This window comes from Caloenas nicobarica, chromosome 1, assembly GCF_036013445.1.
Source record: "Caloenas nicobarica isolate bCalNic1 chromosome 1, bCalNic1.hap1, whole genome shotgun sequence".
NCBI classification, from domain to species: Eukaryota; Metazoa; Chordata; class Aves; order Columbiformes; family Columbidae; genus Caloenas; species Caloenas nicobarica.
The window spans coordinates 127078158-127328828 of NC_088245.1; the positions used below are offsets into that span (position 1 = coordinate 127078158).

At 41.8% G+C, this 250671-nt stretch overlaps 1 protein-coding gene across 1 annotated transcript; it reads left to right on the plus strand.

The window, feature by feature from the left end:
• Window positions 1-6812: 6812 nt before the first annotated feature.
• APP (amyloid beta precursor protein) lies at window positions 6813-224037 on the plus strand. Its single transcript, XM_065650893.1, has 17 exons — window positions 6813-7028; window positions 48917-49084; window positions 76807-76936; window positions 106988-107100; window positions 108576-108769; window positions 127633-127835; window positions 138939-139106; window positions 152454-152587; window positions 160440-160514; window positions 161612-161770; window positions 171766-171894; window positions 173882-173981; window positions 194048-194269; window positions 201152-201205; window positions 211836-211936; window positions 215029-215175; window positions 223207-224037. The coding sequence occupies exons 1-17, from the start codon at window positions 6972-6974 to the stop codon at window positions 223306-223308; spliced, it is 2256 nt and encodes a 751-aa protein (XP_065506965.1). The 5' UTR covers window positions 6813-6971; the 3' UTR covers window positions 223309-224037.
• Window positions 224038-250671: the final 26634 nt, after the last annotated feature.

The window sequence follows — 250671 nt, forward strand, 5'->3', positions numbered from 1 at the left end:
GAAGTTTCTCCTCAGATTCAGATGGAACCTCCTGTGCTCCAGTCTGTGCCCATTGCCCCTCATCTATCATTGGGCACCACTGGAAGGAGTCTGGTCCCATCCTCTTGACACCCACCCTTGAGATATTTATAAACATTGATGAGATCCCCTCTCAGCCTTCTCTTCTCCAGGCTGAACAGACCCAGCTCTCTCAGTCTCTCCTCATATTAAAGATGCTCCAGACATCACAGTACTCCAGATGCGGCCTCAGATATCTGAAGCTACTTCTTCTGTCTCTCCTCCTTTGTCTTAATCAGTTTAATATTCTGTATCCATGGTTTCTAATGACCACTACATATTCTCTGACATAAGTACACATTACTGAGATGAAAGTATATTTTAACTTGCTTTTCTTAGTTCTTAGTCCAGAGGTCTGGAGACTGAACACAATGCTCTAGGTTTTGTATTCTTATCTACATCACATACAGGTGGAAGGATGCATAATGCTTTTAGTCTTCCAAATGGCTGTGTAGGGAGTGAAGAGACACAAAACTGTGGCACCCACACAGCCAGCTGCTGCTGAAATCACCACACCCATGTAACAGTTTCTTGGATTGGGTGCTTTTTGTCCACATTTGAAGTGCAGGCTTTTGGCTTAAGAGACTTCCTTGTTGCCTGCAGAATATCGGTGGAGTTGTGTCCCAGCTGAATTTGGCATTTTATAACATAAAGTCCTCAGACTTCACTTCGCCTGAACAGTCTCTGTTGACTGCTTCAGATTTTCACAGACTTCAGAAAAGCTACTATTTTTTTTCTCCAGGGACAGTTGAGGAAAGGCTAAATTATGTGGTGAGTTAAGCCTCCTACGAGCAAACTGAGGAATGGAGATGCTTTTGTTAAAGTTTCCTGACAAACAGCTGTTTTGTATTAAGTGGGGTCTGCTACTGTTATTAAATTCGTAGGTTTTAATTTCACTATTGCAAACTAGCTGAGACTTTCAAAATAGAGTCAAGCATTGTATTTCTAGCAACAGGTGGTAGGACGGGTCTTTGAGCATCTCAGCCTGCTGTGTTAGCAATTAAGCAGGTATTTTAAGATATGAGACACTATGCTGAAAGAATCAAAATAACAACGTATTTTCTTATTCTGTACAAAAGGTTTCAGTAAAAGGAACTCAGAATCTATTATATATTTTATGTATGTACATACACACTGTCTGATAAATTTCCTGTTTCTATTTTTTATTTCAGTTCCAAGATAGTGTTGAAACAAAGCACCATGTCTAACTTTGTACAGACAGTTCCTTTTGCCCAGTTAGTAACCTCGTTTTATCTTGGGGTCCATTCAGACATCCATAGAAGACTTGTGTGGCCTGAAAAAAAAGTGGAAGCTTATTCAAAAATACCAAGATTTTTGTTTAATAACTTCACTTCCTCAAAGTATAGGTCGTTCATTTATCAGCAGCACCCTTCTCTCATGTACAAGTCTTTAAAAGAAATAAGGTGTGTATTAATACGTTCTATACTATAGAAGAGGAGGTAACAAGAGCCCAAAAGCTGAGAGGGGTGTTTGTGGAGTTCTGGTCTTTGGGAAGGGCTGGGCAGATGTCAGAGAGCAGGGCAGCTCTGGGCAAAGCTACAGAAAAGCCAGGTCCCGTGGAGGGGAGCCTGATGTGGACAAAGCTCGAGAGCTGTGTCTGTGGAGAGATGGGCAAAGCTCAAGGGAAAAAAAAAAAAAAGAAAAGGAGAGGATAAAAAAAGAAGCCAATATTTAATAGCAAAAAATATTACTTTATGACTTTCGAATAGTGCTGAAAAAACTTACTAGGGCATTCAGAGATTGAGAGAAATCAAAGGCATCCTGGGTGCAAAAACCTAAACGTCATTTGCATAGTTGCTCTGGAATTCCTGTGGAGTTAGGTGCTCTCAATGGTTTGCTTTAATCATTCAGAAATGCTGATTGTTCTCTGAGTAATGCCAAACATGACTTGCCTGAAAAGAAATTGGCCTGTTGTACTGTAGGGTGACATTTTTGTTTGTTGGGAGAAGCATGTTGGTATTGAGATGTTTCCATATAGGACAGTGAGAAAAAAATGACACAATACTTTACTAGTAAATTGACCACATGAGGCATGAAGCCAAAAATATCTAGGAGGATTCAGTACATGCAGTAGGAAAAAAAAAAAAAAAAAGAAAAAAAAAATGTTAAAACCTGGTTCTGCTATGAATAGTTGCATTATGTAGTAATTGGGCAAACCAAATCAGGAGAACAGAATCACATGAAGAAGCAGCCATCCTGAAGATCTCCTCTCTACTGGCACCATCAGCAAGCAACAACAGCTTCTGTGAACAAAGAGAGAAGCCATAATAATACCGTGGGTTTTTTGTTACAGAGGGATGTCCATGTGTGCTCACATCCTAATCACTGGAGCAATTACTGTTTTTCGCATCTCCATTTCATTTCCTTGGCTGAGCACTCCGGGGATTTTGGACTGTGATTTCATTATTCACTTGGCTCTGCCGTTCGTATTGTGTACCTGCTCCAGTAGATATCATCAACTCTTAATACTCCTGTGCTATGCAGAATAAAACATTTGCATTTGAGAAGGTCGCTATGGCTACTGGCTACCTAACTGTGCATCTGTAAAAGCCCAAAACTGAAGGTGCTTTGCAGAATTCAGACAAGGATCAACTGTTTGCTATTTGAAATCATATCCACACCCATTGTTGTTGCTAACAGCACGTACTTGTGTAAGGTTGATTAGGTACAATCTCTCTCTTCCTATTGTGGATTAATATTTAGAGAGGCTCTTTCTCAGGGCTGCAGGCTGACTCCAAAGGAAAAAAATGTCTTTAGAGGACACTTGCATGACAGTGAGCAGATTAATTATACCTGCAGTGGTTCAAGGTGTAGCATAGAACTTAAAGGTTTTCCATTAAAATTAATTCTGTGCTATTCAAAAATACAAATTCATGCTGGAGTTGTCTGAAACAAATTTGGTAATTTACACTGTAGTAGTTTTCAGAGCACAGAAAAACTCCATAACTGGGACTAACACAGAAGGTGCCAGCTCAGTAGGATCCAAGTCTTTAACTTGCAGAGGTTCATTCAGAAATACCAACCCTAGTGCTTTGTTCTGAATCACAAAGGCAGAGAAACAGTATTATCCACAGTAAAGAAAATGATGAACAGTGAAACGAAGCGACTCCAGAAGGAGACAGTGAGTCAGCATCAAAGTCTGGACTGAAACTTAAGTTTGCCAACTTGGAGACCTCTCCTCAGAGCTGAGAACAAACAGAGAAATCATGTCTGTGAAAGCACTGGGTGTAGAATTGTACCGAAAGAATCTGCCTGAGGAATCATTGTTAAGAACAACAAAATACAGCTGAGAATTGGGCTAATAACAATAATTTTCTTGATGTGGACGAAATAAGCCTCCATGATCAGAAATTCAGTGAACATTGCATGTATTCTATAAAACCTCTTGCACATATTTGGAGACATCTGGCAGTGTCGTAATTGCGGCAGTGCTGTAATTGCGCCCGTGCCACATGCTGCCTGTCCCCCTTCAGAAACTACGTACTAACCCTGTCACAACTCTCTGCTGCGATATCCACAGGAGTAGCAAGGAAAAGTTTATTGCTTGAAATTAACTGAAGACCGTTCTAAGTGCTGCAATTCTGCTTTTCCTCCCTCCTAGCAAACATCTTCAATTAGCTATTATTTTGGGAGGGGGGCTGGGGAATTAAAAAATTTCCCTCTCTCCTCTTCACCAGAAGAACAGACTCTTTTCGAGGACAAAATATACATCTGACTCAACAACATGCTGCTTTGGTAACATAGATGGAGTGAAATATCTGTTCACTTATTTACCACTGAAAATTGTTAGGTTGTGAAGCAGGCTGAGGTGTTTTATTGCCTGTTGTAGAATAATATCAGTATTTGTGGATAAAGTCCACTTGCTTCATGAGTGTTCAATGAGAAATGGTGTGGCTGAAAAATGCTTCCATATATGTAATATATTAAAATGAAAAGGCTGTAAAATAATGATAGACATCACTTGCGCACAAAGATACATAGGCAGAACACAAAAGCAGCTGAAGAATGAAACTGGGCATGTATGCTTGGTTGTCACTTTGAAAGTTATCACATTAAGATGGAACAATGAAGCTCCACAATTAAAGGGAAAATCACATCTGAACATAGTTTGGTATTATTTCCTTAAAGCATTTTATTAGATTCTAATGTAAGCCCTATCATTTTGTGATCCAACCTCCTTCTTCGGGAAGATGACTTCCATTATTCGCTTTGTCGTGGGGTGGCAGTGGGCTTTGTTGTGTTCCAGCTATGACAGCTTCCTTTGGTAAGACTGAATTTCAGTACCAAGACAACAGGTAGAGAAAGCAAGGAAAAAAGGATTTCAGACCTATACAGATCCTGAAAGAAGACAGAGAGTGGACAATAGGACACAATCACTCTTTTTTTTCCTAACAGCAGGTCATCTACAAATTTTGTAGATCTTACAAACAGCTTTCAAAAGAGTCTTTAGTTATGACTTTTCAGTGTGGCTAACAATGAAATCTTAGCAAATATTGTCACTGGTTTAGATTAACGGACAGGTTGTAAATGGAAACACCTACCTGACAGGTCCTCCTGCACCTTTGACTTATCCCCACCTTTTCACTTGAGTCTTCCCTGCTCTCCAGCAAGGTGTGCAATCCCATGGGTCTTAGCCACAGGTAAAAGGGGCCTCTGGCCTGCCCACCGTCAGGGAGGAAGCCTGCTTGGCTCATCCAGAGAAGCAGCTGTTGAAATACTGTTAGATTTTAGCACTAGGAAGAAGTGATTACAAAGAACTACCAAGCCAACTTATAATAAAAGGGCTACATGAATCTATTTTGGTCTTCCATCCACCCCATCTGGAAGCCAAATTTTTTTCTGGGAACTTGCAAAGAGCTTCCTTCTGATTGCCTCCATTGTTCCTGGGAAGAATTGTTTTTGAATGACCTCCATCAGCTTTAGCAGGAAGTTGCTTATTTGCAGCCATCGCTGCTGAGTTTAGAAGCCAACTGGTTAGAAACATTTGCACAGCAAATCCTTCCCTAACCCCTCAAAGCCATGTGATCATTACCCTGACAAGCAGATGACAGTGTTAAATTATTGTAGCTAAGCCTACCATTGTTGCTGTTTAACTCATTTTAATTTACGGGTTGTGTTGTGTCATGGGTGTGTGTTTCTTAACAGCATCTACTAAGTGCACTCGTTGGATGTACTTCACATCTGTATTTTGAGGGGGAGGGAGGGGCCTCATCTGTTATCTGCCTGTCAGATTCAGCATCTGCCTGTCTCAAATTCAGTAAGCGTGACCCCAAAGCCTTCATACATTCATATATACATTCATTTGTTTGGGAAGGTTCATGTTTGCATGAGGACGGTGTTCTGGGGCCTGGCTGTTGGGGTGCAATGCACCGAGGTCTCTCACTGCGCGTTACAGCCCGCCTGACGCAGCAGCAGCCCTGGTTGCTCTCGCCCGGTAAGTGTCCCCCTGCGTGCCTTGGCCAAGCGTCTCAGGGGATTCAGTTCTGACTTCGGAAGAAGATGAGGGTGAGAGCAGCAGGGAGGACAACACAGCCCAGGTGCCTGTTAACCAGCTGTATGGTGAGGAGATGCCCACCACCTGCCCCTGACGGGGCCTGGCTGTGGGTCCCCGTTACAGGGCGGGTCTGTTGACTGCCGTTTTGGGAGCCTTGCTGGGTGCAGAGACGCTGCCACCGAGCCTGCAGGTCGGAGTCAGAATGGGTCAGGCTGTGTCACGCTGCATTTCAGCTGCAATAGCAGCTGTTTCGTGATACTCTGTCAATACTCGTTTTTAGCTCTCCTTACAGGTTTACTGTACCAATTATTACAATGCTACCGAGAAGACGAGAAAGTAAGCTTGCTTTGGCCTCCCGATTACAGGCTATTTGACAAAGCCTGACATTTTAATCTGATTTCTTCCTTGTTCAACTGTCACAAGCCTCAGCTCTGCCGATGCTCCGCTGTGCCTCTGCTACCAACAGCCCTCACACAGGTTTCGCATTGATCTCGCCAGCAGCGGCGGGGCCGCGGCTGCGCCCCCAGGCTGGAGGCTGCGGCTCTGCCCCTGCGCCCTGGTGTGCCGGGTACGGCCCCTGGGCCGCGCGGCCGTGCTTACTCATCACCTCCCACCCGGAGAGAAACCGCAGGTCTCAGGTCGGACTCGCAACCTGCGAAGGCAGAAATTTGTTTAAGCAGCCTCTAAATCACACACGTGTTTGGGTTCGGGGTGTTTTTTTGCGAACACCTTGCAGCGGTGGGGGTTGCTGTACGCAACACCCCAGAGAGGAATGGCCCCCCGGGGGGGCTCCCGAGGGCGTGTGCGCCTCCTGCAGCGGCGGGCAGGGCGGTGCGGCGGCGTTTGGGAACGGCTACCAGGGTGCCCGAGCGGCTGAGGGGGCAGGCGATGCAGCAGCGAAACACCCGCACAAGCGCAACCCTCTCCCCGCTCTAAGGCTGGCCGGGGTAGTCGGCCCGAGGCCGCACCGAGCCGCCGGGACGGGGCCTGAGCCTAAGGAGCCGCCTCACAGCTCGGGCCTGACTCCTCGGTGGCCGGGCCCAGAGGGAAGCGGTGCGGTGGGCAGCGAGGAAAACGGGAGGGCCGGGCGCGGCGGGACGCGAGCCGCGCCCGGGCTGCCGGCGCTGGGGGGCCGCCCGCCGGGGCTGCACCGCCCGGGCGCCGCCGCTAGGGGTCTCCGGCGGGCGGGGAGGCCGGGCCGCGCCGGGCCGCGCCGCCCGCTCGGGGGCGGGCCGGGCCATCAGCTGACCGGCCCCGCCGCGGCGCTCGGCTGGTGCCGCCGCAGCTCAGTCGCTCTCCCCGGCAGCGGCGCAGCCCCGCGGATTTACAGCCGGACCCCGCCGCGTCTCGCCGGCCGGCCTCCCTCTTTCCCTTCCTTCCTCCCTCCCCGTCCCCCGCGATGCTGCCCCACTTAGCCCTCCTGCTGCTGGCCTCCGGCGCCGCCCGGGCTCTCGAGGTAAGCGGGGAAGGGGGCGGCCGGGAGGGGGCTTCCCCGCCGTCCTCGTCCGCTTCCCCGGGGCTTTGTCTGCCCGCAGCCGCCCCTGCGGCGTGGGGTCGGCCGCAGCGGGGCGGTCGGGTGTGGGTCGCCGGCGGTCGTCACGCAGCCGGGCGGCGGGGAGATCCTCGCCCGGCTGCCGTCGCCCTCCCGCCGCCGAACAATAGGGCCGCTCCCGCCGAGTGGGGCGGCGAGGAGGAAGAGGGCTGGGAGCAGCCGGGGCGGGCGCCCGAGCTCCCGGCACGCGTGTCCGCGGCTGGCAGCCGGGACCGTCCCTGCCGCCGCGGCAGGCTCCCTTCGCGGATCCGGCTGCGGCCGCCGGGGTAGTTCCCGGTTAACTTCGGCCGCCGCCCGCGGAACTGTCTGGCGCGGCGGGGGCGGCGGCGGGGGTCCGCGGGGAGGGGCGGCGGCGCCGCCAGCCGGCGAGCAGTGCAGGGCGGGGGAGGGCTGAGCGCGTCCCGCGGGGGTGCCGGCCCTGCCGCGGGGGTTCCTCTACCGCGGGCTGGGGACGGGAAACTTTCCCTGCCGGGGAGCGGGGGTCCGGCGGCATCCCCCCGCGGGGCCGCGGCTGGGGGTGCGAAGCCTGGCGGCGGGTACGGTGCAGCCGGGGGCGGGCAGGGCAGTGCCTCCGCCGTCGCGAACACACACGCAGGTGCGTGGGGCGGCGGTGCGGAGCTCCGCGCGCTCTGGCGCAGCAGCCCTGCGGGGGCGGGCAGGCGATGCCCGCGGAGCTGCGTGGGGAGGGGGCGGCGGCCGTGGCCGTGCCCCCGCGGGCGGGCCGGCGCGGAGGTGCGGGAAGATGGCGGCTCTGCAGTGCAGCAGGCAGGCGCCGCCGTGCGCGCTGCGGCCGCCAGCAGCCCGCGCCCCTCCGCGGCCGCCCCTGCCCTGCCCTTCCCTCGCCTCCCCGGGGCGGCTCCGCCCGCCCGCCCCCGGCCTGGCGGCACCTTCCGCCGGCCCCCTCGCCGGGTGAGACGCGGGGTGGGACGGGTCCCTCGTACCCCGCCTCTGGCTGGGGGTGTGAGCGCACCGCGGCTCCTGCCGGGGTCGTGGGGAGCCGGGGGGACCCCGGCGGGGCAGCGCAAGCCCGGGCCTCGAAGGAGGAGCCGGCGAGGGTGGGTGTTGTTCTGCCCGCCCACCCGCCTTCTCCGAAAGAAAAAAAAAAAGTGTGGGAGGGGGGAGACACCTCCCGTCTCCCTTAGTCCCTGGTTGTCAAACCTCGGCCTTCAGAGCTTTCATCCTCCTCTAGTAATAACCGTCCCCTTCCGCCAAGGGGGGCTCAGGAGGTGGGTGCAGGTGAGGTGCGTGCCAGCGCTTACTCTGAAGAGAGCGGGGAGCTTGGCACTCGCTCTTGGGCAAGGGGCTGCAGCTCAGGTGCCCTTCGCAGGAGAGACCCTGGCACGCGGTGGGTGAGAGCAGACAGCTCTGCATCCCGGCGCTCCATCCCCACCAGCCAGGCTGCTGACCACCGCCTCGAACTGCCAGCCGTGGTCTTGCCAATGTTGAGTGGGGTATATCGAGCCGAGCAGCTGTAAAGGTGCTCAGAGCTTTAAAGCTTCCAGTTACAAAACTTGTTTGGGTTTTAGCAGCTTGATGCAATGTTTTGTCATCTAAATGCAGTGGAAGGAAATCTCTGCCTTGGGTGCATAGCTGAAGTAAAAAAATGAGGTTTTACGATGGACATTACTGTTGTATCCCTGTAGCCCTGGCCTTACTGACAGGTGTGTAGGTATTGCCACTGTCCAGGTGCTTCCAAGAAAGGGGGCTTGCATTTTGCACCAAAACCGTTTGAGGGAAAGTCTATGTTCAGAGACCTCTGCAATGGTGTCTGCCTTAGCGATATCCAGAATTTTCAGAGACGTTCTTTACCTCAAAACGTTTGCTTAAATGGGCACTGTCGTTTCTGCAGAAGCTTTCAATCTTGTTCTGTCATTCCATATGAACATTTGAGGTTTTGAATTTATCCTTTCTTTTGATGTTTGATAGCAAGGTAGGTTTTAACATCTGGTCATCTTGTGATCAGGCATTTATGAGTTTTGATACTCTAAGGTTGATGTTTTGAAGAAATAACTGCTTTTATAATATTAAAATATTTCATAATAGGAGTTGCATGCATTTACTGCACTTGCACTGTCTTCATGTGCTCAAGTGTGAAATTTTGATGTTTGAATTAGACTCTCTTTAGATCTCTTATGAAATGAAACATTTTCCTGCCATTTTAACCAATGCTTTCTGGAATGCAGCAAAGAACCTGTACTTGCTTTCAGAGTGAACAGTGTAAGAAAGAGGGAAAGCAGGAACAAAACAAGTTCTTTCTATATTACACATGGAGAATTCCTTTCTGAAATTACAGGTAGATGAATATTTATTTGTGGAGCTTTAAAGGAAATGTTCCATAGCGATGCTGTGGTGATGCCATAATTGCTTAGCACGTCGTTTCTGCCACTCATGTGAATCATAGTTACTGGGGTTAGGAAATCCATTGGCCAAGAGCTCTCATAATTTGCAAAATCATTATATTCTTCAGTAGCTTATTTTCCATTTAAACTCTTTCCATTAATTTACTGATTTCAGAAGATAAATGCAACATACAGTAGCAGTCCTTGTGAATTTATGTGAATGATCTTGCTTTATAAATCAGGATTTCTTCTACTTAGCACACTGAGGTTATTAGGACTTCAGCCATGCTTGCTCTGCTCGCTGCTCTACTTCCATGTTTATAAGAGACTCTTCACACCACCTGACTGAAATTAAGTTGTTAAGACATTGACATCATGTGCTGACCCTCAGAAGGTAGGTTGACAGAAAGTATGTTGCCTGACAGCTTTTTTTTTTTTTTGACTTGGTAATGTAGTGCTTTATAGGTGGTTGGTTGGTTGGTTTGTTTGTTTTAATGGAAGACCCCAAATATTTGTTTCTTTGCAACTTGGGAAGGGGAAGAAAGCCTTTCCTTCACTTCCGTTAGGGACTTTCATTTCCTCTTCCTGTCAGTTCTGTTCCAAAATTCCCCTGGCAAAGGTTTTACATTGGTTCAAGGGTCCCTTTTGCATTTCCTATTTAAAATGCTGCTATGTTGGGGCGGGTAAGTGGGACAGGGCAGGCACTGTGGGTACTGTTGCCTTGCCAGGATCCTTGGCAGTTAGGTGAACAAATTAGGGGAGTGAAAAAAGAATATCTTCCCAATTTTTCTTTTGTTTGATTAATAAATAACAGACAACTTTGAGACTCGCATTCTCTTCGGATGCATTTTTCTGGGGGGGAAATGATCAGCTGTTGTGCTTCTTCACAAAATGTGTATGAAAACATGAGGGTGATGACAAGATTTAGAGATTTTTTTTTTCATGATCTGTTTATGTGACAGACACAAGTGATTTTTCTCAATCAGTTCTAATTGAGCAGTGTTGAGTTGCATGCAAACCTACAAGATGTATAGATCATCTTTGATGGCTTTTTATGACTTTCTGTTTGCATGTGTTTAAACTGTAGAGGATAAAACTGGCAAACCAAATTGTTTTCTATGAAGAACAGGTATGTTGATTTATTTTGATTGGCAGTTCGTTTCCAATACGAAGCTCAGCAAAATACCTTCAAGCATAGTAACTTCATGTAACTGCCCGATGAATTGGCAGGTGGTTCTCTGGGCAAGAATTTTTTTTTTTTTTTTTAATGACTCAGTAAAATAATTAACACAAGTTGCTGGGTGTGGAGATGAGGTCAAGAAATGAGTAGATAGGATCACAGGATCCCTCAGGAGGTCTCTGGTCCGCCCCTCCTGCCCAAAGCAGGGCCAGCTCTGGGTTTTCTGCGATTGAGTCTTGAAAATGCAGCTCCAAGGATAGAGCCTGCGCAACCTTGCTGGGCAGCCTGCTCCATCCTCAGTTTGGTTGGTTCACCTCTGGCTTGAAGCAGGTCTCCAAGCTGTTATTTGTTTGTTTTTAAGGTAGTGTCTCCAAGCTTAATTTACATCCTCAATCCTGAATACTCTGAATGTCATTTTGACATGTCACATCTTCAAAAAATGTATCTAATAATCAGGAGTTGAAAAAAATGTATTTGGATTTAATTAAAAAAGTATTTCCTGTCAAATGTCCATGCATATGTATTAATGCATGCATACACGTAATGCATTAACATCACCTAATGTGTCAGTGTAATGTATGCAAAATACTGAAATGTCCAATTTAATGTGTGGCATTAAAATAATCACATGTACATATGTGTATACATTATATTCGTGTATAGGCTATATTAAACCAATAGTCACTTACCTCCTTATATCCAGGTAATGAAGAGGTGGTGTTCTAGACTGTTACTGATAAAAATATAATTGGGTTTACATATGGTAATAGATTAATTGAAGTCGTTAGGTGAGCTGTCTGGTGTGGTTTTAACACAAGTCTAGAGCTATGTGTTATTGGATTTAAACTCTGGGGATTTTGAAAAAAAAATCCTGTGGTGTAAGAAGATTAAAAGTAAAGCAAATTGAAAAAATACCGAATGACTTTCCGTAAGCTTGGTTAACTGTTCGAGCGTGCTCTTGCGATGAGAGTTTACAACACCTGCTGCCAGGCTGAGGATTGCCAAGAGCAATGTTGATACCAGGCTTGAGCCTGGAATAATTTGGAGACAAAGGACTTGTCTTCAGAGAAGTCAAAACTTTTGCTCTGACCTGTTTTTAGTTTTTGTTTAAAACTGAATGAAGTTGGTCTCGTGAGCCCTTATTCTCACAACTTGGTCTGGAATCCGCCCTTCTTCCGTGACTCGCCTTCAGAAATACCTGCGGTTGAGGTTTTGAAAATGTGTCTTCCTCTCTTTTTGGCAATACGAAACCACCTGAGAATATCAGGCAGTAGTGGCTGGTGCAAGGTTTTGAGTCTTCAGCCCTAAATAAGTCACTTTTCTGCCCTTGATTGTAACGTGGCGTTGGTCCTGAAACCTGGGTATTTGTCATCTTCTTTTATTAATTTTGATTAAAAAAACCTTTAGAGAGCTACCAGAGTATTAAATCCTGCTGTGCTCTACTGTAGATTACAAAAGCTCTGGAGTTACCTTGTTACCAAATATAGCTACCTTTCCTTGTGAGAATTTAGCCATATAACAAACGAGAAACAAAATAATGGGGATAATGGCCTCTCTTCTAGGGGATCAGTTTGAATGACAGCCAATTAGTACGTGTATATACATGAGTGTTTATTTAAAAAACAAACACCACGCCTCAAGCACCTTGCTGTATAGAGGATACAGGATTGTTTTGATACTGCACTTTGTATTAGAACAAATACTTAAGAGTGGTTCAAGTTAATTACAAAACAAAATCTCACATGATGGAAATGACGGGTAAGAGGCAATACACTTTGCAGTATGTAATTAATGCCAGTGTCTTGCAGTGGCCCATGAAATGGACTTTCTAGATGGCAAGCACATCTTGGTGTGTGAATGTAAAGATATTAAATTAAGTGATGCTTTTTAGAAGGGTGGAAAACTTAAACCAGCAACTGATAGTAAGGACACTGTTCTTCTACAATTGTCTGTTGCGGGTTTCTTGCCCTGCATTGATTAATAGAAACAGAAGTGTGATAGATTATGGGTATTGCTGGATTCTTTCCTGTAGCTTCCAGTGTAACAGCATTGTAAGCACTGTGACTTCTTCAGCTGAGAAGCAGGACTTTTGACTTGCTGGGTTTTCTTGCTGGGCTTCCAGCAAGTTCAGGAAAACTTTATCTTCTCTTGAGGACTTAATATTAAAGGATAAGTGTAGATTGCAGTGATTTACAAGGCTTTCCAAAAGGAGCAAACCTTCTGGTCAAGCGATGGCATTCCATGGACTGTGGGACAGCCAAGCTTTCAACAGAGCAGCCGGCATGCTTTGTGGGTTTGTAATCTGGCTGCTCTTTTCAGGCGGTAGCTGAACGCTGCTGTCTGGCTGCAACCCACCTAGCTCAGGAGCTGGCTGCCCAGAGCTGCTCTTCCTGCTTCTGCCAGTGGCCACACTCTGTAAAGTCAGCTTTTCAGCTCTCTTTGATGCTTCTCTAGGTTGGCTTTGCGATCCTGTGCCTTATGAAAGGAAGGAGCTGTGCCATTTTTGGTAAGTGTCATCTTCTGGCAGATGCTTCGGAGACCTGAGTCAGAAAATGGCCACAAGCAGTCAAACTGGCCCAGCTAAAAGAGCAAGCAGCTGTTTTGAGGAAGAGCACCAACCTCTGAAACCACATTTGCTGAAGTTTGCCTTAATAGTGTTTAATTAAGGTGTTAGTCTCTTTGCCTTGCTCTGATGACCGGCAGCACAGGGCGTGAACAGTCTTTTCACACCTGACCCCTCGGTTCTCAATTGTAAAAAGTTTGCGTCTGGTCACTGCAAAAGGCAAAAATCCTCAAGGAGCTGCTTTCAAGGATGGATAACTCCTTTCAGTTCCTACTGACCCATTTTGAGCTAATCCAGGTAGGAATTCCCTGATCATCCTTTACTGGTCTGTTTTCCCCTAGAGCACAGCTTATCTATTCAACCACAGCAGATAACATATGACAAGAATGGGGCAGAACTGGTTGCACCTGTTAGTAAAAGCATTTAAAATTACTCCTTTTCACAGCAGGCTGCTAATGTGATCCAGTATGGCAGTCTGTAAGATTTACGTAATTTCTATTTGGAGTTGCAATTAGTAAAACAGAGCACGTATCTGATAAGAGTTCAAGATGGGGGCAAGGGTGAGGGTGAGAAAAAACCCCATATTGTTTGGGAGCTGTAATAGTTCAGGACTTTGAAGTTTTTTTTGAAACTGAAACAGGAGTTTATGCATACACAGCTCAAACTTAGGTTATACAGTTATTTGGTGCTAATAGATTTGAAATATACCATTAATTTCTTTTCTCATGGTGAAGGTGAAAATTGCCTCCTCATCCATCTCCAAAATTTAGGAACAATATTTAATGGACACTCATTGGAAAAATAGCAATGGGGCAGGATTTTGGAGTTATTTCCAATCTCTTTGTCATGTTATCACATCATATTTGTTCCTGCAGCAAACCACCTCTTAGCTTATCAGCACATTTTTAAAGTAGAAATTCTTCGTTCTGAAGATCTGACCCTGTAAAATTGATTTTTCTCTAAATTATGGGCTCTGCAAAAGGGCTGATTTTCTTTTTTGTTTTTTTTCCTCTTTCTCACCTGCCTTGTCAGATACCATGATACCATTCCAAGACGAACAGCCAACTTGAGTTCTTCCTTAGTTATGTAAATTTATCTGTAACTGGAATTTTGTATCTGAAATATGGTGTACTGAGCTGATACAGTAGTTTTATTGCATTCTGCTTTCTCATAATTTGAAAGGTAACTTGAAAAAGTACATTTGTTCCCTATGTCTCACCTGAAAACATGGGGAAATAGATTTTTTGATGTGTTAAAGGAGTGATTCTATTGTAGTTAATTTTCAAACCTTCTCATAAGCTGAGTCATGGCTTCCAGGGCTTGCTTTGCTCTTTAATACACATCCCATATAACACCTGTGTATTTGTTTATGTGAACAATGAAAAATACAGTATTATCTAAGGGAAGGTAAACTGAGGAAGAAAACTGTAAATGCAACAAAAAGGCTGTGTCTTTAAAATGACATTCATTATTTTGGGGATTTTTCCTTTTTCTTTATAAGTGATGTAAATTTAAATGTACTACATGTTGATTAGTTGTAGTTTAATTGTTGAGCACTTACAGTATGTAAAATTAGAGGGTTTTGTACATGCATAGCATTAGTAAGCATCTAGACCTGTAGCATGCGTTAAGCTGTAGGGTTGTTTTGAAGCTTTTTTGATATTCCACAGCTCTGCTGTGTGTGCCTTGTCTGTCCTCTGCCCAGTTCTCTTAACTAAGAAGTGCAATAAAATTGCTTGTAATGACATGTCTTTCAGCATCCTAATTTCATCGCTGTTTCCTTTTGCCAGTTCTGTCTTCAGTGCCATTAAATCTTGGGTAATATTGATCTGAAATTGCTTAGCAGCAAACTTTTTAAAATGAGAGTTTTGAAACTCCAACTTTTCTTTCTTTCAGTGTTGCTTTGCTCCTAGAACTTCATTGCAAGCAACTTGGTGGTGGGAGCTTGCCTGTAATCCCATTGTCCAGAAGGATGTGATTTACCATGAGAAAGTCAGCTTTACATCATTTTAAAAAAAAATAGCAAGCCCAAACCCTCTCAAACTTAGCGTTTATTATTGAAATTTTATGCAAGAGAGTAAGAAGGAGGATTGGAAAGCCTGAAAACTCAAAGACCACATAAGAGACCCACAGTACCTGTGAGTGTTTGAGAGAGTTTTGAGGACTTCTGAATGTTCCCAAGGGGACCTGGACACTGGCACTTGGTTTTAAATTAGTTTCTACTTTGGTGTTGTCTCCTTCTGTTTCTCATAGTGGTAATACAAGCTGTGGGGAATTTTTAAATTTTTCTTGCTAGCTTTAATGCCTGAAAAGCCAGTTTCTCTTTTTTCGTGTGCAGCGTGTTCTTCTAATTGTGATGCCATCTCTGAGTTGTTGAGGTGAAGTGTTTCATCTTTGCTGGCCTGTCTGGCCTGTTTGAATCCAGGCTGTGGTACCATCTCCGATGAAAATCAGCCACAAACTGTTATTTTCGTGGACAGCCAAGATGAGATGGGTAGATGCCCATGATGGGCAGTTCCTGCTGTGCGGTCAGGGAAGGTTCTGGTAATTATCAATGTTGATAGCAAGCACTGGCACTGTGCACTGACCTCCTTCGTTAAGTCTCTGCTCTGATTATGGGGGGGTCTTTCCTTTGGGCAGAGGAGCTGACACCTTTCTGAACGTACTTGCAAGAAAACCCTGTGAACAGCTGAGCTTGGAGAGAAAAACGTAATCTCTGATACAAACAGCACAGTAAAATGAAATCAAAGCATTTTACTTAGAAATTGCAGTCTAAACTATTTCTGAAAACATATTTAAATGAGGTTTAGGATTTGTCAAACAGCTTTAGATTAATGTGGAGCTACAATACAAATTCAAAACTACTAAGTTCCTGTTTAAACCAAACAAAACTTCTGTGGGCAATGGGCAAAAATACAGAAGAGCAAGACCAGGCCCTGAAAACTGAGGCTGATGTATGTCGCCCAGCTCATGTGAACCATCCCCCTTCATTTCAGTGGGGCTGCGCATGCTTGAATATAAATGTGTGCGTAAGTGTTTGTAGTGTGTTTTAAGGAAATTGTATCTCTTAACTGATAAGAGGAAGAAAGCTTTAATTAAGCTGTCACTTAAAAGAAAACTTTTGAGTCACAGTGGCTGTTTTGTACTCTTTAATAAGCAGAAGGACGAAATGTGATTTCAGCAGTGCTGTTGACTTGTAAGACTCCGCAGTAACAGGCAGGAGGCTCAGTTTCCTTCTGCTGCTGTGAAATCGGGTGTTTAGGCTGGTCGTTAAGTGCCCTCCTCACTTTTAAAGAGGAATGTCGAGTCCTGGAGCCCATATGGAAAATGGGCCATGGGAAGGATTAGTCTTGGGTGAAGCCAGGGGCGCTCACCCTGTGCTCTGCGGGGTTTCCCCCCTGCCCCGGGCTGCTTCTCTGCCAGCACCTCCTGCCTCCTCCCCACCGAGCAACTGGGCTTTGCTGCACCGTGAGCTTAGGTAAACTCTGTGTGGGTTTGAGGTCACCTTCTTGTGTTCTAGATGTGGCTTTGGGAAGCTCAGCCCATCCTTGAGAACGGCTCAGGGAAGAAAGGGCCAGGACAGGAATTAGTAGCTCTGATGGATAGAGGTAATTAAATTAAAAAAAAAAAAGGTTTTTTAATTTCAGCTCTGGTGGTAAAAACAGATGAGAAAACAATCTGTAATTTATCACAAGGAAGACTGAACACAGCCTTAGTTACCTCCACAAAAAGAAAATACCGGCCATGGAAAGGCATGCCAAGTATCGCTGTCTGGAAGGCATTCAGGTAGGAAACCAGAGACATGCTCTTGACAGTACAGGCTTGGGGCAAGCTGAGAAGGGAGGTAATTTTTTTTTTTGCCTCCAGATGTGGAGACTGTGCAACTATTTTTCCAAAGAGGTAAATATGAGATGTTGGGCTCCAGCATGGTAAACAGGAGAAATGTAATACCCTGTGGTGTGCAGGAGGTCAGATCAGATGTTCTCTGTTGAAATAATGGGATTTAAATTCTCTACCCACGGGGAACTTCCAGGGCCTTTAAATACACACCCTGAGGGGGGAATACAGTGGTGTCTGGTCATACAGGGTTTTGTAGACTATAACACTTTTTGCAAATGCAGCATAAGCTATTTGCTTGCTGATTTTAGGATATGAGTTTTGGTATTATCAAAACATAATTAAGCCTTACATTTGATTTTTTTTTTTTTTTTTTGGTTAGTCTATTGTGAGTTAGCATTTTCTGTGACAAACTGCTTAGTATGGTTTGGGATTTCACAGATAAAAATGCTTTAATACTTGCAGAACTATTCAAGGAAACAGTTGGAAAGTGTCTGTTCTTAGTGGTAAATTGTGATTAAAAAAAAAAGTGATAAGTTTTCTGAGCACTTTAAAAGGCTTATTTTTTTTTTATCAGTCGTGCTGAAACAAAAGACGCTGGAGCTGGCAGGCTGGGCTGGTTGGGTGTGTTTCCCATGCGGCTGGGTAGTGCCGAACGAGTTTGGATTGTATCTGCTTACACTTGTCTTTGCTCCCTGCGTTCAACCCAGCTCCGTGGCTCTCTGAAACCGAAATTTTAAAGAAAGAAAGAAACAGTTTTTAAGGAGTTGGCTCAAGTTGTAAATGACCTTAGCAGATAAGGAGTCCTTATACATTTTCAAGTGTTCTCATTTTTTAAATGTTTGAGCCTGCAAAAGAAAAATCCTTGGGAGCGTGATAACTAAATAATGTATCTTGGGAGCGATAGCTCCCCTGTATATCTGTAGCAGCTGAGGCTGGTGTAAAAGGCCACATGAGCCTTTGGGGAATGCTGCATTTAAACTGGAGCGCAGGCTTGGTTTATGTTTGTTACTTACTGCTTTTTAATTACAGGGCACAATTTGGGTAGGGAAAATATTTTAAATTTGAGGAACTGGGCACATCAGAATTCTCCAAGTTAAATTTCAGTATGGTACCCTTGCCCCTGCTGCTAGCAACTCTCCTTGGAATCAGGCTTCTTGCAAGGTCTGAGCTCGTCCAGGGAGGTGAAAGAAATCTTGAGAAATTATGGGTCTCTTTGCATATCTCACCTCTCTATCGGAGTATAATTTTTTGTTGTTGTTGTTGTAATATGGCTGTCGGAAGTCTTAAGACTTGCTTTGAATTCTTGCCTTTACGTTGCTATTTGCAAAAGGTTGGGTGGGGAGACCTCTTGTGTTCTCCCTGCCCTTGCCAAACACGATAGTTCTGATGCTGCTCCTCCGCAGCTCTCCAGCCACCCGGCTGACGGATGTTGTCAGGAGCCATCCCTCCGGGGCTGGAGGAGCTTTTGGGTGTTTTCCACACAAATGAAAATTCCTGTTCTTATTTACTGTACAGTAAATAAACTCTTTTGTAATTCTAGGTTTGTCTTTGGGTCAGTGCTGTCTCTGTCAGGGCGCTTTTGATATTCAACTGCCTTTGTCTTGCTCTAACAGTTTCAATTCTTGTCTTAGGGGAAACAATGCAGTATAAGGTTCACCTCAAAAAAAAAAATTCAACAAGAGAAAGGAAAAAACACCCCAAAGAAGCAGCTGCCCCTATCCCCCAATTCTCACTCTAGCTGTCTGTCTTTGAGAAGCATATGGTGTCTCTGGCTTCCTAATTCAAAGACTGCTTTTAATCATGTCAGCAGCCAAATTGCTGGTCTGCCTGAAGGTGATCTGCAAGGGAAGAAAAAAAAGACTACCTTTTATGCTTCTCTGTGGTTTATGTTGTAAAAAACCAGACTAAATGGTTTTTCCTGAGTTGCTGGGAAGAGGCAATAAACAACTTACTGAGTGTTTTTTGGAAAACTAATGAATCTCTCCCAGGAATCAAGTGGAAGACTAGGGAGAAAGCCTTAGAATTACTAATTAGTCTTTGGTGGTTTAGTACTTCCTAATTAAAATGCCTATAAATTTTAGGTAACATGTACCTTGACGATTCAAGCCTCTACTGCTTTATTTGAATTCACAGTATATGTTGTAGGATACCAAGTCTTCTTGCTCAACCAGGTGATATAGAAACCCAGGATTGATGGTTTTGTTTGTTTCTTTGTTTGTTTTACTCAAAATGTTCAGAAAAGAAAGGAGGAGTGTTTTCAGCCAACCATTCCCAAGACTTCAATTACATGTCATAAAAAAGCACATAAAAATTCCTTTGGGAAGTGTCTCTGGGTTTTTAGTCTTATACAGTCAAATCATTGGGGGCATCTAAATTGGTACAATGTTGGGAACATCAAAGGCATTGAATTGTGTGTGCTGTGTCCCCCTTGTCATTCTGCTTGTGCTTTGAAAGGAAAAAAACATATCTGGGACACAAACAGCAGGCAGGCTGTGGATAGCCTGCCCAGCCTGTTGGGATGTGGCTCATTAAGTCAGTGAGAGATGCTTTGCTATGTATGATTTTTACCTTTTCTTCTAGGAAACTGGGGTAGGTACAGCTTTCTGAAGAACTTCCTTTAAAATAATGTTTGTTTCTAGAAATGTTATTTTGGAGAAGTAGTTTAAAATTGGAGGTGGGGAAGGGGTGGGTGTCACTAATTGCAAGTTTGGTGTTCTGGCTACACCCTTCTGTCTTTCAGAGAGGGTTTATTTCTGTAGTCAGCAAAGCTGAGTATCAAGGGCAGCAGATGCAAAGAGAGTAGAAGTGAAATAGAGACTGAGCACCTACAGTTAAACTGAGATGTTGTATGTCTTTTTAAATGTATTCGTACAAATTCGTGCTAGTGGTTTGTTTCAGTCTGCTGAGAAACTTGCCTTCCCCCTCTGTCTTTTCCTCTCAGACCTGAAATGATACTGTAGAAGTTTCTTAATTAAAAACAAAAAACCCCAAACCAAAACAATGATGAAAAACCCACAGACCCCAAACCAACCAGCCAAACCATGAATTTTTGATTTGCTGGGGTTCTTTTTGGATGTGGTGTTTTTTGTTGTTTGTGTGTTTTGTTTTACCCAGCCCTTGGTAGCTCCCTCTCTGACATACCTCAAAAATATTCTTGAAACTTCCCAGACTGATTCTCCCATTTTTGTCGAATCATGTGTATTATACTAAAACATATTTCTGGTGCCCAGAATAGTAAATGTTGTTGGTCTTTTTGTTTTCAGGCTTAGGCAGATTTCCCTGTAACAAAAATGGGCAAGTGGCTTGTAAACCAACAGCTGACAAGTAAATGGCATGAGTTTCAATATACATTTAAAAAAAAAAATTGAAAGGATATAATGGCGTTGTTTTCAAAAGCAGCACGCTGGTTATGAATTTCTGTTTGCAGAACAGAGTAAATAATGCAGTTCTACAGCTTGCATTGTTTTGATTAGGTGTTCAGAAATGCGTATCATAATTGCTGGATCATTGGCACTTGCAACAGGCAGCTGGGATTTTTTTGAGAAATTGCTGCCTTACAGCATACCACAGGAGTGTTGGAAAAATGACATTTCATTTTTTCATAGTTAAGAATGCAATATTAATGAAGGAGAGCTTGTCATTTGGAATAAAAGGGCTTCATCTCAGTGAGGCTCAACTGTCCCCTCAATCTTCAGTAAATTTTTAGTTTTTAGTTGGTTTCCATGTTAATGCAAGGGATGTCATGACTTGTGTGAGAAAAATAGGCTGCTTTAATTTTGTAGACATGGGTATAGATACTGCAGTTGTCATACACATAGGTTTATTTCTTTTTAATAAAAAGGTATGTTTTTATGTAATGGTGGTGGTGTGTGGTTGTTTTGTGGTTTTTTGGGGTGGTTTTTTTTTTTTTTTTTTCTTCCCTTAGGTGAGTCGTTAGATCCATGTACATAAATTCTTAATACCTTCCCCCACAGAGACATTTAGTACCTGGAGTTAACTGCAGAGCTAATTCTGAGTTAGAGAATGGGTTTGGTTGCCTGAAACTGTTTGAAATACGCAACCCAGTTGTACCTGAAGGTACACATAGAACAAATATTTTATTAATGCTAGGTTAGTGGACACACCCATGTCTCTGGATGGATTTCTTTCTCTTCCTAGGTCTTAATGATGGGAGGAGATGGGAAAGATGTGTTAAAATTACATGCTTTGCTTGTAATAATCATGGTTATGAAAGTTGATGCTCATTATGCGCCTGCATTGGCTTTGGTGCTGGAAAGTCTTACCAACTTGTGTTGATTCTGCTTGGCATGTCCCCAGCTCCGTCACTGCTACACTTGCCACTTCTGCTGCTTGGGTTCTGCCTCCCTTTGTTCCTCACCCTCAATGCCAGGCTGTGGGCCATGGAATAGAATCATAGAATCATTTCAGTTGGAAGAGACCCTCAGGATCATTGAGTCCAACCATAACCTAACTCTAGCACTAAACCATGTCCCTAAGAACCTCGTCTAAATGGCTTGTAAACACCTCCAGGGATGGTGACGCCACCACTTGCCTGGGCAGCCTGTTCCAGTGCTTCACAACCCTTTCCATGAAGAATTTTTTTCCTAATATCCGATCTGAACCTTCCCTGGCACAACTTTGAGGCCATTTCCTCTCATCCTATCACTTGCTGCTGGGAGAAGAGACCAACACCCTCCATGCTACAACCTCCTTTCAGGTAGTCGTAGAGAGCAATAAAGTTTCTCCTCAGCCTCCTGTTCTCCAGGCTGCACAGCCCCTGTTCCTTTAGCTGCTCCTCATCAGACTTGTGCTCCAGACCCCCACTAGCTTTGTTGCCCCACTCTGCACTCTCTCTGGATTTCTGCTATGTGCCGTGACTGTCCCCAGGAGCGCCTCTCTTGAGCTCTCTGCAGGGGTGACGTTCCTGCCATCCTGCTTTAATTTTTGGTTTGCGGTAGCGTGTGGGTGTACTTGACTTAGATTGTTGTTTTCCTTTCTCCACGTGTGAGCACATACAGTTCCCACACAGATAATTTTTCTGAGATGTCAGAAGGAAACAATTTTCTCTGGATTAAGCTTACTTCTTAGTATGATGTTCTTCTGAAGTGGGGGTGAGCAAATGTCTACCAATTCCCTTCCCCTGGGGAAGTGATGCCAGACCAAAGAGTAGGCTCTGGCAAGGCACTGCCGTTCCCCTACTAGCTGCATCTTTTTGTCAGATTTCCCCGTACTTTTAGGAGGGAAGGCACTCCTGATAGTCTTGAACAGTTGTTATGGCTTTGAGGGCTTCTTTTTCCAATAGATACCAGTTCTGAATGAGTGGCAGTGGTTGTCAGTTTGCCAGCAGATCTCAGGTCTGTGGACTGTTCTGATAACTTTGCAAAAGTAAGCTAGGAGACCAGTTGCCATAAGCCTAACTGTTTTGGACTAGGATGTGCATTTCCTCAGCCTATTTTTAGAGCCTCTTAGGAGGTGGAAGCAATTGTGCTGAGCCTCGTCTGGTGATGTGGCACCTGCTGCTATCAGCTGATAAGCCTCATTGAACAGGCGTGTTAAGCCTCGAAGAGGAGAATGTTGTCACACTGAGCACAGAGGATGGAATGGGTTTGTGTTGTGGTACAGGGTGGGTTGGTGAAGCGCCTTGGTTTTAAGAAACTCAGTGAGTCAGATATTGGTTTTCCCTTTTGATTAAGGTTGGTGACTTTGTGCTGTGCCTGTATTAGCATTTATGTTCAAATCACAAGCACGTGCCAGGAGAAGGTGTTGATGGGCTGGCTCACTGGGCTCGACACTGTGCTGTGGGGCAGCCTTGGGGCACAGAGGCTGGCTTCTTCCATGGTGGAACCCAACTGGAAGATGTTCATCAGGGAGGATATGCCTGAAATGTGCTGGCCCCTCTACAGGCACCCATGCCATGTAACTGGTCTAGATATGGTTGGAAGTGAAACGTGCCAAGGACTGGTGGAAACACAGCTGTTCTGCTCCGCAGGTCTTCTCCATGTCTAACGTAGTTGTAGCTGCAGAGGTGACAGGAAGGACATCATCTGCCAGCTCTGAAAGCTTGTAGGGACACTCAATTTGTTTAAGGTAGCGTAGTCACTGGACCGTAGTCAGAAATGTAACAGTGCACGCTGAAAAGAAAAATGTGAGTACCTAGCTACTTTGGAAATGTCCTTGTGACTGGCTGGTGCAATGCAAGGAGTTGCTGCTTCTCCTGTCTCCCAGTGTCACCTGTCTAATATAGGCACTGGGGCCACTGTGTCCATGGCCAGAAGCTGAGGTTACACACCACTGTCCTTCTGTTAAGGCTCCAAACAAAGGGGATGTGGGATATGATCTTAAATAGTGTTTGCGAAAAGTTCAGCTTGAAGTTAATGGGGTTTTTTTACACCTCTCCTCCTTTTATAGGGGCAAAAAATGGTATGCAGCCATTTGGGAAAGACTGATTAAAGCAATCCATATCTCTTACAAAGCACCTAGTGACTCCTTGGTGTAATCTGCAAGCACATTCCTCCGAGGGCACGGTCACATCCGCTTTCATCAGCACTGCGGAAATGTGCTGAGCAGGCGTGTGGCTGGGACCTGGGCTCCCCAGGCATCTCTTCCCAACCTCAAGGGGTTTGTCGTGTTTGTCATCTAAATGAACAGTGCAAGGGCAAGAAATAGTTTCCTGCCTCCTTTTGGAGTAGTTGCTGCTGTTTTGTTTTGTGGTGGTTTTTTTTTTCTGAGTCATCTCCTGTGTTGTCTCTATTTGGTGAAGACATTAATAGTTTCACAGTTAGGAAAATAAGACCCTTGTTAAAAGAGGTAATGACCATAGGGTAGAAGTATAAAGCTTATTGTAGGTGAAATCCAGACAGTCTGAAATGGCACTGCAGGCTGTTGGAGTTGCATGTTTGTGCTTGTGTGTTGACGTGTGTGCATACTAAAGATAACTAGTGCTAATTATGGCTAGCTGTAAAGTGCCTATCTGAGGAAAGAGTCAGATGGACAGCGCTTATTAGTGTCTCAGAATTTATATTTGCTTGCTCAAGTAGAAAATATAAGCCTGGGGTTACCTTACCTGCCCCCTTCCACTCCTCCCAAATAAATAGTATATTGCCTCTTCTATGAAGACGTTCCTTAAATTAATCCTGCTAATAGTATCCTAAAGTTTACCTCTAGAGTAATCAAATCAAACGTGGAGTGTAGCAGCTCAGATAATAGTGAGATGTGACTTTTCTTGCTCTGATTGATTGTGTTTGCACATGTAAATGTAATATCAGCTCCATGGCATCAGGCAAAAGCATAAGAAGCGTGGCTATACATGTGTAGGGTTAAACGCTCTGACTCTCAGTGGGAAACCCAACAAACAAAATGCTACCCAACTGGAAAAATAAATAAAACCTACCCTGACTTTTTGTTGTATAGGTCTGTAAAGGTTTTCAAGAGTGTATCTGTATTTTCATATTCTTTTGCAGAAACTTGTGATGCTGTTAAATTACTTTACTATCCAGTATTATGCTCTTATGCCTCCTTCACTGAGCACATGAATTATATTTCCATTTTCATTGTTTCACTTCTTAAGAACAGCACGGTTAGGTTTAGCAACCCAGCTCAGATATTATGTTGAAGTTGAGGTAGTTCTTAATCATCTTTTATTAAAATTGCTCATGTATAATTAAATTAATTTATGGTTAGATCTCAGGTGGCTTGCAGAAAAATTGATGATAATGCTCTACCATCATATTTTTCAGAGCTTTTAGCAAACTAATTAATACACTACTTATATATTCTTGTGTTTTTCTTAAACTAACAATATACTGTCTGTTAATAGTTTCTAGGTTTGCTTAATACATTAAACTAAGAAGGAACATAGCTATCATAGTTCCTGTAATTTCAAAAACTTTTAATAAGCAGCTTCCTCATGGAAGTGTTTAGTAGGATCACATAATTTTACAGTCAAAGGTCTTGAAAGGATGGATTTGGACAGAATTGCAGCATCAGTTGCTTCTGTGACTGCTATAGGTATTTCCCAACATGATGCTTGGGAGTGCAACAATGATCAAGCTACACAATGTAAAATGAGTAAACCATGGTCAGTTATTGTCACCTAGGCGATAGTCCCAGTTTGATGTTTCACTGGTGAATATGCTAATTTTTTCCTTAATCACCTAGAGAGCTTCACTTTTTAGTCTGTTGTGAATAAGGTATAAACGTACATTATGTGTGATCTGTTCTCTCAATGCAGAATATTTCTCTGCTAATTATGTATCAGGTGTAGCAATGGTAGACACAACAGTGAAGCTGAACAAGTGCCAGTTGTAAATCTGGTCTTGCAGATGGAATAAATGACCAAGTATAATTGAAGAATATACTGCGGTGACTATGTATGCATTGCATATCTTGAAGCTGAATGCACTTACAGAGACTGGGAACGTGTACAGCACGCACTTGTCTCTTATGCACTGTAGCATCCGTTTCCAGCGTGTCTTCCTCGATCATTGTTATTGCTGGAAGAGATGTTCTGTCTTACCTGTAATTGCAAATAAATTGGTCTGACAGAGATGCCACTAGGCTGGGCTCTGCTGCATGTCAGGGCCTTGGAAATGAGAAAAGACTGGAGCTGGAAGAATATGAAGAGGAACAGCTGGACGTGGCAGCTTGTATCTGAGTGGCAGGGTTTTCTTTTGCAGAAAGAAAGCAATGTTTTCAGAAGTGTAATAAACCTTAATGAATGCAGTAATATTCTCACCAAAGCATTACTTTTGCTCACGGTTTTCAGACGTTGCGAGTTGCGGTTGCGGTGTCCTAGGTTGGCAGTGGAGGGGGAACGTGTGGAGGTGGCTGACGAAAAGCAAATGTTGAGTTGCTGCTCTTGAATGAGGACAAGATGAAAAGTCAACTATTCTGCCCATCTTGGGGGGAGATGTCTTAACTCTTCAATGCTGAAAGCTGGGCTGCTGGCTTTGATCTGGAGTTGGTTCTCTAGAGGTGATCTTTTGTCTCTGCAAATTCATGGGAGCAGAAGTTTTGCAAACCCAAGTTCATGTAGTTGCTGTTATGAGTAGTGTGAAGTTATTAAGGTTCAATATTGATAGGTACTGATGTATTATTGCAGGGATGAAGAGGCTGAGGCAAGGGCTTCATGCAGTAGTCATGATTGGTTTATATGTAAGTTTATGCCACTGTCCATCTGCCCAAATTAGATTTTGTGTAGTCTAGTGAAACTTTGACTGAGGTTGTTTGTGATCTAGGATACAGAAAAAACAGATGTGAAATTCGATGATCTAGAGGAAATGTTTGTCTAGATAGGTGGACTCCTAAATCTAAATATACTGGAATCTCAGCACTCTGAGATGAAAACACTTCCTATTTATATTTCATTTTAGTTTCGAATGCATCACACGAGGCTGTTTGCTCGCAACTTCAACCCTTTTGATTTATTGAGGATATTGCTTCATATTTTATGATGTCAAGTGAGGCAAATGGCATCAGCCACACGCTCTGATGGGTACAGGCCTGGTGGCGGAGCCAGGTGTGTGGGGCCGAGGCAGCCCCAGCCCCTGCGGCGTGCACATGCTGCTTCAGAGCCTTCTGCTGCCTGAGGAGCATCGTGTCCAGGCCATCAGGGATAGCAGTGGTCACAGGCGACTAGTTTTGGGGGTGTGGGATAAATGAGCATGTCAGCTTTGAAGGAAAGGGATGGTCCTGCCAACCTGGGAGTTGTCCTTGTTTTCTGTACGTCTGCTGTGCCAAGCTCATCCTGAAATGGGAGGAAACTGCCCTGAAAATAATCAGCACCGTTGCGTGTAAGGTTATATGCTGTGCTTAAGCTTGGGAATTTTGGGGTCCTGTGGCTTGCGGTTATTCTGTAAGAAGTAAGAACTGAAGGTGGTTTAAATATTGAGGTTTTAACTAGAAAAAACTCTTACGGTAGGCACGACTAGTAATTTTATTCTTCTGCCATAGCTGAGGTTAAAATGTGTGTAAATGAGAAGTATTAAGAACCATCTCAGGTTTTCTGTCTACCAGGCATTCAAAATTATTATCTTCCTAGAGGTGGATGGTGTTTTATATGGCTGCCTGGTGTTTATGGATCATCTTGTTGGAAGAACGTCTATTCTTGCTGCTGTATCCTTACGATTTCTGTTGAGCTGGGATAAAAATAAGCTTAGAACCATGTTTATAGTCAAGAGTAATAAAAAGAGCAGCCAAAATCCAGCTTTTTTCTGTCACTTACTTCACTTTCAATGCTGTAGCTATAAAAAAAGCGCAAAGTAGTTGTTTCCAGTTGTCATTTTTAGGGCGGTAGTCAGTGTTGCATCTGGACAAGAAGACAAAGAGGTTTCTTGTTTACTGTACCGTGAATTTCTGTGTATGCCTGCTAATAGTCCCCACAGAAATGGCCGACAGTGTCACCATTATATGTTCCCCTGTGTACGAGGAAGAAAGATGGGAAAAACATCCAGGTGAGAAGCGAGCCTTAAGTACATGTGAGAGACTGGGTGGCTTTAGTGCACGTTTACTTGCTGTATGAGGATCATCTTTTATAAGCGCTTATCATTTATACCAGTGTGTTAAGGGATGATGCCACCACCAGTTAGGTGTATCACTGTCCTGAACCCTGTCCTTAGATTAATTTGGTGGATTTAATTAATTTCTCACACATTCCCTTTTCCATAGCAATATAAGAGTAGAGTCTGCATACTTGCCAACACTGCGTAAAACATTCCAGGTTTTTGAACACTTTGTGCGTTTGCTGAAACATGTTGAAACCTCGGGTGATAACACACAGGACCACTGCCCAAAAAAATTTCTGGTTCAAATGGAAATTTCAGGGCCGGAAACTTCATTGCAGCGGCTGCTTAGAGATGGACCCAGGCTCCTCTTGGTTCAGTTGTGGGGTGGCTGGGAAAGCCCCAGTTTGATGCCGGGGCGCCGCCTGTGCAGGCCGCACTTTGCGGTAGGGGGGACAGACAGGGTGGGGTGCGGTTACTAGGGGACACAGAGGTTTCCCTGCTTTGTTGCCTCAGGTTTGGCTTTGGTTTTCAGGTTCCTAATTATGTCAAGGTTGTGTTTTCTCTGCATGAGGCACACCTGTTTGTGGTGTTTGTTTTTTTTTTTTTTCTTTTCTTGCCTGTATTGTCCTCGCTGCAAGTTGGTGTTAATTAGGCCGCCGCTCTATGTCACTTTTGCTGACAGACGGGTTTTGCAGAGGCTCTTGCAGCGTGTTGCTGTGCCGTGGCTGCTCCGTCTTGTGTCCTGCCAGCTCGGGTGCTGGCGGATGCCTCTTAATCGATTTGGCCTCGGTGCGACCAGATCAGATGTTGCTCTGCGTGATATTGTTACGGTTGCATCCTGTGGCTTATGCTGAGCATTTTGATGCCTGCCTGACCGCAGACAAGTTTATTTTCTGCTTTTTCTAATTTGTTTGTGATAAACTGAGTGGAGAATCAGAAAATGAGATAACATTTCTGTAAAAAAAGATCCGTGTGATCTATATGCAAGTGTACACAGTTAGGTTTGTGCGGTAGCTCAGAACTGGTTGTCTCAGCCCCTGGCCCTGGGAGTGGAAGAAGAGCGGGCTTCTCAGCTGGGTTGGTGGCTCGGTTCATCACCGCCCTGACCTGAAGAAGCTAGTGGTCCCTGGGATTGTCTCATAGTCAACATCGTTCTTCAGAAAAAGAAGTCAACAGAAAATCTGCTTGGAGTTGGTCTGTCTTGAGATGAGCATTTTGGTTTCTAAGTGGTTTCTGTAGCTTTGGTGGCAGCTGGTTTCACGAGGAGCATCGTTCTGCTGTGGGGAAGCGAGGGGTGCTCCTCACCTGTGTGGTGATCTAGTCAGGTGAGGAACATTTCATGTGTCACCTGTGGGTTTGCGTGGGACGCCTCTCCTGAGGTTACTGTTTGGTTTTTTTGTGAGAAAATAGCACCTTTTACCCTTTAACTTGCGTCCTTGGCAAAATGGCTACAGGTCTGTGTGTCCCAGTGGACTTAGCTCATGTATGAGATGGAGCTGTCATTGCTGTACCGGTGTGTACATTATAGCAGCCTTATTTGTGCAGGAAAAATAAAAGGTTGTCTCTTTTCTTCCTTTCATTTTATGTCTTCTCTCCTCCTCCTACTCCTCTCTTCCCTGCCCAAAGCTGAGAGATGGGTATTCTAGATAGCCCATGTATGGATTTTTTTTTTTTTTTTAATAAGGAGTAATATTGTCTTTGATTCTCCAAGTTTATTATTAATAAAAGTAACAAATTTTCTTAGATCAGCTAAGATGGCTGTTGAGGGAGACTACAGATCCAAGAAAACAAATGTATATTTTGAATGTATTTTTTTTCTCTGGGTATTTAGTAGACCTTTTGTATGTGTTTTGTGCTTTTTCTTAAGACTTTAAAGCAAGGATATAATTGCTGGCAATTTCAAACTAGGTTTGCTTTCAAGTCCTCAATAAGTTTGAGTGCTCAGTTTGGGAGGGAAATTATTTTGGTTAATTGTATTAAAGTCAGGTTTGATAGTTGAATTGATGCAGAACCATGTCAGTATTGACAAAAATGTGATGTTCCGTTCTCATCTCTTGATTGTGAAGGTTGATTTGGGAGGAAAAAAAAAAACCAATTAAATGGAACATTTTTTGCAATGGACTCCAATTACAGTTCCTGAAACTGGCTTTTGACAGCCCACTTCATTCTAGGTTTTGTGTTTATTTTTGTATTCCTTGAAGCTTGATAGACATTTAAATTGATACTGTCTTTGTGTTTGCTCTGCCTCGGTATATTTGTCCATAACAAATGGTTTCCAAAACTGAATTCAGTATGTCATATTGCCCAGTAGCAAATGCTTTCTGTGATGGTTTAATCTTATATTTCTGCCTTTCCATAGTCAACAGAACTGCCCGTGTAAGGCTTGAAGGTGGTCTAAAAGGGGAAAAGCTGAGAGTCTTTTCCTGTCCCCTCAGTCTTTTCCCCCTTTTCCTTATTGCATTTTCTCTCCCAAGAGTCTGAATTGGTTTCTTCCCAAAGGACGTGTTGTTGTAGGGAGGTTTTTTTTTTGTTGCAGCTGAGCTGATTTTACTAATGGCAAGAAGAGAAACATCCTGTTGAGGTTGAAGGCTCTTTCCATCCATTGTGAACTGTCCTTTGCAAAGAGTGAGGAAGAACTTCCTACGTTTCCTTTGCACACATGCATTTTTTTTTAATATGATGATGCTGTAAACAAGTAATCCCTTCCAAGAGTAAAAGCCTGGTTTTATTTGGATTGTGCTGGGATTCACGGAAGACTGAACAGCATCTGGGGCAATGCAGGCTTCATAGCTGTGTACTGGTTCCAATAGAATAAAGAATGAGGGAAGGAGTGCTTGAGTGGTGGTTTGAAGAAGTGATTTTGTAAACAAAATTTATTTAGGGTGTTTGCTCTTAAAATAGTTTGCTGATAACTGTTGACTGTACTTCACATTGAATTTTAGCAATAGTAAATTGCGTCATAACTTCTTTTTTTTCCTGGCAGACTTCACAAACTGTTTAATATACAGATAGTACAGTAGAAACATTCCATATCCCAAAATCTAGATTTACAGAAAGAGTTTTATAAGTCGTTTGGTGGTTTGTTGTTGTTGGTTGTGGGTTTTGGGGTGTGGGTTTTTTTTTTTTTTTGGTTTTGTTTGTTTGTGTGGTGTGGTTTTGTTTGTTTTCCACCCTCCCCTCCCCGCCCCCCCCCGCCCCCAACCCTGCTAGTTAAAGTTTCTGCCTTCCTAAGCACATTTTGAGTGAAATGATGCCAATATTGGGCGGGGCAAAGGAACTGATTGTTTTTTAACAAGCCTGCCACATTAATGTAGAAAGCAGAGTAGGGTACTTGCTGTGCTGGGACATAATGTTTGAGCATTAACGCTGTCTGTCTGCATAGCCGCATCCCCAAGGGATGCCCCACCTGGGAGGGAGGGTGGGCTCAGCCCTTCTGGGCACTGTGTCCTGCCTGCCTCTGCCATGGCCCTGACACTATGTGCTATCTGAACTACTTATTTTTTCTAGTAAAACACAGTGTTGTTTTGGGGGTGCGCGAGAGACATCCTTTGAGGAATCTTCCTGTAGGAACATTTCTAAATCTGTCCACCTTACAGCTCTGACCCAGATTTTCAGCATACTTGGGTAATACACAAGCACAAAGTATGATCTAAACTCTTGCAGGTCTTTAATTCAGTCTTCTCTTCAATGGCATTGGTGGATTTTCAGTGGTTCAGAAGTTTGTTTGGACGTCTCTTATTAAAGCTGCTTCTGTTTTGCTCAGTGCAGAAACCAGTGGCCTGAATGGTCCTGAACCTGGAAAAGAAGCTTAGTGGTGGTTTTGTCCCTCCCTTCTCACTGTCTTTGAAAACATCTTAATCTTGCTGGTCCTGTAGTTTGTTATTTACTTCTCACAAGCCCTAATGCAGGAGATCAAACAAGTTTTTTTAGTGCTTCGAATGTTGCTGTACGTGTAATCGTATGTGTCAATTGTGTGATGGTTGAAATGGATTTATGGTGTCTTTATTCAGGCTAATTGGTTTTGACGGATTTTAATGTTTTGAATCAAGAGTGGGTAGATGCATATTTGAACAGCTTTTATCTTAGAAACAAGAAAGTTGTCTGAGCTGAAGGCAGAACGTAGTATCTGTGTGAAGAAGAGAGTTTTTCAAGTCTTGTGAAAACAGGCCGAAAAGGTCTGGTGGCACAGCCACCCTGAAACCTTGCAAACATCAGAAAAAATGGTATAAAATCCCTTACTTGTTTGAAAAGGCTAAGAACTGATGGTTTGACATTTAAAACAAGCTTGCATTTAATTCATTCTGCTATACAGTGTGGGAAGAAATGTGTGTTATGGATTCTAAATTTGTCAGGCAAACATATTCTGAAGATTTACCAAGATGGTGAAAGTCACGGATATGGAATCCAGTTCACTGTGAATATGTAAGGTCATGCCTGGTGAAAACAATAACTCTGGTTTTCCTATTAAAAGCTGAGAAATTGCTGTAGAAGAACTAAAATTCTCACAGTGGTTTGCATTTGAAAACCAATAAGGTGAACAGATGTTTGCCAAGGTCAAGAGATGGTGTGCGTGGGGAAATCTGTATGCGTGATGATCTACCAGTGCTTCATGCTCTCTGGAGCCCGGGGTGAGCTCATTGCTGTACTTTACTTCTGAAATGCAGTAAATGTTTTATTATTGTGATTTGACACAGCCGAGTTCGCTTTCCAAAAACTTTTTGTTATGTTGATGTGGATTAAAATGCTTGAGTACTGTCTATATCATGCGAAGAATTACTTGACTTTGTATGCTTTTCATGTTTGAAAAAATAGGATGTTTTATGTAAAAGTATATACATGTTTTTAGGGAAGTAAGCGAGGCTTTGCAGGTGCTGAGCATTCCCGCAGGCAGTGGGTCTGTGCAGAGGTCGGTATGTGAGGCCAAGGGCTCCGTGCTGGAGGCTGCGGGGTCCCCAGGGAGCGTGTCTAGAGGAAAGGACGTGCGTCAAGTCATCGTTCTTAGGGCTTGTCTGAAGCGTTAGCAGTCCTTGGCTGTTATCATACTGTCTCTTAACCTTATTTTATTAATTTAGATTTGATGCTTATTTTCTGCCTTTATGTAACAAAAGAAAATAAAAATATCTGAAACTAAGTATGTGGTGTTCTGATGATAATCTTGGTTACCCTGAAGCAACTTTAGCTCTCCTCATGGTTGTAATAGTGCGAGTAAAAAACAATGCTGGTGTTAATTGATACTATTCCCTATTGCATTAGCAGAGGGAAGACCCACAGAATGTATACTGACTGACCCCAGCGATTGAGGATGAAAGAAAATGTGGCCATGCCAGTGAAATGGAAAGCTGTACTGTTGGTTGGAATGAGCTGAGGGGCTCTTAAAAATTATTCTGTTTTCAAAGTGATGTGGTTGTGGGTGATTTGCTGATATAGAACTATACCATCAATAAAGGCCCATTCTTAACCAGGTACATACTGGGAATGTAATACGAAGTATTGCCTTATTAATAAATCCTCAGTTTTGGGTTCTGCGTTGTGCGAGGTACCTCATCACTGCAGACTGAACATGATGATGAACGCTCAGCTTGGCTGAGCCTGGGTTGAATGCAAGTAAGGTGGCTGCTGTGTCCTCTCATGAGTGTTGCTGAGGCTTCTGGACCCGAACACTGTCCAGCTTCTGTGCTGTTTTAAGCTGAACCCTCCTGACATCTCAGCAAATGTTGGGAAGCTGTGCCTGACTTCCTGAGCTTGTGGGCAGGAAGGCGAGAGCTGGAGGAAAGCTGCTTGCTGATAGCTCGCTGTCAAGCTTGTCTCTTCCTGGAAGGGTGGTGGTTACCACCTGGAAGGAGAAGAACCCTAAGCTCCAATGCAAGTCTCAGACCTTTTCAGCTAGCTTGGGTTGAAAGCACTAAGGAATTCTTGGTCACTTTCTGTATGAAGGTAGTGCTTGAGATGGTCCCAAGGCTGACATTAGACCGCATATTACCATTCTTGGACGTGTCAGCTCTGTGATGTACTTTCAGGTCATCTTTTTACTGTTTTCTCGCTTTCCCCTTGGCATGTGCAAGGAATTCTGCCAAAGTGTTATTGTGGCTGGTATTCAGAGCTGCTGCTTCCAGCAGCTGAACAGGCCTGGAAATGGGAAGGAGAATGAGAAGTGAGTTTTCGTAAGGTGGGAAACAGGAAGGCAACTGTAGACTGCTCTAGAATTTCATAGCCTGTACATAGGATTAGAGCAGAGTTTTGAGGTAATACCCAATGTTAGCTGTATTTTCTACTGTATTTTTAGTGGTACAGTTTCTTTCAGCCTCTCGGTATAACAAGTGAAGTGTAGTTGTATAAGACACGTCAGATTTAAAGGTTTCTTGCCTTGAGATTGAGAGCGTGAAAATGAATGTGCACAACTTTCAGAGAGCACATTGTTCAGAAGGGGGAAAAACCTCCAGAGAAGAGGCTGTGTTGCAGCTTGGGGCAGCTGTTCTGTCAGTGTAGGTCAGAAGCAATTTTTAATATCTGTAAATAAATCCGTGAGGAGAACTGGAAGAGAAATGATCTGTTATGTTGCAGCTCCATAGTGTTTGGATCATGGATAGCTTGTGTAGAGCTTGTGCTGCTACATCTAGTACTCTGGTCATATTCCTGGTGAGGAATCAGCATCCCTGCTTAGAGTCCTTAGGCACCACATCAAGTGAAAGAAAATAAATGTTATTTCTGCTTTCAATGCACGTTGTGACCTAGCTAGTCTTAAATAAAAGTTGACAGCCATCGTGCTTGTTTCTCTATTAGTGAACAGAAATAAGGTTCCCTGTACTCCCCTTACTAGGCATCATTAGTGCTCAGTGGGACTTTTTGTAGTAGAGCTTCAGGGTCAGTAACCAAATACAGATTTTTTTTTTTTTTCTTTTTTTGCTTCTTCTCTGTGGTTGGAGCATGTGTGATATCTTTCATGGTATAACTCGTTCTTTCTACATCTCAATAAAACAACAAGCAGGAGGTGGGAAAGCATAGTATTGTTTCTTTCTTTGTGATGATGGTTATCAGGATGCTATAGGTGATGAGTTTTAAAAAGCAACATATTGTATTAATCTTCCAGATTATTCATTAAAAAAGACAAAAAGTCTCCACAAGCCACTGTTTGAAGGATATATCGGTTCAAAATAGCAATAATATAGTGGGGGTATTGAAAAAGGAGCATTTTTTGGTTTGAAGCATGTGGTTCCAATGTGATTAAAAAAAACGGAGATTTTTTTTTTCCCTTAGGAGAGGGCTAATGCTTTGGTTTTTTTATACTTAATGATCTGTGGTGATTTTAGTCTACTTATTGCTAAGGAAACAGCACTTCATCTTTATTATGTCCTCTTATTTGGATCGGTTCTCTCATATCTGATAACAATGGTTAACGATGAATAATCTCATTTATCTGCATCATTTGAGGATCTGAAAGTGCCTCGAAGTTCGTCTTAACCTCTTTCATAAAAGTCTGTTAAATTCAATTAGTATGAATTTGAAACAGTCTTTTTAAGGATGCTCCTTTTGAATGCAATACTTCTCTGGAGCCTCAGCATCAAATGCATGTGAGCATCTCCTCTTCTCACTCTTGTCAAGATTGAGAGCAGCTGCTGTTAGTGACTGGACCTAGCAGAGGACTCTGGGAGTCCTTAGCATAGTTAAAAAACCAAAACTGAACAAAACATAAAACCCACCAAAACAAACAAAACAAAACACCCCCCCTCTCCGCCCCCCCCCAACACCACCACCACCCAAACTCCCATTCTGAATTTTGGCATCTATTTCACCTCTTCAATCAGTTGCTTTCAGACAAGGCTAGAGAAAGTAAGACGTTTGTGCATGCACCGTAATAACAGTCTTCTCATGGAAGAGCAAGAGCTGTCAGGCAAATTTTTTCTCGTGTTTCAAAGTTTTGCATAACTAAACTCGCGTGAGGCCAGACTTTCTTTCTGAAGTGCTACATGATTATTATGAAAAAAATCATGACACTGTTTAAATTTTTGTAATGAAAACCTGTACTGAACACAGAGTAGCTGCTCAAAAAAAAGAGCAGCTGGGTGCACAGTGATGGAGAAGAAATCTTGTGTCTAGTGGGATAGTAGGGTTTGGGGTGGGTTTTTTTCCTTATCTTTTTTAGTAGCAGGTGACTTAAGTACCCTGAAATCAGATCCAGGGCAGGATCCGTTTCAGCATGGGATGTCTAGTAATGCTGTACTAATTCCCTTCCCAACACAGTATTGATGTTATGGAGAGGTAGAATTTAATACATTTTTAGGGAGGAAGGATTGGACCTTAATTGAACTCAGAATGAATCGAAATCTGTCAACCATCTATTTGACTCTGTCGTGTGGCAACTAGTATCAGGCTTCTTTACATCCAGGTAATTTGCTGTGTTATTTAATCCTAGGGCTGACAGAGTAATTCCTTCAGGCTTGCTCATATTGGTGTTTTTGTGAGCTAAAAAAAGGTTTGTCTAATTAGAGATGTGTTGGCATCTTGGGTAGCACAACTAATGTCTCAGGAAGGATCTTATGTACGTGCTCTTCCTTGTAGCAGTCAATGAGTCCTCAGCTTGCCAGATGCTAATGGTTAAAGTCAGTGAATGCCAGAAATATTTTGTTAACTCATCTTCACGTTGTTCGTGGAATGAAATTGGGGAAATTGTTATTTTTATTAATAAAATAATTTTAGTAAGCCAACCAGTTGGACAACTTTCAGAGAAGACTAAGAGGCACAGAGAATAGTTCTGCATGAAATGAAGATGAAGACCTTTGAGGTATGGAATGCTATAACAGTGCAAAATAGCTGAAACGCTTCGTTTTAAAACTAGTGAGTTACATCAGACTTCTCACATGGCTCTGTTCAGATGTTTGTGGTTCAGCGAAATGGCAGCAGAGGAGGATGCCATTCTGCATCGTTTGAAGCATAACATAAGCAAGGTGGTCCGTGGAGCAGTTGCTTTAGCAGCGTAGGTTGTGCCTCTGTGTTGAGCGCGGATAACGAACTGTGTGGAAAATAAATAACAAGGATAAAATGTCAGCCTCAGAGCTTCCTTTGAAATTGAGTTGATGCAGGATGGAGGTCCTGTTTCAGAAGCAAAATTTCAGCTCTTCTGGCCGTGGTGAGCAGATGGGTTGCAGCTTCTGTTCCTTCTTAGAGCAGCTTGCAAAGTGCACTGTGTATTTCTTCCACTACAGTAATAATACTGTAGGCTTGGAGTAATTAGTTTAGTGTTGTCTTTTTATGGTAGGAGAACCTGTAAGTCTACAGGATTTTCCAAATCTGGTATCTATTTTTAGGGAAGTTTGTTTCAAGAAAGCTCAGGTGCCTTGTATACTTTAGCTTACTTTGTCTAATTGCTATATTGTCAAAAACAGAGGATGTTAGTACTGTGTAATAAATCAGTCATGTAAGAGTCATGCTTGGAAGTGCGATGTGCGTGTTGTGATTTTCATACTGTTCTTAAAAATTTGTTGTTGTTATTTATTTATTTAGAAAGTCACAAATCCAAACATTTAAACAGTGGTGTTTGTCATATTGTCGTGTGTTTTGGGACTGTACTGTAAACAATGTCTGCTGATTTGTCCATAAGAGCATCCCATATAGGATCTAAAAAGAATAAAAACAGTACTGAAACAGTAATTTAAATAACTTGTTTCCTTCCTTTCTTCCTTCTTCAAAATGCTTCTAAATGAAAGATCTAGTTCTGTGAGAGATTGAGTATGAATAAATTTTATGCAATGGAGGTAAGATGTAAGCATCCCTCAAATGGAATAGCATCCTCTTACAAACTGTCCTTTTGCAGCCCACTTTTAGCAGGAAAAGTTGAAAAAATAAAAAACATTAAAAAGGAGTGAATATATTATACAGAAGAATTCTTCTTCCATGAGGTGTTTAAGAGAATGAGGTGCTGGAAATGTGACAAATGAGATGTGAAGCTGTCGTAAAGTCAGCAGCTACTTCAAATGAATTCCTGAAAACTGAAGACTGCTATTCTGTTTAAAAATAAAGTCAACAAATTACAGAGCACTGACATTTGAGTAATATAGTTCATTTCAGAAACTGACATTGCTCAAATGTTAACCTGTTTATCAGATTTGTTGAACTAGGATTGTTCCTCAATTTTTGATTTGACAGATATAATTTAAGTTTGTTTCATGGTATGGAGTTGGGCTCTGCATATAGTAGTTTTCACGTCCTTCCCAGGTACACATGCATGGAAATAGGTTTAAAATATATCTTACAACAACTCGAGGTACCTTTTTTTTTCAAGGAAAAAGTGCTTTAGTGTAAATGAAAACTAGATCTTATTTAGGGCTATTTTGTGTACTTTACCTTGTAGTTTCAATTTTACAGGAGCGAGTTTCAGGGGTATAATAAGAACCAAAAAGTTACTACTGAGCTTGGAACAGTTCTGTAGTCTGTGTTGCTGTGGAATACACTCTTTGTTAAACTTCATGTATTTATTTAAGATAAAATAAGCAATGGTGGTTCTGAGCATTGGAATAGAAAATAGTATTCTGAAATTACATGGATTACAATGAATGTATTTCAGTGCAAAACTTTAATTTGATGCTGTAAAACAGTGTCTTATGTTTGTTTTGGGGTAATGAAAGGCTTCCAGGTGATGAGATTTAAATGCAGTATCATAGCATTTCTGCCCGTGTAGGTATACCAAAATAAATTATAACACTTGTCATATTTATCGCTATCATCAAACACTTCTCTCATCAAACTTGCACACCTGCTCGGTTGCATCCTTTTTTTTCTTTTTTGCCAAATGAGACAGGATATCTAATGCTGATAGGAATTTTCTTGTTGTTTGTAGTTTACCCTGCTGCTATTAGTCAACACATTATATAGCCATGTAAGTGACCAAAGACTGTTTCAAAATCTAAATGAACAGCTTGACAGCAAGACTGGCTTTTTTTTTTTTTTCCTACTTCCACCATCTTAATGCACTTTTTATTCAGCTTGTAAAATCTTGATTTCCCCCTGCCTCCCCCCCCGCCTCCACCTTGTTAAGTGTTAGTTGGTGCTGCACTAGATTTAATAGTTCCTGAAAGTAATTCCAGTCATGGATAATTTCGCTCAGCCCACTTGTTGACATTCTTCTTCCTGCCCAAGCAGCAGTTTTTATACTGAAATGTGACTAAACCATGCGGAAGTATGTTCAGGCTGGTGTCACCTGGTAGGAATGAAGGTTTCCAGTTACTGTTATATTGATGGCTAACTGCAAAATCCATAAATTTGACTATGGGCTCTTAAGTAATTCCAAAAGAGACCTGGTTGGGTCTATCTGTGGTGTGCCCCTTTCCCTCATTGTCCCCCCACCTTTGGTGATGTCTGTCATTGGGCACATCAGACGGCTTGTGCTTGTGGTCTGGCTGTGACCAAAGTTAGGTAGGCGTTAGAGTAGAGTAGAATATTTTGGTTGGAAGGGGACTGCAATGATCACCTATTCCAACTGCCTAACCAATTCTGGGCTCACCAAAAGTCAATGTGTGTTGTTAAGGACGTTGTCCAAATGTTTCTTAAACACTGATAGGCCTGGCAGATTGACAACCTCTCTGGGAAGCTGTTCCAGTGTTTGACCACCCTCTTGGTAAAGAAATGCGTCCTAATGTCCAATCTAAATGTACCCTGGCACAGCTTTGAACCATTCCTTCGTGTCCTGTCACTGCATACCAGGGAGAAGAGCTCAGCTCCTCCCTCTCCAGGTTCCCTCCTCAGGAAGATGTACAGAGCAATGCGGTCACCTCTCAACCTCTTCTCCAAACTAGACAAACCCAGAATCCTCAGCTGCTTTTCATGGGTCATGCCTTCCAGTCCTTTAGTCAGCTTTGTTGCCCTCCTCCGGATACATTCAAGGACCTTCACATCCTTCTTAAATTAAGGTGCTCAATTTGAAGGTTAAGGGAGTGTGGGTTTTAGGGCTTTTTGGAAGCAGCTGTGTTGCTGGTAGGGGGCTCTCTAGTGTTGGCGGTGGGTGGGAAACTCTTGACCCTGCACTTAGTTGTAGGCAAATGTCTTTTTATTATGTTCCTGGAGCTGACACAAAAATCTACCTTACCTGACTTGCTGGGAATACTGCCCACCCACCCCCCTTCCCCTGATACTTTCCTCACATTTATGACCATGTTCAGAGATGTTGATTTTTGTAGGTGAACTTTAGTTTTTAGTTTCTCTCACAGGAGCATGCAAATGTTGGTGTGGCAAAGCTGGGCAGGCCCTGCACATGAGCCAGGCTTTTGCTGGCCGCCCTCTGTGCTTGTCTGTTTTTCCAGGGGCCCTCATTGGGGAAATCCCTCCTGTCTTGGGCGAGTGTTCGCGCATGTGTGTGTGTGCAGGTCTGTTCTTCATTACAGATATGACAGCGAAATTTCTGCTGAAGTCTTGCAAATATCTCTGCTAAGCACTTGGTTGCTGGGTCGCTAGGCCCTTTGGGGAGGGGAGCGCTTACCTCCCGGTTGCTCCGAGAGACAGCCGTGTAAAATCAGTGCTTAATCCTGGCCAAGTTTTGGTTTGGTTTTGATACCTTTGGCTTAAATAGGTTATAGCGCAAAATAAATAGGGCGAAATAAACATATCTGATCTTCCAGAAGCTTTTCAGCGGAGGCTCTTACTCAGCCAAATTTCAGGTGCCTCCTAGTTCACCTGAGTGCTTGAGCTTCTCTGTAGCTAATGGCTTTTTGTAAAGGAGATGCGGGTCTTCCCAGGGTTTTTTGTAGTTTAGAGATGTGGCCCTTTTTGTTACTGTTTGCCATATACATTTTTCTTTCAGGAGGAAGCAGCTGTACCAAGCAGTTTAGCGAGCAATCCGTAAAATATTTTTTGGCCTATTTCTGCAGGCTGTTGACAACAATAATTGCTGCTGTTGTTTCTATATTAACATTATATTATAAAGCATTGTTTCTAAATTATTCATGTTGATTTTGCCAACCTCTTACTCTTGTGACACTGTTTAAGAAGTTGGGAGATGGAGAATTTTCTTTGGTTTTGACAGACAGCCATCTTAAAGTTGTGGGGAGACAGTAATTTGGTATTTCATCCCTTTTAATTTTTGTGCTTTATTCTTTTTTTCCCTGATTGCATTTACAAGAAAGGAAGAGATTTTTTTCATTGTTTATCCACCTGTAAAGCATTTGTGGTCTGCGTAGATACCTAATAGAACTAGGAGGAGAACGAGTGTTTTATGGCTTAAATAGGAAGTCTGGCAGTCTGTATTCTGTTACAGTCTGCTGTAAGGTCAATGGTTAACCAACGGGCAAGAAGCCATGGATTTGTCTGGTGACACGAGTGTATATTAGCATGGCATTTGCCCAGTTTGAACCACAGACTTACGCAATTGAGCAGTGATCTTCACTTGTAGGGTTCAGCAGACCAAAGATAGTCCAGTGGAAGAAACTCGATCTTTCCAGGGGGAATAAGAAGGTTATCTCATGTTTTGATCACTAAATGTGTAAGGCCAAGCAGAAAGTCCTTTTTACACTCATGTTATTTTTACCTCTGTTCTTTTTTTGGAGAAAAGATCTATGAGCAGCCTCACTTCAAAAATAGAATTTATTTGATTTTGTTAATAGTCCTAGAGGAAGCAAACTGATTTGCATGCAAATCAGTACTGCTTTAGTTAACAAGAAACCTCAAATATCAACCTGAATGAGGTATAAAAGTTTGGAGGAAACACAGGCATGGGTGGGAAGGGTGGCATGTTACTTGGCTGTGTTTAATTCTTCACAATATTTGAAACCGCATTTGATTGTCAGCAGAAGTTGTTAAACCTTAAAACTGTTGCCATTGACTTGGTTGAAGAGCAGGAACTAGTGTTAGTGTAAAAAATGGAAAGTAGGGAGGGATTACTTTAATCATCTCCTAAAATAAAATGAGCATTTGTTGTTCTTGAGTAAGTTGTAGATATGGAGGCGGTTAGTGAATGTCCTCTCCTTGAAAATAATTGCGGATGAAGCCATTAATACAAATTAAATGCACTTTGAAGGCATCTGAAAGTGGCTTCAGGTTGGTGTTTGCAGAATAAAACAACCTACATCATAGAAGCCACCTTAGGGACCTCTGAGGAATGTTTTTTGATGCTTCAGCATTTAATAATAGCACACATAAGGTCTGATGCTTATTTTTGTATTAAGTTGTAGTCTTTAATTATAAGTTAATAGCAGAGCTATCTGGAGTGAGGTGTTAACTTTTGTCCCGTGATGAGAAACCTTTTGAGGGTAAAACCTTGCAGCCTATGTGAACAAAGCCAGCCCTTGTTGTTGAAATAGGGATTATGAAGAACTATTAGCAAATACGCTAATTACTTTTGTAACTGCAGAAAGCAATGACAGAGTGTGTGGATGAGGAGAGGGCTGCACTTTCTGTCTTAAATAATGGTGTTTGATAGGAAAAAGTCTTTTGATGTTAAGATTAAATGATAATGAGCTAAAAAACTCCAAACATTTTTTTTGTTAAGTTGAAGTATTCCTTTTTTTTTAATTAGATAAACTTCTTTTGGTCTTCTGCTATGAAAATCCTTTTTGAGTGTCTCCAAAACCATGTGAATGGCATCCAGCATGGCGTGTGGACATGGAGTGCATGGATGCACTAAAGACCCTTTGCACCTCTCCTCAAATAGATGTGTTAAATTACCAGGGCTGGAAGAAGGGAAAGCAGAGGCATCTCTGTACTGCATCTTAACATGGGAAGGAAACAGTTTCCCTTTGTCTTAGTCTTTTAATGCTTGTGTAACTTTTTTTTTTTCTTTATTTTGTATCGACATTTTGACATCAAATAAATGCTTGGAATGACTGACTGTTTTACCTCTCAGAACAACAGAAAAATAACATGAAATGCCAATTTTCAAAGGCAGGCTCCAGTAATTAAATAACGTCATTCAGGTGGCTTTGCCAGGACTTGCCTTGTTTTGTCCTGCTTTGACTAGGTTTGTAAATATTTCTTTGACACAATCTGATAGGGAAACAGCTGGATTATGTCCCTCTTCTTTCCTTATCCAAAGCAGCTATAACCAATAGGCTGACATATACCCGATGGGCTGCTCTTATGGAGTTGTCTTCTAATCTGAATCTTCAGTATTGATTGGATTTTCTTTTTTTTTTTTTTTTTTAGTATCTCCAACTAAAGTATGAGTCCTTGCTGTGCTTTCTCTTTGAGAGTAGGCAAAATACTGAAAGCCTATGCTAGAAAGGTATATTAAATGTATTTACTGTCAAATAATATTTTAAGCACTTCAACAGTTAGCAGCTCAAGAAGGAAACGTGGCAGGGGAGCACATGGGAAGATACAATGTGAGATGAATTGTCTTGGGACTGGCAGATGGGTCTCTGAATTGCTGAAATTCTGTAAGAGAGAACCTGCCATCAGCATTGAGCATTACCACTACCTTGCACATCCTATCCTTTCTTTCAGAACTTGTACCTTTACTACACTTTTGAAAGTTAATAATTAAAAAAAATATGTAACAATTGAATATTTTGCTTTCTAGATAAAAAAATGTCAGGTTGGTGCTTGAACATCTTGTGACATTAGACTAATGATTTATACAGAACTCTAAACAGTGCATGATTGATTGAGGTAATTTTTTTCAGAATAGTTGCCATTTGCAAATATGAGTAGTGCTTTATTTGATCTTTGAAAACTGGATGTACTGTGAAAGTTAGCTTGAGACGGCATGCTAATTGGTCTAACTTATTTAATGATTTGCCAGGAGGCAGGAAAAAAAGCACGTGCTACTTCTTCGAGGTCACATGCAAAGTGGGCTCAACAATATGTGATTACAATTTCATTAATGTGCTTGGAGTTTTTACTTTTGCAGAATACTAATAGAGCAAATAATGCTGTTAATGTAGTTTGTGTTCTGAGAGTTATTCTTTGGGAAACTAATCTGCCCAAGAGCTTTAGGATTAGTGAAGGAGAGCTTTGCCACTACAGGCATTATTGTAGCAAACTGGACTGCAGCTTTATGTTATTCAGCATTACTGTATAGAAGCTACTTATCTGTGTAGATTTGGATTCTAGACTATTTAGTTACACTGTAATGCAGATAATTTTGGGAATGAATGTAAATTAACTAAACCATTGGCTGTGAAGGAAACCTGGATGAAACATAAAATTCTTCACTTGTATTTTAGCTGGATATACCTTTGATGTGACAAGGGATTCATTAATTCATGTTTTTTAAATGTCATGACAGCATGTATGGGACAAATCACTTCTCACCTCATCTAGTTTTACTCCCATTTCACTCTCCTGCCTTTTTTTGAGTTGTTTTAATCTCTTAAGTGTATGTGTTTTAAAAGAAGTCCTACTTTCCCCACCCACCCCTCGAAATAGTGCTGTTCAGTCTGCTTTGTATTGGAACTGCTGTCGGATATCTCTGTTAAAATCAATAGTTCATTAGGTTTTATGTTATCAGTAACTTGCACAGACTAGAGACACTTGCGAAATCAGTTATCTTAGCTAAGTTTAGCCTTTTATTTTTGGCTTTGCTGTGATAGTGAAGCATCGTCACAATGCAGTCCCTGGGGAGAAAACCAGACTGCGTTTCTTCCCAAAGTGCCGTGATGCTTGAAGTCTTCAAGACAAACTGGATGGGGAAGGAGAGGGTCTGAAGAGAGAGTTGTTTCTTTCTGTTGGTGTGATATGCAATACATAAGTGATGTGTTTAGTCTCTCACCTGGAGATCTCAAGATAGACTCAGCAGCGCTTTCCAGCACACTTTTCATTGCCTGGAAGGCTTTTCTAGCACGGTCCCAGTGAAAATATAGTTGTGCTGGGTGAAGCTTGGTCTTCAAATGGCAGCATAGCCTAGCTGTACAATAAGTATATCAGCTGGAAAAGTGTTTAATGTTTAGTCCTCTGTGCTGTTAACTTTGGGAGGGGCAAAAGTCCACGGCAGAGGCTGGAAGATATATGTAAACCCGTAAGACATGCAGGGCAGCGTGTTGGAGGTGAACACTTCCAAATGTTTGCATGAGAGGTGAAATGGTATGCAGGAATTTTGTTAGATTCTCCCTTGTTCACTGGGTCTTGTGCTTTTTCCTACCAATAGATGCCGTGCTGAACACGTGAGCAAAATTACAGTGCAAGACTGGCAGTTGGCATGCAGGCCTTAGCAGCTCAGGATTATTTGTCATAATGAAGTTTTAAAAACATAAGGAGCTGCTGAGGTGTTTACAAAAATGAGGTTTGTGGAGGTTAGAGAGGAGGTGCAGGCAGTAAGTGCTGGAGACCCCTGCCAGTGCCAGTCCAGACCAGAGGGGCTTGAGAGGATTCATGTAGCTGTTTTTCTCCCCTCATATCAATCAGCCTTACAAAACTAAATGACAACAATGCTCTCTTGAATTAATTGCTTAACTTACTGTTATTAATTTAGGAATGTGTCCTGGATTAAAATAGATCACCAAAAAATCAAGGCTATGAAGACTGATCTCTTCCAGGCACTTTTTTGGCAGGCACTTCGGGAATGCTCTTGTGTTGAGTGGGGAAGAGAGTTGGGAAGAAACCAGAAAACATACCATCAGAAATATTATTCTTAATTATCTCTCTGTTGTTTAGCATAATTAGTTATTTTGGACCAAGAATGGATTTTTAGCTTTATGGATTTGAGCTTTTTCTGTGAATTTTGCTGTAATCTGAATGACTGCAGAGGAAAACAGTATGTAGAAGCGTGCAATATATAGCTGAAGGCAGTAGCTGCAGATTTTCGCCAGTGATCCGAAATTTGTGTTTTCCTTTTTTTCGTGTTAGAATCACTGTCAGTCACTGTGTTTGACATGTTCACTCTCGGGAAAATAGAAGTAACAATGCTGTGAAGCATATGCTTGCACAATGGAGTAAAGGGAAGTCTTTTAGTCATACACTCATATACATACATAGGAGTATCTTGCTCAGGTGTTGTCAAAAGGCTCAGCAGAAGCTCTAAATCTAGGATAGGTAAGGCCAAGGTCAGATCTAGTAACGCCTTCCTCCTTTGCCCTTGCATCAAAGAATGCTCCTGGGCTTGACTGTTGTGTTTTGACCATCATCTTTGCAAAAAAGCCTCTTATCAATGTCAGCTATTTCTGTGGATTTTGCAGCAAGAGTAATTTCTTGACAAGCAGGAAGCTGCCGGTTTTCAGTCAGAAGAAAGTGCCATAGCAGACCAACTTCTGCTATCTGATATTTCATTTCTGAAGACCATAAGAAATCTTGGATTAGAGATGTATGTTACCTATTGAAAGAGCAGGGAGATGGCACAAAGCCTGTCTCAACAATGAGTCTGTTCTCCTGTTAAAACTTTGCAATGTTACTGCAACTTTCACAGGTACCTTGCTGAAAATGCAATGTATAAAATTGCTGCTTGTTACTCAAGGTGAGAGGCTTTTAGTTTAAACACCAGGGCTACACAGTAGTAGCAAGTGTTTACCTTCCGATATTAAATGATTTAATGAGTCTTTAAAACAAAAGCAAAAAACCTAACATATTTTAAAAGGTATTATTTCCACTCCAACTGTTTACAAAAAGCTATTTTGAAAGCTCAGTGTTGCATCTTAGCTGGAGATGTAACAGACAAATCCATTAACCTACTATCCTTGCTTTAAGGACACTCTTAACAGAGTCCAACTTGGGAAACGGAGTATTTGAATTATTCGTGATCATGATGTAAATGCTTTACTTCTGCTTACAGTGTCTTTAAATTGCTCCGGTATTTCTTTATGATCAGAAACATTTAGCTGTCCTAATCAATAAGATGAAGTGCTGTGCTGAGCAGTTCATTAGCATGGTCCTTTCAGCTCCATGTATAGAAAGCTAAATGTGATCATGGCTTGCTCTGGTAATCTCATTAATCTGGAGATGTTATGTCTTTTCTGAAGGGAATGAGATTTTAAGTAAAGAGTCATAGGTTGTCATGTTGCTAGGGTTGAATAGATGGCATTCCAAGTAAACGGCCGTGTATTTTTCCCCAACTTCAGCTGTCTTCCTAGCCAAGGCAAAAAATACTAAAAAGCTCCCTATTACAAAGCCACAACGCCAGGTCTCTGTAAATTACCAACTTAAATTTTTGAGTGAAAAAAAATTAAAATCTGCCACAGTATGACTGCTGTGTGCTTTATTAATTCAATAGAGATCCCAGTTGGAAGAGCTGACTGTGAATAGAGTTCAGATTCACACATGTCACCTGTGGAATGAGTCGCTTCTGTTTTTATTGAAATTTTGATAGGGCTGTGTTGCATCAATAAAGAAAAAATATCATTAATTTGGAGGATTTTTTTGCAAGTATTTGGTATGGATCTGTCACGTTTGGGGTGCTCACCAGAGTTTCTGAAGATATTAGAAGGAGTAAGCATGTGATAGTTCTACTGATCAAGGCAAGGTGGACCAGGTGTCATCCCAGTTATTGGAAAATTCTCTAATTAGCCAACGAAAGGAGAGTGATGGTTAACTGTTAAATTGTACAGAACTTATTAGTTTCACAAGGGAAATTGACATAGTAGAGGGGAATCTGCCAGTAGAAGTGTTCCTGCTTTATTTAAGTTAAATTGTGATAACATGTTAACATCTTAAAGAAGGCAGGGAAACAAGTGTTCTTTCCTTTTCTTAAAAAAAAAAAAAACAAACACCAAACACAAACAACAACCAAACAAACCAAAACACCAAACCAAACCAAAAAAACACAAAAGAAAAAAAAAGAAATACTTGTTTTGATTGTTGTGTTTTACCTTAAAGTGCTGAGCTAATGTGTTAGGATAGTTAGATGTTAACTCCTACAATCTTTCTTGGTGTGATTTTTTTTTTTTTTTTTTTTTTAATTACTGTAGGCATATAAAATTCACGAAGTTTTTTTGTGTTTAAACACAGAGTGGAGGAGCTAAGATATGAGGTTTACGTACCTCTTGTAACACAGTAATTCTGTTTCTTCAGTTTTTCATGAATTTTTAAAATGTTGTTAATTTTCCCCTTGAGAAGCCTTAAAAGTAGATATTTAAACATAATTGCATGCTCTCCTGTACCTCGAATGCAACAGGCTCGCCTTTGGAGTGTGAGGAGCAGTGGAGAACCATTGACTACTCTTGAGGAACCCAACCCAAAGAGGAGACTTATCTTTGCCTTTTGTTGCTCAGGTGGCAAAACTGAAGCGGGTACCTTCAGCTTCCACCTTCGGATGTTGGCGCCCTCAGGGGGCAGAGGGCTCAAAGAGAGAGCTCTTGGTTTGCCTTGGTGATGTGGTCCCACAGAAGGGATTGAAACCCGTAGAATCATGGAATCATTTTGGTTGGAAAATACCTTTAAGATCATCGAGTCCAACCGTAAACCTAACACTGCGAAGTCCACCTCTAAACCATGTCCCTAAGAACCTCATCTACACACTGTTTTTTGAACGCCTTCAGGGATGGCGACTCAACCCCTTCCCTGGGCAGCCTGTTCCAGTGCTTGACAACCCTTTCCATGAAGAAATTTTTTGTATTGAGGTTTGCGTGGAAGGAAGGTTGCGTTGGTTTATCAATGCAGGTAGGAAGCTCAGAGACGTTTCGGAATCGCTTTCAACTGGGAAATTGAGGGCAGCTCTGATGTTTGGCTCCATATCCCAGGAGCACTGGGGTGTTCCAAGGTGTGTGGGGTGTCCTGGGCAGCCTGCCTGCGGGAGGCGAGGAGGAGCCCTGCGGGCAGCTTGTGCTAAGCCTGAGCATCTTCATGCTTGGTCGGGTACAGTGTGTTCTGTAGTACCTTGCTGTGAGCTGGACCTTTAGCAATCCCACTGGGACACCACCCCAGCCACTGCATTTTAAGGTTCAGTCAAAACAAAGCTTAGGTGGAAGCTGCTGCTTTTAACCTGCCGTCTTTATAAGGCATGATGAAATACAGCCTGTGTGCTCAGCATCTAAATGAACTGGAGAGGGTCTTGAGAAAAGATACATTGTGGGTAGATTTTGGTTTGGTTGGTTGTTGTTGGTTTTTGTTTTCATGGTGGTTTTGGTTTTTTTTTTTTTTTTTTGGAAACTCTTGAGGAAAACATGTTACTTGATTGTTAGTGAACCACTTTCCCTCAGTATACCAAGTATGTTCAGAAAATTAAATTTCTGAAATTGCACCCTAAGTATGCTTGTTGTTCTGTGTTTAGCCCAAGTTGATAAGAAGACAGTTCTGGGCCACAAAACAGTTTGCCTACAGCTTTACACTCTGTATTATACTATCACATGCCTGGATTTCTATGAAGACCACATTTAATGTTTTTCAAATCTTCCTGAATCAGTTTCAGCCTTTGCTACCATGGGTGGGTGAGCACAGTTTGCTTCAGGTTTACTTTAGCTATTCCTGCTTTGGATGGACTGAATTGTCAGGTGTGAAATTAATTTTTTTTTTTTTTCTTCCAGGTGCCTGCTGATGGAAATGCTGGGTTGCTGGCGGAGCCTCAAATTGCCATGTTCTGTGGGAAACTCAACATGCACATGAACGTTCAGAACGGAAAATGGGAATCAGACCCCTCTGGCACCAAGACATGCATCGGGACGAAGGAAGGGATTCTCCAGTACTGCCAAGAGGTAAGTCCCGTCCTTAGAAACAGCTGTGGTGGCTCTTCTGAAGCAGCAAAGTGCAGGTGCATGCTGGAGAACTCTGAGTCTGTATGGACCTTCCTCTTTTTTTTTTTTTTTTTTTTTTTTTTAAATTCTTTTGTCTTCTGCTCTGTTGTCGTTTTTAAAGAGGTTCTCTGCAGAGCCTGTTAAAACAGCTTCAAAACCTGGTTGCTCAGGGTCACTGAGGATATTGGACAATTTTGTCCCTCTGTGTTCTGCCCTTGGGATAATTTTGTATCATAAATGCACTATGAACTTATTGCTTATGAAGTATTTTTAATGAAGCTGATGTGACATTATTTTAAATGCCCTTGTTCTTTCTGGGCTGATCTTAAAAGAGTCTGCTGTAACACATCTTCTGTCATCCTAAAATGATACTGAGATATACTGGGTCAGTCTGGAGTTATTGGTCTCTGCTGCACACTGAACCATTCAGAGTTTCTTAATGGAAAAAGCTTGCCCTACAGATGAAGTCACAATGACTGATTTCATATTTGAGAGCAGAAACTTATAATCCAGTCACTTGTGACCTAAGAACAGATTTGAGACCTAATTTCCTTTTGTCTCCATGCTGTGATAGCATGATAACCTTGTGCCATTGTGTGACAATTTGAAAAGAAAATAGGGATTTCATGCCATGAAACAAAAGGGCACGGCTTGAGTAGCTTTAGTCCTTATGTCTTTCTATACCATCTCTGCGTTTTTTTTAAAGCAGAGGCTATTATTGCTTATTGCCATAGCAGTAGTTGTCTTACTTCCTAAATATCAAACCAATTCCTGTGAAAATGCCTCTTTAGAAAGTAAGATAATTGACTCTTCAGATCTCTGCTCTATTAGCATCTTCATTTCTGTCTTTCCACCCACGGATTGTTCCTTCTGTTTCCTGCAGTGTTTTGTTCCTTTTTTTCCTGAATTTGGGCTTTATGGTCTAGAATATTAACTTTAAGGATGAACTTCTAATGGCTACTAAAATTGATTCTTCACCAGTAGCTTTGTCTTCTAACTAGAAGTATTACTTTGTGAAATTATTCGTATTTTTGTTTACCAAAAATATCAAACCTAGCCTCCTAGTAAGGTTTTAGAGGTTTCCTCTGGTTTTCCATTGTCTCCTTTGAATTATGTAAATAAAGCTGATTTATGCATGATGATATTATTGGAGGAAGGAATAAGGAGATGAACTTAATAATGAATAAAAGTCTACAACACGAGAACTCTTTCTAAATTTATAGAAAGAAATACTTGAATTTATAGGAAGTAAGAGTAGAAAGCTTCACTTGTTCTAAGGCATGAATAGCTCAGGTTGGCAGTTTGGTTACAAATGCTGTAGGTAGGGAAGGATTCCAGAACAAAGACTCAGAGCTGCAAATATCAGCTGAATGCCAGGTGATTTTGGAATTTTAGGTGGCATCTTACCAAAAAAAAAAAAAAAAAATCCCTCTTAAAAATAAAGCGAAGAGGAAAGCAAAAGCAGTCAGAGTATAGGAGCTGTATATTGTTAGATGACAAATAATGTGGAAAGCTGTGGCTGCACGTAAGGTAAGTTCTTTGCCATGAGAGAGGCCATGTGGTGGCACAGGCTCCACAGGCTGTGGAGCCTCCATCCCTGCAGACTGGGAGAACTTAACTGGGCAAGAGCCCCAGCAACTTGGTCTGGCTTAGATGTGAGCCCTGGCTGGAACAGAGGAAGGTCTAGATGACCTCTGTAGCTCCTGTTTTAGCCTGATTTATTTATTTATTTTTTTTTCCTTATGTCTGAAACTTTCTCCTGACTGGAGAAGCAGAGAAGAGACCACCTGTTACTTGGGTTTTTAAGGATAAGTATTTAAACTCCAGTGTCGCGGTAGCCTTGATTTGTGTGTGTTGACAGTTCATTAGCTTCATATTAGGTGATCTTGTCACAATTTTACAGTGTCACTTCAGCTGCAGTTACAAGCGTATTGTAGGGGGTTCTGCACTATCGTGGGGCAAGGTGCTCGTGGGTCTGCTCCCTAAAAGTAGGATGGGCATCTTACTGGTTTTAGTAAATCTATGTCACTGTGGATTTGGAATTAAGCAGCGTGCTCTCATTAACTTCAAGTGAGCAATTCTGCTGTGGGAGTCTGGCTAAAAACCTTTTTCCTTGCTGTGCTCACCAGTAGGCTTATCTGTTTGTGGGAAACTGCCAATCTCCTGGCTGTCATGCCCCATCCTTTCCCCCCACACACCAGTACAGCTGGCTGTAGGACACTGGTGGAGAAGGGACAAGCTGGTCTGGGGTCATAGAGTACATGGCAGCACCATGGCTTTCTGTCAGCAGCTTGTTTGGGGGTGGGGAGGAATCATGTGAACCCCTATTTTTTTCATACTGGTAATAAATTCAGAAATAGATAGCAAATATTAGGATGGTCAGATCTGCTGACAGCAAGTTAAAAACAAACAAAAAAGGTGTGACATGGAAGTTGATACAGCCTGGTAGGGTGGAAAGAAGGTCCCAGTTCAGTACAGCTCTTCCCCATAGCCTTCCTTGTGCCCGGGCCTGTAGCATGATCGGCTTTGGCCAGGAAAGGGCACTACCGCTTTGCTTCTGTGGCCTTTCCATGGCCTGACGAGAGAAACAGAAGAGTCAGATAAAAAGCACCCACTTCTCTACAAATTCATTTATTTAATGCCAGTAAATTATTTAAATTATTTTAAATTATTTAGTAAATTATTTAGTGCCAATAAATGCAACTCAAAATGGTTTCTTAGCTGTGGGGAACCTCTTGTTGCATGATACTCCAAATACGCTTTAGTATCCTGGGGGGAACAAGTGAGGTGGTTTTCCTCTTGCCTTCTGCTGTTTACATTGGCTGTGAGACAGTGGTTGCTATGAGACCCAGGGAACAGGGTGGATTTGCATTTCCCCATTAACGGGAAGCAATAGTCATTAAGGTCGAGATGTGATACCTCTTGCATTGGAATAGCATGTAGGTAAAAATCTCCTTTTTGATTACTTTTACCAAATACCACCTTTTCCTCCTGTCCTTCCTTCCATCCTTCCTTTTCTCCTGTTCATGCTGCTTTTTTCCCCGAAAGGAAGGCTGCTATTGGGCTGCTACTTCTTGGGGTGCATTTTTTCTCAGAATAGGCACAGTCTGAGCATATTTGCTCTGCTGATCAAGCAGACGGGTACCCTGCCTGAATCTATGTTCTTCATGCTCCCCAGCATCACGGCAGCTTCCTTGGTTCCTTGGTCTTGCTGTAGCAGCAGCTGTTAGTACTGCGCTGCTGAGGTGCTGGGTTTTTCCCCAGCTCTGAGCAGAGCCTTGGAATGACAGTGGGCTGTAAAATAATACAAGTTAATAACTTTTACCAGGAAATTCTGGTTAATCCAGAATGATGCTCTATGTAGTCTCTGGCTTTGTTCTTTTCTGTGGAAGATAACTTACCAAAAAAACAAAAAAATCACCTCTTCCAGCAGAACTTACAAGTCACATGTGTTTCTCTGCCTCCTTATAAGCTGTTTGCGAAGAGCTTTTCCTGGCATTGCCAGCCCAGATGTCTGGGTGGTGGGCAGAGCACTGGGCTGTAGGGTGCATGAAGTACAGAAGGGCTTCCATTTCCAGGGAGCCTTGTATCTTTTCCTTGAGATTGTCATCACTGCCTCTCCTCATCCACTGCCAGCATAGGTGGATTTTGAAGTCTTGATGCAGGAAGTAGCAGTAGAGAAGTGTCGCAGGGGCAGAAAGGGAGGAAGGCAATAAGCAGAACCACCTACGTGTTTTAAAGATGTATGTCACTTGTTACTTTGCTGCTTCTGAGTGGGAGTACAGTGCAGCACAGGAACTGTCTGGTTTTATATTTGGACAACACATTGCACAGTTTGAAGATGACAAAGCTCAGAGTGTGCATTACTTATTTGAAAGGAAATGGGAAATAGTTGGGTGCTGCCTTCTGCCTTCCTTGAGTTCAGTTAAACTCTGCTACTGAAGTCACAAGAAGTAGTTCTGGAAGCAGAGCACATCCATCTCCTCTGCATTTGAATCTGCGCGTTCTCCCTTGTTCAGGCTGAGCTGGTGGCGTTTCTTTTTTAAAATATTGGAAAATCAACCTTTCTTGGGTGGAATGAGATGCTGGTTAGAGAAGTACAATTTACTACTGGTATCTTTTAATCTCAAACTAGTTAGCATGCTGGTACATTAATTGTACCTGTTATTGAAAAGTAAAACAGCATAGGCCCCATCTGCAAATAGCTGTCACATGCGAGTGCTGCAAGTGCTAGAACAGTGTTGCATTAATGTAAATGGGGTGGTTACACCTGTATATGTGCCAAAATCCTTAATGTGTTGTGAGTGTAGTAGCTGACACTTCAAATCAAGCCATCGGTCAGTCTTGTCCTGCTGCTGACACTGCAGTGCCAGCTGTTTCGAAGGGATGTTGGGAAAACGCTGCCATACACAATTACTGGGTAACCAGCCCCCTGGGCAAAGTTTCTTCCTGTCAGTCCCTGATGGGTGGTTAGCTAATGTCTTAAAACAGGTGGGGACCGCTGCTCCTGAGTTTCGCTTTTTGTTGTTTTGTGGAAGAAACTGAGTACCCCCACCCACACATGTTCCATTGCAGGGGTGACACGGTACTGTTGAAAGAGTGTGTGTTTGGGAGCTGGCTGTGCTTTGCTGGAGGCCACTCAGCTCCTTCTCCTGCTGAAGAGTTTCCATAACATGGATCTGGAGCCTGCCCTTTGGCGAAGTGCATGTTTTCAGAGCCAGATGAATATGCAGAGTAGGAAGTTAATTTAGGTGTGCTCAATTCCCCGTTCAAACAGAATGAGTGTTCAGATGGAATATATTGCTGTATGTTTTATGATATTAGCAATTTTGAATAGCTACTGTGTGCTGAATTTTATGTCTCGTAATTAGGATACATTATACAAGTTCCTTGAAGGACTGGAATTATTTTGCTGTCTGTGCTGAACCTGGTGTCCAAAATGAATTGTAAAAGTAACACAGCTGACAAAAAATTCATTTCGTCTAATGCATGTTTTTTTTCTCCAGTTAGTTAAATTTTGGAGGTGTTCATTTACATTTTAAGTATGCAAGGAGTAGAACAGAATGGAAAAGAATGGTTCTGAAAACTGTTTCTGTTTGTGGTTTGTTGTTGTTTTTTGGTGGGTTTTTTGTGTGTGTGGTTTTTGTTTTTGTTTTTTTCCCCCTAAGACCAAACCAAAACTATAATAAAACTAGTTTGGGTCTGGATAATTATGTGCATGGTTGAGTGGATGGAGAGTAAACCTGGGAGCCTGGAGATTTAGCTGCGCCTTGTAATCAGCAGCTGGCTCACTGTGGGACCTTTTGCTAAGTGCTTAGAATAACTTTCAGATGTAGAGTATATGTTGACTTTGGCAAGCGTTAAACCTGGCATCTCTGATACCACATCATGACTGCTTGGTTTCTCTTGTAAAGAGAACATGTGGCCACGTTCTTTCTAAACATCACTGAGATCTGTGGGCATCTTACATTGAATGTGTTTTCTCACAGAAGTGCCTCCCCAGAAATTAAAAAAAAAAAAATAGAGTTATAAATGCACACTACTATGCCGTTAACTATATCTTTGTGTTACATGGAACAGAAAATAGTAGGGTAAATTCAGATAACAGATAATTCATTGTAACTGTTGACAGAATAGCATTGTAATTTCTAATCTCTAATCGTAATACTTCCAAAAAGGATCATCTTGTCATTTGCACAGATCTTCTGTGTTTATGCCTCGTGTTTAGGTAAGTTGCTGGTGAAACCCAAAGCCACTTAGACAGATCGAGTACAAGCTGGAATATGACCATAATAAGGCTTTGACGTTAATTCACCCCACAACCTCTAGTTTCAAAGTAGTCCTCGAGTCCCTTGTTTTGTACATGAGCCAAAAGGGCCATCAGATGACTGCCCCATCTTCATTTTTATTTACTTGCTTAACTCCCTACTGCCTTTATCTCAGATCATCTTTCAGCACCAGGCAGAACCAGGCAGGCAGGACTGATGGCAGAGCTTCCTTCCCTCTCTAGTCTTTGTCCTTGTTCAGAGCTTCTAGAGATTTGTTAAAGGGTTTGTTGAACTGGCATGGATGCTGAAGATTTTTAAAAGAGGAAAAAAAAAAATAGTTTGGCCTTTTTTATTCCTGAGAAGAGAGTTTGAGATGCAATGAAAATGGTCTTGCTGCTTTGATAAAGGTTTCTCTCCATGTTACCTTGTCATTTTCATCCTAATATGAATTGTTGCTTTTATCTAGGCTGCATAATGTGCTCCTTCTAGTTTCTCAAACCAAATAGCCACTGTATTGAAGAAGAAAATGAATTTTAAACCTGTGCTACTCTAAATTCAGCAGCTTAAAAAGCCATACATTTTGCTCTGAGGAAAATGATCCATTTAATGGAACATTATGGAAAACATACAGATTTTTGGCAGCACAGACTGTCCTTAAAAGCAAATGACATTTTCAAGGCAAATATGTGTTGTTATATTCTGAGATGTGCACAGTCATGCTTAAAAGCTTGGGTGAACAGTACCTTAGCACTCTTCACATTGATTATTGAGGTCTTCTGTTTTACTTAGGTTTTGGTCCACAGCAAAAGTTGCATTAGTTCACTATGTCTGCTAGTCCTTAAACCTCATTTGCTTCAATGAAGGCTTAGATTTTGGAAATGCAGGATCTACTACTGATGTTATATTTGTCCTGCGGTTAAACTTGAGTATACTCTCCATGTAACTGTAGTCTACCATTTAAATGCATTTCAAATCAAGTCTCTAATAAAACTTGGAGCCTATGTTGCGATATAATGCCTGCCTTCCTTTTGTTGATAATAAAAAGGTCACCTCTCAGTTTTTCCCTATACAGATATTTTTTGCATGTCTCAAAAATAAATAACATTAAAACCATCAGGATCTCAGTACGTTGCTGCTTTTATGATAAATTTTCCAACGCTTTTTGAAGTAACACGCTTTTCTTGTGGAAGGAGGCTGCTTTTGCTTTGAGTCTAAGGGAGGAAAAAGGATGAAAATGGAAGAGGATTGTCTGCATAAATATATATTTAGATAAATACGTACTGCAGTGTTTAATGAAGCTGCGATACTGCATTTTCCCCTAGATTAATTTTGAGTTTCACAGATATAATGGAGTAGATAAATGACTCAACTTAATCGGCAGGTTCCACCAGCATAGCATTTGTGCCAGGAATACAAATGTTCCTTCTGTCCTCTAAAATGTATAAATGCAATGGCTGTATGCAGAGTAGTCTTATTGCCTTTTTTGGTTCATAGTTGAACTAGTAGACAACCATTTAGCATGTGATCAAGATGTCAAAAGACATCTGCTAGGTTGGAAACACAAAAGACAAGAAGAAGATGTTTGACGTTATCATCAGCGTGCTGTGCTCTGTGCTTGTGGTTTGCACCTGAAGGTTACAGAAGGACTGTCTCACCACGCTTCCACAAGTCTCCCTGCATGCCTGGGGAAGGGAGCAAAGCTCATCTGGCCCAACCCTTGGCCTTACTGAAGCCCAAGAAACTTCTAAGAGGCCTGTGTGGTATTTGATGTGGTCTGTAGAGATGTTACTTCTGTTTCTGTGATGCTGCATGGAAGATGTCCTGGTGAGGACAGCACAGCAGACCTCTACTGCTGCATTTCACCTTTCTTTTTTCCCTCTGACATACAAAGTTATTGTAGTAAGCTGTCTGCTGTTTTCTTTACAGATATATCTCCCAAACATCTTGCACTATGTAACTCTGAGATGGACTGGTAGCAGCTGTCCCTTTAATAAATAATGTTGTAAGCCTAAGGGATACTAGGTGTAAAGTGTGATGATTACCCTGAGTAAAGAAAAATCTATTATACAGTTGTTAACGTTTCAGCCTTTTTGAGGAGGAAATGCCCATGCTAATCCACTTTATTTTCTTCTAACTTTTCAGACCACTCTTGTGTGGACACTTCTGTCTGGCATAGATCTGTCCCACTTTAGATGAAGTCATCCTAGGTCCCCTTTAACTCCTGGCAATTTCCACTCTGATGCAGTTTTTATTCTTGAGGAGGGATGTTTTCAGAAGTAGGTCAGTTCCTTGATCTGGCTCCTGTGTTAGCGCTGGCTCATGGAGAGGTGTTAGCAGTAGATGGCCAAGGGATGGAATAAGTCAGGAACCGTGCCCTGGGAATGTCAGACCTATGTCCAGTTAAAGGCACTGAAGCCACAGCCCTGGCATCTGCGAGGTATCTCTGCAGATGGATGGGTGCAAGTGTGACTCCTTCTTTGGACTGGTGCTGCTGAGAGGCTACCAGCAGGATTTGGATGTTTGGTTGGGTTTTGAGTGTTTAGGGGCCTCAAGTCTTTTTGGTCTTCGTTACCTCTCTGTGCATGACTGGGTGTGTTTGTGAATTGGTAGTATGCCTGGCGGCATGTCCTAGTTTTTGGGTCATCTGCATCCCTTATGGATGGCTCTGTGACTTTCCTGTGCTGTATCTTATTGCTTTATAATAGAATCATAGAATCATTTTGGTTGGAAGGGACCTTCAGGATCGTTGAGTCCAACCATAACCTAACTGTAGCACTAAACTGTGTCTTTAAGAACCTCATCTATGCATCTTTTAAACATCTCCAGGGACAGTGACTCCACCACTTCCCTGAGCAACCTGTTTTCTCATGGTGGTAGTGTTACTTTCCTTCCTCTCTCTCTCCCTCTTCTCTTTTTTCCCCCCCTTGCCCTGTTTCACTGTTGTCCATCGACTTTGAAATACATGGAAATCAGAAACACTGAATACAGCTGTGTTTATCTCGCTATAGCAGTGCGTATGAAGCTTATTAGTAGCAAACGGGGCTGATCTGTTTAGATCAGTAGCACAGAATAGGTTCACGTTCAGAAGTCTGTCTATGCAAGTAAAAGGGCATTATGCACATATTTTCAGTTGTCAATTCTGCAGGCAAAAATGTTAAAAAAAGAGCAAGACAGTTTCTCTCACTCCATAGCTTTGAAGCTGTTAGCAAGGTGATGCTTGCTTGAATTCATAGCAGGGTAATGCCTCAAGGTTGGATGGGGGAAATATTTCTTGATTTTTGAGACATTCAGTTTTTTCCCAAGCAGTTTATTACCACTGCTTTCTAATTCATACAGTGGCATTATCATCCAGTTAGTCTTTATCCAATTAAAATTATACTGTACTGAGCACCTGCTTTAGTATTCCAAATGCTGTATACCTCTGGCAAATAAAAAAAATCTCTCCGATAATCTGCTTTTATAGATGTGTGCTCCTTACAGAATATTGTTCTAGATGGCTGTGGATTAGTTATAATTTATAGTCATGAAGAGGTTTCTGAATATCTGGCCAATTACTGATGGCTTTATCCACCTTTTTCCTTTATATACATGTAGTTTGGGGTTTTTTAATAATTTAACCAGAATTTTGCCTTTTTTTTTTTTTTTCTTACTTGAGTGAGGTGAGAATTTAACTCAAGGGGTGTTATTGCAAATTGTTAATGAAAAAGTTGGAAAGGTGAGGATTTTAGATATTTAGATTTTTTTTCAGACCTCTTGAGGTATCTGACTTAACATTGAGACTGAAAACAGCATTGAATTTAAGGTCCCTAAGACTACTGCAAATTGTTATGAGGCCTTGGAGTGAATCCTTGCTAGAGAAAGAGAAATTGTCCTTTTTAACTAAGACAGGAGTTTCTACTACAAAGATACCTTGTGGTGTTTGGAAGATGCATCACAATATCTGTTAAAACATCAGCTTTGTATTTTGTGGGTGCCGATAGCTGTTGCATATATTGATAAGAAAAAAGTAATTGTACAGTAATGACAATGCCGTGTTTGAATTTTTTCTTCTGTCTGGGTGTGTTGAAACATGAATGCTGTTATTCTGGATATGAGGAAATATGATCTGATACAAATTTTTTTTTCTTGCCAGCATAGTTTCTCTTTCTGTAACTATCACTCTAAGTCAGAAAAGTGCTGATCCCATGGAAATGTAACGATATGCAGGATGTCCTATTCCAGCTATTTGAAGAAACCACATAGTCTATTAGAATGTAAACCAATGCAATTTAATTTAATTGGTTATTATCGTAAGTCATATGTCTTCTTGAAAAACAGTGATAATTAAGCCTTTTTTATAAAACACCTGATTTCCTTCATTGATAACTCACTTCTTCCACTTAGCCTGGGAAGACAGCTCTGCCAGTGTTGTGGACAATAAACAGCTTCTTGTAAATTCAACTTCTGAGTTGCACATGGAAACCATTGGTTTTTGAGACACTATCCTTTCATATATTTTGCTTTTCCTTCTCTGAGCCAATTACAGACTTAAAAAAAAAAAAAGGTAAATTTGGTTTTGATGAGTATTCCTTTAAACATATGTGTAGTGTTGCAGCTAACGTTGCTTGTCCAGGTTCCCACACAGCTTGGCAAGTCTGTATGCTCCATCTAAGAGGAAAAAAAATAGAAGGCATCATCCAAGAGGCAGGAATTATATTTATGCTGCTAAGCAAGGAACCTAAGGGGATGTGATAAGACTGATCTTGCTAAAGCTAAACTTGTAATACCATGTAAGTTAATATGTGTATGTTTTTTAGTATGTTAGAGGAGATTGTCATAGAATGTTTTGTTTTGAGCTATTGTGGAGAACATGTTGGTGGATGTGCTAATATGCAATTCCTTGCTGAAGCCCGGAAGATGGCTTTTAAGGTTTTGGTGCCAGTACCTGTCAGAGCCACTCTGCTGAGCACTGGTGTGATGCTTTCCTATCACCATTTAATTCCTCTGCCCCAGGCCTTTCACACAAGAGATATTTGTCACTTGGAGTGACACAGCAGACCAAGAAGTCTCCAGTATTCATGCAGGTTCAAAGTTCTGAATGTCCTCACTTTTACATACTTTTAATTTTGGCATCTTGAGCTGTTGTAGCTTAAGATCTGTAGCAAGAACGAACAGTCTCTCCTATGAGATGGTCAGATTGTGTGAGCTAATTTTAGAGTTTCTTACCAAAATAATAGGAGTGCTGCCATGGAGCGGTTCAGCAGAAGTGTTGAGCTTAGGTGGTACATGCTGTTGCAGAAAGAGTCAAGTTTTGTTCCCCACCTCCTCCTCATTTCTGCGCTGCCAGATTTTAGCATATGTCTGATCTTGCGATGAGGAAATTTAGGGGACTGAACTGGCACAAAGCTAACCCCTGCAAACAAACAGAAAAAAGGATGAGTTTTTCTCTCTGACCCAGCTCAGTGAGGGTCGGATGAGATGATCTGGAGTGATAACACAGGAGAGGTGGAAGGGGAGGGCAGGACCACCCTTTCCTATGGCAACTAACCAGTGGCTGGCTTTGCTATGGTGTTTGAACATCCTGTGAAGGAGAAGCTTTTTAGATATTTCTGAAGGCACTACATCTTTCTGTCTCTTGGCCCTATGTGTTCTCAGAAGAACACACCCAGTTAATTAATACCTGAATTTCCAGAGCAAATTTTTTTCTGGTGATAGACAACACAAAGAATTTAAATGGTGGAAAAAATGGATGTTATGGGGTCTAGAAGACAGATGTCAAATCAAGCCTATAATGAAGAGCAGGCCACATGTTAATCACAGATGCAAATGTGACTCCATGATTTCATTTTGGGCAGCAGCTGGAACTTAAGTGAAGACTGAATAGACTCAAAATACCAGAATCTGTGCAGAAAATGAGAGAAAATAAGGCAGGTCAAAATAAAGAAATGTGAACAAGACTTGTATTTTTAGACAGGATGATGACAGCAAGAAGGATGGAGGAGAACTGACAGATGAATGAAAGACTGAGAAATTTGGTGTAATGCAGTATCCTTGTAGTGGTTATCTGATCTGAAATCTAGTTTTCTTGGGTCATTTGCTAAACTCTTCTTCTACAAGCCTGCCATAAGTATTTTTAGAAAAAGGAGATGGATCCTCCATCTCCAATGTAGAGTCCCAAATGCTGCTGGTTTTGCTGTTGCTTTTGTTCTGCCGGGTTTTGCAACTGGAGGTGAAGGAGCAGTGGCTGTGCTCGGGAGAATCAGTCTCACATGGTCTTTTCGAAGATTAGCGTTCTTTGTTGCTGTTGTCTGGCAAACTAAAATCCTGTCTTAAGCGTAATGCAGAAGTGGAGTCAATATTTGCAAATTAATGGGATGTGTTAATTTATCACGTTGTGTAGCATTGACATAGACTTTCTTGTGGGAGAACTGCTGGGCTCTCACAGGGTGACAGGGTCAACCTGGCGGTTGGCACAGGGCTGCACCAACAGGTCCGTGCAAAACTGCTCACACTGCGCTAGGAGTTTGGTACAGAGTTACTTGAAGTCTGTGCAAATCCTTACATGGACTTCGGTGCTTGTGTGAGTCTTTGGAGAAGGACCTTCAGTCTAGTTTAATGTCTCACTTTCATGAGTACTAAAGAAATTAAAGCTTATCTCTGAAACAGTTATGCTGCTAAACAACAGTAACTGCTAAGCCACAGAGGGCAGTAATAAAGTAGATTGCATCATAACATAATCCTGCAGATAAGAGCATTTAAAGCTTTGATCTGCTTTTTTCATTTCAACGGAAGCGTAGGTGCATTTCTACAAGGCGAGAAGTAATCTCTCTCCTAGGATGAGCCAAGGCAGTATGGAGTGTTACGGATTTTTTTTATTTCTTCTTTCTTCATCAGTTTGAAAATCCTTTCCATCACGAAGTACTTGATTGGAATGGTCCAACTTGATTTATTTATTCTTTCTTCAGTCCAATTCAGTCAACTTAGTTCCTGTTGGAGGAAGAATGCCGAAAATTGTTTTAAATGTATTGTTTGTAGTCTTATTTGATTGTATTACTGCCACCTGAGTTGCAATTACCGTAATAACTGCAAATGTACCTGTTTGCGTAGCAATTAATACAGAAAATAAGTTTTTCTGCTTAGCTGCTATTCATGATGCCAGTCTGTTAAATACTGCTGTAGTAAACGTTTTTCTATAATGAAGGGCAAGTCAGTTTGATGCCAAAGACTGAGTTTGTTAGTGCTTGTACAATAGTACTTGAAGCCCTTTTTATTTTTCTCTTGACACCTTCACTGGGCTTTCCTACACAGAATGTCCTGTTCTTGAGGTGCTTTGAGCTTGCTTAGTTGGATGCAGCCATAATAATTGCATGTTAATTAGTTGCCTCCAGCAACTGGTTAATTGGGGAATTGTTACACAGTGAACAAGGAGAAATGATGGTAGACTCCATCAACACCTTTTGTCAGTTGATGTACTCAGCCTGTGGTGTCCTCTTCTGGGCGCTCATAGCTTCTGTTTTCCTAGCTTCAGAATTGAAAATGTTTATCTGTATCACAGTAAAGCTTGCTTTTCCTCCTGTTTTTCCTGTACTGCTTTGTCTGCCTGGCAGGGCTCTGTTAGATGAACTTGCTCTTCATCTGTGCGAAGGGCACTGATGTCCAGCACAGGAATAAGTGAATACTTGGGTAGCAAAAGGACCGATGCTACACATCTGCTTTTGCAGTTGGCTTTTTTTAAAGAGTATTCAAACAGGGTCACACTTTCTTTCCTGGTTTTAACATTACCAAACCGTTAGTCCAGCCTATCTTAAAAATAACAATCAGCAAGACAGGAAACCAGCTTGAGAGTGCCAGCAGTCAGGAATGGCTGAATTGGCAGTATGAAGCCTCAGTCATCTTAATGCCGTGGAGCATTTTTTGTGATCACGTCTTTGTATTTCTTCGGAGATCGTGCCTCAGGGAGAACAGGGTTCAGGCTTCAACAGAAATGAAATCCTGCTGCAAGCCTCATTGTTTTCCTCTTCAAGAGCAAAATATACTACAGGTTTGAGGTCTGTGAAGTTCAGAAATGTCTGTGGAGTTTGTGCAAAGCTCTTTGAAACAGTAGAAGTATTTACCTATTTCCCCCCCCCATGTATTTGGAGATGGTAGAAACCGGTTTTGTTATTGTGTTTTGGGATCACATTACTGAGCTAGTGTGATTCAGGTTTCAAGTAACAGCATTTCACCCGGGGTAGTAGGAGTCAGAGCTTGGCAGGTAGTTGTGTCACACCATCAGCAAGATGTTAATGCTCTTACTTATGTTAAGTAGACATTATTTTTTCATTTCATGTTGAAAGCCTCATTCATACAGTATGTGGACAAGAATACATGGTGTTATTTGCCCTTTCGACCCTGTGACAGTATCTGGTTGAGCTGGGTGCTCTTTGCTCATGGCCGGGGTGTTGTGCAAGCGGGTTTGGAGACCTGCTGGCTTGATGTGTGGTGCAGAGGAGCATGGGCATGTTCCAGCTGCGCAGTGTTCTGGGTTGGAGAGCAGATACAGGATTACAGTCCTTCTTACTCTGTCCTTTAAAATTCAGAATGGACACATCTCAGAAGATTCATAATCGGCACGGACCTTTAAAATTTATTCTAATGCTTCCTTTGCTCAGCATGCCTTTCAGCACTTGGAAGTGCACATCCCATTTTTGCTTGAATAAGGTCTTAAATATTGGTGTTGAAATCTTGTTGGATATGATTTGACTTGATGTTATGCCACAACAGTGTTGTTCTCTAGGGATTAGCATCACTGTGGTCAGTTGAGTCATTGGGAGAAATTTGAAGTGCTTCTGGTTTCTCCATTTGGCAACCATCCTAATCCTCTTGAAATTGTTCTTTTGTGAGAGAAGGAAAAAAAAAAGTATTTTCATTTTCCTGGCTTGCTTTGAGTTGGTGGATTCAGTCTTTCTGCTAGAGAAGTCAGTGTCAGGGTTCCCATTGACTTCAGTGGAGCATGCAGTACAAGGCCTCAAAAACTGTTTTGCCATCTGTGTGGGAACAGACTGCAGGAGGAAGAAGGCTGGCAAGAAAATGTTTAGCTTCTTTTTCGGTGGGGGATGGAGCACGAAGACAGTTTGTTCTTTTGGTTTGCATGCTTTCGAGCTGCTTCTTTTAAACTTAGAGATGCCTGTAGACAGCCCAATGACTGGGAGCTTCATGCACATCTGTATTTGGTGCTTATATACCAATTTAAGAACAGCTTCTGTCAGAACCTTTCTGCTCCTCATGTCTGCAAGGTTCAGTAGCCAGCTCTGCAGCAATGTTCGTTAGCTGCAAGTGAAAAAATTTACTCAAAAGCTTTGGCTTCTAACCTCTCCTGTGCTGTGTGAACAACTTGGAGCCGGTGAGTAGTAGGGCTTGCTGTGAACGTGCCATGGGGGAGCGTGGGTTTGAGGGGCTGTGAGCAGCACCTCCTGTGTTCTCGCTGCCAGAAAATAAACCAAGCCAGGTGCTTCTGCTGCCATAACACAGCAACAGAGGAAGATTTTCTGCTATGTGGGTTTTCACTCTGAAAATACAGTAATAACATATTTCGATGTTACTACAAAAGAGTGCAAACTGACGGATAAGCAGCTGAATTGCTCTGGGAGATGCTGCATGTGTGCTTCTGTTTCAGACCCGGGGCTAACTCAGCAGGCGTAGTGCCTGTGTGTGTGCAGTCCGGCAGACTTGGAAGTCTGTTGTAGAAAAAGGATGTTAGAGCTTGGCTTTGTGGCAAAGCGTGGATGATGATGATGCTTGCTTCATTTCTTGCTTTGCTTTCAAACTGGCAGTCAGCCATGGACTCCAGGGCAGAGCTTCACCTGAGGGCTCCTTGGCTGAGAGCCTTTGTTCTCAGAAGGGGAGGTGGCTGGGAGCTCCTCCTGTTGAATACCCACATGGACATCATTCACAAGGTCAGGATGATGGCTTATTTCTTTAGCAGCTACAGTATTTAGCAGAAAATTTGCATTCGTTGGGTTTTAAGTCCAATTTAGCAACTGGAAATGATGGTGCAAACCAGTTTACTAAAATAAGCCAGAATTTTTACATCTTTCTTGGACAAATTTTCAAGCTTTTTTGCAAAGGCATCTGCAGGGTACAGTTGTTAGAGACCTCTCCATACCCTTTTTATCTTCTGTTGCTCTAGGGATTTGAAATGTTATGAAGCACACAATTAGAGAAACAATAAGTGCAATTTATGAGTGAAAGTGAATTCTAAGTGACCTGGGCAGCCATAATACTTTTAATGGTAAATGTAGATTTCTTAATATCCTGTTGGACATTAGCTTTCAGTAATGCTTTGTGAGTATTATGAAAGACACAAGCAGTAGGTCCTGCTCCAGATAAAGCAGAATTTTTACCACGTATGCACGAGCTGCTTCCTCGGCAGATTCACTTCATTGTGTGCCCCGCTTGAGGCCTCCGTTGCCTGGTGCTCCGACTGCCCTTTACTGATTCCTCCCCTGCCCCTTTTCCACCAACGTGGTTTTCTGTGTTCCATGGCCCAAAAGGAGCTGGTTATGTGGGAGTTCACAAAAGACAACAGTAACTAAAGGGACGGGGGAAAGGAGGAATGAGGCTGAAAAAGCCCTGTTCTTTGAACATATCCTTACTTCAAAACTGAGTACATGAAGCCAGTGAAAGTGTTACGGAAGTTTTCTGTGCTCCTAAAACGTGGTGTCCACAATTTTGAAATGTTTCCAATACTTTGTTTCTCAGTGCTGCCTCTTTTTTTAAAAGAGTGCAGGAAGCATATCCCTTTACAAACATTTGTATCATAAGGGTTTTTCTGCATTTGAAAATTATTTCAGATTAAAGCATAATGCAAGTTCAAAACAAAATCCTGAATAAGTCCGTGTGGGTCTAATCAGGCTGAAGTACATTTGTTTGGTGTATTCAGCTTTCGTACTGGAATTTATTGCTGGTATTTTGGAGCATTGTTGTTTTATAGAGTCCTCTATTTGAAACACAGACACATGTGAAATGTAAAAGACTGAATCAACTTCTGTCTTGGTAACAGTTCCCTTGAATACATAGGGCTTCAGAAAATTCTTAGTTTCTATAGATGAGCTTTGACGGTGAACTTCATTTTATCTGAGATATGGTTAATATTGGTAATGGAAGTAAGAAATGCCTTATTTTTATCTTCAGTGTTGTATTCTCCAGGTTACTGTCCTAAGAGAGCAGTTTGCAGGCAGAGGAACTGTATCTGTGCAAGACCGTAGTATGGCAGTTCTGATTACTCTGGACCAAATGTTACGACAAAGACTTAAGAAAAGAACTTGGAGAAAAATACAAATTCATAAATATTTCTGAAGAAATATATGATTTCTTTAGAAAGGCAACTTACACTGTTTTATACTGATACTAAATATTGTGTTTGTGTTTCAAAGCTATAGTCTGTATAATGTGTATCTCACGCAGAAGAACAAGAATTATTAAAAAACATTGCTGCTCAATTTAAAAGAAAAAAAATACAATGTCATCTTAGAGCCAGTGAAGTAATTACTGTAGATATCCTGCTTCAAAGGACCAGTCAAAGACATGGAAATGTGAAACAATGGATGCACATTCCTGTGCTGTTCACAAACAAGGAATGTTACAGTTCTGAATGTTTTCTGCAGATGTGCTCACTATAGCTTCATTCCTCATGTTCAACTTTTTTTTTTTTCCTCAAAGTCAAGTACTTTAGAACATCAGGTAGTCTGTTCCTGATTTACCCATTTCCCAAGCTTTTTCTGTATTCCTTTCACTGCAGGGCTAAATCCTGCATGGATTTCTTGTACTCCGGATGGTGGAGTACAACCACTATTTCAGAATATAACGTTATATTACCACTTCATGTTCTTGGTACTAGAGCCTGAAGTTGATTTCATGAAAACAGAAATCACAGCCGCGTTTGTCTCTCGGGGCATGCATGCAACTGAATCTAGGCTTTTAGATTAATAAATTACCCTTTGGCTAGTTCTGCAGTAAACTCAAGAATGCATAAATTAATTAGATTATTAAAGATGAGTTCCCTGGCCTGTTACTTTGTGACAGTTCTTGCATGGCCCTGAGGACAATTTTGACATAAAGTAGGTCATTTTGTAAGCAGTGGAACTTGGAAGTAGTTGAATAGAGAACAATTATATTTTTTCAAGTATATTTTCATAGATTTTGTGCTACTGCTTAGGTACGTTTTGTACTGTGATTTACTCAACAAATATAACTGACAACTCAGTTATAGTCACGTATGTTCCCATTAGACAGAAAGGTAGGAGGTTTCTTTAGGTGAAGCTTGTGAGACTAGTTCATGTAGGTAGTTTGATGATTTCAAATGTGTATTATAGCCCACATACATTGATGATTTCTTTCAAAACCTGCGGAAAAGGAAATGGTAACTTTCCACATGTGGTGATTTTCACAAAGCTATTAAATTGTTTAATTTCACGCCTTCAGAATCGTACCCCATCTTTGGGCAGAAATTGCTGCACAAGATCTAGTTCTTTCCCTGCGGCCTCTTTTTGAAATTTATCATGCTTGAGATGAAATACAGTGTTGCATCTTCATAGTGATAATACAACAAAAAGGAAGGTCAGACTTTGTTTGTTGTTGTCTGGGGTTTTTTTAATTCTTTTTTTCTTTTAATGTTCGCATTTTTAAAAGAGTAGTCCTACCAAGGACTGTTCCTGAAGATGCAAGTCAGGTGGCTGAGCCTTCATTGCTGTCCCTTGGATGCTGGTGCTGTAGCCAACACAGTTTCATTAAACACTCTTCTTGCATATTAGTTGTCTTATACAGATCGCTGACATTTCGTGTATTGATGTGATCAAGGAAGGAGCTGCTGCCCAGAGAGTGCTGTGTCTCGCCTTCCTCCCACTGACGTGTGCTGTCGGAGGGATGGCAGCCTGCAGGAGTATCCAGAAAACCAGGACCAGGCTCTCTGGCTGCTTATTCTGTCCCACCTGCCTTGATATGGTTACACAGCGTTTCAGGCAACCCTTAAAGAGGGAATGGGATGGATGAAATCTTGTATTGTGCCTGAAGGGGGAGGGTTGGGTGTTGTTTTTTGTTGTTGTTTTTGTTTTTTGGTGTGTGTGTTTTTGGTTTTTGTTTTGTTTTTAAACTAATTCTGGCTGCCTGTTTTTTCCCTCTTGGGAGGACAACAGTTCTCATCCTTTGTACATGATATGTTACTTTGAGTTAAAAATAACCTGTTAACTTGATTAGGTAGTATAGCATCTAATACTTAACCTGATTCCTTCAGAAATTTAATTAAAAGAAACAAGCAACAACAACAAAAAGCCAAGAATTCACCCTCCCCAGTAAAACCAATAATTGCTTAATTGCTTCTAGCAATGCCGTAGAGTAACAGGCAGATGTACTTTCATCTTCTGTGTTTGTACTTGAGCAGAGTAAAACTGTGGAAGGGTTTATGGTGGCACAAAAAAGTGGACTTCGCTGTGTCTGTGAATAGAAATTTCTACCTAGAGAGAAATAGAAGCGCTTGTTGAATTTAAACCAGTCGGTGCTTAAGATGGACAGGGAAGTAGCTTAGAAGAGACCCCAAGTCCAACCCTGTTTATTCTGAGGTTTTACAGTATGAGCAGCTGGAAATCCTCTGTAATTAGATGAGAGAGACTTCAGAGACCTAATGTAGTAAACAGAGTTTGCCTGGCAGGGCTCAGATTTTTGGTTTGGTTTTCTTATTGCATGCAAACATATTTGTGTCATAAAGTCATAGACTTGAAAGGCAGCGAGGAGAATGTGGTTGACCATGCACCCGTATTTCTGCTTACATAGGCTTCTGCTTCCCTGGTGTTTAGAGGAAAGCGCTCAAGAGAAAGCCAGTGTATGAGGGCTCAGTTAAGTCTGTGCTAATAGATGGAGCCCTGTGTGTGAATTGGTGTTGAGCAGGCTGCCTCACGTCGGGCACTTTTTCCGATTGCTTCAATTACAAGATAAGTGGTGGTCTTCCGTGAAATTCTAGATAAAAAGCACGTTCAGGGGTTTTGAGAGAGGAGGTTGCGTACATATGAAGCTTCTTGTGAGCAAACCAGCCCAACTAGCCACTGTACTAAAAACAGCATGTGTTTCTACCACTCTCAATACCAAAAGCACTTGGGATACTGTACCAGGATTTTGTACATACCCTGATCACAGTGAAAAGTGGTGAGTGTGTGTTCTCATGACCAGGAGTGAAACCACAGCAATGTCTTAATCTCTTCTCCCTCTCTGCCCCCATCTTTTCCCCTCATCTGTGGATAATACCTGGAAGATTAATGATCTACCCAGACACGCCTCCCCCTGTTTTTTGTTGTTTTTTCTTTTCCATAGGCTAGGATCGGTAATGAAGGAAACTACTTGAGTGTTGAAATGTATGCTGGCTTTGTGTGCTTACAGGAAAAAATAGAGAGGTTTAAAAGAAGCTTAGAAGAAGAGGAAAGAGGATTTGCCTCTTAGCACGGGACTTAAGAATCACTGGTTGGGCAGACGGTTTGGAAACGGGAACCAAGAGGATGCCAGAATGAGTGACTGGAGCAGCAAGAGTTGGGGTGCAAGGAGTGGGAATAATGGGTGAGTTTCATGGCAGGAAACTCTTGAACAGCAGCTCTGTGTGTAATAGTGAAGCAGCTGAGTTATTGGAAGGGAGGAGGATGATTTCTCAGATGAGTCCTGAAAAACAGTTTTAAGAGCCATATGTGAAGCTCCTAGATAAGGCTGAGGGTTGACCCCAGGTAGCGAGTGAGGCTGCAGCCATTAAAAACTGAAGGATGTCATAGGCGGCTGCTAGGTGATAGGGCTGAAGATGAGAAGTATTATGTCTTTGGAAACTTGTCCTCAGGGTTGAAATAAAATAAATAATTCTCTGGCTGATTTGGAAGACACTCAGCCTGGGATTATTTATTTACTGTAAGTAATAGCGTGTGGTTTTGCTTCTAAGGATTGATTACTTTTCTTTTAAACTGTGAGGTTAAAAGGATTCTCTCTTGCCAAGTGGCAGCTGGCAATTACTGTGAACATTTGAGATGTTATGCTGATTAAGTCGCAAAAGCAGATACCTGGGACTTTGTGGGCAGAGCTGTTCCTTCTTGGTCACCTTGCTTTTTGTCAGGTCGGCTCATGGCAGCGAATTTGGAAACTGCTCCAATGTAGCTGGTGCTGGATTCGACTTTCCTGTCATAATCCTCTTTGATTTTTGCTGAGGATAGGTTAGCCAGAAGGAACACAGCACTATTCCTGCGTAATAACTCTGAGAAAATGTAGAAGAGACTAGGATGTGATGGGTGGGAGATGAGCCAATGTGGCAATATACAGTTCACCTCTTGTGAAACACAACAGCTGCTCTCTGGACCTCGGGGGCTCTCTGGAGTAGTCAACTTGACCACGCATTGCATGGTTTTTGTGTTGGTGTGTAAAAGTCTTTCTAAAGCTTGCGGAGCTTCTTTTCTCTGCTTTGCCTGTTGATTTGGTAGAGGGGTTATGCCCATGCCTCTAACCATGCGAGAAGACTGCAGAGCTGACGTGCCAGAGGCTTGCTGTGCTGTATGGTTATGGTGAGCGTTGTTTCACCTGGTAAGCCTACATGTCTAATCAGGAGTTACACCTAGGGCAGATGCACACAAAACAAGGGTTAAAAACCTTAACTTGGGACAGCAGTTGCTGAAGAAACAGGCAAAAAATTAGGACAGCTGGTCGAAGTGAGTGGGAGTGTAAACATAATAAGCATCCATGGTTGCATGTTTAAAGTGCCTGCAATTTAATGTCTTTTTCCATTATTTGTAGATAAGACAGTCAAGGGACAGTCTTTCCACAAGAATTTGAGGCTCATAGTCTCTTTTTCATGGAGGTTTTTAGTTTGACATAATTTTTAGCCTTTAAGTTACATGACTTTGCAGCAGAAACTAAAAAAAAAGTAACCAGACTCTCAAAAATTCATGCTTCTCAAGTCCCAGTTCCGAGTTTAGAATATTAATGAATATTCAAAATTACATTATCCTAAGATCCTCTACAGTCACGTAGAGAAGTAGTTGTAAAAACTAGTATAAACTGCAATATTTTGACATGAGACATATAATAACTGCATCTGCGTATAGCTGCCTGTTTTGCAGATACAGATTGCAGGATTGAGAACAGGGTATTTAATTCAGGGCTGGCTGTGCTTGTGTCATTGCTGCTCATGTGATGCCACTGCTGCTGCAGCTGATCTGGAACAGCTGGGACTCTGCAGTGTTGCTGCTTCCGAAGTCATAGATCAGAAAGTTTGCAGAGATATTGTGCATGGACACACAGAAATAATTATTGTATAATTCTTCTGGGAGGATATACCAAACTCTTGAAAAATGAACTCAGCGTGTCTGCTTGTTACTGTTCTTTGTAACATATCTATGCAAAATACTGGGAAGCAGCTGGTGTTTTGTTTCTTTCTGTGGTTTTAACATGTAGGTTGCTTTCTGCTCTCCGACAGGAAAATCCTCAAAAGGATTTAATGTATTTATTTAAAGCGATACTCTAAAAAGGAATAAAAATAGTTTTGACCCAACTATATTCTTCAACCAGAATGCCAGCTCATAAATACCTGTCAGATCTGGGTTGCAATAGCACTGGTTCTTCAGTGGCACGTTGCAGAGAGACTGGACAAGGTGCTTTCGGAGAGACTGCGCAGCCTTTTCTCGTTGTGAGAGTATAGAGTCGAGGCTTACATCTGAATTCAGGCTGGCATCAAAATCTTGCTGTGCTAGGTGCTGAAGCTTAAGGTAAAAGGAAGATCTAGAAACCAAATGTGTGTTCTAATTGTTCTAATAAACCAAGACATCATGAGTAGGTACAGCAAACAACTGAAGGATTAACTAAAAAGAATAGAAGGAAATGATAATAAGAAAATGTGTCCACTCCAGACTGATGCAGCATTCGGTGGCAGTTAAATTGATAGACATCTGGTAACCTTGTAAACCTTTCAAAAATTTATTGGAAAACATGACAAAAGAAGCGATATTCTGAATGGTCAGAATTACTCTAGATGATGAGAGGCATAATGAATAATATCAAGAGGTTAAATACTATGCTTTTAATCTAAATGTTTTTTTAGTGTCAGTGATGACTGTGTCTCATACAATTATGGTGAAGTATTACTTCAAGATTGCACCAAGATGTGCAGAGTTTGTTTGCTTCTGCTGAGCATGTATGGCTGGGTGGAGAAACCTTTCTGTATAATCGTCTATCAGGGATTGATTTAAAAAAAAAAAAAAGTATCTCTGAGGTTTCAGTTGCATTTAATGCTGGTATTTGAGTGCTGGCAGGGGTTACCCATAGAGGCTGTGGAGTCTCCATCCGTGAGATATTCAAAAGCCATCTGGACATAGTCCCGGCACCTGGCTCTGGGTGGCCCTGCTTGAGCAGGGGAGTGGGGCCAGATGACCCCAGAGATCCCTTCCCACCTCAGCCATGCTGTGATTCTGTATGGATCAGGGCAATAATCAAACACAGCTAGCATGGTTCATAGGATGTGTTTCCAAGTATTATCGCGGTAGGTAGGCATTTCCTGTTTGAACAGAGAAACCTCCAGTAGTGGGTAGGCTGCTTGGAGAAGCACCCCCAGGGTCACAGTTGTTCAGTCTCACCACTCAGCAACTCCGTCTTGTTAGCTGTTTATGGGATAGGTTAAGACATTCAACAGATTTTAAATTTCTGAAGGGGATTGTACACTGCAGCCGGGCCTGGCCATGCTAAATGGAGTTGAGCACTTCCTCCATGCAGGATATGTGATGAGCGACTTTTTGAACTCCTTCCAATGTATCCAAGTCCTCCTGAACCGCTGGCCCTGCTGCCGGCCCTGGTGTTCCAGGAGGGGCCATGCTTGCCTCCTGCCCACAGTGTGCCCTCGGGAGCTGGCACTGGTCCCTGACTGTCACCCCCTGCCCCAGCCGCCCTTCCTCAAATGGCCTGCCCGTCCTGTGCGAGGGGCCTGGGCCTGGCCCTGCCGAAAGGCCTCTCAGCTGGTCTCCTTCCGTCTCACAGGCAGAAGCGATGGCTGTGGTGGTGGTAGCCCGTCCAAGTCATTGCTTTAATCGTTTTCTCTGCCTCCTAACCTAATATCTTTTCGTTTTTCCCAGATTTGTTTCAAAATAACCCCAAATCTCCTGTTAGGTTACAGGTATTTGAGGTTGTCATAACACTGTCACCATTGTATCATCAATAACTTTGTATGTAAACAGATCAAAACGCCCTTTCTTTCATTAAGTATGTATACATTTTAGTCCTACATCCATGTGTCATTAGGCTTGGCAGTGGTAAACACAAATGTAAACAAGATTACATTGAATTCTGAGTAGCCTGAGTGCAGAGGCTTATTAGATTTTTTTGTTTCTGAAGTCAGAATGTAAGGAAGCTTAGTAATGAAAATGGGAGTAAATTAAGATCTAGCAATAACTTCTGATTGCCAGTTAAATATTTTAGAGTTTGTTGACCTCTGTTTCTTCCACTGCGGCTTTTAAAATATACTAAAAGAATTACTCTGCAGCAAGTTATGATAACACTGGAAGTTTGGATCTCCCATAGCTTTCTAGAGCTGCTTGCTCTGACTCTCAAGGAGGAGCAGTAGCTCATTAGGGACACTATAAATAAATACAGGGCTCATTTTTCTGTGCCACTAAGTAGGTCCCACTTCAGTTCAGAGCAAATACCTTATGTAAGTCTAGTGAGGGGAACTTTCCTCAGAGCATACATGTTGCTGGCGTAAGCCTATTGATAATGAAATTCAAAGCCTGTTTTCTCTTGTGAAGGGTGGACGGAGCTTTGTGTGAGCTGTCAAAGGAAATTAGGAGTTTAGTAACTGATGTAGAAACAGAAGAGGAGACTTCTTTGTATTTCTTTGTCCTTGTGTATTTCTGACAAATACTGTTAACTACTTAGAATTTGGTCCACTGTACTAACCAGAAGTTAAAAATATGGTTTTGGGCAATAGTGAAAATAATATATTCATATCCATTCCCTCCATCCCTCATCTTATTGTTCTGATAAGGAATTACAGTAATAGTTTACTCTTGCTCATTAGAAATTCACCTCAGGAAAACAAGTAAGTTTGTCTTTGTTCTCAAGGATCAGAATCCTATTTTCTATCATTTTAAAGCAGTGTACACATTCCTGTGGGTACATAAATTGGTTTGAGGTTTCTCTCTTAAATTCTTTTTTTTAATATCGCAATCCGGCAATTGTGTAATTTTGTAGTTGTTTTCATTTAAGACATTTACTTCCTCTGTACGTGAAAAGTGACACTTAACCCTGAGGAATGTTAAAATGTGCCTGATGAGAATGTGTCGGTGACCCTGTGATACATCAAGCGCGTGTTTCGTGACAGCATCTGGTATTACGTAACCATGGGCTGTAATTATTCAGATGCGGTGTCTGCAAACTGATGAGCTTGAAGACGGTAGCATGATGATGCTAAAGGCAGTGTCCAAAGAAAATCAAATGGTTCTCTTCCATCTTGCCTGTTAGCTCTGGAGGCAGCTGCGGTGCCTTCTGGTGTAATATTTACACAGCAGTTGAGGTGTGAAATTGCCCGCCACGGTGGCATCCTAATCCATTTTGGCAGTGCTGTGATAAGTCAAGAGCATGAACATGTACAGACCTGTTTGGTGAAACTGGGGGGGACCCAAGGGAAAAGATGAAGATATTGGAGAGGAAAGGGGAGCTTTCCTTGAATGTGCAACCTTGCTGTTTCAGTTCAGAGTTCAGTATTTGAAGCACTGATGGAGCCGTGGGCGCAGCAAGTTCCTCTGGAGCCGCTTTCTGTGAGTAGCGTAAAAATAGTGGTATATTTGTAATCAGCCCTGGTCTCCTGCTGACAAAAAGAACAAAGCAAAGCTGCAAGCTTCTCAGAGCAGAAAAGTTTCACCCTTAAGTTTTCCATTTTACTCTGTGGGCTTCCCCTAAGTGGGCCGTGTCTGGGTTAACATAGAAGGCTGCATCTGAAGCCTCTGCACATGCTTTAACCATCCACTGCAGTGAGCTGAGGGTGCTGTTCAAGCTGACAAAAAAAATGTATCAGATGGCTTCTATGATGTGCTTATGCAAAGCATGAGGTATCTGATTGAAAAATGCTGGTTTGTAATATAAGGCAAGGTTGATGTTCAATCTCTTTAGTATAAAGTGCGTTGCTTAAGTAGTGTTTCTCTAGTAATTTTGTTGGCATTGTTATTGTACCTGGCCTTGTTTTGTGCATTAGCTTCTTAATATAGTTCAAATTTACAATTATACTAGCCCCCCTTCTTGTCTGTTAATGAAAGTGAGATGTTCTTCCCAAGTTTTTCCAATCACGCTTTGATTACTTTCTGTTGCTACCGTGCCCGTGGACCAGGCCACAGTCATTCAGAGGCTACTGATCTCAAATCTGAAAAGACCATACTCTTGTTCATTAGTGTCTTTTAAAGTTTGAAACTTTTACTTGAGCTGCAGTTAAATAGCCTGCTTGCTTCATTTTTGCCACAATTAAATTTTAAACCTTCGGTCAGGGGAGTGCCAGTAGGCACTGGCATACTGAGATGGGGGGGATACGTGATTGAGATGAATCCTTTTTCCTCAGGGATCTTACAGTGGTTTTCCAGGCATTGGTTGCGGGTTCTCAGAATTCTCCCAATCTTGACCCAGCCCTCTTTAGGTGGGATTATGTTCCTTTTCTGCAGGGTGTTTTTGGACCATCTCCAATTACTTATTTTTCCTCTGGCTCGTTCCTATTTCTGTTTTCCTTTTTCACTGGTAGATACGAGTAGCTTGTAGTTTTCAGTCCACCTAAATCCTCAGATCTGACATACTCAGAAATTGGCAAGGATTGCTTGAGGAAAGACAAAGGAAGACTAGTCCTTTCTGAATTTCATGTTAGGGCTGATTGACGATTTGAAAAATCAAAAGCGAGTGCCATAGGCTGTGCTGGCAACTAGCGTGGTGCAATGAGAGCTGGGAGTGTGGAGTGAAGCAGCTGGGGTTGAGCATCCATGCTGGAAGCATTTTGCAGTCTTTGCTTTAGTTAGCTCTAGCCTGGTGGCATGGAGTAACCATCCATTATGTGTGCGCCAGGAGCACATCTTCTCATCTGGTTTTACCCACAGGGAATCTGGTTTGCATGCCTGAAACTCCTCCACATCCTGAACTGCAGTGGCGTGGGAGATAACTTGATCCCAAGGAGTTGAAATGTGCACGTAGATGCCCTTGTGGAACATGTTGGATAAAGGGACTGAGTGGGATTAAAAGCCAAATACGTAGCTTGATCCAAGTTGTGGCTTGCCGATGAATTAGTCATCCAGTTTGCTGGTGGCACAGTTGTAGGTGAAGTGCATTGCAGTATTAAGAGCAGACAGGATTTTGATCTCGGCAATTTAGGGAAGTTGGAAATTGGTTCGTATTGGTGATGTAAACCTAAATATGAATACCTGATTCAACAGGCTGTTAATACAGTGCAGACTGCAGTGGGAAAGAACTATAGTGGTATTTGTTAAAATGATTGAGATAAACGTAAAAGCATGCTATTAATTCTAGATATGTGGAGGTTAGGCCAAATATGTGCAGTTTTGCAAGGAGAGTGATAGCCTAGACATGGAAGAGACAGTATTTTAGTCAGCTATGAAACAGCTGTTTAGCTGATATTTAGCTTAAGCAAATGTAACTGGCCGAGTTACATTTTGACAGCTAGCTGTTACCACCAGCATATTCTGAGCTGGCAACCACATGTTTTTACTGATGAACAAACATACCAGCTTTCCAGGTAAGTGCACATACTCATACTGTGAAGTAAATATAGAACAGAGGGAAAAGATAGGAAAATGAGGATTGTATTGTGATACCCACGTTAGAAACATGTAACAATATTGCATGACCCAGGGTGCCTACTTGTGATAATGTCTTTTTTTTTTTTTTTTTTCATACTTTTAACACTAGGTCTATCCTGAATTACAAATCACCAATGTTGTCGAAGCCAACCAGCCAGTTACGATCCAGAACTGGTGCAAGAGGGGATGGAAGCAATGCAACGGCCACCCCCATATTGTGGTTCCCTACAGGTGTTTGGGTAAGTGACTGAGTTTCTGTCTGGTTTTTCCTGATCTTTGTTTTTTCAGTCCCTTTATTAAAGAGAGGGACTCTACATAAGTATATTTTACATCTCTGTGTTCTGTGAGGTGGGTTTTGTCCTCTTTTTCAGTCCTTTAGAACTACATTAACTGGAGAGAAAATATTCCTGCTATTCCTAATACTATTTTCATGAGTGACTGCAACTAGGCTTTTGCTTACTTCCCTGATTTCTGTCATTATCTGTTCTATCCCCTCTCTTTCTCCCATATAGACATACATGTATGTGCCCAGTTTACAGTTTTTTGCCTAAAAGCTATCTATCTTTTCCCTAAATAAATACTTTTCCCCCCCTGTTGTGTTTTGGATATCTAGTACTTGGTCTCTTGCTGTGAAAGACAATGAGAATCTGTTTTTATTGAAAGCAAGCAAAGGATAAGTTATAAAGTCCCCTGTTTCTTTCTGCAGTTTTATTTTTTTAACAGTTGCTTGCTATTCTCTCCTGTGTCCTTGCTGCTTCGAATTGATTCACCAATCTAAAAGGGAGGTTCAGTCCTTCTCTTTTTTTTTTTACTCTTCTCTGTTAGCTGTCTGTCAGCATTCAGAAAACAGAATCTTATTAATGTGTTGTTTTCATTAACATTCTAGGCACAACATTTTCTTGAGGTTATTCCGTGAGCTATTTAAATATATTGCTTTATCCCTGCCATTTGAATTGTGATAAACTGGCTGCCTAGTTTCATGTTTAAATGCTGGAGTTCAGAGTTGGAACTTGCTTTTCTACTAAGCCAGGGCAGCTAAAATGTTGTATGGAAAGCAACTCAGGCCAGTTATGCCATGAAATAAATAATGAAAGAAATCCAGAAAACATGCAATCTTTCTAGAATTTTTGTTCATTTGTGTACCATAGGTAAAACACATGGCACACTCTGCCTGGTGCCCAGCTAGTGAGTGTGACAATTTAACGAAGGCAGGACTGCAGAGTAACTCGCAAGCATGCTTACCATTATGGTCCATGGTGCCAAAATATCATAGCAGAGGTGCAAAATCTGTACTAAGTAGTATCGTGGAAATTTTATTGTTCAGTAAAGTTTCTAGATCTGATGTTTGTATGGATATGAAATAGGTGTTTCTAGACCTGCAGTATATCGTTGTTGGTGCTACTGCAGGTAAGAATAACTAGTTTATTTTGAGCAAAAGTGTTCAAGGAGAACCCGAATTTCAAGACTTATGGTGGGAGGAAGGACCTGCCTTTACTAGTATGAATCCTGACAGCGGGAAGCAACCTACTGCTTTTTGTGTGTTTTCCAGGCTTTTACGTGAGTTGAGTTGGTTGCTTCCACCAAAATTTTGAATGCTAAAAGGGACATGCTCTTCTACCCATTTGTTGCTGTGTTTTCTTTAGCTTTCCATGCTCAAGATAAAAACATCAGCTCATAGTGTCGATACACTCGTAGAGCCAGATAAGCAACTTGTTAGAGGTGAGACAGAACTGCAGTCTCACTTAGCTTCATCATGATGTATTTGATCAGATTCCACGTGAGTGCACTTGCACTAATTGGAGATGTGGCAGAAGAAGATCAGACTAGTGGAACTATAAAAACTAATTTTTATTATTTCTTGTCACTGTAAGCAAAGCTATGAATTATAATCAGGGAACTGTTATGCTCAGGACTCTCTGTACTTATGTAGATTTGGTCAGTGCCCTGCAGAACTCACAACCTAATTTAAGATAAAAGACAATGTCATCGTAAGAGCAAATGGATATAAATTGGCCATGAATAAATTTAACCTGGAAATTATAAGGACGTTTCTGCAAGAGTAAGGAGCTCCAACGGTCTCTGGTAAAAGGAATAAGAATAGTAGTAATTTAGAAGGAAGCTCATAAATTTATGAACAGGACCGTGCAGTTCCCTGCAGGAGTGAGGAACTGGACTTGAACTTTTAAGGTGTCTTTCCAGAACTGTGGTCTTGAATGAAAAATTATCAGAAGTTGAATGTCTGCTGTCTTAAGTAGCAAGGTAGGCTTTGCTTGCTGGAGGCAAAAATTTTAAAAGACATTTAAGCGCCTCATGCCCATTAATGCTTTGCCCTTAGCTGCTATTTTGTGTTTTAAAATATGCTATTTTTTGGGTCTGATTTCCTTATAATTGAGGCTTATTCAGTTGTGTCTGCCTGCACTTAGATGCGTTTGTCATCCTTCTCCTATGCCACCTTCATCTTGTGACCCTGAATAGAATAAAACTGATGGAAGCAAAAGCCTTGGATACTGACGTTCCCAAGATTTTACTGGGGGAAGAGTGGCCACGCACTTACTTTGACTGGAGGAAAAACAGTGAGCGTGGCCATTATCTATCATTTCTCCATCAAACAGCCATCCACTTGTTCAGTGTGGTTGAAGTTGGAACTTTCTTGCGTGAGGGGAGAAGGCGGGAGGAGTGGGTCACTGTCCCACACATGAGGCTGGGGATACAGCCCATCATGGGAACCTGGGCTTGCTTAGTACCCAGTAGCTTGGTGTTCATCTATTGCCAGCAACCCATGGTGTCCTCTCCTGCCATCTCGCTGCCTCTATAGTGGTGAAGCTGGTCATAAGATGAACAGCTCCTCTGACATGAGAGGAAGTCTTGAAGGAAAAAATAAAAAAATTGTGGCTTGGGGTTTTTAACAAAGGCTGTTCATTTACTTCTCCTGTTGGACAGTTACCCTTTTAATTTATTACTTTGATTTTTCTGTAGTCTAAAAGTTGTGGTCAAATACCTTGAATACTCTTGCTGCCTTGTAGACTGGAGGCAGGGAGATGGTTGAGTTCAGTCTGTCAATGTCTCGTGACTTTGAAAGATTATATTTTTAAATAACCTTATGCAATGTCATGTTGGTTTTCCTTTATTTTGGTAACTAATCTTGTAGCCTGTGCAGACAGCTCAGTATGGGGATACTGATTTTATTTATTATCACTGTAAGCAGTACTATGTCTGTCTTGGAATACTTTTTTCTTTTTTTCCTTTTTCTCTTATTACTTCTTCAATGTTAGAAGATATTTTTTTTAAAGCTGGACCTTGCCTGTCAGCTTTGTGTGTGCCTCCACTGTCCTTGGGGTGGTAGCTGCTAGTGGGTAATTTTGGGAGTCAGGTGCTGGCAGTGCCCATTCCTCAGTAATTTTAGTGCAAGTAGACCCTCGACGTAGACCACCAGTAAATCCATTGACTCTGGTAAGAATTAAGATGCCAAAAGAATGGCCGTGGGCAGCTGACTGTAGGATTGAGTATTATAAATTTTACTTTGCTGTGAGAGTTGCTTTCAGTATCTTGAGTCAGCTTGTAGTTTCTTCCATCTTGACATTTGTTTTCCACAGAGGTGAGAAACACTGAGTGACAGAAATGTGTCTGCTTTCAGGCCAGAGCATCTTCATGGTCCATTTCGTCTCAGTCTTCAGCCAAGGCTTTCTGAGACGTGTACAGAGCATGTCGCTACAGTGCTTGGCTGCTCCATTAGTTTTTTCTCTTTGAGATTCATGCATGATGGTAGTTAGTGCAGCTATTTGTAGCAGTATGCTTCAGTAATGCTGATCAGATTTATTAGATTATACAGCTTCATGCTTTCTTTTCTTAAGTGGATGCAACTAAAGCATGAAAGCAATAATTTAAATAAAGCAAAATGAAAGCCCCTTATTTGAGTCAGCCATGTGTCATTGCAGTGAGCACATAAATATGCCCCCTAAAAATGTTCTAGTTGGACTCAAAGAAGAAAAGCACTACTGGTTTAATTTAATTTTAAGATACAATTTTGTGCCTGTGTGCAGGGCTTTGCAATGTTCTTACAACTGCAAGCTTTGAGAAAATGTTCTCATGCAATAAATCTGATTTACCGATGTATTCATTGCATGCCTCCAGGGACACGGGATTACTGTACAATTTCAGTTAGTTGAAGAGGGGAAACTTCTTGTGGAAAAAAAAATTGTTGAGTAAATTTTAGTTACCTTTCTGAACACACTGAAGGCATTTGCCTTAAAACTATCTTTATTTTTACCTTCCTGCTTTTAGAAAATGACCTCTTCCAGTGTGTGCTTATTCTGGCTCAAAGCTCTGTTAGCCACCTGATGTCAGACATAGGAATAGAAGTGGATATTTAGGTCTCTTGAATGATGGTGTCCGACTGCCGCCTTAAAGGGCAAAAACAGTCTGGGGTTTGAGGAGAGTTTTTAAGTAATAGAAATATTAAAGGATTGAATTATAGCGTTTGAGGAGTGTGCTGCTTGACGTAGAGCCATGAATGTGTTTCAGTGCTCAGGCAAAGACGATGAGCCGTGAGATGTGCTGGCAGAAGAGCGCGGATCCGCAGCGCTTCCTTGGCGCAGTGCGGGTTGTGTGTGCTGGTGTACTTGCACCTGCAGCACACAAAAAGCGGGTACTTTTAAGAAGAAGCCCTCCAAAATGGTAACTAAGCTTGATGTGGGGACAGGCCACAGGGTTTCATCAGGCAGTGCCAAGAAGCCCATGATTTCCACTTTGTTTTATGGAAACTGTTCTTGAAAAATAACCTGGCCGTGTTAACGTTGGAGTGAGGTCGGCCACTGGCTGCTGCCGGAGGGCAGGACTTCTGCCTGCCTTGGGGCGGCCTGGGCAATAAGCAGTCCTGGTTTGCTCTCTCCTTTCTCCTTTCCTGAGGAAAAAAAGCTGGCAAATTTGTGCAGCGTGGGCTCTGAAATTAGATAGTTCACTCTGTGTTCACGTCTGTTGGTAGGAGTGGGCATCCTTGTCCCAATGTCTTGATTCGTTGAATACCTTGGATAGATGTCATTTATTCAGAAAAGTATAGCCATACATTTCATTTACTGTTGGTGAAATATCCCCCAGCCTAGCTGCTCATTGTGCATAGTAGCCCTGGAGAGGGAGAAGCTAAATGATACAGATGTTCGTGGATCAGTCTGTGGGCATGGCAGTCAAACAACTGCGAGGTGGGGTAAAGGGGAATCACCAGGGCACTGATTAACTGAGCTGTGTGAAGTGCTTGCTGGCTCACTCACACGTAACTCTGTTTTGTTATCCCATCATGTATGCTGCTAAACGCTGTATTCAGAAAGTGTTTGAAGGATCCAGATGTAGTGGAATATCATTATGTATGTAGCCTCTGTCAATCAAAATGTGATTACTTGCAATCATTTGTTCATAAACAAGTGGATTAGTTTATATGACAAGTATATTTTGCTATTTGGTTATGCAGTGAAAAGCTGGCTTCTGTTTCTGGTTTTAACAAAAAAATCTTGTAAAATATTTATGAACTTGTCATGCTTTATTACACTTTAACAGCTTATAAAGTTAAGCACTTGTTGATGTCAGAAGAAAACGCATACTCAAGTTTTGATACTTATGCCTAACGAATTATACCAAAGAAAACACCAAGGTTACACATGCAATGAATCGTTTAAATAGAGATACATGTAATTGTCAGTTCTTTTGGTTCATCTGGTAGTTTACTTGCAATTTTTACTGTGGGTTTTTTTTCACACAAGCCTGTTAAACTCCTGTTTACTTCTGCTACATGGCAGTACTTTTTTTTTTTTTCCTCTTCAGCTCCCTGTCTAGAGCACCTATTTCTGTCTGCAATGGCAAAGCTTCTCTTCCAGATACCTTGGAAGTGCTTTCCGTTAGCTTCTCCACGCAGTGCCTAATCAACAAAATGACATGAAATAATTACCTCAGAGTTTTCCTGTCCCTGCTAGTTTAGCTATCTACCTCCAGCTTGCCTGAGTCTCCACTCAAGCCATGTGAGTGATGCAGACAAGCCACACTCTTTTCCTAAAATATAAAAATGTACTTAGTTTCAGCCTACACAGCTACATCACATCTAGTTTTTCTGACAGCACTAGCTGACAGGAAGGAGAGGATCTCCATGAAGTCTGACAATCTGAATTGCTTAGTGGGGAGACTATGGGTAGAGAAATCCCAGGCGCACTGAAAGGCACAGCTATTCTTTGGGAGAGATACTTCATCTTTCTCCTTTTCTCCCTCACAGACAATATTCCTACCTACTAGTGGTATTTCAGGTATAGTGCTGGCAGGCGGATGAGAAAGCCCTGCCTACACAGGCTAGGCCCATTTTTTTTTTTTTTTTGTGAAACTGTAAGCGCTGCAGGGATGACGAGGTGCCCCAACACACCGGCTTCCTTCCACTGCAGCAAAGCCTTGGCCAGAACTCCCCAGCCGGGTCCAGCCCGGCCCAGAACCGCGCCGGGCTGCTCAGGGCAGCTCTGGGGCGCTGTGCCGGTCAGAGCTCTCTCCTGTCTGCGTCCTTGCAGTTGAGCCAGTTCCAGCAAGCTTTTAGGGCCTCGGTTCATCCAGTGTGTTCTTAAAAGTGCTTCTGTCAGTGGTGTCATTAAGAGTGTGCCCTGGCATGCTTCGTTGAGCAGAAATGGTTTTCTGTATATATCTGAACTCTGTTGGCCTGAATGTTGTGGTCAGCTTCCGTTACAGAGAACAAAGTGGCTGTTAAGCATCGGTTGGGTTACTGATCATTCATACAAATAATGAGTTTGTCTTTTAATTATAATTCTAAGCAGCTGTGTTACCTTGTGATTTATAACTGTCTTTCCAAGTATTTTCTTCACAGAGCAGGACTGTATAAACTGTATTAAAAAAAAGAAGTATAAATTAAAGTGGCCTTTGGCATGTTTCAGGGAACCAAATATCATCAGCTGGAGGAAGAGGTGGGGAGTGGGCAGAGAAATGCTAAATGAGGTCGCCCACCAGTAGCACGAAAACTTCCTCAGGCAGTCACAGATCTCTTTCTGGAGGATTCCACCTCCTCACTTGAGCCAAACATCAGTTCAGCTGTTGGTTTAGCCAAATCCTAGCTCAAGGCGTGGAAACCTTGAAGTGAAGAGATAAAGCAAAATTAGCATTCTGGTGGTGACCAGAATGAGCCCTTATGTATGACTAAGAATAAATGTAAAACATTTGTGTATAATAAGCCCAGAAGAAATAAATCTGAACTTCTGTATTTCCGTGCATTTTTAGGGTGGGGTGTATGTATGGTTTTTTGTATGTATGCACTTTTTGAGATCTTGAATGTAACAACTCTGCAGATCTACTTACTCCTAAAGCAGTAGAAGAATTCCTTATAGGTAAACATTGAAAACGAGGGGCTTACTTGTCTCTTTACAATGGACAAAGGAAACCAGAACCAGGTGTTGTATACACTTGTGGAACAGCTTACAGGAAGCAGTCAGTGACATGTGAAAGTCTTCTTCATAGCCTTCTATTAAAGACAGCATTACCAATTGTAGTAAATACTGTGTTTGGGGGATTTTTTTTTCTATGTTTAGGAGCTTGAAAAGATAAATCTGTTTTCTGCTCTATTGACCAGATGGACTAGATGATCTTTTGAGGTCCCTTCCAATCCCTAACATTCTGTGATTCTGTAACCAATGCTGGCTGGACTAAGTTTTCTGTGTCTCGTAACTCTGTCCAGGCTGAGTGTGTCAGGAATTGAAAGCAGCATGTTCCTGGTTTTTCTGCGGTGTGCTATATAAAATGAGTTAAGCACAAAAAGTAGTGCTGCAAGCATATTAGCGAGGATAAAAAGAGCTCAAAAATTAGGAACAAGGGAAGCCAAGGTGGCCTCCTGACCATAGTTCAACCCTTCCCGTGCAAGCGGTACCAGGGAGGCTGCAGTGGTGGGGCGGCCCCTCGTGCCTGAAGAAGGTTTTTGGTATGTTCTTCTGACCTCCTGGCTTGGTCTCTCCCACAGCCTTAGTTGCTGCTTTCCTCTCCAGTCCTGCCTGAAGACAAAAATAATTTTCCTCTCAGAAGTTTTGCCAACCTTATCTGAGCACTTTGGAGACACAGGTTTAGTTTCACAGAAGTCATGCGGTGAGGAGTGTCATCCCTACTTTGTAGTTGGAAGGCTGGGGAGAAGTTTCAAAATCAAAAGTATCTGTTCATGGTTGGGCTTCAAATGGTAAAGCATTTGAAACATCATGTGTGTGTATTTATGTGTATGTACGCGTGCATACAAGGTTTCTTTATGAAGTATATACCTATATTTGGCTTTGATAGTTGTGTACGCTCACACACACACATAACACACACACACCCCCCACACAACCTGTGAGTAATGCATTAAACCACTGCATGAGTTTCATAGCTTGTTCATTATATACATCCATTGTATGCATCATCTAACTGAAAGCAGTGCTGAGATCTCATCCTAAATACATTCTGGTCTCAGAGGAGGGTTGAATATTGCCAGCAGATTTGATGCAGTTGAGAACTGCAAAGAAAGAGCCAGTGATGGGAGTCACTGGATATTTCTGAAAGGTACTAGGGAAGATCCAAGAAATGCATTTCAGTAAGCCTGTTTGAGGGTGGTGATGGTGCTTTTTTAAGTGCTGAAGACCTAGGAATATGGAACTTCTCAGTGAGTACGATATTGAGGAAGAGGCTCTTTCAGTTTTTTTTAGAGGAGTAGGTAGGCAAGTGGATAGTGTGTCTACTTCAATTTTTCAAAAGAAATTTAACAAGGTCCATTACCAGAAGCTATTAAAGAAATTAATCTACCATGGAATAGAAAACTCTTATGTGGCTAAATAAGAAGAAAGATAAAAAAAGGCAGGAGTTAATGGTCCATCCTCAAGGTGGAGAAAAGTCACCAGTAGAATCTCAAGGGATCAGTTCTTGTGCCTATGACATTCAAAATATTTGTAATCTGGAAAAAGAACATGTCATGAGGTGACCCATTTGATGATGACACTAAGTTATTCAGGGTAAAATTAATAAAGGCAAACTGAAGAATTTCAGATGGGTCTTTGATATTGATCGACTGGAGGTAAAATGGTAGGCCAAAGTAGATGTAGTAAAGGCAGAGTACGTGGGAGAAGAAAAAAATGAATTAATCTTACCTTAGTGTATATAGTGATACTGTGACTAGTCTCTAACTTCTCAGGGCTGAGACCTAGGGTATTAATAGCTCTGAAAACGAAGGTTAGTTAGTGCCAAAAAAAGTGGTGTTAGGGATTATTAGTAAAGGCATGGGGAGCAAGACACAGAACACAACTGTACCACTTTGCCAGTTGTGGACTTAACCTGTATTTGTGAATACTGTGTGCCATTCTGGTCTTCCTCATAAGGAGTGTTACATATAGTAGAAGCTGAAGAATTTAAAGAGCGATGGTGAGTGCTTGCAGTATGATACGGCCTTTGCAGAAGAAATGGCACAGTTGAGTGTGTTTCTTACTGCTTCTGGAGTCCCCTTGGGCCTGGGAACAGCTGAACCACCTCTTATTGCATGAAACATAAATTAGCAATGCTTCCAGGGGATCAGCAGCCTCTGGACAAAAGCTGTTATTGTGCACTTGGAGGTGTACGCCATGTCCATGTTGGTTTTTCTTCATTATTTTCATAGTATTATTGTGCCCATGCAATTTAGAGGTGGCCTTGCATTTAAGCTCTATTGCTTTGAATTTAAGTTCTTAAGTGGTTTCTAGATTTGGTATTTTTTTGTGCCGCAGTGCTTTCACCAAGACATCAGAATTACTTTTCATTAAAAATATGGGGTTTTTAAATAGCACAATGAAATAGTTCTTAATTTGTCAACCGTAGCAATAAAATATAAAAATACATGTGTAATATAACCAACACGATATGTATTTGTTTTTTGTTGTCAGTGGTGGTATGAATTAATCTTCATATTTGCCTTTTTAGTTCAGGCAGGCAAAAACTCCTGTGTTTAATGAATTAAGTGTTTTACTGTGGGAGACGTTTTGTCCTTCATTAAGAGACTTAAGACATTTGTTCATAAATTTGCTCTTACGTTACCATCCTTAGCGGATAGTCCGGCTTTTGGGGAAGGTTTGTGTCAGAAGGCTCATCTGTAACCTTGGAAAAGTGTTTGCAAAATGACTTTCAGTAAGCGTGGGAAATAACTTGGCTAATTTTCAGTGCAGTATTTCTCATTTAGGGCACGTTGCCCTTCAGGCAGTGAGGACTGATAAAGCTAGCACTTAGGATGTGACAGCACAGCACCTCAGCATTTGTCTGCCCTCAAAGGATAAATTGTCCGTAACTGGCCAGGGGAGGCATGGCAGCATTACGGGCCTGTGCTGGAAGCTCGGGTCTAGCACGCGTTCATTCCTCAGACCTTGTTGCTGACATCCCGGGGACGAAGGAGAGGTACGGCCTCGTGTCGACCAGGCTCGGACCCAGGAGTGTTCAGTGGCATGACAAGCTGGGATTCAAGGTCTGTGTCCACAGAGCGGTGCTGGGATGGCACCATCCATCTTCCCACCAGACTGACGGCTGATGTCTGTGCTCAGACTGTGTCCCTAGGGAAAGAGTTAGAGCACTTCATGCCTGTATAAACATCCAAAATCTTTGCTAGATGAACATGCTGACATTTGGAGGTCAAACACGTTTCAATACTTCCAGTTCCTTACCCACAAGCACAGGCATCTTCATCATGCTAGCAGAAATTCCCTTTGGGTTCCTTCCTCTTTCACATGAAAGCTTATACTCGTAGAGGATGCTAAAAACTACTGTGTAACAGCACATATTTTGTCTTCAAATGTGGGGGGTTATTTTCTTGCAGAATACTTCTGCAGTGGGAAGTATAAATTCAGAATGGTTATATGCGATTCATAAGAACAAAGCATCCATTAACCATCTAGGAATTCAGGTTTTGATGAGTGCATGTAGACTAGGTTCTCTTTGAAATGGGAAAAGCAAGCTGCTTTTAGTATGCTTATCATGGAACCAGTGGCAACAGAAACCCAAGAGCTTTCTCATGCAGTTGCCTTTGATGTTTTGTTGGTGTTTTGTTTTGTTGTTTGTTTTGTGTGGGTTTTTTTTTTCTTTTTTTAGCAGCCCTTAATCTGACTCCTCTTCCAAAATTAGTGAAACGGTCGTGTAGTTTTTTAAAGAACCATTTTGACTCTGTGTGAGATGACTGTGCTGGGAAAGCTGCACAGAGGTCAGGTGGGGGGTGGGTGGTCCCAGGAGCCGCCAGCTTGGCCCCAGGAAACCAGGGGGCTGCTGCTGGGTAGTCACTCTGTCTCCTTTGAGCAAGCTTTTGCTTCCTCCCGCCAGCCTTGTCTGGCTTGTTAGCATAGGGGATGTCATGGGTTTCTGTAGTTTACTCATCCCTGTTGTTACAGGAGGCTAAAGGAAGAACAGCTACAGAACCCAGGGGTAGGAATGCACTGGCTTTCGCTTATGAAAGCAAGCATCTGATGGGATTGTCTGTGTTTTTTTTAATCCTGTGCTCGCATTTCTTTATTTATTCTCCGTGAGAAGACTTGCATTCATTTTGTTTCAAAGGGACTGTACTCTACTCTTCTCTACTTGTGCCTTTGTAGGGTTAAAAATGAAGAAACATGCAAGCGTGGGGGAGTTGCAAAGTGATGGAAGCAAAAAATCTGCTTCTGCAGAGCGGTTATGCATGGCCAGTTTGGTTTTAAACTTCCTAGACTTGATCTATTTGTGCATAGATCGTACCAGCATAATACTTAATAATACCCACAGCCTGCTTGTTAACAAAAATAAAGCTAATGCCTTTAATACTTCATTAGCTTGAAGAATTGCTGCTGATTTACTGATTACAGTATAGTCTTTCCTCATGAGTGGCTTCATCTGTATTAGTGAATGCATGGTCAGTCCTGCATTTTGCTTTTGCTGTGGATTTAAACTTTATTTAGACTTTTTGAACTTTCTTACTGACCTCCAGGTTGAGAAATAACAGTAGGGTTTTTTAGTATATTTAGAATCGTGTGGAAATTTTTCTTAATAATCACTAAGGGAACTTAAAGGGCAATATCGTTCCAGTTAAATATGCGAACCTGAAGCTAATACAAAGTACTTCAGTTTTAGTAGAACGTATGAGTGTTCTTCAAAAAAAAAATTATGGTCATAACCTTTCATCTTAACTTCTTAAATTTTTGTCGTTGTTTTTGACCCAGGAATTTTTTTGCGTGTACCTAAAAAATGCCGAATTCATAGATAAGAGTTGTATCTTTGTTCTGTTCTCAAACTGATGTACTTAACCTGGCCATTAAAAATGCTTCCTAATTGTTCAGTCTGAAATACTGAAAGATAGCAAAAACCTGTACCTAGGGATAATGAATGAGGATCATGAGTATTGGAATTTATTTACTTCCTGCATTAATATGTTTGATCTTTGACTCCCAGTGGCTTTGTCAGTAAGTTCTTGATGTATTAAAATATTTAAATTACCCCTTTTTTTCCTATTAGATCATTGCAACTAGGTCAACAGAAAGTTGCATCATAACAACTTGGTATCAAAGTTAATTTTGGTAACAAAAATTAATTTTGGCTCTGTAGTAATACCGGCTTCTGTTTGTTTTTTTTTTTTTCCCAGAAGGTAGTCAAGTGAATACATAAGCAGTGTCTGCTCCTTAGGAAGTCTGATCCTCCATGCTTTGAGGGAGGCTGGGTTTTATTTTAGTTTTTCTCTTAGCTGGTACCCATCAAGCTGGTCTTATATATTATGTGTTTCATACCTTTTAATTATAGTTTAACCTAGGACACAATTTCTGGATATCTGCTATTTTGTCAAGTCATTGTCTTCCCCTTATGACTATTCTTAATCTGTTACAAGATTATTGATCATTTACGATCAGCTCCCTGTGACTACAGCTGTGTGGAACCAGTCCACCCAACAGAGATTACAAACCCTTTGGGAAAAGGACTGCCTTACTGTTTTTGTGTTACTTAACACAGGAGCATCCTGCCCTATGACTGAAAAGCCCATATTTCACCTTGTAGTTCAAACAAGAAATGATCAACAGCATGCACATGAGCCCACAGCAGGAGCTGTTTCCTTTTACCTGTTTTCTGGGATTCGTTTTTTCATTCTGTACTGAGTATGTGATAGGCAAACCCCTTTGCATACCATGGACTTTTTTGTATGCATAGTTTTCTGTTTGGGTAACAGCCTTCAGGGACATTCCCTCCTTACTGTGAAATCCCTTGTAAGTTCTGTAATCGATCTCAAATTTGGCTCCCTGTGTACCAGCCAATTTGTGTTAATCCATTTCATAACCTGGCTAAGCTTGAATTGAATTACATATTTTTTTCTTTCGTCTGAGAAGAAATTGAAGTCTTCTGGGAAGGGTTTCCATCTGATGGTGCTGACACTGCCACATAGAGACCAATAGCCGTCTATGGATGCTTTGCTGGACCAGAGCTGGAGGACGCATTCAGATGTTGATGGGTCTGGGTCCATCTTCCTGCTGCCTCTCCTCCAGCCTTCCCCTTGAGCTCATCTTCAGCTCAGTGAAGATCAGCTGGCAAACAGTTTTGGTGAAAAGTGAGCCAAGCTGACTAAATAAATAATCCCAAAATTGCCATTCGGTAAGGGGTGTTTAAAAACCCCCTGTCTTTGGTCTTACTGATGGCATGGTCACAGGTGTGGAGTGCTGGCAGGAGGCCAGGTGGAGGAAGGGGAGAACATGGAGACACCCTCTTTTGAGAGAAATGTTGACCCGGGCTGGCCTGGGCAATCTGAAACAATATTTACAGCATTCACTACTTTTTGAAAATGCTACCTCCCATGCTCGATAGCCCATGAAATATTTGGCTGTCTAGTGTATTTTTTGCTTGTCATCTTGGGTTTTATACTCTTAAATTTTAGGTTGGCTTTGAAAATAGAAAACATACCATGTGTAAATCACAGTCATCGTTGTATTGTTGTTGTAGAGCATCGAAGTGATAAATCTTTCATGTTACTTTTCCTGTTTCAGATTTTGGAGGAAAAAAAATATGTCAAACTTCAGACTAGTTACAGTGTGAACTTCCTTTCCACGTGCTCTTTTGCTTCGTTCTGTGAATCATAAACATTTTGATATGTCACTTTGTTCTTAGTTAGTGTGGGAAACAAGATTTTAGATTAAATCTTGATTGAATCTTAATCTAACTTTTTTTTTTCTGTAGCTTACCCAGAACCTTTTTAGTACTTAATTTGCTCTTCTTTATTAACTAACAATGATCCCTCAAGGTAATTTGACATATCATAAAGAAGTAGTACTGAAGTCTCACATACATTTCCTTTTTGCTAAACTCTCTAAAATGATAGGCAGCTGTGAAGTTTTATTTCGATTTTCAGTTATGTAACTGCCTTCATAATTTACAAAATGTTTCCTGTGTCAAGGTGTTTCAAGAGGAACTTTTAAATTCTAATAAAAATTTAAGGTGTAATTTCAAGTTAAACTCTAATACCATTTTTATTATGTATGAGCAGTTGGCTGTGTACGATTACTGTTATCTGGTCTGTTACAACAGAATCCATTTACAGCAGGTTTTCGTGCATTATCAGAGGTAAAGCTCTTAAGGAAAATGTACTCTAAAATAGTATGTGCTCTGCTGAGGCCAGTAAGAGCATTGGAGAAGTGGGGGGGGATGCTTTTCTGAGCCTCCCAAGTGCTTTGATGTGCCACCTCTTTCCCTTTGTCCCCCTCCCTTCTTCCAGCAACATGGCTTGCAAGGTGTCTCTGAGGTTGCTCATTGCCCAAAAATGCTGCTGCGTTCAACTGCATGTCCAGAGGACAAAATGTGAACGGTGTCTTCACTGGGTTTTGGCCTGTGTGCTCCACCAGGAGATGTGACCTAACTCATGCCCAAGCATTCAAGCCCTCTTTGAAGTTGGTTATCAGGAGACAATACCTTCTTGGGACACTGATGCCTAGAAGTACCTTTTTTTTTTTTTTTTTTTTTTTGGTAGAATTTCCCATTACTTTCTCAATGTTTCTGTTTTTCGTATGACAACTGTAGCTGGGATGAAATGGGGTAAAATAGCACCTTTGGGGAAGACCTGCTAAAGGACTCTTTGACATTGCCTCTCATCTGGCAAAACTGGTTTTTTTTGAAGTACTGCTTGCAGCCAAGTGCTGGTTCTGTTGAATTGGGATGTCAGCTCAGTTGACCCTGATACCTGACATGGCGGTTTTGATCTCTGAGCAAGAACGGCCATGCTGTGTGAAGTTCTTGAGCACCTTCCCTGCCCCAGCAGAACCCTCTGAATGGGGCCCACCTTGAGCCTCTTCCCCGTATGAGGCAGCCGTGGTCTGCAGCCTTGGCTAGACAATAGAGTCCAAGCAATATATCTAAGAAAAAGAGTTTTTAACCATAACAGTCTGTACAGAAGTCTTATCTGAATAATTAAATTCTAATTAATTAGGTGAAATTTTTCTTGTTCGTGGTTTGAGTTCAAAAGCCAACAAGCAAGGAGTCACTTGCTGTCCTATTTGGTCAGTCCTGCCTTGAGTACGTTATGAGTTTATTGACGAGGTGTCCCATCTGCTGGACTTCGAGAGGAGCACTGAGGGATGGGATCGGCTTCCTGGGCAATTGGAGCAGATGCACTTGGGTGGGAAGGGGCAGCACCACCAGCTGTCATTGCGCTGGTGCACTCTTCTGTGTATATTCTCCATTTTTAGTTACCAACACCAGTAGTGAGCTATCAGGAATGCTGCCTTACTGCTGACATTAGAGGTGCTGCACAGAGTAACATCAGTTTTCATCTGCTGCTTTGAAAATGTTTGTTGCTGACTGATTACTAACCTGTCCTTTAAAGTTGTTTCCACTCTGTCCTAATGGAATTTAGGTTCTCCAGAGCACAGCCCATGAAACACTTCAATCAGCTTACTCCTAGTTCTCTCTGTGTTGAACCTTGTAAAGTTGTGTTGCAGCTTATATATTCATATACATGTTGTCAAATATGTAGATAAAAATATATAATGTACTGACTTTCATTTCTTTGATATCATACTTGTATTGTTTTACACACTTCGGACAGATGCTTTGCCCTTAGTTTTTTTTCAGTGATGGTTCAGTTAGATGCTTTTGACTAGGGGCAAAAATCTGCAAAGAATCTGATTTTCAAAAATAAGCTTTTATAGACCTTTCAGATGCATTACAAAATGTTCCATCCCAGTGGTTGGTCTTGATTTATTCAATCTAATTGGGTCATCCTTGCTGTAGGCCTACAATATGATATATTTACTGTTCTTGTTGAGCTTAATGTCTTCCTTACTGTTGTTCATCTTGCTCTAGAATCCATTTGCTCTCTCAATTTTTTTCTCTGGTGATATGATACAGGCTATTTGAATAAAAAATTCTCATTCTGATGCTGTGGATTAGACTTAGACAGTAGGCAGTGTTTCTGATCATAAAGTGTGTACAAATAGCAAATATTATTTTATCCTATTGCCCTCAGTATTTGCATGTAACATACTGTTTATGTTAGTCCTTAAGGACAGGATTCAGTTCTCAATAGAACATGATCTTGCATGTTAATGCTGACTTGGTTTCTGTCCACAATGACTCATGTATGAGGAAGAGAAAATAAATAAAGCAGGTTGGAATTAATTACTTGGTAAAATATGACCATCTTCTACCAGCTCTTGGTATAATAACTACTGCTGTGTTTGCTGAGTTTAATTCGTGCAATGAACTAGAAAGGAATGATTTTGTTATAAAGTAGGGGGTTTTGTAGATAAAAGCTACACTGACTTCTGGGTCATTCAGTGCTCTCTGGGGGAGGTGAGTGACAATACAGAACTTTTGTGTTTTACTTAATTAGAGCAACTCGGCCTCATCATTAGTAGCAGTCATTACTTTCACATCCTGTCGTTCAAGTGGTGCGTAGAGAGTTGTATCTGGGTGAGCAGGATCCTGTACCCTTTCTGTTGTCAGTCTGTTTTATGGTAGAAGCCAGAAATTACATTTGCTTTTTGAAGCATCTTTCTTGCAATGTGGTTGCAGCTTCTGCCTTTCTTCAGACATTCTCAAAGACATCAGGAGCCTCCCCAGACTCCATGATGTCTCAAAGATAGGTAAATCAGTCAGGTTTTGCTTTGAACCTTGTATCGCAATCTGGTTTATAGGTCAAGCAACTTGAAGCTTCTGACCATGAAGACTTTATTAGAAGAACCAGCGTATGATAGCTGTACAGAAGTTTCAGGGAGTTCGCTGTTGCCCTAATACTTAAAAACATGGGTTACTAGCCTTTCAGAACTGTCCTTACATGGAGAAATGACAGGTTTTATCAGTTGTCTGTTGCTTATAATTAGTGTTTTATTTCTAAAAAGTGACGCTCACTGGATGCAGAATGCGATGTTGCACTTAGTCTACCTGACAGCGTATCTTTTAGCTTGCTTGAGTTACTGTGCCCAGGTCAGCTCTTTTTCTCCCAAGCTGTCCCGCCCCAGCTGCCTTGTAGCTGAGCTGCCAGACCATGCTGCCATCCTTCCTGCAAGACGAGTTATGGCTTTGCTCTGTGCAGAGCAAAATCACATTTTGCCACGTGATTGTTAATCTGGTTACCTGTTAACTTTGCAGGGCATGAAAGTGGTTTCTTATTTTCCCACATTGCTGTTAATACAGTGAAGTCCTTTGCCTACAGGCAATAACAATTTGATTGGAAGTTTGGTCTTGGCGGATAGAATATTCAGGGATAAGTGATGTTATGGCAAGTGATTGCTTAGGTTGTTAGTAATCAGCAAGGTATTTCTGCTAAGTCGATCTTCAGCTGCTGCTCATAGAGTTATTTATTCACTCATCAGAGCCTTTGCACAAGATGGTGTTGCAGAAACAATTACTGCCTGCACTTGATTTCATAGTGATTTCTGTTCAATGCCAGAGGAGAGAGAGCAACAACTGAATTAAATTACTGCTGAAGTAAAAAGAAATAATTTTTTATAAAGAAAAATGCAGTATGAAGTTGTTTAGGAGAGGAAAAACCCCGAAATCTTCCTGAAATAAATGTTTCCTTGTTTAAAATGTGGTATATTCCTCATTTGAATCCTAGCGTTTGAAATGGCTTTTGATGGCCAAGCCTTAAAGGTGTCTGTAGCATTTTCATTCTTGCAACTGGTCTATAGGCTTATGGTCATTACTCCCTCTAGATGTCAGTGGACTAGTGAGGCTTTCTCTAGCCTTATGCCTAATGCCAGGTGCTCTACCCCAATTACTGTAATAAGAATGACCCGTGAGAAATAACCATATAACAGTGTAAAGCAAGATGAGATTACTGGTCTCAGGTGTGCCAAATTGTTTTGAAGCATCCTGTCTTTGTATCATCTTAACATTTGATTGGTGTCTTTAGGAAGTCACTAGTATGAATACATAGGGTATTAATGAATTAATTAATCCAATTACATCTTACTGTATGCTGTTTCCATTTCAGAGTCCATTTTCCAAGTACACCTTGAATAATGAAGTGCATTAAGTGTCACTTCAGCCAGAAGGAAGGCACAAAATTTTAAACCACTTGCTTGGAGATTGGCACTTGCAGATCTTGCTGCAGAACATCTCTGCTGCCTGCAGTGAGCAATGCAAGCGGGGGGCAGGAACAGTAACAACCGACGTGCAGCTTGTGTATCTCACAGCAACAGCAGAATGTGATGTTAATAGCTGGAGTGTTAAAATTCCTGCATTTGGAAGCATTTATGAAGCATAATCTGTTTTGAAGTTCAGACATATTACAGCTTGTAAAAACCTGAAGGCAGCTGGGGGAAAAATAAGATTCATAAAGATGTGATTCCTTAATATTTGGGATGTATCCACTTTTGAGAAATATCATTGTTATATTTGGTATTTATATTTAAATATAAAGAAGAACATTAAAATGGGTCCTGCAGTATCAATCGTCTTTATCAAATGACAGTATGCAATTTTGTTGAAAATTTCTGAAAAGGTTCTTAGAAATGTTTTTATTTTTAAAAACATGCTAGCCTTTGTTTTCTGGACATTTTTGGAAATCCAACTTCGTTAAAATCTTAGTGAGTACAGGAAAGAGTGAATGTTGCTTTGAATAGGCTTGGGAACAGTTAATGAATTTCTTACTTTAGATAAACTATATAACATACAGATTGAAAACGCTTAAAACTGAATAAGGAGAATTTCTCTTTATTTGTTGTCTAACTAGTGCTGACTGGTGTTTGCTGATGGGGAAACTCTAGGCTTGAAGAGGTCCAGCACTCACACTTGAAACTAAAATACTCCCCTATTTTAAGAAGTACTTTGCTGGGGAAGGGGGTGTGTTGAACTTGTGTCATAATATGAGGAGATCACACCTCCTCAGTTTTTCCTTACCGTTCTTATTTCCATGTTGTGATTGCCAAATGCACACCCTGGCACACATGTTTCCAGCTCTCCTGAATTTAGAACATGGGAAGGGCAGGCAATTCCTCCACCAGTCGCAGAGGTTGGGAGAACCAGTTGATGGGAAATATCAGAAGGGTGTCCAGTCTGGTTTCTCTGCTGGTTTCTGTCACCTGCTGTGGGAACTAAGGGCACTTGACAAGGATCTGCGAGTGACCTGCGCTGACTTCCCACAGGCAACTTCTCCCTCAACAGGCTTTTTTGGTGTTTGGTGCTTGACTGGTGCTGTGCTCTGCTATTGAATGTCCCACCTGGCAGTCGTGTGAGCAGAACTGTAAAGGAGCTCATCAGTCATGAAGAGATGCATAATTGGGAGAGGACTTAAGTACATGAGTACAAGGAATAAAGCAAATCTCAGATAAGTCAGAAGACTACAAGGCAGGAGGCAATTAATGTTTTGAGATGCATGTGAAAAAAATCAAAATATACTTTATATAAAAAAGAGCCCGAAAATGATGAAAAGAATGTATTTCAGCAAAATAATTCTCCGCACGTGAAGCTTTTTCTTAGTATCACTTTTTTTTTACATTTGCAATATCTCAACACTGGCCTGATGATTCTGATGTAAAGACTGTTGTGACTGTATACCAATGACCTTTTTCTGTCCTGAATGAAATAGGTCCTTTCTTGAGGTGATAGCTGGTTGTTTACTAAGAATATGTGCAGCATCCCTGTGGATGTTGAGGCCAGAGTAGTGTTCGTGTTTCTTCCTCTTAAGGGTTAGTGAGTCCAGATGGTGTTGTTTTTTGACTTCTTGTAAGGGGATTCTTGAAAAAGTGTCCCCTTAAGAAGAAAGCCTTTGTTTCAGCCAGTTCCTCAAATACCTTTGGTGTCTGTGGTGGTATACTTTGTGTTTTACCTGGTTTACTCAGCAGCTAATGACTTTGAGGTCCTGGGACATGCTCAGTGATGGCTTTTATGAGATAAGCATTGCAAAAAAAAGCGGATGTGGAGAACAAAAGGCCTTCATGCACAATGGATTTAACCACTGGGTCATGGAGAATTGCTCTGTATACAGCACTCTCTCAAAAAGGGGGATGGAAGCAGGGGAATCTTATGTGGGTAAAAGAAGTAGTATTTGATACTCAGAGTATTTTTTGCTGTCCATTCTGGTAATAGGAGGTCCTCAGCGTATGGGGTTGGATTCAGAAAACTTTTTTGTTTTCTTTCCTTTTGTTTCTTGTTCCTTGTACCCCTACACCCCACACATTGTATTTCACTCTAAGTACTTGACAGGAATGTGTACACTTGAGTGTGGAAGAAAAAGAATTCAACTGTTGTGGAGGAGAAGAGACATTTGTAAAGAAAACATTTTAGGTTTTATGGTTTTGTTTTCCACAGCAGCTTTTGGGGGCACAGAAGGTCAAGATATTCTAATCTCTTTTCCCTTGCACTTCCTTTCCAGACTGAGGTGGTCAGTGCTCGGAGGAACATCATCTCTATGTTTCTTTTACCGCAGCTTGCTATAGTAAAAAAGGTACACAGGGACAGGATGCTTTTCATACGTAATGGCAGCAGGCATGTAATAGCATGCCTATAACTGCATTTTGCAGACAGCACCGTGTAGACAGCCTGAGTGGAGTAAAAGTGCTGTTATTTTTGAAGGTACCACTGTCCTCTTTCCCTCCTGATTTTTCTGCTAATTTGGTTGTGGCTCAGGACACTTCAAATAATTTTCAGGGTCCCAGGATTCTACTTAGGGAATCTTCACAAAATGGTCTCATGAAGCCTTTCACATCTCAGATCTGTTCTTCAGAGTTTTCTTGTACTGTTTCTTTCAGGCTTTTTCATTTCTGTGAATTTTACCGACTTTTCTGTAGATCAAGCAACTTCCAGTAGATTCTTGGGTTATTCTGTCCTCCTGTTTGATGAACCCAGTAGTTCCCTCAGGTATGTTGTATACAGGATGGAACAGTATTTTCTAACTTGCCTTGGTTTCCAGCACCTTCCAGCTTTTTCATTGCTTCCTCTTTTTATAGCACTGCAGATCTGTTCTGACTAGACATATTGCTGTCAGTTTAGGATGGGACCTGGAATCCCCCAGAAACCACACATCCCTGCTCCAAAAACTATGGGGAAAAAAAAAAAAAACCAACAAACCACACCAAATGACTCTGCAGCAAGCACCCACAAGTGACATCCCTCACTTCATAATCTTTTTTCCAGTGTAGGCAGCTCGGATGCAGTCCTCAATGCTTTCACCAGCCCTCCAGAGCAGTTCACCATGTCCTGCTGCAGATTTATCGAACCGGACTACCCCAATAATGGAGTGAAAAGTAAAGTGGATCTGAAAAGTCTGTTGGGGCTGCAGAAAAGAGAGGAGAGGGAAGCAATAAGCAATTAAGCATGGTGTGGGAGAAGGAGCAAAGATTTTTGCTTGGGCAACATCACATAGGAGCTCTGTGACTGAGGCAGGATGGAGTCAAGCTGTCCAGAGTTACATCTCTAGACTTTATTACTCCTGCTGTTTCCTAACTTATTATTTCCAAGAAAATAGACAGGATTATATAATTTCGCGAGAGCGGGCTGTGTCTGGAACAAGCGCGCTCATTTGTGGCAGGTTTGCAGGTGTAACCAATGCACTGAGGAACTGGAAAGGAGAGCAACTCAGTCCTGAAATTTCTCAACTTCCCGAGCTGGACTTTGCAGCCCGCTTTGGGACCTGTTTCTCTATAAATCATGTTTGAGAAGCAGCATTTTGATTTGTGGTGCAGGGTGAGAAAGTTTGCTTGTGTGAGCGGCTGGCCTAGAGAAAGCAAACCAAAGGGGAAGCCCTTCAGATGGCCTTTTGGGGAAACTTGTGCTGCTGGTCACACTGATAACAAGTTCTGGGAGGGTGTGTTTTCTCTTTGTGCACCTTTTAAGAAGTTGGGGCAGGAGGAGGGATCCCAACAGGTGGCATAACCCATGATGCTGGGGTTAATGGGCTTTAGCACACTTGTTACATTGCATTAAAGAGAAAGAGAAGGACAGAAAAGGCATCTCACTGTGCTCCCAGCAAGATTTTTCCTTGAAGATGGAGGAGACAAGTGGAAAAAAGGAGAGTAGTAAATGAATGTAATGCTTCAATGAACCGTTGAGGTGCTGCAAACTTTTAAGGAATGTTTATATGCTTCATCTATAAAGATGCCCGAGTGTGTTGATGTGTATTTGAATCTTCTTGCATGTAAACAGATGTATCCGTTATTGGCATAGTGCTTCAAATCTGAATGACGCTTGTGTTCTATCTGGAAAGTAAGACAATTTTATCAGAAAATGCAATCAGGCAAAAAAGGAGCAAAGTGAGCAGAAATTCCATATATGTCTGTTGTGATTTAACCTTAGCCGGCAACAAAGCCCCGAACAGCAACTTGGTCACTCCTCCCTGGTGGGATGAGGGAGAGAATCAGAAGAGTAAGAGTGAGAAGACTCGTGGGTCGATATAAAGACAGTTTAATAGGTAAAGCAAAAGCCACACGTGCAAGCACAGGAAAACAAGGAGTTTATTCACTGCTTCCCCTGGGCAGGCAGGACAGCAGGGCTCCGTCACATGTAAAGGTTACTTGGGAAGACAGACGCTGTAACTCCCAACAATCCCCTCCTTCCTTCTTCCTCCAGTTTATATGCTGAGCATGGTGTCATATGGTGTGGAATATCCCTTTGGTCAGTTGGGGTCAGCCATCCCAGCTGTGTCCACTCCCAACTTCTTGTGTGCCCTCAGGCCACTTGTTGGCAGGGTGGTGTGAGAAGCAGAACAGGCCTTGACTCTGTGTGAGCACTGCTCAGTGTTAACTAAAACATCCCTGTGTTATCAACACTGTTTTCAGCACAAATCCAAAATGTAGCCCCATACTAGCTATTGTGAGGAAAATTAACTCTGTCCCAACCCGAGGGGATGGCAGGAAGATGTGCCAGGGGAGGTTTAGGTTGGACATGAGGAAAAGGTTCTTCCCCCAGAGGGTGGTGGAGCACTGGAACAGGCTCCCCAGGGAGGTGTCACGGCCCCAAGCCTGACAGTGTTCAAGAAGAGACTGGACAAGGCCCTCAGACACATGGTGTGAACTGTGGGGTTGTCACATGCAGGGACAGGAGTGGGACTTGATGATCCTTGTGGGTCCCTTCCAACTCAGGACATTCTATGATACTATGGAACTAGGACAATGTGTGTGATCAAAGGGGTAGGAGAAAGAAGGTTTGAGAATAACCTTTTCTATGTATGGTACCTTATGAAATGAAGTCATAATAAACACATTAAATACTTACAGGTATACTTCTTGGTATACGATTCATTATTTTTATCCGGACAAGTGGACTTTGATGGATTGTACCTAAAGGATTTTAGCCCTTTGACTCCAGAATTTTGGGTGTCCTATTTGGACTTCTCAAAAATCACAGTGGACCACATGACGTATCAAGACTGGAGCTCCTTGTTCTAGTGCATGCATGGATATTTAGGTGTCAGTGAATTCCTTACACTGACTTTACTTTGATCTTGTACCCCCAAATATGGTCATATGTTGTGTGCCACCACAGTATTTCTGAAAAATACCTTAGTTGTTGTGATTTCTCAAAATTGTTGTAAGAGCATCAAGGCACTAAGGTATAGTACAGCTGGAATTACCAGTCAGTTTTTATTCTGATAGAAGAGCTTTGCTCATCCCAAATTCTTGCCTTTTGTAGTAAAACAAATGGATAAATGTTGTGAATAGTGAAGGTGGTTTGCTTGAGAGTTATTGCATTGGGGTGTATTTGTTGTTATGAATGCTAAATAACGGAACAATAAACCACTTTTTAGTGGGTTTACTCTCTTTACCGTTTCAAGTTTGATTGAAAGCAGGAATACAGAAGCATTCAAGGACTTCTTTGAAGCAGAAAAAAATACTAAAGCAATAGACATGTGTTTGATGCTGTGAAAATATCTGTTGGAGAACCGCTGGCCTTACTTTTAGATGCTTAAAACATAGTGGATGGGTTTGCTCAAAAAGTAATAAAAAACCTAAGCTATCGTTATGGGAAATAACTTCTTGGAACTTTATGAGGACGAAAGGGGCGATACAGAGGTGTATTGGTAGAGTGAGTGTTGGTTTTGGCCGAGCCCCTAGAAGGCTGAAGAGCTGCAGCTGTTCCCACATCACGCCCCAGAGGTGGCTGCCAAGTCATGTTGTCGCTTCTTCTGCCCTTCAAATTTGGGTCTGCATTGCTGTCCATCTGCCGTGCCCTGGAGCTCTTATTGAAATTCACGCCGTAGGTTACAGATAAAATGGTGAGGACAGTTTTCCTACAGAGCTGTTTTGGGGGGCAGTTTTATGCACAGGTATTAAGCCTGTTATTCATCAGAAAAATACAGATGGTCCAAGCTGCTGGGACACCAGGCATCGTGCTTTATCAGCACCACCTTGCCTTTCTCTCAGCTGATGATGGGTTTTAGGGAGAGGCCTCTGATTTTGGCACTCAGGATGGGGTTGAGGGAAGTGATTTTGAGCTTTTAAGGCCGGCGGGGTTATGGTGCAGCGCCAGACTCGCTGGGGTCCTGCCTGCCGCCTCCTCTACAGCCTGCCCTTCACAAGCCACCGCCCGGGGGCTTCAGCGTTCTTCAGCGCTGCTCTCAGTGCTTACAGGTTACTGGGGGAGGAGGTACGGTAGGGTAGTATTTGATACCCGACTGGTTACTGGTATTAATATTGGTAGTCCTTAATAGGTAACGGTCTAGATAGAAATTTTATGTGGGTTTTAACATGCTTTCTAAACAGTACTTCTTTTTGACTTCCATTGAAAATTAGATTTGGAATTGGAGACATCTACAAATGCCTTGTTTACTATAGGCTGTTAAAATCTTTTAAACTCAACTGAAGATCTTTAACAGTCCAGCTTATCTGGCACCTGAGTTCAGAGTAAAGCCGGGCTGGGGCTCAGCATGGCAGCCAACCCTCCTTCAAACCAGGTTTTGACAGGCACAACCTCTCCCTCTTCATCTGTAGATACCAAGTCTAAAACAGTGAAGTACACTGACTACTTGAGTATGTCGCTAGGTAATTGTTCTTACTGAATCATTTTATGGAAAAAACGAAGTGTGTTTTTTGAAGTATCTGGGTGCTTTGCATCTTCTCTGCTTTTCTGTACTTCTGAAGAAAAGAAGCAGCATTTTCAATAAAGTGTGGTTTCTTTGCATTCGAGCCCAGTGTGTTTGGCTTGTGCTGTGATGCAAATCGCAGCTAACCTTTAATTACTGATTTATAAATAAGAGAAAGCATCACACATCAAGACTTACATAAACATCACCCTTAATAAAAGCACCTAAAGTTATATGGCTGCTTAAATAAATGTAACAACGTATGTGTAATGCAATATGTAATAAATAAAGGTGCCTGGGTAGGCAGAGGACGTGCAGGGCAGAGCAAAACCCCGCGACAGCAGGATGGAGAACAGCGCAGAGTTGATCTGCTCCTCGCTGCACCACGCTGAGTGTGTCGTGGCTTGGGATAATCTCTGTGAAGTGACAGGGAAACGACGTGTTTCTCTGAATGTTCGGAAATACAGATGGTGCAAGGACCTGAGCTTGTAAATTCATTTTAGCAAGGCTTTTGTTCTCATCAGTGACACGGAAAATAAAGTCTTGAGTCCCAGAGCCTCAGCATGTGTGCTGCCTCCTCATGCAAAATTTAGCACAGGCTTTGTTTGAAAGTACTCCTCTGAACGTAATTTGAACATGCTTATTCTTTGGTTGGGATCCTAACCATCTGCAGCAATCCGCTAGCAGGTGTTTGGTTTTGTCACGGTTTTTGTTTTATTACCTTCATCATCTTTGCTGCCTTTCTGTGCAATGTTGGATGAATCCTCACATCCCATCTGGTTTATGCAGTGGATGGAAAATCTGCTGCTCAGGCCTGTCTCTCACACAGGGTATAGTATTTCAATTTTGAATTACTTTGCCCTGATGTATCTACCATTAAGCAGATAGGGCAGTCATCTTCTTACAAGTGTGCCCACTTGCTGGGCCTTTTTCTTCCTAGAGAAGATTTAAAAGTGTGTGATCAGTTACCTTCACTACAATCTTAATTCTTTTCTTAGAGGTTGATTCTTAATGCTCTTTCTTAGTCTTTGCTGGGTTGAAAAATTAAATTTCTGAACCAGAACTTCTGGTCTTACAGCACAAAATCTGTTGTTGTTGCAAAAGTACTTTTCAGAAAATGGATGTGCTTGACTGAAGTAAAATAATTTAATAGTAAAATGTGGCATCATAACCTTTGGCAAAACTGTCTTTGAAAAATGTGAACCACTAACCCGTTGTGATGCACCAGGACGGGGCAATATGAAGTCTGCTACAAACTCTATAGAGAATTGGGATTACTGACATTAGAAAAAACCTGAAATTTTTAAAATGATTTACTACGTTGACACAGTCTGTGTTCCAGTGACATGCAGACAGTTAAAACGACATAGGTTTGAGTTAGTAAGAAGCAACTTATTTCTCACAAGGGTGAGATTTTCAGCCTTTAGCCAGAGGAATTCTAGGCACAGGCTCTTTGTTTTTTAACATGGTAACGTCATCTTTGCCCAGAATTCCCCTTCCAGGCTGTTTTCTCCAGATGGGTCAGAAACCCACAAGCCAGAGGGATTTGGTTTTGTCCAGCCCTTCCCTGTAAGAGCGGATGAGCAGCTACTGCAAAACAAGTAGCTGCTACAATTGTGTGTTGGATCGCTTGAGGGAGTTTAGTGATTTATGAGCTCACCAAAAGACAAATTATGCCATTATGGTTTAGTATTAGGATACCTCAGCAGAGCACAGATGTACAGCTGTAATCAAAATACAAGAGATGCAGAAGAAATAAGAATAATACAGGAAAAACCCATAAATGTAAACCTGACAGAGGTAGTGCAGGTGCTGGCAATAACACCAACCATTTGTGGTATGGAGTTGGTGCAGATTTTGCAAGCCCTTCTGTCCGTGGCATGGTTGTGGTTTAGCTGTGGCTTGCTGGGCTTTTTTCTGATGGATTTGTGTTTCTGTTAGACTAGGCTAGGCAAAATAAACATTGCAGTTGTCAAGTTAACTCAATTTAGTTCACAAAACTGCCACTTGAACATTAATTTATTTAAGATAACAAGAACAAAAATTCAAAGCTTTGCATTTAAACTTCAGTAATAATTATAATGAAACAAAGAAAGTTTCCAGCACAGAAGTTCTGTGTATGTCTAAATAATGGACAGAATTGAAGTTTATTTGAAATAAAAAGTTGAAGGCAATAGGAATCACATGCAAAGCTGCAGATGATTGTTATTGCCCAGATTTTCACAACCCTAGTTAATTTATTATAATTCTATATCATGAAGGAGTGTTATGTTAAATAACAACTCTTTTCCCCAGCTACTTATTTCCTTCTGAAAACCAGAGGGGACCTTGTTCCAATGGATTGTTCATTTCTGTGAAATTCAGCAATTGGTTGCAAAATGCAGCCTCGTTTGAAACGAGAATTTGGGTTACCAGAAGGATGCTACCTTACTTTCAAAGAATCTGGTTTTATAAAGCAAATACACATTTTGTGTATAAGTCAGATCTATTACTGTACTTTCAATTATATACATACGTCTAGTGTTTCTTTGGTGTATTGATATGAGTTGGTTGATGTAATCAGACACTCAAAAAGTATTATTTTTTAAAAAAAATTAATTACATACTCATACATACTGTTAATGACGTTGCAGCCCAGGCTGCATTGCCCAGAACCTTGGACATACAGTTTTCCATCTGAAATTTGATGTCTGTAACTCAATGGTACATCCGTATTCACTTCTGTTGCTAGGATAATGTAGGCTTATTTTTTTGAGCAATGAGGTAAACTGTTAATTGCCTTTGAACTTCACACGCAAAATACTGTGACGATATTACAGAGTGTTAAGGTGGATGGAAGAGCTTCCTGCAGAGGTTATCAGGTGTGTTTGTATTTGGACTCGTGTGACTGTGCGTGTCAGAAGTCAGCTAGATGACACATGCTGGTGTGCATAGCTTCTGAAATCGGATCTGGTTTGCCAGAGTAACATGCACTCCAGGTTTTGGTTCAGGTTTTTTTGTTGTTGATCTGTTTTTTTCTTTGGTTTTATAGAAATGCCGTAAAGGCTGCTCTGAATGTTTTGTATGCTTGAACAGCCAGAAAAGTAAAACTGCAGTTCTGTATGAAGTTGTATGTCCTAGGAGAGCAAAGGCTACATACTCTGTGAGTCTTCAGCAAAACACCCACGTGCTTGCTTAGTGCTCAGGTACTTGGCTAAATTGAAACATTAGAAATTACTTGGGTTCTGAGTGACTTTGGATATGTGGCAGGATGATCCCCTACAAAGACAAGTGTGGCTAAAAACAAGGTGCAAATTTATTCACATTTCAGTGTAAGATTTGGGTGTGATACCACCGGGAGCAGAGACTTCATTAACAGAAGCTGCGGATTTTATATTTTGGTTACCAGGAAGTGTTTTAACTCATTACTTTCACAAGTTTATTTTAGATGCCTCTAGAAGGCATTTCTGTTAATAATTTTCAGGCGTTAGAGTATGACACTGAAGGATAAAGATAATAAAATCTCTTTTTTCCTAGCAAACTAACTGACTGTATTTTAAAGGTGTCAGATCAAAAGCACTGAAATGTGGCGAGGAAATTCATGTGAAGTACACATCTTGGTGTTTAGCAAAGGTATATGCATCTATTTGCTGAACTCCGATTTCCCCCAATGCATTGAGTGTTGATTATTTTTTAAAATGACTTTTAAGTTGTAAGCCTCAAGAGCCACATCATTAGCTCCCTGAGACAACCCTCTACTGTGTGGTAAACTTGTAGTCATCTCATTTTGATTAATTAACCTGTTACTAGATCCATGCAGCCGTTGGGCCACCTTGGTTCATTCATTAATACGCAGAGGCTGTAGGTTTTTGGAGGTTACGAACAAGTGTGCTTCAGGGAGCTGACTTATGCCAGTGGAATCATGTACTGTCACAATCCAGTATGTGATCAGTAGATCAGCTTCTCAAAAGTACTCTTAATTTTTCCTTTAAAAAATGTCATTGATGGGTCTTGGGGTTATTTAATTGCAATGCCAGAATTGTACACAATTACAGTGATTTTTAGTCTAATAAATCACGTTACTTAACAGCCGAGTTTCTTCTTATTTTTAAGTACTGAAGCTGTGAGCATGTTTATTTTAGTAGCATGTGAATTTTTGTCTTAGTGCTGTAGACAGTACAATCTCTCTGGTCAGTTATCTCCTTGGTAAAGAGCCATTTTTTTCCACTTCATTCCAACGAGGGACTCGAGTGATCCATGAATCATCTTGTTCCCTGGCTGATGAGCTCCACTTGCTCATCAACCTTCTGGGCTAACCTGAATTCCTCTGGATGATGAAATACTGTTGCAATAAAGAGGCTGCATCAAGAAAAATAACTGAGTGGACTATGTTGGTGTTTGCGCTCTAATTCAGTAGAAATACTCTGGAATTGTACTAAGAGTTTCTAAACACTTCAAACCCTCTCCCTGCTGCTGCTTAGATGTAAAACGTAGTTGTCCCTCCTTGAGCCTCCACTCCCAGGAGCTGGGTGCACCAACTCTGGACTTCAGGTTGCACCACACGCATGGTGTCCTGCGAGTCTCACACGGGGTAAATGGAAGTTGGCATATTACACAAAAGTCTTCATAATCTAATATGTCTCCAAGGTCAAAGACAGGAACTACTTTCAAATGGAAAGTTTGAAGAAAATGCTAAAGGAAGCACCATTTGGAAACTGTTCCATTCTCTGCAAACAGCCCCTGCCACTTATTCGCAAAATCTGCCCTGTGCCTAGCTAAAGGTTTATAAGGATGAGGTACTGAAAGCAAAATTAACATTTCTGGGGATTTTTTTGTTTGTTTTTTCTTTCAGTGGGTGAATTTGTGAGTGATGCCCTTCTGGTACCAGACAAGTGCAAGTTCCTTCACCAGGAAAGGATGGATGTGTGTGAAACTCACCTGCACTGGCATACTGTTGCTAAAGAGGTATATTCATCTGTCTTAAAATTTCCTGCCTTTGTATCACTCTTCTGAGGGTGAATTTAAACATAGAAGTGACATGGAAAATGAAAAGCAGTAGTTATGTATGTTTGAGTAAATGGCTTTTTATTCTGCCAAAATGGGAAATGGGAGTCAGTCTGCTGAGCACATCAAAGTCCACTGTTGGATACTTAACGTTGACCTTTGAACACTGACCCTGTTTCATAGCAGTGTTTTTTCCCCACATCAACTCACGCACGCACCATGTTTTCAGCCTCCCTCAACGTGATGTGTTAGTGCTGGTCTGGAACTAGAGGTTGATGACTAATGCTGAGGCCTTGCCTTTATTATCATCATCCTCAATAAGGGTATTGGTGTGCCAGGTGCTTCACAAAGATCACACAGGCCTCAAAGAACGCGGTATGTGAAATTTCAGCATAAAAAGGTAGGAGAGCTGGTAAGACACAGGACTAGCCAAAGACATTTTGCAGTCAAGCACAGAGTTTTTACAGTTTACCAGTGCTTTACTGAAAACAGAAAAACCCTGACGTTATAATTGGTAATGAATTTTGGACATTTTTGTCCTTATGTAGAGAGATTGTAGGAATAAAAACAGAGATGAGCTTCAGGAAGATTTCTGGCTGCTATTTTGTTTGGAACCTCTTAGTTTGTGTGTTATCCCACCTTCTGGAGATTAAAAGGAAATGTGCTTAGCAGCTTTTCAAATTTTCAGTTCTTGCTTGAATCATACTGTTGCCCCTCAAATGAAGCATTTAAGGCACCAACCTTCACGCAGGCAAATTCTAGTCCATTGTAAGTACTTGCAAACTTGGAATGGCATAGCCTGGAAGACTATCATCACTGTGCACCATTGAACTATTTTCCTTTTCTCACCTCTCCTACATCACTATATATTTCTGATCTACCTTGCTGTATCTTTAAGGTATAATTATGCTGGCCAGAAGGCACTGTAGTGGCAGAGGTGTCAGACCAGGTACAGTGTGTTTCCAGTACATCAGATATTTAAAATGTTAATCTATCTTGGAGTGAACTCCTTTAATAGCATTAATACATCGGGATCAGGATTAATACATCGAATTATCATTCTGCCTTTGAGTTTTCTGTCTAGGAGGCAGAGCCTGTGAGGATTTTAGGCAAGAGGTTATGGAGTCATCAAGTATATGGGAAGTGACAAGTCTTGCCATACTGGCAGAGACTAAAGGGCAGGGGAAGGGAGAGCTTGTTCCTCACAGTGGTCATGTGGACACAGGCAGGGAGGTACCTACAGTGCAGGTAGTGAATGTACATGTGACCACTCTAAATTGTCCTTCAAAATTCGGAGATCATGCAGTTCACCAGCTTCAACCTCCCAAGGCAGTATGCAGCCCCTCATGTTTTCTTGACATTTTTTCATTTCTGTGACATTTTTTTCAGCCTCCTCCATGACGGCGTTGTTGCTGTTTTCTTTCTATTTCCTGTAGTCCTGCAGTGAGAAGAGTATGAATCTGCATGACTATGGCATGCTGCTGCCCTGTGGAATCGACAAATTCCGTGGTGTGGAGTTTGTTTGCTGCCCCTTAGCAGAGGAAAGCGACAATCTCGATTCAGCTGATGCCGAAGATGATGATTCAGATGTCTGGTGGGGAGGCGCAGATGCAGACTATGCAGATGGAAGGTAAGAGTGACTTTCTACCCTTCAGCTTCTTATTATCATCTCCTGTAAGATGCCAGAAATCTGTCTAAAAGACCTCAATGTGGAAGAGTCACTGCTCCTTATAAGTGAACTTGCAGCTACAATGGTTGAAAACATCAGTGTTCTACTCATTTATTTTTAACTTTCTACAGGAAAACTTATCGTTAATACAGTTATTGTGCTTTTAATGCCTTCATCTTTGCTTCAATGAGAAGTATTGCCGTATTTATAGCAAAAATCCTTAAATACATACTTTCCGACAACTAGATGATACATACTGTACTCTGAGATGCTCCATGTGCAGTCTGGGGTACTGCAGCAGATACTCAGCCAACATAACCATTGAAGGTGTTGAAATGTCTTCATTCATAATAGCCATTAGCTGTGTGCCATTATTACCTTAAGAATATTTTTTCTGGTGACAATTACTTTTTAAAGGTGATCTAAAAGAAAAACTACTTTAATATCTCGCCTTTGACAGATTCATTAATACGCTACCGTTAGGTTGGAGTATGGAGGTTTCCTTTGCAAGACAGCAGTGGATGGGAAAATACCATGTTTGTCTTTACCCTTTAACATCCCTTGTGCATGTAGGCTGATTTTGAGCCAGATATGGGTTATGACTGTGGTGTAACCGAGTGGTCTAGTGCTGTCAGAGCCTTTTCATGTCACTCTCCTGAGCGTGTTAAGCAGCAGTTCTGAGAACGGAGTACGATTATGTCCTCGCAACTGAATTCAAATATCTCTAAGATGGCTTCATAAAACTAAGATCTACATTTTAATTCTGTCTGTGTTCCCTAGACTTCCATCACTTCATACTGTGCTAATGCAGTGTTTCTGCTTCTTAGGTGATGATGTTGCATCTTTCACAAATAATATACAAATTCAAAAACTTGGGGCAGATTAGTAGTCGTTTCGAGGAGAACCCTGAAAATAAATGGGAACTGAATGATGTGAATAATGTGGAAAGTCACTAGTTCTGAATTGTGTAAAGTTTGGAGGATTTAATAATCTAGATGGAAACAAGTTCAGGAACAGTGTAGAGATGAAGGACAGAGATTGAGCTGCTGTAATTCGGTGCGAAGAGATGACATGAAGACAATGAAAAATGAGAAACCATGTCATGGTGGGCATCTAAATCTTCCCTGACAAAGCATTATTAAGTGTTGCAGGCAAAAGTTCTTCGTGAATAATGGAATAAATTTAATTAAAATATTTCACCATTGTGATTTCCAGTTTTCTCTTATAAATAGCACTGAATGGTCAGAGCTGTTTGATGCAAGAAACCCGTGTCAAGCAACAGTGCATCTTCCACCTTGACACCTTCAGGCTTTTTTCTGGCTTGTGACACTTTGACAGCTGTTGGAAGTAAAATTTGTAACCCTTTCAGTGAGATTTGTTAATCAACCTTCGGACTGTTGCTGTGTCACTTCTGTATATTTTTTTAAGAGTTTGATTGGAATATGTTCTCTTTAAAATAAGGCGTGAGTACAGACCTTGTTCTAGTTGAGGCAAATTTACACACACAAGATAGATACATAGACCTGTCTTACATATCTGTTACCTGACTTATGTGTATGTCATTTATTCTATATCCCTACATATAAAATATGTAGATGTAAAACTTTTCATATATCTGATAAAAGATTCCTAAAATATTTTAAATAAAAGAGGTCATGGGTTTATAGAGAGTAGTTCCATTTGTAAGACAGATATCCATTTTCTTTGTCGTTTTCATGTTCATCACTGAACATTCAATTTACTATTCTAGTCTGTTTTGCTCCTCATAAAGCAGTACAATAACTGAAGAGATGAGTTCAAGAATAACTTCATAAATTTTGTATCCTTCAGGAACAGGAGCTGTAATTGCATTTGAATCCATTCAGAAATTCCAAGCAAATACTGATATTTTTTTCCTCCCCTCCCATAGAAGTGCATGCACAAGGAAATGGAAAGGATCCTTTTATGGGGCACTTGTACTTAAGCTGCAGATGAAGAGCCAAGCAATTTGTAGTTCTTTTACACTGACTCACTCGTATTTCTTGCTACCTTTTCAGCTTCCCAACTGCATTTAGACTGTGTGTGCTGGAGCAAGAAATACTCTTGAAATTTAGTCATATTAAAAAAAAAAAAACAACAAAAACCAAAAAACAAAAAACAACAAAACAAACTTCATTTCTCATGCAGCAGTAGGTGGTAGTTCAAATTGTGTGTGTGTATGTGTATATTCATACATATATAAGGATATGTTTGTGTGTATACAAATATATGTGTACTGTAGCCCTTCACCTTACCTGGGTGGTCTCACACTGACAATGTTTGCTTTGTCTTGAAGCCTTCCAAAGAGTTTAAATCCCTTTGTATGTAGGTACATCCGTGGTGTGACGCTGCCTGAAGGGAAGGGAAGGGGCTGGCAGCTCTTGCACCGGCTGATGCCGGCCTCGCTGCTCGGCAGCTCTGAGGTGAAGCCCTCTGTCAGAGGAGGTCTGGGTTCTTTGTGGAGCCCCTCTCTGGGCGGGAAGGCGGGGTAGCTGTTAGCAGATCTGTTGGGCAAAGTATCCATCCAAGTATTTCGGGAATCGTGACAGCTGTTACTTGGGGCACATCAGCTGAGTGCACGTTGTTGGTGTCTTCCAGTCGGCGGTTTTGCACTCACGCTCGGGCCGCACTCCGGATGGTGAGGTGCGTGCTGTGTATTTCGAGGTGGGGAACTCATTCTGGGGAATTTTTGTGTTTGCTTCGCTGGTCATTTTTGTGGCCGCTGCTGCAAGTACTTTGTTTGTGCGAGGGTATGACACTGAGAAGATAGGAGCCGGTTCCTTAGAAGGATTTTGTGCTGTTTCTTTGCTGTGGGTTTGTGGCAGGAATTCCACAGCATTCCTCTTGCAGTGGTTACTGGGTTGACTTTTTTTGTACATTTCTACCCAGAAGTCAAGATTCCGGAATAAAATCAGTTGCCAGTAGCACATGAGTGCTTCAGTAATTGCTCTTGTATTTCTTTGTTTCATTAAGATCTGGGTTTGGTTCTGTTGTACAAATAAGGCCTTTTAGGTGCTTTGGCCATGCATATCTCAGTATCTTCAGTATTTAGAATCGCCAATTGGTCCAGCTGGAACATAACCCACTCATTAAACCTAGGCAGACACCAGTCTGCTGTAAATGACCCCAGCTGCAGGATTTCATATTCCTTGTTTCTCACATCTGGCTGTGGGGCCTTCTGCTGAGTAGCTGCTGGTTTGTCTCTCCCTGCCTATGCTTGGTACCTCTCCTGGGGAGCGAAACCCCCAGGCTGGCTGCTTCATGCTCCCATCTTTGTAAAACAACAGGGAAAAATGCAGGGCACGACCCACCCCCAGTCCCCTGTCAGCGGGGGGTGGCATGGTGACTGCCATGTGCCTCGGCCTGTAGGCCTTTGGAAGGGCTGTGGCTGCTTTAAAATGGGCAAGTCAAAGTGAAGGCACCATGTTTGAGGTGCAGGTGCCAACGTGAGGAGCAAATGACTGTGTCCTCCTTTCTCAAAACTCCTGTCATGACAAAGCAGAATCCAACAAATGTAGGTGATGTACCTACGTTTTAAAGTGACTTTATATCTCATACTATTCAGATCTAATTTTTAGTATATTTGAATTTACAATTCTGAATATTTAGAGGAAACCACATTGCAGTCATTAATTTTGTGAACACCCTTTTTCAAACTGTCTTGCATTTTTACTGCCAACAGTTCTCTCTGGAATACTGTGTGTTTTGTTTTGTCGTGGGTGTTTCCTTACGCATAGGAGAAGGCACATGGAGGCAGCTTGGGCTGCGGTGCCGTCACAGACGGACGTTCTTCCTAGCCCGTGTCTGACCACAGCCTGGATCTGAGCATGAAAGGAGGTGGCTTGTTGGCAGCACTTGAGGAAAGGAGGGACAGTGTATTTTTGTGACAAGTGTGATGTACCCACTTTTTGTTCATAAGGCCAAGAGTCAGGATCTAGCCATGCTTTTGGAATCGCATCATGTCATGCTCGTCCTCAAATAGCGCATAGCTCTTACTAAGAGGTAACGAGCATATTTCAGCAGTGGTGTTCCTTACTGCTATCGGCACCTTTAATTAAAATTTACCTTCAAGACCACCTGAGAGACAGCCAGATGCACATGCTGGCTTTCAGTGTAGCTGCATAGCTAGAACTCAGTCAAGTGACCTGCAGGCTCTGGCTGCCCTTGAGACTCAGCACAGCCTCATGGCCCTCCTGCCTGTGCCTGGGCACTTGCTGGAAGCTTTTGGTGTCCTTGATGTCCAAGGTTGAACATCTTTAAGAGTGATGACTAAGCTGGAAACTTCTAGGTTTCCTCTGTCTGCATCTGTCTCACACTCGCCTCTCCTTATCTTCATGTCGCTGCATGAGACCTCCCAGGCTGCTGTCATTTTCCTTCTTTCACAGCAGAGAAACTGAGGCACGATAAGTCTCATTGTTGAGGGTTATGTAGAAAGCGTTTCCTTAAGTCCCGTGGCTCAGGAGCAGAAGATAGTGCTTTAACTTCAGCCAAGTCTTGTGTTTTCTATACAATCTGGATATATTTTCAAGTTTGAAAATAGGAGATTCGATTTCTCAGCAGGTTAGGCCAAATTAGTTTTGTCTGGTGTATAAAATATATGTTCAGGCTGATGTAACGACTGGGTAGTGTTGCAGATGTCACATTGTAGGAATTAGTGTATTTTATAAGGGTTTGGTTTACAGTTTCTCAAACTTCTGCAAAGTGAAGTTTTATGGTTTGTTCATACTTGCCATTAGGATGGTTAATACAGTAGTTTTTTTACTACAATGAATAATCCAAAAGGGTGCAATCGACTTTGGGCTGGTAATTAGGTATCTGTGAAGTAGAAGTAAAACTAAAATAAATTTGTGCTATACAGCATGGTAATCCTGTTCTCTGGTTTTGCAAACCTTTACCAGGCTGAGTGCTCATCTCCCAGGTGCTGAAAAAAAGTAGTTAAAGTGCTGTATCCTTTTTGATTCCTTAAACAGCTTTTTTTTGGGGGGGGGGGGGGGGGGGTGTCAATGGTATGTGGAAAAACTGACTTTTTACTTAATTGCCTTCTCCAACTCTAATTCAAGAAATCCTGAAAGGCCTTTAAAACTTTTCAGTTTTTTCTGATAGTAAAACCAGCATTGTATATGTGCCTGTTATGCTGAAGTGTGTGTCTTTATGCTTTTAACTATCAGTCTTGTTCTAGCATTTGGGGAAGAGGAGTCACAGGGGCCTAACAGAATTACTTTGCTGAGTAATTTGTTAGAGATCCTTACTTGACATGGAGGAAATGTACATTTCATTTCTTTCGCTTTCTAGCTCATTTTATGTCTTTATCTGTGACTTAAGTGGTACAAAGATGTCAACACATATTTTACCTACTGTCTTCCCTTCAGAAATGTCTGTGAGTTAACATCAACGTCGAATTAGTTACAATCAACGTTCCCCAGAGTGCTGTCATTAAATCAGGCTGTCACAAGGTGTGTTTAAATTAGCCACGGTCATATAGTGTCCTATATAACAACACACCGAGTCCTGGTGGTGTGTCACGCTACTGCATTGGCACAAAGAAGGCAGAGAGGCAACTGGGGTGTCTGCCTCTGCCACGTATTTATGAAAAATGCCAAAGTCTAAATAGCGACACATAGGCAAGTACATTTATTAGTATAAAAGCATCAGTATAAGAATATTTAATGAGGTTTAGTTATTTCTATACTTCAGAAATTCACTTTCCTTTTGCAAGTGTAGCTTTGACTAGATACTGCTTAATTACCTTTCTTTGGGTCTCTGTGTGCCAGAGCAGTGGGAGATAGAGTGCAGGCAAGAGTTTGGAAGCGGTTGATGTTTTAATTGTGAAAGCAGGTAAATGCTACAACTGACGTGGATGTTCTTTAGTGTTCTCTATGCTCTCATCGTTCAGTGGCAAGGGCTATGCCCTGTTTCTCCCCATTACATCTCCCTGTGTTCCTCTCACCCTTATTTTCCCCTGTGTATCTCTTCATCCACCCCCAGAAAACGTATTTGGAAATTACGGCATGAAAGAAGAGCCTTTAGGGGATTGTTTGACCCAGCCATATTTCTGGCCATTGCATGTTAACTGACATGGGAGATTATAATAAAGTAACAAAATTGATCTAATCTTCCTTATGTGTTGCTCTGATGGGTACTTCAGTCTCTTTGGCGTTTGAACTACAGCTGGAAGAAGCAAACAAGGATGAACGTGGAGAAAAATATGGGTAAAACTAGGTGGTGGTGCCCTGGGTGTTGGAGGCCCCATGTGGTGGGAAATGCTACACAGCTGAGGAAGAGTCAGACCCTGAACAGTGTCTGGATATGGAGCATTGTTGGTGCAGAAGTCAAGGCCAGAGCAGATCATTCCAAGATTCTTACTACTACTTAAATCCTTCAATTTCTACCTGTTTCCTCATACTCATATCTAGTATGTGGTGACATGGTGTTGGTTGACCATTCTCAGCACCTCCTCCTTCTCTCCCATTGTTTTTTTTACTGTTAATATTGTCTTGCAGCACTGAGTCAAAAATCTGAGGTTTAGTTGGAAGTCCAGCTCTTAGCCCAAAAGATGTCTGAAGAGCGTAGAAATGGGGTATCTGGAGTCCTTTTGAAGTTTTTGCTATTCTAAAACTAAAAAAAGTGTTATTGATGAAGAAAAAGGAAAGTACCAAGGCTAAATTCTTAATTGGAAATGTGCTTACTGGAGGAAAAAGAAAATTAACATTTTGTCTTCATTGAGTATTTATCTGTTTTCAAGCCATCTTGTCACTCGTGTTAAAACAAACAACAAATTCTCATTGATGTAAGCTTTTTTCATTAAATTGGGAAGTCAGTTTCTAAAATTTCAGTGAGAAATGCTCCAGTGGAAATGTCCTAAATGATTCTTTAAAAAAAGGAAAACATTAAAAACAAAACAAAATCTACCCCCTACTCCCCAAGCTCTTGAGCTTGTAAAACTGAACCAGACGTGAAGCTGGCGAAGGGTCTGTACTGCAGGTTCTGAATTAGAAGCAGCAAATGATCCGTGTTGGGATGGACAGAGAGATTTCCATTTTTCCATACTGTGCAGACTGAGCTGTAGGCTGTTCATACCCCTGAAACTGAAGGAAAACTGGCCCTCGTGCCAGCAGGGGGATGCCTGTTGCAGGAGTTCAGTTGTGTGTGACACAGGAGCAGGCAGGGGGTGCAGCTGGAGGCGGTATTCTCATCAGCTGTCCTAATACAAATTGTTCCTAATTGGGAGTCAGCGCCCTAAAATGAACACTAGGAATTACAGACTTGCGTAGTTTTTCTTGCTTTTTTTTCTCTTCCTCTGCAGTTTGCGATCAGTATAGGTTAATGCCAATTATTGAAGTAGGTGAATTTTGCATCATGTGAATTGTCCATCGCTAAATTGGTATTTTAGAGAAACTGAATTCATTTGGGGAGATAGTGTAAAAGGTGTTCTGATTTTTGCAATATAATATTTCAGCTAATTGGTCAGCAGTTCGTATCTTCTTGATTTTTGTATTAGAACTCAGAAACTGAAATAGAAAAATATCTTTCATACCTGTTCTAAACCAATATTATTGGTACAGCTTGTCTAAGAACTTCTGTGTTTTTATAAGTATTTTAATGATAAAACCTAATTGGTTTCTTTATAAATTAAACTAAGGCATCACCAAGTTGTAGGCATAATGTTAACTGCCTATGTTGAATTACTCTAGAAGTATTTTGTCTTATTTGCATATTTTATATTCTATTAGCATATTCTGTCTCTCACATTCCTACATTAATTTGGTTCATCTCTTGTGTTGGCTGTTACTTAGTATTCAGGTAATTCATGATATATTTTTAATAACCATTTTTTTCCTTTTTAACATGGAGGTTGTTAAAATTCAGAAAGCATAGAAACAGCATTAATGACTAGAAAGACCGGTAAGAGTTGGATTTCTTCTTAGGATAAGTAAAGTTAGAGTGGAATTGATGAAACAGCATGTTGCGTTGAGAGGTAATTACAGCAATGCTGAGCTGGCAAATCCAATCACCATTTGAGTATGAAACATTAACTGAAGTGATGGATGAGGCTGTGGGCGGAGAGAATTAATCTAATTGAGGAAGTGATGAGTAGAAGATAGCCAGGCTTTCACGACCCCTGATGAAAGCAGTTTGCTAGCTGCGCAGGCTACCTCTGTGGCTTAAGTGAATGTTGAGCTTCTTTCAGGAGGTTAATGGCATTAAACTTTCACATCTAGTAGAAAGTTGACTGGCAGAGAAGGGTTACATTTTTTTTGGCCTCACAAAACTGAACCATCAGCCACCGTGTTTTCCTTAAGTAACAGGCAAAAATTTTAGAAGCAAAAATTTTGAGTTGTCACTTGTAATGACTTGTGATGACTGAAATGTGGGAGAGAAATATTCCCTATATATGTTCGTGTAGTAATCAACTCAAGAAACCCTTCTGATCTGCCTGTGAGGTGTTCTTAGGAGTTCTTGTGACATCGTGATATGTAGCACCCCATTTCAAGTGCTGTACTATTTATAATGCATGCGAAAAATGGGAAGTGAGAAATCTACAGCTGGGTTTTTCAACACGCACTGTCACACCAGCATGACTATGTGCTAGTGGATGCGTAGCTGGATATCCCTCCATAAAGTTATCCAGCAGTGCCTGCTCTATTTTACCCTTCAGTGATAACGTGGAATAGTAGTTTTTCTGGTCCATACTAGAAACAAGAGCTCAGCATTGAGGTGATGGATGGAAATTTAAGAATCCCACCTCTTGTGAGGCTGTGCTATTAGCAAAGGCTATACAGGCTATAACAAAGGCTACACACTTCGAATACATGGATGAAACAGCAAAAACCTACAGGTTTGGGGTTTTTTTTTCTTTTTTTCCTGACAGAAAAGGTTTCTGATCTTGAATGCAAATCTTTTCGCTTTGGCTGCATGATGACAAGCCATTTCTTCACATGGGATCTCTATTTTGATCACTGATGAGGAAAAAAAAACACTCAAATTGTGACCTGAATGAAGGCAAAACCAGTAAAATGTTGATCTGGAGGACTGGATCTATGCTTGTGTCCCTCATGAAAGTCTTCTGCTAGGCTTGGCATGCTGTGGCCACCATGAAAAGCTTGGTACAAAAGGTGCTGGTTTTTCTTCTGGCTGTGTGAGTGGAGATGATCTGCTCTGCAGAAGTCCTGGCCTCTTGCAGCTGCTGCTGGTGGCAGCTGTATTTAAAAAGTTTAAGATAGCACAGTCTCTGAAAAATGTTAGTCAGTGTCTTAAATTGAACATCCAGAGTTGTCACATGCTTCTGGTATTTTCTTGCTTGCTTTACCAATTGTAAACCAAAGCTATTCTTTCAGTTTTACCATGTTGTTGTTGTGTGAGGGTACAAAGATGATGAATTCCACAGACATAGCAAGTACTTGGTTTGGTACAGGGTTCACACAGCATGCCTCAGATAAGCTGTAGGACAGCAGGTTGGACAAAGAGGCACTGAATAGTCCATTCTGAGCATGGCAGATGTTTTGTGGAGACGAACGTTTGTACCAGATCGAGCTTTTTCTGCTGATTCCAAGACTGCCCTCTTCCATCATATTCAGTCTTACTACGTTTCTGACGTCTGGATTTTGAATGTAATATTTATTCATTTTCCTCAGGCTCAGAGCCTGATTTTGTGTGTTTGCTGATGTTTACTTTTCTTGTTTTTAAGTTTCTCCTTAGCAAAAATAATCAAAGTGAGAAAGAATATGGGTTAAATATATTATTACTCTGTCCTCTAAAAATGACATTCTTCTTCCTGAATCCTCCTCCTTCCACAGAAAACTGTCAGAACAGTAACACCAGCAAAGGCTTTGTTTCAGAGAGAAAACTAGGTCAGTTTTGAAAAAGTGTTCTGCATATTGGTCAACAGGTACCATCTGAGAGTGCATGAGATCAAATGTTGCATGCTACCTCGTATGCTTGTCTTTATAAGCAGGTCAGCTGTGGAAAGAAATTTCTAATAGTATAAAGTATACCTTCCTTTTTACTTACAGGGAAAAAGATAAATGTATCTGTCAGAGGCAGTAGGACAAGGAATGTGTATTTGTTTTTTATAGATCTTCTGTTTAAAAATTAGATTAAAAGAATTTTATTGGAACTTCTCGTGTTTTCTATCAAAGTTAATGAAACCAGGCACATTTTGGAATTGTTTTTGTATAAAAGGTTAAAAAAATACAGTAAAAGGAGAGAGTCTGTACCACACACTTCAGTTGTTTGATAAGGTTTAAGAACTCAAAAGCAACCTATGTGACACTTCTTGAAATAGCTTGTGTCAATTTTTTTTCCTGTTAGGAAATGTGAGAATAAAGATAATTGCAATCTCTTAAGTAAAAGAAAACAAGAAGGAAAATAATTAGAAGTGACAAAATGCATGTCTGATAAACGCTAGGCAGTATGCTCATCCCAACTTCGTCTGCTATGGAAGGTGCTCGTCTAGGTTCTTAATAGTTATCTGTCTCTTAATAGGTCTGAATATCACATTGTTTCTTCTCCTTGTGAGATACCTGATTTACTAACCTACTATAATCCAACCCTAATGAAAATAACCAGGGCAGTTTTTGAGCAGTTTGTGCTTTTGTGGTCACTTAACAGACAGGCCAGAAACATTACTGCTGAGGTACCTTGTAGGTCAGACTTTCAATTCTGTAAATCACTGCAGTTTTCCAGACTGTGATGCCAATAAGCCATTTAAAGATCAGTTGCGTAGACTAGAGGTCTGGCATAACCCTTTTCTTTCCTGGCTCTGTGCCTAATCTCACAGCTGCAGTGCAGTTTAATTCTTGCCCTGCCGTCTATTCCCACCTCCCCATATTTCAGTAAAATAGACCTTTCTGGTATAACTCCCAACTATTAGACTTTCGATGCTGAAATTTCATTTCACACTTGATTTTGTCATCCTTTCCTCTCTTCTACCCCAAACAAATTTACTTTGGTGGTTTTTGTTTAATTTTACTACCTGGATATTCAGTTTCACATGGTAGGTACACTCAACTTAGTCTTGAAGTCGACTAGAGTACCAAAGTTAAATAACAGAAGGTACAGTGAGGTGGGTGTTCATGTGCCAAAGTGCACTGTTGGCTTAGATTGTAGCCTAAAGTAGTTGCTGTCTTGTCTCGTGTCTTTAATTAATTACACCATTCAGAGGAGTGTGATGGTGGGATCAAACACAGTTGGCGAGAAACCTCATCCTATGGTCAGAAGAACATTTTCTAGCCTGGAAGTTTGGGAATAATATGAGTTGGAAAATCCCCAGGCCTCTGATGTGCAGGTTTGTTGAGGGAGAATTTGGTTCCTTGCCTATTAACTTCCTGATTTGCTTTTAACCAAAAGCCTGGTAATTAGGCCATCTCAAGCACACTCATCTTCTTGTTTGGATTCCATGCATGTGTCCTACTCTTCTAATTTGCTTTGTGTTTCTGTTTTGTGCTTTCTGTTAAGGCATTAACTCTAAGGCGTGTAGAAGTTCACAGTTGGATCTCTCTGTTTCGTTTCCCATAGCTAAAGACCTTTGTGCTCTGGAGCTTTCCTATACACAGGGGTAAATATGTATCTGTGCTCAGCATTAATCTGGAAGCAAAGCTAGACCCAGGCTGGATGCTTGACAGTGCAGTCTTACCACGTGTTTTCTGAAGCTCATTTGGAAGCGATGTAGAGGAGTGGAGTTTCTCATGCTTTTGGGAACCTGAAGCACAAGATGCTGGAAACTGAGATGATGACACCTGCAGCAGTAGAGGTTGTGTTTGCATGAGTTATCACCAGCTCAGCCTGTTAGGCTGAAAGAGCACAGGCTGGAAGTTACGTGCAGCAATTGCTTCTCTTCTGTTAATTCCCACAGCTGTCCAGAACTAATGTACATGGCCCTGCTCTCTAGGCAGATGGCAGCTTGTTACTACTGCTGATTTGGTTCCTCTCCTGGAACTGGCTTATCCCCAGCTACTTGCTCAGGCTCGGTGGCTGCTAAAACCCACAGTCCAGATGCAATCTATTTGCAGTAACATACAATTGCGAAGTGTAGTGAGCGCTAATCTTACCAGAGATTAAAACATCTGCCTCGAACATCTTTTTGTTCTTTTTCACCCATTGATGGAGTATATGTTTTGTTCAAGTTACTTGGCAAAATCATGATTTAAATGCATCTGTATAGATGAGCATTTCTTGCAGACAAACATAAGCCCCTTCACAAAACCAGTAATTAGTCCATACTTATTTGTTATCCTAAACTGAAAGCTTTGCCACATTTTTGTCTTAAGTTAATAGTTGTAGCCAGAAACCTTTTCTTAAAACACAGCTTATACTGCAGCCCCATGAGTTCTGAACCATTGTTAGAAAGAAAACTCACTGTCTTCGTCATCTGTGTTCTGCCTCTGTTGCAGGTTATTGGAATACAGAAAAGAAGCTTCCATTTACTAATGTTTTCTTATTTCTTGAACAGCAAAAAGTAGCACAGTTCACTGACCTTCACATTCCTTTAGCTTTCCTTCAGTTTTAGCTTCACAAAGTAACAGGATGATGCACGCTTCTGAGTGCGGTGAATAAATAATATATTGGTGCCAGCTCTTACTGCAGTGATGGATTGAGAAGAGGAAGTTATTAGATATTGTCACAGAGGCACCTCAGAATAAGTTTAGGCGGACAACACGGTCCAAAACAAACTTTATTCTGGCCGGAGAAGTACTGCAAATAAACCGATTAGAAACGGGGTTTATACAATTAGTTAGCACTCCAATAACATAAGATACAGGTTTGGATATTAGGTTAGGAGATTATTTGGGGTGCAGTGAATAACGAGAATCCACAGCGTGCATACACGCACTCACAAGAAAACAAACCAGAGCCCTCTGCCCCGTTTTGCCCATAAGAGATAAACACTTGCTTGTTCCAGCAAGGACTTACGCTTGCCTGCTAGGCAAGGATTTACGCTTGCCTGTCTCAGGCAAGTAAGTCAACTCACTTGCCTTGGCACGGACATTTACACTTGCCTGTCTCGGCAAGGACTTATTCAAGGATATATTCAGTAATTTATCACTCACCCACACGCGGAAGTGAGGCGCTCCCAATCCTGGGAGGTTACCTTAGACGGCTTCTCCGTCTGAGGGGAGGGACTCCGGCAGCACGGCAGACCCACAGCTCCGAGGAGACCACACAAAGGACGTTTCCAGCGGGAACCCCATTTATAGTCTGTTCAGATCTGGCTGTGGGCATTCCAGAAGCTTCTCGGCTTCTCTGCACCCCTCCCCTGACTCTGGGCATTCGAGAAGCTTCTCGGTTTCTTTGGGCTGTGGGCGCTCTTGGCCCCTCCTCTGCTAACGACCCTGCCCAGCGACTCTGTGTCTCCACAAAGAGCCATTAGCTGCCCCATTGAAGGCCCCAGTTCTGAGAGGGGGATGTGCAACTGCCACAGATACACATTACAGATCCATGGTTCAAACATTGCTGTGCTTAGGTGCGTACTAGCTGGAGTTGTGCAGTGGTATGTGTGATAAAACCGTTTTTAAAACCACCCATCAGAGCAGTTGGTATGTTTCTGTTTGGGTCAATGGAACCAATTACTTCTTAGGGTGCCTGGAACCCCAGTCTGTCTGAGGCATCAGAAATAAGAGCTGAAACCACCAAACTTCAAATAACCTGTTTCACCACACATAGGAACATATATGATTTGTGTTAGTGACCCAGGATGCTAGCTGGATACTTGAGGAAAGCCTTATTTCCAGGAAAGGGGATTGGATTTTAATAACTTTATATGAGGAGGTTGAAGCAGAAGGTTCAAAACCATGATGATCTCCACGTCCACCATGAAAGGAAAGTGTCAGCCCAGCTTGCCAAATGTCTTCACTGATGGGAGATACACTAATGTTGTAGGGGAAAGTTCGCAAATATTTTCATGGCTGTGTTCCAGCCTAACAATTTACCTCTGTTGCCTACTGCTGAACTGTTAAATTCAGATGATGATAATATGATTTTACAAATCTGTGAACTTGTCAGTGTATCAAGTAATTTTTTTGAGTAGCCTTTGAAAAATCCTGTCACTGGCACCACTAAACTAAGGCAGAATGTCAGGGATTTCTTGTAGACGAGACACTGCAGTCTGTGGTGCTAATAAAACACTGGCTGGGACAGTATCGAGGGAATATACAGAAAAAGCTGTCAAGGTGTCATGGTTCCAGGGGAGACAAGACTGAGTCATACTTGTTTATTGAAGAACATAAAATGTAATAATAATACAGAGAAGCACACCTGCAACATATATTAAATAAAACTCTAGGACTTCAGTGAAAAATACCAGTATTTGCATTCATTTGGTAGTAATACTTTGTTTGCAGACAGTGGATTTAAACCGATTACTGTGAAAGGTGTGCAGAAGTTAGACACGCTGTCTGGGAAACAGCAGTACAGTGGTGCTAATTGAGAAATGTGAAATTGTACCAGAGCATTTAGCATGACAGGGAGTGAGAGAGCTTTGCAGGCTGTGCCACAGGGAGGATTTTGCACCCATTTGAAAAGCTGACGCTTTATTCCAAATGTTGAAATATAAGTTCTTTCTCTCCTCCATTGTTCTCTATCATCCCTCTCCCATGCACACTCTTTGAAGAAAAGCTAGGATGATAACAGTGGCTAAACCCGAGGAAACAAAAGCAGGCATATTTTTTCATGTTTCCTACAAGATGTGGTATCTTTGCTAATAATATGTGAAGACTACCCGCTGTCTTTGTTGTGTATTGTCGACCAATACACACAGCAGAAGCACATCAAGATGTAGCACTGTTTGTACTAAACCTGCATCTTCAAGCGTGGGGCTCAAAGTTCCCCAGTGACTGACAAATACTGGGGGACCCGCTCCTTCCCCTTGGCCCTGGGCTCCTGAGAAGCGCTGCTAAGGGATCACTTGGCATTGTTGGTTTCCTCGTGTCTGTCATAACCAGGGCCTCCTGAGAAGGTGGGGTCATCTTGTGCTTGCACTGCTGAGCGTGGTGACTGTGAGGGACTTGGTGGGTAGCCTGGACATCTAATGTGACACACTTGTTGTTGCTGTTGGGACTTGCCAGGCCACCGTCCCTGCCCCTTGTGTATCGTGTGGCTTGGTCTGTGATGCTGTGTGGTACAGCTGAGTGTGATTCAACCACCAGAATAGTGCCAGTCCAGTTGGTTTCTGGTATTTGGCTTCATTCAAGAAGAAACTTAAGAGAGCATGAAGTGTTTCATCTTCCCATCCCCTGCTCTTTGGAAGACAGTGCTAATAGGGCAAGAGACTAGCTCATATTTGTATAAATAGAAATAAAATCAAGTAGACAGCTGAGAAAATAATTACTTTCAGAGAAAGCCTGGAGTGCTTCTTTAGAGCCTGTCTGTAGCTTCACACTTCTGTACAATGACAGTTTTTAAAACCTGTTAAATAGGGAAATGACCTTCTAAAACCCAATTTCAAGCATCTTATTTCTGTAAGTGTATAGCAAGGCTCTCGCTTCTTAAGATATCTAAATCCAAAGCAAAACCACTTCATTTTCATTGTTGCTTTTTTTTTTTATACTTGCAATAAAATATAATCCTGTAAAATGCTACCCTTGTGGTTGAGTCTTGCAGAATATGTTGCTAGCAGAAATGTGATTTTTCTAGGAGTGATCAAAATACAGGATGTTTCAAAGAGATGGACCCAATTTCAAAGCAGTACTGCTTTGAAATTGGGTCCATCTTTTTGAAAAACCCTGTAGTATAAGGAATATTCCAGTACATTTTTGTGCAAGCTGTTTAGCGTATTTTCAGGAGCCTGATCCTGTAAACTGTTGTATTTTTCCATTACTTCTGGCTTTTTTTACCTTCTCAGATGTCTAGTTCTTCAGCAAGCAGCAACTCATAAAGGGGGTGCAGGCGGGGGCTATGATTAAGCATGTAATTCTGGTAAGTTAGTGGAAAGGAAATGGGCTCACCAGAATGGTGGGCACAGCCAACCAATACACACAGAGAATTGTCGTCTTTTATCCTGCCCTCTTCACCATCACACCCCTTAAAAATAAAAAAAAAAACATTTCAGAAAATATAGGAAAACCAAAAAGCTTGGCCTTGATGCTGAAAATTTCCCAGCAAAATGCTGTGGACTGACATGGCTGAGTTGATTGGTTTTGCGTAGCTAAAAACAGATGGATATTGGATGCACACATAGAAGTTATTTTTGAAGTGGCTTTCCATGTCACTAATTGACTTCCATTTGATTGTTTCATTAAGTTGTTTTTGTTGTCCTTTTTTAACTCTATGAGCTTGCCAGTATCTGAGAGTGATCATTCATGTGAAAGGAAGAGGAAAAATAATTGCAGTTTTTTAAAGCATGCTGTGTTTGTAGCTTAGGTGAGAGAAAGACAGAGAGCAGCTTTCTTTAATGTTGAAAGGCACATGGTGTCTGATGCTCTTGATCAAAATCTGCATGTTTTGTACTCAGCATGCCTAGTTTAAAGGTCTATAGCTAGCCAAGACTAGAAGCCCCTTAATCTGGAGATCAGAAACAGATGCTGGTCTTATAAACTGACCTCCGTCTTCAGTTGAATGCTGATGGTATACATATAGCATTTATTTCATGCTCATAAAAAGGTGAACAGGCTTCCCAGGGAAGTTGTTGAATCACCGTCCCTGGAGGTATTTAAAAGATGTGTAGATGAAGTTCTTAGGGACATGGTTTAGGTGAGGACTTAGCAGTGCTGGGTGAACAGTTGGACTCAATGATCTTGAAGATCTTTTCCAACCAAAATGGTTCTATGATTCTACTTGGTGAGAAAATTAAAACTGAGGAAATCTGTCGTCCAGAAATGAGTTACTAAAAATGAAACAGAAAATTTCAGACATACTGAAAATAGAGTGGCAGGGGAAAACCACACAATGGAGACGGTGAAATCTATGAGCCAGTTCTTTGAAATTAAGAAGAGAAGAGCCTAATGGTTTTGTGCCTCTTTTTCAGTCTTTCTCCCATGTAAATGGAAACAGGTCATCCCTTTTTCAGACTCCTCTGAAAGTTAGCTGTTACCTCATCCATTTGTATAACCTACCTGGGCTTGAAAGCTTCATTGTTACTTAAAGTCTCTCTTGTGTTTCTGGAGGCCAAATATTGTAGTGAGGAAACAACAGGAGATTCACTCTTGTTTGTATAGAGACTTAACTTTCTCCTAGTAGAGTCAGGCTTGTGGCATACAAGATTTTTATCAATAAGTTTTTTAGCTTCTTAATACCCTATTAAGAAAGATCGTACTATCCTCCTTTTTTCTGAGTTCACTTTCAAAATTGTAGTAGGCAATCTACTGTAAGTGAAATATTACAGCTTGGCCTCTGAAATGAGGTGAAGGAGAGAAGTTGTTAACTTCATGTAAAAGGCTGTTCAAGCATATGTGATCCCATGAAAAATGTGCAAAACCACTTGTGTATGAAGGTGACAAAAAGTCATTGCATGTTTAAATATTTAAGGATCATTTACTCATTAGTAGTGAATTTCAAGTAGGTGATCAGATTAACAAACCTGAGACCTTGCCACAGCTGGGCACTCAGTTAGGAAGCCTTTCAAAAGCAACAGTAGCAGTACCTGAGCGTGCATGTTTTGGCCTATTGGCCTGTGTATCATTCAGAATTAAGAATGATCTCAGAAAATTCTTGGCATATTAAGCCACCAAATGCATTTGATAGTCAACTGCCGTATTCCCTCCTGTTGTCGAAGACTGATTAAATCCTGAGGATTTTAGGCAGCTATATGAACTTAAAGCACTATAGTGGATAATGATATTTAGCCCAATGGTTTGGGGTTTCTTTGAGAGCACAGGGCTGCTCGTGTTGGCACCTGAATATGTATTGGTACCACAGGTCTTTTAGGGAGGCCTTATGGATCAGCTGTGTTGGTGGTACAGAGCATCTGAGCAGAGCTTGCCATGCTGAACAGCTGCGCACATTGGCCAAGACAGCAGCCTCATCGGCAAAACCATGTGGCTTTCACTTCTACATCAGTGCTGCTGTCACACAGAAGACCAAAACTCTCCTTCTCTGGGTCTTAGATCCTGAAAGGCAGTGTCATGGCCACTGTCCGCTTTCCGGCGCCAGAAGGACGTAAAACCTCAAAGACACAAACTATCAACAGCTAAGCATGAGTTGAAGCATCACGTGTTGATTGTCTCTGTCCCGTCCTACATGAGAACAGAGAGATCTGTACGCAATTCCTGTAGAAGTGGCTTTTCCGTTCACACAGAACTACTTAACCAAGAGAACAAAAATCTCAGCAGTCAGTGTAGACAATTCCAGGCCAGTTCAACACTTGGTAGTCCTCTGTGAATGGCATGCGAGGTAGTCAAGAGCAATCCTCTGGGAGTGGTGTCTTCTGGGTGAGAAAGTCCCAAAGAACTCTCTTACTTCCGTGTGCGTATCAACTGAGTGCATTTTGAACTAATTTCAGCTTCTTTCAAAATAAAGATTGATTTTTTGATGGCAGCATGGAGCAAGCATGTTTGGAGTGTTATTCAACTGTCAAAATACGGTATTGCTGATGGGGATTCTTTTTCTATCCCTGTGCAAAAGGAGGAGCCAGTCTGGCATCTTGCTAGTTTTCTCACTGCATTGCTAATGTTTACTTTTTTCGTTTTTTTAGCATTTCTGATTTCTCACTCATTGAGATGTTCTAGAGTGCCTGATTCTTTCTTTTTTATGTAAAGCTGGGGGGGAGATGGAGAAACAGGTAACTTGTCCTTGGAGATTTTCTGAATAAAATATTCTCTCTTGTTATCTTGAAATAATTTTGTTTCTGACACATCATTATCATTTTCTTTATTTAGTGAGGATAAGGTAGTAGAAGAACAACCAGAGGAAGATGAGGAGCTAACGGTTGTGGAAGATGAAGATGCTGATGATGACGATGATGATGGTGATGAAATTGAAGAAGAGACAGAGGAAGAGTATGAGGAGGCAACCGAAAGAACTACCAGTATTGCTACCACTACTACCACAACTACAGAGTCTGTGGAAGAGGTTGTCAGAGGTAAATTCATGTGGATTTAGCTTGGGGCTGGAAGGCAGGTCTTGCTGCTTTGTGTGTTTGCCCTTTACAACAAAAAATGTTCCAAACAGCAAAATATCATAAGTTGCAACATCGTTATGCTTTGGCTTCTGTAGTTTGCGGATTGAATCCCTTCCCCATTCCCTTTCCAATATTCTTTGTAGGTTTCTGTCTATGAAGTGTGGTCATTCTGTATGATGTGGGTGGAAGCAGAGGGATTAGTTAGATTTTAAGGGAACATTAAATAAAATTTGACTGCCATATGTAGCAAATAACACAGAAAAGGTGTGTGTGTGGGGGTTATCATGTGCATTTGTTGCACAAGGATAGGGAGTGTCAGTCCAAAGCAGGAGGTAGCACTATCTGGTTCAGTCTCTTACATTAACAGCAGTGATTAGTTATTTTGTGTGATTCCTGTTAGATACCTGTTTCCAGTATTTCTCCATGACCTAGTAAATCAGTTACATTAGGTGAATTTAGAAATAACTATGCAGAAAAGTGAACCTAACTAACAAGTTGCAGGGAGGGAGAGGGAGTTGGGGAGAAGACAGCAATGCATTGCCCAAAGAAGAAAATGTGGAGTGAGAAAGAACTCTTCATTTCTAAAATTTGGTTTTCCTGATACTTTGTAGTTACTAACATAACTGCATTTTAGACTTTGAATTTTACCCTACTCCATGGACAACATAGCAACATAAAATTTTTCAATGCCCCATTTTTTCTATGATACATATTTGAATTAATTTGCCTTATATTTCTATTTTAAGAAGTACAATTCCAGATGATGTAAATCTCTGTAAGGTAGATGTCGTTTTTCCTACAGTGCTTACATTTTTACTAATAAGTGCTAGAGACGATGGCAGAAAAATAAAGGCTACAGTTGAAAAGAAAGAAGTTGGGACTTGCCAGAACCAGAGGCAAAATGGCAGCAATTGAGGCAGTTGTGAAACGAGGCAGAAAACATCTGGCCTGGCTCCTTTCCTCTCCCCTTGCTCTCCCACCCCTGCTTCTGGGGATGCTTGGGACTGAAGTGCTGGTAGAGTTTTGCGTGTGGCAGTGTCTCGTTCTCCTGAACATGGTGCTGCCATTGGGCAGAGCGGGTCCGGAGCAGAGGGCTCCCACCGATGATTCACTGATGTCCCAGGGACCAAAGGTGCCCAGGGCCTGCTTTGGAAAAAGCAGAGTTATTTCATTTAGGTTTTTCAGTTCGGTCTACGTGCAGATAAGCTCACTAATCAAAAGCGCAAATGCTTTGCTAAAATCACTTGCAAATGTTTCTTTCTAAGGCTGGCAACGCAGTCTTGTGCATTTCTGTCTTACAGAACTGTGAGTGTTTTGCTCAGTTATTGGAGAGCTGTTTCAGAGAGGAGGGGGTGGGAGAAGATTATGTTTAAATCTTTAAACCAATTAAATATATTTCCATATGTGAGCTTTCACCACCTGGGGATAAAACGCCTTGTTCTCACTGGTAAATGAATATTGAGAGGGAAAAAAAAAACCCAAAAAACAACACAACACTTGACTTTAATGGGATTTTGGATGAATGGAAATGAGGACAAATTAGGTAGAGTGTGTTTCTTTACAAAGGTTGACATTTCAAAGAGGTGAAGATGTTTAGCCTTCAGGAAAATAGTATGTAATAATACGAATTTAAAATACAAAAGAGATGAGGCAAACTATTGAAGCCACCTTTTAAAAATCCTTTAGAAAAGTATACCCTTGCTAGCTGGCAATGAAACGCTATTGTCCTGTTTTTCCCAAGTCCAAGCTTTTCCACATTGGGTGACTATGAGTAAAATATGTGTTGCTGCAAATGAGGTGAGGATAATCCATTACTGATACAAGTTTTCGGTGCAGTTCTCCCACAGCCCTTTGGGCTTTCTGACCTCCAGCCCTTCTGGGGCACGGAGGATGCTGAGACTGTCCGTGGGTGTGTAACTGGTGTCTGACAGAGCTGGCTTATTTCTAAATGTAGCTGTGCCCAGATCACTTGGATCACAAGTCACATGAGGAGAGGCTCAGAGAACTGGGGTTGTTTGTAGAAAAGGAGGCTGAGGGGAGACCTAATCATTCTCTACAACTATCTGAAAAGAGATTGTAGCGTGGAGGGTGTTGGTCTCTTCTCCCAAGTAAAAAGCAATAGGACAAGAGGAAATGGCCTCAAGTTGCACCAGGGAAGGTTCAAATTGGATATTAGGAAACAAATTTTCACAGATAGGATTGTCAGGCATTAGAACAGGCTGCCCAGGGAAGTGGTGGAGTCACCATCCCTGGAGGTGTTTAAAAGATACATAGATGAGGTTCTTACGGACATAGTTTAGAAGTGGACTTGACAGTGTTGGGTTAACGGTTGGACTTGGTGACCTTAAAGGTCCTTTCCAAGCAAAACGATTCTGTCATTCTGCTTCCCTCTCTTCACTTAAGCCAAAGTTTCTTCAGGACCTCCCATCTTCCTGGTACAAACAGCAGATCTGGCATAGGAGCTTCGGTGCCGAGCATCTGCTGTTGTCTTGCTGTCGCGAACAGAAAAATTGTCGCTGTCAGTGCGAATGAAAAAGGTAGAGGTGCCTCGTAGGCAGCGTACATACTAAGAAGTGGTCCATACTATGGGGGCACCTTGACAGCCTCTCCAGATGGGTTTAAGTGTTGGAGCTTCGTTCTTGTGGATGTAAGCTCTGTTCAGGCTACTTTTCCAAAGCATTAGTCGGTGTAGTTCATAAAATGTATGCTAGGATGCTCTTCACAGGCACTTTACTGCCAGTTTTATGTATGCTTTATGAAGCTGTAACTAATAATATGTCATTAGCATTAAAGAGCGCAGAGAGTGGGTTTGTCCAATTTGAGAGGAGTTCCTTTTCGTGTGTGAAATCAACAAAGACAAAATGTTCTAAAACCATAAATTAGGAGGCAATTGTGGGCTGGTACTGAGCCCTTTCTCCCCCAAATCAATGGAATGATTGCCATCAACCATAAATAATTGAAAAGCATAAATGTAATGTTATACTTTAAAGATACTGTAGAATCAATTTATCAGGCAATTTTATTTGTATGCATATTTTAATGAATCGTGATTAAAACAGCAATAGTAGAACGACTTCAAATTTATTTTCAGTGAAGAAGGAACTTAGTCTTGCCTAGAGTATGAGAGAGGTCATTGGCAGGAGGACAGTCTCTTCATTTTCTGCAGCAGCCTTATTTTTATGAGCTTTAGTGTTTATTAAAAAATGTGAATAAACTTTCCATAGCACAGTATTTGTCAGGATTCACTTTCCTGGCTTTTGTGAGAGACGATGTTTACTCTCAGTTTGTAAGGAGTAGGGCAGCAGACCCACTTCAGACTTGCCAACATAGTCTTGCTGGGCTTCCGTTATTAAATCCAGCTGATTGTGGGTCTGAGGTTGCAGGGATCTGAAGAGTGAAATTAATGTCAGGTCCACATTTTTCACTTTTAATCACTAGGAGATGTTATCATTTGGGCCTCTCATCTTAAGAAGGACATTGAAGTTCTAGAGAGAGTGCAGAGGAGGGCAGTGAGGCTGATGAGGGGTCTGGAGCACAAGTCTGATGAGGAGCAGCTGAGGGAACTGAGGCTGTTCAGCCTGGAGAAGAGGAGGCTGAGGGGAGATCTTATTGCTGTCTACAGCTACCTGAAAGGAGGTTGTAGCATGGAGGGTGTTGGTCTCTTCTTCCAAGTAGCAAGTGATAGGACAAGAGGAAGTGGCCTCAAGTGGTGCCAGGGGAGGTTCAGATTGGACATTAGGAAAAAATTCTTCATGGAAAGGGTTGCAAAGCACTGGAGCAAACTGCCCAGGGAGGTGGTGGAGTCATCCCTGGAGGTGTTCAGAAGGCATTTAGACGAGGTTCTTCTGGACATGGTTTAGTGTTAGAGTGAGGTTATGGTTGGACTTACTGATTGAGGGTCTCTTCCAACTGAAATGATTCTATGATTCTATGAATTTGTGCTGAAGAAAGTGTGACTTGCTTACGAAGCCCTGCAAGAAAACTGTGCCTCTTGGCTTCTGTCTCTGTATGGAGCAAAGGAGGTGACTCTTAGCTGGCTGGGATTTGAGCAAGGGAGCGGTTCGATTTCTCCTGCCATCCCCACAGCATCGCGGCTGCTGCCGAGGCCTCCGGGCTCCAGGTAGTTCTTCCAGCGTCCGAGCGAAGGCAGCAGGAGTGCCGCTCCCCCGTCACATGCAGTTCTTTGTGGTTTCATTTCTGCTGTCCTTCAGCACAGTAGGTGACAAGGAAAATCAGCCTCTCTTGGTATACAATAAAGAATAAGCAACTTCAGCTTAGTGCTTCCCGTCAACATAGCAGTCAATCAGGTCTCATTTAAAGGAGACCAGTGGGGTCAGTGCAGAAGCCTGGAAGAAAACACTTGGCAGCTTCCTCACATACCAGCAGATGCAGGGGACTTTGCACCATAAGCCTGACCTGCCTCATCTAGCATATAATGTTGCCCTTTAGCATTGGTTTTGTGTTCTCTAATTCAGCTGGATTTCCTTAAACAGTTAGGAAAGAATTTACACGGTGCTGCTTGAGGTGACATTTTAACTATGTTTACAATCTGGAATTGCAAACGAGAGACCATATGCTGATTGCCTTACAAGAAAAAAGTAGCCTGATGTTTGTATGGAAGCTCCTTTTATTGATCTAGCATGGGGGTTTTTTTTCTGAAGATTTTTATGTCTAAAAGACTTTAAATCCATTCAGTGACAGCTACCATCTATTTTAAGGCAAGGGAGGTTAACACTGATTGCTAGACCTGTCAGCTATAAATTTTGGGGTAATATTAGTAGTGTATACTAGATTGATTGGGCTTTTTTCACCCTCAGTAGCTTTGCCCCACTTTCTTCCTTGTAAGGTTATTCTCTTTCTTTTGAAGTAGTAGTTCCTTGTTCTTTCTCTTCAAGACTGCACAGTATACTTTAGTTGGGAAGTGGTAATGCATAGTTGTATTAAGAAAACATGGATAGGTAGCGATATGAATAGTACACATTATGATAACTCTTTTTTTTTTTTTGTTAGATATTCATTAAGAATGATAATCTACCCTAATATATGAACAGAAGCTGGTAAAATTAACCTAATGGATTTGTGTTAAAATAACTGACAGCTTTTAATTAGACACAATTTAAAGCATAGCTATTCCACCATAATATAATACTTCAAGATACATTGCAATTAGAAGAAATCTTTTTTTACGATCTGGTAATCTTGTTGACAGAAAAGCAGCGTATTATTTACCATTTGGAGTCAAGGGCAAATGTACTGAAATACTTCACACGGTGTGGTTTCACGTAAGGTTGGAGAATGGAGAGTGGTTTCATTTGAAATATATCCTGCCACAAGCAATCCTCCAAGAATGTGTTTTGCTAGAGAAAATGTGATTTTACTATATTTAAGCAATAATCAATTGAATATTTTGGTTTCCTATGTAAAAAGCCTGGAATGCACTTTGGGGCTAATTCTCATATTTGCTGTCTTGCCACGTTAGCATAATCATGATATTATGTGGCAACTATACCTTTTTTTAAAATACACATGAATTCGTGACATTTTATTGACCTACATTTAAAATCAAGCTGGATTTTTTTTGTATGTGTTCTAGTCATTGGTAGTAACTATGTAGCATCTTTGTTCAAAATGTGTTGGGCACAAGTAAATAGAAAATGTATTTTTGCATATTTGTCCAACTTCAGAATTGTAAAGGTTTGTATTCCAGCCAAGTATACAATTACCTTTTTTTAATATGCCAAATATCTCCCTCCAGTAGCTTAAGAATAGACATTAAAGAGAGAAATTCAATCTTAATTGTGCAGAATGGAAATTACAATTTTAAGGGGTTTTAACAATTTTAGAAGAGCTGGTCTTCAGTATTGCATTTAGCACTCATCATTTTGCTTTTTTCTTTTAACTTTCTCTGTAGAAAGTATTTTAGTGATTGCGTAGCTTGTGCACCAACTTTATTCCTAGAGTATGTGCCAGCTTCACAGCTGTCTCCTTCTAATTCCAAAAACCTCTTCTGAAATTAGCTTTTGTCTTTGAATACTCAAACTAAAATTTGGCTGCCTCTTGTAACCATGTATTCAGAATGAGAAAGTTTTGCTTCAATGAAATTATCTTTAAATATTCCCTTTTGATTAATTCATTGAGTAAAACAGTTTTGTGCCTTTTTGGAACACGAACAGCATAACTAAAAGTACAGTTATTCTTTAACTTGCCTAATTTTTCTCGACTAGATAAAATATGTAGGCTAGTACAAATACAGGTGTATTAATATCCTCAAACTATATCTCTCAGTTCCTGAAGATACAGAAACCAAAATTACGCCAACTGTAATATTATCTATACTAGTGCATAATAAAGAGGAGCATATACCCCGTGATACGTATTTGAGAGGCTCGCTCTTCTGGCCTCTCTTATATTAAATGGATTGCTCTGTTATTCAGTGAAATATAAGTGGTAAAATGTAAGACTGTGATTCCGTAAACTTAAGCAGCTAAATGCATTACTTGTTTGGGTCTGACATGATTACGATGCACAGTTTGAACTGATGGCAGCACAGACAAAGCAAACACATACCAGTGCTAGTGACTTGGCTCATAACACCAGTACTTATATATACTTGACAATATCCACTTCAAACTCAAATGGCTGGTAGTACAGAGTCATAAGTACATTATTTTTTCCATTAACGTGGCTAAATTAAAGAACTTGTAATATTTTTAAGACAACATGATTGTGTCTCTCTGATGTACTATTAAGGTAAAGAAGTTTTTCAGAGGTCGTAAACATAGGACTTCCAAGATAGCTTGGAGATGATTGTCTAACTCTTGCTGTTTGTATTTTTTTTTTTTCTTAAATTCTACTAAAATTTCGTTTCTGGTTTAAAGTTTGAAACTGACTGAGCCAGCATTTAAATGAGCTTAGTTCTGAAGATCATGTAAATAAATTAAATCCTGAAGAAAATACTGAGTAACCTTCAGTGGTAGAAATATGTAAATGTAGCTTTATTTTTTTTTTCCCTCATTAGAAGTTAAAATTTTATTTCCGATTCCTCAGTTGAAAATGTTGATGTTCACAGAGTGGTAGTCCCATGTGGAAAAAAAAAAAAGCATAGAGTTGAGATTTTGACATAAAGCAATTACAATTTCACTTTGATTTAAAATCAGTTTTCTTCCAAGGAACAGAAAAAGACAATTTCTATGGTAATGAGAAATTTTAAAATGCCATTCAGTACGTATTTTATATTTTCTTCTGTAAAAACTGATCTTTGAGAGTATCTAAAATGTTTGCACATAAATTCTAATTAGTTCTACTAACAGCATTTTGGTAAATGAGTGTTTATCGAAGTACTTTGTGTAAAGCCACTATAAATCAACGTCCACATACTTGAAAACTGTGTATTTCCTAGAATGCCGAAGCCTGTGCTTTTCAAAGGAAAAATAGCACAGTCAATGCCGATGTTTAGTGTAACTAATTTGTTTTCACTATAGCACGTTAACTATTGATTAACAGTAAATCAAAAAGCTTTGCCACAGCACTGTCTTTCAGGGAATGATCTACCTGCTTGGTTAGAAACAACTTTTCTTGCATCAAGAGTCTAGAATAACTAGAAGTTTAGAATAAGGAAAGTTGAATTATACTTTCCTGATTATTTCAAAAATAATTTGCCAGCTCTAAGGTTTTGGAGAGGGAAAGTATTGGCAACTGTCATCTTTGGTTTAAGGCACAGAGAAGTTGAGATAAATTTTTCTGTTAAAGAAAGATGGTGTGAAAACTGGAAGTGTCTGAAAACAGAGTTAGAATTTAGACCGCTTATGAACCTGGGTTGTGGCAAAGGCTTATCCTCTTCAATTTTATCCAGTGCTATGGAGCCCAAGGCAAAAGTGCATCTTTGGAGGGGGAAGAGTGAGCAAGTTCCTTGAACAAAGCAAAGCTCACCGATAATACTGTACTTCATACAAATTATTTGTGTCAAGTGAAATTGAATTATGCAGCGTCAAAAAGTAACTCCTAATCGGTTTTAGCAACAAGATTGATATATGAAGGAAAGGCAGCTTTAAATTTTTTGATGAATCATTTAGCAGTATATGTTGCCTGCCTGCTGCTAATATCTGTGAAAATACTGTAGCTCATCCATCATAGGCGTTAGTAGTGGTGGAAGGGGAAAGGGTGTTTGGATTAATAGAGCAAGATGATGTATTGAATTTCCCATCTTTGTACTTCATTTCCTCATCCTCTTAGTTGTGGTGGTGCAGCTGAGGATCAAATATTGTGGCTTTTTAATATGAAGGCAAGTGAGGGGGATATGGAGAGGTGCGAGAGGAGCAACTGGTGCAGCAATAGGCGCAACGGGACCATTTCCTAGGCATTGAAGCTGGTTTTAAAATGTATCTTCGCACTGAAGCAGAGGTGAAGGAATGCTACTCTGAGCCCTCCGCAGACAGCAGGCAGTGGTGGATGGTGGAGGCATCTCTGGGAAAGCGGTGACAACAGCAAGAAGTTTCCTGAACTGGACGAGCAACATGCCTCCTTCGAACAGTGCAGCTGTAAAACAGCAACTCAGAGCATTTGCTCCCCTCTTTGTTCATCTTCATTTAGGTCATAAACTGTTTGCACAGTGGGCTGTTTCTCTCTGCAATGAAATAATTACCATTTAGGTCTCACCAAAGCAGTACAGCTGTGCAGGCTGGTGTGCAGTATGTCCCCCCACTGCCCTGTAGTGTCACCACCAGCCTGGTGGGAGATGACAGGTCGGGTGGGAATCAGGTCGCCAGCCACAATGCTGGGCTGTGGTGCTTCAGGCTCGCTCTTTCTGATGTGCTGCCCTGTGATTTCTTGAATGCTTGTTCAAGTGCATGTTCATGTCATGACTTTAGTTTCCGAAGAGCCAATTCCTTGTTATCACTGGCATCAGGTATTTGATAGAAATTTGCCATCACTTTTGCACATTATTTGCACGTTCAAAAAAACTCTGCTGCTGTTTCTGTGAGAGAGGTACCTATAGGAAATTTCGGATTAAATCTGTGAATCGTTCCCATCCTGATAGCCCGTAACAGTGCAAAATGAAATAAATCAGACTTTATAGCGAAACTAATATTTTGAGGGAAACCTACAAGGTGCTTATTTTGTGGGGTAGACTTCAGCACCTCATCAACATTAACTAAGACAGACTGAGTTGAGACCTTTGTGGTTTTTTTAATGACATTTCATTTCAGCAAAAATTCTCTTGATTATACCTGTCTCTTTAATGTCAAGAGTCACTATTCATTTTTAATTGACATGTGGCAGCTCTTCCAAGGCTGTGCAAAGTTAGTTTTGTGTGAAGATTTGACTGTATAATTGGACAGCAGGGCTGGATTTGATTTTAAAATAAATCAGGAGAAGCACCTGTATACTAAATCTGTTCTATAATTAATCCTGTGGTAGTAAGCAATTAATTGTAATTAATGTGTTGTACAATTAAATACACTTATTCTGTTTTTTCTTAAAGAAAAAAACCCTAATATTCCTTTACCCATTGCTATTCCTTTCTCCTAATTGCTTGGTACAGAGCTGCGACATTCGTAGCACATCCTTGATGATTGCATAGGTGGATCTGTTCCCTTAAATTGACTCTTGACATTATTTACAGGTACTGTGTATGATTATGTTAAACACGTGTGAAATTATACCTATATTATATATTTAAGGAAATGTAGATAGACACTGATTATCAATTACAATTAAATACAAAATCTGTTTGTAAGTATCAGTGCTCCCAGGGAGAATGAAGTGATGGATTAGGACAGATTCTGAAAGGCAGGGTTCTTTGTAGCCAGCATCTGAGAGGTAATGTGCATGAGGGGGATTTTCAGTGCTAATGCACTGATAGTTCTTCACACCTTGCAACCCTTAGGGATGTGCCTTCCACAAAATTCAAATATATGCAGAGAATTTAGAAGCCTCTAGTTGAACTTACCAGTTTGTGTGCTGATGCAGTGCGTGGGATGAAAGCAAATGAGGGGCGTATTGGTGTTTAATGTGATGTAGATTTGAAATTACTTATGCAGCACATTGAAAGATAAAACTGTTTTTGTCTGTTTGGAACATTATTGGTAAAGGGCTATACATTTACATGTGTAATTGGCTGAATTCCAAATTGTGGGCATAATTTGCTTTATCTTCCTTTAATTTGTGTGGTTTGGTTCTTCCCATCATGTGTTGCAGGATGTAGGCAGAGACTGTGGCAGCTCACAGTGAACACAAACACAAACCGTTTTAATTTTTTGCTATATATATTCACTGGGGATGAGATTTCCTCCCGTGGATGGGATAAAGCTATGGCAGTAATTTTATATATGTGAACCCTCGAACTATGAATTATAAACCCTGTGCCGGGTGGCTTGCAAGAGGGAGTTTCTTCAGCAGTGAACGTACATAAACAGGTGTCTGAAGAGAATTTGTTTTTCTCTATAACTCATAAATATTTTCTATCGGTTCTGTTTTTTTTTTTTTTTCTTTTTTATAACCTAGGAAACCTTCTCAGTTGGGGGAGTAGTGGTGGGGAGGAGGGTGTGGGGACGATGTACAGCTAAAAAAACAAAACAAAACAAGAAAAAAAGTGGAACCTTCTGCTTTCAGATGTTCCCCTTCCAGAGGGGTGCTGAGTGGGCTCCTTGGGCAGGAACCTGCCCAGGACTGTCAGCGAAGCCCCGTGGGCAGGAACTGGGGGGTGGTTGTACCCCCCCGGTCTGGGAACAGATGAAACTTCAGACTTGCACCATTACCACCATGCTGGAGCTTGTTTCAGGGCAACATCTCTCGGTGTGTGTGGGTAGAGTAGCTGAAAACATAAACCAATAGGCAGGCTAAGGAGACTTAGTGGCACGAATCAGAGATTCGAGTCATTTCAAAATTTACCTTGGTTGTCTCCGGGGTGGTTTTCCAAGTAAGGGTTTCCCGTTCCCCAAAACACCCTCTTGGTGCAACTCCCTCCTCACTGGCGCACGTGCACATCGAGAGGCACCTAATTAAGAAACTGAGACAAGACGATTTCCATGCTAAATGTGGTTCCTCTGGGTCTCCCGTGACTAGAGGTGTGCTCTGAGCAAGCCGAGACGGGTCCCTGCCGCGCCATGATCTCCCGCTGGTACTTTGATGTGGCCGAAGGAAAGTGCGCGCCCTTCTTTTACGGCGGCTGCGGCGGGAACCGGAACAACTTTGACTCGGAGGAGTACTGCATGGCGGTCTGTGGCAGCCTCAGTAAGTCCCCTCCGCGCCCCGATGGGACGGGGCTCACACTAACCCCCCGGCCGCGGGCTGTCCGCTCACCACTAGGCCCTCGCTAGTCTCTCTTCTCACTAACCCGGTGTAGTAGTGGGCGACTTCTGGGTGCTGTAGACGGGGCTCTGCAGGGAGGTAGCTGACAGTCTAACGCTGCCTTGGACGAGGCCTTCGCACTCTTCCTAATCTCCTGTCTAACACGTACTGACGTTCAACGTGGCTCTGGGGGGGTGTGTGTGTGTGTACGGTGCATGTGCAGGAAAAAAGCACAAACTCTAGGGGAGCTTCAGGTAAGTTTGAGAATAGCTTATTGTTTTTATTTTCATTTATTTTTTCATGTATTATTTCTGTGTAATTTCATGTGTTATTTCTGATCTTTCTTAATCAAAGCAATAAGAATGTTTATTTCCATATTTTCATTTTTCATTTTGTTTGTTTTTAGTTTCTTTTAGTTTGTTTGTGTTTGCGACAGAAAGGGGAGAAATGACATTTGATTTTTTTAGGTTTCCCTGAGGGCTGCGATACGAATGGATGTGAATCACCTCCCACTTACTTTGCTTAACACATCTTATGTTTTAATTATCACTTAGCCTGAAGAGAGAGTGTTTTCACTGTGATTTTTTTGGTTTGAGAAGGATGGCTTTCTCCATCACAGAATACTAAAGCTGATGAATCAAACACTGGATTTATCAGCTGGGTTTTGTTTTGGGAGTGTCCGGTATGCTCCCCTCCCAACTGCCTCGCCAGCACATACTCTTGGGAGAGTATTGCCTCCCATTTGCATCTGACACAGTAAAGAGTGAGTAGGTATCTCACTGCACTGCCTGCTCACCGGGCACAGAACAGTAACGAGTTAAATTAGGACAATAGTGGGAAAAAAAAGTATTTTAAAGAATAAATAATTATACAGTGAAAAACGCAGGGGGTGTGATATTGAGGAGCAGTAGATATTGATGCTGAAGGTAGCTGGCTTGTGCAGATCAGAAGCAAAGAAGAAAACTGCAGTGAGAGAGATGTTGAACAATAACTCTAAAAAAACCACTTCAGCTGTTGTATGTTGACTTTCAGATAGCTGAGATGAGGCTGTGTTTATTCCTTACTGCTATGACTAATAGGGAATTTGTGAAGGGCAGTTACCATTTTCAGTCGCACATGGGTAAGTATAATGCTGAAGTGGTGACTTGATCCCAGACAAGATGACGGCTGTCAAAACTAATAATGGAAATAGCTGAGAAACTGAATCTTTTGCTACCTTGCATCTAGAAGTAGTCCCAGTTAGCAAGGGAAAAATGACAGGACTGAACATGATTTACCTGCACACAGCTCTGGATACTTCAGACATTTGTCTGATCTGTAAGAGGCAAATGAAAGTCACCTACCACTGATCTTAAACCTCTTCTGACAGTACCCGTTCCTTTCCCCAGAAATTAAAAATATTTTTTAAAATGGGGGAGTGTGTCTTCATCCTTACATTTCACGTCCAACAAGGTAGGATTAAATGAAAAATAGCTGTTGGCCTTTTGTGCTGAGCATTTTACTTTTATGGTCAGTAGAAGAGTTTCTAAAAGCTGCATATACTGGTTCTTGTTGGAAAAAGTCAGCCTTTTCACATACCTGGTGAGAATTAAGAATTATTACTGCCTTTGTCAGCATTATTAAAAAATCTACAATATTTTGTGAAGGCTGGGAAACAGCATAAATAAGGACTTGTAGTAGATCTTGATTCTTGCAAGATTTGTTTTGTTGAATGTATGTTGTTTTCAGGTTTGTTTTGGTTCTTGCCCTTCAAGCTGAGCCATATGGATGCATTTTTTGGTCTAAATTCTCCAGTGGCACTCTGTGCAGACTCAGAGATCTCCTAACACTCTGCATCTTGCATACAGAGCTGCAGTTACCCAGCGCTGCAGTCTGAGAGTTTCATTTCTGGCTTTCATAGTGCTGCAAAATTATTACACAGAGGGAAGAGTGTTACTGAAGAGCTGTCACGTTGCTAAGCAGACTTCATGAGACTTACTCTTACACAGTAAAACTTGGAGGGATGAGACTCTGATTTGTCATATTGATAATGCAGTGACGTTGCCTTCCATATACAGGTTGTAGGTGAAATCATAGGACCAACTGCTTGTAAAATTAAGCAGCAGAGTTTGTGACAAAAGTGAGGTAAAACTGCTTAGATCCATTTCCCAACAACTAGTGATCTTTTTGCAGGAAATCTTCTGCTACAAGAGATGGCCTCAGTTATGATCTCAAAAATAATATTATGTATTTAATGAAACTTAGAAATTAGATTGTCTTCCTTCTTCAAACTTGTCTCTTGGCAGCAGAAGTTGTACAGTTTGTGTTCATGCTGTTTAGGAGGATAAACGATCTTCAAAGGCAGGCATTTCTTACACAGCATGTAAAATCAAAAATGGAGAGAGAAACAACTTCTAAAATTGCTATATAATATATCCATTAGAATATTCAGATAAGCCTAGGAGATTCCTCTCTGTCTCATAGAAGTTGTTTGGGGGTTTGTTTTAGGTTCAGTTCAATAAAACAATGCCAAGAGCATTACTATTTGTGTTCTTTCTATAGATATCTTGGTTTACTTTGGGATTCCCAGTTTTTGATCCAAGTCATTTTCTTTTTAGGGAAAATGAAGTTAGGTTGAGTACTTGAGCTGCATGGCTTCATTTGCACAACTGGCAGTAAGGAAAAATAGAGCTGGTCTTTTCTTTTAAAATCGATCTCCCAGAGGGCTTTTTCCTGGGTTTCTTCAGTATTTTCTCAAACAGCAATTGAGCCTATAGGGTACACTTTCCAAACTACTTTAGTTATCTTTTTGCTCCTGTATTTTCATGTTATTTCAGTGTGTTCTATACCCTGGTGTATACACCTCTATATGTTCCTTTATGTTCCTCTGGGTTCATCTACTGTATCTAGGCCACCTTTGTTCTGTTCTGTCTTTTCCTCCTCTCCCATCACCCTTAATAGTTCTATTTGACTTTTGTGCCCCACTCCCCGCGCCCCCCCCCGGCCCCGTGCTTATTTATTTACTTTGTTCTTATTCATTTTCTCTCCAATATTTGCATTATTGTTGCTCTCTTGTGAGCCTCTCTTAGAGAGGAGACAAGATGGACATTAAAAGCAAAACTTTCCTTTGTCTAGCTGCAGTTTGCAGGATAAGCTAGTTAGATTTTAAAGAGAGTAATATGAAATAGTGGGTAGTGGTTGGGTTTCTCTTGAATAGTGGGCAAAGGATGAGAGGATGGGATGTGAGTTTATTTTTCTCATAATGCATTGAAATTTGACTGAAACAAAACCTGAGGATGTTCTGTTGTCAAAAATACTCATATACTGTGAATACTGAAAGTACGAATACTGAGTACTAATATCCTGAACACATTATCTACAGAGAAAAAAAAAATCATGTTTTATTCTGCTTACTTGCTGAAGTCTCTTCATCTTGATGCGAAAAGGTGAGTCTGTCCTGTCATGCAAAGACTTCGAATCTCTCCATTATCAATGAATTTGACCAATGCTCTGAGGTCTGACAAAAATGATTTGTCTGCTGAGTAGAGCTACTGCTGTCAAATTTTTTCATTCATCACCCAGCTACATGGGAATTGATGTATAATTGCCCTAGAAGTAGGTGGCTTTAAGGATCTTGTTACCAGTTCCTTTAGCCTGCTCTCTCTCTATTGATTTTTAATAAAGACGTTCAATACTGTCTACAGTTTCTATTCAATATAAAGACTCAGACTTCTACTGTGTGACTGGCCATAATGGCTCCTTTGATGTCATTAGGATCTATCAGGCGGTTAATTCAGGTTTAATGACCTCAGAATGGATGTGTATTGATGAGAATAAGCAGAAGACGATAAATTGCTGTTATCAAAGGAATGATTTCTGTCTTATTGTCATACTTAAAAGTAATCTACTGTACAATTTTTTTCGCTTGTCTCTTAATTGTTGCTTGTTAAACATCCTTTAAGCTACAGGAAATACATATTTTTAATAAGAACTATTTTGAAATTACGTTAATGTTCAAGTCTTAACTTGGGGACAAAAGGAGCTTCAAAGCTGAGAAAATTAGTTCTCTTAAATGTGTTTCATTTGTCAGCTGTTGCACAGGAGAGGGCTCTCCCAGCAGCTCCTGCAGCCACAGCGTGGTGCATTCAGAGGGGAGTGGAATTCGTGCCGCTTGAAGCTGGAGTGAGCTGTTCTCTGGTGGCACAGTCAGATTTTCAACACTTTGACATACCATTAAAATGACCTTTTATAAAATGGGGGTTTTATCATTGTGCTGAATTCCCATGGCTAACAACAGAGGGAACCAACAGCGTTCAGTGTTGTCAGTTGCCTCCTTCTTTCTGTAAACCCTGAGACCTAGTAAGAAGTTTAAATGTTAACATGCATTGCTTCATTTTTGATCTTTCTAAGCCTGATCACCAATTTTAAGTGAATTTAGGTAGAGTAGTATTTATTCTCTAGGCTAAATGTTGTAAACTTACAAACTTGCTAAATCCGTTGGTGATTTTTAAGTGGCAGATACTTTATTTCCTTTTCAAATGGAAGATATGAAAATAAATACACTAAAAGCTACAATTTCGTAATGTACGTGGAATGCCAAACCCTCTTAAATATAGATTAATACATTTGCAGAAGAGTAAGACTAATATGGGAGATCCACTCTTCCTGCTTTTCATGTAGGCTAGCTTCAGCTTGCCTACAGATTAGTATCAGTCTCTCCCTGATAACTGATGAAATCAACCTTATTGTGTTTCCATTTCATGCTTTTAAGTGAGGGGAAAATTCATGACCTCTAGTGTTTTGCTGTGTCCAGTTTAATTTCTCTTCAGAGGTACTGCAAATAAAAATCTGTACCTTCTAACAGCAAAGACTTACAAGATGATGCTCCTGTTGTCAGGAATTTCCTTTATGCATTCGTTACTTGTTTGGGGTCTTGACATCTCCCCAGCTAGCAGTAAGTTAAGTGTTTTGGCAGCTACACTTGGCATGCCAACTTCCAGAGCGTGTCTAAGGCATTGAAGAACTGTTGTGGATTCCTGGAAGCAGAATGGTAAAATATACCCACGTTTTAATCCTCTGTCTTATTTAGTGGGTGGTTGCTCATTTTATGTGTACAACTACAGAGACTGCTTGAGCTTGAGGTCAGGGAGGAGGCTCAAAGACAGAAATTGGGGCCACATCTGGAGCGTGTTCATCATGATGCTGCCCTTTCACTGCTGGTGAGCTTTATGGGGGACCTGGAAAGCCTCTGTCTGTGAAAGCAGCAGAGCTTGCAAGTTGCTTCATGCCATGAATGCCTTTTTGTTTTGTTTTGTTTTTTGACAATGCCTTAGCGCTGGAAAATCTTCAGCGCAGCAACTAGCTACGGTGCTTCTTAGTCACGGCACTACAGGAGAGAGATATAATTTAAAATACAGAAGTCTACTGATAACATTTTAAATCCTAAAAATCTGCCTTTATAAGTAGTGATACTGCAAGGAAGCATTTCATGTAAGTACGAAGTCTTCTATTTGAATGAATAAAAACCCCTAAGTTGTTACAAATTCACTAAGCCAATCACTCTAGGACAACCTGTTGCTTCATCACTAGGGATCTTCATAATCAATTGTCTAACTGCTTCCCAAATTAGCAGTAAAGGGGACATTGCCTCTCAAGGCTTCACTTAAATGTGTCCCTCTCCCACCGTCTCTGGCGTGAATTGCCTGTATCTGCTGGGTTTTATTTTCTCTGGCATGAGTCATGTGTCTTGGTGGAGATGAGGCAAATTTCAAAAAGTATAGATGAAATCTTAAGACAAACCTATTTTGCAATTCGTCAGTCATTGTGAGTGTTTGACACTTATCATTCAGTGCCTAGAAGCTGTAATGGGATGCATTCTAATATAACCTATTTACATTGTTGATTTTGACTATCACCTTTAGTGGATGCAAGTGTCTAATCTATTTTTCCTGTTTTCTTTATCTATATAACTTTGCACTATATTGCACCCTTGAACAACACATGGAGCAGTGTTGGAGTGGACCTTTTATAAAACCAATTGGGTAAAGTTTAGGATTCAAAAGGGAAATGATGCAAATGTTTTCATATACAGGAGTTAGACTACTCATAATTTCAAGCACTAGGAATTGTATTAATGTAATGTATTATTGTAGAGACTGGTTTTGCTGTAACTTGTTTTCATGAGTCTAACCACAGGTCGTCTTTTTTTTTTTTTTTTTTTTTTTTTTACTCTGTGGAACCTCATGACTTGTTTACAACCTTGGCAGCAGTCATATTCAGGAGAATAATTCTGACTTGTATTCGTTCACAGCAGTCTCATTTGATGTAACAGGTGAAGAATATAGTAGGGTTTTTTCCCTCATAAATATTTAAATTCATGGTGACAAATCAAAAGATAATGACCTTGAAGCAGAGTATTGCACAGATGCTTGGAGAAAGTTTGCTTTGGGGACCTCCTCCCAAGAACTAAATGAAACTAAGAACTCAGAAGGGGTGATCCGAGCAATTAATGGCTGAGATGAGTGTTGAATGGGTATGAGCAAGACAAAATTGCATTTGTCAGGCCTGGTGAAAAGGAAGAAGCATTGATGGAGATGCAGTGAAAGTATGATTGCCAAGTTCTACCTGTGCATGGGTAGGAAACGTATCTTGAAGTTCTTACACAAAGGATTCTTCTATGAGAAAATTTAGCTTAAATCTAGTTTAGCTGCCGACTATCAACTTTAATTAAGGCAATAGATGAAGAATAATATGAGTATGGTATGTTTTTTCTCTCCAAGCCGTCTCTGTGAGGGATTTCACTAAACTGCCTTTCAAGCTGCCTATTGTTTTGATGCCATACCAACTATTTAAATTATAACACATCAAATGAAGATTGGACCAGTCTTTGCAAAGTAAAGTTCAAGAAGGAATGTAACTTTTAAACATGTGATTTCTCTGTCTCCAGACCAACTATATTTTCAGGCCAAGGTTGCTACATTGACCTGTAATTGTTCTTTGAATACTAATGCAAATTACGAAATATTCTAGGAACGATACACAGTCTTTCATGACAAACTAGTTTAGCCTCGAGGAGTAACAAAACACTGAGATAACTCAGCTACTAAGAAAGGGAAGAGCATCCCTCTAGAACACTGAGTTCCCTTTCGTATGTTAACTCTCTTCATGTCACCTGTGCATGGAATCTCTTTCAATTAAACTAGTAGATATTTTTTGACAATGTGCTTTCTAATCCACTTTAGGAACACTAATATAACAAAATTTTGGAAGCTAAGAAGCAGCTTGAAATTGAAGGTTGACAAGTCAAGTCTCAGACATGATGATTCTTTTTACTGCTTCAGATATGAGCCCTGAGTGTGCAACCGCCACTGTTAGAGGGGGCTTTTTTTCTTAATTCGGTACCGATGTGCATATATTTTTTCTGGCAGAAGAATATATTTCTTTTTCTATAGTCTGTTAGTCCATGTTTTTTGCTTTCTGATTCCCAACCGTTGCAGTCAGAATCCCTCAGTTTTTATGAAGAAAGCTTTACTTTCAAGCACTTTTGGGTGTCTTAAAGATAATTGTCAAAACATGAAGATAAAGCAAGCGTGCAGGATAAATAAAACCCGGCTGAATGGTTATGTGATCAATCTGAGTGATAAATATGTATTTGAAATGGATGAGCCTTATCATCAGTGGATAACTTAATGGGAGTTTGCATTATTGAGCATCTTTGCAAAAACTAGAAAACTGAGCAGCTGGAGTTGAGTGGCCAGAAGGACGGGAGCCCCAGGCTCTGCAGATGGTCAGCACAGGTCACTGCTCTGTACTTGGCTTCCAGGCTGGGAGATGTGCTGATGAGCCACTGGGTGAAAGATCTGCCTCCCAGAGCTCCTGCCAGCCCTGGAGGCACAGCAGTGCTGTCTGTTTGCCCCCCAAAACCCTAAAGAGAAACCAGCAGCAGCAACCTGCTGCTTACAGGTAAAATGGTAAAACTGGGCGTATGTCTGGTTTTCATTCTCACAAGGTCTCCCTTGTGTTATTGACTGTGGGAGGAACTCTGCCCTCCCCTTAGTTTGTTCTTTAGTTTTAGACGGAGTTCAGAAAATGGTCTTGGTGAAAGCATGTATGAAGTTATTAAAAGGTAAAAGGAATGGCACTTTGCTGGTCCTCCAGCATACAGTGCTAAGAATGAGAATAGTTGTTCTCTATAATGCAGTAGATTATAATTTATATATAGTATGTAAATACACTTACTGCTCTGTGCCCCAGTATTGCTCTCTACTAGAAAGTATACCAATTTGGCACATGCTTTTCTCCAAATAATTCAATCATATTAAATTTAACAATTTCTTATGTAAAAGCTCATCCTTGTACATCTTTTTCCTTATGTTTAAAATAATGGTAATTTGCTACAACCTTAGAGAAACCTTTCCCAGCCCTCATTTGTCTTGTCTCATTCAGTATGTAATGTGTCTGTTTTGTAACAAAAAGGTAATCATTATTTTCCTTCCCTGTCGTTTAGATTGTGTTTGTTGGTTTCGCCACCCTGCTGTATGCAGAGTAGCTTATTCACAAAAGAATGGGGATACCACCTTGTAAGAACAGCTGATTTCACAAGGTAGCAGTAGCAATAATAGAAACCCTTCTGGCTAAAGATACTCCACTTGTGATTGTCAGAAGTGCTAGAATTAGTTGTGATCTTAGTCAACAACTGAAAGCTTTGATCTTAATCCTTTGTTAATGAGGCAGTTGCATGTGTGGAATTCATAGGCGATGAATGCATCCACTGAACACTACGTTGTAGCTGGGTGATGCTCTCATTTCAAATGGTTTCCCATCTTAAATGCAACAGCCGATGTCATTCAGAAAAGGGGCATCTACTAATCCTTTCACTTCATATGAGGCTGGTGAGTGACTGTTCTTTCTTCCACTGGAGAGGCTGATATGGATTATTTATTTTTATGTGAAATAATAAAGCAGGATCTGGGGGCATATTGTTGCTCTTTTTTTTTTCCCTGCTCTTCTGATATGTAAGAATTGTTGTTGAACAGCAAAATGTGTCTCCAGTAAGGTTAGGACTTAAAAGGATTTTAGAATTTTAAAGGATTTTGGGGATTTTAAAGTCTAATAAAAATTTTTAAAATAATATGTGGGAATTGACAGGTAAAACGAGTGCAAGTGTGAAGAAAATGTCATCTGATACTGCATTTCTTCCACACCTATCAACACACTTTTTGATCAGTCTTCAGGCAGTAGTAGAATGAGTTACCCCCTTCTAAGAGCAGATGTGGTCAAAAAATGAGATCAGGCTGAAGATTTTTAAGGAATCCTTACATGTAACTGATGGCTGACCAGATGTTCTGAATTTACTATGAGAAAACATGAGAGACATCTCTAGAAACAAAGTTCCCAAAGGTATTGGAGTGCAAAGAATAGGTTTTGTGCCAATGGCCATGAAGAGATTTTAAAATGTTTCTGCTTTATGCAGAAGAAGGGATTCTCAGTATTTTTGTAACAGTCTCTTTTTCTTGTGGGGGGCAGCTGCTGGTTACTGTTGTGTTGGAATCACAAGGGGTTTTTTAACATACTGTTGATAAATTTTTTTTTTTTTTTTAATTCTGGATGGAGACGTTGTCACAAAATCATTTGCAGGCTTTATACATACAGGGAGTGAAATCTTGTAGAGCTATTTAATTTTAAGCAGACTGGTTATTTTATGTCAGAGAAATACTTGTGATTTCAAATTATGCACATAGCTAACCACTCATAAAAAGACCACTGCTGAATCTCAGTTGTAACAGAAAACAAAAACGTATATGACCGTTTCAACCCACCTTTGAGTATTTTCCTAAACATACACGCGGAATTTCTTTTTAATGAAACTTATCCCTGTTTTTTAAGAGTTCAAACAGTGTCTGTCTGCAGAGTGGGACATGGTTGGTGATGGAAGGTTGGTTGGTCTCTTTGGCCACCAGCAGCTGTATCAAGGTTGCAGGTTTTTGGGCAAATCTGCATATCTTTGCATAAGTTGTTCAAATAGTTAATTGCACTTGCTGCTGAAAGCGTGTGGCTTGTTTCTGGTCTGGATTTCCAGCCTTATTTCTGCCTAGCTTTGGTTTCCAACCATGAGACCTCAGTTCCTTCTTTCTGATAGGGCTGCTGTCAGAAATCGTTTCTCCGTAGAGATTTTTGAAATCAAATTAGTAGTCCGCTCCCTGCTGGGTAAGTGTAACTGATTGAGCTTCTTACCACAAGACAGGTCCCCCAAGCTCCCGTCAGCCCACATGCCCGTTCCCAGGTGCTCTTTCTTTTTGGGAGTGTGCAGCAGAGAGCCCTGTGTGGTGTTACACCAGCCCTTTGCCTTTTGTGCAAGGTCAGGGGTAGCAACTTTCTCCTCCCTTGCATTATTGCTCTTCGTTAGCATTGCCCTCTATAGCAGTAACTACTCCTACATTTATACAGTCCTAAAATTACCTTCAGTCCTTTGAAGGCAACCACGAGGCTGATGTGTCCCCCAGTGAAAATGAGTTTGACACCCCTGCTCCATAGCACCAGCTTGAGAGAGCAGCTTGCGGTCGGGTATCCATGCACTGCCCACATCCTTTCCCCTGCCCTTGGGACAGCCTGGCTGTCTCGGGCATCCCGGTGGGAAGCGCGTTGTCCAAAAACCTGGACCATAAAGGCCGCATGTGTGAGACGGGAGCTTTTGCAAGTCAGACCTTGAATGTACAGGTGGCTTAACTGATCTCATTGTGAATGCTGGTGACCTTTTTTCCTGTTAAATAAGTTAAAGGTTAAATTTGCATAATTTATTGGACAGTTATTTTGATCATCACTTCTTTCCACTCACATTTGTACAGACTTAAGTTCAGTTAAAAAAAAAAAAAAACTATAAAAAATGGAGAAGGATGGCAAATAACCTTGGAGCTCTCCCCCATTTGATCTTGCTGTGCTAAATCCTGCTGTGTCCTCCAGAGGCAGCGATGGAGGGTGTAGAGAGAGGAGAAACCATGGAACTCATTGCCACACCATATTGTGAATGTTAAATCTCATGCAAGTTTTTTTTGGGGGAGGGGGCAGAAGACAATTTGAGTCATGGAAGGAAAATCCAGCAAGGTTAGTTAAACATTGCAAAGGAGTATTTACTGCTCTTGCCTGGGGGTGTTTGATCCCCTTGTCAGGAAACAGGAGCCTGGAAAGAATGGACTTTGCTCAGTCTGACACTCCCTGCTTTGAAATAAAAATTCATTTTATAATGGAATTAAAATGTACTATACTTAACTGCAGCTTCTAGAAAGGTAAAGATTAAATTAATTTGGTGCTTGAGAGATTAAAAAGCAAAGATATTTAGAAATAATTCTAAGCATTACAGAAATGTTTTCACTCAGTCTGAGCTTTGAGTGATTTGTTTCTGGAATTTGTTTACACTGGCTGTAGCCTTTCGGGCAGGCAGCACTGCACCCCAGCACAAACCACAGTATCATTGAAGATGGGTTGTTATCTTCAAGAGTTTAAAATAAAAGAAAATGTTTATGCTTTTATAACAGCATGAGAGACTAAATTGTCTGAAGCTGTAGTATTACCCACTGTAAATATTTGGAGTTGCATTCTATTTTTGTAATTTTTGTGGCTAGTTGGGAAGCTTATGTGTTCCTGTCTGTTACAATAATTTAGTAACAAAGTTTACAAGTTTACAAAATCTAACGTTTTAATTAAATATTTATGAAACAAAGACAAAAATGGTGAAATGTTGGGAGGAGTGATAATTTGCACTGCATATTACTTCTCAATTGGATTTTGATTGCTTGTAGGTTTTTTGTTGTCGTTTTGAGCCAAGCAATGCCTTTCCTTTGGTCCAGGGAGTAACTTAGAAAATCTCTTGTGCAATTTATACAAACAGTAGCCAAAACCGTTCATTCCTATTGCAGAGAAAATGTAGAGGTATCTCAGATGCAGCCAAAGCCAAAGGCTTTCTGTTAATTTGGGGGTTTTTTGTTTGTTTTGCTTTTGGGGTTATATATCTAAGGTGAAATACGAGGAAATGTTTGGATTTTGCTTTAAGTTTTTCTTAAAATTTGAGGATGTATTTCATTGCGACTAACATGTTATACTTCTAACTGTTTGGAGTTTATTTAATAATTTAATATAGATATGTTTATATTTCAACTTTTTTGGAGGAAAGTAGTAATAAATAAATAATGGTTCCTATTACTCAGCCTGATCCTAAGATTAAAGTTTGCTTCTGTTGAAGGCATTGAGAAATGTTTGGGATGTGGGAGGGTCCTAGCTTTTTCACTACCTGTATTAGTCTATTGACTAAAATGTAGTACCCCTGTAAGTGAAGTTAACTATGGTGCGTGTAGTCAAACTAATTTTAAAAGAAATCCTGCACAAACTATCTATACAGTCTTTGTTTGTTTGTTAGAATTCTTAAACCAGCTTTGCAATCATTGAACTAAATGGAACCAGGGAAATTAAAACAATTCTATGCTAATATATTTAGGGATAATATAGTTGAAATGAAGCGGTTGGTCACCATTGGAGAGCTTTTTAAAATGCTGTTATGTCCCTAGCACAGAAATGTTACTGTACTTATTGCAGGGGTTGTTGGATGTTACTACGTAGCCAAGGAACTGTTGCTTGCTTTGCTTGAATTACCCCACACGCAAATTTTTCTGCTACCGGTGTACTTATCCAAAAGGAATGGCTGGCATTTAGTGCATGCTTGCTGATTATTTCCTGTATCCATGAGGGGTTTTCTTAATCAAAGTCATTACAAATAAAGTGAATGTCTGTGAGACCAAACTGTCGCTAAGGGAAGGATTTGAGGTATTTCATTAGGGTTCTGTGGGGTCCATAGGTGCTTTAAAAGATATTTGCATTGGCACTTGTGTGTGTTATGGTTTACCTTTTAAAAATAAACTAATATACAAAGCATGTAACTTTGCAAAGGGCTTTCTGCTGGTTTATGTACTTTAGTCATGGTCAGGCTTTTTTTTTTAACTCCTCGGAATTTTTCCTTTGGTGGCTGTTTCTAACCTTTTTGAATAACATTGCTTTGTTCACTCTTCAGAGTTTCTCCTGGTTTATAAAATGAGGCAGGGGGGAGAAATCCCTGTATATTTATATATATTTGCTGTATGTAATATGTACATCTAACCAATATTTTTATATCCTCCTCTGAGTTTAAATGAATGGCCTTATTCTGATGGAAATTAGAACAGATGTTTCTTGCTTGGTCCAACTAAATTTTACCTGTACTAAAGCAGATATTCTGCTTTTCTTCCCCCTTCCTTCCCTCTCCACTCTCTCAAAATTTTACTTCAGTCCCTACCACTGCCGCTAGCACTCCTGATGCTGTCGACAAGTACTTGGAGACGCCTGGAGATGAGAATGAACATGCCCACTTCCAGAAAGCCAAGGAGAGACTTGAAGCTAAGCATCGTGAAAGGATGTCTCAGGTAAGGGGATATTTCTTTATTCCTAAATGCGGGAGTTTTGTCTGTCAAGTCATAAAATGCATAAGATCCCCTTCATCATCTTATTTTCCAAGGCTTTAGCCAGCTGCCCTGCTTATTTGCCATGTTGTAAATATACCATTTACTGCCTTTCTGCCTCTGCCTAATAATTCAGCTGGCTGGGGCGTACATTTGTGGTGAGGTTGCAGCTATAGTCATAAGTTGCTACAGTCACTTGTGCTGGTAAAGAGGAAAAAAAAAAAAGTCTGTTAAAATTGCTCTCATCTTTGTGGAAGAATGTTTAGTTTGTGAGATTATTCTTATTTCTAAGTGTAGAACTTGACCACTGTATTAGTCATCCTTCCTTCACAGCAGCTGAGGGAGGTTGCTTGTGATGAGCTTTGTTATCTGTGTGTAAGCACACATGGCCATGCCCTGGGGTAACATAAGCTTGCATTGTCTTGAGCCTCAAGGTAACATGAAACATGTCTATAGCCAAACAAAAGAGGAAAAATTAGAACTTTTGAACTGAACCAAAATCCAACTGAATCAATCCTTTTCTTTCCTTTAACTAGAAAGATTTCTGTAGCCTGAAACTGTACAGTTTTTAATTCTGTTGAACACTAAGAGATGAGCTATCCGGTCTCTCAGAAACAGTTTATAATAGTGGTGCCAATAAAAAATTGTCACAGTTCTGCAGTAATAACAATGAAAAAATATAAGAGCCTGTGGTGCATATTTTTTTAGGATGGAACAACCACAAAAATGAATATAGTATAATTCAGATTCACTGCATAAATCTGTGTACCTATTTCACTATAATTTTGCATTGTAACTTTGTTCCCCTGTTGCATTTTCAGTGTTTCTGTGTATTACTGACACAATAACCTTTAGCTCCATGCTAAAATGTTTGAGTAAGACTGAAATTAAGTTCTTGGAATAAGTCTCCATATACTGGCACTGTAGCTATGCCTCAGAGTTTTCTCATAAACAGGGCAGGGCATCTTACCTGGAGCAGTCACTGATTGGTGCAAACAGTGTGCCGTGAATATGACAATAGATAGAATCATAGAAGCGTAGAATACCAGGTTGGAAGGGACGACAAGGATCATCTGGTCCAACTTTTCTTGACAAAAGCACGGTCTAGACAAGGTGGCCCAGCACCCACCCTGTCCAGCTGAATCTTAGAAGTGTCCAATGTTGGGGAATCCACCACTTTCCTGGGGAAATTGTTCCAATGGCTGAGTGTTCTCATCATGCAAAATTCCCCTCTTGTGTCCAGTGGGAATAGGAAGATACGTGTTCCTCAGTCTGCTTCTGCTTGGGGAGTGTTGTAGCGCAAACAAGCCATCTCCTTAAAGAGGGAAAATAGTCCCGGTTTAATGCTTTTTAAAGTGTTGTCATTTCCTATCCTTTGGATGATAAACAACTGCATTAAAGTGACCTGTGGCTGAGGTGTGAGTGTGGGTGTGGGCAGCGCCCAGCAGGGACCGGCCTGGAGCCCCGGGGGAGCTTGGGGAGGTGGGCAAGGGCTGGCTGGACACTGTGTGCTCTGCTCCCGCCCAGGGAGCCACTCGTCCTGATAAACTTTTGTGTGGCTGCAGCACTCAGGCTGGAGAGGATGGGCTGGGAATCGGGAGAATAAAGAAGGAGAGAGGCCCTGCCCCAGCCAGGCAGGCGGAGGGTCGGGTCGGTGGGTAACACTGGCCTCACCTCCTTGTTGCCTCCCCTTGTGTAAAACAGCCCCAGTTAACAAACACCGCCAGGGAGGGTGTCCTGAAAGGGAACAGCAGTTGGTGTGAAAGGCAGGTTTCCCTGGAACACTCCTTAGATCCTCACTGTGGTTTTGGGTTTGTCTTTGAAATCCCATGTGCAGTGCTAAGGTTAAGCTGAGTAATTAAGGGCAGTATTTGGGTGGACTGTGTATTTTCTGTTTTCTACAAAACTGATGGTTTGTGGAAAAGAGGTAATTGAATGCACAGGCACCCAGAAAACACTGTACAGAGAGGCCGTGCAACGTCGATGCTTGAGGCGAGAAAAATTAACTGGGAAAAGCACTGAACCATAGCATCAAAAAACTTCTGGGCAAATGCACTGCACGTTTTACTGTGCGCATTTGGGGCAGCCTCACAAACACAGTTCAAGGGTTTGATTGAAGATCACGCTGGTGCTGTGCGTGCTCTGCCCTTGTTAGCACGTTCCCAGCCATTCTTTCTGTCAGCGCTAATGAGCCTACGGCTGCGGGGTGAGGCAGGTCAGCTCCCTCATCTCCCTGCCATGTCACTCTTCAAAAACAAAAAATAAAAGGTAAAATGACCGACCCTGGCCAGTTCAAGCTAAATCAGACCTGGGAAACAGCAACACAGTAGTACATCAACAAAGAAGGATCTTTGTTCTTTAATTTGCTTAAGCTGCTTATGAAATCACTGCTTAAAGTATGTATGTCTTGAAGCACACAGAACCCCTGCAGAGCTTTCAGGAAGAGAGTTAACTTAAGTTTTTAAAAAATCGTTTTCCTTTCTGTAAATCATGTCTTGTACAGCATTGAGCTGGCCTCTCCCAATTAATATTTCAAATGTTTAAAAAGTGTAAGATCTTACGGAGAGATAGAAAAGCCAGCTAGTGTACCATTCTCTGGTTTGTTCCTCATGTAAATTGTGATGTGTCTGTGTCCCATACCACTGGTCTGCTTTCCTGGCGTCTTTTTTTATAAATTTATTTTTACATATTCTTTAAAATCAGGTAGATTCTTAATATATATTTAACTAAAATTAATTCGAAGCTATTCTTTGTTAAAAACAATGCTAAATAAATTAACTTAGTAAACTTTTGCTGTCAATGTTTTATTATTTTAAAAAAAATAACTTAGTGACTAAGAGTCACTAGCTAAGTGCTCCAGCAGCACCAAACATATTCATTTTTATTTACCCAAACAATAGCTCGAAGTCCAGTTCTTTCAAAGCTCAGAAATGGGGGCTTATATAGGAGCAGAAATGCCCATTTTTCTTCTATTAAAATAGAGAGGAAATGATCATTGGTTTTTGGAACAGGATCAAATCATTCTTTAATCTTGATAAATGTCATAATTGGAAATATATCAGCTTGTTCACTAAAACCAGATATTTCTTTAATAAAGCAGGTAGTTTTAAAGCAGTACTTGGTTTGATGCACACTTTGCAGCAGCCAATTAACTAATAAAAATACTCATGCATTCTAGTTCACATAAAACATAATCATCTAAGGAGCAGGGAAGTTTATCATTAAAAAATTAAATTGAAATGAAATATTTAAATAAAAACATCATCAGGGCTCATGCAGATTTTCTGTATATCCTCTTACTGAGATTTCCCGTTGTTCACCATGAAATTCTGACAACTCGTGTTTCTTTTGCTCTTGCATAAAGATATTCACAAAGGCAGAGACCCAGCTTCTGTCAGCGGATGTGTCAGTTCATCATTCACAGCTCCGAAAAGATTCTCTCTCTTTGCTCTTTTCGTACGATGACCTGATGCACCTCTGGTTCAGACCGTTTTAATCCCTCTGCTCTTAAGTGTCGGTCCCTTTAGACTATAGACCATGAACATTTTTCTGCCATTACATCTTGCATGGCACTTGGAGCAATGAGGCTTATAAACATTCCTAGGCAGTACTATAAAGAGAATTACATTAGCTCTTCCCAAGAATTATTATTGCAGCTCCAAATAACAACAAAGCTACATTCCCATGCAAACAGGACAACCGTTCAGCAATGCGTATCTTTGTAACCTTTAAGTGCTTCCTGTTCTCTGACGTATAACAGGGAGAGATTGTGCTAACTGATTGCAGGATGTCGTAGTTCTTGTTTCTGCTTTGGGACAATTTGTCTTTTCCTCTCTCTCTCTTCCCAGTTTTTTGACTCCTGTACAACTCCGTCACTTAAATAGTTGCTGCTAAATAGCCAGGTAGAATCATATATTGAACCTTACTCAAGCGAGCAGTATATTTATACATTTTTTTCCTCAAATGCCTTGTGACATCCTTGTGTCTATAATTTACTCTAACCCTCTGGCTGTTTACAACATTTTAGGAATCACAGTGTGTATGGTGCTTATGATAGAAACTTAATGATACCTTGTCTCCAAGAATAGTCTTGCTTCTTGGAAGTTCATTTCCAAAACAAGCATCTGAAAATACTGCAGTCCTCAACCATCCTGAACAGGGCTGGTGTTATGTTCAAGATTCTTTCGGGTCATTGCATGCCACTAGTTCAAACATCCTGAAGAGATCTTCAGCCGGTTCTTAGTGCCAGTGACAACACAGAATCACAGAAGGGACCTCATAGATCATCTAGTCCAACCCCCCTGCCATGGGCAAGGACACCTTCCACTAGACCAGGTTGACCTTCTAACTAAGCAAACCTTCAGGCAAGTGCCTCTGCTGGTCTGAATACTGTAACTCAAATGTCTGTCATAAATTCTGCTCTTGCAGATAACACTTCTGTGCCCCAGTGTAAAAAAAAATGGAGTACACTCCTGCTGTTGTCCATATAACGAGATTTTTGCATTTAGCATCTCTCTTACTAATGAATGATGCTTTCTGTACTTCCTTTTTCCCACTTGCTGTCCCCTACAGCCCACTTTCAAAAGGAGACTGCCAGGCACTAAGTCCTGAGTTCTGAAGAAGTTTGACTTGGAAATGGCTTGCTTCTTAAATCTCAACCAGGAGTTGTCCTTTTCCTTGCACAACGCCACTCAGCCTTGAAGAGCCATAAATCTGTATGGCTTTGATAGGTCTGTGCTTTCGGTGGGTAGGTTTGTAAGTGAAAGTTTGGTTTATAAGTGAAGGTGAAGGAGAGTAGGTTTATAAGGCCAGGTTCAGCCTTTTTCTGCAGATGTGTATATGAGGAATTTTTTTTCCCTTCTTGTCTTTGGTTTCCTGCAGTGTGCTACGGCATATTTCTTAGTCACTCTTAATTCTCTAAAGTGATGACCTTTGGTGAGAGCAGGAGTTTTCTCTGGCAGCATGGCTGCCCATAGCTGTGGGGCAGCTGTATCTTCAGTTAGCATACACACAGAGATGCTTTCAACCACTGAAGTCTTCTCAGTTGCAAAAATTGGCATTCAAAGCCCAGCTACTGCAGTCTTTACATTGAATATTGTTTCTGCGAACAGCCATGTCATTCTGTTTTTTTCTCAAACCATTCATTCTTGTTGCACCAGAGCTGAACTCTGAAGCCCATAATTTACATCCCTCCCAACTAGCTGTGTAGGCTGTCAGTTTATTGTCCTGACTTCCATGCCTGAAAACGTTTAGAGAAATAAAGCAGGCAGAGACCTGGTCTAGCCAAAGGTCTCCTTATCACATTACCCACAATACTTGTTTTCATCATATGGATTAGCAGAGGGTTAGTTTGGGGGATAAAAATGGCACAGAAACCATTGTTTTGAAAGCCCATCAACTGCTCATTCAGAGTGAAAAAGAGTATTAAGCAGATGTCAGAGATGTGATTTGGAAACGTAAAAGGAGAGGAGGGAGAAGAAAATAATGAAGTTGCTAACCTAGGCCAATGCTCAAGCTTGAGCACATCATTGTAGTTTATGACTTGAATTAATGCAGTAATTTCTGGGTCTTCTGGAATGTTCACATCCCAGCACCAGTGACATTACAGGTCTCTAGAAAGGTGCTGCCTGTGTACACAAATTAAGTTTTCTCAGCCACCACAATCATATGGCCTAAGCATACAACTAAGAGATGAATACCTAATGTGCACTCAATACACAGCAGCACTCTGAGCATTAATAAGTTTTTTCCAGAACATATCACAGTGCTCTCAGTTGTGGTGTCGGTTCATGTCCTGTAGTCCTGCTTTGCCAGAGAAGCAGTAACATCTCCTGTGCCCAAGTACTGGGAAAGTAACTGGTGGTGGGACGACCTGTAACTTCAGTGCACTGCACATCATGTTCTCTGTCATCAGCCGCTTATTGCAGCCCCTTGCAGATGAATTGTCTTGTCTCCTTGTGAACTTGGGTTGCCTGCCTCCCTAGAGCTTGGCTGCAATTTGCACATCAATGCATATTTGTCTGATGAGAAGATAATGTAAGTTGAAGAGGTGCTTTTAGGCTGCCAGTTTGTGTAGGTCGTAGTACAATTCTTGAGGCTTAAGTTTCAGCTCACAGTTCCCAGTAAAAATGTGGAGTGAAATTAAGACTCTGATTTCTAAGTACTTCAGGTCTTTGTGCTTACAACTGCTGTCTAACCATGCCCCTGCTGAAGCCTCAAAGCAGACCAAAAAAAAAAAAAAAAAAACCCCAACACAATTTCCCACTCTGAAGTTTTTAGCATCGCATCACCTTAGTTTTCCAAAACATATGTCTCCACTCTCCTGGGCTGTTACTGAGACCGGAAACTCTTACAGCTAAATAATTTCACTAAGTTGGTCTGTTATTACTGTGACTGATTTATTGCTGTCTTGAAATACATTCCTAGGCTTTGGGTTAAAAGGAAGATGAAAATTTGAAAAGAAAATCCCATACATTGAGTCAGTCTTGAGTGCAGGTGTCTGCATGCTGGTTAATCATTAGGTCTACAGCCCTACGTAGGACTGAGAAGGGATTCTGTTTCAAGGACTAGGACTTGTACAAGTGGCCTTTGAACCCAGGTTTGGTTGCTTGGTATTTTTTCAAAGGCACAGGCTCAACCAGATAGCCTGAGGCACCAGCAGTGCTCTCCAGTCTGTCCATCAGGAGCCTGATGTCTGTCCATCAGGAGCACGTGGGAAAACTCAGGAGCCTGAGACGGGAGCTGAGTGATGGAAGCTCCACTTCCAGACATGAGACACAGCAGGTTTAATTTGTCCTGCCTTTGGCAATGGTCTTGGTAAAATTTTGGTCGTGTATGTGTACTCCGAGCTTTTCTGAAATCCCCTTTGGAAACCTTATGTTTTACTATTTCTATTAAATGGTATGACAGTGTGGGTTTTGGTCAGAAAGAAAGGAACGGAATTGCACATTTTGAGTAATTGCTTCTAGGTGTTTCTTCTGTCGACTTCTGACATTGTGCTAAATCTGCAAATAAGTCACTTATTTGTGTGCACTGCATTCAGTGACAGCAATTGTTCCTGCATAAAATGTTACTTGAGGAGATTGCTGTCTAGGTGTGAAATAAGTCCCTAAGTAAGACCACAAGAAGGTTTCAGATGTCATAGACAGCAAGTTAAGACTAACTCATTCCTTGAGTATTGAAATACTGCCCTGTGTTACAGGAGGAGGTGGCTTCTCACATTGCTGAAATGAACAGTACCAAAAGTTCTCCTACATCATTTTTCTGTCGGCCTTCTACTTGAGTTATAAATATATTCAATTCTTGAAGTGCTGGACACCTGTTTCTGGACAGACTGGCACAAATTGCGTTGTAATTCTTGATCCATCCAACTCAAAGGCCAGCAACTTAGTCTGAATAAATCTGAAAATTTTTGTGGTGCCAAAAAAAGTATCAGTTAGAATGTGTTGAAATTCACTCATTTTGACCAAGGACGTACAGTAGACGGAAGCGGTTTCCTTTCTGTCCGACTTTAAAAGGGGTTGGTGTGTTCACCCCTAGAGACCTCCACGTCCCTCGCTTGGGCTGGTTCACGGCTGTGTTGCTTCACAGCGGAGTTGTGAGAGCTTGGCACAATGTTCAGACACGGAAGTACCATCTCTGTTTAATTTAATAACAGGACCCCACCTTTGTTAATTGTTGTAACCGCTTTTTAAATGGAGATAAAAGGAGGAGAGGAATATAAAAAGATGACTGTCAGAGCTGCAGTGCTTGGCTGTTGCTAAGCCCTGAGATGAGAGGAAAATACGAAAGTCACGCTCCATGTTTTTTTCCTTAGGTCATGAGAGAGTGGGAAGAGGCAGAACGTCAAGCAAAGAACTTGCCAAAGGCCGACAAGAAAGCTGTTATCCAGGTAAAGGAAAACACAACCACAACCTTGCCAGCTGAGGCCACAGTTAAAATACAAGGGGTGCTGGGTGTGATATAATTTTAAAATGTACTTCCCTGGGGATTTAATGTTAGTCTCTGCTGTTTCTGGTTTTGTTCCCAGCTGCTAGTGGCTGCTGGGTGTCTCTGTACTTTGCAGCTGGTCCCTGGAATAACACTGCAGGATGTTGCTCTTGACTGCATGGAGGAGTAGAGTTTTGCTTGAATTTAGATTGGCCTTCAGTGAGAATTGAAAACTCAGTTCCCATGGGTCCCTTGTAAAATTTAGGCTGTGATAAACTAATACAAGCTGCAGGACCTAAGCTCAAAGCAGAGATGGAAAATGTGATTTAAGGAAGGAATTGCCATCAGTTTTATCTGAAAGAAACCCTCAGCCAAAAATTATTTTATCCAAAATTATACTATAATTCAAAAATTCTGACAAGCCAGACACTCCTTGAATCCCACTGTGGCTATGTCAGGTATTATTTAATACTACTAGAATGATTTCAGTGCAAAACTATAAAAAGGTAGCATTCAGAACCAGATTGCTTTGCACATGAGATCCCATAGCTTTGCTCTCTGTGCACTTTACCCAGTCAATCTTTTCCTTTATTGGAATAAGTTTAGGCTCAGTTTTTCTTCCTGGTGGCCAGTTTATACGAAATTATGGTGACTGTTCAGGTTGGAATTTTTTTCACCCATGTAGACTTGCTTGCGAAGTCATGTCAATAACTCATGGTGGCAGGGGACGTATGCTTGCCAAACTCCACCCTCCTCTAGGCACGATTCTCTAGCGCTGAACCCATGTCTCAGGGGGCAAATGAAGGATTCACTGGTGGTTGTGCTGAATGTGTGAGGAATATTTGATTAGATTAATAAAATATGGCCAGGTGTTCAGGAATTCAGGGCATCAGGAGTTCCTACTGAAATCAGTAAAAGGTGCACTCAGTGCAGATTTCCTGGCAGCCAAGCTAGACCGACTTGAGGAAAGATTTTGGTGATTTGCAGACAGAGGTGTTCGTGTCCTGCTGGTCTCTGCTGATGTCTTCATGTTCCTGTTGTGATGGATGTTTTTTTCAGCATTTCCAGGAGAAAGTGGAATCACTGGAACAAGAGGCAGCAAACGAAAGGCAGCAGCTGGTGGAGACTCATATGGCACGGGTGGAAGCCATGCTGAATGACCGTCGCCGCATCGCTCTGGAGAACTATATCACAGCCCTGCAGACTGTCCCGCCCAGGGTAAGCGCAATACCACAAGCTCTGCCAGCTGTGTCAAAATCACTGGAGTTGTCCTGGGGAAAAAGCTGTCAGTTTGAAAGTTAAAAGTTTAGACTTTGTTTGTACATAAATGTAGGCACAGGCACACATGCCCTCTACATGCCTGTGGATAGATACATACGTAACGATACTTAAGTTAAAAATATGGAAGTGATATAGTTGTCAGAAATTGTAGCCTTTCACAGATCCTGCAGAAGGATGATGAACCGTCCCTCCAAGTGATGCGCAGTAGGATACTTCATCATGTCAAGATGGAGCTTAAGGATGAGGGTGGTTGTGATTTTCTGTTTTGTTTGCTAAAGTGTAGAAATGTTTGGTGAAGGATCTTGTGAGGGTTGTTGGGTGGCTTGAAGATAGCACACTAGCAATTCAGAGTTGTCTGTGTTGGATGTGGTGGCTATTGGTGGGTGTAAAAACTAAGTTCAGAATGTGGATTGAATAGACTTTTTAATGACTGCGTATCTGTGATGTCTGTATTCGGTACCAAAATAACTGGTCTGTGACCTCCAGGAAAAGAGAATCTGCACACTGTGGGAAAACAGTCAAATATATATACCGCTAGCCCCTTGCACACTTACTAGATGGAAAAAACAGTATGTTACTAAAAGACTTTGGGGTCAGCAGTGTAAGATGTAGCCATTAGATCCTGAATAGGCCTCACAGGGAGTTAAATCAATACAGGCAACCTGGCAAAATTACATGTTTTAAGTGAATTTCCTTCTGCAGAGAAACCTGCATATTTAGTGAGCATGGAAAAGTGATCATAATCTTAGTTCTTTATCATTATCAAACTTTTTTCTCCCCCCCATGGTGCAAAACTCTTGTTTTTACTGTGTGCTAAGTAAAAGAAAAGTCTTTTACTTAGGTAAAAGTGTCCTGGGGAGACTTCAGGGTAGTTGTGTTAAGAGTTAATCTGTGTTTTGCAACATAGTAATTTGTGGAAGATGAAGTTAATCTGTATTAAATTGGTAGAACATGTTGTTTGGTCTGAGTGTGAGGATGCATATTGTAACCTCTGACTGTCCTGAGGGTAGTGAAGGGCTTGGATTCGAGTGTCTCCTTAGGAGGCAGATAAGCAAGTTACAGGCTAGGATGCAGCTTTCTTTGGGAAACTAGAGTCTGCAGCTCAGAACTGGGGTTGAGATGAGGTGAGCGCACGCACTGACTGCAGGTGTTTCATGTTTGACTTCAGCCGATCAGCTGTTGGTGTGAGGTTGAGCCTCATGGAAATGTAATCCTGTCTGAAAAGTACCCCAGAAAAATGGTTTGTTTTCAAGTTGTGTGTAGGCTGACAGCTTGGTTCTGCAGGTATCTGATGGTGTGGAAGGTGAAGATGGGGACCACACATGAGAGCAGAACGGTCTTCAGAGCTGTCAAAATGTGCAACTTTATTCTTAGCACAAGGGAACTCGACCTTTCATGTTTGTGGACCACAGATGACTTCTTCACTAAAAAAAATTAAAAAATTCAGCTGCAGAACACTTAAGGGGTAAAAGTGCTAACACTCCTGTGGGACCAAAAAAACCTGCATTATATGTTTGGGTTGCTTGTAGTCAGCTCCCAGAACATTTAAACTGATGCAGTTACTCCATCCTAGAAGGCCAGTAGGTTGGTCAGGCAAGACTTGCCCTTGGCGAAGCTGTGCTGGCTGTCTTGAATCACCTCCCTGTCGTCCATGTGCTTTAGCACAGCTTCTAGGAGGATCTGTTCCATGATCTTCCTAGGCACAGAGGTGAGGCTCACAGGCTGGTAGTTCCCAGAGTCCTTCTTTCTACCCTTCTTAAAAATGGGTACATTGTTTCCCTTTTACTGGTCACCAGGGACTTCACCTGACTGCCACGGCTTCTCAAATATCATGAAGAGTAGCTTGGCAACTACATCAGCCAATTCCCTCGGGACTCTGGGATGCATCTCATCAGGTCCCATAGACTTACATTTGTTCAGATTCCTTAGGTTGTCACGAACCAGATCCTCACTTACAGTGGGACTTTGCTCCCCGAGTCCCAGTCTTGCAGTTCATTTTCCGCTTGGGAAGTGTGGGAAGAGAGCTTGCCAGTGGCTCAAGACTGAGGCAAAGAAGTTGTTGAGTTCCTCAGCCTTCTCCTCTTTCTCTAAAGTTATAAGGACAGAATTCGGGTTTAAATTGAAAAATTATTTAGGCTTTTTTATTGACGTGCATGTCGTCTTATGTCTTCTGCACCCAGCTAGGAGGGTTACCGTAGATCTGGTGTGTATATATAATGTATATGGATATGTGTGTGTGTTTGCATAAAAGTATTTTCCATGTGCTGTTTAATCACTTGGACATATTGCCTTGTACTTGAACATTTCCCAAGATTATTTAGTCTTCTGGCAAAGCACTTGAAGCAGCAGAATTTCATTTTGCTTTTGGATGTCTGGAAGTCCGTGACCAGTCTGTGCCTGCAGATCATTTATCATAGGAACACAGTGAGTCTGGTACACATCAAACTGATCATGGATGTGGTACAAGGTTCTCTGTGGGTGATAAAATCCTGATCCACTTGGAACTCCTGTTTCCTGTATGTGTACAGATTTTGTGGTGCTGTGTTCAAGGGGCAGCCTCCTCATGGAAGCTGGAGAGAAACTTCCTCTGGCTCGGAAAGTCCTTGAACTATGGGTGGGGGGAAGCTGGAAGGTTATGTGAGAAGTACCGTCATTTACTTGCTCTTTTGGAGTAGGCTTTCCTTGTAGGATAGCAAGATATGGGACGAGGGAAACCTTTGGTCTAGGCCAGTAGCATAGTCATTACATTCTTATATACATGCCTAGAAAATGGAAGATTTTCAGTGCCATCTACCTAAGACTATAAAATTCTGGGAATCCTTTATGAATAGCTTCTGTACAAGACCAAAAACTTTAACAGCAGATTTTTTTCAGGTGTTGGGCAGGTGATTGCCCAATGCTGGTGTGAGAGGAGTGCTTCAGTGTGCCGCTCTGGGCAGCAAAGGGGCCAGGGAGTGTACAGAGATGAAATTGCATAGCTTCAAAGTCTGCTAGAAAACAAATCTGGGCAAAACCAAATATTAATACTGTTCTGTTCTCAGAAACGATGTCATGCAGGCTGCCCAGAAACTTAAAATTTGATCCTCATCCCAGATTCCTGATACAGTTTAGCTGTGCTGCTATACTTTGTTGCCTTGGAAAATGAGGTGCAGCTGTTCAGTATCCAGTGTCAAAATATACTGTATTGTTTCATCCTGCTTGATGGCCTTACTACAGAAAGAAGGATTAGTGGCAGCTGGAACCAATATGCCTCTAGTTTTTAAAACAGTTGGAAATTTTCCCCTTCATTTTGCAAGCTAAATAGGGGAATTCAAATCCATCATTCTCCCTGAGCAGGTTGATTCTATAATTTGTTTATATTCCATCTTTCACGTGCATGTCAAATTTTGCTGGATTTATGTCTCCCTGTTTAATCTTCATTGGTAAGAGATGCACATTCTCTGTGGGAAGCCAATGGCGGTGGTGCAAAGAAAAGCAGAAAAGAAATCCAACTCCTAGTGGTGAAATAAAGGGTTTCAGAGCAAGGAAATGTACAGGAAAACTTTGAAAGGTAATTAACTGCCTCTCTTTGTGTGTAAAGTGGGCATATAATGATTAAAATCAGTTTTAAATGCTTCTCTTCTAATTTGGCACTATGTTACTGAAATGTAAATTATTTCTAAATAGAAGATCAACTGTAGCATGTAGCTTAATCCATCTGACATTTTTGCCATGGTTTTTTCTTGTTGTCCTCAGCATTTTCTCTGGTACTTTTTGTGCTATGGAAAGAGTGTCTGTTCAAATGGAGGGAGCACACTGCAGGTTGAAGATGGTCGACTTTGGCTATTTGGGCATGGAGGAGGGATCTCCAGAGGGGCCCTTACTCAGTGCCTCTGCGTTCAGGAAGCTCGAAGCCTTTCCTGAGTCCAAGGAGGTTTCTGTGGAAAAATGCAGTTGGCGGCAGGCCAAAGCATCACTGCTGATCTGGTGATAAAAATCCCCCTGCGCAGGAGGAAAGAGACATCCAGCTCCAGTACTCCATCCTTTAGCTCTGCTCCTCTAACCCCATAAATTTACAGCTGTGGAATTTCACACATACACTTAATTTGGTAGGAATTTGTGAAATAGGCGGCATGGATTTCAGCTCTGCTTTCAAACCAGGTCAGACCTCGAGAAATGTGGTTGCCTAACTCTGTTTTCCTGCAGCTTCTGAGTCTTCTATGTGAATAAAACCAGACTGTCTTGTTTTCTTCTCCAGTCTGGGGGCTTGAGCATATGGTATAGTCATACACCTAGACCTGCTGGTAGGTTTTTTGTACAAGCGAACTAAAAACAGAAGAGGCAATTCCAGATGGGTATTAAGTTCTGCAAAGCCATGGCAGTTTCATTATATCTAAAACGCAAAGTTTCAAAAGAATGAGCAGAAATAAAACTTGTCTTAATTTGTCAAAGTTGAGCAAGTTCAGATCCTGAAAAGAAAATAATGAGATGGAATCGAATACTGTTTTCATTTTCATTTTATTCTACCCCAAGAAAGGTCCTTGGGAGGGTAAGCAAAGGGTATTTTTGAGTACCATTATAGTGATGTGTGAGGTTTTCTTATAAAGTAGCAGAAATTATGAGAAGTCATCTTGAACTCCACGTGAAAGGTATCTAGACAGGGAGTTAGTTCTGTCTCACTCATGAGTGAAAAGTCTTGCATTCATCCTAGCCAGCCTGTCTTGAAAGCTCATGAAATGAACTACTATGCCTGTGTCAAACATGACCCGCAAGTTAGTAACATTATTAACAGCAGGTAAAATATATACCTAATATGGTATACTAGGCATTCCTAGGAAGTGAGTGAAAAGAAGCGATTGTTGCACATTTGAAGAGCAGTAACCAGAAAGGACTGGTGATTGATTTTTCTCTAAAGGCAAGATTAAATAGCACAATACAGCATTGTGAAACTTTCCTCTCTGATTTAGAGAGAATTTTGATCAAAATGACAAGCCAGCTCAGAATTTCCCATGGAAGTTCCATGGCACGGAGCCAGGAAGTTGTATTTTAAATACACAGAAATGCTTTGATATGATTTTTGGGTTGTTTCTCTGTACTAAGTATTTTGGATTTCCATGGGGAGAGTGTAAGTCCTATTTGAAGCCGTCCAAACTACATTTGATGTTTCTACTTTCCAAACTCAATGAAATTGCACTGTTTCATCACTCCTTTAAAATCTGAAATAGTAGACTAGGATCAATGTAGAGTTCATGGGGGATGCATCTGCCTGCATATATATTCATATATATATATATGTTTGTGTATTTCATTTATTAGAAACTGGGTTTTGAGCATTTTAGATCTCATGTATGATTCCTTTATGGGAGTAACCTTATCTTGACACTGATGCCACCTAAAAAAAAGGCGCTCGATTCCAGAGTCAGTGGAGCTGGAACTCACCACCAGGTAGCCAAGGAGCCATCAACAGTTTCTGCTTCATTGGGGCTTATGTCTTGTACAGATGGAAACCTGTTAACCAGCTGTCAGGACTACCAAGTTAAGCTTTCAAACCAGGGCATTGCAGTACAGGTTCTTAACTCTGCCCTGGTGCATATTTAGATTCACAGAACTATCTTCCAAATAAGAGAGTAAGTGTATTCCCTACAGTTTGGGTAGAAAGCCTAGATTATGGGTGTCAAACTCATTTTCCCTGGGAGCCACATCAGCCACATCATTCGAGAGTCCTAAAATTACATTTGGACCTTTGAAGGCAACCGCGAGGCTAATACGGCCTCTGGTGAAAACGAGTTTCACACCCCTGGCCTAGATAGTCTACACAGACCACATACATAGTCTGAGAATCTGTCTGCTGTGTACTAAATGAATGCATGCAAGTTCCAATATGCTCACAAAAACTATCTATAAAATAATACTTTGACAACACTCTTCAGCATAAACAGGATTTTAAATTACCAATAACCAATAGTGCTTCCACCCCGCTTTGCCCACCATGCGCCTTACTAGATGCATTGTCTTTTTTCCTGCATTTGCCTAAACATTGAACGTGTGCTGGGAGACTGAGGACTTGTGAAATAATACACGTTCTGAGTTTCGTGCTGGATCCTGTTCCTTAGGAAACCACCGGCCATTCTAGTCATGGGATAAATGACAATTGCCAGCAGCGTTGGCCAGGGTGACTAAAAACGTGGGAATAACAAAAGCCATATTGAGAGTATCCTGGTGGCTTTCAGAGGAAGGTCAAAAAACCAAGCCAACAAAACACTGCAAATAGTGGAATTATTTCATGAAGCTCAGGTAGCCCCTGGTGGCTGATACAGGTTAGTTGTTCTGTGAGATGGTTTTTTGTTAGATGACGACAGATATGTACGTTGAGTTTTCCCTGGCAAGACACGCAGCAGAATTTCAAGCACCAAACCCCATTTTTTTAAATGACGTTTGGTGGTTGGTACATTATTCGTAAAGAGAGAGAGTTATCAAGCTGGCCGTGGGATGTGTCAGCCCTTTGTTCTTCCGCTATAGACAGTGCCAGAGCTCAGGCCTCAGGAACTTAATTTAGCTGATAATAGCACCAGTTTCATTTATAATTTAATCTGAAGGTTCCTGCCTAGGGTCCAAGTAATGTACGGCTGTAGATATACTAGCTTCAGGCACAGGGTCTGGCTGCATCTCCTCAGCCTGTGGAACTTTCCCTCTCCTCAGTGCTTGACCATTCATTGGAGTCCGTCTGCTCCACCCTCACAAGAGTTCATATCACTGCTCGTTGTACCAAATTTGGGGGTGAATCCTGCTGAAAGTACCTCTGCAAAAAGTTCTTGCGTGGGTGGGATTTTTAAGCAGAACCATTTCACTGCATAATGAAATTTAAAGGAAAACGTGTGTGTAATACATTACAGAGGTGGGACTTGGTGTGTGAGGTACAGTTGCTGGTATGGAAATTTGTTAAAACTTTGCGAGCAGTAGGTCTACAGTTCTAGGCATTGAGGAGAAAATGTTCAATTTTTGTTTTATTTTGTTGTTTTTACTGCTAAAGTTGCTTTTGGCTATAAAACTTGGTCCTTATTTATGGTAACCACCCCACTGAGGTACGCAAAGCCCAGTGGAGAGCTGCTGTCATTGCTCGTCACCAGCTCTGGTAGTTTAGGCCTTCAGCCACAGCCCTGAAGTTGTGGGGCAGTAGCGCTCCAAAATTGTTGGGAAGCTTGAAGGTCTGGCCTGATCCATCGCGACTGGGACTTTGGACAGTCGCGTCTACCTACATACAGTGAGTTTCTAGTGGTTTGGGGTTTTTTTCTTGAGAAAAAGCAAAGTCACAGATCCTGTAAGGAAACACCCTGCATTTAATATTCTTTCTGCATTGTCTTGTACTTGAATTATGCTTTTCTGCTGCAATCACAGGAAGATTTCTTTGCCAGACAAGGTAGAGGCATGTGTATCCATTTTTCCGCTATAGTGATAAGTTTGGGACATTTCACAATGTTGTAAAAGGCACAAAAGGTGAGCTGGCTTACCCAAGTGCTCAAATGAAGAAATGCTGAAATGTAGAATGTCCTGAGTTGGAAGGGACCCACAAGGATCATCGAGTTCAACTCCTGTCCCTGCACATGACAACCCCACAGTTCAGACCATGTGTCTGAGGGCCTTGTCCAATCTCTTCTTGAACACTGTCAGGCTTGGGGCCGTGACACCTCCCTGGGGAGCCGCTGTTCCAGTGCTCCAACACCCTCTGGGGAAGAACCTTTTCCTCATGTCCAACCTAAACCTCCCCTGGCACATCTTCCTGCCATTCCCTCGGGTCCTGTCCCTGGTCACCAGAGAGAAGAGCTCAGCGCCTGCCCCTCCTGCTCCCCTTGTGAGGAAGCTGGAGCCGCCATGAGGTTTCCCCTCTGTCTCCTCCAGGCTGAACAAAGTGACTGCTGCTGTTAGTGGTATTTGACAGGTATTTTTAAGGTTGTTATCCTATTAACAAATCTGCTTGTGACTCTTGATGAAAAGTTTCATTGACGTATTGCAGTGACTACAAACATACTGGGGGAGAACAAAATATACATCCTTCTGGTGTTAGACGTGACACTTAAATTGGAAAATCTCTTGAAGAAACAGAAATTAATTCTTTTCTCTCCAATCTGCCCAAAGCCACTATCTTGATGTGTCTTGGAGGCAAGGAAAGGTGACAACATTTTCTGTCTCTAAAACGTTCTTGTTGTTAAGCTTTCTGGTCTTCTAGCATTTGTTCCTACAAAGCTTTACAGTTGGCATTTCAGTTTGTTTTGCCATTACCATAATGTTGTGAGGATTACTTACTTTGCAACATTTGGCCACAGTTTCTTGCAATTTGATCCCAGGGTGCTTGGGACTTGCCACTAAGTTTAATCTTTTGGCAGGGAATGGCTTCACATTATTTCTATCTGACAAATCTTCTTCAAATAAGCTTTGTTTTACTGTCTTTGGACATTTTAAAATCTGTTGCTTCTCTTGATCTGAAGAGATTCTTAAATCTTTGAGCTCTGTAGCTTAGTTATTAATCTCTTACATAAGTGTTAAATTAGTTTAGGTTCTATATTTGTCCATGAATCTAAGTCGTCTTAAAGCTTCAGTTTCACCCACGGTTCTTCCTGCTTCAGAAATCTGTGCATGAAGCCTCTGATGCTTATTTTGTCACTTCCCCACACTGTCCCCTGTGTCTTGGCCAGGGCCCAGACCAGCTGTTTCCCACTTCTGCTCATTCTTTACTGCACAGTAAGGTCACCTTGACCTTTCTTCTCACCCACCTCAAATTCATGGTTATCACTGCTCAGCAGCTTTAGGTGGGATGCACAGGCACAACAGCACATGAAGAGTTGGAGTGGATTTCCAGCATCCATCATAAACACAGAGTTAAAAGTGAATGTCTTAGCTGAATGCTAGAGAACACTTCCCTGTTTTGGCACTGTATTAGTGTATGGAGTAGAAAAGTACATAAAAATACCCATTTCTTGGTCTTCACTGCTCTACCATCTGTCTTTGTATGTTTTCATGTTTGCTTCAGCTATGGACCTTTCCTTTGTTCATATTCAGTTTTATGCCTTAAGGCATATATTTAGTAGTTTTTACTAATTGAAATCACTTGCAATATATACATACCCTACGATTTTTACAAGATCTGTCACCAAAGCTGAGTACCTTCAGAAGAACCAAGTGGGTTGCCCTTTTATTGAATTTTGCAATCAAGTCTGCTGATTATTCCTTGGCTTAGATTAAGTAGTGCTTTTGCATGGTCTTCTGTGCAGCTGTTGGGCAGGTTACCTTCTAATTTGAATCTGAACGTGTGCATTCAGTTTACTGGGGATAAAACTTCCTAGTTGTAATCTTTCCTGTTGCTAAAGTTTAACTGAAGTTGACAGATGTTGATACTGGTTGAGTATTCAGCATAAGAGAGCGTATATGGGGAATCTTTGAAATGCTTCCAATGGAGTCCAGGTTTCAGGAGATCTTCTGGGAGGGATTTGCCTGGTGGTGAAGACTGCAAAACTGGGAGCTGGGATCATGAGGGCTTCCTGAGTTGGGTGAGAGGAGAAATGGAGTGATGGAGAGAACGGAAGCAAAGGCCAAGGCAAATTGATGTTGGATGTCCATTAACTAGCATGCTGAGGTCGCACTTGCTGTCTTGTTGAGGCAATAGCACAGCACTTAGACAAGGAAATGCAGTAACTAAACTTCCCCTTGTGGTCAGGGAGGAAATCTGAACGCCCTCCCCAGGGACCATACCTGCTCCCTACAACTACTATTTAGTGGTGCATCCTGCTGAATGGCTTGAGTGGGTGGATGTTCTTCGTAGTAGTCAGACCTGCCTTCAAAAGGCAGCTGCAGGTACCAGCTGGCCAAGTGCTTTTGGTTTGGGATACATCTCCAGTGCAAGGAACTAAAACATGTTGTTGTAAACTAAACTGATTTTTTTCTCTATTTTTTCCCTATAGCCTCGTCACGTATTCAACATGCTGAAGAAGTACGTGCGTGCTGAGCAGAAGGACAGACAGCATACTCTCAAACACTTTGAACATGTCCGCATGGTAGACCCGAAGAAAGCTGCCCAAATCAGATCTCAGGTAATCTCCACTGAGGATTAATGGGGTCGTGTTTGTTCATAACCATTGTGAAGCTTCTGTCCACCTATTTTTTCTAAAATACCTGACTCCCGTCTGCGGACAGCTACATGCAATAAAAAATGGTCTGCTTTCTTGCAGAAGATTAAGGCAAAGTTATGTAGGAGTAGGGTGGGTATAATTTGTCTTCTGAGAAGAACCAAAAAGCAAGTTTTCTGTCTGTCCAGACAGTGAGTCAGTCGCGAGCATTTCCTGAGGAGCCCTCCAGTGCGTTAATGCCCAGAGTCTTTATTAGTGCTTTGGTAAATAATATGTCTGGGAAAATGTCAGTAATAGATTTAGCGATCACACGTGGTGATGCTTCCCTCAGCTGAAGTGGCAGAACCAGAATGGTTTAGCCATCTGACTGCAACCAGCCTTTCTATCATCATTGCAGAGGTACTTGTAGCGTCTATAAATGTGATTACTGCGAGGTACTTGAGTTTAACATGTTCTTTCGAAATAGGCACTGTAGTTCGTGGTGTTTTAACTGCCGAATGTTACTGCAGTCCTCAACATGTATGTTTTGGAAGAGCTTTTATGTTGTCTTTGAATCATGGAGGGTGAGAAAGAAAAGAAAAAAAAAAGAAGATGTAGCTGGCTTACAAAACGGCAATTAAAATTGTAGGCATAATGGATAAGCTGTAAAAAAAGTGTGCCATAATCTGCAGAATCAGCCACCGATCCATCTACAGGATACAATGGGAAGCACTGTGTTCCACCCACAGTTTTTGAACTGACTGGCATCATGAAAAGCTGGATCAAAACCATGTACCTCTCTGAATGACACAATTTGCATATTAGACTTCTCGAACATCTATTCCAGCCATACTTGTACATTGAGGTCATGCTGTCTTGAAAACATGAGTTTTAGTTTTTAAAACACTGGATTATTTAATAACAAAAAACAGTGAAATTTTGCAGGCTACAGCTTGTGTGGCAGCACAGATGAAAAATGGAAACTGACATTTAGGCAGGAGAAGTGCAGCGTGTTGCTTATTGTATCATCATAGGAATGGGTATTTCTACAGTATCTTTGCTTCTTGAATTGGTCAGAAGCTTGAGGGAATGTAGGCTGGAGGATCTGATGGGGAATTTTTTTCAGTGGAAAATGCAAAACAAAATATTTTATTCAAAAGCATAAATACTGTATTTCAATTTGAAGAAATTTTACTCTCTTCTTCATTGAAATTGCTCTCCACAAGCCATTTTCCTCTTTAGGCCTAATTGCCCTGTCAGTCGTCTAAGATGGCACCTCAGTTTCTGTTTCTACTGAAGAGAGGTGACACCTGTGGAGAGCACCCTGGGGGAGCGTATATCATGGGATGTCATGACTGAACCCATAACAGTGTGCAGGAACCAGAGGCAATAGACTTGTAATCACAAGACAGTACAGTAATGCTTCTAGGTGGAAATATTTCTGTTTTCAGCTGAAAAGGTTTGCAAATGTTTTTACCTAGGAAATTGGAGCTTTTTTTTTTTTTCCAGAAACAGCTGTTTCTTTTTGCAATATTAGGTTAACAAGGAAAAAAAAAAAGCTGACGCATCTTGATGCAACAGTCATTGCGCCTCACTTGGTTTGTGCGTTATGTGGAAACTTATGGGTATGGGAAATGTAAATGTTATTGAAGGGTAAATGAGGCTGTGGATTTCTGCCACAATAGCTGCTTGTGTACATGCTCTACCTCACAGCACATGTAAACTCTACTTTAAATTACTGCATTCCCATGGGATTTCAGGTAGTTGCTATGAAAGAGCATCTAGAACACCATTTTTGTAGTAGCTGTAGGAGAGAGGTGAATTTTGCATTGGATTTTACAGTTTCAGTCCATAGAGCATACTGAAATTTTATCCCTAGCACAGGTGAAAACTGTCTTGCTCTCTGTAACGTAGAAAATTTGTAATAATTAGCAGTAATCTTCCCCTCCTTAAAATACTTTTATTTCCGTAGGTTATGACACATCTACGTGTGATATATGAACGCATGAACCAGTCTCTCTCCTTCCTCTACAATGTGCCTGCTGTGGCAGAGGAGATCCAGGATGAAGTTGGTATGTAAACTATTAGTGCAGGAAAAGGGAAATATTTCTGTGATGAGTTACCACCAAAAGCAAAAATACAGCATCTTACTTCCCCTGTTGATATACTATCCCAGCTGAAAAATAGGAGAGTAAACTTACCAATGTTCTTAGATTATAAATTAAATTATAATGAATATTTGGAAGATAAATCCTATATAACTCATGCAGCAACAGCATCGTATTGTTGTTAACGTTTTCCCTGAAATATGTTAATTTACATTTGGAGCCTCCAAGCTATATGGAAGCAACTATTGACAATGATGTTTAGCAAATCCTTCCCAAGTTTGGATATTTAATTTACATGGTAAGTATTTATGTTATCTGATGTAGACATTTTGGAAATCCTCCAGCTAAAAAGTGAGTTGCAGATGCAAACATCTGAGAAAACCGTAAGTATCAACTGGAAGCTGCTAAGTGCACCTCGGCAGTATCTTACTGGTCATTTAGTTCTTGGTTAGTTGGTCAAATGGATATTTCCTCTGCTCCTGTTATTTCCAGTGCACAGGCTGGGCTGTGGACCAGTCAGGTAGCAACAGTCCCATGTTTGCATCTTCCTGGAGCACTGTCCCAGCTGTGAGAGAATGGTCTTTCCTCTCATTTGGGTTCTTGCTCTTGGCTGTGCCACTGCTGCAGCAGAGACACCTCCATCACAGCATTTGAACTCTGCTGTGTGATGCAACTGCAGCTAGGAAAGTTCACTTAGCCTGTATTAATTTCAGATATAGCCACAGCTCTGGACATCATGTTGCTAATGTGCTTCTTTAAGAAAAATAATGCATGGATGAGTGCAAATGCTGGAGATGGGATGGTCATCGTCTTTGGAACAGCTTTTTTTTCACAAGATGTAATACTCTGCCAAATGACAGTTAATGGGTTAGTTTCACAAATAACCAGCTTCAGCTGACTAAATAAATTATTGATTTCTTTAAAACACAAGAGAGGGAGGCGTGCTGTCTGGTAAGGATTAGGATACATTAGGACACAGGGATGGAATCGACAGAGAAGAGTGGGGGATTCATTTGTCCAAAGCACAGGTTCGGAAGGAGAAGTGCTTCTACTTGTAAGGTAGCTTGAGGGGATGGGGGTGAGATCAGGACGTTGGGGAAGAGTTTGGGAGGAAACAAAAAGATAGCTGAATTAGTCATTATCCTTCACCATGTGCTTCTATGCTCTACAGTTACAAGGCGTAATCAGTCTCAGTATGTAGTTGTAGAGAGCTGTTCAGGGAAGAAAAATCAACACCTTATTGATCATTTGAAAACATATCATTTCTGTAGCAAGAGAGATGCCAATATTGTTAGGTCTTCAAGATGCTCAGCTTGTTTTCTTTCTGCAGCACTATCATTCTCTTGGGTTTTTTGCTTGAAATTTCACTACTGTTATTGGTAATGGTAGTGCTCATTGGTGAGGACAGTCTTCTAAATTTTCTCCCTCCTAAATATGGAAGTGAAATGGGAATTTCAGAGGCTTTGAAGTGGCATGGGACCAGAAGTCTATTACCTGCTAAGTGGTTTACAAAAATCTGACTCCTAATCTCAAGTGTAATACTAATTTTTAGGGGGGGAAAAAAAAAGAGCCTAAAATTAGTAGGATATTATTTCATAATAAGATGAGAAAAGCTAAAATATCTCAAAGAAGAAGTGTATCAGTCTCTCAAGTACATTTCTGTACCTTGACTTTTTGGTGGGTTTGGCTATACTAAAAATTCTTCAAAGCACTGCAAAGTTTAAAGCGATGAAAAATAAGTTCTCATATGGGGAGTTACCAGGCAGCAAAAATTGAAGAAAGCACTATCAGACCTGGGCTGTACTAGATAAAATAGTTTTCAGTAAGGAGAAGAAAGTCTGTTCTTTTTCGGTATCAGCATTCTCCGTGTTCATAACATTGGCTGTATACTTGGGTTTGCATATTGGTTTTAATGAAAGTTTGTTGAGGTCATTCCCATCTGTTAAAGGAGACAGTATCCTTCTAACTTGGAGCTCTGATCAATCTGTTCCAAATTCTGTTCTGAAATTATTGAATTTCTTAGTCTCTGTACTCTTCCTAAACTCATGGAAAAGGAAATCTGTTACAGCTGCAGAATCTGTGGAGAAGTAACATGCTAACAAAGTTGCCCTTTGTAACATTCCCAAGAAACATTACAACTCTCATTAAAAAGATAAATGTTTCATTAAATACCTTTGGTTAGAACCATTGACTTAGAAAGTCTGAGTCAGTGGAAAAGTTGAAAAATAACCTAGGTAAGAACATCTCACACACACAGTGTCTGAATAATAAATTACATGTAAGGAAGCGTAGTTGAAAATAGTTCTTCTCTTAGGCTGGGATGCAAGTTAGATGGCTAATGTTTTAGGTCAGATTTTTTGTTCATTATACCTTCATTTTCTAGTTCCACGCTTTACTGCAGAGTTCTTCATGAACAGTTTTCACCTTGAGGCATGAGTAGTCTTTGCTTTAGAAGACACAGCTCTGCCAAAGGTAGTTTTTCCCTGAATTGAGCAAGTAGTTCTGCGAGCAGCAAAATGAATGAGATCTAGTTTCCTGTGAATTTGTACCATGGCTTTAATTCATCTAATAATGTGCTGGTTTTTAAGTAGATCGCTAGAAATATTATGCCCTCTTTTGCAGTTTCTCCATTACCGTTATAGCTGTTGACAGATTTGAATCTCAGATCTTGGGTTTTAATTATATTTTTAGAAGCTAAACAATAAATACATTTAAATTTCCCTTATGTCTTCATGACAGTCCACTACCAAAGCTTCATCCATGAAAAATAGGTAGTGTTCTGTCCTTGAAAATTATATGTGCCTGAAGATAAAGTGCACACTTCTAATTTCTGTCTGTTAATTTTGAAGTCTTTTTGCTGAGCAATGAATTGGAATTTTATGAAATAGAATCAAGGGGCATAGCAGCTGCATAGACAATGTTTTCTTCAACAATCTGAAGATTTTTTTTTTTTTTAATTAATACTTGGTGATCAGATCAATCACAATCCAGCAGTTTGGACATTTGAAGTTCCTTTAAAATACAGGATATGTTTGAAGTTCCTATCTCAAGAGGCAAGTTTACAGCCATAGTTTTAAGGTGCAGAATCCAAAATACGAAATCCAGCTTCTACACTAAAAGCAGCCTTTCGAAACTCCTGGTTGTATTCAGACCTCCAGCAGAGACAGTAGCAAGCGGTTAGGGTAAAATTTAAGAGAGTTATAGTCCTTATCTGCAGGCGTTCATTGCCGGTTGATGTTTGTTGGCTTAAAGAGAAAATGCCTTGATTTGAGTATATAGATAAATGGGAACACCCACAGCACTCCAAAGGGTAGAAAGCAGCACTTACACAAAGGGAGGGTTTCTTTGCTGAGCATTTGACTACGGTGTAATGTGCAAACACCCCATTAGGGTGACAGGCGCATATTGCAGCAGCAAGTTCCAGATGTGTAAGGAAGAATACTGCTGGCTGGCCGTTGTTCACAGTGTGGCAGGGGAAAAAGGATCAGTGTAAGAGCTGCAGAAGGTTTGTCTGACCATGACTGTTAAGGACAAAGCTTGGAAAGCATAAGCAGGTCACTTGTGTAGGAGACCATTTGGCATTCCAGCTGCAAATGATTTCTCAGGGGGCAGTAATGCAAATGTGCCACAATCCAGGTCACTCTCAGCATCCGATGTAGTTGTTGGTGTTAAGTGCTGTTTCTTGTGGAAAGGAGTATGCCCCATGAATAGGAGAGTGGCACAAAAACCTGAAAAGATATATTTGCACACTGTGGGTGAGCAGATTATTTGGTTACCCTTGGTATTTGTACTCACCTTTTTCCTCTGATAAATCTCATACACTGTTTATGTACAAAAAGCTCAGAGAGAGCAATGGCAGGCTTTAAGAGAAATCAGCAGTTCCTTTGAGCACATCCTGCATTAAATCTTTATTTGATTAGACTGCTTATCCATGTATGTAAAAGGCAATTTATTGCTGGGAGTGACACAGCAGGCACAGCTTCTGGATCAGAAGCTACGTCAGAGCTTTGTGCATCAGTCAAATGGGCAGGAGGTGAGCTGAATTTTTAATTCTGTCTTTGCTGCTGTATTTCCAAACTGATGTCCTCAACTCCATGTTTTCTAGCCCACCACCAATGAAATATTCAGCACTGTCTACTGCAGTAGTATGGTAACTAAGCCCTGAAACATTCCGTGATGAGCAATAAGTAAAAGAATGAGATTTCATCTGTCCCTTGACAAATAAAAATCAAGCTACTGTTATTATTCTGTTCCACTGTGCCTACCGCATTCTTCTGCAGCATGTTCTGGATGGCACACTCACATTATATAGCTGGAAGACAGGACAAACACTAACAGACCCCAGATCACTGTTTGTGTTCAAATGCATACTCTGTGTTGTGGGTCATGTGCTATGTCAAATATTTATGCGCTTCAGCTTAGCATGACAAAATTTGAGCGAGTTTTGCTTCTTGACATTTGGTTCACAACTTCCTCTGATTTTTTTTTTTTTTTCAGTATTTTTAGAAAAAGCTGTAAATATAGGATGAGCTACAGAGTTTTAACCACTAGGTCCCTATACCTGTCAGTCTGTATCTGTGGAGGACAAAGTTAGTGCTACCTCAGCTGGCTCTGGTCTTTCAGCATTTGTAAGACTAACTGTTGATTTATTGTTTCTAGCTGGTAATTTTGACCTGCAGTCAATCCAGAGCCTTGCTGCATTTCTTGCCATGAGTTGAATTAGGATGCTCTTCTCCATTCATTTTGTGGTATCCTTCTTAAGAAGCTTTTGGGGCATTAGCTGCTTGACACTGACAGTCCAAAATGACAACCATTGTGGTTTGGGGATTTATATTGCAAAAACAAAACACGCCCGTGGGGGCTTTGCAAAAGCAAATTCTGTGTCTGTCCTGTTTGGTGCCATTTCACTTGTGATTTTCTTTGTCCTCTCCCTTAAAATGTTATGTTTTGAATATGTAATTAGTAATGTCTTTCAGACTGCAGTGGGACCTCTCAGTGTCTCTTTTTTCCGTAACTCTTCCTTGTACTTTCTGTCTTAAGATTCAGCTGGAGGGAAGAACTCTACTTTCAAAAAATACATAAAATCATGAAGCAATGCGTAGGATCTCTGCACCTTTATTTGAAGCTGAGTTGCCATATTGAGGTATCAGAATAACGGAGGGAAGTTGACATGCATTAAATGTGTCAATAGCTTGTTAAAAGGATGTTGTAAGGTATCATTCATACCAAGTAAGAACAGTAATTACCTTATAGCTCAATTTCAGTACATCACACTAGAAAATTCTTGAAATTGCTTATTGGTCATGGAGGTGGCAGTTCCAGTCCACTCCATGGGAACCAGTTCTACTCTTCCCCTCGGACTAGAGGCAGAAGTACTGGTAGCAGTTGCTTGATGCAATTCATGTCATGTATCAGAGTGGTTATAATGCCTTAATTATTTTTTTATGGTGAAGGAAAACAGGGATGTTGGAGCATGGGTAAATGAATAAGCAGTCTAGGATTTATTTGTACTGGGAAAAACCAAGTTCAGTGAACCTGAATAGAGAAAGATGAGGAATCGTTGTCAGTGGTTCATTCTTGGGTCAGCTGGGTTTTGCAGCAGTTGACAAACCTGCTTAATCCAGTCAATGTAAATCCTTCCGGGTCTGTGTACAGCAGCATTTTAGCTCACATAGGAGAGAGCACATTTTGGTAACAAAAGTCTTGGTTGTTCCTATTGCTAGTGTAAGCACAGGCTCTGGAGAGGTCCACTTGCTTCTTAAGTACAGGCACTTTCTGGCAGGAGGTGGAGGTGCAGAGAAGCGTGCTGAGGACCGGGAAACTGGAGATGTTCTTGCTGAAGAAAAGCAACTCCTCTCTGGTTTTGGTTAGCCATACTTTCCAGTTAGTTTTTTTGGTTGTGGCTTTTGGGTTTTGTTGCTGTTGTGGGGTTTTTTGGTTAGTGTTTTGTTGTTGTCATTGTTGGTGGGTTTTTTTTCCTTTTTGAAGGAGTCAAATGGAGTTGACTTTTTACCCAGCGTAAAATAAACATCCATAAATCCAGTGTACAGCTGCAGTAGTTATAAAAATCTGTAGTTGAGGAAGGTTGGACAATTCCTGTTAAATTTAATACTTTCTGCCATTCTGGAGGTCAGTGGAATTGTCGTTTCTAAATCACCCCAGGCACTTGGCTTATACTTGAGAGGGAGCGTCTTCAGTTTTGGCCACAGAGGGGAGTCATCTTTGCCAAACTGTGAGTGTTGAATTTCTACTCTCGTCTCCTTAAAACCAGCATATTTTTCCATTTTCTTCTATTCAGATTCAATGGGTATATCTACACCATACAGAAATTTCTCTGTAACCTTTAAACAGATTTTCTGGAAGTAGTACAATTATGTGCAGGTCTTACTCTAAGGTACTGTAAAACCTTCCTTCTAGTTTCCAAGAGACTGGTGTGTCTGTGCTGTACCATGCAGGTTTTCTGTTCTTCCCTGGCTGCTCTGCCCTTTTTGCCCATAAGGATAATGCACCTGGAACATGCAGTCGAAAACAGCCTTCAGAGAATGTGTATCTGCACAGGTACCCTGGAGTGACTTCCAGCACTATGTGCTTTCTCCCCATAATAGACTTGGCAATTTGTGCATACCCAGCAACCTTAGTTTTCCAAAGAAAAAATCGAATTTTCTGTGAAGTGGTTATTTACCTTTAATCTTCTCCCTTGAAGCCCTATAGCATTCAGTTGAATAAATGATTTGTTAGAACTCTAGCAAAAACTATATTGCTGGGTCAGTGGTTAAAAATAGCAGAGTTCTTCCACAAAAGCAAATGAATTCTGTATTAAGCTTTGCACGGCAGCATTTAGATAGGTTTTTTTAATGCTTAAAAACTGACATATGACCAAGCTGGACTGCCTGTGAGCAATTAACACCTCTTCCACCCAAGGACATAATTTTTTTTAAAGCACACTTGGCTATTTTATTTTTTTTTTTTACTTATATAAATACACACACCCTTCAGGTTGGTTTATTTTTTTCAGGTGATTTTTTTTTTTTTAAATCATCACAAGCTTATGATCTTTATTAAGCTATCAGTTTTGTCACTTTATGACCTCTATAAAATATTTTTATAGTTAATTAAATGCTATAAATAGCTCAATAAGATACCATTGAGCTATTTGTTGTAGTAAGGTGATGTATTCTGTTTATGTGGGGAATCAACCGATGTCACAGAATCGCAGAATGACTGAGGTTGGAAGAGGCCTCTGGATGTCATCTGGTGCAGGCCCCCAGCTCAAGCAGGGCCCCCCAGAGCAGGTTGCCCAGGATGATCTCCAAATGGCTTTTGAATACTTCCAAGGATGGAGACTCCACAGCCTCCCTAGGCAACCTGTGCCAGTGTTTGGCCACTCTCACAGTAAAAAAGTGTTTCCTGAAGTTCAGACGGAACCTCCTGTGTTTCAGTTTGTGCCCCTTTCTTCTGGTCCTGCCAGTGGTCACCACTGACAAGAGCCTGGCTCCATCTTCTTTGCACCCTCCCTTCAGGTATTTTTATACACATCGATGAGATCTTCCCCAAGCCTTCTCCAAGCTGAACAGCCCCAGCTTTCCCAGCCTTTCTTTGTGAGAGAGATGCTCCAGCCCCTTCTTCATCTCTGTGGCCTTTTGTTGGACTCTGTCCAGTGTGTCCATGTCTCTCTTGTACTGGGGCCTCAGCAGTGCTGAGTGGAGGGCAAGGATCACCTCCTTTCACCTGCTGACAATGCAGCCCAGGGCACCATTTGCCTTCTTTGCAGCATGAGCACATCACTGGCTCATGTTCAACTCGGTGTCCATCAGGACCCTCAGGTTCTTTTCTGCTGAGCTGCATTCCAGCTGGTCAGTCCCCAGCATGAATTGGTGCATAGGGTCGTTCTTCTTTAGGTGCAGGAGTTTTCATTCCTTGATGAACTAACTAACTGTCCTCCCTTTGTGTGTTACGTTTTAGTAGGCAAAGGTGATTGCCAGCTGAAAGGACAGTTCTGTGTTGCTGAGGCCTTGTAAATCCTGCATGCCATTCAGGAGCTTGGAAGAGGTAAAGGGCCTCAGTTACTCCTCCAGGTTGGAGGCTCAGTTCTGTCTGCTAGTAAAATATGTCCTTTGCTGCAGCTTAGGAGAGAAGGAAAAAAATCCTGGAAATAGATCTAACATTTTCCTGTTCTAAGCATCTCTTATTTTCTGTCCAGATTATTTAACTGTCATAGAAAATTGGGCAGAGAATAGCAGATGATTAAAATAGATATAAATGTACTTCACTGACATTGATGTTCTCAAATGCTTTCATTAGTAGCATACTGTATCCTCCCTATCTTTTGTAGCTAAATGTTCTATTGTATCTTGTCATGGGCACTGATATTCTTCAGAAAAGATACAAATCCTGATTTTTGTGTGCACAAGCCTTCTTTTAATCTCATAAATATTGTGAACATGACTCTAGTCAGTAAAAGAGTCAGCTTCTTCCGGATCTTACAGATAATGTCGAAAGGATAAATGGCTTCACGTGACTTCTGATTGGGATGGCTTCTTCATCAGGGAAAGATGGGACATCTTGTTTTCCATCTGCTTTTGAGACACTTCATCAGAATAAAAAGCTCTTATGACATTTATTAAGAGCATATTTTCCCAGTGGTTTGAAAAACACTGGTCTGTTTCACTTGCACCTCTAAGGAAATCTGGTCTCATGATCCAAGTGTTAGAATGAAAACCAGGAACTTCTGATAATAATTATGGACTTGTAGATTTTAAACAAAGTAATTTTAAAATTTTCTGGTCATCTGCTATTTCAGTGGGTATTTAAATCTTTCATTCAAAACAATTCATCCTTTAGCAGGGGAGGATTAAAGGTGTTGCCTTGATTTTCTTCAGGAGCTAATGGCTGGAGCCCTCTGCCCTGCATTGGTACGTTCTTCTTGAAGTCTCTATTCTCTTATGTTTTGTGTTCCTGTATTCTGAAGTATTTTTTCGTGGACACTTCTCTTTAAATAGCAAGTTATCATCCTCAACACAAGTCCCACAGGAAATTTATGACCAAGACACCACTCTGGACTCACAGTGGCAGCAGATTGCGGATGGTACCGTGTCTATTTCACAGGTTTGGGGTTTTTTTTGATACCTTTCCGGAGCAGTCTACCGCTGACGTTTTTTCATCCTAGAATTGAGAAAAAATGCACTAAGCTTTAAATAATTATACAGTGGTTGGTTGTATTCGTTCCTATTTTTTCTTGTTTGGTTGGATGCATGGAAATGTGCAGATCTGATGAGCATTTTTCTCTAACTCTCCAGCCATTTCACGTGTCATTTTCTGGTGTTGTGGAGACAACAGGCTGAGAAATTTTTTCTTGGAGAGCATTGTTTGTGCTGGTAGAGGGCCTACAGTTGTTTGAAAATGTTGAATATATAGGAGTGCATGTATTATTTTAAATCAGTATACTGGATATGTTTGATTTTAGAAAGCATCATAGCTCAGGATTACCTCAGTTACAGATTGATTCGTAAACATCTATTTGAGTTGATTTTTCTGCTCTATTGTGTCTTTGGTGTAAGTGAAAAAAAAGCTGGAGCACTTGTTTTTGAGATTATACAGATAAAGCACGTGGTGGTACTAAAATTTTTGTAAAGTCTGATTCTACCGTGTTATGAAGCAGGATGTCTTCTTTTGGCCTTTCTCTTTTGTATTTCCTGATAATTACTTCTACCGTTCTACTTCAAGGAATTAATAAGTTTGTTCATCATGGGTCAAATTTAAGATGTCATTCTTTTATTGGATAGATAGCAAAAGTCTGAAAAAATCTTGCAGTTGTCCAGTTCACAAATGTGATCTGAGAGCAGGTTGGCTCAGATAAGGTTGACTCTTGAGTGCTTCCATTCAGGTGGGGAGGCGCTGGCTTGGTGAAACATCGGCTGCTTACAGAAATGTCATTATGCTTAGTTATTGAAAAATTTCTTGATGCACCGAATATATGTGTAATCTAATTCATAAATATGTCTTTTTCCTGTCATCTTAAATCAAGTTGGTGATGTCGGTGTCTGTGAGTACTGAAGCAGCCCAAAGTTGTGGGAGCACAAGCACTCCAATAGCAGCTTTCAGTTGGTACTTGCTGTTGAATGATGGATTTTCTTTTCTCAATTACTTGCTTTGGAAATACAGTTGTGTCATTCTGTGTAATTCATTCTGAGTTCATATTCCTAATAGGAACTGTTAGATGGTGAAAGAAGGTAATTAATCATCTTAATTCTTTCATGCCAGCAAATCGCAGGTGTCCAGTGAGAATCAGTTACAGACTGTCTGCACAAGCTATATTATAGCTTTATATATTATAGCTTTATATATTATAGCTTTATATATTATAGCTTTATATATTATAGCTTTATATATTATAGCTTTATATATTATAGCTTTATATATTATAGCTTTATATACTATAGCTTTATATACTATAGCTTTATATATTATAAATTACAGAGGTAGCGTGTCAGTTGTTGATCCCAGAATGGTCTCCGGATTTGTTGTCCAGAAAAATTGTAACACTGAAGTGTGAAATGCACCGCTATGGGCAGATATCCTGAGGAGGAGGGCTAAATATGCCTCTAATGCCAACGATGTACTCAGTGTTGCTTTATTCAGGCATAACTTCAGGTGTGCAGAGTGAAAATTCGTAGGTGCTTATTATGGCCAAGAATACCTGATGTATTCTTGCTAGGCAAGCTCTTACTATTGGGATGAAAAGGGAAGAGAATTAGTGAGGGTATGTGATCTTACAGGACAGCTGTATTGATGGAAATGTTGCGGTAATCTCCTAACAGTGAGTTCCCATGCACGTGGCCTTACAAATGAAGCAATCTTTCATCAGTGCAGCTTTCTCCTGCTGCCTGGTTCTCATATGCCCAATTTAATTGAAAAATTCATTTTCCTGAGTAGTGCTGCCTGGGTGGGGTTCCAGTCCTTTCACTGCTCTGCTTCCTGCTATTACATCATGCATATGAAAAATGGCATAAGAGCCATCAGAATAGGTCATATCCCATTTAATATATATATTTTTAAATTTAATAAATGCGTCTCTTTAGAATACTCAGACAACCCAGGATACATTTGACCTATCAAGTGCTAAAAATGCAGTTAATGAACAGGCAAAATATATTTTATCTGGAAGAGTGCTGCACAATTCAGTTTTGGTAAATGCTGATTTAAACTATTGTAAGTCAAATCGAAAATGTTCTTTTGACCAAGGGAATCAGGTGCAATAAATTAATTTTCAGATTTATATGTTTTTATGGATTATTTAGTGATTTACAAGCTGCCTCAGAGTTCAGTACACACCAAAAATTGTTGTGAGATTCGTAACTCTGACTTTCAGGAGTGTTTATATAAAATGATGGGTAACTGACTTTTCAGGTGTTACAAACTGATAGAGTTTTAGGTTCTACTGCAGTTTTGGGTTTTACTGTGTATTATAAGGTCAGGAAATATATCTGATCGTTTTTACCAGTAAATAAGACCAAGAAATAATTTATAAACAAATAAAATATATAATTATTTGGGGGAAATAAGACAGTAAAATTCCATAGCAGTTTTTCATGTAAATGTTATTTTTGCAGGGCAGTTTCACTTCTAAGTCCTATAACCTACTTATTTAGGATGGAAATGTACTTGGCTTTTTCTGCTTCACCCAAGACTGAAGGAGCATAATGAATGCTGATTCATATGGCAGAAATGTCAGTGACGTTGCAGGGGAGGGCTGTTTATTTGTTTTAATTTAGACTCTTCAGTCTATTTGAAGTACTTAATGATATGTTAATTTGGAATTAAATGTGGAGTTAAATTTAAACCTCGGGAATTTGTCACCATGCCTTATGTGGATCAGGATAATGACATAGAGTGTATGTTCTTGATTATGGTATAGAGTTTCAGTTCATTTTTTCATTGAGTATTTTTTAATATTTCCTTGTCTACCTTGATGTTAGGTTGCCATCATCTTACCTAGAGAGGAACTTTCCACGTTAGTAAGAAAAAACTGTTTCATTCAGAATTTTTACCCAAAAGAATACCATTATATGGATGTGGGATTTTTCTTCATTCTCCAGAGCTTTTGAGGCTGTGAATGGGGAACTGTTTTTCTGAGACAATATTCTTAATTTAACCAAATTGAATGAGGAGAGGATGAGAGAAGGGAAGGAGACCACAGAAATAGATAAAAAGGCTTGAAGTTGTGAAAGGGAAGAGCAGTGTCTCTGATTTCTATGTAATAACTCTTTTTCAGAGATAAACACAAGCTTCTGGTTTGGACTTAACTTTATCCCACAAACTTCCTTTAGTACTCTCTGCTTTGAACTGAGGGGGAGATGCAGCCATTATTCAGTTGACTGCCTGTTAAATATTGAAAAATTATAAATGTGCACACATCTGTAGCCTTATATTGATATTTAATTTGAGTTAATAACTAATTTATGTAGCTGTCAGGTAGCTAAGGGTCTGTAGTAATTATAATATTCTTTCACTGAAAGTGGAGTGTCATAGCAGCCTTCTTACAAAATTAGACAAAATTTCAAGACCCTGAGTTTCACAGCAGACTGTAAAACTGGGAGAGAATTATTCTGGTTCTTCCTTGATGGAGTGTTATGGAAATTCTCACAGACTTTTGCTCAAAGCTCTCTGCAATTGCATAGCCATGTACAAAACTGAATTTGCATTGAAATCCATCCTTAACGAAAAAGCCACCTTGGTCATGTTGAAATTAATCATTACGTGGAAATAAATGTTTCCCTGAATTGGATCTTCCAAGTTTTCTCACGCTTTTGAACACTATTTACTACCAGAAAGCTTGGTATAATTTGGTCTACCTCCAAAAGAAGAACAATTGCATTCTAAGTTGCACTTTTTGACTTAAATTATTAAAAAAAAAAAAATAGTCTGCCAGGGAAATCTAACTGCAATATTATTACATGTACCTGCTTACAGGAGGAGACTCACTTGCGTTGTTTCTAAGGTGTGATTTGGGAAACACTGAAATCCATATATGCTGAAAGAGCAGAAGCAGCAAGAAATGAGAAAGAAATGAAAGTGATGAAGTTGTTACTTTAAAAAAATATATTAGAAGCACGTTCTTTTTAGTATGGTTCTAAATATTGCAGCTATTCTTAAGTTCAAAGGTGTATTTCTTCTAACGTTTGGTTCTTATGCAACAGGGTGTTGTCTAAGACTGTGGAATGGTTATTATATTACTAACTTCTAGGAAAAATTTCTTAGGTCAGCTGTTTCATAATACCTTAAATATTCATTTTCTGAGAACGCGAAAAAAGGAAAAGTCCTTTTACCTTACTGAACAAGATTTTTATATACCTAAGAAATTTCTGAAATCTGAAAAACTATTGCTGCTACTTACTCTTGCTCTAATGGCAATGTCTCTAAAAGACAGAAAGTAAGAACTATAAAATACTGTTTTCTATGGTTCTTGTTCTTTCGGTCTCAGTTTAACCCTGAGAGAGAGATGTATTGCACTGTAAAGGTTTTCATATAAGACCACCTGTGGTGTAATTTCACAGGCTAACCAGAAGAGAAGCAGCTTAAATCTGATGCCATAGTCACGTTTGTCTGTCAGTATGGATCTGAGCATTGCAGGTCGGGCTCATTTCCAGAATTTCAGTGTGATGATCCAGCATATCGCTCTTTCATCGTCTTCAAAGCACGCAGGCAACAAAGCCACTCTCACACCTGCCAGTGGGCAGGTCACTGCCAATGAAGTTCTTATCAGAGTTGCTCTCTGAATTATATTTGACTTGTACTGTACAAATGAATTAGTTCAACACTGAATACCACATAATTGTGTTTTGCAGCTTGATAACATTGTAATTATGACACCTAGTAATATCACAGAATCACAGAATGGTTGGGGTTGGAAGGGACCTCTGGAGACCATCTAGTCCAACCCACCTGCTAAAGCAGGTTCACCCAGAGCAGATCACACAGGAATGTGTCCAGCTGGGTCTTGAATGTCTCCAGAGAAGGAGACTCCACAACCTCTCTGGGCAGCCTGTTCCAGTGCTCTGGCACCCTCAAAGTAAAGAAGTTTCTCCTCATATTCAGATGGAACCTCCTGTGCTTCAGTCTGTGCCCGTTGCCCCTCATCCTATCACTGGACACCACCATGTAACATTATAGTCTTATAATACATTTTAGAATAACAATATGCTTGAAATTCAGTGGAGCTTAACTCTTTGTGGTTAGGCACAGACTTCAGTGTGATTACATTTAAGCACGTGCTTGAAATTTCCACTGACTGGGGCAGAGGCTGGTGGACATACCCATGGTGTTTTCTGGTGTATTTGCTCCTTTCACGTCAGGTGAGGAACTCCTGCTTGATGCAGTAAGTTATGTGTATGAAACCCACATAATATACCAGTGACTTAACTACCTTTCTGACTGTAGAATTCGCATTCATCGCAGGAAACCCTTTGAACAATAAGTATTGCCTCTCTAAACTTGTGCTGCTAATACTTTGTATTTAGGAGTTCCTTACATCAACCCTTATTTACAACCTGTCTCAGTAGAAATAACTTGTAAGAGGAAATGTATGTGCTTTCTCAATGTGAAATACATCTGTTCATTTGCATGAAGTTTGTGGAAGTGCTGCTGGTGTAACTGTGGGTTACAAGTGTGCTGTCAGTTTGTGTAAGAGATCTAATGTAAGTGCAGATAAACAGGTAAATAATGTTTTGGTTTTGGGAGGTTTCTGTTTGTTTGTTCATTTCTGAAGTATGCACCAAGGCAAAGTCTTTAAGGAGGTCTTGTTTTCATGTTTACCAGTTTGAGGGAGTTTTGATTCATACAGCTGACAAGATGCAGACATGCTAATTTAGTTAAAACCTGACTGCATTACACCAGCGCAACTCCTTTGGGCACATGCTTGTGTTGAAGATTATGAACTGTGACACATAGAATTAGCCCATAAAGTAGGCGTACAACTGAAAGCTGCAGCTGAACGTTACCTCTTACCAAGTGCCCTGTAATAAATGATTGTGTAAATGTTCTTATTGAATACTAATTGTGACGTACAGCATTTGTATGATCTAAACTGCCTTAAAACTGCTATGAGATAATTAGTGTGCACGTGCAGATGAAGCAACCGCTATGACTCAAGCACTCTGTAATTTCTGCCATTAAGAAGAACAGGGAGATTGCTGACACTTTTTAATTTTGTCATTTTGAAAGCACATGCTCAAAAGAAACCATAACTTTGGGAAGAACACAAGTTCAGTTCAGACTGAATGGTGACTGATAAGATGATGAATATGAGGCAATAAGATGCTGTGTTTCTTTGAGCTGCCTCCCAAACCTCTATTTGTTGAATTAATATATATTCTATCACATAGATGTCATTTTACAAAGAAAGTGTGGTATTGGGTCAGAGCTATGACATTTAATTTGATAGCATCTTAATAACTATTTAGAAGAGGTGGCTTTGGTGCACTTTGTTTCTGATCTAGTTTAAAATCTTAAATTGCTTTATAGAGCTTTCAGAATTACAATTGCCAGTTTTAAAGCTTCTTTCTGAGTAAATGCAAAACTCTTGCACTTAATAGTTATTGCAGAGCTTTTCATCAGATAGATAGGCTCCTTGAAAAGACAACAATCGAATTTATAATTACTTTGGGAAGTTTGAAATAGTGCACCATGAACTAACCAAAAATGGTGTTTTCAAAGGTAACTAATGGATTGCTGCCCTTGTCTTTATAGCTGTTCCAGTTAAGGGCTAGGGTAAGTGTGCCCTAGAGTCCAACACTGGAAACAATGTTGTATGCCAATAAAAAGGAGATGAAGTTACAAAATAGCATAGTTTTTGCCACTCAAAGGCACTATCACCTCTGTTGGGATTTGTCAGGGTGTCTTTGCTAGTACAGTGATCTTTGCAAAGCCTTTCAAGTTGAAGTGTGGTCTGGGGCATTGTGGACAAATGCCTTCTAACAATCCAGTGTCCACCAGAAGATTTTGTAATAAATTTTCTTTTCCTCTGCTCCTTCTTTGCTTTTGACTCTGTGTGTCTCTTTGCAGGACATGAAAATAGTCTTGAAAGGAGGTTGTTGTGGTATTACCCTTCTGTTTAGTTTCCCAAGCTTATTTCACTTCAATTTTTCTAGATGCTGTTGTTGACTAGTAATGACCCATGGGGGAGTGCCTACAGTGAGCCCAAGAATGAGTGAAACTTCCTTAGAGATGATAATAAGTCTGAGAATCATTTTACTGAAGTACCAGAAGTGAGCCTGTCACTCATCCTGATAAAGAAGGGGTTTGGGTGCTTGAAGGTGCCCTCACACCAAATCCAGAGCTGCTGGGAGGTTTGCAGTCCCAGCCAAGTGTGGGTTTTTCCAAGGTCATTGTTCCTTTTGAGCACGTAGTCTCAGAGGGACAAAAAGTTTCAACATCCTCCTTATTCTTCTCTATGGCAGGACTTAGCAGAATGCTACAAGGAGATAATGAGCCGAGCAACAAAAAGTTTATTATAGGAAGACTGTCATGGAGTTTTTGGCCTGTTAGTTTGACTGGAGATGAAATTTTGAAGAGCAGCCTAGAATCTCTCTATTTTCAGCACCTAATAATGAAGATATTCACCACACAAAGAAAACCTCTGAAACAGTTTTGAATGCACATTCTAGCCTCCAGCTGTGTCTGTACGCCCTGCTTATTTAGGGAATTGTCTTTTGCAGAGCAGGGGAATTGAGTTGGCAAGTGTGAAGAAGAGAGAGACTACTGTATTGATGTGTAACAGAGAGGCCGTACGGCTTTCCATTAGCGTAACTGATGATTCAACTAGCCATCGATACTTAGAACAAAATCAACGCTGAAAAATTGATCTTGGACTTTGCCAGCTAGTGTCAGTAACTGGAAATCCTAGGGCAAACTTTTTTGACAGTTCAGAGATTGAAACAATTGTTTGCAGATCATTTACTCATTGCAGACACAGCTGCCTCACTCAAATGGACTCCAGCACAGTTTCTAAGCCAGGCACTTCAAATTTCTCCCTGTCATTCAGTGTCTGATTCATCATGTCAGATGGGCTTGACTCATTTTGGCCATTGTTTTCCCATTTGTAAAATGGATGTGATCATAATCTGCTGGTTGTAATATCTCTCCACCTCACTTGAGCTATTGTGGGGGACAGTTAATGTCCGTACTGTGCGCTGCAGCTGAATGGGAAACAATGGAGCCTGCAAGCGCCAGCGACAACGTGCTCCTGGTTGAGTAGCGCTGAGAGAGAGGCTTTGTGTGCACATCCCTCCCAGCCCCTGGGGACTGGGATACCAGCACGGTATCGTGATGGCAGTCGAGTGCCCCTTGCTGTCAGCCTGGCGGGCCCAACCGTGCCTGCACCGTGGCCTCCCTCCGAGTGTGGTGCCAGCCCTAGTGCCTCTCCTCCACTGCTGGAGCCACATCCTTCTCCCTCTGCTCCTTCATCTCTGTGCAGTGTTTGTCCCTTTCCAAGGGCAGGAGCTGTCTGCAGGTAACACAGAGCACATCAGCAGCGGGGAACAGACAGGAGTTGTGGAGAATCGGCACCGCTCGGAAACAAGGGGTGACTGGGGCACAGCACCCCAACACTGCTCCCTGCCACTGCTGCGCGGGCTGCAGCTCTCTGCACCTGCCCCACGGGGATTGGGAGGACTGTGGGAACAAGGGGAGCTGCACCCCAAAACTCTTCTGGTTCCTGGGTACGAAAGGCTTGCAGGCACTAAGATAATTGAATAGTTTGGGTTGGAAGGGACCTTCAAAGGTCATTGAGTCCAAACCCCCCCTGCAATGAGCAGGGACATCTTCAACTAGATCAGGTCGCTCGGAGCCCCGTCCAGCCTGGCCTGGAATGTCTCCAGGGATGGGGCATCTTCCTCCTCTCTGGGCAACCTGGGCCAGTGTTTCACCACCCTCATTGTAAAAGATGCTTGGCAGTACTGTAATGCTCACTTTCCTGTGATCCATGATGACTTGGTATTATAACATGCTCAGCTGGTACTGCCTGTGGCTTCCTGCAAGGCACTTGGACACCAGACTTCTCACTAAGGCCATTAACATCCAGCTCCTTTTTTGTCAAGTTTTTGTCCCTAGCTAATGAAAGTTAACATTGTCACGTGATACAATGTCTGCTCAGAATATCGAAGTGCCTCACCTGTCCCTCCTCTAATACAAGGAGACGCTTTAATTTGATAAAGGATTAGTGTAAGTGCAGTGAGGAGATAAAAATCTTATTGCCTTCCATGCTGAAGATTTATTATGTATCTTATAAAATAAGATTGTTTTCAATAAAATGAACATGAAGGGAAAAACAATTCAGTTTTATATAGGCTTTCTGTACTGTCTAGTATGTCATTCTAATGAACAAATTAAATCACAGAATTAAATTTTGTATACACGGTAAGCTTACTGTCTACTAAAGCAATTGCTGTTTAAACAGGAAAAATTATTTTAAAACATCATTTTACGAGATTCAAGACCCATATTTGCCCCAGGACTGGAATTACAACTTTTTGTTTAGTTTTGATGTGCCGAATTTGGTGTAGTAATGGAGTGGGAGAGAACTGCATCACTAAGAGGTTGTCTTTAAAGAGACGTATTGCGGAGCAGAGCCCTACAGCATCATCGCTGACAAAGGCACTGAAGTGGTGCCAGATCTAATGCTCCTGACTCACTGGGGATCCTTTCTGAAGAGCTGCTGCATGGGTGCAGTGCACTGCGGTGGTGGTACAGCACAGTGCAAGGCTGGGAGGGAAAAACATTCAAAAGATTTTACTGAAGGCTATAAAGCTCTGGTGTGTATAGATATGTAGATGCATTTTTGCACTGGCGATACTGGGAAATAAGTGAGTCCCTATGGATTGACATAAAGGGCCTGTCAAGTAGAGTGGTGATTCCTGTCCCTGAATTGTTGCAGGTTTCAGATGTGGCTGTGAAGCAGTGACCATCAGGGTTCCTTTACAAAGTGAAAAGAGAAACCAGTCTTAATAAAAGCTTTTGTATCATCAGCAGTCATGTGAATGCAAGCATGTGCGTAACCTTTATGGCCTTTGATTCTAAACTATTTAGCTCCACAATATCTGCATACTAATTACATCAATATATTATTAGCAGTTATCTTCTTCATTGCAATTGCTTGCTTTAATGTGCTTTGTGCACTGAATTCTCTCAGAGTACTTGGAAGTATTGTGTTGCTCCTACAAAAGAAAAGGCAGTGGAGGGGAAGATGAAGAGTAGATGAACTACTGAAAAGAGAATTGAAATTTTAATCATGAAGCACACACTACCTCTGAGCTTACTTTTAACACTGAGTTGGACAGTCTGTCCTATACACCTGATGGAGCTGAAAGTGCTTTGATGGTTCTCACTGTGCTTAAGTCCAAAAAAAACCCAACCCAGATAACACTACGCAGCTTTTGGTTGTGGTGACTTGTAAAATTATTTGCCTGTAGACACCTATTACAACTTAAGATTTTTAGCAAAGAACTACTGCAGTATTTGCAAAAGTTACGTATGTTAAAAGAATTAATGTTTGTTCAGATTCAGTGTGTTACCGTAAGCGCAATTTAATACAGTAACTGTTGTGGTGATGTAGGATTTAAGAGCCATGATGAGCTTTGATAGTGAGCATTTAAGAGGAAGGGGAAATAAAACAGACATTCCTTCCTGTGGGCCTCTTGACTCATGGAAACATCTTGAGTTGAAGGGAATTGATTTGTACTTTTTAGAAGAGTGGTGGGGAAGAGTCCAGGAACTTGTAAAGCACAGACCTATGATCTGTTAAGTGGTGGAAATGTGGGTAGGAAATGCTATTGAACAATTCTGGTTGATGTTTCAAAATAATGCCTTACTTAGCAGCAGTGCTTATCAGAGTTCTGACTCTTCCAAGCCTTTATGTTTTCTTTATCGTAAGAAAACAGAATCTCATAACAGTAAATTATTAGTTTAATAGCATTGGAATTAGCTCCTCAGAAATGCAGGCTCCTTCAGATAATTTCTGTGTTGAAATTTCCTTGCAGATGAATTACTTCAGAAAGAGCAAAACTATTCTGATGATGTCTTGGCCAACATGATCAGCGAACCCAGAATCAGCTACGGAAATGATGCTCTCATGCCTTCACTGACGGAAACTAAGACCACAGTTGAACTTCTTCCAGTGGATGGAGAGTTCAGCCTAGATGACCTTCAGCCATGGCATCCCTTCGGTGTTGATTCTGTTCCAGCCAATACTGAAAATGAAGGTATGTACAATAGTGGGAGAAACCACAGAATATTCTGAGTTGAGCTTTTGATCTCTCTTCATGTTGTTCCCTGAAAATTGACATCTTTCTGATGTAAGCAGGATAGAGGTTTTCAAATCTAAGTTTAGAACTGGTCTGCCATGTCAGCTGTGTCTCTTTGATGGAACAGAAAATCCTGACTAAAATTTGGAATTTAGACATACAATAAATTTCAGTGTTGAGCTTACTTTCCTTTAAAAACAAACCAGAATAAATTCCGGGAAATTATGAGTGACAGTCTTATAAAATATATGATGACAAGCTAAAGAAGATAGATAAGTTGTTAGATTTTCTGCCATTATGAAATTAGTGTTTTAGTGAAGGAAGAGCTTTTTATTTGCTGGCATGAACATGATTACATATCCAGCACAGTCCTAGCATGAGAGTTGATTATATTTCCGCCCCGCACTGGTTTTCTGGAATATACTGCAGATATGTTCCTGGATACTCAGCAATGCAACTGTCTAGTGAAAACCTTTTTCCTGAGGAGTATTTTCTGTTGTTCATGGAATAATTTATTGAAGTGACTGTATAGTACTTTAATAGTTTATGTATAATCTGGAATTGGTAGTTTACTTACGTGCTGGAGCCAATTAATCAGAAACCCAAGGGACTTAGATCATGTCATTCCAGTTCCTTCTATTGTGTTTGTTTTCCTTTATCAGTTCAACTCAGTGCTAAGTTAATCACAATAGTGGAAGTTTGTTACTGCAAAGCAGATATAGATTCACAGGGGCTGGAGCTGCCGAAGTTCGTTTTTTCAGGCAGATCTGTGTTTCATGGATCTGTGATGTGTAGCTGAACTGCACAGACTTTAACATCTTCCAGAAGTCTTTTGAAACCACTGTCTTAGGCTATACCTGCTCTCAGAATGGGTTTTGGGACCTACCTGACACAGTCTCACTCCAGCATGATGTGTAAGTGACTGTAGGCAGCTGAGTGCTTGGGAGATAGAAATACTGGGTGTGAACATTGATTTGCCAGGTCTAGTGTTGAGGCCAGGTGAAATCAGTGCAGTCAGAACCAGTTTTTTGATCAAAGCGGGTCATCCCCAGGAGACAGAAGCCTAAGATCAAGTGAAAAAAGGACATGGCTAGGATCTGAGCAAAGGTCAACAAACCCGTGAGGCAGAAGAATACCGGGTTTGAGGGGAAGCGGAGAAGGCGGGTCAGGAGCAGGGCTAAAATCAGACCACCAGAGTGTCAGCAGTAGAGGTAGGGACCAAGAAAAAGGGCAGAGAGAGCTGGAGCAAACTCAGTGGACTGGCCAGCAGCAAGAATCAGAAAACAGGGAGGTGGTGACAAGGACTCCAGATGTATCTGAAGGGCACTCGCAGCCAAGTGACATGCTGAGCAGCCAAGAGCAGCTGGTTGGATTGCATCAGGTGCTGGCCGGTGGTGCGGGTGGCTGAGCAGGGCCAGGCTGAACTTCACTTTCCAGGGGAATCACCTGCAGCTCGCTGTAGCATCCGCGTCAAGGTGTCTGCCACAAGCAGGCCACTGTCTGGATGGTGGTGTCTGTCCTGCAGGAATTTTCCAATACAGTTCTCACTGCAGTTTTCCCTGTAGCTGAGGCACACAGGGCATCAGCTTCTATACCCACTGCCTGCTTTCATTAAACTTGGCAGGGGGAATTAATTACTTTTGAAGTCTGTCCTCCCAGTTTTCAGAATGTACTGATCTCAGTCACCAAGTTCAAAAGTTATTAGGTAGACAGGTGCACCCAGACATACAGTTTAATCACACAAGCCTTTCTTTCCTTCAGAAACCTGGCTAAGCCCAGAATTTAATAATGAAGGGTATATACTTCAATGTGACACTGAATTCCCATAGGCAAGTATATTGAGGGTGGTTCTCCTTTTAAAATATATGACAGCAAATAAGAAACAAAAACTCCTGCTTGAATAACACACTGTTTAATTATGAATCATATGTATTTTAATGCACTACATAGTTTGTTGCAGCACTTCTTAATGTTTACTGTGGGAACATATTTTAATTTTCGTGCCTTAAATTGGTGGGAGTAAGGGTTTGGGTTTTTTTTATATCAGGCTTGTATTTGTCTGAAGTTACTGTGGCAAACAATTCTGCTCAGCCAGCCATTATTAGCATTAAGTTGGCACAGTTAGAAACAAATTATTTGATGATTTAAACCTCTTCAAATCCTTCTTGTTTCTTGTCGTATTTCTCTGTCAGCTATCCAATCCATGATATTGTTAACGTGATCATGCCTACACCACCTTCTTTCTCTCTTCACTCTCTCTCTATACCTTTGCCGGTAGTATCAAAGGGGAATTTCAGAGCCTCATCTTTTTCCTTTGTGTTCGTCTCCCACATCTTTTTTTCCAGAAACCCAGGACTAACTGTGCCATTTGTCCTCACTTCCCATGCCTCTTTTCTTCCATGGCCATGGTCTAATCCCAGACTTTGTCTAAATTGCTTCCAAAAGCGTGTGTCTGTCTTGCTATAATATGCTTTGGAAATAGCAAGAAGGAAATAACAACTGACACAATCTTTCTTCTCCTTTTTTTTTTCCTCTACCTCTCTACTGAAGATCTTTTTGCGTAGTCTGTTTTTCACACAATAAATTATTCAGGGAGGGTTTTGTATTTTATACATTACTGAGCAAGTCATTGCTATTTCTTGACAGATAACCATTGATCAAAAAAGGTCTAAGTTCAAAAATCATATGCTAGAGAAACCTCAGATACTGTAGAGTGACTAACCATTGCAGCACTAGTGACAGTCAGCATCTCTTGCTGCTGGGAGATGCTGATCGTGCCAGCAAAAATCAGAGAGCTGAGCATCTCACCTTCCATTTACTTGGGTGAGGGCTGAGGGTACTCAGCACCATCAAGAAAATCACAGCATGTTCAATATGAATAGCCTGGTATGTGGGAAATCTGCTGAGTGGCAGGTCCAGCAGATTTAACACAGACCGCCGGAGAAGTTTCAGATAGCAAGCGAGTTACAAGCTCAGTTGTTGATACTAGTCTAGTTTGAAAGGTGAAGTCAACTTTTTTAAAACTGCTGGACACAAAGCCAGAGTGCTATTAATAACAGCTTGACATATGCAGGTGGGTTTCTAGGTAGAAGGAGAGTCTTGGCTGCTTCACTGCAAAGAGCTGTTGCACTACGTGAGCAATAGTTTTCTTCTGTCCTGAGCGGGCACACCAGGTAAATAATTTACCTCATTGCAAATTTGCATTTCTGTCAAAACAAATTTCTAATGGGACCATTGACATCTGAGAGGCAACTAAACAGGTCCCAGAGCTGGCTGGGTTAGGACCTGGGATCCCACCCCCTCCAGCACAGTCACAGCAGCAGAACTTGTTTTTAATGAACCGTTTCATGAACCAAAATGTGATTGTGGAAAAAGTGGAAGGAAATGCAGCCATTAAATCTTAGTTTCAAAGTATCCAGTGTTTTGCATACAAGTGATGAAGTTAAAATACTACAAAAAACACCTCAAATTTGTAATTAGTTCCCATGCCTGTTTTCTTCCATGGCCACGATGTAATCCTAGATTTCTCCCAGAGATATTAATCATGTATTGGATTGGTACGTTGCCATATAATCTCAAGGTTTCATAACTCCATTTGAAATTTTCCCAATCTAAACTGCATGTTTAGGTTAAAGGATTGGTTTTATGCAAACAGTTTATTTTACTAAAATTGCTTTTTCTGATGAGCGAGTGAAAAATAGTCTACAAATAAAAAGACCTTGAAAGCTCAGTATTTTCTGAAATTATTTCCTTCCTTGTTGTTTCCCTGAGGTAGTTTCCCAGTAAAGGTCCAAAGAAATGAATCTAAAGCACCAGGTAATACACTACACAACTCGAATGGCTGAACATGTGTCTAGCATATTGCAATACAAATTAGGTTCATGAAAAATGCTCCCCTGAGGACACTGCAAAAGGCACCACCAAACTGTCAGGAAATTGGATTTTAACAATGAAAAAACACACCTTCAGAGGTGGGGGTAGAACCCCAACAGCTTGAAGCTCTGACACTGCCAAGGTCCCTGGGCATTTTGCCAATGACTGACTGGGTTTAGCATTTTACCGTTTGTATTTTGCCACGCAGTTAGTTAGCCTTAGTGACAAAGTTTACCTAAAGGGAGATTTTTTGTGACAGTACCGTGTTACCTTTATGACTTGGCCACTTACTCCCTTCAACGCTGTTCTTGGTAGGTGAAACATACCTCTCCTCACCTGCTGGTTTGTACCAACTTTTGAGCTTCTCGATCCACCTTTTATTTTTGAAAAGAGAAGCAAAAACATATGCTCTTGCTCTTCTGAGATGTATTAGCGTTAGATAGAAGGTGGGATATGTACCCTGTATGAAGCCTGGGTAGTCAGCATAAGCAGTTACCTGCCAATTTAGTTTCATAAGGCTATTTGGAAGATAAATTTTCAGTCTTAATTCTGTGTACTTCTGTGCACATGGAAGTGTGTCCAAGAGAAATATGATTCTGGTGCATCAAACGGAATGCTTTTTCTATAATAATGCACAGTACCTATTAGAATTTTGAGTATCGATAAATACCGTAATAGATTTAAACTTCTCCTCTGTATCAACTGTGAGGCGGTGTGGTCCAGTGGGGCAGGCAATGAGGAAGCACATGGACAAGATTTTCCAGAGGTAACTGCTGTTTGTGTGTACATCAATACCAGAGCAAGAACACGCAGGTTTTAAAATGCAACTGGAATTTGAAAGCTGGCAGTTCAGAGCTGTCAGAAACCAGCCTTTCTTCATATTGTGCTGGCCAAGGCACACTGCCCTCAGTTGCCTGGAATCACTATCTGCTTTGGAAGACCCTTGACTCTGAGCTTTGGCCTCCAGTTTTTGCAACCTGCGGCTGGTGTGTGACCTTGGGCAGGTTGTTTCACGTTTGTGTCAGTTATGAAATGTGCCAGTAATGTTTGCCTTTTCCCCTGTAAAGTGCTTCCAAAACTACAGATGACAAGAAGAATTATTCAACACTAGTACCTTCACCTAGTGCCACAGATACTGCATTACCTGAGGTCAGGTCCATGCAGCTGTACAACAGAAACTTCCTCCATCCTTTTTTCCCTTCACCTGCTCTCATTTTTGTTGCTACCAACAACCTGCTCTCTCAGTTCACCATAGCTATGGGCATGTAGAGTTACAGAGTGCTGAGCGGGAGGGAAATAAAACCCCTCAGCCTTCTAGGGAGGAGATGGGGGCCAGGGCAATGGAGGAGGGTTCTACAGGGGCAGTTTGGGTAATATTTGTCCTTGGTTGTTTCTTCCCTTCAGTCCTTTTCACTGAAAGTTACTGCTGACCTACCCGCAGGTTGGTGCCGACAGCACTGGAAAACCTAGCAGAAGACTTAAATAGGAAAATACTCAAAATGGTAGTTTTTAGTTAAGGATGGAAATTGTTTTTTGTATAGCGCTATGTAAGGAAAGCAATTACATGGTCTGGTGGTGCCGCTCTGCACTGCTGTGAAGGCAGGGGGTTTGATGGCTTGTCTCTGCAGCACCAGACCAACAAGCTCTGAGAAACACAAGCAAGTCAGGTGCGCAGATGCATTTTTAGTGTGCGGCTACTCTGAAGCTGACTTACTGCTTTTTTACAGAGGCTGCAGCTATTGCAGTCGTCTCCCATGAACAGAGGGCATGACTGCCACACAAACTCTCACTTACAAGCACCATAGGTTGTTTGTCAAACACATAGCCACTCAGCAAGTGACACAGACTTCCCAAGCAGATGGGCAGTCCCCTTGCTTAATCAGCTAGTGTGATTTCCTGAGGCCAAATACAGCGAGTAGTTCATGATTGAAAACTGTACTTTTGTCAGGTTTCCTATGTTATTGTTGCTCCCTTACTGCTGATTAGAAGGTTCATACTTGAATGGTGAATCCAAATGTATGAGAATACCTTATTTAAAAAATTCTGAATTCCAAGCTACAACGTAAAATTTTTTTTCTGACTTTAATGTCTGACAGTGACACTTGGGTAGATAAGGAAGGTAACAGTATTGCTGCAAGAGAGAAACAGAAAAAAAAAAAAAAGGGGAAAAAAATCTGACTGTTTTAGTGAACTTCTCTGATGTGTTCAATTTGGACTTAACTGAGGCAGTAGGTAATGACTCAAACAGCATTAAAAGTTTTGCACATTCTGTTAATGGCAGTGAGCTCCATCAACCTTAGGTTTCAGCTGGTAAAGCCTCAGTACAGTAATACAAGAGCTATAAAATTGTGTATGACACACAATCGGGTAGAAAGTGGTGTTTCTCCTTTGCTTCCCTTTCAAATATTGGAAGACAAATTTGCTGTCTACAAATCACAGCATATCGGAATGAAATATTGATTGTATTTTCAAAATGTGCTTTACTTTTTTCAAACCTCATAGCCGATGCTGTAAAGAATCCCTATTGAAAGGAAAAAGGCATCAGGATTCAGTGGGTTTGTCAGTCAGCATTGATCAAGACTGGCTGCAAGAACTTACTCATCATATCTGTTCTTGCTGCCAATTCTGATGAGGCAGCTGGTTGCACGTAATGAATATCGTTTCACCCTATAGACAGAAATTCTTTGATCTTGATGGCTTCTCACTTTAAGCAATAACCAGAATATGATTTAAAATTGACACATCAGCTGTGACGCTTTCCTTTTGTAGATGTGCCTGTCCCTTCCCTTTATTTCCAGGATTAACTGAAGGCAGATCTTTTCTAGCTGTTGCTTTGTTAACTTTGTTTATGCTGTATGTCTCTCCTGCACTGTCCCAATGGAGGAGCAGTTGACTTTATCGTTTTGGGGGATTTTGTTTATTTTTTGTGTGCTTTTTTTTGTTTGTTTCTTTTCCGCACATGCCCAGTTGAGCCCGTCGACGCCCGCCCAGCTGCAGACAGAGGACTCACCACACGACCAGGTATATAATGTGCATGGCTTTTACCTAACCTGTGTTTTCCCAGTGTGCGCGTGGTCTTCTTGAACTGAAATGGTCACCTTTGCTTTGGTCTAATTTCTCTCCTAAAACGTAGCGCTCTGCCACGAACCAGGGAAGCGTTCCCACACCAGCCCCATCAGCCTGTGTGAGTGCTGTCTGTCACGGGTGCTGGGGATGGGCACTGCTGCAGGGAGTGGGACCCAGAGACCCAGAACTGATATTCTGTTCAAGTTGTCTTCAGGCAATAATGCGTCGGCAGGCGCAGGGGGCAGTACCCCTCAGGGCAGAGAGTACTCTTCATTTGAGAATATATGATAAAAATGTTGATACTTCATGTAGAGTATACGGTTTCTTGTAAGTTGAGGCTAATAAAGAATTCATGCATGCGATTTTAGAATAGCAAGGGATGTTAGGATTTTTTGCTGGGATATTTATCTTGGCTAACCCCAGACATCTAAAAATTGATACATATATTCTCCCTCTTGGATTCACTGAGGACACCTCTATACAGCTATTCATTCCATTCTAGGATAGACAGAGGTGATTATTTGCCCTCTGTAGGTACATGTGTCTTCCCATTTATTTCAGAGGAATATCAGATGACTAGTTTGAGTTATGCTGCAAATGTTTAGAAAATTGAAATGGGACAAATCCAATTTTCAAAAGTAAAAGATTGCTTTTCATACTAACTTTTTTTGCTTTTTAGGTTGTTTTTTCCCCCCTCATTTTTATTTAGGTTTATCTAGAAAAGGCTGATTCCATTGAGAGCAGACAGCCTTTTATTCCAGAAGAGATTACTCTTCCGCACATAGTGAGATTAGATGGGTATATTTTAGGGTTAGAATATTTCAGTGTCACATCGTCATTGTGGTTTTTTCCTTCAAATCAGATCAAACTGATCAGTTTGTCGTCTTTTTCCTTTTGTCTTTTCCTCCAAACTTCCATTAGAAAGTGTTACGGTCAGCACCCTCCTAGTGTGTGTTTATATCTTTGAAATAACTCAGCGGTGTTTACTGACTACAGAAAATTGTACACCGGGAAGTAAAATGAACTCCTGTGCCAGAGCAATTGGGATACAGGTCAAGGCTGGCCAGGTGATTTACTCCCAGCACTGTTTTGGGAGTCTGAGATCTTGACTTGTGTTTAGAATCTTAATTCACTCCGTGAAGAGAGCCTTGAAACAGGTGCAGAGCTAACTCTACAACCATGCCAAAAATCATGGGATCGTGTAATATTCCCTCAGTGCTGGATTGTCTCTGCCTTCTGGATTAGATTTCTTGCCCAAGAGCACTAGAATAGAAGTAGCATCACAAATGAAACATAAATGTATTGAATCCAAATTTTGTAATGTCAGTTCAATCTAGGAATTTTCTTGTAATATTAAGTTAGTGATTGTTAATTATTTTAATCTCAGTCTTTGTGAAAAATCTGTTACGAGGTTCATATTTATTACTAAAGATTATTCCTTCGTTCAGTTCAGACATGCACACAGAGGCACACACACAATGACAGAAATCGCTGGTGTCCCTTCCCAAGACAGGATTTTCTCACACTGCTGTGCTCCAGTTTCAGAGTGAAATTATTTTAGTTCAGGGTATCAGAGCACTTTGGTGGTTGGGGTGATATAAATAGTACTGAAAGTACAGCTAGCACAGGTCATGAGAGATCTTTGTGAATGTACAATAGATTACTAAGAAGAGGTAAAAATATTTCAAACGTGACCGTTATGGCTTGAAATTTCCAGCAGATACAGGGACACATGTCATGTTCCTCTGTGTAGAGGGATGGTTGTTTCGCCAGAGAGACTGAGATCTCTCACTGCCGTGCCTGCAGTCTGAATTATATAGCATAAAGTGTCTTACATGTGCATGTGAAATAGAGATTTTGCCCCTTTACAGTAGCGCTAAATGTATCGTAACACTAAGCACAATGTGTTCTCTTCAGCATTCCTGGTAGACCTTAAGTTTCTTGAGTCTTTAATGTCCAGACTTCTGCAGATTTGCCCTTACTGATTAAAAATTCTGGCAATAAATGTCCACCTGATTTTTCATCATCCTTTAAATACAATTTGTCTGTGATAAAATTTCAATTTAACAAAAAACTGTTACCAGTCTGAGTAGCTTCATAAACTAGGAATAGAGGAAAGCAAATGGATGCTTAGTTAACCTGTGAAATACAAAAGAGATTCTGACAGTTAAAAAATGTGTGGTCTAAAATTCTTTTACTTGCTGATTATAAATAAAATTTCTATGTTAGAGGTTAAAAGAGGAAAAGAGACACTTTTTTTGTAGTCACTGTCCTTCTGGGAAAGTCAATTTTTACAGTTTGAAGCTATTTTTTATGTCAGAAAAACAATCTGAAAAACAAGGATGTTATTCTAGAATGAAAAAGCATTAACAAGGGACCTGGCAGCAGGTTAGCACATGCAGCTGCTTGTAACTTTTTGTTTTGTTTTAGTTGCCTAGAGTCCTGCTGATTTTGAGAAAGGTTTGCCATTCTCACAGCCCTGACTTTTCAGTTAGTGCCTCGGCTTGTTTTGCTCAAGCGAACGAGGCGATGATCGGCTGCTGCAGGGTGAAAACTCACGTGTCCAGTCTGGCCATCCAAGCCGGGGAATAAGAACAAGTGGACATTTTGTCGGTATTCAAAATCCCTGAAGAAAATCAACTCTGAAAGGACTGAGACAAGCATAGAAACACGTGTCCTTTTTTCTCTTTTCTGTTTTCTTTTTACAACTTTTCACCCCCACGTCATTCTTGCAGTGATCACTACATTTTTCATAAAAGCAGATCATGCAGATGATCTTTGTCCCTCTCCCGCAAGAGAGGTCGTTTGGTCACAGTACAGAAAAGAAGAGCAAGTACGTAGTTGTTTGTAGTATTTATGATAACTAGAATCTCATTACTTCACCACATTGTTCTCTCTCATTAATAAATAAAGTCTGTGAGTCAGGTCAGGAAATGTGAAGAGTTGTCCAATCCATAGAGCAGGAAAGCTTTTGAGTAAAGACCAAGCTTAAACCATTCACTAAAATTTAAGCCAGTTTTCCAAACCTCCGCCTCTGTAGCATTCCACCTTGACTAGCAGTGGTTGAAGCTTGAATTTGAATCTGATTTACATGTGTCCCAGGAGGAGAGTAGTGTCGGGGGGACCCCCATTTTCTAGTGTAGATGGAACATCTGTGTGATCCACACTGGCGTTTGAAAAGGAGCCAAGTGCTTCAACACAATGTCCTTCCCCTTTTTAATTTACAAATGGGGGAACAAAACTAAGAATTATGCCTAAATTGCTTTCTTGACATCTCTTTCCTGAAAAGGAAGTAAGCAGAGATGGTAAAAGATCAAGGGGAAGAAAAATATCTAGATGTACTAAGCTATTTTTAATACAACATGAAATGATAAGAGATTAATGGCATGTTTCTTGGTATTTATAAATTGCTTCGTAGAGGGAGACATTAGAAGGCTTCAATCCAGCCTGAGAACTTCCACAGGAAGAGCTTCAAATAGAAAGAACAACTCTTTCCTTGATAGCCTCCCTGAAACAGCTTTTTCAGTAGTGTTTCCTTCTCCCCCATGCCCCAGAGGTCACCTTTTCATTATGAACATTTAATTTCTTGCAGCTGAATTTTGGGTATGTGTTTATGAATGACTTTTTTCTTTTTTTGTGTGTGTGCTTGTGTATATAGAGATAGACATACACACACACAAAGATACATATAAAAACATCCTTAGGTACTCAAAAGCAAGCTCCTTTTTATTCATGTTAATTCATTGGATCTGATCTGTGGTAACTGATTGAAGATTAGAAAACCTGCCATCAGAATGGATGTTGCTTAGTATAATATCAGCAGATTTTCTGAAATTCAAGGTGATAAAGAAAATAACCACCTCTCTGTTCAGGGTAGGCTGTATTCTCATCTGTTGCACAGTTGCAACTGTAATTACACCACTAACAGCTGTAATTGTATCACTCGGGATGCCCATAATTCACAATGCAAGGATTTTATTATATCAACTGAGTTATTTTTTTCCATGTAGTATAGTTTGCGGTTTGGTTTAGGTTTTTGCATTCTCCCAGTTCTTTGTCAGTTGATTGTTTTTGCAAACAGTCAATAATTTTGAGGAGACATTGCACATAAAGCTGCTTCTGTGTCTCTGGCCCTTCCGCTGATAAATCATGAGTTGTCCATCTTTATTACATTATATAGAAAGCTGAGGGATTTTTTCATGCACAGTTGCAGAGGCTCTGTAAGCCTAATGGCTGTTCTGCAGAATCATTAGCACACATGCTGCAGTCTGTGTGAGGTGAGGGCATAGAGCAACTTAGTGAATTATAGATGATTTTCTTGCCAGAAATTGCCAGGGGTTTTTTTTCCTGTCGTAGTGATGTTAGTTCAGTACAGTTGTCTTAAACCAACTGTCTGCAGCTACCAAATAAAAGTCACTAATGATTTTTTTTTTCTTTAGATTGTTTTGCTTTATAAATCAGATATTTACTGACTGTGTATGCAATTACATATGCATATGCACAGCATCTGCATTGACATGCCAGATTACCGAATTTTACTTGGTTATTCATTTTTACACACATAAAATAATCTCTGGTATTCTGAGAAATAATTATTTTGTACTAAGTTCCAATTAGATTTTTTTTAAAAAAAGATAACATTCTTTTTTGCACTTATTTTCTGCTTTCTCCAATTTGAGAGCCCTATAGTCATCCATGAAGTAAAAGTGAACCACCATTTCAGTAACTTCCAAGGAGAGACCGGAAAGTTTTAGATCCATACAGTCTTAAAAGTACTTACTCCTCAAAGATATTTGAGTTGTCCTTACAAAACTGAGTATATAATATTAATTTTAGTCTTTATAAATTAGGATGCAAGCTTCATTATTCTTCTTTAATTTCAAAATTAAATGACCTGCACAAAGTCATAGAGTCATATGCAAGTAATAGTTGAACTTCTGGTAAGGACATGCAGCCACCTACCTGGGTAATTGTTCAAACACAGCATTTCCTTTCAATCTGCCCTTTTCATTTTAGATGAAGCTTTACCCAGGTAAAGCTGTTTACTACACTTGTAGCAGGCCTTGATTCAACAAATCTTCTCTTGTTCTTGCCATTACTCAAATACGGTTTATGGACATGGAGTTACATGTTTTCTTGAATTGCAGTCATTATATCTGTTGCTTAAATATGCTACTTTGGGATTTTCTATGGAGAGACCACCCATATCTGGTAGTTTCAACTGTGCTTCACCTGGAGGTTTTATTTTTAACTCTAACTGGAAGACCACAGGCACATCTAATGCTCTTTCAGACCCTTGCAGAACAAAATCACAAAATCTTGCTAGATTGTTATTTAACCAGTAGAAGAAGCAATTACAGGCAGTGTAGTAGGTGATGTTCACTGAACAGCATCCTTGGTGGAATTCATTGTATCCTTTTTCTTATCCTTCTTAAAGCCTAAATATATGTTTACACAGACACAAAAGCTCATCTATGTGAAGATAAAGTGTTCCCCAAAACAGCTACTTGGTTTGTATTTCGTTTGAGTAGCTTTTAACTCCATATTAATCCACAGCCCCCTCCACTTCAAGGTCAAGGAAGAATAAGGTTTGCATAAGCTGCTCTTTTTGATGTGTGTGTGCACATGTGTGCATGTGTGCGTATAAAAGTTAACATTACTTTTTAGTAACAATACAATTAAAAGCCCATCATAGCTCATTTTGTTGGATTTTACTAGATGCTTTTAAGCCCATGTTTTTGATGCCCGAATAGTTTTTTCAGTTTTTCTAAGGAGTCGCAAATTAATATCTTTACCGGTTGAATTGTAGCATTTTTAAATTGAAGTAATTAGGAATGCAGCTCCCTAAAGATAATACGTAATTTGGAAGAAAAAGCACTAATAATTATCATTATTTGTGAATTTGCAGTGAGGCTGTTGCTCTCATTTTTCTTCTTTTACATATTGGAGTTGTGTGTTTTAGACTTGGTAGTGAATAAAACATCATTTTGTGTCAGAGTTAAAGGTCATGTCATACAGAGAAATTTTCTTTGGATGTTTTTCTTCAATGCAAGAGCAGAGTGATATTAGGCAGCCCTCAGCTGTTTGCATCTTACTTGATTCACACACCTCTGAAAAAAGTTTTGGAAATATTTAAAAAGACCCTTTTTTCTTCTTCAGTTAGTTTTTCCTTCTACAGTTACTACCTTTGAAAAATAAATCTTTGATTTTAGCATGTAGGACTATGTGTGTAGTCACCAGGATAGAAAAGCGAATGAACTGGAAATGAAGAGAAATCTGTTAAATAGAAAGTCTAAATTCTAGAATGTAACATGGTGTGAAGGCATATATAACCCCATGTCTATTTTTGTCTCATACCGGGTATTTAATTGATTCCAGTGCAGAGTCGTGCTTCTCTTACTATATGATTAATTATTTGCAGAAGACCACGTTTACCCTAGTTGTACTTTAGGAGTCTTTTTTAGCTCACTTCCAAGGGAGATACGAGGCAGAAAAAAATTTTTATCAGGTTTGTCAGTGCAACGGAAGATTTTTCTGTTTCTAACCTTTTTCCCATGCCAGCTGCCAAAGACAAGTTTTCCTGAGTCTAACACCATTAACTTCCTAATATTGTGTCCCACTTGGTGTTCAGATCCCATGGCATTTTTGGGGATCGGTAAGGCCACGTAGTCCACCAGACCTTGGTCGCATGGCCCAGAGAAAAAAAATTCTGCCTGATCTCAAGGCTAAAGATTGTTTAACCTGCTGAATGCTGGAAATACGGCTCCAGCTTTCCTGTTTGGGAATAGGATGGGGGAAGGGAACCCTCAAAGAAATGTGGCTTTAGGGAAGCCTGAGCCTGCATTTTTCCAGCAACTCTGACTACTGTGAATTTATCACCCTCTATTGCTCACTGATGGGAAGGCTCCTGACCTGTTCCCCCCTCAAAATGCTGCTGTAACTCCTGCCTGGGGCATTTGGCTCTGCTTAACAGAAGCTAACGAAGACCCACGGTCTAAGCTGTCTCTAGCTTGCTTTCACTCTGAAAGTGGTCAGAGCCCCAGAGCACAAGTACCCAAGCCCCTTATTATCCTGCCCCTAGCAGTGGTGCATAGAGGATGCCTACAGACTGCACCTCTGCCTTGTACTCCGGCACATCCACTGAGCATTTGGCAGCCAGCATTTGATAGACTTCCAGGACTAGAAACTGTATTTTCACCATCGTGTTTAGTAACCCTGGATGAACGTTGCTTCTTTGCATTTGTTCACTCGTATTTTGAACATCCTCATGATTTGTGCCAATGAGTTCCACAGTCCAGTTTTGCATTGTACCAAATTATATATACGCTTTCTTTTGTTAGTTTTTAATCTGCTGTGTCATAGCCATGTTGGTGTCCTGTATTTTCTTAGGACAAATAATGAATAACTGTTTCCTGTAGACTTTCTCCTTGTCACTCATATAGACCTCTGTAGCATTCCCCTTGGTTGTCTCTTCCAGTCTGAAGACTGACAATTTGTCTAGTCCTTCTCGTACAGAAACCATTCCATACCAGTGATTGTCTGTCTCTCCCTGCTTTGTGTCTTTTCTAGTTCCTCTGCCTGCGTTTGAGGTGGGGTGACCAGAGTGGATAGCCAGATTTAAAATGAGGATACATCATTTATACAGTGGTGTAACGATGTTTTCTCTTTTCTCTGTTCCTTTCTTTTTGCCTTTTTGACTGCTACTGAGCCACCTGCCCACAGAGAGTTATCTGCAGTGACTGCAAGGTCTCTGTCTGTCCTGAGTGGAACAGACCTAATTTTGAGCCTGTTGTGTATGTATAGTCAGGGCTGCATATCCCTGTGAGCACCAGTTTACATTATATCAACATTTAATACCATTTGCCTTTTATTATGCACTCAGAATCTGTAATATTCCTCTGCAGTTCTTTGCAGCTGGTTTTACTTTGACTATCCTCTTTTTTTCTTTTATTTTTCGTCAGTAATCTTTGTCATGTCACTATTCACTCCCTGATCCAGCTCACTTTACAAGCAGCACGGCACAGATCCTGTTGGGACCCTGCTGGTAACCTTCCTCCATTGTGAAAAATGGCTGCGTATTTACACTTTATTTCCTGTCTTTTTAATCAGTTATGGAAAGTCATGTAGGACTTTCCCACTTACTCCTTGCCATCTTAGCTTCTGCCAGAGCTTTGGTCAGGGACCTTCTCAAAGGCTTTTTGGAAATCCAGATACACTCCAAGACGAATCAGTTTCCTACGCGCTTCCTAACTCTTCCAGTGACCTCTAGGAGGTTTGGGAGGCAGGGCTTCCCTCAATAAAAGACAAGTTGATTCTACACGGATGTATCACATGCATGTATGGATATGTTCTACTCAATATTTATAGCTCCAGTGAATTTGCCAGCTGTAGCAGCAGAGCCATGCAATTCCCTCGGCCCTTGCCCTGGGGGAGTTTCCATGTGATGCTTTTGCCAGCGTGTCTAAGGGGCAGCAAGCGTGGCCGTGGTGAGCAGCTGGGAGCCGGCCACCGCTTCAGCCACTACAGCTGTGGGCATGAACCAAGTCCTGGGAAAACCCTTTCCCCTGGCTATTGAATTTACGTGAAGCACTGCCATTCCACTGTTGGTTTTTCCCCCTTCTCTTTTAATCCTAAAAACAAGAAGGCGGGGGGTTGAAGAGGGAAGCCTCTCTGCTGCCTGATGCACCTTCTCGTTTTCTTTGCTTCCCGTTGTTGCAAGTCTAGGGGATATTTTGAGGTGGTACACAAAGGAGAGTAAATTAGATTCTTATTTTAGCGTGGAAAACTAACCATAACTGCTTCAAAGATAGGAAGGCAAACCTCTTTGCAGGTACCATGTGGGTTTTATTTCCTTCATCTCCATTTCCTCCTGCATCATGGTTTGTTTTTAAACTGCAATTCCTTAAGTATGTTACAGTTCTTGATTTTGGAAATGGTCTCCCGTGTATAAATGTCATAATATACTTGTGTCATTAGTGTAACATGGCATCAAAAATCAGATGCTTAATAAATTTGAGATCTTTAGGTGCTTTATTCCTTTAAAAAAAGGCACTCAGGTAGAATTCATGGAGCAGTCAAACTGTTCAAGAAAATAACCATAAATACTTCACTGCACAAAGATAATTCTTGTTCTCCCCTTTGCGTGGTTTACTGTCAAAAGAAAGATCAGAACTTTAGAATGGGATTGTCTGTCCAGTCCAGAGAAGTTCTTGGGAAGGTCTGTTCTTGCTGACTCATAGTACAAAAATAAATCCGCATTTAATGAAAAAAGAAATTGCACATTCAAAGGCAATAAAAGGGCAATAATTCTTGCATTGAGTGCTACTTCAGACTGTGGAGCTCATTGGCACATGGAAGTCTTTGAGAATTTATTGAGAGTCCAGAGAGACAGTGGAGCACAAGAACAGTCAGTAGTGTTGAGAATTTTCAAGAGTTTCTTCCTCTGCATCAGAGCTTAAGGTCAGCCCAAAATACTAAGAATCAGAAAGAAGGCTTGGAGAAAGGAGTTGGAGTGATAAAATGCTAAAGTAAATAATAGACAAGGAATATGAACCGATGTGTTCTGATCACATTAGACAGGGTGAGGAAATAACTTCTCATAAGCATCATGTTTCTGCAGTGTTTGTACCTCCAAGAAATATGACTGTCAGTCAGTTGGTACACAGAAGGAAAATAACCAGCTACATGAATACCCATATGTACTCTATAAGCCAGAGCCTGCTTTTCAGGACAAAAACATTCATATATAGGGTGCGCTGCTCAGCTGTTCTAAGTCTGGCTTGTTCTCCTGAGGCTGTTTTCCAGGAGGAAATCCTGTCTGCCTTTCCCATCAGACAAGTGCAGCATCTCCCTTTTGCACCCATAAGGGGACAACAGGACTGCAGACTATATACAATTAAAATCGCCGCAAGCTTTGCTTACTTGCTCTACTGTATGTTTCTAATCAAGAGGGACAGTTACCAACTCTCAGGCAGAAGTCAAAACTCAGATTACTTCTGAGCAGTCTGAAATATGAAAACAAATAAGAGCCATGTAAACTTCACAAACATTTTAATAACTCTTACTTGTGAATATTGGTGCAAAAGGTAGAGACTCACAGGAAGCAAGAAAATATATCTGGGGTTCCCCACCTCACACCATGGATGTGTGTTTTTTCCTCACAGAAGCCTAATCTTAGGGAGCAGGAAGATTTTGGCCTAAACACCAAATTTTCTTGACGTTGCTAAAGAGGCTGTCAGAGCAGATCTGTCCGCATCTCGTGAGCCAATGCAGGAGACGGCTGTTGGTCCCTCGCAGCTTAGTTGTTGCGGTGTTTCATGCTGAAAGCCTTTGATGCTTGTACCAGCATAGCTGCAGCGGATTAAGAAATGTGTAACAGAGGAGAAATTTTACCAGCTCGTTCTGTGTCACCTCAGTGGGACTGAAATATCAGACCTACCTCACTGTCCTCCCAGTTCCCTTTCATGTTGCATCACACCTCCTCTGTGTGAATGACGCCATTGCCTTCCGCTCTTGTTTTGGTGGAGGTAGACGGAGCATAATTGAGTCAATGACTTTACTGGATTTTCATTGCGGTGCAATGCAGGTTCTGGGTTGACCAATGTTAAAACAGAAGAGATATCTGAAGTGAAGATGGATGCGGAGTTCCGGCATGACTCAGGATATGAAGTTCATCATCAAAAGCTGGTGAGTGAACAAACTGTGCTTGCCGCACACGTATTTTGAGTTACTGATACGTTCTTGAAATAGTGGGTCAGTCATGGCCATGTTTTCCCTGAGTGATGTGAATCCTGAAAGTGTGAACAAAAAGTTTTCATGTGAACAGGTGATGATTTTTCAAACCTGGACTAATTTCAGCAGACATGGTGGAAAGTCTCACAGGAGAGGAAATTCTCACAGTTCCTGCCCTTGCACTGCCATGGGACTAGATGTGGTCATATGGATAATACTTGTCCCACAGTCCATCTGTTATGTTCACATAACTAAAGAGAAGGGATACAGAGGAAGGAAAACACTAAGTAGGTGGATTTTTTCAAAAAAAAGAGGTGTGCTGGAGACACGCAGCATGGTGCAGCAAGAAATAGAGTGACACTGTTTCAGGAATAGATTTCTGTCAAAACAGATGGTGGTGGTGCGTGAAGGAGGCTGAACCCCATGGAGCATAACCTTTCGTAAGATGGCCTGCTTGGGATAAGAGGAGACTCTCCACTGGCCTTAATTTTAATTTGTACTTGGCTGTATTTGTGTGTTTTGTTCCTTTAGATCTATCAAATTATTAACAGGTGAAGTGCAGGTAGGAGCAAAATATCATTCTCTATTTGAACTATGTGGCTTATGAACACAAAAATAACAACCAAAAGCAATGTAATTAAGAACAAGCATCTTCTAAAAGCTTTTTTCAGTCCGTTAATAAGTAATGAAGAACCTATAGAGCAGTGTTGGTTATAAACCTTTTCTGCTTCCTCTTTTGTAAAGATATATTACATGATGAGATTGCAGTTCTGTGACTTTCAGTATCCTGATATTAAACTTGAAAGCTTTTTCTCTTAATATATTCTTAAAGCTAAGTAGTGCTGAAAATTAAAATTAACATAGGACTAAAATTTGCATTTGAACTAGGCAATCACTGTGTGAAAAGATAATTCTGCCATCTCTTTGATGCCGAGAACTGAGAATTCCCAGTCTGACGAGCTAATCCAAAATGCATTAGCACTAATTTGGGAAATTCTGACACGCTTAGCTCAAACGGGTTAAACATCCTGACGGAGTGAAATCATGGGAGTTTACTGAAGGGAAGAAGCTTGGAGGAATGTGTTTTAGAGACAGTAGTTATTGATCCTGTGTCACATGCATTTCCCAGCAGCAGCCTTTCATGTTTAAGTGGTTTACTACCATCCCAAGCAGTTTGCTGCTGGAAACTACCCTTACCATGGTGGCTGGTAGGGAATGCATTGCGATTCCTGCACTTGCATAATCTGTGTGAGGCTTAAAATAAGACTCTTCCAGCTTTTTAAAACTTTATATGCCATACTTCTTACTGATAGGTACAACCATTGTTTAAAAATTAGTAAGCTGTCCTCTAGATTTCAGTTGAGACAGAGCGAGCAGTCTGATGTTCCTGAGAAGGTCCCGGGCTGATGCCTCGCAGGGCATCGCGTGTTTGCCACATGCCAGATCCCAGGTGATGCCCTTCTCCCTTAGCTTTAATTCAAAAGCAGTAAGCAGAAAGTACTTTCATCTATGTTTTCCTTCTCCTGTGCTCTGGCAGGATTTACTGAAACAGTCTCCTTAGGATATTGCTTTGAATTCAGCTGCTCATTGTATTTTACATGCAAACTTCAGAATTGAGCTGAAATTGCAGTTATTTTCTCCTTTATGGGTGTTCACATTTTAACTGTACATTAAGTTGGTTTTCATGGCTCGGAGTGCTTAAGGCTTTCCTCTGTTGCATATGTATATTAGCTGGGTCGTTTCACCGTGCTCCAAAATAGCACGGTAACACAATTTCATTCCTGAGCAGGTAAAATTGACAGAAGAAATTATAACTTCACAACAGCTTATGCCAACTCTGCCCATTTTGTGTACTTTCTAGCGAATTCTTAACTTTGTTTAAACACATTTCTTGCTTATGACTAGGAACAACATAAATATTTATACTGCATGCTTTAATACCTCTCTGAGGAAGACTGTGTTTCTGAAGAGTGCAAATGTTATACAGCTCATTATAATTCTCAGCTGGTTTCTTGCTTCCCTCTGCATTTTTGTTAAATACTTGTCAAACTATTTAGTCTTTCAGAGTGAGGTAGTCTTACAATTCGGTGAATGTAATTTATTCTCTAATCCTTTTTGCCCGTTTTGGTTAAAAATAATAATAATAAAGGCCCACTATTGACACGCAGACAAAAGGTTTGTGGAATTTGCATAGATGTAAAATAATCCAGCATACTCTTTGAATACAAAATAGGACAGTGAAAACACTCACCCACTTTTCATACCTGCTTCTGTTGTAAAAGCCCATCTTGTTAAATGCATAGTAAAGCATCTTGCTATCTACTGTTTTGCCTTATCAGTATAAATAATTCAAGTGGATCTTCTCTGTTTTTCACACAACTGTTTCCTCCACTAGGTCTCACATGAGTATTGTCATCATCCAGGTATAGCTCATTCTCCCTTTTCCCTGCAAAACCTGGGAGCATCCCTTGGTGGTCACTGAAATCACCATGGCTTGTTTTTGTTGGACTCTTGTCTCTTTGGTGGAAGAAGTTTCTCCCAGCTGGTTGCGTGCAAGTTTCACTTTTGTGCCACAGGTCTTCACTACTCCTTTATCAAATAAATGCATCTTAGTCCAAACAAGCCACACATCCAGATTTATGAACATTTTCATGATTAGCATTCTAAAAATAAGAAATGTGCATGCTCCCTGGTTACTCCTCTATAGGCTCATCAGTCATTTTGCAATTAGCTTGACTTGCTTACTGAAGGAAAAAAAAAAAAAGCAGCAGCTACTATCTAAGACCCATGTGAAGCAGAAACATGGAGATGAGTCTTCCCCTTAGTCACAGCACTGCTACACCACAGGCAATACAGATTTCCCAAATTGTTCTTCTCCAACTATGAGAGCTTTGTGCTACAGCAATCCAGTTTTGAATAATTAGGATGACATACAATACTGTTTAATTACTGATACTTCGATAGACTTCATATTGCTGTGGCAGCTGGACACATTAACCAAATAGTGAGCTTTTTATTAGCCACCTTCCTTTATTTTTCTTTCGCAGGTATTCTTTGCTGAAGATGTGGGTTCAAATAAAGGTGCCATCATTGGACTAATGGTGGGAGGTGTTGTCATAGCAACAGTGATCGTCATTACTTTGGTGATGCTGAAGAAGAAGCAGTACACATCTATCCATCATGGGGTTGTGGAGGTAAGAAGAGACTGCCAAGCACAACTGGTGTCACACATGCAGCACAGTCAACACGCTGCTCAGTAAATATATATACAAATTAAGAAAGCACGTTTTTGCCTAGCCATATGTTTAGAATTGGAGTGGTTGCACCTGGCAGAGCGGAATCAAATTGCCTTATTTTGTAAATCCAGACACAATATAAACCATGTTAAGTTGGTTGTACAACCACAAGAATATCTTCTGAAACTATACCAGACCAATCGCCTCATAATGTGAAAATTCATTTTGTATGAAATTTAACAGTAGCCAAGGAGCAGATACTGCACAAGAGGAAAAATCTGGTTTTACTCTTGTTGGGAATGCACACACACAGATTTCTTTCTTTAGCTTGCAAATAAACATTTGAGGCAGGTCTTCTGTGGATTGTGCTGGACATTGCAAGGATTTTCCCTACACAGATGCTTGATTACTTTTTGTTCTCTAAACAAGGTGGGTTTTTTGCCATTTGCTTTTGATTTATGGCTAATCTGAAACTTACAGATTGGAGAAACAAATAAAAGAAACAAATATAACATATAATACTCTCGTATAGGGTTTTTAAGATTAAAACCCTTGTCTCTTCCCAATCTACCAAGTAAATTTGTGGTCAGTTTACAGTAATGTAAAATACCTCATCTGTTGCTTGGATTTAAGAAAGGATCTCTGTAAGTAGAAAAACCTGATCATGACAACTTGTGTATTGATATCTAGTCTGCTATGTGAGTGTCTGGTTTGCAGACAGTACTTATATTAGCCAGCACTGGAAACATGTATATGTTTTTGCCTTCCAAAACTGGTATTTTAAATTTTTGATTGAAACTCAGTCTTATTCAAGTCCACAGTTAGGCTGTTTTCACCTTGAGTCAAATGAGCCTTGCTTTGGTCTTGCTGGAGACATACATGCTTCCTGATGCATGTATTCCACTGTCTGGGGCAATGAAGGGTCTTAAAAATATTTGAGTAAGCCTTGGCCTTAAACCTATGCTTGTGTGTCCCTCCATCTGTGCTGTGATTGCCCGTGTGGTTTGAAACCCTCCAAAGAGACATGGTCAGAAGAGCACCAACCATTTGGGGTGAGATTTGAACAGACAGCAAGCCATGCACAATTTGGACCGAGAGGCAGAAAACAGCAAGCAAGAATCTCAACTTTAACTTTCGATGGGGAAGCTTCCAGTCCATCTCTTAGAAAATTAAAATAGGCTTTAGTTTTATTAAACCACCTAGTTGATAGCCACTGCCAACAGTTATGCACCCTGAGAGCCGCCTTTGGCTGAATTTAGCGACAGCAGAATAGGCCAGAAGCCTTGCCAGGCCAAAGCCCTGAGTCAGACATTCAGTGTGACCATACCGTTATTGCAGTCAGACCTTCAAATTTAAGGTGGGCTTCACCTGATAGAATGATATGGCAAAGGTAATCTTGGACTCCTCTGAGCTGTCTTCAGTGACAGTGAACTTGGAAACGTTGGACTAGGAATAACATGCACAAGCTGAACAAGTAATTCATGTCAAAATGACAGCATCACTTAGGGAATAAAAATTTTTACAGATAAAAGCATAAATGTATAGCACGCAATTCTACCAAGAATATTAGTTGATTTATAGTACCACAGTGTAGACAGTGCTGCATTGTGTCTGGCATTGGCAGGCAGGATTCCTTATTCTGCCAGACTTGCTCTGTGGTCTTGGCAGACTGCATAGCCTTGCTGTCTGAGCTTCTCGCCCACAAGAAAGGCATCACATCTATTTTTGTGCTAGGTTGGTGAAAATTTTGTAGCAGTTATTTTGAGGAAAAAAAAAAATCCACCCAGAGATCCATATACAATTGATGTTTAATATTAAAATGTCTTCAAAATTTAGCTGTTCCATTCTAAAGAGGATTAATTTATTTAGCAACAGCGTACCTTTAATGTGCTGTGCACAAACAGCACAGAAGAGCAAAATCACTTGATGTGAAAATAACCATACATCAGCTCTAGGTTGGCTGAGTATATTTTAACAGATTTTGCAACCTTTTTATTGCATGTCAGAAGTTACTGTGAAAATTTAACGCCGTGGTAATGAGTGCAACATTACAAAACAGGTCCTGTTCCACCTGTATTATTATCTTCCAAAAAGTCAACTCTGACTACAGTACTCTTTCTCATTTCAGTATTTCTTTAACAGAAGACATTATCAAAAATCCTATTAGCCTTTTTTTGAAGCTCTGAGGAGCTATGCTTGTCCTGTTTAGAAGAAGTGTCATAATAATTTTCTTCCAAGTCTGAGAATATAAACATTTCAAAGTGGTTTGGCCTCTCCAGGAGAAGGACTGCCACAGTTAAGTGACAGCATGAATGAAAATTACGTATTTTGAAGGTGGTTTTGGCTAGTGCAGCCACCCCGGCTGCCTGCAGGAGGTTGCTTCTCCCATGAAAGCAGGTGGCAAAAGAGAGGTTCTCACCTCTTCTGTGCTCCAGGCTACAGCCGATTGTCCCAACCCCTCCTCTTTCAGGATCCGCTCTTTGAAGCTCATTTGCTTCAGCAGGAACATGTGGGGAGAGGTGACAACGGGGGGGGGCTCACAGCAGTAGCAGAGAAACCACTAAAATTGCTGTACTGTGCTCCAAAGTCCATCTGTCAAAGTCCAATCTGCAGATGTATATTAGGCAGCATCCATTTACCATCGTGTAAACAACAGTGTTGTGTTCGGCGCATCTCTGAGGGCTGCTTTTGATCTGCCCCATGGATGTAGAGGCAGCACATGAGTTTTTCTGCAGCATCGCTATCTTCCTGACCCCGCATTAGGATTTTCTGTGTGAAAGATCCATAGGCTGGAGCAGCAGAGGATAGATGGACAAAGAGCCTCAAAAGAGGTTATCTACCTGACCGAGCTGTTCTCTCAAGAGACATCACATTGTAGAAAAGTGTCTAGGCTGCTTCCCAGTAGCACCAGAGTACCCACACCTTACATGCTGTGTTCAGCCTCTGCCACCTCCATAATGGGTGCAAAAAGCTTCTTAAAATGGTAAAGGGCTTTAGGGATTTACTGACAAGGAGATAATCAGGTGCAAGGCATATCGTTTGGCAGAGCAATGCCCAGGGCAAGGGTTGTAAGGAATGAGAGGAGCAGTTTGGCAGAGTCGAAATGGGTAAAAATGAGTGGAAGACCTTCTGGATGAGTGATAGTGCACATAGGTTGGCAGTGAGATGGATTACCCTGCAGCAGAGAGCTACAGGAAAGAGAGGTGCTAGTGTACCAGCACTAGTCATTTTAAGAGCTAAAGGGGAAATTAAAAAAAAAAACCTACTCAGACTGCAAGTAGAAGCATCAATAATCCCCTCTCATCTCTAAACGCCATATTTCAAAGGTTATTGGACTTCCACAGTAAACTAATTTTATCAAAGTGGGGCTTTTTCATACAGAATATTGTCCAAGGGTGTCAAAAATCAGTCTGATTGTACTGTCCTTCATCATATTTTTTCATAATCTTTCTCCTCCCTGATTTTTTTCCAAGCTTCTCTAGTTTCATGTAAATTCTCTAGTCTCTTCTGCCTTGCACTTTTTTTTTTTTTTAATGCTGTTGTCTTACCCTGTTTCTTTCCTGGAAGCAGGTTATGCTGTGTGCTTATCACATCGTCTAGTCCTCAATAAGAAGTGCTGGGTGGGAGGCTTAAGCTAAAACGGGTGACAGAGTTCAATACCGTGTTGTTTGGAGCTTAAATACGAAGGCATACAGCACAGGTTCTGCCATACGCCTCCTTTGCATCCCAGCCTAGTGGGGGAGCCTCCTAGAAAGGAAGATGCTCTCAGGCATGTATGGTACACAGAGACCCCTGAACCCTCATCCCCAGAGCTTTATATTGTGCTTTAATTTCATGCTCAAATAAATTTTTTTAGAGCTGGGAGTGGTTTAGGTGTAAACTCTGAGGATTTCACTACTTCATTTGTAGAAGCACCTGTAGGGTGGCGTTACTGTGCACAAGAACCAGAGCTGACTTGATGCCACAGCAGCCATTTCAAGGACAAAAGGAAGGGTGACTTTTCCTCTGCACTTTATTCATATTCCTATTTTTCTAACTGTTGAAAACGCTACAGGAACCCTTGCCATTTCCCTACTTTGTTCTTCTCTTCCATTCACAGCCATGTTAGCGACAACTTTAGCAGCAGCAGATGGCAGGTGGTGACATTGTCATGATGCAGATAGTTAATGCTGTTAAATTTACATGTCCCTGAGGGCAGGGATCAGGCCTTTTACATGTTTGTACAAAACCTATATGGAATGGGTTTGTTAGGCCCTACTGTTGTTATACTGATGACATGCATTGGCAACAAGCACTCTGCCAAACTGCAATAGTGTCAAGGAATTGACAGAACCTGAGGGCCACCCGTGTCCTGGGTGCACCCAGCACAGCATGGCCAGCCGGGCAGGGAGGGGATTGTCCCGCTCTGCTCTGCACTGGTGCGGCCTCACCTGGAACACTGGGTGCAGCTCTGGGCAACACAGGATAAAAAGGATAAAAAGCTACTGGAGAGTGTGCAGAAGCGGACTACAAAGTTGGTGAAGGGTTTGGAGGGGAAGCTGTATGAGGAGCGGCTAAAGTCACTTTGTTCAGCCTGCAGAAGAGGAGACTGAGGGGAGACCTCATGGGGCTCCAGCTTCCTCACAAGGGGAGCAGGAGGGGCAGGCGCTGAGCTCTTCTCTCTGGTGACCAGGGACAGAACCCGAGGGAATGGCAGGAAGATGTGCCAGGGGAGGTTTGGGTTGGACATGAGGAAAAGGTTCTTCCCCCAGAGGGTGGCGGACACTGGAACAGGCTCCCCAGGGAGGTGTCACGGCCCCAACCTGACAGTGTTCAAGAAGAGACTGGACAAGGCCCTCAGACACATGGTGTGACCTGTGGGGTTGTCCTGTGCAGGGACAGGAGTTGGACTCAATGATCCTTGTGGGTCCCTTCCAACTCAGGGCATTCTATGATTCACTGCATGTGGGTATAGAAGGTGTATCCTTGTGGAGGGAGAAGTCGGCAGCCCCTGGAAAAAGGACGGGCACAGCAGCAGCCCAGCCCCTGGAGATGCTGGCAGAGATGAGCGATGGGACTTGCGGCAGCTCTCGCTGCCTCTCACCCAGCGCCACTACTGCCCTTGCTGCAGGGCCCAGGTGGGACTCGAGCAGCAGGCACGGACGAGTCTTTAAAATGCAAGTGCAGAGTTGTACGCTGGCTGCTCAGCACATTGTTGTACAGAAATGTTGTGGGGATTTGGGGGCAGAGGTTGAAGAGAGGGGACAGGCTGTGAAATTCCCAGGAGTTCTCCTGATCTTGAGGGATCAAAACGATTGTTGACAGCCAAGCTGAGCACTCACTGCTCGCGTGGGCTGGCCAGGGGAAGCTAGCATCCTTCAGTAGAAAAGGAAACAGTTCTTTTGTCAGTTCTGGAGAGGAAGGAGGGCAGGGGGAGAAAAACACTTCTTTTTTTTTTTTTTTTCCCCTCCTAATTTCTAAAACAAGCGAAATCTGGAAAGAGCAGCTTAAAGCAAGAGCGCCATCTCTAAACAGGGTCTCACTGCCTGAAAGCATGTACAGGAGGTGAAGAAATAGATGTATTTTGGTTTGTTGCATAAGAGAATTACTCCATACAAATCCAACTTAAAAAACAAAACCAAACAAAAAAAAAAAAGAGAGAGAGAGAAAAACAGTCAGTATTTTAACAGCAAAAAAAGACCGAGTGATGTTGCAGAATCAGAAACACGGGGAGCACGGTGTCAGCTCAGCCTGGTGACCCCTTCTGCGTGGCATCCTGTACCCGGCCGGCAGGAGTCAAGGGCTTGTTGGAGTGCTCAGGGTTCCCAGCTATGGAGAGTCTCACAACAAAAGCAGCATGTGGCCCTTAGAGTTGGGCGTTTCACAAAAATGTGCAATTATTGCGTAAGAAAGAGAGATTTGATGTAAGATTCAGTATTGATTGAAAATGCAGTTTGAGAGTTGGAACATGGACAGGGAGTTGTAGAAAGTGCAAATATGAAAATGGGCCAGATTTGGGGTTAGCAGTTCATCTGAGCAGTCCGATGCATGTCCCACACACAGAACTCTTTCTTCTCTGAAGTAACAAGTAAAAGAACATCAAGACAGAAGATGGACAGAGAGGATCCATTTTTTGGTGGTCCTGTGGCAAAACCTACCAAAATAAATGAACAGCTGCAAAAATGAGCTGAGCAGCCGTCGTTTGTCCCTGGTGTGGAAGAACATACCTTTAGTCTTTCTTCAAGGTAGCAGGTAACAACTTACCGAAAGTCATAGTATGTCCTTGCTAGGCTGAGTATCTTAGAGTTACCAGTATCGTAGAGTAGATTTGAAATGAGTATCTGACATAACTACTTCTCCTCTGTTTTTTTTATTAAAAGGTTAGAGTAAGTTAGCTTGCTGTAGAAGGCTTCTTGAGAGAATACGCTTTTCCATTATTGGTTATTTTTATGCTAAAAATAAATGGATGTTTTTCCTAAAGGTCACTACTTATTGGAATCCATAGGAAAATGTTCATACCTAATACTTTAGTGTAGAGTTTTAGGCACCTTCCTGATTTTAAATTTTTGATGATGTGAAATTCACTTTTTACGTTCTTTCTTAAGAGCTGTCAGACTCTAGAGAGAACAGACAGCAAATGAAATAGCTGACAAGCAGGCTTTCTTAGTTCTGTTTTCATAAGTGGTTAGCAAGATAGGCAGGATATGTTACGCTTGGAATACACAACAGCTATTGAGCTCATACAGCAGAGGTAAAATACCTAATTAAAATTTAGAAGCTGCTCTCACCTGCTCTTAATTTGATGGAGTTTTTTATTTCTGTAATTGTTCAGTGAAGGAAGAAAATAGTTTGCAGAGCTGCAGGTATTCAGTAGAGAAGTCTTGACCGAGCTGTCTTTATGCCTGTCTTCCAAGTAATCAAGAAAGGACAATTTTTGTTAAGTAGAAATACTTAAACCAGTGCAGACGCGCCAGGTTTTTTTGTCACTAAATTGGATTAAACTCGGCCTTGGAGCCAGGGAAGTTCTGTTTCTGTGAATGCAATGGGATTTTTTTTCTCACCTTGGACCTGGCTACTCTGACTTTTCATTGCTACCCTCATTTTATTTTTTCCAATTAATTTTTCTCGGTCTTGAGACCACAGTATCTGCAACAGACCTGAGAGCAGAGTATAGGCAGAAGGCAGCCTCAAGCCACTTCTTTCAGCTTTTTAGTGAGCTTTTTATTTTCTTTTGAGATCCAGTTGATTCCAAGTACAGATACCAATATACATCCTAGGGGGAAAAATCCTGATAATGGGGGAGTAGTGGGGAGGTGCAAAATATACCCTGGTTTTTCTTGGTTCATGGAGTTGCATGCTTCCTGAGCCAGACGACAAAATCCAAAGCTGATACTGCTGCGTTCAGTCAACTGGATTTGAAGTCCTGCAGCAAAAAAAAAAAAAGACTTGGAGGATTGTTCCTGTTACTTTTATCTTCTCCTGCATATTACTCTGTCCAAAAAGTGAACCGTGACTGTTGAGCTGGAAGGGCCATCTCTTGCAAGTTGCTCTTTAAAGCTGTTTGCTGGCTTCTCATTCATTGCCGGGTGCAGTTCTGCCTGTTGATTTTGTTCATGACGCCACTGCAGTCCTGTGTAAATGGAGAGAAGTGTTTTCAGAAACAGTTGCCTCTTCAGACAGTGTTAGGGCCTCCAGGTACGAGGTTTAACACTGTTTGGTGGAGAAGTGTCCCTATCACTTCCCAGCCACCTTTCTTGTAGACTTTCTTATGAGATTTGGACTGAGCTTGGGGCCTAACTTACTTTCCCCTCTTCATTAAAAAAAAGGGGGGAGGGAGCCAGGGAAGAAGCTGTCAAACAGACCCCGTCTTGTGTGTGTTTCAGAGGATGCTTTCTGCCCGAATGCACAGGAGAGGGTACATAGTATGTTGGGTGGCCCTAAAGTGCGGCAACGTGGGGCGTGCTGTGAGTTAAGCCAGAATCTGACCCTGGTTGGTTGTTGTGATGACAGGTGGACGCTGCGGTGACACCAGAGGAGCGCCACCTTTCCAAGATGCAGCAGAATGGCTACGAAAACCCCACCTACAAGTTCTTCGAACAGATGCAGAACTAGGACACCACAGCAGCCTCATGAGTTGGACAGCAGAATGATTGCTTCACTGCCCATCGGTGTTCAGTTATAGAATAATGCGGAAAGAAAGAAAAACACTCTGTTTTATTATTTACTCATTCTCGCCTTTTGACAGCTGTGCTGTAACACAAGTAGATGCCTGAACTTGAATTAATAAAATCAGTAATGTATTTTCTCTCTCTTTCTCTTTACATTTCAGTCTTTACACTACATTATTAATGAATGTTTTTTGTGTATTGTAAAGAGGTTAGCTCTATTTAACTAGTGCATGGGTAGATTCTCTTTCCCAATTATTTATCATGTAGCTCCTTAGCCAGTTGTATATTATTCTTGTGATTTGTGACAAAAATTAAGTCCTAATTGAAATATGCTTTAAGAATTGATGGGGGATGCTTTCCGTGTCTGTGGGGTTTAGCTGCTTCTCTTTGCTGAGCATTTTTTTCTGATCACTATGCATTTTAAAGTAAAACAACATTTTTTAAAAAGTATTCCAGATGAGTTACTGAAATTCTTTTCCTCTGCAGCTGCATTTTATTGTACAGATTGTTGCTCCTGCTGTATTAGTGACGTAGAAATCATGGGAATACACATTCGTTTCTTTGTGCCTGTTTTATGTGCACACTTTAGGCATTGAAAGGTAAACTTTATTTTCTTTTCCATGTATCTTTTTGATCTTAAAAAAATATTAAAAAGAATCCCTGTTAATTGTGAGCACTTCTTGGGGGGAAAAGTGCCTGCTGGTCGAAAATTAACAGGGATCCTCTGCAGGATGATTGTACAGAACCATTGCTTATGAATTGATAGCTTTCTACACTGTGTTACATAAATAAATTAAGAAAAAAACACTTGGGCAAGAGTTTTCTTTGGAAGCAGAGAACAGAGATTTCTGAAAGCCACTTACATGGAAAACAAGGATGTTCACACTGAGAGAGGGTTGGGAAGGGATTTTCCTACAAGGATCGTGGCACGGGCAGTCAGACCAGAGCAGAAAGAAGGCAGCAGTGAGACAGGGTAGGAGTGAGAGGCGCCAACTTTGGCACATCTGCCCCTCTAAGACGTCATCTCCTATTTTTTTTTTCTTCTTTCAGTTTGTATAATAGTGTTTCAGTGTAAACAAACACGTTCCTGGAGGAGCCGTGTTCTAGTGGCGCGTTTCCACGTCCACCAGCTGCCCTCACTCGTGCAGAGGAGCGCGCTGTGCATGACTGGCCTCCCAGGCTGCAAAACCATCCAGCCCGGTGCTGTGGCACGACAGCGGGTGCCCAGCAAGGGTGAAACAGCACTGCCAGCAATTTTTCCCCCAAAATCTGCAGGAAGCGGGTGAAGCCTTTGATGAGCTGTGGTACATAAACCCCAGCCCAGCACCTTCTGCTCGTTGCTGGCCGAAGGCTGGCTGAGAGCTTCTTAGCCATGGGAAAAGAAGGCTTAGGTGAGACCTCATCACCATGGCCCAGTACTTAAAGGTGGCTGTAAAGAAGATGGAGATTCCCTTTTTACAAGGAATCGCAGAGAAGGATGAGGGGTAATGGGTACAAGTTACTCCTGGGGAGTTTCTGGTTGGACACAAGAAAGGAATTTTTCTCAATGAGAACAGTCTCCCCAGGGAAGCGGTGGATTCCACAACATGCGACACTTTTAAGATTCAGCTGGACAGGGTGCGGGGCCACGTTGTCTAGACTGTGCTTTTGCCAAGAAAGGTTGGACCGGGTGGGTGATCTTGTGGTCCCGTCCAACCTGGTGTTCTGTGATTCAGCCCCCGGCCCTCTGGGGTCATGGCTGCAGCACAGGGAGAGCACAGTAACCCACACGCAGGGGTCACTTGCTCAGAGAGGTGAGACCACAGTGGGTGAGTAGGCCCAGTGATCTTCAAGGTGGCCTCTGTACCCAGCTCACAGCAAGGACCCCTCAGGTTGAGCTTGGAGGTCAGTTGATGGAGCTACAACCTGGGTTATGCAGTAAAACTGGAGGTGCATGTTGCATGAAAAAGAAAGCTAATAACTTTCTATACAGCAAACAGGTTAGATAAAGCAGGACTGAGGAAAGAGAGCTAGGAGTGGAAGAAAGACAGCAAGATCTATCCAGGGAAAGCCACTTCTTAACTCAGTTTATCTGCAAGCCACGGCAGCCTGCTCTCCAGCATCACCTGCAGCTTTTGTCTCCACAGCAAGACAAAGCGTGGCTGCCGTGGGGCTGCACAGCTCTGGTGAGGGGAGGAGTCGCTCCAGACCTCAACTAAGAGAAGACTACAGTTCCTAACCCTGTTGCACCGACTTGACCTTCCCCATCCACGACCTACAAAACCTCACCTGTTCAGCCAGTTCACCAGCTGGCCTGGGCCACAGGAGGTACCTTCATCCAGTGAGGGGACAGACGGGGCAGGTAGTTTCACAAGCCACATGTAAGCGTGCAGGGCGATGAAGAGTCACCTGCTATTCTGAACCAGAAGCAGGAAAAACCGCAGAGCTTCCCATTGCCTGTCACTGTCCAGGTGTTTATTCCCTTTGCTCTCCCGTGCCTGCAATAGCAAGGGAATCCAGGGATCAGAGCCCTGGAAATATTTGGTGTTATTTGCAAGCCCTGGAGTACCAGTGTTTCATAAAGAACTTGCAGAATGTCCCCAGAGGATTAACCATCTCTGGTTTTAAAAATGGACTGTGGCCAAAATTTTGGGTGATGGCAAGCAGAGGCCTTCAGGCCCCTGATTTCTCCATAGAACAAAATTTTTTTTCTTTTACAGATATTTAGGCTTAGGGTCATGTCCCTCTGAGTAGGCCTTGTTATATAGGACACACAGGCCTCCAGAAAGGAATACGTAAGACTCTGTGCACATTTGCAATATCGCAGAAAAAGATCCCACTTCGAGGGAAGGCAGGATGTAATTCAATTTAGTGCAGTCTCATTAAAGGAGCATTATCAAAATTCCTTTTAGGAGAAGCTGGAGTAATCCATAAGATACAGAGGGCCACTGGCCTCTAGAGCAAATCCCATTTATAATACCATAATCCTATGCAATCCCCGTTACAGGAAAATGCAATTGCTTTGGACAGCAATTCCCAGACAGTCAAGATTCCTGGTGTGGGGTTATTTGTCCGGTGAGACACTGATGCTGCTCTTGCTACTTGTGGATGAACCGTTAATCAATCACCCAGTTTTACACACCAATTAAGTGATCAGTTTTTACGACTCCCTCCGCACAGGCACATTCCTGAAAGAAAGGCAATAAATGCGCACCGTGACATGCACGTAAAGCACAGGGGATGAGCAAAGTTCCTGAAACTTCAAGAGCAACACTCCCACGGCTGCTGCAACCCCAAAAGCTGCCCAGCGATTTATCACAGTTCCCAGGTAACAGCAGCAGCCTCCTGCCCATCTCTAGCCATGCAAGCTCCTTATTGTTGAAAGATTATATTAGATATGAATAAAAACAGTTCGACAGGTTCATAAAGTAGAAAAGCTGACAGAGGATGGTAGCTAAGCACCTAGCTTCTACGTGCAGGATTGATTGAGTATCGCCCACTTTGGCATCCCACCAAGTGGGATGGTGGAGCGCAGTTATGGGCTGGAAGTTGTGGAGTTCTGTGTTAAAAGCCAGCCTGATTTAAAATAAACAAGGGTCAAAAGCCTCAACTGTGTTTTATGAGCAGAAGATTAAACCTTGCACAGTTTCTGGAAGGAGGAGACATACAAACCTACTTTCTGGGGAAGAGTGATTGTCCTACTTTAAGAGGAAGCAGAGACAGAGCTGTGAAGCCCTGACGACATGGAATAAACACCCACATCCTCAGTTTTTCTTACTAGTTTGCTCTCGGAGGCTTTCCAATCATTACCCTGACTGTAAGACTTCATCTGAGGCCTGGGAACCAAACATATTTAAAACAAAACAAAACAAAACCAACAACAAACAGCACAGCTTTTATGTACATCAGGTTTCTGTTGATCTGCCTAAAATCATGAGCCCTGGCATGTGGCTTTGGTACCCATAAGTGAGAACTATAACAAGGGTAGCTGAAAGAAGGAATGTTCTGCAGCATTAGCAGTACTATGCATTCAAAACATGTGCTTAGCAGTGCAAGATCCTCAGACTTGAATATATTATGCATTCTTATCTGCCTCCCGATTTCAGGACCTTGAAGATATACTCACATCTCGCTTCCAAGCCCTCAGCTGCAGTCACGTGGACTGCAGCCTGCTCGTGATGCTGTGGTCAAAGCACAAGGTGAGATACTTGTGCGATTAGTCCAGTCCATCATCAGCCCAGATGAAATCCCTAATGCTCCTGAGACTGACACACAGCAAAACATCATAGTGCCCTTTTGTGATTATAAAATTGCCCTTAAAAAAAACCCCACACAAAACAACAACAAAAAAACAACCAAACAAAAAAAACCCAAACGCTTCCACAGCATGCTTGTGAAAGCAAGCAATTTTGTATCAGAATTCTTACCAAGTTAGCACACCTAAAACATATACTTGTTCCAAATGCAATGCCTATATGTAGGCAAGACATCAAGAGTCAGGGGTTTAGAGTCAGAAGTGAGCGTGAAGATTCTTTTTTTCCCCAGTAAAATCTCTTAGCTTGATAGTATGCAAAAACATAAACACAGCTAATACCTAATCAAACAATTTATCTTGCTGGCTGGGAAGGAAGACAGAAAATGCTACTATTATTTCTATTTTGAAATAATTAGGAGCTCTTTGAGGTCCACAGCTCTGTAGCTTTATAAAATACGCAAGATTCTCCGTAACACAGACTTTTATATTTAAAAGTTCAAATTTAAATACACAACTCAGGAAACGTTGTAAGTCAAAGGCAATGATAAAAATAGGCCTCTATCACACAGTCAACTAACTACACTAAGAACACATACTCGTAGATGCAGCTCTGTGAACCTATAATTACAATAAACACTAAATACATGCACAGTGTAGGCAAGACAGTGTTAGCTGAACGGCATCTTAAATGGCTCCATATGCTTTTGACTAAACTACTTTGTTAATGTACACGCTGAAGTCCTCAACATTTTGCTACTGCATAATGTTTCCTTCAGTTTTATAGCACTGCAGAATGTTACGCAACTCAAGAACAAACTCTGGCTCCATTAACACAAAACTGTGGATTTGTTTGTAAGTCTGCTCTGCTTATTTTCCTCCCACCTGGTTGCAGCCTGTGTAAGCTGTAAACTCCTTGGAAGTTTCCTTTTTTAATCTGTTTTGATGGCATTTAGCTGAAGGAAACTCTTGTCCGAAATCGGTGCTTCTTCAACAATAAATAATTAGACCTCGATAAGCACTGTTAGCCTTTTCTTACCTGTGAGCAATGGTCTTATATAGTTTAAAAGCAGGCAAGGTATTGTCTATGTAAACATGTAACACTTTCCATTTTGTGTCGCTTCCAGCTTGGGGGCGTTCAGCTCAGGACTTCGTGAAAGTGAGGAGGGCACAGGTCTTGGTATTGCAAAAGAAATGCAAGTTCTTCCAGGACTGAATTAGACAGAGCTGTTCAAGCAACTGGAAAAAGAGAGCAGGGGAACCATGAAATATAAAAGCTGTTCTGCAGGAAATGAGTGCTGAGATGCGTAGGAAACATCACGCTGCTGCTGCCTTTGATGAAGAAAAAGCTGGTGTGACATCTGGCTCAGCCTACCTTAGCAATTAATGCCGTGCAATAAGTGTGGATCTGCTGATCAAAGCATTTGGTCCTGAGGCGTCTCACATCCCTGTTACGACCCAAGTTCATGGTGTTTATTTCAAAGTATCTATAATCCAGCCTCCAGGGCTAAACAATTCAACTGCACGTACAGTCTGGCACTTTCAGAAGCCGAGCAACTCTATCAAGCCCTGCCTCCCTCACTTGCCACCACTTCTAGAATGTACTGTGCTGTCCTTCCATCTGTCTTCTGTTAATGTGTCACTGCCCACATCAGCTTGTACACACGTGATCTGCCTTTTAAGGCTTAATGCCAGAAAAACTCTATTTCTATCTTTCCTGGTACCGTTTGAGTGGCTTCTCCATCCACCTCCCTGCTCACGTTTGGACAGTGTGACCATGGGCTGTGGGCTGAGGGTGGGAACCTAGTCCTGAGTCCGTACTGGGAAGACATCTGATGTCTGCTGTCCTCATCGGGTTTTCTCCCAAAGGATGAGGATGACAGGATTTCCTCCTGGATGGCCACCATGCTTGGACTCCTCTCCTCAAGTGTGACCAAGGCCCTGGAGACATGTGGAGCTTCTGGGAATTTATCCCTGGGATCAGAAGTGGAGCTACTACCCTGGGATGTCTCACCATGCAAGTCCTGCCGGTCAGCCACTACCCATTTTGGGGTGGGCAAGACCACCAGGGTAAGGTGGTGCTTAGGGTCTGTGAGACGGTCTTCAAGGCTCGAGTCCTTTGAGCAGTGCAAGTAGGGGAAGCTGCTGAAATAATGCAGCCCCCAGGCCCTCAGTCCTCCTGGGAACCACAAACACACTGGTCACCAGGTGAGGGAATGAGGGGGCTGGGGAATGTGCCTCATCACTGATGCTTTTGCCATTGTAGTAAATGTAACTTCAATATGAAAAGACTCCCCATGTTTCTCTCTGTTTTGTTTCTCCACTCCCTTTTCTCAGAGATGGTTTATTCTTGCTTTCCTACATCCTCCTCTAAGATTTGCCTACTCCATTGTGTCACTCCTGAGTAACACTCAATCTGCAAGCACGTGGCAAGCATGGTTAGTTGGATTACACCTTCCCTGGCTCTCTGTGATTTGGGCTTTTATATCCCCATCAGGCACAGGTGCCTATTTGAGACAGACCTTCCAGACTCATGTCCTCTGAAAGGGATCTGTCCTATATACACCAAAACCCCTCCGAGAAACTAACGCACCAACAGGGGAAATGAAACGGGGGCTCTCAGGGGGTGTTGTTTCAAAGCGCCACATGTCGACTCCTAACCAAACCTCTGGAGTCAACACAGTGTTTATTTCTCGAGTGCGAGACACAGTCAGTCTTTCCCATCTTCCCCTCCTCTCCCTTTCCACCCCTCCTTCCCACTTGTCAAGAAGTGTCAGCACCACACTCAAAATGCCAAGTGATTTTTCAGCTATTCCCATCTTGAATCTGGAACATGCTAAAAGTAGTTGAACCTAAGTCAGCTCAGCAGGAGTATACATCTGCTTTTGCCTGACATGCATTTACAGATTTTTTTTACCCTTTTACCTGAGTCTGCTCATAATACCTACTTTCCCCATCTAACAAGTGTAGAGGGCCAACCTTTGAATTCACCAGACACGCCACTGAAAAGCAAAAGCTTCTTTAGGTCTTTTTGCTGCTCTCCCTGGCATGCGAGTCCAGGCTATGCAGTCTGCCAATGCTTTGGTGCTTTACCCTGTGTATTACAGGCAGCAGGGAGATTGTCAGTGGAGTCAAGCAAATGACTCATCTCAACCCAAAATTTACACGTTTGGTCAAGGAATTACGTGCTAAACTAGATCACCATTGACTGAAATGAGAGAGGAGACAACTAACATGATAGGTTGGGGGGGCTGCAGTTCTTACAAACACCTCTTGTGGCAGTACAAATGGTAAAAATTCTAGTCGAGGAACTATAACCTTGGCCTGAATTGGAGAAAATTGTTTCTGTCTGGACTCTAGGTTCCTCTTGCTTCCTTCTATCTGTCTGCAGTAGAGGCATCTGTTTCTAAGTGGCCTCTCCATTGACCATCACGGGTCTTCGAGACCCAGTCTGTGTTAACCACAGCTACATGACAGAGATTTAAAATGAGGCAGGATGAAGTGGAATAGTTAAGGATGCTAACTGAAGGGGTCACCAGCTCTACAACAAGGACTCTGGTTCAAAATTAGGAGCAAGAGTACCAAATTAGTGTGGAGTAGCTAGGAAAAACAGACGCTGTGTAAAACAATGATAAATGTATCATGTATTCACCAAGTGGCCAAAAAGGAACGCCAGTAGGTAAGCTTACTGACATGAGTCCATTTCCAGGGTAGAAAAAACCAGGAATTCCTACAGGCAGTAGTTTAAGCCTCTTGCTCAAGATACCTGGGCGGAGAGGACATTTTGTAAAGCTTTTGACAACTGCCTCAGAAAAGCTTCATTCGACAATAAACATTTATTGCTGCGAAACTGCAGCATTTTCCTCTTTCCCATTCTGACTGTGAGGCACCACCTTCACCTCCGTGCCTACAAAGTATTCATTAGACAGCTGGTGTGCGGATGCTGCTTGTCACACCGCAGTTGACACGGCAGCACACAAGGTTCGGGGTGTGAGCTGGGGGGCCAGCCGTCCCACGTTCGCTCCGTGGGCAAGGAGACAGAGCTCCTGGGGTCAGCCAGGGAGGGCAGACACCAGCGGCAACCCCCGTTCAGGGCTGGCCGCTGCAGACGAGATCAGATCAGAAACTTTCCCGGGCAGGCAGAGTCTCTGCGCTGGCTGTCTGCAGGCACGGGGCATCACAGGCCCTGGCTCCATCAGAAACAGCTCGGCCGTAACTAAATAGCAGCTGCATTTCAGAAATGCAGAATGCACCAGCTTTTGCAAAGGTGGTGTAAAGGTATAAAATGTTAAGGCAGGAGGAAGGGGCAGTCAAAACAAAAACTGAGGGCTCAAGCTGACTGTCAGTGTGCTGCTGGAAGTGGCAGGAGAGGTTTTCCTCCTTCCCCAGGAACCCCAATTGTAGCTTTGTAGAGAGAAACAGAAGTGGAGAAGAAACCACTAAGACTGACTTGCAGTTCCCAAGACGTCCCAGACAGCTGATGATCCACGACAATTTTGTCTTGTACTACAAAATTATTTTGCCTGCTGGTACCTGTCCTCAAATGAGCCAGGAGCAAACCATACACCCAACAGTGTGCTGCGTAGGCAGGGAGAGAGAGAGAGGTGGGGAGAGGTTCTTGTTTCACTCAGGCAGACCAAAACACAGCTGGAAAGGAAAGTCTATCTAAAACATCCACATTCTGCTGCCCAGTTCATTAGAGGAAGAGTTTCAGACTAAAGCACCTTTACTTAACATTAATACAGAACTAAACCAGAAATAGTCACATGTGGCAACTTATGGAAACCTCAGTAAGGAGACAGACAAAAAAAAATAAATGTGGTAATTTGCAAAACTTAAGATACCAGCATTTCAAGATCCTATTTTTAACCTCCTAAAAATGCGTTTACACATCCCACACATTAGCTACATAATCTGTTCCTAGCACGAACAAGCCAACGAACTTCCCCATCATCTAGAATATAAAGAGCTCATCAACTGTTTGGAAAAAGCAAAGCAAGCAGCACTTGGAGAGGCCTGGAAGGGGGTGGGGAAGGAGGTGTGACCCAAGGTTTACCAAGTCGCGATGCTGGATGCGGAGCTATCATCCACCGCCTCGTGCACAGCCGGAGTTTGAGGGGGCCATCAGTCCCAGGCAGGGAACAGCGAGTGCATCATTACACCGCAGGCGGTCAGCTTGCACTTGCTGCCTCAAGAGCCCGGAGGGGCAGAGAGGATCATCAGGTCCAAAACAGGGCTAGAAAAATTCATCAGCAACGGGTCCATAAATAAATATCAAAGGGACTGGGTACCCTCTAACAGCCCAGATACAGCGGCTGGGAACATGGGGAGAGTGAGGAGCAAGGACTGCTGCTGGCAGCCGGGCTCACATGCTCACCTGAAATGGTATCTCCTGCTGGCACTGTCAGATTTGAGATGCCAGGCAGACGAGATGGCCCATTAATCTCATTCAGGAGGGCATTTGTCATGTTAGAAATAACCTTCAAGGGAAAAGAGAAAAGAAAAAAACAAGCCCTTCCATGTGACTGCAGAAAGTGAGAGAGGCAGAGAGAGCATTTACACTCCTGGGAGATGCAGCAATGCCGGCCACCTCAGGAGCTGCCTGATTACACCATTAAGCCCATTCCCCCCGGGGCTCTCGGCAGCCAGTTAGCACTGGAGGAGCACTGGTTGGTAATATTTCGGATGGATGGACAGCAGAGATCACTGGCAGGGTCATTTTCCTGCTCTCTTCTCCTGCTCTATGTGCATTATAAAATTAATATGAAAATTCAAATTATGGCAATTTGGAGCAGGAGTGGGTACTGAAACAGAAGAAACACTGCAGTGCTGCCATGGAATAAACTCTCACCAGGGTTAGGTTAGGAGAATGTATGGTTGGTGTTCCCTTCAGGGACCAAATTTAAAGCAAGCAATGCAGGGAGTGAAGGAAGTCTAGGAGCACACCTAACACTGCCACAGGGTGCAATGCCTCAAACTTTGCTGAGCTAATGGTTTGCTTTTCCCCTCTGTGCAGAGCTGTACCATCTCAGTCAGCCACTGCAGCAGCCAAGATGTGCATCACCAGGCACAGTGGCACAGAGCTGGGAGGAAGACAGGTGAGCTGCCATGGCCGGGACTACCTGGCCACCACGCAGCAGTGAGGAGGGCTCGTCCCTGTGAGCGCTGAGGTGCAAGGCGGAAATCTCTGGGAGGGTGCCAGCTAGCTTGCACCACTTGGTAGCACCGAAGGTTGAGGGCCATCTGCTGAGTACAGCCATTGCAGATGGGTTTTGTGATGCTACAGTTTAGACCAGAGATTAACAAACCTGTCTCCAAGTAGCCATTAGGGATGTGGCAGGACAGAACTTGTTTCTTTTCTTGCACCCTTTCAGTTGAGCAGTCACCTGTGTGATGTGGCCACCTACACTGCCACATTTGATTCACACCTGTTTGTGCGTACCTGCTGTCTCTCTACCCACAAGTGCCCTCTCAGACTAGAGGGCATGCTAGACCTGGGAATACCCTTTCTACACCATTATTAAGGTACTGTGGCATTCAAGTCCCAGTTAGGACACTTCTGCTCTAATAGGGTTTTCAGTCAACAGGACTAAGGCAGCTTTACAAAAAGGGCATGAAGAAAATAACTTGCTCTTTTTGATAGCCACATGTCTTTTGCAGGTGCTACCTAAAGGTAATGGGATGCTACACCTGCAGTTACCAGGCAACAGCCCACGGTTATCTTCTCTTTGGGGCTCTACCCCATGGACTTCCCAGCTGAGGCTTTCTGGCCCTGAGAGGAGATGGGGAGGCTGGAAGCCTCCAGGAAGGAGGAGCAGGCAGATGATTAATTCCTCACTGGTCTCTCAGATTTCTCTCCCTTTCTTGTCTCCACAAGAAGACATTAGCTGGTCTGTTGTTAAGGATTCTGGAGCTGTGGGCTCAGACGTCACCATGCTAGCCAGAGGTGGTCATTGAAACAAGCTTGTCAGACTAGCTGAAATCTCTCTCTCTCTGAAAAAAAATAAATTAATACTCGATCGTTACTGAGAAACTCACTTCGAAATCCTGTAACCAGCTCCTATGACTTAACGCAGTAAATTTCCTGTGAGCTTTCCTGGGAGGAAGGACACAGAGGCTAAGCCAGGCTGTTCTCCCCTGTCCTTTGTTCTGTGTTTTCTCCTCCGCGTTGGGCACGCAGCCAACACCCACTCTTCCCCTGCTTATATCGAGAGCCCGACCTCCTCTGGGGTTTAATTTATTTGTCTTTTGTGGCTTTTATGATGTTGGAATAAAACCCTGCAACAAAGTGAAAGCTATCATTTGTGTAATTCTTGACAGGAACAGCCTGTGCTGTGAGGACACACATCAGAGGATTTGCCAAGGTGCTGGTACTGTGCAGCCTCTCTGCTTCAGACAAGGACCCAGCTACTCCTTTGCCCAGCCCCTGGAGGTCTGAGCTTCTCCATCTGGTGGTCACAGCTCCGTCTCACAGGGAGCCAAAGCCCCTGCTGCTATCATCTGGGAGAGGCAGGAGACATTTCTGCATGCCTTTTCTCTCAGCGCCTTTCATAACACTCTCTGTGATTGCTTCAGCAGCAGCTGGCGGTCAGTGTTATATTAATAAAAACCTGCTACATCTGGGGCCTGAAGGGAGTGGGTACATGACAGAGCATCATGTCCCGTGTGGAGAGATGCAGCTCTGCCACCACTGCTTGTGCAAGGACCACAGTTTGCTATGACTAGTTAAAAACATCATAGTAGCTCCTATACTTTTTTGAAAGAAGCTCCTCCAGAGCAGTTCGTAGCCTTGGAGGCTCTGCCTCGGGCAGCCCCATGACTGCCTTAAAGTCAGCCTCTGTGGGCACAGCTCTCCCAAACTCACACCTCAGGACAGCTGGGGTCTGCAGGCCCTCATGGGCTCTGGCACAGTCACAGCTCTGCTGCACATGGGACCATGACAGACGGTTTGGAAAAGACAAGACAGGCTGCTTGGTGTGGAGAGCAGTTCCCAGGCTGCCCTTAGCAGAACGTACTGGCACAGTAGATTAGTCTTCATGCATCATGCAGTAAGGGGAGATCCAGGGTCAGGTGAACATTACTGTCTCCATTAACAGCTGGCAGGTTCAGTACCCAGGTGCACCAGCAGTGCCCAGGCAGCACCACCCCACCTGAGCCATCCTTACAGGGACACTGTGGGAAACTCTGCCTGCAGAAAAATGTAAAGGAGAATTTCCTTTCCAAAAAGCAAGGGTGCTTTCCCTTTCTTGAGTCTTCTCTCAAGGGCCACCTGTGGTAGGCAGGGTGGCTGGTGGTATACCTATGTGGATGCCAGGTGCCCACAAAAGCTACTCTATCACCCCCCCTCCTCAGCTGGACAAGGGAGAGAAAATATAATGAAAGCCTCATGGGTCGAGATAAGGACAGGGAGATCATTCAGCAATTACTGTCATGAGCAAAACAGACTCAACTTGGGGAAAATTAATTTAATTTATTACCAATCAAATAAGAGTAGAATAAGGAGAAATAAAAACTAAATCTTACAACAGCTTCACCCCACTCCTGCCTTATTTCCAGGCTCAGCTTCACTTTGAATTTTCTCTACCTCCTCCCCTGCAGCAGTGCAAGGGGACAAGGAATGGGGGTTGTGGTCAGCTCGTCACACGCTGTCTCTGCTGCACCTTTCTCCTCAGGGGGAGGACTTCTCACTCTTCCCCTGCTCCAGTGTGGGGTCCCTTCCATGTGAGACAGTCCACCATGAACTTCTCCAACGTGAGTCCTTCCCATGGGATTCAGTTCTTCATGAACTGCTCCAGTGTGGGTCCTCCCCACAAGGTGCAGTCCTTCAGGAACAGACTGCTCCAGTATGGGTCTCCCATGGGGTCACAAGTCCTGCCAGAATACTAGCATGGGCTCCTCTCTCCAGGGGTCCACAGGTCCTGCCAGGAGCCTTCTCCAGCGCAGGCTTTCCACAAAGTCGCAGACTCAGTTGGGCCTATCCACCTGCTCCAGCATAGGGTCCACCACAGGCTGCAGGTGCGTATCTGCTCCACTGTGGTCTCCATGGTCTGCAGGGGGACAGCCGGCCTCACCACGATCTTCACCAGAGGCTGCAGGGAACCTCTGGTCTGGTGCCTGAAGCACCTCTTGCACTCCTTCTTCACTGACATTGGTGTCTGCAGGGCTGTTTCTCTCACATATTCTCACTCCTTTCTTCTGACTGCTGCTGCTGTTGTGCAGGTTTCCCCCGGCTTCTTAAATAAGTTGTCACAGAGACACTGCCACCGCTGCTGATGGGCTCAGCCTCTTGGAGCCAGCTGGCATTGGCTCTGTTGGACACGGGGAAAGGTTCTAACAGCTTCTCACAGAAGCTGCCCCTGTAGCCTCTCTGCTACCCAAACCTTGCCAAGCAAACCCAATACAACCTGTCATCCCGTCACTCTCATCTGTAGGGAGGACGGCACAGTACCTTCAGGCAAATAGACTCCCTTAACATGGTTTGGTTTTAGGGTTTCAAAAAAAGGAATTGAGTAGCAATAAGGCAAGGCTGTTGTCCCAAGAGCAGTGGGTAATTCTCTGACTAAAGAAAGACAGCAGGTCAAGGAAAATGTGTGGGTTCCAATGCATTATAGCTTTCCCTGATCCCACCATCAGGATGACTCACTCTGAGAAGGTGTGAGGACAGACCTGCAGGGGGCTAATAAATCTGTTAGGCAAGCAGGGAGCACCTGAAAACAGAGTTTTCACGATACTGCTTGAGAGAGACAACATACTTCTAGGGATTGCATGCAAAAAAATAAACACACAGAGGAGTGATTGCCTCTGGCAGCTGTGACAGGCAGAAGCTGTGTGTCCTCCCAGCCAGGGAATAGCAATTTATAGGCTGGGTGAAAAGCAGCAGTGACCCTCCTGTTCCTCAAAGGCCTGCATGTGCTCCTTCCTGGCAAACCATTGCTAGCAGCTCTGCCAGACTTGTTGACTCTACAAAGAACTGATAGCTCCACAAAAAAAAAAAGAAGAAAATAAAGGGGAGAGGAATGTAGTGGCTGGCTACCAGATGCCCACTCAGCTGCTCTCCCACTCCCCCTCCTCAACAGGCCATGGGGAGAAAATGAGATGAAAAAGCTCATGGGACGACATAAAGACAAGAGGATCATTTACGAGTTACTGTCATGGGCAAGCATTTATTTAATTTACTGTCAACTAAAATACAGTTGAATGGTGAGAAACAAAGACAAAAATTAAAACACATCCAAGCTCAGCTTCAGTCCTTCATGCCCAATTCCTCGGCCTCCTACCCGCTCCCCACCCCAAGCGCTACAGGGGTGATGGCGAACAGGGGTTGTGGTCGGCCCACAATGGCTCCTCTTTGCCTCTCCTTCCTCTGCACACTCTTCCCCTGCTCCAGCATGTGTCCTCTCCACGGGCTGCTGTCCTTCAGGAAATACCCACCTGCCCCAGCATGGGTCCTCCATGGCTGCAGGGAATCCTTGCTTGGGTGTGTGGAGCACAGCAGATACACACCCCCCCCGCCCAGGGATGCACCCTGGGCCCTCTGCAAACATGGCCCCAGGTGGTGCCACAGGCGGTGGCTTTCGTTGCTTTACATTTTACTTCCCAATTTCACTCCAATCTTCTGGGAAGTTTCCCTGTGCAATACCTCCTCCTTTGTCTTGGCAGTGCCTCCTAAGACAAAACATTTGAAAGATCAGTCCAAAACAAGTTTTCAGGATGGCTACCAGCCCTCCTGCCCTGGTGCAGACCCCCCTCCCCACCAGCCATCCCTGTCACCCTGTCCCCAGGATTCAGCTCACCCGTGCCCTTGTCTCTCACACTGATCCTGGGTCTCTCCAGCTTTAGCTGATGATCTCCGGAATCAAATCATGTCACAAGCTTTACTGAAGAGACAGACAGAGGAGGGTGTGTGACTGCAGGGGACTCAGGGCCGAGCCTGAAGTACCCCCTGGCTGCTACCGCTGATACTGAGCGATGCATGCTATACGCCTGAGTCTCAGAGCATCCTGGAGAGGTGGCAAAAGCTATAACAGAGTTGGTGATAAGGCTCATCAGGTTGAGTGAAGGCCTGAGGGAGGCAGGGAAGCTGGTTTCTAGGCCTATGTGAGTACTGTTTCTCTTCTTCTTTCCATAATCATATGACATTAAAACAACAAAGAAGAAAAAAGGTTAATTTTTGTTATGGCAGAATGTGGTGACATAAAATTCAAGCCTGCTGGTTGTGGCTTTGCAGGCAAAGGGATGTATTTATGCAGACTGGAAAGAAAATAAATCCCTTCAAAGAATAAGCTTCAGAAAATACCTCCCTGGTAACCCATCCATCACTTCTAATAGGCTGGTGATGCAGTATCAGGTATTGTCATCCTCTGGAAAAAAAAAAATTCTTGCAGCCAAGTGTAACACCTGAGGGAGAAAGTAAACTTGTCTGAGCTTCACTGGAGAAGGAGGTCCCACACACCAGAGCCTGCACCCCAGGACTTTCTTCTTGCTGTGTTACCTATGTGTTTCAAATACATCCCCACCTGCTCAGACATGGGGCAAATCTCCCCTATATCCTCCCGGTTTCCCATCCCATGATCAGATTTCACATCTTCTTTTAGTGCCTGCTTTTTTGCTTAGACCAAATACACTTAGAAAACCCCACAGACAAGCGCAGCAGGCACAGCTTTCGGCATGGGCAAAGCTGTGAGCAGCCAAGCAGCCACCGCCCAGGCCCCACTGAATGGTGGTACTGCAAGGAGCAGGATTTTCATCTCATCCTCTGGACAACGAAATTCATTGTTGCCCACTCTGTGAGGGCTTTGAGCTGCTTCTGTGTTTCCCATTGGCAATGTCCTTGCCACCCCAGCTGCTGCAGTGTGGGTTGAGGAGCAGGACAGGTGGGCCCAAGATAGCTTGCCCTCTCCGACAATGACTCACGTGGGTGGGACATGTCTTTTTCTCCCTTGAGAAGTCTGAGTGAAGGTTTTTCAGGCAAAATCTTTCCATTTTTGGAAAAAGAAAAAAAAAGTCTGTCCCACAGAGATGTCAGTGGGAAAGACAGACAAGCCCAAACTCATGTATTTTCTTCAGATAATAAAATTTCTTCTAGCAAAAACCTAAATCTGACAGACAGCTCCAGCAGCATTGATAATGACATGGAAAAGTTTCTTCTTTCCTTTTTGCCCATGCCCTTTTATCCTCTAACTTGGGAAAATGGGGTATAGGATGTCTCTTGCTCTCTAAAAGCCTGAATAAATTCAACCAGACAGATGTATAATGAGGTTTATTTAAGGGACCATTTTACACTTCAGATGTTTCCACAGACAAGTGTGCATGTGGAATCCATCCGTTTCACAGGAAGCCCATAATACCCACTTGAATTTAAAATACACACTTAAGAAAAAATTGCACTGTGTCCTCATAACTGCAGGGGACTTTGGAGGTCATGAACATGAAGAGACAAGTGGATATATCAGCATCAGGCATTAATTCCCTTTTGTAAGGTCTAGCAGCACATGGCAGCCCTTGACCTGTCACAGTGCAGTGCTGATTTTCCGATCCTGAGTGGGCCTTTTTTGACCAGAGACCAGTGATCGTAATGAACTGTATTGCAGTATTACTAATCAAACAAACACCCACTGGAGACTGCTGTTTTCACTAACAACTCGCTAGTATCTTGGGTAAAATCCCATGCACAGTGGCAGCAGGGGCTTAAATGGTAGTTCAAAGTTCAAGCCAAGGCTCGTGTGTGCATTATCGGGGTCGCCTGTGTAGCTGCCAAGTTTCACATCAGAGTGAGGAAAAGAGGAGGAATAGCCGGCATGAGCCAAGTCATCTGTGAATTGTTTTGGTCGAGAAATTACTGATGGCACCCCTTTATTTACAAAACTAACGATTTTCTTTCCTTGATGGTCATAACGAAAGATCCGAAAAAGCACACTTGTCATCTTCCACATGTCCACATGCCTTTCAGTGCACTGGGAGATACGTGTGAACAATTCCTTATGGCAGGACACAGCTTTCACAGAGCTCCCAGTCACAAAAGCAGCCCAAGGGCATCCGTGTCACCCAGACACAGAGTCCCTCCTTGGGCTGGGGGTCGCTTCATCCATTTGTCTTGTCACTGCCTGAAAGCCTGCCCTGTTTGCAGCTGCAGAAATATTCCCCAGCCACACATTTCCAGTCTGCTGCCTGAGAGCATTACAGGGCTCTCTGATTTCAGTCGGAGGAAATGCTTTTAGGAGTAATGTCTCTGGCAACCCATATTTATCGTCCTGCTTTTGCATGATTTGCCCAGCCTTTTCAGCACTACTCAGTCAATGCTCGATTAATCTTGGTTACAAACCTTTATGTCTAAATCATTTGTATCTTTCTTTTCAATAATATAAACAAATTTCAAAGCAGGTATCACAGCATAATAATTATTATTATATGGACAGCTCATGTGTGTAGGAGAAGATTTCATTATGCCTTTAGCTATTCTTCTCAAGAAAACAGAAGGGATCAGGCTATCCCAATGTCCTTTAAGAAGTACCAGGAGGAAAGATTTTGCTGAGCAACCCCTACTCAGGCACATGGCAGCAGGTTGCTAAGACAAAATACTTGGGTTTCCCTTTTTAGCCTATGCAGGTGATGGTCTTGGAAGGCTCAGAAAGGCTGCAGGGCACTGCTGGCTTTCGTCCATGCATCAGACTTCTCAGAAATAATAGACTTATAGGAAAACAGGGTAACCTTGACTGGATATTGCTTCCTATTTTAAGGTTGAGTAGGATAGTGATTTATATCTGCGCATCACCACACGCAAAAAAACCCATCTGAACCCAAAAGTTATCACAAGGGTCTATTAGGTCACTGTGAGTATGAGGCCAGCGTTTCACACTACTTTGCTGCGTTTAGTGGCTGCCTCTACCCAGAGTTGAAGGGGAACAAGCTTCACCTTGGCACAAGCAGCTCAAAGCCACAGATGCTGTGACAACATGTCTGAGTATCGTTTTTTGTGCACCATGCTGCTTTCACGCACAGCCTCAGTCTGTCGGTGTTGCTTGAGATTGAAGCCTGGAGCAGAGTGCTGAGACGAGCAAACAGAAAGCAGCAGTGTCAGTAATGCACACAGTCATCTTCTTGTCTTTGTTGGCCTTGCTTGTTTCCGGAGAGAGGATTCTTGAAAATCCATGATGTGCTGTCTTGGGGTTCAGCATGATTGCAGGCACCAGAAGGAAGCCTCTGAAAATGAAAAATATCATAGTTCTGACAGAATAGAAGACTAATATGGTGGCTGGAGGAAGCGGGGGACCTTGTATCTCCTCAAACCATAATGGTTACAAATTGTGAGACTCCTGTGTCTCTAAATTACTGCTTACCGAGGCACTTCCATGAACCAATCTCTGCAAATAGCGATCGCATTTTAACTTCTTGCTAGGCATCCACTAAACCGGCCTCCTGCTCCGACTCTGAATGCAAGAAGTGGCTGCCACTGGCTAATGAATTATAGGCTCTGGCATCATTGCAGTGACATTTCATAACAACAAAAAGTAGCCTGGGTTTAAAATGGAAAAAAAAAAAATAAAAAGGAGAAAGCATCTGAGGGCAGAAGGATGTTTTTCCCTTCCAATCACTGTACATGCAACAGCATGGCACCCCCTAAGACAACATAAGCAGGACTTGGTGCCAACACACTGAGATGAGCCTCCTACCACTTTTCATGAAATTAGAGGTGAGAAGGATCCCCTCCAGTTGTCTAGCAATATCACGAGGCCAGTTATTGGAGTTCAAGTGTAATTTTAGCAGCTGCTGGCATTTCTGAGATGTGGGCAGTTGTGTATGGCGCATAATAATGACACGTAACAATGTCAGCTGATCCTTCATTTCTCTTTACAAATCACACTTCCAGTAAGTGGGGGTTGGACTAGATAACCTTTAAAGGTCTCTTCCAACCCAAACTGCCCTGTGATTCCATGATGAATCTATGATGCTATGATTCTACAAACTGACAAAGGGAAGCTTTAGGGATCAGGGATAAGAGGTTAGAGTGTGTCTCAGCCTCAGCTTTGTGCCACCTCTCGGGTGCTGATCCCAGGAACATTGCTGCCCATGGCAAGCCCAAGCTGAGCAGCGCCTGGCCCTTGTCACTTGCAAGTGCACGTTACTATCCCTGTGAGATCTTCTCCACAGAGTCCATAAAGCAGCTCATGGGGCCACATCATTGACACGATCACAGAACTGATCCAGCTGAAAAATAATCCCAACAAAACATATTGGGAGGGTTATTTTAAATAATTTATTCTATGCAAGTTTTAGGTATGCGTAATCATCTGTCACATATAATTGCCATATATGTTTTCCTACATGTACATTTATATTTTTTACTGTATCGGTCCAAGCATCAAAACTTGTCATTTTAAACCTGGATGAGTTTATTGCTGTGGCTTACCTTCTGGTGAAGCACAGCATTTTTAACAAAGTCATTATTTCACACAGCCTCTGGCAGCGCTTCCCAGCCGGCACTCACGGTCAGATCCTGTCACCTGATGAGGGCACAGCCCACAGGCTGCAGCCAGGACACATCACTTATTTAACTCAGCAAGCATGAAATCCCAGTGGTGATGATGACGGCCACTCAAGGGATTGCCCATTTAAGCCAGCCCTCCCCTCAATCATCTGGCTGGTCCACGACCCAGGGACGGGGAGAAGCAAGGCACGGGGATGCTCCCTGAGAAACGCAGAGGCGCCTGTGATGCTCAGCTCCGTGGCTGTGGGCAGCCCGGCTGCCTGCAAAAAGGCAGAGCAAGGGGTCGGCAGTGGCTCCTTCTCAGCCTCCTCTCCAAAAACGCTGCTGGAGGTTGAACGCCCTTCCCTGTGGGCTTTGCAAGGGCCTCACCTTGCTCCAAAAAGAGGTGCAGCCAGTGGAGCTGCTGGCCGGCCAGGCCAGGGCGTCTCTTCTGCCGTGTGAGCTGCAGCCCCAGAGTCACCCCCTCCATCCCCCACAGCTTCCTGCGCCTCGGTGCTGAAACAGCAAGTTGTGTGACGGCATAATGGAAAGGATTTTTTAAATAAAAAAGGCCCTGCTTTTGAAGCCAGAGGTAAAAAGATCATAAATCTTCAGAAACAGCTCATTAGGAAGCTGGAATTAAGCAAAAGCAAGTAGGAATTTTAAAGATGACATTCTAATTTTTTCATTCAAATTATTGATACTGCAATCTTCTATTAATTTCCGTATAATTTGTATATGCACTTAAGAGAACAGATCCCCTCCATCCGTCTTGTCAGGCACATACACACAGGATTTTACCAGCAAGAGACTGAGAGAACAACCCAAGGTTAGTAGAGAGAAAGCTGCAGCAACACCCACCGTCACTGGGATATCTGAGTGCATCTCCAGCAAATACATCGGAGCAGAGTTTTGTAACACAGGGGGCACACAGACCCTATAGCTTCACAGTCTTGTTTTGTTTTCCCCCTGCATTGCTTCAGTTGAAGCACTTCAAGCACACCACTGAAAATGTCAGAGAACAAATCAATATCATCAAGAGGGGAGCGCTGTTGATGCACTGCCGTACCACACGTGAGGAGGAGGACAGCACTCCTGCCTGCAGTGGTTTTGCTGGTGTGAATGCCACTGCCTGACACTTTCCCCTGGGGAAGAGAGAAGTGTCGGGATTTTCATCTTACTTCAGCTAGCCATCCTCACTCTAATTCAGCTTGAAGCTCAGAAACCATGACAAGCCATCTCCTGGGTGTGTCATAGCGGACAACCCAAGTGCTTGTTTAGAAAGGACAGGAGTAATTTTCGTACACTTTGAAGAAGCCTGGGTTGAAAATAACCATTTTCAGCGGATTCTTTCCATCTGCTACCTTCTGGCTCAGAAAACCTGCCTTGCCTGCAGTGCGGAAGGCAAAAGCTCTGTGCCCACAGTCAGCAGGTGCAGGTGATGGGGAACAGGAGGAGGAAAAGGAGGGAGGAGGGATGTGCCTCCACCTGGAGAGGTGCAACCCATCCAGGCAGCTTCAGAAAGGCTAATGGGCATAAGCAGCAAATGGGAAGCTCTCTGCTGGAGTTTGTGACAAAACGCTGTGAAGCAGCATTAAAAACATCCCATAAAAACAGGTGAGTGGTTAGTATTTTTCAGTGCAGTTGTGCCAGGCTCCCTGGAAATTCAGACCGGGTACCCTGAGAGTGCTTTGTCACTGTGGTCCCCAACTCCTTGGTGCTTCACAGACAGCCAGTTAAGTAATTAACAGAAACATACATCTTTTTCACAGGAGGAAAAAAAAAAAAGAGGCTGTCTAACAGAGAACTGCCATGTGAGATGGTCTTATTTTGGTAACATAAGCAGGAGTTTTGACAACAGTTGTGGAATATGAAGGTTTGGGGTTTTTTTTACTCTTTTTTAACATCCTGTTACTTGCCATCACTTGCCAATCTTTTGTTACGTTATGCCTACTTCATGTGGTAAGACTGACAGTTTTTAATTACTTCCTTGCTTTTGACGTTATAAATCTTTTTTATTTGCTTTCCAGGTTTTTTGTGCATTTGCACATTATCTTCATAGATTTTTTCCAAGCTGTGTTCTCATGTGAAATACAACCAAGTTACATGCAAAGCCTTGGAGCACATTCATTACCTGTTTTCTGGATTTAACTTTCCCCACATACTCGATAGAATTATTCACGTGTTTCCTGGCTGGCATGAGTGTACTCGGGATACGAATGCCTGATGACTCTATTGAGATCTGGACAACAAGAAACTTCCCCTGCTGAGCTGCCAAATACCTGTAGCAACCACAAGCTGCCTGTCCTATTTCTCATGGGGAGGACGTGGGCTACCAGGCTGCTGGGCGATGTCCTCCTCCAGCCAGCCCCAACCCTGCCACAGTGGAGGTAAAGCTGCAGTGGAGGCCACTGCCGCATGGCAGCACGAGCCAGGGGACCAGGGAGGACAGAGCCCTGAGGGTGGCAGGTGACCATGGTCCACAGTCCCATCAACTTGGTGATGTTGCACACCGTGAAGACACGAGGAAGAATTTTTTACAGTGAGGGTGGTGAAACACCGGCACAGGTTGCCCAGAGAGGTGGTAGATGCCCCATCCCTGGAGACATTCCAGGCCAGGCTGGACGGGGCTCTGAGCAACCTGATCTGGTTGCAGATGTCCCTGCTCATGGCAGGGGGGTTTGGACTACATGACCTTTGAAGGTCCCTTTCAACCCAAACTCTTCTATGACTCTATGATTTCTGCTGGCCCAGCCACAGCAGCTGAGCTCTACCATGGGTCTCAGGAGTGGCTGGTACCCAATGCTGAGCCTTCAGCTCTACCACATGTGTTAATACATCTCCTGCCTACACCCCCAGGATGAGTGTCCTCTTCATTCAAATTTTATAGAGTGCTGCTATTGTATCTGGTGTGCTTGAATTCATTGTCAGAGTGACATCAGCTGGGAAAAGCTGGTAGTGGAGCAGAGCAGAGCAAATTTCACCTGCACTGCACAGAACAACTCAGTTCTTCTGAAATCCAAAAATCCCAGACAAATTCAAATTTTCCATAATCTGAAAGCAACCAGTGACCTCCCTCTTCAAGAGAGTTACCCAGATTAATACCAAATGAAGTTGTACTTTAATTATTCATTTTAAATGCAAATTCATACATGAAATGAGCAAGAGAAAGCTGGAGCACAACAGTGATGCTCAGTCTGGCTGAAGGACAGAGTTGAGCACAGCGGGCTTTTGCCTTTCGGTCATAAAGGAATGAAGCCTCAGCATCGGCACCCGTGGGGGCTGGAGGTGGCAATTATCACACCGATGGGCTGGCTGCTTGATCTGGTTTTTTGTGGTCCTTCTGGCAGTAGCAATTGTATTTTAATCCCATATTAAGAGTACAGACATTAAAAAACAAGGCAGTTGCAACAAGATGCTAAGTGATTCAACACATGTTTATAATAATTTCTGCTTCTGGCTGGCCATGCATAGTATTGCACAAGAACCCAATGGATTTCTTATGATCTGGACATAAAATAGGACTACATTTCTTTCTGAAAGATATCAGCAATTGCTGTAAAGTACCTTGGACAAGTATGGCCTACACAGAGGAGCAGGAAATTATATAGAAATTTTTCTTTGGCAGGAAAGCACACTTTATTTCTGAATATGTGTTAGGTGAGGTTGGAGAAATCCTTCTCAAAGAGGAAGATACATCAAGAAATCCTCAGAGACTCAGATCAGCATTGAAAAAAGGATACTTTTTCTTGGGGCAGGAGACTAATGTTTATGGATTTTTTTCAGCCAAAAATCTCTGCAGGTGCAGCTGAGCTTGTCTTTTGGGAAAAGCAGCTGTATGAGCTCTTACTCGGTAATACCTAGGATGTTTGCTCCTCTCAAATCTATTTTTGATTTGCTGAACCATCACAACCTTGACAGAAGGGCTTCTGATTAGGATTTTGTTTAGCGACTAAAGTTTCATAGTTCCCACAAGTGACAGGTGTTTTCAATGTCTAAGGAAAGCCTTGCAAGGGGAAACTGACCATTTTTCATGTAGAAAACTGATTGCCCTGAAAGTCACAGGGGAAAATAACTTCCTAGACAGAAGCTAATTTAACAGATGATGGAAAAATCCCATGAAAAGCAGTCTGCCCTCTGCATGTTTTTTGGGAGAGGGGAAAAAGCTGAGCTTCGCAGGAGAACGTCATGCCTGGACTTGTTTTCAGGCTGGACATGAGGAAGACATTTTTTCCAATGAGGGTGGTGAAACACTGTCCCAGGTTGCCCAGAGAGGTGGTAGATGCCTTGTCCCTGGAGACACTCAAGGCCAGGCTGGACAGGGCTCTGAGCAACCTGGTCTAGTTGCAGATGTCCCTGCTCATTGCAGAGGGGTTGGACTAGATGACCTTTGAAGGTCCCTTCCAACCCAAACTATTCCATGATTCTAGTTTTAGCACCAATGCCCTTTGGTAAAAAGATGCTGAGCCAGCACTCTCCCTGGGACCACTGTCAGGAAAAAGGAGTACTATTGCTTTTAGTTCTTTCATTACATGGAAGAGTTTCCGAGTTGTTATAAGGAAAGGGAAGGAGTAAACTGCTTACTTGTCTAAGTAGCTCCAGTAATTTCCAAATTATTTATGAAAGTCAGACTGAGTTGGTATGAAGTTTGCAAGTTTCTCTGCACCTTGCCAAAATTTAAAATTTTGCTGCTGATTGAAAGAAAATTATGATCAGTAGGTGAAGCAATGGAAAACTGCAGGAAAAGTGGAGAGCATTACAGCACACTTCTCTCTAGCAAGAGCTCCTCGACAATCACAAGGCCAAATACAGTTTAAAAACAATGAAACACAAGATTCCCTGGTATGTAGAAACTTCAGGATTGAAGACTTTAAACAGGTTACTTGAAATGCTTCATGGAATAATGCTGTAATAGAAGAGTCTGTTGGAAGCTGTCTGCTCCCCAGGATCACCGCTCACCAGACATATCCGCCAGCTGATACTGAAAATAATTCTCCATAGGACACCCAAAGTTTAACCAGAGCATGTTTTTCAAAACCCTTCAGTGGAGCCCCAATAAAGAGAGAAGAAATTCTTCTGGGTGTACGATGTTGAAAATGAAAGAGGAAAAATGGCTTTTATCTGTTGATTCTTCCTGGCCCAAAGGGATAATCAATGCCAGTTGCTTCGGTCAGCAGCCAGCAAGGATATAACCACGAACTACCTTGACACCTCTTGTTTGGCTACAGAGGCTCTCTGAGACCAGGGCCAACAGGAGACTGTCCTTTGGCAGGCAGCACCATGCTACTCCCAGCCAGCAGCTACAGCTCTCACTGTGGTTTTCTCAGAGCTGCTTCAGCTGAGTCGGGAGTTTTTGTTTTTCAGTGATGGCTTCATTTTCCCTCCCCTCTGGCTTGCCTGCACCTTCAGTCAACATCAATGCTCTACCTTCATTTATATTCAGTCTATCGAATCACAGAATCAAAGAGTGATTGGGGTTAGAATGGACCTCTGGAGATCATCTAGTCCAACCCACCTGCTAAAGCAGGTTCACCCAGAGCAGATCACACAGGAAGGTGTCCAGCTGGGTCTTGAATGTCTCCAGAGAAGGAGACTCCACAGCCTCTCTGGGCAGCCTGTTCCAGTGCTCTGGCACCCTCAAAGTTAAGAAGTTTCTCATATTCAGATGGAACCTCCTGTGCTTTAGTCTGTGCCTGTTGCCCCTCATCCTATCATTGAGCACCACTGAAAGGAGTCTAGTCCCATCCTCTTGACACCCACCCTTGAGACATTTATAAACATTGATGAGATCCCTTCTCAGCCTTCTCTTCTCCAGGCTGAACAGACCCAGCTCTCTCAGTCTCTCTTCATAAAAAAGGTGCTCTAGGCCACTAATCATCTTTGTAGCCCGCCACTGGACTCCCTCCAGTAATTCCTTGTCCTTCTTAAACTGGGGAGCCCAGAGCTGGATGCAGTTCTCCAGATGTGGCCTCACCAGGGCAGAGTAGATGGGGAGGGTAACCTCCCTCGACCTGCTGGTGACACTTCTTAATGCACCCCAGGATACCACTGGCCTTCTTGGCCACAGGGGCACATTGTTGACTCATGGTTAGCCTGTTGTTGACCAGAACTCCCAAGTCCTTTTCTGCAGTGCTGCTTTCCAGCAGGTCCACCCCTAACCTGTATTAGTGCCTGGGGTTTTTCCTCCCCAGGTGCAGGACTCTACACTTGCCCTTGTTAAACTTCATCAGGTTCTTCCCTGCCCAGTCCTCCAGCCTGTCCAGGTCTCACTGAATGGCAGTACAGCCTTCTGGTCTGTCAGCCCTTCCTCCCAGTTTGGTATCATCAGCAAACTTGCTGAGGGTGCACTCAGTCTTTTCATCCAGGTCATTGATGAACAGGTTGAACAAAACCAGACCTACATTGACCCCTAGGTAGCCCCACTAACTACAGGCCTCCAAACAGACTATGGACCATTAATCACAACTGTCTGAGCTCTGCCATCCAGCCAGTTCTCAATCCATCTCACCATGTACTCATCCAACCCGCACTTCCTGAGCTTGTCTATGAGGATCTTGTGAGAGACAGTATCAAAAGCCTTGCTGAAGTAAAGGTAGACAATGTCCATAACATGCCCACCCTCATAGCTGATGTTTCTGAGCAGCTTTGCACCTCCAAGGAAGAAGTTTTTATTTCTTCCTTCAATTTGTTCTCTTCAGCCAGGTCTCTCTTAAAAATAAAAACACTTCTCTGTTTAAGCTTTATCTACTGCATAGTGAAGTGCAAAGGGCATAATACTATCTGACCAAGCAAACCTAGGAGAATCTCCCTCGCAATGTATACGTATATATATTTATAAACTTGCACAGCACTTTTCTGTCAGGATACGCTCGGTCTCTCAACACAAGCCTGTTTTACTCCGGTCCTGTGCAAAGCCCCTCTGGTTGCCCCAGCCCAGTGTCCAGGCAAAGGCCGACTGTCTTGTTTGTACCTGCCGGCCTGGCTAAGCTCGCCTTCTGGTCCAGGGAAAAACCTACCTCTGTTGCCACCTGTCTGGCTTTATAAGCTTTTTACAGCCATTTTCAGAAATTAAATAATATTGCTGTTTCCATTTTGGTGCCAGACTAGCACTGTCAACCAGCTATCAGTATGGTACTGTGCTCCAGGTGGTTACCACCTCGTCTCAGAGAACTAGCCTTCTTTTGACTGTTTCAGGAGCAACAAGGAAATTAATTGTTGAAACCTATTTTCCAAAATAATCCAGGACTTTCAATCCCAACACACACATGCCCAAGAATCACAGCTCTCTCCTGTTTTTTTCCTGCTTCTCCACCTGGGTGAAATTCAGCCAGTGGCCAGTCCAAAAAAGCATAGTGTTGATTGCAAAAAGGCTGAATTGTGTTTTCTTTTCCTACCTGGGCACACTAATTTGAGCACGATCGCACTTAGCCTTTCATTTTCACAGAAGTTGTGAACATTTACTCTTTGTAACCCTTTAGATGTAACTGGCCCATGGGTTGAAAAGTTGTTAGAGCAGGAAAGACAGACACATCTCCTCCATAAAAAATCCCTCTACGCTAGAAGAATTCACCAGCTGAAATTTTTTTCCTCTTCATTCTTACAGAGCTCACTTC

What these genes read in the sequence shown, in the direction of transcription:
- APP (XM_065650893.1), top strand. Translation starts at nt 6,972, where the DNA reads ATGCTGCCCCACTTAGCCCTCCTGCTGCTGGCCTCCGGCGCCGCCCGG. An exon ending in GGTTCCCTACAGGTGTTTGG is followed by an intron (nt 76,937 to 106,987) that starts GTAAGTGACTGA and finishes TTTTTCTTTCAG; the next exon opens with TGGGTGAATTTGTGAGTGAT. An exon ending in TGTGGAAGAGGTTGTCAGAG is followed by an intron (nt 127,836 to 138,938) that starts GTAAATTCATGT and finishes TCCCGTGACTAG; the next exon opens with AGGTGTGCTCTGAGCAAGCC.